Source organism: Corella eumyota, chromosome 2 (assembly GCF_963082875.1).
Source record: "Corella eumyota chromosome 2, kaCorEumy4.1, whole genome shotgun sequence".
Taxonomy (NCBI): Eukaryota; Metazoa; Chordata; class Ascidiacea; order Phlebobranchia; family Corellidae; genus Corella; species Corella eumyota.
This window is the reverse complement of record NC_137491.1, coordinates 20,294,135-20,523,104: the sequence shown is the minus strand read 5'-3', so window position 1 is coordinate 20,523,104 and position 228,970 is coordinate 20,294,135. Positions and strand designations below refer to the sequence as shown.

Genomic DNA, 228,970 nt, shown 5'->3' with positions numbered 1-228,970 from the left:
TTTTTATTTTTTTTAAAGTTTATATGCAATAGCATTGGCCAAAAATATCACGTGACCTAATTAAACCCAGAATGAAAATTTGCTGTAACTTTTGTTTTACTGAAAATTTTTGCGAAATGTTTTATCTTGAATGTTAGTTAGGTCAATGCGCGTCTAATAAAATATAAAATTTTAGGTTTTGAGATTTCATCAATTTTTAATAAAAGTGTCATAACTTTTATGAATATTAATATTTAAAAAAAATATTTTGTAAACACGTTAATTGGACCTGTGCGGTTCTAACAAAACATTTATTTTTCGATTTAAAATTTTTTATTTTTTTTAAAGTTTATATGCAATAGCATTGGCCAAAAATATCACGTGACCTAATTAAACCCAGAATGAAAATTTGCTGTAACTTTTGTTTTACTGAAAATTTTTGCGAAATGTTTTATCTTGAATGTTAGTTAGGTCAATGCGCGTCTAATAAAATATAAAATTTTAGGTTTTGAGATTTAATCAATTTTTAATAAAAGTGTCATAACTTTTATGAATATTAATATTTTCAAAAAATATTTTGTAAACACGTTAATTGGACCTGTGCGGTTCTAACAAAACATTTATTTTTCGATTTAAAATTCTTTATTTTTTTTTAAAGTTTATATGCAATAGCATTGGCCAAAAATATCACGTGACCTAATTAAACCCAGAATGAAAATTTGCTGTAACTTTTGTTTTTCTGAAAATTTTGCGAAATGTTTTATCTTGAATGTTAGTTAGGTCAATGCGCGTCTAATAAAATATAAAATTTTAGGTTTTGAGATTTCATCAATTTTTAATAAAAGTGTCATAACTTTTATGAATATTAATATTTTCAAAAAATATTTTGTAAACACGTTAATTGGACCTGTGCGGTTCTAACAAAACATTTATTTTTCGATTTAAAATTTTTTATTTTTTTTTTAAGTTTATATGCAATAGCATTGGCCAAAAATATCACGTGACCTAATTAAACCCAGAATGAAAATTTGCTGTAACTTTTGTTTTTCTGAAAATTTTGCGAAATGTTTTATCTTGAATGTTAGTTAGGTCAATGCGCGTCTAATAAAATATAAAATTTTAGGTTTTGAGATTTCATCAATTTTTAATAAAAGTGTCATAACTTTTATGAATATTAATATTTTCAAAAAATATTTTGTAAACACGTTAATTGGACCTGTGCGGTTCTAACAAAACATTTATTTTTCGATTTAAAATTTTTTATTTTTTTTTTAAGTTTATATGCAATAGCATTGGCCAAAAATATCACGTGACCTAATTAAACCCAGAATGAAAATTTGCTGTAACTTTTGTTTTACTGAAAATTTTTGCGAAATGTTTTATCTTGAATGTTAGTTAGGTCAATGCGCGTCTAATAAAATATAAAATTTTAGGTTTTGAGATTTCATCAATTTTTAATAAAAGTGTCATAACTTTTATGAATATTAATATTTTCAAAAAATATTTTGTAAACACGTTAATTAGACTTGTGCGGTTCTAACAAAACATTTATTTTTCGATTTAAAATTTTTTATTTTTTTTTTAAGTTTATATGCAATAGCATTGGCCAAAAATATCACGTGACCTAATTAAACCCAGAATAAAAATTTGCTGTTACTTTTGTTTTACTGAAAATATTTGCGAAATGTTTTATCTTGAATGTTAGTTAGGTCAATGCGCGTCTAATAAAATATAAAATTTTAGGTTTTGAGATTTCATCAATTTTTAATAAAAGTGTCATAACTTTTATGAATATTAATATTTTCAAAAAATATTTTGTAAACACGTTAATTAGACCTGTGCGGTTCTAACAAAACATTTATTTTTCGATTTAAAATTTTTTATTTTTTTTTTAAGTTTATATGCAATAGCATTGGCCAAAAATATCACGTGACCTAATTAAACCCAGAATGAAAATTTGCTGTAACTTTTGTTTTACTGAAAATTTTTGCGAAATGTTTTATCTTGAATGTTAGTTAGGTCAATGCGCGTCTAATAAAATATAAAATTTTAGGTTTTGAGATTTCATCAATTTTTAATAAAAGTGTCATAACTTTTATGAATATTAATATTTAAAAAAAATATTTTGTAAACACGTTAATTGGACCTGTGCGGTTCTAACAAAACATTTATTTTTCGATTTAAAATTTTTTATTTTTTTTAAAGTTTATATGCAATAGCATTGGCCAAAAATATCACGTGACCTAATTAAACCCAGAATGAAAATTTGCTGTAACTTTTGTTTTACTGAAAATTTTTGCGAAATGTTTTATCTTGAATGTTAGTTAGGTTAATGCGCGTCTAATAAAATATAAAATTTTAGGTTTTGAGATTTCATCAATTTTTAATAAAAGTGTCATAACTTTTATGAATATTAATATTTTCAAAAAATATTTTGTAAACACGTTAATTGGACCTGTGCGGTTCTAACAAAACATTTATTTTTCGATTTAAAATTTTTTATTTTTTTTTAAAGTTTATATGCAATAGCATTGGCCAAAAATATCACGTGACCTAATTAAACCCAGAATGAAAATTTGCTGTAACTTTTGTTTTACTGAAAATTTTTGTGAAATGTTTTATCTTGAATGTTAGTTAGGTCAATGCGCGTCTAATAAAATATAAAATTTTAGGTTTTGAGATTTCATCAATTTTTAATAAAAGTGTCATAACTTTTATGAATATTATTATTTTCAAAAAATATTTTGTAAACACGTTAATTGGACCTGTGCGGTTCTAACAAAACATTTATTTTTCGATTTAAAATTTTTTATTTTTTTTAAAGTTTATATGCAATAGCATTGGCCAAAAATATCACGTGACCTAATTAAACCCAGAATGAAAATTTGCTGTAACTTTTGTTTTACTGAAAATTTTTGCGAAATGTTTTATCTTGAATGTTAGTTAGGTCAATGCGCGTCTAATAAAATATAAAATTTTAGGTTTTGAGATTTCATCAATTTTTAATAAAAGTGTCATAACTTTTATGAATATTAATATTTAAAAAAAATATTTTGTAAACACGTTAATTGGACCTGTGCGGTTCTAACAAAACATTTATTTTTCGATTTAAAATTTTTTATTTTTTTTTAAAGTTTATATGCAATAGCATTGGCCAAAAATATCACGTGACCTAATTAAACCCAGAATGAAAATTTGCTGTAACTTTTGTTTAACTGAAAATTTTTGCGAAATGTTTTATCTTGAATGTTAGTTAGGTCAATGCGCGTCTAATAAAATATAAAATTTTAGGTTTTGAGATTTCATCAATTTTTAATAAAAGTGTCATAACTTTTATGAATATTAATATTTAAAAAAAATATTTTGTAAACACGTTAATTGGACCTGTGCGGTTCTAACAAAACATTTATTTTTCGATTTCAAATTTTTTATTTTTTTTTAAAGTTTATATGCAATAACATTGGCCAAAAATATCACGTGACCTAATTAAACCCAGAATGAAAATTTGCTGTAACTTTTGTTTAACTGAAAATTTTTGCGAAATGTTTTATCTTGAATGTTAGTTAGGTCAATGCGCGTCTAATAAAATATAAAATTTTAGGTTTTGAGATTTCATCAATTTTTAATAAAAGTGTCATAACTTTTATGAATATTAATATTTTCAAAAAATATTTTGTAAACACGTTAATTGGACCTGTGCGGTTCTAACAAAACATTTATTTTTCGATTTAAAATTTTTTATTTTTTTTTAAAGTTTATATGCAATAGCATTGGCCAAAAATATCACGTGACCTAATTAAACCCAGAATGAAAATTTGCTGTAACTTTTGTTTTACTGAAAATTTTTGTGAAATGTTTTATCTTGAATGTTAGTTAGGTCAATGCGCGTCTAATAAAATATAAAATTTTAGGTTTTGAGATTTCATCAATTTTTAATAAAAGTGTCATAACTTTTATGAATATTATTATTTTCAAAAAATATTTTGTAAACACGTTAATTGGACCTGTGCGGTTCTAACAAAACATTTATTTTTCGATTTAAAATTTTTTATTTTTTTTAAAGTTTATATGCAATAGCATTGGCCAAAAATATCACGTGACCTAATTAAACCCAGAATGAAAATTTGCTGTAACTTTTGTTTTACTGAAAATTTTTGCGAAATGTTTTATCTTGAATGTTAGTTAGGTCAATGCGCGTCTAATAAAATATAAAATTTTAGGTTTTGAGATTTCATCAATTTTTAATAAAAGTGTCATTACTTTTATGAATATTAATATTTAAAAAAAATATTTTGTAAACACGTTAATTGGACCTGTGCGGTTCTAACAAAACATTTATTTTTCGATTTAAAATTTTTTATTTTTTTTAAAGTTTATATGCAATAGCATTGGCCAAAAATATCACGTGACCTAATTAAACCCAGAATGAAAATTTGCTGTAACTTTTGTTTAACTGAAAATTTTTGCGAAATGTTTTATCTTGAATGTTAGTTAGGTCAATGCGCGTCTAATAAAATATAAAATTTTAGGTTTTGAGATTTCATCAATTTTTAATAAAAGTGTCATAACTTTTATTAATATTAATATTTAAAAAAAATATTTTGTAAACACGTTAATTGGACCTGTGCGGTTCTAACAAAACATTTATTTTTCGATTTAAAATTTTTTATTTTTTTTTAAAGTTTATATGCAATAGCATTGGCCAAAAATATCACGTGACCTAATTAAACCCAGAATGAAAATTTGCTGTAACTTTTGTTATACTGAAAATTTTTGCGAAATGTTTTATCTTGAATGTTAGTTAGGTCAATGCGCGTCTAATAAAATATAAAATTTTAGGTTTTGAGATTTCATCAATTTTTAATAAAAGTGTCATAACTTTTATGAATATTAATATTTTCAAAAAATATTTTGTAAACACGTTAATTGGACCTGTGCGGTTCTAACAAAACATTTATTTTTCGATTTAAAATTTTTTATTTTTTTTTAAAGTTTATATGCAATAGCATTGGCCAAAAATATCACGTGACCTAATTAAACCCAGAATGAAAATTTGCTGTAACTTTTGTTTTACTGAAAATTTTTGTGAAATGTTTTATCTTGAATGTTAGTTAGGTCAATGCGCGTCTAATAAAATATAAAATTTTAGGTTTTGAGATTTCATCAATTTTTAATAAAAGTGTCATAACTTTTATGAATATTATTATTTTCAAAAAATATTTTGTAAACACGTTAATTGGACCTGTGCGGTTCTAACAAAACATTTATTTTTCGATTTAAAATTTTTTATTTTTTTTAAAGTTTATATGCAATAGCATTGGCCAAAAATATCACGTGACCTAATTAAACCCAGAATGAAAATTTGCTGTAACTTTTGTTTTACTGAAAATTTTTGCGAAATGTTTTATCTTGAATGTTAGTTAGGTCAATGCGCGTCTAATAAAATATAAAATTTTAGGTTTTGAGATTTCATCAATTTTTAATAAAAGTGTCATAACTTTTATGAATATTAATATTTAAAAAAAATATTTTGTAAACACGTTAATTGGACCTGTGCGGTTCTAACAAAACATTTATTTTTCGATTTAAAATTTTTTATTTTTTTTTAAAGTTTATATGCAATAGCATTGGCCAAAAATATCACGTGACCTAATTAAACCCAGAATGAAAATTTGCTGTAACTTTTGTTTAACTGAAAATTTTTGCGAAATGTTTTATCTTGAATGTTAGTTAGGTCAATGCGCGTCTAATAAAATATAAAATTTTAGGTTTTGAGATTTCATCAATTTTTAATAAAAGTGTCATAACTTTTATGAATATTAATATTTAAAAAAAATATTTTGTAAACACGTTAATTGGACCTGTGCGGTTCTAACAAAACATTTATTTTTCGATTTCAAATTTTTTATTTTTTTTTAAAGTTTATATGCAATAACATTGGCCAAAAATATCACGTGACCTAATTAAACCCAGAATGAAAATTTGCTGTAACTTTTGTTTAACTGAAAATTTTTGCGAAATGTTTTATCTTGAATGTTAGTTAGGTCAATGCGCGTCTAATAAAATATAAAATTTTAGGTTTTGAGATTTCATCAATTTTTAATAAAAGTGTCATAACTTTTATGAATATTAATATTTTCAAAAAATATTTTGTAAACACGTTAATTGGACCTGTGCGGTTCTAACAAAACATTTATTTTTCGATTTAAAATTTTTTATTTTTTTTTAAAGTTTATATGCAATAGCATTGGCCAAAAATATCACGTGACCTAATTAAACCCAGAATGAAAATTTGCTGTAACTTTTGTTTTACTGAAAATTTTTGTGAAATGTTTTATCTTGAATGTTAGTTAGGTCAATGCGCGTCTAATAAAATATAAAATTTTAGGTTTTGAGATTTCATCAATTTTTAATAAAAGTGTCATAACTTTTATGAATATTATTATTTTCAAAAAATATTTTGTAAACACGTTAATTGGACCTGTGCGGTTCTAACAAAACATTTATTTTTCGATTTAAAATTTTTTATTTTTTTTAAAGTTTATATGCAATAGCATTGGCCAAAAATATCACGTGACCTAATTAAACCCAGAATGAAAATTTGCTGTAACTTTTGTTTTACTGAAAATTTTTGCGAAATGTTTTATCTTGAATGTTAGTTAGGTCAATGCGCGTCTAATAAAATATAAAATTTTAGGTTTTGAGATTTCATCAATTTTTAATAAAAGTGTCATTACTTTTATGAATATTAATATTTAAAAAAAATATTTTGTAAACACGTTAATTGGACCTGTGCGGTTCTAACAAAACATTTATTTTTCGATTTAAAATTTTTTATTTTTTTTAAAGTTTATATGCAATAGCATTGGCCAAAAATATCACGTGACCTAATTAAACCCAGAATGAAAATTTGCTGTAACTTTTGTTTAACTGAAAATTTTTGCGAAATGTTTTATCTTGAATGTTAGTTAGGTCAATGCGCGTCTAATAAAATATAAAATTTTAGGTTTTGAGATTTCATCAATTTTTAATAAAAGTGTCATAACTTTTATTAATATTAATATTTAAAAAAAATATTTTGTAAACACGTTAATTGGACCTGTGCGGTTCTAACAAAACATTTATTTTTCGATTTAAAATTTTTTATTTTTTTTTAAAGTTTATATGCAATAGCATTGGCCAAAAATATCACGTGACCTAATTAAACCCAGAATGAAAATTTGCTGTAACTTTTGTTATACTGAAAATTTTTGCGAAATGTTTTATCTTGAATGTTAGTTAGGTCAATGCGCGTCTAATAAAATATAAAATTTTAGGTTTTGAGATTTCATCAATTTTTAATAAAAGTGTCATAACTTTTATGAATATTAATATTTTCAAAAAATATTTTGTAAACACGTTAATTGGACCTGTGCGGTTCTAACAAAACATTTATTTTTCGATTTAAAATTTTTTATTTTTTTTTAAAGTTTATATGCAATAGCATTGGCCAAAAATATCACGTGACCTAATTAAACCCAGAATGAAAATTTGCTGTAACTTTTGTTTTACTGAAAATTTTTGCGAAATGTTTTATCTTGAATGTTAGTTAGGTCAATGCGCGTCTAATAAAATATAAAATCTTAGGTTTTGAGATTTCATCAATTTTTAATAAAAGTGTCATAACGTTTATGAATATTAATATTTTAAAAAAATATTTTGTAAACACGTTAATTGAACCTGTGCGGTTCTAACAAAACATTTATTTTTCGATTTAAAATTTTTTATTTTTTTTTAAAGTTTATATGCAATAGCATTGGCCAAAAATATCACGTGACCTAATTAAACCCAGAATGAAAATTTGCTGTAACTTTTGTTTTACTGAAAATTTTTGCGAAATGTTTTATCTTGAATGTTAGTTAGGTCAATGCACGTCTAATAAAATATAAAATTTTAGGTTTTGAGATTTCATCAATTTTTAATAAAAATGTCATAACTTTTATGAATATTAATATTAAAAAAAAATATTTTGCAAACACGTTAATTGGACCTGTGCGGTTCTAACAAAACATTTATTTTTCGATTTAAAATTTTTTATTTTTTTTTTAAGTTTATATGCAATAGCATTGGCCAAAAATATCACGTGACCTAATTAAACCCAGAATGAAAATTTGCTGTAATTTTTGTTTTACTGAAAATTTTTGCGAAATGTTTTATCTTGAATGTTAGTTAGGTCAATGCGCGTCTAATAAAATATAAAATTTTAGGTTTTGAGATTTCATCAATTTTTAATAAAAGTGTCATAACTTTTATGAATATTAATATTTTCAAAAAATATTTTGTAAACACGTTAATTAGACCTGTGCGGTTCTAACAAAACATTTATTTTTCGATTTAAAATTTTTTATTTTTTTTTAAAGTTTATATGCAATAGCATTGGCCAAAAATATCACGTGACCTAATTAAACCCAGAATGAAAATTTGCTGTAACTTTTGTTTAACTGAAAACTTTTGCGAAATGTTTTATCTTGAATGTTAGTTAGGTCAATGCGCGTCTAATAAAATATAAAATTTTAGGTTTTGAGATTTCATCAATTTTTAATAAAATTGTCATAACTTTTATGAATATTAATATTTTCAAAAAATATTTTGTAAACACGTTAATTAGACCTGTGCGGTTCTAACAAAACATTTATTTTTCGATTTAAAATTTTTTATTTTTTTTTTAAGTTTATATGCAATAGCATTGGCCAAAAATATCACGTGACCTAATTAAACCCAGAATGAAAATTTGCTGTAACTTTTGTTTTACTGAAAATTTTTGCGAAATGTTTTATCTTGAATGTTAGTTAGGTCAATGCGCGTCTAATAAAATATAAAATTTTAGGTTTTGAGATTTCATCAATTTTTAATAAAAGTGTCATAACTTTTATGAAAATTAATATTTTCAAAAAATATTTTGTAAACACGTTAATTAGACCTGTGCGGTTCTAACAAAACATTTATTTTTCGATTTAAAATTTTTTATTTTTTTTTTAAGTTTATATGCAATAGCATTGGCCAAAAATATCACGTGACCTAATTAAACCCAGAATGAAAATTTGCTGTAACTTTTGTTTTACTGAAAATTTTTGCGAAATGTTTTATCTTGAATGTTAGTTAGGTCAATGCGCGTCTAATAAAATATAAAATTTTAGGTTTTGAGTTTTCATTAATTTTTAATCAAAGTGTCATAACTTTTATGAATATTAATATTTTCAAAAAATATTTTGTAAACACGTTAATTGGACCTGTGCGGTTCTAACAAAACATTTATTTTTCGATTTAAAATTTTTTTTTTAAGTTTATATGCAATAGCATTGGCCAAAAATATCACGTGACCTAATTAAACCCAGAATGAAAATTTGCTGTAACTTTTGTTTTACTGAAAATTTTTGTGAAATGTTTTATCTTGAATGTTAGTTAGGTCAATGCGCGTCTAATAAAATATAAAATTTTAGGTTTTGAGATTTCATTAATTTTTAATAAAAGAGTCATAACTTTTATGAATATTAATATTTTCAAAAAATATTTTGTAAACACGTTAATTGGACCTGTGCGGTTCTAACAAAACATTTATTTTTCGATTTAAAATTTTTTATTTTTTTTTTAAGTTTATATGCAATAGCATTGGCCAAAAATATCACGTGACCTAATTAAACCCAGAATGAAAATTTGCTGTAACTTTTGTTTTACTGAAAATTTTTGCGAAATGTTTTATCTTGAATGTTAGTTAGGTCAATGCGCGTCTAATAAAATATAAAATTTTAGGTTTTGAGATTTCATCAATTTTTAATAAAAGTGTCATAACTTTTATGAATATTAATATTTTCAAAAAATATTTTGTAAACACGTTAATTAGACCTGTGCGGTTCTAACAAAACATTTATTTTTCGATTTAAAATTTTTTATTTTTTTTTTAAGTTTATATGCAATAGCATTGGCCAAAAATATCACGTGACCTAATTAAACCCAGAATGAAAATTTGCTGTAACTTTTGTTTTACTGAAAATTTTTGCGAAATGTTTTATCTTGAATGTTAGTTAGGTCAATGCGCGTCTAATAAAATATAAAATTTTAGGTTTTGAGATTTCATCAATTTTTGATAAAAGTGTCATAACTTTTATGAATATTAATATTTAAAAAAAATATTTTGTAAACACGTTAATTGGACCTGTGCGGTTCTAACAAAACATTTATTTTTCGATTTAAAATTTTTTATTTTTTTTAAAGTTTATATGCAATAGCATTGGCCAAAAATATCACGTGACCTAATTAAACCCAGAATGAAAATTTGCTGTAACTTTTGTTTTACTGAAAATTTTTGCGAAATGTTTTATCTTGAATGTTAGTTAGGTCAATGCGCGTCTAATAAAATATAAAATTTTAGGTTTTGAGATTTCATCAATTTTTAATAAAAGTGTCATATCTTTTATGAATATTAATATTTTCAAAAAATATTTTGTAAACACGTTAATTGGACCTGTGCGGTTCTAACAAAACATTTATTTTTCGATTTAAAATTTTTTATTTTTTTTTTAAGTTTATATGCAATAGCATTGGCCAAAAATATCACGTGACCTAATTAAACCCAGAATGAAAATTTGCTGTAACTTTTGTTTTACTGAAAATTTTTGCGAAATGTTTTATCTTGAATGTTAGTTAGGTCAATGCGCGTCTAATAAATTATAAAATTTTAGGTTTTGAGATTTCATCAATTTTTAATAAAAGTGTCATAACTTTTATGAATATTAATATTTAAAAAAAATATTTTGTAAACACGTTAATTAGACCTGTGCGGTTCTAACAAAACATTTATTTTTCGATTTAAAATTTTTTATTTTTTTTTTAAGTTTATATGCAATAGCATTGGCCAAAAATATCACGTGACCTAATTAAACCCAGAATGAAAATTTGCTGTAACTTTTGTTTTACTAAAAATTTTTGCGAAATGTTTTATCTTGAATGTTAGTTAGGTCAATGCGCGTCTAATAAAATATAAAATTTTAGGTTTTGAGATTTCATCAATTTTTAATAAAAGTGTCATAACTTTTATGAATATTAATATTTTCAAAAAATATTTTGTAAACACGTTAATTGGACCTGTGCGGTTCTAACAAAACATTTATTTTTCGATTTAAAATTTTTTATTTTTTTTTTAAGTTTATATGCAATAGCATTGGCCAAAAATATCACGTGACCTAATTAAACCCAGAATGAAAATTTGCTGTAACTTTTGTTTTACTGAAAATTTTTGCGAAATGTTTTATCTTGAATGTTAGTTAGGTCAATGCGCGTCTAATAAAATATAAAATTTTAGGTTTTGAGATTTCATCAATTTTTAATAAAAGTGTCATAACTTTTATGAATATTAATATTTTCAAAAAATATTTTGTAAACACGTTAATTAGACCTGTGCGGTTCTAACAAAACATTTATTTTTCGATTTAAAATTTTTTATTTTTTTTTTAAGTTTATATGCAATAGCATTGGCCAAAAATATCACGTGACCTAATTAAACCCAGAATGAAAATTTGCTGTAACTTTTGTTTTACTAAAAATTTTTGCGAAATGTTTTATCTTGAATGTTAGTTAGGTCAATGCGCGTCTAATAAAATATAAAATTTTAGGTTTTGAGATTTCATCAATTTTTAATAAAAGTGTCATAACTTTTATGAATATTAATATTTTCAAAAAATATTTTGTAAACACGTTAATTGGACCTGTGCGGTTCTAACATAACATTTATTTTTCGATTTAAAATTTTTTATTTTTTTTTTAAGTTTATATGCAATAGCATTGGCCAAAAATATCACGTGACCTAATTAAACCCAGAATGAAAATTTGCTGTAACTTTTGTTTTACTGAAAATTTTTGCGAAATGTTTTATCTTGAATGTTAGTTAGGTCAATGCGCGTCTAATAAAATATAAAATTTTAGGTTTTGAGATTTCATCAATTTTTAATAAAAGTGTCATAACTTTTATGAATATTAATATTTTCAAAAAATATTTTGTAAACACGTTAATTAGACCTGTGCGGTTCTAACAAAACATTTATTTTTCGATTTAAAATTTTTTATTTTTTTTTTAAGTTTATATGCAATAGCATTGGCCAAAAATATCACGTGACCTAATTAAACCCAGAATGAAAATTTGCTGTAACTTTTGTTTTACTGAAAATTTTTGCGAAATGTTTTATCTTGAATGTTAGTTAGGTCAATGCGCGTCTAATAAAATATAAAATTTTAGGTTTTGAGATTTCATCAATTTTTAATAAAAGTGTCATAACTTTTATTAATATTAATATTTAAAAAAAATATTTTGTAAACACGTTAATTGGACCTGTGCGGTTCTAACAAAACATTTATTTTTCGATTTAAAATTTTTTATTTTTTTTTAAAGTTTATATGCAATAGCATTGGCCAAAAATATCACGTGACCTAATTAAACCCAGAATGAAAATTTGCTGTAACTTTTGTTATACTGAAAATTTTTGCGAAATGTTTTATCTTGAATGTTAGTTAGGTCAATGCGCGTCTAATAAAATATAAAATTTTAGGTTTTGAGATTTCATCAATTTTTAATAAAAGTGTCATAACTTTTATGAATATTAATATTTTCAAAAAATATTTTGTAAACACGTTAATTGGACCTGTGCGGTTCTAACAAAACATTTATTTTTCGATTTAAAATTTTTTATTTTTTTTTAAAGTTTATATGCAATAGCATTGGCCAAAAATATCACGTGACCTAATTAAACCCAGAATGAAAATTTGCTGTAACTTTTGTTTTACTGAAAATTTTTGCGAAATGTTTTATCTTGAATGTTAGTTAGGTCAATGCGCGTCTAATAAAATATAAAATCTTAGGTTTTGAGATTTCATCAATTTTTAATAAAAGTGTCATAACGTTTATGAATATTAATATTTTAAAAAAATATTTTGTAAACACGTTAATTGAACCTGTGCGGTTCTAACAAAACATTTATTTTTCGATTTAAAATTTTTTATTTTTTTTTAAAGTTTATATGCAATAGCATTGGCCAAAAATATCACGTGACCTAATTAAACCCAGAATGAAAATTTGCTGTAACTTTTGTTTTACTGAAAATTTTTGCGAAATGTTTTATCTTGAATGTTAGTTAGGTCAATGCACGTCTAATAAAATATAAAATTTTAGGTTTTGAGATTTCATCAATTTTTAATAAAAATGTCATAACTTTTATGAATATTAATATTTTCAAAAAATATTTTGCAAACACGTTAATTGGACCTGTGCGGTTCTAACAAAACATTTATTTTTCGATTTAAAATTTTTTATTTTTTTTTTAAGTTTATATGCAATAGCATTGGCCAAAAATATCACGTGACCTAATTAAACCCAGAATGAAAATTTGCTGTAATTTTTGTTTTACTGAAAATTTTTGCGAAATGTTTTATCTTGAATGTTAGTTAGGTCAATGCGCGTCTAATAAAATATAAAATTTTAGGTTTTGAGATTTCATCAATTTTTAATAAAAGTGTCATAACTTTTATGAATATTAATATTTTCAAAAAATATTTTGTAAACACGTTAATTAGACCTGTGCGGTTCTAACAAAACATTTATTTTTCGATTTAAAATTTTTTATTTTTTTTTAAAGTTTATATGCAATAGCATTGGCCAAAAATATCACGTGACCTAATTAAACCTAGAATGAAAATTTGCTGTAACTTTTGTTTAACTGAAAACTTTTGCGAAATGTTTTATCTTGAATGTTAGTTAGGTCAATGCGCGTCTAATAAAATATAAAATTTTAGGTTTTGAGATTTCATCAATTTTTAATAAAAGTGTCATAACTTTTATGAATATTAATATTTTCAAAAAATATTTTGTAAACACGTTAATTAGACCTGTGCGGTTCTAACAAAACATTTATTTTTCGATTTAAAATTTTTTATTTTTTTTTTAAGTTTATATGCAATAGCATTGGCCAAAAATATCACGTGACCTAATTAAACCCAGAATGAAAATTTGCTGTAACTTTTGTTTTACTGAAAATTTTTGCGAAATGTTTTATCTTGAATGTTAGTTAGGTCAATGCGCGTCTAATAAAATATAAAATTTTAGGTTTTGAGATTTCATCAATTTTTAATAAAAGTGTCATAACTTTTATGAAAATTAATATTTTCAAAAAATATTTTGTAAACACGTTAATTAGACCTGTGCGGTTCTAACAAAACATTTATTTTTCGATTTAAAATTTTTTATTTTTTTTTTAAGTTTATATGCAATAGCATTGGCCAAAAATATCACGTGACCTAATTAAACCCAGAATGAAAATTTGCTGTAACTTTTGTTTTACTGAAAATTTTTGCGAAATGTTTTATCTTGAATGTTAGTTAGGTCAATGCGCGTCTAATAAAATATAAAATTTTAGGTTTTGAGTTTTCATTAATTTTTAATAAAAGTGTCATAACTTTTATGAATATTAATATTTTCAAAAAATATTTTGTAAACACGTTAATTGGACCTGTGCGGTTCTAACAAAACATTTATTTTTCGATTTAAAATTTTTTATTTTTTTTTTAAGTTTATATGCAAAAGCATTGGCCAAAAATATCACGTGACCTAATTAAACCCAGAATGAAAATTTGCTGTAACTTTTGTTTTACTGAAAATTTTTGTGAAATGTTTTATCTTGAATGTTAGTTAGGTCAATGCGCGTCTAATAAAATATAAAATTTTAGGTTTTGAGATTTCATTAATTTTTAATAAAAGAGTCATAACTTTTATGAATATTAATATTTTCAAAAAATATTTTGTAAACACGTTAATTGGACCTGTGCGGTTCTAACAAAACATTTATTTTTCGATTTAAAATTTTTTATTTTTTTTTTAAGTTTATATGCAATAGCATTGGCCAAAAATATCACGTGACCTAATTAAACCCAGAATGAAAATTTGCTGTAACTTTTGTTTTACTGAAAATTTTTGCGAAATGTTTTATCTTGAATGTTAGTTAGGTCAATGCGCGTCTAATAAAATATAAAATTTTAGGTTTTGAGATTTCATCAATTTTTAATAAAAGTGTCATAACTTTTATGAATATTAATATTTTCAAAAAATATTTTGTAAACACGTTAATTAGACCTGTGCGGTTCTAACAAAACATTTATTTTTCGATTTAAAATTTTTTATTTTTTTTTTAAGTTTATATGCAATAGCATTGGCCAAAAATATCACGTGACCTAATTAAACCCAGAATGAAAATTTGCTGTAACTTTTGTTTTACTGAAAATTTTTGCGAAATGTTTTATCTTGAATGTTAGTTAGGTCAATGCGCGTCTAATAAAATATAAATTTTTAGGTTTTGAGATTTCATCAATTTTTGATAAAAGTGTCATAACTTTTATGAATATTAATATTTAAAAAAAATATTTTGTAAACACGTTAATTGGACCTGTGCGGTTCTAACAAAACATTTATTTTTCGATTTAAAATTTTTTATTTTTTTTAAAGTTTATATGCAATAGCATTGGCCAAAAATATCACGTGACCTAATTAAACCCAGAATGAAAATTTGCTGTAACTTTTGTTTTACTGAAAATTTTTGCGAAATGTTTTATCTTGAATGTTAGTTAGGTCAATGCGCGTCTAATAAAATATAAAATTTTAGGTTTTGAGATTTCATCAATTTTTAATAAAAGTGTCATATCTTTTATGAATATTAATATTTTCAAAAAATATTTTGTAAACACGTTAATTGGACCTGTGCGGTTCTAACAAAACATTTATTTTTCGATTTAAAATTTTTTATTTTTTTTTAAAGTTTATATGCAATAGCATTGGCCAAAAATATCACGTGACCTAATTAAACCCAGAATGAAAATTTGCTGTAACTTTTGTTTTACTGAAAATTTTTGCGAAATGTTTTATCTTGAATGTTAGTTAGGTCAATGCGCGTCTAATAAAATATAAAATTTTAGGTTTTGAGATTTCATCAATTTTTAATAAAAGTGTCATAACTTTTATGAATATTAATATTTAAAAAAAATATTTTGTAAACACGTTAATTAGACCTGTGCGGTTCTAACAAAACATTTATTTTTCGATTTAAAATTTTTTATTTTTTTTTAAGTTTATATGCAATAGCATTGGCCAAAAATATCACGTGACCTAATTAAACCCAGAATGAAAATTTGCTGTAACTTTTGTTTTACTAAAAATTTTTGCGAAATGTTTTATCTTGAATGTTAGTTAGGTCAATGCGCGTCTAATAAAATATAAAATTTTAGGTTTTGAGATTTCATCAATTTTTAATAAAAGTGTCAAAACTTTTATGAATATTAATATTTTCAAAAAATATTTTGTAAACACGTTAATTGGACCTGTGCGGTTCTAACAAAACATTTATTTTTCGATTTAAAATTTTTTATTTTTTTTTTAAGTTTATATGCAATAGCATTGGCCAAAAATATCACGTGACCTAATTAAACCCAGAATGAAAATTTGCTGTAACTTTTGTTTTACTGAAAATTTTTGCGAAATGTTTTATCTTGAATGTTAGTTAGGTCAATGCGCGTCTAATAAAATATAAAATTTTAGGTTTTGAGATTTCATCAATTTTTAATAAAAGTGTCATAACTTTTATGAATATTAATATTTTCAAAAAATATTTTGTAAACACGTTAATTAGACCTGTGCGGTTCTAACAAAACATTTATTTTTCGATTTAAAATTTTTTATTTTTTTTTTAAGTTTATATGCAATAGCATTGGCCAAAAATATCACGTGACCTAATTAAACCCAGAATGAAAATTTGCTGTAACTTTTGTTTTACTGAAAATTTTTGCGAAATGTTTTATCTTGAATGTTAGTTAGGTCAATGCGCGTCTAATAAAATATAAAATTTTAGGTTTTGAGATTTCATCAATTTTTAATAAAAGTGTCATAACGTTTATGAATATTAATATTTTTAAAAAATATTTTGTAAACACGTTAATTGGACCTGTGCGGTTCTAACAAAATATTTATTTTTCGATTTAAAATTTTTTATTTTTTTTTAAAGTTTATATGCAATAGCATTGGCCAAAAATATCACGTGACCTAATTAAACCCAGAATGAAAATTTGCTGTAACTTTTGTTTTACTGAAAATTTTTGCGAAATGTTTTATCTTGAATGTTAGTTAGGTCAATGCGCGTCTAATAAAAGATAAAATTTTAGGTTTTGAGATTTCATCAATTTTTAATAAAAGTGTCATATCTTTTATGAATATTAATATTTTCAAAAAATATTTTGTAAACACGTTAATTGGACCTGTGCGGTTCTAACAAAACATTTATTTTTCGATTTAAAATTTTTTATTTTTTTTTAAAGTTTATATGCAATAGCATTGGCCAAAAATATCACGTGACCTAATTAAACCCAGAATGAAAATTTGCTGTAACTTTTGTTTTACTGTAAATTTTTGCGAAATGTTTTATCTTGAATGTTAGTTAGGTCAATGCGCGTCTAATAAAATATAAAATTTTAGGTTTTGAGATTTCATCAATTTTTAATAAAAGTGTCATAACGTTTATGAATATTACTATTTTTAAAAAATATTTTGTAAACACGTTAATTGGACCTGTGCGGTTCTAACAAAACATTTATTTTTCGATTTAAAACTTTTTATTTTTTTTAAGTTTATATGCAATAGCATTGGCCAAAATATCACGTGACCTAATTAAAGCCAGAATGAAAATTTGCTGTAACTTTTGTTTTACTAAAAATTTTTGCGAAATGTTTTATCTTGAATGTTAGTTAGGTCAATGCGCGTCTAATAAAATATAAAATTTTAGGTTTTGAGATTTCATCAATTTCTAATAAAAGTGTCATAACTTTTATGAATATTAATATTTTTAAAAAATATTTTGTAAACACGTTAATTGGACCTGTGCGGTTCTAACAAAACATTTATTTTTCAATTTAAAATTTGGTATTTTTTTTAAAGTTTATATGCAATAGCATTGGCCAAAAATATCACGTGACCTAATTAAACCCAGAATGAAAATTTGCTGTAACTTTTGTTTTACTGAAAATTTTTGCGAAATGTTTTATCTCGAATGTTAGTTAGGTCAATGCGCGTCTAATAAAATATAAAATTTAAGGTTTTGAGATTTCATCAATTTTTAATAAAAGTGCCATAACTTTTATGAATATTAATATTTAAAAAAAAATATTTTGTAAACACTTTAATTGGACCTGTGCGGTTCTAACAAAACATTTATTTTTCGATTTAAAATTTTTTATTTTTTTTTAAAGTTTATATGCAATAGCATTGACCAAAAATATCACGTGACCTAATTAAACCCAAAATAAAAATTAGGTCTAATTTTTGTTTTACTGAAAATTTTTGCGAAATGTTTTATCTTGAATGTTAGTTAGGCCAATGTGCGTCTTATTAAATATAAAATTTTAGGTTTTAAGATTTCATAAAATTTCCATAAAAGTGTCATAACTTTTATGAATATTAATATTTTCAAAAAATATTTTGTAAACACGTTTATTGGACTCGTGCGGTTCAAACAAAATAATTATTTTTTGATTTAAAATTTTATTTTTTTTTTAAATTTGTATGCAATACCATTGGCCAAATTTATCACGTGACCCAATTAAACTCAGAATGCATTTTAACAACTGCAACATTTCATGTTTTTTTAATCAAAATAAAAAATTTTAGCTCCTAGCTGGATTCGAACTCGGTGAGTTTGATCAAAAATTAAAGGTTCTAACTCCCAAGCTATTAAGGAGGACGATTGAGCTTTACATTATTCCAACTATATCATCTTTTCAAAAGAAAAATTCAAACAAAAAAAAGATTTTTATAATTAACAACTATATAAAGCTTAAAGAGTATAATTTCTAACTTTGTTTTAAGGAAATTAAATGATTAAAATTGTCAATAATGCGATTACCATATTTTAATATCACATATTCTATTCTTTTTGTCAATCAAATGGATAAACCATATGACATAGCTTAACTTAATAATATACTTATAGAAAATGTCAAAAATCGCAATTTTTCAAAAAAAAATAATTTATAAAATTTGGTACAAACGAATTTTTTTTTAAGAAAAAAAAATGTCATTGTAAAATTAAAATAAAAAACTAGTGTTTAATATTGTTTTTTTTTAAAAGCAGTAAAAAAATGAAATAATGTATTAACCGAATTAAAAAAAAAATAGTTTAATAACAAAAAATTGTTTTTTTTAAAAGTTTTTTTTTCGATTAAATGAAATAGTTTATTTAATCACTAAAAGAATAAATATCTGTAAATAATATCAACAAGTCTAAAAGGTTACACGCAAAAACGTTAATGAATTGAATGTTGCATAAAAATACAAATCAAGCATTAAGAATTGTTTTTATAAAGTATTTGATTTAACTAAGTCAAAGTTTAATTTTTTTAACATTTAAAACATCACTTCCTTTTCATTAGTTTGCACGATATGTCAAATACTTAAAGATTATAAAAATATAATTTCTCCTTATCTTTTTTATCGCAAGTTAATAAATATTGATCTCACAAAATAATTGATTTGTTGTTTGTCTTTTTCAACCAAAGTGATTTGCAAGTTGTTAAATATTACCTATTTAATGTTATTAAAAATATTCTTTTGTCAAAAGTTTTTCGTTTGCATTAATAAGACAAAACTTTATTTAAATTAATACAAAACAAAATGTTATATTCAAACTAAAATAAAAAAATTGTATTTAATATTTTTGTTTTTTTAAAGAGCATTTTTTTCAATAAATCAGTTAATTTTTATTTAAATTTTTTTTAAATTACAAATATTTATTTTTTTACTGATTATAAAAATTAATTGATTGAATCGAAAAAGAATCCTTTGAAGAAAAAAACAATATTTTGAACTATTTTTTTTTTAATTTGGTTAATACTTTTTAATTTTATTTAAAATCACGGATATTTATTTTTTTAGTGATTAAATAAAAATTGTTTGATTTAATCGAAAAAAAACCTTTAAAAATATAATATTTAAACCTATTTTTTTTTTAATTCGGTTAATACATTTATTCATTTTTTACTGTTTAAACATCATTTACCATACTAAGAGTAAGGAACGTTTAAGTTGAAACGAATATATAATAAATTAACTGAAATCTTGCCAAAAATATTTGTTAAAATCTCAAAAGGTCACAAAATCATCTGCGTAAATCGCGTGCCGTAAAATCAACCTTTAATATTTTTTTAAATGTTCTTGTCAATCAGAGATTGCAGATAACTCTGCAGCTTAGTTTAAAAAATTATCAAAATTTTTAATAGTAAAGATTAATAGGAAGTTAGTGATGAAGTTTAACCAGATTCAGATAGAAGGGAAATGTCAGATCAAAGGCTAAATTTTTTTGTTAACATCCAGTTGTTGGTAATGATATAAGTACTTGACATTATTTGGTTGTTGGCAGTAGTGTAAACTTTTTATGGACGTAAAAGTAATTTCTTAGTTACAAATTCCATATAAGCCTAGCTATCGTTTTTAAATAGAGGAACAGGAAATTAAAAGTTGATTTTAAAAATATGACGTCAACCAATAATACTACGAAGCTCCCGTTACGTCATAACAACACCGATGACCTCACGAATAGTCCATACATGGAGTGGCGATGGATTACAACGCAGGGTTTGTTTTCGATTTGTGCTTTGTTCCACGTGTACGCGTTTGTTCGAATCTGCATGTGGGAGAACGTAAAACGTAAGTTTGTTACGTCAAAAGTGGTGTTTAATGACGAAGTTGTTATTTAATGTATTTTATATACTCCCCTTTTCGTAATTAAGTTTATAAATATTAGACCATATGTATTTGGGAGTTTATATTTTTAAAGTTACCATTTGATTGTAAAAAGAAAGTTCATAGCCTTTAAAAATTATAAAGTCCCATTGCGAGGTTGTATAAATTATATATTTTGATAACATCATATTTTTAATACTATGTTTATAGTGTTCCTGTTTACATATATTTTGGTAAACACCTTGTCAGTTAATGTCAAATATTGTCAATAGTAAAATATTAAATCCAAGGTACAACCCTTCAATTTGTTATAGTTTTTTTAATAATTTTAACTCAAAGTCATAAAAAAACACAAGTTTAGTAAGTTATTAAAACGCACCAGTGATAAAATTGCTCATTTGATGACGAAATCGTCCACAGTGACGTCATATTTGATGATGCAACCTTTAATGTGGCTTGTTTAATATCTCGTTTCAAAATATCTCGCTTAAGCTGAAGGAAATGTCTAAACCCGTCAATCAAACATCTAAGTACAAAGTTTGATTTTGAATAACGTAATGTCTCAAGAAGGCGTTACCAATATTGGTTAAACAACCAATTGAAAAAAAAATACTGTTTAAGAAATTTTAATAAGTGTAGCACTGCCTTTTTTGGGATAAGAGCAAAGGTTACGGAATAAGTCCAAAGTCTAATTATATGGATTTTAACCATTGACTTATTAAAGACGTTAACGATGCTTCCTTCCGTTAAGTTTGACACTGAACAAAATATTTTCACATGACCCTGGGTTCATTTATACCAAATGCCAATATGTCAAGTTGCTTCATATGAAATGTTAAGCGGTAATGAATCAGCATAACTATTACCGAACTGAAAACTGTCAAAGATTTTCTTTTCCCTGTTCGATAAAAAAATGGCGCCAAATTAAAACTAAGCGTAATATTATTGATAATTTACATAATTTATTAAAACTTGAAAACATTCGGCCTGTAATGCCATGCCTTGACTAGCATATCATACTACCGTAATTTTCTAATAGGCTTTTTTTTAATTTTTTTTTATATTTTTTCCGTATCCCCTTAAGGAAATAGAATTTGAAATTTTTATCGGGTAAGGGTGTGGGGTTTGGGACGTGTCTAAGCTACCTTTAAACGCCGGGCTCATAGGCAAATAGCGTGGCATTGGTGCGGCTCAAACCTGAAACCTTTTAGCTCGTAGTCTGACGTCATTTGTTTTTTTGTTTTAGGTAAAATGCGAAAAACAGAGGCCCCAAGTGTCAAGGCAATGTGGGTCATTTGTGTCATCAATTCAATCGTTAACATCGCTTACTCTGGGTTAAGCCAAGTGTATTTGATTGAGTTCTGGAGGTCGAAGCTAGTTTGCCACTACCTGGTGTTGGTGGATTCGAACCTGTATGCTATATCTACTATTGGAACATTTATCTTTTTATGGATTCGGCAAAGGTAATGTTGAATCCATTTAAAAAATAATAACAGAGATTTTAATTTACCTAAAAGCATTAATTATTGCTTAAAGTTTGTTTATTTGGCCTTGCCTATGATATGACCTTTGTTTTATTTTCTATACAGGGGCTTTTACGCTGATCCAAAGTTGAGCCATCTTACAAACAAATGGATCAACTTCGTTAGTTGGTTCAGCTTAGTTGGGATCATTATTATTTTCACCACTCCGGTTGTTGGGCAATATTTTTGGAGATTTTACTCGATCGAGAACGGGGTAAGAGTTTTATAAAATTGAATTACTAAAAATTTTAAATACAATTGGCTTAGATGAATATAAAAAAAAATTACCTGCTATTTTTATTTTATAAATCTCTATAATTTATACGGTTTAATAATAGAAATATCAACTTAGAATATCATCTTCTTTAGTTGAAAAATCAAATATACACTTAGCAAACTGATTGCCATTTTGTTTTTAAAATAGCAATACATTCCCGTTACAAATAAAAACTGTTTTTACAGTCCTTATCTTTTTCAGTCATGTCGTTAGTTTTAGGCAATGCGTTTATAGGCATATTTTCTTGTATTCGTATCTCTTATCAGGTTTGGTCGCTTAGCTTTGCCCATACATTGTGATATTATTTGGTATTTGGTTTTCAGTGTTTTGTTTAAGTGTTTAGTAATATTACAACTGTTTGCTTAATGTGACATATTCTCAATCATTTTATTTAAGTAAACTTTAAATCATAAATACGATTAATAAAATAATGATAAGTATACGATAAACACTTCTTATAACATTTAGCGCTGTGTGTTGGTGAAATCAAACATTCCAACCTTTGACAAATGGTATTTAACTTTCGTTGGTGGATTTTTCTTTTATCAACTTATGCTGCTCGGTTTATTCGTTTACCCATTGATCATGCATAAGGTAGTTCACGTGACAAAAAATATCACTTTTATGTTTTTTGGTCGATGATTAATTTATATTAAAACCGTTTACACATATTTAACATTTGTGAAAACGATTTATAAAAAATAATCTACTGTTAACAATTTTTTTTTAATTTCAAAAATATTTTAGAAAAATACGGATGAAATGATGATAACAAAACGACCAAACGACCCCAAGGCAAAGAACAAAAATGACAAAAATAAACCAAAAAACCTAATGAGAAATGCAAGTGTGTTATCCAGAAGGTAAAAAGTAAAATAAATGTATGTAGGTCATATTGATAAATTAGTTAAAGTGTAAAAAAAAACCTTTAAATTTAAAACATAGATTAAAATGCTTTAATACATTTATTAGTGCTATGTATATTTATTTAGAAATTCCAGTCTTTCGTGCGACCTGCAGGCCTGCATTATTAACCGTGCATTTACATTGGCTGCAGTTTGTGTTTTATGTAACATTACAATTACAGTCGGGGTGATATTTATTTCACGGTCAAATCAAAACCGATTTGAAATCATTGCTGCAACAAGCATCAATTTGGGGCTCAATATGGTGTGCATGCTGTGCAACTACGCCAACTGGCGGGCAATTTTATTTCCCGATATTTGGCAGAGCCAGCAAGAAAAAGTTTTTATAGCACAAATACATGAAAAAGAAAAGGCTCGTAAATTATCACAATCTTTGGTGTAAAAAGGTTAAAACATTAAAAAGTTTTTCTCTTGTTACATGTTATTAAATAAAATAAGGGCAGATTTTATGCCTGTTTGTAAATATTTATTTGATTCCATAAACTTCTTTTCTTTTACATATTTTATTTTTATTTAATTGTAACTTGATATGTTACTTTTGTATTCAGTAAATAAAATATATTCTACTACAAAAAGCATCATGTTATCGTTAAAATAGGACGAAATATAAAACGTAACAATATTGCAAAATATTAAATTTAAAATTGAGGCAAATTTGTTTACAAAATATTTAGCACAAAAATTAAAAAGTCAAATCTAACGTTTAAATTTACATCAAATTGTCAAATATTTTTTGCCATTCAACATTAACGTAATACAATAAAAAACACACAACTTTTTTTATAAAAAAACTAAATTTAGTTTTGACATTTTTTTATTTTTGATTTGTTAACATTAGTTGTTTACCAACTTAAAAATACAAATATTTAAAATGTGAATTTTAATGTCTAGACCACGCCAGATGTTAAGAAAAAAGTTACAACAATGCCAGGTTTAATTTGACCTCTAAACAATAAAAATCTGACCTCCAACTTATGTTTAACCCATAATAATCTCACACTAGAAGTATCCACGTGCCATCTGTAAGCATAAACACTAGTTTAACCCTTTAACAATACTTGGCATTATTTTAAGCCCTACCAAAAATTTAGAAACCCTTGAAATAAAGTGAATGGTTTTAAAGGGTTGTACGGCTATTGGGCTTTCGTTAACTGATAGCTTGGTCTAAAATCCTTTTAAACTGATGCTAAACAAACACTTGAGTAAGTCAGGTCAAACAGTTTTAATGTTTTCCTTTTAAACTTTTTGTTTCCACGTTTTCGAGTGAACATTGTATCTGATGTATGTAAACATTGAGCCCTTTTATTCGTTCTGTGACGTCACAATGGCACGCTTTTGTGACGTCACAATGTTCGAGTTCCCGGTCAGGACAGTGACAACTAATCTGATTATCTCAGCTGGGTAGAAGCCGGGCATTGTTGTTAATTATTACGACACAGACAAGACCAAAGGACCGCCAGTTTTAAAATTATTGATATACCTAGATGCAAAGTTGTAAAAAAAAATATTTTATAGAAATTATTTCTTAAATTAATTTCTAAAAATATTTAAAATTTGCGTAGTAGAATTATTATAGTTCAGTTTACAAGAAGTTGTTTTTTGTTTTCGTATGTTAAAAAGGGGACCACATAACAATCCTTATATTAACATGTTATAGGATACTTTAAATAGCTGAAATAATTGAATTAAATATGATTTAGAGATTTTAAATTCAATTGTATTCAGATCAACGTAGCTTAGTTAAATCATAGGGTTTAAAATTACTAAAATAAATCACAAAAAACTTTTAAAAAAATTAAAGAAATCTAATTTAAAAGTTTGTGTTGCTTGATTGCCAGGTAGTATACGGTTGCTAGATCTCTAGTATAGGTTATAGAGTGTATTAATTTTTTTTAAACAGTAAAGTGTTGTTTATTCAAATAAAGTAATAGTTTTATTGTAATAGTATCAGTGGATATTACTTACAAGCAATGTGTTTACAGTTATTTATGAAAAGGTGTGTTGGTTGTGCAACTTGTGTGACCAACTTGTAACGACATTGTTTTGTTGTTTAGAATAGATTTAGATATATTAGGAACTTTACCAATAGATAATAAACAAAGTTATTTTGTTTTTCATTTCACTAAAGTTTTATTAAAAGTTTTGCAAATTAATAAATAATAGCGACGCCTAATAAAATTAAATTTTAATCACCTACTAGTTCCTATCATATAAACTTAACGAGCATTTTCGCAGAATTAAATGCTGATAATAAAGAAAAGAACCGCGTTAAATTTATGGTCCTAATATTGACACAAAGTAAAAATAAAATTGTAAATTTACAATAGCTTTAATGTTTGCTTAACAGGCGGTTATAGTTGGCGATACATGAAGTTTTAAACCTTACACGGGAAAGTTTGATTTCAAAGTTAACAAGGACATATTTAGCTACATTAAAAAAAGTTGAAAGTGTACATTTTATTTTAATTTAGACAAAGTTGAAGATTAAATGTATTTAAAAGAGTGTGCAAGTCTAAATAAGGTGTTAGCAACATTAGGAAAATATCAATTTGTCATAATGTTTGAGCAAACAAGAAGAAATGTTTTGATTTAAAATTTACTAAAATATTTTCTGTAATTTTTAAGAAATGTTAAAGAAACCTCAAAATAAATTATTTTATGAATTTGAATAAATATATATATTTAAAATGATTTTAGAACGGTAATAATAGCACATGTATTTTTGTATATTTTACAGAAACTATAAAAGATAAGTTTGTGGTCAGAGTGTTACAATAAGTATGAGAGATTACTCTTGACTAAAACACTTCAAAACTTAAGATATTCCGACGTGTGGCGATGCACTTAAGTAAGTTAGTAAGTGTACTTTATATTTGTTTGATTTTTACTTTAACAAAATTGCCGTTTACTGGTAAAAGATAACTTTGAAAGTTTTTGTATCTGTTTTAAATAATCTTATTATTATGCATAAATTATTACAAAAAGGCTTAAAATTATTATATTTTTTACATTTTTTGTTTAAATTACTTTACTTTAAATGGAATGTAAGTTTTACAATGTAAAAAATTCGTAAGATATGAATATGAAAACCACGATGTGTCAATCAAAGTTGTATTGTTATTAAAGCCCCGCCCACTTTATTATGATGCGTTTCGTAACTTTAAACCCATGTCATTAGAGTAAGCCACCTAGATTACAATACAATTGGAAACTACATTTAATTTAATTATTTCAGCTATTTAAAGTATCTATGACGTAAAAAATACGCACACACTTTATTTAGAATGCTTTGTATTAAGATTTATTTTTGCTTAGGTAACCATTTGTCATGATATTTAATACAACCATATGTTAAAATATATTAATTTTGGCATGTTTTAAACCATAAAATTGTTTTATTTTAGTTTCCAATGCCTTGTTATATAACTTATTGCGTTTAGATATTGCCAAAAAAGTTTAATTTTATACAAATTATAGTAATAAAAATAGGCTGAGGTTGTATTCTTAAATTTAATTAATTTTTTTTTTAATTTAAAAAAACATTAAAGTATTTAAATACCTATTAAATATGTTTCGGTAAATATTAAAAACCAATTTAACTTAAATCCCGATAAATCGAATCAGTTTTAAAATTAGATTAAAGCGGCATCTTAACAAATATTTATTATTTGTATAAGATTAAATTACTTGATAAAACTAATATTGACTTTACAATTATTTAAATCTGAAAAAATTAATTATAGAAAGTTTATAAAATATTGATTTAGCCATAAGCAGACTTTTACGATTAAGGAAAAAACTCTATTTTTAAACAAAACTGTTTTTTATTTATAATCTGATTAACATATTTTTCACAGAATAAAATGAAAACAGAATTTGCTTTTAATGAACTCATATAAAAGAAACACCATTGAAAATCAACCAACAAAAAATCTTTATTTCGTGATCTTTATAGAAGAAACATAGCAAAGAAAATTGTAAAGAACAAGAATTTTAGGAAAGATAGCGAAGTTGAAAGATTAATTTATAAGAACCTTACGTCAAACCTTTAAAAAGTATAACAAACAAACATACCCAGAACCATCGAATTCAAGTCACAATAAAATGCCTGAAACCAGCAAGTTAGATAAATTGATTGCCCATCGCCAACAACAAGCGAAAAAAAACGACAAATTAAGAGTCCACAAAAACAAATTAGAGAATGAAAGACTCGTGGTTCAAACTTCTTATTTAGATTGGAATAAAAGTAAGTAAAACTAACATTTAACATCGTAAAAATTAACTAGTAAAAATTGGCATTTTTGACACTAATCGTTAGATTTTGGCCTTAAAAAAGAATTAAACTTCAAAAATTTAATAATGATTTAAAAAAGTTCTTTTAAATTCTTAAACGGATAAAAATTAGACATTTAAAATTATTTAATTAACTTCCATGTTCCCTAAAAACAAACTTACAATTTTAAAACTAATTTTACCCACTTATATTTGTTTAGAATTACGCAGTAAAGAATATGCAATACTTGAAACTGAGTACATGAAAAAATTAGAACGAATTTATGATCGACAACTACAGGTTGAAGAAACTCGGATCAAAAAAGAAGAGGAAAATGAAAAAAGCGAAGACGAGATGAGTTTCGGGTATGACGTTATAGTATATTTTATGCAGTAATAATGGATTGTAAATTTGTACAATTTTGTCTCTAAGTGTGCATTAATATATGGATTGTGACGTATAACACTTTATTATAACGTCACAGCGGAGAATTCACAGAGGTGATAAAAGAAACGATACCAACCACAACTCCGGAGCGGGAGACGCGGAAACACAACCGGAAGATGACAGCAGAGCGCTCAAGAGCGTTCATGAACAGAGTGAGGGCGTTGTCAGGTTGTTATAGAGACAACGACCCACCACAGATTTACTACAAGAGAAATGGATTGGTTCCACCAGACAGAAATGTAAGTTTTAAAATATTTTAATAAAAAAATTTGTAGTATACTTAGGTCATAAATATTATAAATAATATAACATAGACATTTACATAAAGAAATATTATAAGCTGATGTTAAATTTAACCACATTCACTTTAGTACCACTTTACTACAAGATAGTGTTAAAATTAATCAGTGAGCAATTATTTAACCCCAATTATTCCCAGGTGACCCCACAAGTTAGTGCCAACGCTCAGATGAGTTTCGGGGGTGGATGGAGGCCTCCTCCCTCCTCGGATCATCTTGGAAGACTTCCTGCTGAGACTCCGTATGGAGTGGTTGGTAAGTAGTAAGGTTGTGGTTTGTTAAGAAAGCTTTAATATCAAAACGTAAGGTCATAGACCAGATACTAACTGCCAGCATGTTATACGCTTATTCAATACAGAATAAAATTTATATTTACCATCAAATTACCTTTTAAAAAATAAGGAAATGTAGCTTTTTATGGGAAAGAGCTATTTAACTGTAACCTTTTTTTAAATTTTCTCCAGATAAACCGAAGAGATCTTCAGTAAGTGCTTCCCGCAGTCGACTCAACAGCGCACAAAGTCGTCAAAGTGGTCACGACCGGCTGACGTCATCTGACTATGACGTAGAAGACTCGCTTATCGATGAGGTCATTAAAGTTCAAGTAAACCTAAGACCAAGTACAGCGCCTATAAAACGGGAAATTCCCGAGAGTGGAATTGTAACTGAACATTATGAGCGCGACGCAGAACTCGAGTCGATCAAAGGCGATTACGCAAACGATGACGTCATGATGACGAAACAAAAGATTCGACCTTCGACCGCGGTTGCCGCTGTTCACTTCAGCGGACCTCAGGAAGAAAATGTGGAGCGAATCGAGGGTAATTTCCCTTCTCCGAAACGAAGAGCGAGCTTGAAAACCCCGAATCTTTTGATGTTTCGTCGCAGGTCCGTAGCAGGGGCTTCCCCTAATACCCCAAACAAAAACTTTTCAAAATCGGCGAAAAACAAATCCGGGAGTCAATTCGGGATGATGACGAACGCGGAACAAGATCGAATCCGGAAAAAAATGGAGGAAAAATCGAGGTGTTTAGAACGCGAAAGACACAAGCGTCGGTTGATAGGTTCTGTGACGTCACGCAGCGACATAAAATCGAAGCAACGAAGCATGTCGTCACGTGACAAATTCAGTTTCGAAAATTTCACCAGATTGAGAGAAAAAGAAGTGGTTTCTTCCCCCCGCGTGGTGGCGCAAAAGAGCGGTGGTGAAGTGAAGGCAATGTTAGATTACATTAACAAAGTTGAACGTGGACTCATCATCGCTGATAACTTTGAAGCGAGAAAACTTTTACTTAAAATGACACAAAGAGAATTACGTGGTCTTCAGAAGAACGTGGATCAGTTCGCGACAGCTAAAAGTTAATTTGGGATCACTGAAACAAACTGATGTAAAATCAACATCCAAAACGAACTTTGGGTCACGTGACATCTGAATAAACACGTGTTAAAATTGGCGGAAAAAGGGCAAAATTTCGTGTTAGATTTTAACCCACAAATTTTACCGTTACTTTTAAATTTAGACTGCCCTTATTAATAAGTGTTAATTTAACAAGTAAAATAGTTGATTAATATGCAATTGTTTTGATTTTTATTCCACTAAATAAGAACACCTCATCTATTTTTAAAAAACAAAATTCTTTCAAAACTTTTAACGGTTTTTGCATCACCAAGTCACGTGGACAATCACGTGACCCGTTGCAGATAAGAGATGACGAATATAATCTAAACATTCCAAAAAAAGTTGAATTTTAAATATTCAAAAACTTATTTATTAATTGTTTAGAATAATTATTTAATTTATTATTTTCTTAAATAAACGAACAAAAACATATTTGTGTTTATATTAAAAAAAAACGTATTATGACGTCATACTCACTAATTAGTTGATGACGTCACGAGGTCGTTTCGTTAATTTCAAGTTGGCGATCACAGTCGTCTTTGCTTATCTAAATAATTACGTCATTTATTCACAAGTGTAACCAATAGAAACGGATCAACATTGTTTTTGTCACGTGGTCAATAAAACGATCTAATTGGCTAATAAAGTCACGTGATACTTTTTAAATTTTTTAAAAACACTTAAAAGCCCATTTCTGTTAATTATTGAAATTAAGTTAAAATATATTTGAAATAAAAATATTAAATTACTTTTTTGTTTTTTAATTTTTTCACAAGTTGAGCATCTTTGCGTAATTCTTCTATTTCTTCTTCGTTAAATTCCTGCAACAAAAAAATTAATAAGTTCTTTAGGCCATAATTAGCACATTTAAAACGATTTGATTCATATTCTTAATTTAATATAAATTTAAAGACAATTCACCATTTTTAATTTCTTTAATTTTTTCTTTTCCTTTTTAATTTTTCTTGTTTCCTTTTTCTCTTTATTTTGAGACCAGGATTTTTGTTTCTTGCTGACGTATTTCGTTTTTTCAACATTCTCTCGTTTTAATGAAATTTTCCTTTGCTTTTCCCTATTCTTATCCCTTAACATAAAAGCAGAATGTTATTGCAAAACTAAGTTAAACCGAAACAATTTAAATTTAAAACTTAGAGTTTATATAACATATTTTTATAAACCAATATAAGCAACAGCCAAGTTTTAAAGACTTTATATTATGTTTATACAAATTTCACTTTTAAGCTAAGTAATTTAAAATTTGTTTTACTAAAAAACATTAAAGGTTATTTCAGAAATCCTCAAAAAAAATTTAATTTACAAAAAAAAACTTACAAGTATGGTATTAAGTTGAAATCAATTTTTGATTCTTGAAAATCGGTGATGGATTTTTTCTTAAGTTCGGGCATTCGTGGCAATCTTAACAAAGCAAATCCAGTAGCCAGTTCTCCCAAGTTCAGATCTAAAAATATAAATTTGAAAACTTAAATTAACAAAGTTAAAAATTTTAATAGATTTGAACCATTTTTTTGTTATTTAAATACTTTATAGGGTTTTTTGCAAGATGGTAAAGTCCAAAATGGCAAAATATTGCTTTTTTTTACTCAAGCAAAACGCTGGGTAGTGGGTAATATTCGATTATCTTTTTAATGCAGTCAAAAATTGCCCTTAAACCAAAAAAATACCAAACTTCGTTTAACTTACCTTTAAGTCGAAATATGAGACTGCATTCATGCTTAGCATAAGCTTGAACGAACGACACAAAAGCACGTGTTCCCCGCTCCATTGTTGCTCGATCTTTCTCCGCAAGATGACGCAGTTGAGCTAACCAGTTGGTTTCGTTGGCTTGCGAGGAGGTATATTCCTATGACAAGAAAAAGTATTTAATAAACCGGTAATGATACGTTTTACTTTAATTATCAAAAAAAACACAATACTGCCCCTTTGCCGTGGGTTTGATCCCCACTGCTCTTATGCTAAAGCACCCTTGAGTAAGGCGCTATAAACGGTATGAACTCCTGCTGAGCCAATACTTGATCAGCAGTATAATTATCGGGCAATTATAATCTATAATATACTAAACTGTCACAGGTAACTCGATACCGGGTTGGAGTAAACAAATAACACAACAACAATAACAAATAAAACATAACCTAAGTTAACTTTATACATAATTTATAAAGCACAGAATACTAAGTTTTGGACCAACTTACCAACATTGGAGCTTTTTGGTTGATTTCAATAAAATCTACGTACGAGATTTCGGTTTCTAGAAGAAAAACTAAAGCGTTTCCTCTTCTCCCAACCCTTGCTGTTCTTCCGCATCGATGTACGAAGGCACTACGTCACAATGATATATTGTTAGTTATGCCATAAAACTAATTAACTGTGACGTTATAAAATATGAATTATTATCCAATAATTATTTGTTTAAAAAATCGAAATTTCAACAAATAAACTTTAAAATCATAAATTTGTTGATTTCTTCGTAACACTATATTATTTGTTACGTCATAATTTTCAGGTTTGTTCGTCTGTTTTTGTATAATGTTATACAACAACATTTTTAAACCATAAACACTCATAAAACAAAAATCGTTTTATTTTTAAATTAACGAAAATATATTTAGATTTGAAACTTCAAATCTATAAAAAAATTAACGTTTTGAAGTAGGCGTTTACTAACTTAACTATATTTAAATTAAATACATCCCTAACGGAAAAATGCAAGTCATGTGCGATTCGTTATAAGTGCACCTATAAGTGTAATAGAACATATCATTTTTACACAATAAAAGGCAAATGGAGCCTTAGTAGAAAAGGTCTATTTAAAAGTTATTAAATTTTTTTTTTAGAAAAGATTTTTTAAAAGAAGTTTTTTAAAATTGTATTTTAGAAAATAAAAAAATAGTTAGTTAAAATAAATTTAAAAAACCACAGCAACAAAATTAAGAAACCATTTATTACAGGTTTAACATACTGAGGTTAACAGCAGAAACAGTATCTTAATTTCACTGATTTTTATCGATCAATATTTAGTCAATTAAATTGACGACAGTATTACAAAACGACGCTCAACCAGACCTACATTCCTGTCTAAAACATTTTACACACACACTCAACATGAGAAAGTTGATCAACTAGTATAGGAGTGAGTGTGCGCTAACAATGCGCGATTGTTTTTAACAAAGCGTGTTGACACAAACCTTGTTGAACGGTTGAATAGCGAGTAGACAGGAAAATTACTTTAAAAACAGAAATTAGAAATACTAGAAATACAGTTTTAGAAATGCTATGTTAAAGGTTTGGAAAATCATTTATTAGCATATGCAACCTTGGCGTGATAACATCTCTGTATATGTAACTGTGTTTTTTAAAACATATTAGTTTTATATGCTAATTTATACTTAGTAGTTTTAGTTTAATAGTCTATTAAATTATTTATAAATTTAGGAATTTTTCCCAAAAAGCATCAAAAATGGATGTACAAGACCTAAGCAACAGACTAGAAATATTTTGGAGTAAAGCTAAAGTGAATAAATTGATTAAATTGTATGAAGCTAACCCATGTTTATACAACAACACAATTCAGATTTACAAGAAAAAGGAAATTAGAGCTCAAGCTTTGGAATCTATGGCTGAGCAACTAAACACTACTGGTAAGTATACAATTTTAAATAAAGTTTAAAATAATTAAATTAAAAGTTAAATGGTAAATATTTTCCTTTAAATAACAAAGTGAAATTGCATTATTTTAGGTTTTAAAACCAAAGAAGTGTAAGGTTATTATTATGCCCTTTATAAACAGCTTAGCCTTTAACATACAGTTTCTAAAAAAAAATTTTATCCAATAACACTACAACTTTTATCATTTATTTACCTTAGTTTATATCATTATCATATTTAATTTTGTTACACGTTCTAGCTGACGAGGTTGCGAGAAAACTTCGCGGAGTTCGAAGTCAATTTTCTCGAGAGAAAGCCAAAGTTTTGAAGTGGGAGGAAAATGGTAGAGAAGGTGAACTAGGTCACTCGGAGGCGAGCTTGTGGCCGTTTTATCAAAAGTTAATGTTTCTTGACGAGTTTACAACTTTAAGAAAAAATCGACCGAATGTGGAGTTCAGCTATAATGAGGTCTGGCTTTTATTTTAAATATTTTTATGAAAAATAAATGATCGGTTTTTATATTATTTAGAATGTTAATAAAACTTTTATATTTAAATAGGCATAAACTTTTCTTTTATTTGAAATTTACTGGATTAGTTTCAAACAAATTCTTAATTTTTTGCATGTTAGCCGAACTCTGAGAAAGCATTAACAATTGAAGACAATTACGAAGATTCTTTTGAGAACACTTACCAATATGACATCACAAATTCACCCCAAAATAATGTTAATCAACCCCCGGAAAGTCCCATATACGTTAACTCCCCACAAAATGAGGATAACTATCCTGTTGTTCTTGGTTGGACTTCCACAGCCAATCAAAATGTAGGAGTTTCGCATGAGCAAGCATTATCAACGAAAAGAAAAATTGTTGAAGAAGATTCATCGCCACCGAAATTTATTTGTCGAAAAGATGATGATTTTAAGGAAAGATTTGAGAGAGTTGAAGAAAAAAGAGAATGTGAAGACAGAAGAGAAATAAGGAAAAAAGAATCTTTTGACAATGAAGATATTTTTGGGAAATATGTTGCAAGCGAATTGTCGCAAATTAATGATATCCAAAAACGAAGATTAGTTAAACACAAAATACAAAATCTTATCTTTGAAGCTCATTTCTCTAATCATATTTAAACAAAATTTATTTTAATGGACAATAAAATTAGCCAATCTTATGTTTGGACAAATAGAGTATTTATTTGGCCATTTTATAATAAGCAAACATGATTAATTTTATAGTAATTAAATGATATAAAAATTAAAATCAAAATTATTTTATAGGTAAATTGATGTTCAACTTTTAAAACCTTTACTTTATTTTTTGTTTACTTTTTCAAAAACAAAGTATTTTGCATTAAACATCAAAAGAACCAACCTGTTTAAATTTAAAATCAGCGCTTGTCTAAAATAATCAATAAAATAAAACAAAGAACACTTTTCTATGCTGGTATTTTGCAATAGTCTTTCTATATAGACCTTAAAACATTCTAGTATGGACATTTCTTATCTCTTATAACATTAAGTCTCTAGCATGTAACTATCCCCTTAACATACACTATAAAACTTGATTAAAATAAACATTTAAAGTAAACTAACCTGGCATTACTTGGAGGATCATATTGCAAAACCCAATCTACTTCAGGTATATCAACCCCTCTTGCCATCACGTCTGTACATATCAAAATTCCACTAAAACAATAAAATTACATTTTTAACTTCTAAAATGTTTTTTTTTATTTGAATTTTACTTAGGCTGTTTAAAAAAGAATTAGGTAACTGTCAAAAATAATATTGGAAAAAAAAAATTTAAGTTTTGAGATTTTATTTGCAATTTATTTAATAATTTTTAAAATAATATAAAGTTAAGCTAAGCAAATCGACAATTTTTTTAAATAATTTACCTTGTTAATTTTCTAAAATTCGAAAATATTTCCAAGCGTTTTTTCTTTATTTTTCCATGTAATAACAAAATATTGAGGTTGGAACCAATTAAATCTAAATAAAATAAATAAATAATATTTAAAGGCAATTAAAACACTTACAAACACCAAAACTAATCTAAAATAGTCTAAAACCAGTAATAGCAATATGCTAAAACTTGGCTTACAGCATGCAATAACAAATGCTATATTAATATACTTGATTTTAGTTTGTATCGATAAAATGGTTACAAAAACTAATCATATGCATGCCTACCTTTTATTGCTCTTCCAAAGTATTCAACCGAAGCACAAGTGGAAAAAAAAATCAACATCTTTTCATCTTTGTTATTTGATATAAAATCCACCAGAAAGTTGAACTTAGTTAGAGTTGAGCACACAATGTAGTGGTTACTTAAGGAAGATGGAGTTTTGGCGGCAATGTTGTTGTTTGATTCAAACTGTTCAGCTTTCTGTAGATTAAAAAATTAAAGTAACAAAAAAAAAATTATTGAACCTATATATGTAGAATAAAAGTTAGTAAAAGCTGAGTTTTGTCCAATTTATAGGTCTTTAAAATAAATAAATTATTAAGACAAATATAAGTTTCATGACAATTAAAACACTAGATGTCAGACACCAACTAGTAAATCAAATAAACAAAACTCTACCTCTTTGACCGAAATCTTGACCGGGTTTCTCATTCCAGCTTTCACAAGTTGTTCAACTTCGTTCGTTTGAGTTGCACTAAACAAACCAGTTCGTCTTTGTTTTGGAAGGTAACTGTAATTGTTACAAAAATAATAAGTACTTAAATAGTCATTATGTAGCAAGTAGCTACTCTTTAATTATACCTATACAATAATTTTAAATTTCGCTATATAAATATTCATTTTTCTCTGTGAACATAAAATTTAAAAAGTTCTGCCCAATAATTACCTTATTTGATTATAAGTTATATTCCTAATTTGTATATTCTGATGATATTTAATTAATTTATCTCATAAAGAAAATGCTTTTTTAATTATTGGTAAAATTTCTAATTTAAAATCTTGACATATTAACTCAAAAAATTAAAAACCACTCACCCTAAAATAGTTGATAAAGTTTTATGAAACCCGAGGTCCAATAATCTATCTGCTTCATCTAAAATTAGAATCTCCAGGAATCGAGCCCCAGACCTTAGACTTACAGATTTCTCAAGTGCAGAACTAATTCGGCCAGGAGTGGCAACTATAATGTTAGAACCTAAAAAAAAATTTATAAATGGTTTAACTTTAAAATATATATATATACCTATATATGGAATAACTAACAGTAAAATACAAAAATAAGAGGCCTAAACTTTTTCTTACAAAAAAATAAGAGGCCCAAACTTTTTCTTACAAAAATGAAAAAATTTAATTACTTTTATTGGTTTTGTGAATTGGAATATTTTCCCTTTTTTTTAAAGACAAGAGTTTCTCTCTTTTAAAATTAAAAAAACTCCGTTTACAAAATGTGAGAGAGCTTTACCTTTTTCTTCAAACTCTTGTAGATCTCTCTCAATTTCTCCCCTTCCTCCAATCATTAAACAACTTGTAAATGGACATTTCTCCGAGTCATAAAATGAGGATAAAACTTCAAATATCTGACTTGCTAGCTCCCTCGTGGGACTGATTATTATTCCACCAACCTTCAAAGAAAAAATTATATTCATAATCAATTCAAAAAGTTTTAAAAATAATATGGAACAAGATCCTTAACTAAAACCAATTAAAAAAAGTCAAAACACTTAGGCAAAAAGTTTTAATATTCCAAACCTGATGTTTCTTAAACTTTTCCTTCTTCCTAAGGAGGATCTCAAGAAGTGGAACAATGAAGGAAAGAGTCTTCCCACTTCCAGTTACTGCTTCCACGCACACATCTTTGTTTCGCATGAAAACAGGAATTGTGGCAATCTAAGAATTAAGTTTAGTTTAACACAGTTAAAAATTACAAACTTTTTAAGAATTTAAAAATTTGAAGATTTTAACTAGGACTAGTGCCCTGGTGTAAACGTTAAGACAATTGGATTTACAACATAAAATCATTAGTTTGACTCTTACTGCCTCCATGCCATAGCGCTCTTGAGTCAAGCCATTTAAAAGACACACATTTTTGCTAAGTTTAAAAGCAGTTAGCAGTTTAATTATCAGATTAAAAAGCAATCATGATCAACAATATCCAAAACTGGCAAAGTCAACTCAAAACTGGGCCACAATAACAAATGTTACTCTATGTTGAGTTCTTTAAGAGACGACCATTACACATTATCAATAAATGTTAACGAAAAGTGCTGATAATGTATATAGAAACCTTTAAATTTACAATTTATATACTGTTTATAAAGTTTTAATATAAAGGATAAATCTCTACTAAATTATATAGTGTTGCGTTTATAAACTTACAATTACCATTATAACAACCAAACTTACTTGTACAGAAGTCATCGTTCGAAAACCAAACGAATTTAAAACTTTCAAAACATGTTCGTTTAAATCACAAACATTTTCCCATTGAGAGCTTTCCATTGCTTTTAAAGACTAATAACCTTACAATAGCTTAAATTATTCTGCTATTTATTAGGTAAACCAAGTTTATATTTTCTTAACTGCTAAATTCGCCCAATAAACAAAATTTCTGCTACAACTACTACAGAAAAGTGAATATAAACATGCTTTTAGTGTTTCCCTGAATTTCCTTTCAATGTATTTTAATAGATATTGTTTGTCCTCAAATTTTACAAAATAACTTTATTTACAATTTTGTTTATTTGTAATAATAAATATTTATCACAGTTTACTAATAAATATTTTTTGCAACTAAACTTAATATTTTAATAGATATAAGGCACTTTCCAAGTAAATATTAAACAAAATTCAACCTCAAACTTACATATAAATTAGCGTAAACAATATAATTTATATAAAGGAGCTTTACTACATGTATAATAAAGTTTAAAGTATGTTTAAGGCAATGTAATAAATGTATATATAATTTTTAGCTATACTTTACACAAATTAATAATTATAATAAACGAGTTTTAAAACTAAACATTATATACATTAAAATTATGATTGCAAGACTAGTTGATCACGTGACCATAACAGTGACGTCATATTAAGACATTTTAGAGCAAAATTTGATTCTTGAAACCCCGGCTGATATCTTTGTTTGGCATCACGATCGAGTTTCTGATGACGATTTCGCTCGGTACTGTTACGTCACGCCCTGTTACAAATAGATGTTAATTTAGAGAAATACTGTTCCAAGTTTATCTTTAAGATTTTATAACTGCTTTCATATTGTAAAAATCTTAGGTTATATCGGGTATATATACAAGTATATAACTAGGCAATTAATAAGGTAAACTAGCAAGTGCAAAGTAGAAATGTTAAGAGTAACTTATAGTTAAAAAGCAGTACAAGTAGCCCCTCTGCATACAAACTTTTTAAATAGGTATAACAGACAAAATACATAATTAGGATCCAAAACTAACCCAATACTTAAAAAATACCCAGACATTAAGAGTGCATTAGGCTTTCTGCAAGAGATAAAAGCGGCCTTTATTTAAGCCCTAAACATACCTAGTATAGTTATCGAAGGTCTCAGTCTTCCCTGATCGTCGAATAAATAAAAGTTGTCAGTTGTAGCATGTGGGGCATCTGGGTTTAACTCAGTTGGGGTCCCCTCCACTCGTGTCCACTCACCCACGACCGAGTGCCAACCTATGATACTGTTTAGTATACAGCAATGGTCCTAGATGTAATATATTTTAAAATTAACAATTAAGTATTAATTTTGCAAATAATTTCCTAAACATTTAAATAAGCCAATCCAAGATTTATGAAATAACTTCACTGAATAAATTAGTATTTTACCTGTAAAACAGCGCCATCTAGAATCATTGAGTTCTTGACTCTTGCACCTTTTCCTATCACAACTCCTGCTCCAATAGTCACGTGAGGCCCAAGCTAAAATAACATAAGTTCAAAATGTTATTTTTTTTGTTCAAACCTAATTATTAATTAACTTTAAATAGTTTTATGTTTAAGATTAAGACGAAACTAAACAACAAACTACCAAAAAATTATTTTAAGAAATCAACTAAAATTAAAACAGTATTTTAGCAACCACTTTAAAACATTTAAACGAACTAAGCATGTTGGATCAACTTCCGCGGTCGGATGAATATAAACGTTGCCCTGGCAACAATTCATGTCACTTAATCTGTCAGGATGACTCGAATTATAAATTTCTAGAATGGCTCGGTTTGCATATAATGCCGATCCGGCCGATTTTATGCTCATCCAAAACGAATCTAAAGAGTAGGAAAATAATTTCCCTTTTCCAGCAAGGTAGGGTAAGAGATCTCGTTCGAGAATAATCATTCCAAGACCCTTTCTTGCGTCATAATCGTTCTTCGAGCACGTCTGACTATAAAACAATTAAACTGTTGTTTAAAACCGATGCCACACCCAATAAATCATACTATTGAAAGAAAAATTGAGATGCTTACGTGGCAAATACATCACTGTACGAGCTGGAGACACTTAGTGTATGTCTCTTCTTGAAGAGATCCCCAATTTCGTTGAAAATATCACAATCTAGCAAGTACATCCCAGCATTGATGTATTCACTAACGAACGATTCAGGTTTCTCGATGTAATGCACAACTTCTTTAGTATTTGGGTTTACACCAGCACAACCATAGTTAACTGTTTGAGTGTTAGGCACCTTGAAAATTACAAATTAAAAATAAAATTGAGTTTGTTAACGAACATTATTTGGCATGTCTTTTACTAAATGTTGAAATTTTTAATATTTTTAAGGAATTTGTAAACTAAAATTATAATTTAATTAATAATTATTTATTTTCCATTGACACTTATAAAAATGTTAATTACAGCAATGCTTTTTATTTTAAAAGTTTAATTCTCAGGCTAAAATAAAACCTATTCATTTTAACACCATGTGTTAAATTTTTTGCATAATCATCAAAAATTTAAAATGACGTTACAATCTTACCATTGTTGTCAGCATTACATAGGGCATAAACTTCTCTTTGAACTTGATCATTTCTTGGAACGGAAACTCACAAAAAACGTCACTAAACATTAAAAAGAAGGCATCTGGATGTCCGTTCGTTATGACGTCACGAAAATGATAAATGCAACCGGCTGTACCCAACATCGTATACTCTTGTAGGTAACTTAAAATATAAAAGGTTTTGATTCAATTAATGAGGTCTTTAAACGAAAGAATTTGAATGAAAGATTTAATTTAAATTTTGTGGCACAAAGTGTGCCTATTAAGACAAACATCTACTTGAGTTTATAACTTTCGTTTGAAGTATCTTTTGCCAACCTAAGGAATTATAAGTTTGATCTTTACGACCTGCCATCTTTGTATTATATTTAAGTATGCCCGTAATATATTGAGGTTTTGCCCGCTTTTTAAACATCCCTAAGTAAACTGCTTATTGCGAAAACAATTTAATAAACAACTAACAACAAACCATTCAGCCAGTAACAATAAATATTAGGATCTGCCTTTATCACACCAAGCTTACTTCAAACGTTAGATCTTGTTTAACGTTGTGTAAATAAAGGTATATAACGCAAGTTTGGGGTTTTAATATGCTTTGTAAGATCTAGAATGAATAAGCATCGCAGTTTTTACCTGATTGGTTTTCCAAAAGTTTGTCTTTCTCGTCGAATAAACCGCTTGATGGCGTCATCGGGTTGAAAAAATCCAATCAGGAGAATCTCTGAAACTTCTTTGACCTTTAACAATTTTGAAAAAATTTTTGATTTAGAAAAAAAATAAGGAATTAGTCAACATATTAATAAATTATATATATATAACTCTGGATAAAATGATATATCCTCATCAATTTATTCCCTTTTTCCCCTTTCCATCTTTTATTACCAAACCCTACGCTTTAACATTTTATTGACCCAATTTAAGCATAAACCTGCTTAATGATTTTTATTAAATACAAACAAAGCTAACATTATTTTTATTTGGACAGTACTACAACTTGGATATCTTATTTTTTCTACAAACCTTGCAGCATGCTTCGATGTGATGATGAACCAGGGGAAACCCTGCAATTGGAAACAAAGGTTTTGGGACATCCAAGCTTAAAGGTCGAAATCGAGTTCCTTAAAACAAAATTTTAAACATTATTAAAAAAATTAATCCGCAGAAAAGTAAACATAAAAAAAGCTTTAAACGTATGTTTTACTTAATAAAAATACCAACCAATTTGATATTTTAAACATGTATATTATATTAAAACTTATTCAAATGTAGTGTACTTAAACTAATTGTAGATTTTGATTTTACAAGATAATCTAATAAACATTTTTGTATATACAAACGTTTTTCTTTAAAACGTACAATACGTTCTAAAACTTAAACGTATTATAGCCTGGGGTTATAGATACCAAGTTTTTAGTTTTACAGCTTAAATAACTTGCCAGGTTGTAATTTAAAATACTAACAAAAAATATTAAAAACGTATTGGGTTATATACCAGTTAGATTTAAATTGAACAAAGCTATCTCCAAATAAAATTTTGTAATGTTATTTCGACAAGTTAAAAAACAAAATGAACAAGTTAAAGTTTCCTTTCTAACGCAAACTTAAAAATTATGAAACATTGATTTTTTCATATTTTTGTTGTGATTTGTAGAATTTCTGTATTACAATTTATTTAAACCTTTGTTTATTATTCTGTGTTTAATAAATATATATTTTCTTATGTTAAAATAGATTGTGTAAGTTTAAATAGATTTTTAAAACAAACTAAATTGACAATTAGTAAATAACTAAAATATTTAACATAGTTATATAATTTTATAGGCTACTTTTAACCAATCACAACATTTTATAAAATTAATTTTAAGAAATTACCTTTTTCAGGGCCTCCAACTAAAATAACAGCTTTTAAATGCATTTTAATATTTCAATTTACTCAGCAATATATTCACCAACTTGTCTGAACAGTCTATCTAACTTAACCGGTTACACTGCTACTACGCAATCAGCAAGGTACAAAAAAGCCTTTCTCCTTTTTCTCTTGGGGAAAAACTTTATTTTTATTATTTTTTTTTTACAAATATTTTATATTAAAAAAAAGTTTATTTTATATATTAAAATGTTTTAAAAATTTCAGGGGCTGAGATCTATTCTTATTTTTGCGTAATTTTGCTATAAACAAGTTTAAATCCTGCTATGATTTGTTTAAACGCTTAATAATGTACATATTAAACTAAAGTTAAATAATATTATGTGTATTGAATATATAATTAAGTTTTTATATTTTTATATTAAAAATTACAAGTTTAAGCTGTTAAATAAACCATTTTGCTTTGGCTAAAAGTAAATACGATATTAACAGAAATAAAAATTAACAAAAAGATTTGTTACTACTGGCATCAAATGCAAACAAACGTTTTAACAAACATTTGCAACTTGATTTTCTGGTTTTTAACAATAAATATTTGTTTTAAATACTCGTTTTATACAAGGCAATTATAATTTTGTGTCTACTTAACTAAAACAATATTTTAAACAAAGTGCAATTTTTTTTTGAAACACGTAATCAGATGAAATAAAAGCAAAATCTTTACAAAGATAGTTTCACTAAAAATAGCATAGCAAACAGTTCTCTATTAAATCGAATTTCACAGATGATTTTTTTTATTTAATACCGACATGGTGTATATTAAGTCATGTATTCTATTCTAAAAAAACAACCAAATTCAAGTTGTCATTGAATAAAGCGTTTTGCTTAGGAGAAAAGTATACACAATATAAATAGTATTAAATAACGGTGAACAAAGAATTTTTTATAACTTACGTCATACAAAGCAAACAAGGTAATGTTTGTTTTACCAAGCGATACTGTTCTCTCACATTTAAGTTATTCAGCCATAACACCACAGTCAACAAGTAAAGCGTATTTTACCATTATATTACTTATATAGGATTTTAAATACAAGTTAAAGTTTAGTTTGAGTAGTTACAGTTAAAACTATGGACAACATTATTTCAATCGAAGGAACGACCGATATTGGTGAAATCAAGTATGTAAGAAAAACCAAACCTGATCTAAATGCTTATGCAGCCAGGTAAGTTAACCGTTTACTTAAATAGCCTAATGTTATAATTGGTCTTTACTTTATAATTATCAGAAAACGAGAAAACTTTAATGACGTCACTATTACGTGTGGGGGTGTATCAATCCCAGCAAACAAAATGGTTTTGGCTTGCAACAGTCTCTACTTTGAAGCAGCTTTTGACGTTCCAGTAAGTTTATTGAAGTAATTAAACTAATATGCCTTAATTTAATTCCACTCTAATCATTACATTTAAAATAATATATGTAAATGTTTTGGACTAAATAATTACATGTAACTTGTAATTACATGTTACTTGAAGCTCTTTATTTAAAATTAAAAAAAGAGTATCCATGTTTTGCAATTCAGTTACGTTACATAAAGAACAACAACAAGACAATGCCGAGTCTTTAAACAATACTAGAGTTAAATAGCAAAAACAATTGTTTTTAGATGAAAGAAAGATATTCAGGTTCGGTGGAAGTTGAAAGAATTGACGCAACATCCATGAGATCAGTTATTGATTATATTTACAACGGAGAAGTTAAAATAAACGTTACCAATGTTTGCCAATTGCTCGATGCTGCTGAATATTTGCAAATAGAAGGTGAACGTTGTCAATATTTTTAGTCACAAGCAAGTGTTAAACTGTTGTAAACAAATATGATTTATTTACATGTAAATTATTTACAGATCTAAAGAAAGAATGCATTACTTATTTGCAAAATACAATTACTTGCCAAAACTGCTTCAGTCTTCGCTTATTGGCTGATCGTTACCATAGCAATAATCTTCGTGATGACGTCAAAGCATTCATGCGTGACAACTTTGATACAATTTTGTCACGTGATGAATATAAAAAGTTAACAGAAGAAGAATTTTGTTCCTTGTACTCAGTTTGTACAAACGTTAGTTACCTATGTACTATATCATTTTTTTTAACTTAAACTAAAAACTTTTTAATTATAACAGAGCAAAATGACTTTGTACAAAGCTGTTGTTGAATGGATCAAGTTTAAATTCGACGAACGTAAAGATCGCTTCCTTGAAGTTTTGGAAAAAGTGGATTTAAAACTAAGTGAACTTTCTTTGCAGTTTCTTAACAATGTTGTTTTACAAGAGGTTTGTTTAAAGGAATAACAAATAATCAGTTTAATTATATAAAACGTAATTTGATTTAAATTTAGGAATTTGTTTGGGAAAACAAAATTTACATTAAAGCTGTAACTGAAGCGATAAAAGCTTTGTCGACAAAAGGAAAAGGTTGTTTCTCCTGAAAATGCAGATAAGTTACAATTTTTTAAAAAACTAATTTTATTTAATCAACAGAAAACTTACTTATCATCGGTGGAAATGGACATCGTAACAAAGTTACTCAATACAACATTCCTTCCAACAAGTTTACCCAACTACAGGTAAATAAAAATATATTAGTAAAAGTAAATAAATAATTTGTAATAAAATAAATTATCTAGTAAAACAAATTTTATTTTATTTTCGTTTAAAGTCGATATTTTATTTGTTAGGAAATTCCACAAGGCAAAGCCCTTCACCGATGCGTGACGTTAAACGATTTTGTTTACGTCATTGGTGGTCAAGCTGACGATGGTAAAACCTCACTTGCTACAGTTTATAAAATGAACATGAAGGGAAATCCCTCTACTTGGGAGCAAGTTAAATCAATGAACTCAGTCAGAAATGTCGCAGGAGCAGCTGTTTTAGAAGGTAATATTAAAATTTAAACACATTTCAAATTTTAATAGATCATAAAATAAATTTTGTTTAAACAGGATTAATTTTTGTAACTGGGGGATATTTGGACCCAAATCATTTGTCATCTGGAGAATATTATTTGGAAACACTGAATATTTGGAACAAAATAACTGACATGAAAAGTCAAAGATTTGGTCACGAACTAGTTGAACTAAAAGGTACAAATTATTGTTTTTTGAAGCTTTTATATTATATGGCACAAAGTACAATTTTATTAATTAAAAGAATACAAAATTATGTAGAAGTATGACTAGAAAACGTAAAGTTGCTGATTTAATATTTATTCTATTCAGGTTATTTATATGCGATCGGTGGGTATGATAGCAATGGAGTAACCAACACAGTCGAGAAATACAATCCAAAGAAAAACGAATGGGGATTCACCGCCTCCCTACAAACTTCACGCAAGTGGTTTGTTGCTACGGCAACCGATGACGCGATTTACGTCATGGGTACGTAAAATTATTTTTTTAGAGAAAACAGCTTATTAATTATAATATCATATTTTTAATCAAAGGAGGCCACGATGGCAAAAACAAATTAAAATTACCTGAAAAATATGACGTCATCGGTGACGTATGGACCAACCTTACAGACATGATTACAGAGAGAAGTGGTTTTTCGGGTTGTTTGATTCAAAACAAGATCTACATCGTTGGAGGGTAAATTACTATAGATTTTAACAAAAAGTTATTGTAATATTGACTAATTTTTAATAAAGTGATTTTTTTAAATGTGTATTTATAGTATAAGGCGATTATTCTCAATAATCTTCATAAAATTAATCATAAAATTTCCAAAAAGTTATTTTCATCATAGGCTAGGCAATCTGGCAATTAAATCGATTCACAAATACGACATAGAAGAAGACAATTGGGTCATTGTTACAAACACAGAAGAAGAATACTACAACCACACAGTCGTTTCTTTTTAAAATGTATTTATAGCCTGATTCTCATACATTTCTGTCCGAGTAAAATTGTGGTTTTTATTATTTTTTAATTTTTAAGTTTAATTGTATTTGTAACCATTTAATCTATTAGTGTTTTTCGAGTGTGGGATTTTTTTTAACACTGTAATATTTTAATACCCTTATTTTACTTGTACCAAGTCGGTGACGTATTGACCAACCTTACAGACATGATTACAGAAACCCATGCATGTTCAGGTTGTTTGATTTAAAACAAAATCTACTGCGTTAAAGGGTAAGATGTAAAAAATTTTGAAGTTGTGTTATATATTTATTAATTAATTTTCAATAAAGTCACTTATTTGAAAAAATGTGTTTCTATAGTAAGAGGCTAAAATTATTAATAATTTTTACAAAGCACAGGCTGTCAAATCGATACACAAATACGACATAGAAAAAGACAATTGGGTTCTTGTGATACTTGACATTTCTTTAATTTCCGCAATAATCTTGAACAGAAAGTTCTGTTGAATTTTTGTGCTTTGTTTAAAAACTATTTTGCTGCCAATTCAACGAATTTGTTAACTTCTAATACCTAAAACAAAACGTTATTTATTATTAAAATACAATATAAGACCATCAAAAACTATTTTTACAATAAATTAACAATTGAAATATAAACACTTGCCATGTCTTGTAGGCTAAAATCCCTTATAATCTAGGTTTTAAACAATGAAATAGCTGATATTTAAAATAATTTAATCTAAAGATTTAAATTTTTTAGAGTTATCTAACTATAACATTTAAATCGACTTTTAATTTTAAAATTAATTCTGTAGGAAGTAACCAAAAATATAGTGTTTCCAAGAAACTCTAGTAACTTTATTAACCTTTCAACTTCCCGCATAAAGCTATTCAAACGTTACTTCCCATACCACTTTTCACTTGAGCATTTCTTACTATCATATTACTACTATAAGGCTTTGAATACAAATTTTAGTAAGTTTGGTATTTATTGGCAGAAATATTATGGACAACGTTATTTCTATCGAAGGAACGACCAATATTGGTGAAAACAAGTATGTAAGAAAAATCAAACCTGATCTTAATGCTTATGCAGCCAGGTAAGATAAGCACACAAACACCATTAATTACAAAAAGGGTCTAAACTTAGTACATTAATAAAAGAAAACGAGAAGACTATAATGACGTCACTATCACGTGTGGGGGTGTATTAATCCCAGCCAACAAAATGGTTTTGGCTTGCAACAGTTTCTACTTTGAGAAAGCATTTGACTTTTTGGTAAGTTTAATTTACAAATTTGCCTGTAACAGCAGTACAGGCAAATTTTAGTATTTTTAGATGAGAGAAAGATATTCAGGTTCGGTGGAAGTTGAAAGAATTGACGCAACATCCATGAGATCAGTTATTGATTATATTTACAACGGAGAAGTTAAAATAAACGTCACCAATGTTTGCCAATTGCTCGATGCTGCTGAATATTTGCAAATAGAAGGTGAACGTTGTCAATGATTGCATAAAAAAATCACAAGCAAGTGTTGAACTGTTTTATATATATGTTTTTTACACAAATTGTAAATTATTTACAGATTTAAAAGATGAATGTATCTCGTATTTGCAAAAAGCAATTACTTGCCAGAACTGCTTTAATCTTTGCCTATTAGCTGATCGTTACCATAGCGATAAACTAAGTGATTCCGTCAAGTCGTTTATGCGTGAAAACTTTAGTATAATTTTGTCACGTGATGAGTACCAGGAGCTTACAGAAGAAAACTTTTGTTTTCTGTACTCTGCTTGCAAAAACGTGAATAATTTTACATATTACAATTTTTCCAATAACTAAATATATGTTAATTTTCTTGTACAGACTATGAAAGCAACTTTGTACAAAGCTGTTGTTAAATGGATCAAGTTTAAATTCGAAGAACGTAAAGATCGCCTTCTTGAAATTCTGGAGAAAGTGGATTTAAAACTAAGTGAACTTTCTTTACAGTTTCTAATTAATGTTGTTGCACAAGAGGTTTGTATTTTAGGGATTCGGTAATTTAGTTTTTAAACGATTAATTAACATAAATTAAATTTAGGATTTCGTCCTGAAAAATCACAAATACATAAAAGATGTTTGTCAAGCAATCAAAGTGTTGTCCCTTAAAGGTATAATAAAAGTTGTGTATACTTTATAAATAACATTTAAAATACTATATCATATGTTTAACAAACACGTTTTGCTGCTGTATTAACGAACAGAAAACTTGCTTATCATCGGTGGAAATGATCGTTACAATCAAGTTACTGAATACAGCATATTTATCAACAAGTTTACTCCACTACAGGTAGATATTCTGTTTTGTTTGGTAATTTAATTTACAAATATTTATCTTGGTCACTTGGGAAAAATAAGTAAAAGAATAATGCAATAAAATAAACAGTTAGTGAGAAACATTTTATTTTCACAAAATATTTCACAAATTTTTAGGAACTTCCAGAAGGTAGGATAGCTCACAGATGTGTTACTTTAAACGATTTTGTTTACGTCATCGGTGGTCAAGCTGACAAGGATAAAAAGCCACTTGCTACAGTTTATAGAATAAACATAACGGAAAATCCCCCAACTTGGGAGCAGGTTAATTCAATGAATACAGCTGGACATAGTAAGGGAGCAGCTGTTTTAGAAGGTTAGTTGCGTTTTAATAAAAAGGTAAAATTTGTAATAAGACAAATTTCTTGGTTTAAGCTAAGTTTGTAAATCACTAAATATATATTTTATGTATACCTATGTATACTTGGTATGTAGATGTTATTTATTTGGTGGGAGGATTTTCAACAAAAACGGAATCAAGTGGAGAATATTACTCGCCAGCCATGAACGTTTGGAACAACATTAAAGAAATGAGTCAGGAAAGATATGGACATGAACTGGTTAATTTAAAAGGCAAATTTCTTAAAGCCTTTATTACTTAAACAATTTGGGATATTGCTTCCTAACCCAATCTAATAATTCTATGTTTTATGTAAACAACATCAATTTATTTTGTTTGATCAGGGTTTTTATATGCAATCGGTGGGTGTGATGCCAATGAAGTAACCAATACAGTCGAGAAATACAATCCAAAGGAAAGCGAATGGGGATTTACTGCTGCTCTACAAACTGCACGCAGTTGGTTTGTTGCTATAGCAACCAATGACGCAATTTACGTCATGGGTACGTAACAATAAAAAGGCAATGAATTAATATTATGCCTGGCACTAATAAAATCCATTTGGTAACGTAAGCCTTAAACTATTAACAAGTATTTTAAAGTGCCCCAGTCTGTTTACCAGTTTATTTAGCTAAACGGTAAACTAAAGTAAGACATTATGTATTCAAAGGTGGTTACGATAGCGGAAAGTCCTTAAAATCTACTGAAAAATATGACGTCATCGGTGACGTATGGACCAACCTTACAGACATGATTACAGAGAGACATGTCTTTTCGGGTTGTTTGATTCAAAACAAGATCTACATCGTTGGAGGGTAAGATGTTTTAAATTTTACATAATTTGAACAAAAACTAATTACTTCATAATTTATTATAGGTTAGACAACGACAAACAAGCAGTCAAGTCGATCCACAAATACATTATAGAACAAGACAAATGGTTCATTGTAACAAACACAGAGGAAGAATACTACAATCACACAGTCGTTTCTTTTTAAAGAAAACCCAACAGTCAGCTTAAAAAACTTAATTTGTGGACGTTTTAACAAATTTGCAAATCGATATTTAGGCTTAACACAGTGATTAAAATTGTGTGTTGCATTGAAATGCAGTGAATATGTAGTTAAAAATCCAGAAAAAACAATTTTGTTAATAACGTTACCAATTTTCTTAACCTCGTTTTATGCAATCATTTTATAAACTACATCTGAAACTTTTATGAAATTTACGAACATGATGTAGTAACGAAACAACGAAAAAATCATGCTTTAATTATTTTTAAGATTTTCTGGTAACCCTATAACAATAACAAGCAGCGTCGTAGAAAACGTAATGCTTTATTTTCACAATTTTGTAAAACATTTTCCTAACATCCTAAAGAGGTTCGTCTTGCGAACTTTTAACCATCTGAGTATTGGCTGTAATTTTAAATATACCCGGTAAAAACATATTTACAGGTTAAATTGTATTCAAGTACATAAGACTTGCTAAATATTGTTATTGTGCGCTTATACTAAATTTTACATAAACTGGGTATGCTAGATTGGTCGTGTTTAGACAGTTTTAGCAAAACGGTGCTAAAATTTTAAAAATCCATTTAAAAAATATCAAAATATAAATGATTGTAAAAACTAAACAACAACTTACCTTACATATTGTCGTATGTTTTATGTTGTAATAAACAACTTTAAATACCTTGTAACTGTTTATAAACTAAATATTACTTTTAACAATCTTAACTTAACTAGCTTTCAAAAGTTCAACTAAATTCTTGTAAAGAAAATGAACAACTCGGTAAAGCACGAAGTTGGAAAACAAATTTTCTGCTTTAAGCTTTACGTCATATTCTCTTTTATTACGTAACACTCTACTTTATTTGCTCATTCACAATAAGCCTGTTTAAAATGTTGGTTTTAAATGTGTATGGTTTATATTTTTTAAATATTATTTTTGTACTATGTAAAAAATTTAAAAACTTGGAGATTGTTTTAATGTTTTATTGTGTAACTTTATAGTGCAACTAGAAACATTAAAGAAAGGAAAAATTTAAAGTGACTATAAATCGTTTTTTACCGCCAAAGCAGATTTCAAAAAATAGATTTTGGCCAATATTAAAACGACTAAAACGTCCACTGCTCTTTAAATAGTTGTCAACATCATCTAAAGACATGATGTCATGGATTTTGAGTAACAATTTTACAAAATATGACGTCATCACGTACGGAAATAGTCACCATATATTCAGATTCACTTATTTTACTCGGTATAACTCTGACACTGTGACGTCATCGGATTTGTGATAAAGTTAGACCCGATTATGACGTCATCAATCACGAGTTGGTTTCGCTCGTATCGGCGACCCCACTGTCTCTTTGGCTCGGTTTTTTAGTTAACGACATCTGCGTTGTACGATCTCTGTACACTATAGGCTCGTGATCGAGTTGAGTAATTCGCTCGTTTAACAAGCCGGTAGATGGCGCACCGTAGTGTTCAGAATCGGGCTTCGATCCGCTCAAAGAAGAACTTCTAGGTCTGGGTAAGGATTTAGACACTTTAAGCTTAACAAAGTTAGAATTATTAAACTTCAACCCCCGGTTCGAATCCCGCCGATCGCCGGGTGTAAACGATGTCAAATCTGACCCAGAAACGGTTCGGCTTCGAACCCTCGAGCCGTCTACGTCACCGGTCCTTGTAGTTGATCCCAATCTTCCAAAACCTCCAGGTTGATGACAATAACTTGGGGTTGGAGTCTGGTTTGACCCCGTTCTTCGAACTATCGTTCGTCGATCTAGAGAGCCTGTAAGGTAGGCAGTGACGTAGGGCGAAGAAGGGTGTATTTCCTTCAACAAATTAATTTAAATATCAATTCTGAAATAATTTATAATTTTTTGTGCTATTAAAAAACGCAATTTACCCTCTCAAATACGTCATTATCGAGTTTTTGAGCATCGGGATCATGTGAATGCTCTCTTGCAAGATTTAACTTTGGTGACCTAACTCCTGTAAGTGTAGATTTTCTGCACGAATTGGGGCTGGTAACAGAAGCTTGACTGCTGTGATGTTTGCGTGATAGTCTCTTGCTGAGTCTTTTATCTAAACAAAATATTTAAAGAGTTAAATATTAAACCTTGTCACAGTGGTGTTGTTCTGATCATTACAGGCCTAAAAAATTTAGTTGTAGCTGTACTAATGCCACTTTACCACATTATTGGCTTTTCGCTGGTCATGGAATGATATAACAAGCCTAAAAGTTTAAGATTTCCAACAAATATTACATCTTTGGCCCTTGGTCTCTGCTCGTCCTTTTTTTTACATTTGCCATATTGTCGGTCTTTTGGCGCATTTAGACCCATAACCACATTATTAGTCTATTGGTCCATATAGCTTTTTTACAAATTTACTATTTTGACACCATTTAACAAAACTAAAACCCTTGATTTTTTAGAAACATCAACGACGTTTTTTCACCCCTACATCCCTATAATAATAACCCACAAAACATATACTCTACCACCAAATCTTTACATTTACTGAACAATTTTAAGCAAGTTGTTTGTTGCATTTAAACTGATGACTCGCCTACAAATCTGCTTTAAAATATTCTATTATAAAATACAATATCACGTGACTTACTACCGCTCGACAACCGTCGTCTGAATTCGGAAAACGGACCACGAGATGTCCCACTATCTGATGACGTTTCAAGTTCGTTCGCTTTCATCTGACGTAACAATATCTAAATCATAACAACGTATTATGTAATGCTTAAAGTTGAAATTTGATATACAAGTTAAATACTTTAAATACTTTAAATTTTCGAAGTTTAAAAATGTTGTAAACTGGTGATTAAACAAAAGACTCTCACTGATATTACAATGTATATGCATACATAAATAAAATTTAATATAAAAAAATAGTAATAATAAAATTAGTTATAGAATTAAGTCATTCACATTAACCAAGAAATACAAAATAATATTCCTTACCTTGAATTCTTGCCTGTATCGCACATTAGTTGCCACATATACGATGGGGTTAAGTAAAGGTTGTAGAAAAGCCAAACAGAAAGTTATCCAAGTCAACCAAGTTGGTGATTTCACACCGGTTGATGCTTCGTATAAAACTCGAATCTGTGAACATATTTACGTTTATCCTCAATTTTAAAAAAATGTTAGAATATTGAGTTGTTTTTTTGTATATATCTTTATTCTCGATGTGGAAAAGTCGAATGCGCGACTTAAACATAGAGAAACATCAGTTACTTCGACCCGGCGGTTTGGGATATTATATAGATTATAATTGCCCGGTAATTATGCTGCTGATTAATTGCTGACTCAGCAGGAGTTCATACCGTTTATAGCGCCTTACCCAAGGGCGCTACAGCATAAGATCGGTGGGGATTGAACCCACGACCCCATGTGGTTGATGAAATATAATTTTTTTAAGTTAGGAAGAAAATCTAGCTAGCACCATACCATTTTTAATATCTCAAAATTAAAAAGATTTTAATTATCAGAAAAATATTTAACATTATTTAAAATCGGGCTTAACAATCTTTAAAATATTTTTGACAACAAAAAATATCAAGTTTTGTTATTTTTTTGCAAATGCAGTTTTGCAAATAAGGGGTTAACAGAAGTACATGTACTTTAAATAAAGGTCGTTTATCGTACAATAATAATTAATCAAATACAACAAAAATAGAAAATGTAACACAAATAAATAAACAAATTTCTGCAAAGTCATATTAAAATTAAATAAAAGTGCGATCTTATTAAAAAATAAAACTTGGATAAAAAATGGATATACTTTTTTATACAAAAAAAGACTTAATTTTAATTGCCATTTTTTTGTTAAGTAGCCAAGTTGAATTTAAATTTATTAAGAAAAAACTACTAATACTTTAAACAGTTAGTAAAAATCAAAAAAGATTAAAAATATTCACATTTTTAGATTATTAATGTAAACCATGTATTAAACTTGGATTTATCCTTTTAATTATTAATTTTATTAAATCTACTTACAACATAAGGCATGTAGCAAACAATGAAGATGAGACAAACGGCCATTGTTGTTAAAGTCGCGTTTCTTGTTCTTTTATTCGAAGATTTCTTTTTGTTTAATGGTTTATGCTAAAAACACGAAAAAGGTTGTTTAATAAATAATTTTAAAAAATAAAAAAAAAAAGTTTAATTTTGTTGAATTATCTTACAAAATTAACAAAGTTCAACTTAAATATTTAACAAATAAGGAAAAAAATTAATTTCTTAAAATGTTTTTAAAACAAAAATTTATTTTTCCCAAAATCGATAAAAACAATTTTTAATTAACCGCAGAAGCACCAATTGTTTTGCATTGTTACAACACAATACATTACTGTCGCGTGCACAATGACGTCACAAAGGAGCACGCGACCGATAAGAAAATCGAAGAAGCGACGAAAGTCGGAAGCAAAAAAGTGACAATTGATTTGTTTTTGGCATTCTCGAATTTCCTTATTTAGAAATAGCACGAGAGTTAAACCAAATGAATTGAGTTTATTGATCTCTTATCTAGAATTTTGAGACAAACAAATGGAAGAAAACAACAATTAAAACAACGATGGCGCCAAAAAATCTATTTCTAAATCCAAGATAATTTTTACTCAAAAAACAAGAATATTTAACTTAAAAATGAATATTTTAAAAACAAATTTAACTTAAAATGAATATTTTAAAAACAATTTTTACTAATCAATTTATCACAAAAAATAAAACAACAAGACTAGTTTTCATAAAATTATTTTTTTAACTAAAAATAAATATAAAAAAAAAATGTTTTTTTTAACATTTTTTTTCATTTTTTATTAAATATTTAATTGGCAATCTTAATTTATTACAAGTCGATTAGATGTCATTAAGAATCGTTTATTGTCAAACCATTGTCTCCAAACAATCGGACGTTGTTAGTTATGACATTGACAATAACATCGGAAATATGACGTGACAATGGCAATGAGTAAGTATAGAAAAGTGATTAATTTTTGAGTAAAATTTTAACCACAAAAAAATGATAAAAAAGTCAACCCAAAAAAACAAGTTAATTTGACAGGTTGAATTGATGACGTAGACAATATGGTCTTTATTATAAAAACAAACAAGTTAATATCTAGGTCAAAATCAAGAAATGATTTATAAATTTGACTCGAAATTTACAGCAGCATCCGCGAACGTAAATAGATCCTAGACCAACGCAAAATAAATACAACGCGGGCGACAATATAATGACGTCACAATAGCTATTGATTCAAAAACAATAAACAAAATAATTATTTTCATTAAGCTATAAATTTAAAATATATTTACAAAAATTGTAGAAATAATAATTAATTAAATATTTTAATTACTCAGCACTAATTGAAACATACAGGAAAATATTTTTTTGAATGTTCTAATTCAAATTGAAATTAGATATTTTATATTTCGGGTTAAATGAGTTAATTGAGTTTTCTTATTAAATATGATCTTATGACCTCGTTAATTAAATATATTGTGATGTTTTTAAATAATTAATTAAAATAAAAAAGTACCCGCGTTAATTTTTAAATGTGTTAACCTATATATTGTTTTTTTTTTCTAAATTGAACAAAAATTAAATATAAGCTTGTGACTTAATCCTAAAAGATTGCTACAATTTCAAAAAATAATTTAAAAAATTAAAAACCATTTTCCCCACCTTTTTATCGAACGACATTGTACAAAGTTTTGCTTGGAACGTAACAGTGCAGGCCGCCATAAACAACAATGCAAGTAAGAAGATCACGTGGACGGAAATGACGTAGGCGCGATCAACGAAGTCATCTGATTATAAAAAAAAATTAACGAAAGTATAAAAACTTGCGCTAGTGTGATAAACCGGCGAGCCGAAAGGTTTAGGGTTTGAACCGCACCAATGCCACACTATTCGTCCTTAAGCCCGGTGTTTACAGATAGCTTAAACACGTCCCAAACCGCACACCCTTACCCGATAAAATATCAAAAACTTATCCTTTTAAACAGGGTATGAAAACAAAAAAAAGTAAAAAAATTTAAAACAAAGATCGCGCGATAATGTGGTAATTCATTATGGCGTCAGACTGCGCGTCGAAAGGTTTCAGGTTTGAGCCGCACCAACGCCACACTATTTGCACTTAAGCTTAGTGTTCACGGATGGATCGGACTCGTCCCAAACCGCACACCCTTACCCGATAAAAATATCAAAAACCCTTAAGAAGATATGGGAAAAATTAAAAAAATTGGGAAAAATTTAAAAAAATTGCAAGCAAAGATCTTCCATAATGCTATATCGCGCCATAATGTGGTTTTCCAGTCATGGCGTCGGACTACAATCCAAAAGGTTTCGGGTTTTAGCCGCACCAATGTCACACTATTTGCCCTTGAGCCAAACGAATTACCAAAAAAAAAACGTCCTAGCAACATACCTTTACCGAATAAAAATATAAAAATATATAACCTTATTGTAATACGGAAAATACCTAAAGTTAACTAACCTGTAATTGTATCAATCAAACACATTCGCCTTCCTCTTACAACATGGTATTCCCCTACACCGAAAATAGGGAGGATTGTGATGCAAAACACCAAACAACAAGCAAGTGGTAGCAACACTTTTAACATCTAGAAAAAAAATTAAAAAAGAAAATTAAAAGTTTACTCAAACGTCTAAAACCCTTTTTTTATCCACTTGCAAAACACAAAATAATATTAAAAAAATTGCAAAGTAATCTAAAATTAATAACTAAAAGGCTTTTAAAATAAAAAAAGAAACTTCAAAAGTCAGATATTTTATCTTAAAACAAATTCACACGAGGTCAAAAGCTTCCTGATGAAAGTTGTTGGCGAATAAAGGTGAATTGTGAGGTAATAAAGCTTATTGTTAAGCAACAAGCAACTCACACGGTCATTCAAATTAAATTCGCAGTTTTAAGAGACAGAAATCTCGTGTTAAAATAATTAAAGTTTTTTGCCAAACTTAAGAATTTTTCGCACATTTAGATTTATGCAAAATTCGAAATTAAAACTGATTTGAATTTTTTTTATTTTTTTTTTATTTTTAAGGGTTAAACCTAACATTATGTTAAAAATTAAATTATTTTTTAGTTTTTACTAAATACTATATGATAGCTCGTCCAACGGCTGAGCTTTTTTTTGTTATAATATAGTCACAACTCTTAGTTAATATATGCTTGTGATAATTTACCTGCGCACCACAAATGGCAGTTTTATATATTTTGAGGGGCTATAAATTGGTTATACATATTTGTTTACAAATCTTTATTTATTATAGTGTGTAAAAATTTACCACTGCGATACCGTAACTATCCGGTAGTGTGGTTAAGCGGTCATGGCAGCGGATTACCAGCCGAAATGTTTCGGGTTTGAGCCGCACCATTGCCACATTATTCGGCCTGGAGCCTAGTGTTTACGGATAGCTCAAACACGTCACAATATCACACCCCTACCCCATAAAAAATTTAAAACCTATAACCTTAAGGTGATATGGTAAAAAAAAGATAAAAAAAAATCGTAACTATCTTCAATATAATTATTTGGGTTGTTTATACAAAAACAAATTTTAAGTATTACAATAAAAATTAAGACAACAATGTCGCAATAAAGGGGTAATTTCTAGGAATTGTTTTTACTTTATAAAGTATTCAAAATGGTAGTTTTTGTAAATTAGTTTCTATAATTAAAAAATGTCAATTTTTATAAAATAAAATGGCATCGCAATATGAAGTTGTTCGTTGTTAAATATTTTTAAATAATTTCCTTTTTATGACATCTGATGAGAAACTAGAATGTTTTGGACACATTACGACAAGAAGTTAACTTCTGTTATATGACGTAATAGATTTGATATTGTGACGTTTTTGAAACTTAATTGTCAAAAGTTGACGTTTAATTTTCTTCGAGCGATCTCCGTTCATCAAACGAACGTAATTATGACGTCATTATTTGCGCTTTTTTAATTAATTTTAATTTTTAAATTTTATAAAAAAAAATTAAAAACTTTTAAATTTTGTTCTTTTAATATTTTAATTAAACATAATTGTAGTTTGCTTTTATAAATTATTTAGAAAATCGATAAAAGTTATAATTTAATTATTTCAATATTCTAAATATAAAAAACTAAATTTAAAATAAAATGCCCAAATTTTAAACATAATTAAATACAAATTTATCTTTTAAAATTCAAATTTCAAATTTCTTAAAATTTTATTTTAGTCCATCAATTATATTTAACAAAAAAAATCAAAAGTCACCCTTTAAGCACGACTTACTTTTAATCCCAAATTGCTTCTGTACTTAAAGGGTTGATATAGTGCGATCACACGGTCAAATGCCATAAGAATAGTGATCAATGGTGAAACGAGTAGAAGGCAGAGTGCCAAGAAACCCAAAATACTGCAAGAGATATGCCCGCCCGTCCAAATACAATTCGGGTCAGCAAAAATTGGCATCAGAAGAAGTAAAGTTGCCTGGAAAAAACAAAGTATAAATACATGTCACAATAACACAACGGCTTTTATACTAAAGTACTCTTAAAGTTGAGTGAAAAAATCCTTTTAAAATTAGTGTACAGGTTTAATTTAACAATGGCATGGTGTAGTGGTTAGAACACTTGGCTTTACTACACGGGGTCTTGGGTTAGATTCCCACTGCTTTAATGCTGTAGCACCCTCGAGTCAGGTGCTATTAACGGATGTAAACTTTTACTGACCCGAAAACAGATCAGCAGATTAATTGTCGGGTTAATTATAATCAATAATATTCCAAACTGTCAAAGTCAACTTAAGACTGGATCGGGGTAACTGATATTACTCTATGTTTAGATCGTGAAGTCAATCTTCCCACATTGAGGATAAGTAAATTTGAAACAATACCCAATGACGTAATAATATACATTATATTTTGCAGTGTGTAAATTATTTAAATAAATCCGTGCTTGAATAATTTATATTGTTGTAATATATACCAAACAATATAATATACAAAACTTTTTCTGGAATTTTATGAATAATTTAAACCTAAACAAATGCGACATAAACATTAAAACAATTATAAACGCTCATAATTAATTTATTTTTAATTAATTGTTTACTTTTAACTATTGAAGGTTAAGAGAAACGGTTTTATTAATTAATAATACAAATTTGACTCCACATTAATCAAAGTTAAATGCTTTGTTTACGATAAAAATTTAAAATAATTTTTAATTCAAATCCAATTATAAAATAAATACGTCATAATACCTGTATGACATCACTGACGTTAAGAAACCTGATGCAGAGGTACACAGGGTTGCTGCGGCCCCGAAGAGTGACCAACGGGACCCGGAACAGAATAATAGATGCCAGGAGGTTAAGGATCAAAGTTAGAAGAAGAACAAACACAAGAGCAGAGTTCAGTGAGTTCCATTTACATTGACCGATGTACGGGTTCGTCGTAGTCTCGATACATTGTTGTGTAATGTTTGTGTGGTTAGTGACGTAACAAGGATTGATTGTAAACCCAAAATCACCTGACATTTCAGCGATAATTATTTAACCCTAATAAAAATTGGTCCCTAAACAAAATAACAAACTATTAATTTTAAACATTTACGCTAATTAAAAAACACATAAGGAAAAATATTTATTAATATCAGTAAAACTAAAAATTAAAAAACAAAGTTGTTTAAATAACACACAACCTATATATAGTTGTATGAGGCTGTGGTTCATAAGTAAAGTCATGATAATAATGATCACTTAACGTTCTATGAACTGATTAAACAACCATAAATATTTATTATAAAAATCTGAACACAGAGTTAAGTTTAAATAAAAACACCGATGTTCTAAAATTGCTGTTAAATCAATAGCTCGCCTAAATACGTTTTTTATTACATCACCTACAAAATATATATTAAAACTTCACTAATGCTTTAGTATCAAATATCTCCCTTTTACGCTTAATTTTTTAAAGTTTAACCCTCACAAAAACGATCCAGATCACGTAAAAATGTTAAAATTCAACGTATTTTTAATTAGTTTTTTCGTGGTTTAAAAGGCACTAAAACACTTAATTTAACACTTTTTTACTTCACATCATTTTTGTATTAGTTCTTCGAGTTATTTTTTTTAATTTCTATCTTATTAATTTTAAAATATTTATAGTTAATAAAAACACAACTTATCGTGTTCTAATAATAAGCAAACAGGTGGCCAGAACAGGAACAATTGTAACACCTCTACCTTTAATTACCTTATTATTCTTTCCTACATGTCTGGTTGTATGTGTGGGCAACTCTTGGTAAACGATTTTTTGGTATTTAACTCATAATTTTGACTTCAAATAATTTTGAAATTTAATATTTATTGTTCAGACCATAAGAGACCTGTTAAAGCCCTTTAACCGCGATTAGTTACGTTTAGCGTTGATTTTAATACAAGTTTGATGTTTTTCGCGGTTTAAGAGTTAATCTGCGAGTGTCAAAATTCTCTCCTTGATGTTTGGTTTATTTTCCGACTTTTATTCGACCGCTAGGGAGTCTTCAAATTAATTTCAAAGTTTAAATAAAATAAAAATATAATTTTGAGTGACAGTAAGTTATAATAATCAGTCATTGTTAGCGCATTATCTTAAAACAAGGAGGTTGATTTTACGACAATGGTTCTTTATTGCTTACAAACAAAACCATTGTTTAACTTTCGTAACATACTTCAAAGCAAATAAATTGCAAAAAAATGTGATTTATATTAATAATAATAAAGACTAAAACCCAGTTAAGGCTCACTAGAATATACACTTAACTCATAGTTAACAGGAAAGTAATTTAACACCACAATGCAGCCTCGAATCCTGGAAAATTTAACGTTTAATAAACAAAACAAATTGTTTCTACAGTAATTTATTTTTAATCCCATTTTTTTATGTTTTTTTTAACATTTTAAACACTTTTTAAAAAGTAATATAACAACATAAAAATACCACTCATATTGTTTACAATCTAAAACCTTTCATTTCCCAACACTTTATACTAACCTTTATTTAGCTACGGACTTTTTAACGTAAATCTAAACGTTCTTTCTTTTGCTTTCTAACTAATATTCTGAAATCCAGGTTTAACGACTTTATTAAACTATTACACCTATACGGCAATTGATCACGTTGTTATAATATGCCAATGATATCCTGTTTAAAATAACGATTAAGCATTTTTAAAACGCCCCGATATTACGAAACAAATTAACAAATGTAAACTCAGTAAAAAAATCTACAAGTTAAAAATCTGAACTCTTTTGTCTCGAGAGCCTGAGTTGTGCTTTATGCCGTAGACATATGGAATTTCTTCTTTTAAATTGAGCGCCGGAAATTAGGCAAGAAAAGCATGTGGTCTGCAAACTAGTAGCTTTAAAAATGACGTATTTGAAGCATTCTTGCACATATGTTATCCTGATAAAAAAGGTGCAAAACGTCAGAGCAGCTTGTTCTAATAAAGAACAATTGGTTTACTATCAATCTTACTACAATCAATATTAAACAACACTTTTTTAAATTTTTCTTTTAAATCTTTTTGCACGGTCAATTTTGATTTCCTATGTGCGTATTTCCGAAGATTGTAAACGCCTGTTTACCAACGTTACAAAGCACAATATTGCTTGTTTATGGTTGGATTTTTGTCGTACTACAACAAAAAATGACGTCATATCTTGGATGAAATGTTTAAAATGTATATCTAACTTTTGTGTGTGGTTTAGTATAGTTTAAACAATTAAAATTCTTTTTTACAAAACGCAAAAAACTTCTATTTTTAAACTAAAAATAACTTTAAAATAATTAATATTTAATGACCTAAAATATTTGCAAAACTCAATCTAATAATATTTTGTAATAATAAATTAACATAAAAAACTAATTACAATAAAGAAAAACAATTATATGATGTCTATGTTGTCATGACAAAAAGTCAAGCACAACTAGTTCAAATTCACTAAAGGGCGCTAACGCGCTTTATTTATTTTTTAACAATGCTCAAATTAAAAAAGTTTTAAACTTTGTGGTTTATTAATTGTCTAAGGTAACAAAATATCGTAATAATAAGAATCTAAGTCAAGCTTTTGAATAGATTGTGTTTTTAGGTAAATTATCAGATTGTATTTAATTGACTTTCCAATCTGACAGTCAGATAGTCAGTTATCTGTCAGTTGGAACAACTATCTAAAAAGCCAGTCTGGCTGTCTGATAAATTAACGCTAAATTAACCAAGTCTAACATAATCAAATTCACACAGTTTTTTAATAGCTGCACACCACGAATAAAAATGATACAAAGTAATGTTTTACTTGTCAAACACTTGCCTAAAGAATTAACACCCAACGAAAAATCTGAATTGTTAAAATGTTTTGGTGCAAAGGAGGTTCGAGTTATGCCAAATCATGGACAATTTAAACATTGTGCATTTGCTACTTTTTCTGACCACAACGAAGCTAAAAACGCTTTAAATCGATTACATCAACTTGAAGTTTTAAATTGTGTTTTGTCAGTGGAATTTGCCAAGGAAAAATCTAATAAAGAATCAAATATCTTAATTTTAGACAATGTGGATAAAGAAAAGGGGGATAAAAATGAAAAACTGGGAGAAAATAAGACAATTGAGAATAAAAATCAAGGCCTCGAATCTTGTAAATTTTGTAAACGATTTCCACCTATTGCCCCTCATTTTGGGATCGAATATTTCTCAAATCCAGGCTTGAAATATAAATATCCTGCCCCAAATGCTGATGTACTTCTTAACATTTGCAATGCTTTGTTAACTGTTCCAAAACTTTATACACAAGTCTTACATTTAATGAATAAAATGAATTTGTTCCCCCCATTTTCCCAAGTTGCAATTATACCTCCAACTCTACTTGAATATTTTTCACAATTAATTCCTGAAGTTGAATCAATTGGAAGCTCAGAATCTGAAATTGAAAGTGAAGAAAAAGATAAATCTTCCATGTTTTACGACAAACTTCCCCCTACTAAAGTTACTGAATCATTGAAGAGAAAATTCACCAAATTTTCAAGTTCTCCAAAGCGAAAGTTGAAAGTGTTTAAACCAACTATGAAGTCGATCAAAAAAACCAAAAAGAAAAAACGAAGAGTTTTCAAGAAAACTAAATTCCAACCAGGGGAAAAATCAATTCTTTTAAATATGCCAAAAAGTGTTTATCGGGAGGTAATGCCACAGGTTAAGCCAACTTTGGTTGAACCACAAAAATCTATTTTAAATAAAGAACTGAAAGAAATTGAGACACAAGAATATATGAGTGAACATACTAAAACACTAGCAACAGATATCGAGCCAGCAAACATGCATGACATAAATAACAAACAATCTGAAATCCAAAAAAATAAAGGTAATGATATTGAAGGTGGATTTGGTAAAATAGAACCTATATTGTCAACAAAACCCGATCAAACTTCACAAGATGATAGCAATGACGATTATTTGCTAACTTTTGATTTTATAACTGAGAAACAACTCGAAAAAGGTCGACTTTCAACTCGGGATATAAAATCTAATTCGTTGTTTGATAAATATTTACCAGGAGATCCCTCGTGTAGACTCTATGTCAAAAATCTTGCTAAAAAAGTCACAGAAAAAGATCTTCAGTTTATTTTTGGTACATTCGTGAATTTCAAAGATGAAATTGAAAAAAATATGTTCAACATTCGGTTAATGACAAAAGGTAGAATGAAAGGTCAAGCTTTTATAAGTTTGCCCAACATTGAGGTTGCAAAAAAGGCTTTAAAATTAACAAACGGTTACAATTTAATTGGAAAACCAATGGTTGTTGTATTTGGAAGATCTGCTAAGCCAAAAGATTAAATATTTTTGTCACTAGTTTCATTTAGACCCATTCAAAAAGAACAATTTACTTCATTTTTTACTTTAAGTTCTTTAGCCATATTTGTTGTTTATTTACCCCTAGTTATTGTAAATATTCTTTTTCCGGACTTATAATCATGTTTAAAACACCATCTGCAATCATTGTTCAAATCATACCAATTTTGCATTACTGTCAAATAACTTCTAAACACATAAAATATAAAATGCAATTTACTTTAGGTATTTTTATTAGGACAATATTTAATATAACAGATAAACGAAAGAAATAGGAAAAGTTTATCAAAATGCCGCTTACAACGTCGAACAACCAGGCTTACCGCTTGAACTTACAACCTCAGAAGAGAAATGTTTTCGTGACCCAATTAAATGAACCCAATGATGATGGTAAGTTAAAGCTTTTACCTCTAAAAGAAGGTATTCAGATTAATACATGCAAATGATAATTAGCCAATGGTTAAAACGTTGCCTATAATTTTATTTTGATTTTTAAAACAATAACTTAAATTTAAATCTAGGTAATCTTTGTAGTTACAATTTTTATAGTTTTATTTTGTTTTTACCATCCGGAATGTTATATTGAGTTGATAACTTTTAAATGTGTTAAATATAAATGTGATATGTAGTGAAAATAAATGCTCAGATAAATTAAAATAATCATTTTCTAGATGATGATATTAGAAGGTTTGCAGTTGTCAAGGAGTCAGCCGATCAACTTCTCAAAACTGGGATCAACACTCTGCAGAAGACTTCGCTTTTAAGAAAAGCAGTTGAGATGGAAGAGATTGATCGCGAGTTAAAGAAAAAAAGGGAAGAATTTCATGAGAGAATGATGAAGAACAAAGCAAGAGAGGAAGCATTAAGAAAAAGGCAGGAGAACACAAAAGATAGAGTTGTTAAATTTGATCGTTTTTTGAAAGAAAATGAATCGAAACGATCCCGTGCACTGCGTAAATATCAACTAGAAGTCAAGGATAACAAACTTCAAACTAAAAACTTAAACCTGATTAAGGATGAGGTTGAAAAATTGGGCGAAACCAAAATGATGGTGCTAAAAAAGCTGAAAGAACACAAGAAATTTGAGGAATATCTCATGAGAGTTGTGGATGTAATACCAGATGATTATTTAGAAATGACCGGAGAGAATTTAGTTGAAAGTTTGATTCAACGACACGAGGGCTTATCCTGTACTCAAGATGACCTTGAGGGTAGGAATCATGACATTGCAACCGCCATCGAAAAAGGGCAGCGAAAACTCGATAAAATCAAACATGAACGAGTGAAACAAAAACTTTTAATCAACAGCCAAATGACTGACCTTCAAACCTACAAAGACAAGGTCACTCAAAGGATCAACAAATACGAGCAAGAAGTGGTTGACACGACTGTCATCCAACGAGGGAATCTTCTAGAATTAGGTCGGTTGTCGATGGCGATTGACAATCTCTCGGATACCTGCCGAGCACGGCATTGGCCACCAGCATCGGAGATGGATTACCTCCAAAAATTAACAATGATCAAACAATGTTTTGAGGAACAGGAAATGGTTTACGACTTGATCTTGAGACATAAAGGAACAAGGTCAAGTGTTGGAAGCATCAGGAAACAAGATATGCCCAAATCCAGTTCATTCGATCGTAGCGAGAAATCAGGGGCAAGTGATTCCTTTGTGACATCACTGCCACCGATAAATGCTCCAAAACAAAAAGCGCGACCAAAATTAGCGGGTGTTGTAGACTAGCTAACCACGATTAAAGAAACAGATCTTCACTAAAAACAAGTATTTATATCAAAATTTAAAGTGACAATTTGGTTTATTATTGTAACACAAATAACCTTTTTTTTTCACTGCTGTTTTTTTTTCATAGTTTTGTATAGTGCTTTTAAGAAAAACGTTTTTTTGTAAGTTTTATACTGATACCTAAATGCTATTTACAACTGAAACTACCTTATATTGATTGGGCTACTTTACTACAATAACACAAATTTAATTTACCTAAAATTGGTTTTAATGTAGTTTAATTAAACAGATATTTTTTTAATTTATTGTTCAAAAATGCAATTATTTTATTGGTGTTAAAAATAATTCGGTATTAAAGTGGCCCTTTATTCCATTTATTTAAACATTATAACACTGTGTATGTTACTGTTGTATGTTGAAATTTAAAATTTATTCATCTTTGTTTTTTTTAATTAGTTTTAATTTTTTAATAAAAGTACTTTATTAAAAACGTTGGATCAAAAAATCGGTAAGTATAACTGTTTATTAAGGTTAAAGAAGGAGAATTTAAATTTAATATACCTAAAGTAAAGTAAACCTTTTGTATAGCTTAAATACAACTTATTGTAAACCACAATCACATGAAATATAATACCCAAATCAAAGTAATTGGCCTTACAAACTTAACTTATTTATCCTTTAATAAGTAACAACAAAAATCGAAATTTTGCCATTAATTTATTAGTAGGAAAAGATTCAATAGACTAAGCTGAAAGTTAAAACTGTTTTAAATGGAAATTTAATTAATAAAGTAACTTTTAAAATTGTATCTTCTCCATGTTCAGGATAATGGCCACATAAAATTTTGGAAACACTGTTTTGGAGCTACGACATAAAATATTGGAAACACTGTTTTATTGTTGACCAATCACCGAAAGGCACGTAAGGTTGCATGCAAAGCAAATAACACTCGTCCAACACTTTAACATAGCAATTTAAATTGCACTTTTTTAATAGAAAGCTTTAACAAATTATGGTCCACAAAGGTAATAATAAATAGAATGTAAAACAAAATTAAATAGCAAAATGTACAATTGCAAAAATAGAATTATTTAGCAAGAAAAAAAGGTATTAACGCGAATAACGCCAAAATTTTGCATTCAAATGTTGTTAGCCTATTTAAATAATCAAGCACACTTATTTTGAGGTGTTATGCCGTCAGAAATTTAAATGCAAGAGGTACTTGGGCAAAAATTGCGGGCAAAAGTTGCGGGAAAAAAATTGATAATTTACGTAATTATTTAAAAAAATATTGCGCGTATTTTGTTAAAAATTTGTAAAATTTTGATTAAAAAAAAAAATTGCGAAAATTAATTTTTATTAACGAAATTTTTTAAAATTAATTTTACAAAATTTTTGATTACTTTTTTAAAGAAACCTGCCCATTAATGAGGTATTAGATTTTGAGGATAAATACTTTGAAGCAAATTATAAAAAAGTGATATATTAATGCATGAGTGGTTAATACTAAAATAAGTAAAGAATTTAGTTAATAAACGCTTGTACCTCAGGCCATAAACATTGCAAAAGCAGCGAATTAAATTTTAGAAATGAATAGCGAGCAGTTAAGGCACAAGCATAGCAGAAGGTAAATTTTAAAAAAATAATAAACGTATTTTATACCTACATTAACAGAGATAATTTTTGTACCAAATAAATGAAAATGAAACTAAATTTTTAAGTGCAAATTTAAACAAGATTTTAAGACCTTAATTTTTTAAATTAATTTTTTTTTAAAAACAACAATTAACATGCAGTCTTAACTGAAACTTTCAAAAATATTTATCAAACTTTAGAGCTTTAATATTTAGCCTAGCGTAAGAGAATAATTCTGTCCAAGTAGAAAGGGTTTATGTGCAAGGGTAAGTGCAATTTTAAGGAATTAATAAGAAACTTTGTTTTAAATTTAACATTGCAAAAAAAAGCAGAAAGCAACAACATTTAAGTATATATGTACACGATAAGTAGCTTAAATTGACTATTAGAACACTATTTGTGTTGACAAAGTGCATTATAAGTACAAAAAATAAATTAGTAAGAGAAATTATTAATAAGAAATTCATTGGACAACTGCTTTCGGTAAATACGAAGGCCTCGAAATAAAATTCTCGGCCTCGTTTTCCGATCGCGCTGTTAAATCTTCACTAGGTGTCGCTATTTCCACTTTATCCTCAACATCTTCATGATCCCCGCGCACTATAAGATGCTCTCCTCTTACGATGTGAGATTGGAACGCGTAACGATCGATTGCCTGGTAACCACACACGTTACACTCGAGTGGGTTTCGGAAACCATGGCAACCGGCGTGGATGGCGAACATCACGTGATCAAGAAACAAGCAACGACAATGAGAGCAAAGGTAAGCTTTCAGTTCCTCGATCTCGTTTTCTTCCTCCCCGGCTGAAGTGGAGAAAACGCGCAATCCTGAGCGCGAGGCGTCACCTAGCGAGAGCCAAAAATTAGAAAATATTTAACAACATATTTTTGACCGATAATTTGAAGTTCTAGTTTATTAATTAAATGTTCTCATATTTTTGTACGATTGGTTTGTCGTGTTATATTGTTGTTTTTATAATCACCTGATTTTCCAAGTGGTGACGTACTTCGTCCTTCTGATGACGTATCCTCGCTTTGTTCCGCAGCATTGTTTCTATATTTGATCAGAGTCGGAGAAACTTTTTCACGCGATTGGTTCTCAACCTAAATATTAATTTCAATATAAAATTTAAGTTCTTTTCAAACAAAATGTAGCCTTTTTTTGTCAGGCCATTACATTTGGTCACAACACAAAGAAGAAAAAAGTATTCTCGAAGCATAGGGGCTTTAGTAAACATTATTAAATTTGATCTTTGTAACGTTATTGAAAAGAGAAATTCTGAAAAGGAAAATCCAATTGAAAAGGAAAACCAAAATATACATTGGTTATGCTTATAAAAGGCAATTGAAATAGTATCCCTAATTACAAAAGATATAACTTTAACATACTACGAAGTCAATTTTTTAACTTAAAGTTTTCACTAATTTTTCTTACGTTAACGGGTGAACTAGATGCGCTGATCACCCTTTCATTCAAATATTTTGGTCTTTTTCTTCTGGAACTTCCACCGTTAGAGGGCGGTGTGTAGCTCGATCGTTTTCCATTATTATTCTGGTAATCTTCAACCAAACGACTTATTGCTAAAAAATTAATTAACAATTAAAAAAATGCTATAAGAATACTTCAGATTGAAATACTTGTTAAAAAGAATAAAATAAAATTTTAATCTATTCTGTAACAAAGATACTTTAACACATCCATATTAACAAACGAAAACTTATTTATAAAATAATATTTGTCGGTTTGACTAAATTAATGCCAAATATTTAAATAAAATTTCAGCAAAAGCACAAAACCAAACAAAAAATTAGACAAATATAATTTTAAACTAAAATTATACCTTTTTCTTTAAGGTCGCATGCTTTTAAAGCAATATTATTAGGATTACTAATAGGCCTGAAAGGTTGGTCCCCGTTTGTCACTGAGGTTAGAACGAATTCACCTTCAACCGACGTCCGCTGGTTGGCGTAAGGGAGCTGATCTTTCAGTTCGTCTTTGTCAGCTAAGCAAGGCCAAAACAAAAATGCAGAAAGGTTTTAAATAAAAGCTTTAAAACAAAATTAAAATAGCAACATCAACTTTAATAAAAAGTTAATGTTAACATTAAACAAACCATGCTTTTATTATGACATCACACTCACCAATATTTCGCGCCAATTCGAACTTGTTTGGAAGAATTCGTTTTGATGAAAAATCGATGGCTTCATCTTGTAAAGCGTTTTCCTAAAAAAATATATAATCATTTTTTTTTTATTTTTAGGATTAACTTTATAAAGCAGTCTAGTTAGAGTATTTTTTAGGTTTTTTTTTACTAACAACTACATTTTAAACTAAAATATCAATCTTGAAATAGATCGGTTTTGGTGCGAATTAAACCTAAGACCACTTGATCATCAACTTTTATATAAAATTAACAACAAACACCCAATATTTTACCTCTTGGTTTTTCTTAAGCTGTTGCTGCATCATTGAAGTGATAAGAGAAGGCATGTACTGTAATGCATTTGCAACAGTAGAAGGTAAGATGCTAGGTGGTAAGATTGGTTTGGGAGCAATCACTTTCGATAAGTTAGAATTTTCCTCTGTCTAAAAAACATTATTTAATCAATTTAAAAAAGTTTTCTGTTTCCAGGTTTTAACAACACAATAAAAAGAACTTTTTGCCTTTAATTTGCCTTTTTCCAACAATGTAGGTTTCATTAACACATATATTTTTCTTATTTTTGGGTCAAATTTGCTCTAGTGTATTAAAATGCCCCTGCTTAAAACAATTGACCAAATCTTTTGTATATATGTAAATTCTTTACACTTTTCACAAAAACTTTGTTACAAATTGTCGTTAAGACGTCTGAAACCGTTCAAAACATAAATAATCTTCTTAGTATCAGCAAAAACAAAATTTAAAAACAGAAAAATATTGAGATAATTTAATATTAAAATATGTTAATACTACCTTGGGAAATCTTGTAAATTTCTGCGGGGTTGTTGTTTTCCTTTTCCCGCTACTGCTCGCATTCTGTCCCAAGGTCAACGAATGGTTGGCGCTTAGGTTAAGAAATTGTTGAGACTGAAGTAATGACGTCATGGGAGGTATGGGCAAAGGTAAAAGTTGGGATTGGGAGTAATTTGGCCTCTTTGGCGACATCTTGCTGTTGAGTTTTGCGGGCGAGGCTGACGAAGAACGACCCGAAACTAAATTTTAAAAGTAGAATTTTTAAATTTAACTAAAAATTTAAAAATTCAATAAAATAATTATAATAAAATAAAACAAAAAGGGGCTTTTCGTTAAAATCCGAAACATCTTCAATTTATAACAAAAGTGAACCTTAGTATAAAAAAAACAGTTAATTTTTATTATAATAATTATACTGCATAAAAAACTAAACTATGTAAACAAAATGTAGAAAAACAGAACTTACCTTTTGATATCGGGTCGTTCTTATAAGTGCATTGGTATTCATGTTCTTTCAAAGATTGTCGTGACTTGTAACTTCTAGCACAATATACACATCTGTATGGGCGAACATCTGTATCAAAGTTAAAGTATTAAAAACTAATAGTGTCTTAAATTAAAAAATTAATAATAATTTTCATGTTTTAAACATTTTCCTTTATGTTCTTTAAAATTAAGTTATATAGAGACAAAAATAATTTTAAATTGTTTTCAATAGCCTTTTTTGATCTGTAAAACTGTACAGTTATTAAACTAAGAAAGGTAGCAGGACTTTTAAAGGTTTTAAATCGATAAAACACATATATAACCTTACTAACAGCGAACATATTACATTCTCAGTATTTTATGTGTTAATTAAGTTACTATCTATACAAGTGTTAAACTAGACAGGAATCAAAGTTGGTTAAAAATAATATAAACAATAAGAATAATTACATCAGAACTAAACAACCAAAATTAGATGAATAAATATAAGTACAAAGTGCACGCCAATATAAATGTACTGAAATGAGTAAAACTTTAAAACACCCAATGAATTTAACATTTACATATAATATAAAACATTGAGTAACAACTAAAATTGTCCAAATGATTAATAAACATTGTTGTTATGTCGGTCTAATACAGGAAATTCGTATTGTCCATAATAAATAAGCTCATCATTCCTCATATTTTATTGATTGTTTTTATTTATTCGTTTTATTAAAAAATGTTACACATTAACCTATCAACAAAGTTCATTAATTTAACTTATCGGGTAAAGTTTTTTGGTAATCTTTTATGGAAACCACGTCAGGAGAAAATTAAAACTAATTTCCAATATTATCGGATCACATTAACGATGGCATTTTTAATAGTTTTAACAAACAAGAACAAACATCACCTGTAAGGTATTAGATCAAAAACAAAAAACCCAAACATTCCAATACCATGTGTATTATATTACACAACACATTGGAGAATTAAAAAATAATATAGATTCTACAAACAAGAAAAAAAGGAAAAATACCATAGATTTTTAAACAAAAATATATGACATTTTAAGACCATTTTTTTACACAACTTTATTATATTAAAATAAATTTATGGAACTTTAAAACTTTACCATCAGCCTTTTTTTAAACATGACAAAACATTTTACTAAATTTTGAAGCCTTTTTTAAAGAAAATTAAAAAATGATATATATCTTTAAAAAAACACTAACATTACAAAACCATTACTACCCACTTTTTTTAATCTTACTTGGTGAAATTTAAAAAATTAAAAATTCTTGTAGATTTTATAACATACCAGAATGGATTCTCATGTGTCCGTTCAAGGCATCCCTTCTTCTGCATCGGTAAGAACAAACCGGACACTGAAACGGTTTTTCCTCGGAATGAATCTTGTAATGTCGTCGTAAGTTTCCCTTCTGAGTGAATGCAACCCCACAAACTGAACATTTAAACGGACGCTCACCTGAACAAAAAAAAATAAGAAATTTAAAGTTTGTCTATCAGTAAAAATATTTGAAATTCCTAAATCAAATTAAGACATCAATTTTTATTACATTTTTTTTCTCGCGTAGAATATTTTTAATTTTAAGATAGATTTTATATTTTTTCCATGTCAAAAAAATTGTTCTGAAAAAATTTAAATATTTTATAGTTTAAAAAATTTGTTCACTAATTTTAATATTTTTTGACTCAAAGTATTTCAATGTTTTTACTACGAACATTTAAGTGTAACTTTAATTATTAAAAATGAATTAAAATAAATATTTAAAGTATTAAAAAAAAGTAAAAATTCCTTATTAAATATATAGCCAGGAAATTTTATTACAAAATGTTTAACTTTAAATCCAACGTTATTGGCAGTATAAAAGAAAACGCCATATACCCTCGGGCGCCGGTCGGGCAGTCTAGAACTTTTTAAATATAAAAGCTATGATTAATAAACCAAATTTATGAATAAATTTAAGTTTTGCGTGGGCATAAAACGCTAATTCAATAAAGTAATAACAAAGTTTGTGATATCAAAATTTCCATATTTAATATCAATTCCTAATTCCGTAAATTTGTCATTTTCTCTCAAATGTAAAGTAAGTATATCGAAAATAAGTTTACTGAACTAAAAATAACACCCTCACCGCTATATAAGTGTGCAAAATTGACCAAAATAGCGAATAATAATTCAAAATAGCCATAACAGGAGATTTTAAGTTTATAAATATTACAACAAGATTCTTTTTCTCAATATTATCGATTTGCGAAGCCTAATAATTAAATCGAAAATTTAATTTTCTCAAAACAAGTTGAAATTTTCCTTAAAGTTTGGAACGAAGTCTACATTATGACGTCATCGAAACAAACAATGGTGACTATGAAATCATTAAGAAAAAGTGATAAACAACTTAATAAAGTTATTAATTTTTAAATACATTTATTTTAATTGTTAAAAAATTAAAATGTTTAGTCAATTTTTTTTCCAAATTTTTATTTCTTTAAATTTTAACTTTATTTAAATAAAAAAAAACTTTTACAAAAAAATACAAAATTAAATTTAAAATTATTAAAAAAATACCAAAAATTATAAAAAAATGTAGGCTAAAAAAAAATAAATTGAAAAATAAAATAGCAAAAAAAATTCAAAAAAAGAATTATACAATTTTTGAACTATACAAAATTAACAAGATCAAAAAAAAAATTAAAAATTATATTACTAAAAAAATAAATAAGCAATATTTAAAAAAGTGAAAAAACATCTGATAAAGCTTATACCTGTATGAGATCGAATATGAACCTGGTAATGACTCTGACCCGCGCATATCAAACCACATTCCTCACATGCGATCAAGTTTAAGTTCCGCGCTTGCTGCGACTTCGCGTCATTGTTCAAATCTGTTACAGAACAAGCATGAGATTATGACGTAATTTACATAAGATTGTGACGGAATAAATAAAAATGAAAAATAAATAAATTTTATGTTTTTGTTCTTTTTTGTTATAATAACAAATTATGACGTCACAAACCTTCATTTTTGTTGTTTAAGACAAGTGATGTAGGTGTCGGGCTGACCGATTGTTGTAATGACGTCACGGATGGTTGATCTAGACAAACTTATTGTTAAAAAATGACGTCACAATATAAAAAATATGGCATCATTTCTATTAATAATCAGTTTTGTATTCCAGAACAGCTAAAAATCGATTAAAAATTTCCTTCAGAAGAAAAACTTGTTTATTTTGCGTCGGTGTAAAATTTGCAACATCGCCCGAGGACAAATTGTCACACAAACAGTTTATCGCGTCACGTGGGACGACTATTGCGTCACAATGCAACTTCCCACGTTATTATTTTGAACCAAAGAAACAATAACAATTGATAAACAATATTTTCCTAACTATTATAAAATATTCGTTTTTTCTTAATACCATTTTCTTTGCTTGATTGTGACGTAGGAGATAGTGACGTCATAATCGAAGGTAGAGTGGGAAGTTGAATAGACAGCGTAGGTGCCTCGTCGTTTGTTGATGTCATTATGACGTCATTATTAAAAGTAGGGGACCCATTTGTGCTAGAATTTTCTAAAAAAAATATTTTAAAAAACATTTTAAAAATGTTTTTAACCAAAATTAATATCTTAGAATAGAAATTGTAAAATAGATATTGATAAAAAATGGTAAATAAATAAATGTAAAAAGTATTTGGTCACAGAAGAGATAAAAAAAGTTATTTTTACTTGGTGGAGGTGATTCCTTATTTTCCTCCCAGTTTTTTTGTTCTGGAGAATTGACATCGGTTCGTGTAATATCCTCCATACTATTCGCAGGCATTACACCTGTATCTGTGTGAAAATAATTCTTGATTATTTTGTCATAAGAAATTTAAGGTTTGTAAAATTAAAAAAATTTTAAGTTGCAAAATTAATTAAATTTTAGATTTAAAACAAATTAAATATTCTACATAACATAAAATATAAAAATCAAAATTTTAAGTTTACAAAGTTTGTAAATTTTAATTAATTGTTTAATAATTACCTTGTTTTTTTGTTGTATAAAAATTTATACCAAAATAATAATATCAAAATAAATTAAATTATAACAACTTATTTAACATAAACCTGTAAAAAATAGGTTATTAATATATATATAAAAAATAGAAAGTAAATTTAGAACTTTTTTTAATTAAAATCCTTCAAAATTTGGTAAAACAACTACACCATTGTTAACCTTTGTTATATTAAAAACTAATTGTTATAAAAACTAATCCATTGTTGTTAAACAATACTCATTATTTAATTGCCAATAATCAACAATACAACGAATAATATCCATAACTCTATATCTAAAACTGGCCCAAAAATACACCAAATTCGTATATTTAAACCTAAAAAATTCTGTTTACAATTGAATATAGAGTTAAAGCGTAATTTGATGATAAAATGACGAAAATTGATGTTGCGAATTATTGTGTTTTGTAATATATCCAAAATCGAATACCGGAAAACACAGAGATATCATTTTATTTACAATTATATTTTTTCAATTTCTATGACAAATTAAAAAAAATTAGCTTAATTCTTTTCGACATCACAAATAATAATTATTTAACGTAATATCAATTATTCTTTATTTAAACAACAATAAATATTAATTACTAATTAACATTTTTATTTATTTTAAAAATCACCCTAAATTTAAATTTTTTTTTTCTAAAACTGGTTTTCCAGCAATAACAAAAATTCTAAAAATACCTCCATTTTTATAGATATTATGGCGCAATAAATTAACCTTTATACTTCATAATAATCAACTTTATTATTCTCAAGCAATTTTTCTCCTAAAATACCAAAAAAAAATTCTGATTTCAATTTGGATTCGAAAAATTATTTTGTCTAAAGTCGCTTCAACTTTAAAATTTTTTAAACAGTAATCGTATATAGTTGCCATCTTTTGGTCAAAATTAACATAAAGTTAATTTGATCGTCGGCGAAGGGTTGTAACTAACGTAAAAGTCAAAACAAGGACATCCTGCCACCGTATTGTCGTGGCAAAATATCAATCACAAAATAGTTAAAACTCTATTTCAAATTTAGTTTTGATAAATCGCTTAAAAAGGATCTAAACTTTCATTAATAAAAAAATAAAGTTAAAATATCTAGTTTCGCCATTTTTTCATTGCAGCTTTTATCTGTGTATTACAACTTTCTTAGTTAAACTTATACTAGTACATAACTTTATCCTAAAATTCTTAAATAAAAGTTTTAAAAAAAATAAATTCCTATCCATCTATAAGCTTTAACTAAGCACATTAATTTGAACGACCTTACGTTATTCCATTCTATGGGAAGTTAGTTTGATTGATTGGACCAATGATATAATATGCTCTCTATAAACAAAATCACTATACAAGTTTGTTTATATAATAAAACAAAAAATAATTTTTAAATATTAACTAAAGATTTGTTTAAATTTTGTTTTAAAATATAATACAATGTTTACAATATTAGAACATATTACTGTTTAAATTCAATTATGACATTTATACATCGTTTAAACCAAGTTATAGGAAATTGTTTTTTATTGTTGTTATAAATTAAATATATAACAAACTTTTAATTAATATTTGGATGCGTTTTTTAGGTAAAATTGTTGGGAAAAAACTTTAAAAATAACTTAACTTAATTTTTTTTTCATTTTTAGACTTTAAAACTTAAAATCAGCACAATTTTTTGCTTCAATTACAAAAACCAAAATTTCAAACGAGAAAAAATTTCTAATTCTTATTTAATTCGTTATTTTTACAACTAAATACTAAAATAAACTAAACTATAAAATACTTGCAAATAAAGCTTGATGTAGTAATGCGTAAACTTCTACTTAAAACATAAAAACGCAATAAATTGTTTCTTAAAATTCACTTTTACTTGCACTGTTGAGCTACGTTGTCTAAATGTAAACATTTAAAAAATACCGACTTCCTGTTGAATATGGAATACGAAATATCCTTCCATCGTATATAGATGACACTCTGTGACGTCATACGCGTGCCTAGTGACGTAAGCAAGCTTTTTAAACAAAAAAATTCCAAAATTTAAGAAAAAATTTAAATCAAAAAAAAAAATTTAGGAATTGAAATTTCATATAAAAATTTATAATATTTGTAAAAATTAAAACATTAAATTTTATTTATTTGCAGTCTACATATTTTAAAGTAAATTTAACTTTTACCACTAATTCCCAACGCCTTTAAAAGCCTTTCCTGCGTTTGTGTTAACTTGCAAGCTAGATTGCTTAATTTTCCTGGAAGTGGAAACTTAAATTTTGCACGGAAACCCTTTCACGATTTTTGGCATCTTTGAATGCCACACGTGTTTTATTACAACAAAAATTTTTAATCGTTTTTTTGCATTAAAAACTATATGCGTTATGGTAAATTTGTTTAATTGGTAACTTAAAAATATAATTTTATAAATAAACTAAATTATAACTTACTTTTAAAATACCTAAACTTTTCTTTTAATAACCTATATCTTAAACCCTTTAAATGAGCGACGGGTTTCAAATAAAACATATAATATATCAGCTTTTTTTAATAAATTAAGCTATATCTAACTTTTAAAAAATGTACATTTACCCTTATTAACAAAATACTTATATCTGTTTTAAAGGTCTTTACTGAGATATCGCTTGCGAATAAAGTAAATAACATAAAATACATAAATGAATAAACTAAGTTATATCTTATTTTTTACAACATGTGAATCTTCCTTTTTATATTAACAAACTACTAACCAACATCTTCAACATTTTTGAAAAGTTTTCAAAGCAAATAACACAAACTATAGTTTTAAATAACGTTAAAAATACATTATAATTAACGTTTAATTTACCTTGACCTATTTTCCCTTATTAACAATCTACTAACCTATTGGTAACAAACTATTTTAAAACATCTAAAAAAGCGAAATCAGCGAATCAAGCAAATAACACACAAATATACAATTTTTTAAATATTTCAAGCCATAACTAAGTTTTAAAATATGTTAATCTACTTCTATGTTATTAACAAACTAATATCCTATATCTTCTAATCTTTATAGTTACTGCTCGCGGATTAGATATATAACATACAACACTTACACACATTCAAAATGTTTCATTCTGTCCTTGATGAACTCCAAACACAAAAAGATTTCTTGCAATGCACGGCAACTTAAATGGAAGTAAAGGTGCCATGCCCCGAGGCCGACGTGGAAAAAAGGAAAACTTAAAACCGGTCCAACGACAACGACCCAATCAATATCTCGAGAATTCGCTTTCAATTTGAACGAAAATATTTTTGTAATAGTCGAAACTTTGCGCTACCAACAAGTTCTTATAATTTTAAACCTTTATATAATACAACACATCAAGGCTAAACAATAATTTTAAAAGTGATATTGAAATTAATTAAAATTATTTGTATTTAAAAATTTTTTTCAAAAAGTGCGTTTACGTCACCATAAATGACGTCATAAGTTAATGTAGATAAACCTATATTTCGGTAAGATTTTTTCGCAATATAAAATTGTCTTTTAGATTTACTTAAAAGGAAATTTTAATACTATGTTTTTTTATTTAGAGTCAAAATGCTTTAATTACAAAATTAACTTACTAAAACTAAATTCCTGTTCACAAAATTTTACTTAACCACAACTTTTAAACATCTGCAATTGCATTTAGTTTGTAATCTGCAGAAACATTGCTTATACAAAATATTTAACATTTTTTACCATAGTTAAGATACCATTTGCCTGATCTTTTACATATATTAGCTAACCTAATCGCATGCATATGAACAATATAGAAACGAACTAATATTTATAATTCAATATACGATTTTTACTGCAAAATTGAGTTTAAATTTTCTCTGTATTTTTAGTTAACAAAATTCCTTTTTGTGAGATAAAAAATGTTCCTTTTTTTTAACTAAGTCTACATTTTTGTTTCACTTCATTTCAGTTCAACGTTGGAATGTTTGCCTTAAACCGGGTTTGCAAAATTACGACAGAATTTCTCTTATTTTCTCCCCGTTTTCTTCCTAAAATCTCTCCCGCTTTCTCTTTAACTAACAAAATACGGCATGCATGAAAACAGGCAAAAAATATTTCTTTTCCAACCTCAGCTTATTTATGTTTAAATCTCAACCTCCGCAATTTAATCAAAAATATCTTAAAACTTGTTTTTCTGGAGTAGAAAAATATTTTTAGATTTCAGAGTAATATTTCCAGACATGAATAATATTTTTACGAATGCTGACGTAATATTAATACCTTAAAAACAATTCTCTGAAAATAGCGATTAGTATATTTAAAAACAAGTTCAAGTTCAGGAAAATTACGCGCGATAAACGGAACGCTGGTAATAAACATGGTAAGTGACGTCACAAACGCCTCGCTATTACATCGATGTTAAGGTTCGTAAAACGACAACAATAAAATTTATGATGTTAACCCCGGCGCATAAACTTTAATTTCGCCGGGAAAAAAGTTAAACTTGCCCGCAGGTAGAAATGCCGGGTGTTCACAATAAAGAGAAAACGAGAAAATTGACCTCTCTCTCGAATAAAGAAACAAGAGAAAAAGGTGAGTTCTCTCGAACTCTGGGACCGTGGTCACGTGACAAATATGATTTTCCAAGCCTTGCATGACCCCGGGCGATACCAGAAGATTTCAACATTTTTCAATTTTACACGACCTTAAAAATTTCAACTTTTCAAGGTCAACTGCACCAAGTTCACATTTTAAAAATACACAAAATAAACTTGAACTTACACAAAAATTTATATTTTATTCATAAAATTAGAATTTAATCGTTTAAATATTATTTCCGTAAACATTATTAAAATTTTAATAAAAAATTAATTACTTTTTATATTAAATTCACCAATTAATTAATTAATTAATTAAAATAATTTGTTCTATTAATTTTAACTAAAATAACTTTTTTCTGTCACTTTCACAACTAATTATTATGACGTCACTAAACGTCCTAGCAACGTATGTAAGATGCCATAAATTTTTCGTAGCAACGGTTGCCATAACGACTTTAATTTTAAATTTACTTGGAAAACATTTTTGACCCTAACTTAACACTAATTAGAAGTCTGTTTAAGAATTCGATTATTTCAGCACAATGGAAATTTGTGTGACGTAATAGACAGATTTTTAACTGAAATCGATTCGATTATTTTTTTCCAGGAACACCAGTTAAATAAAAAATAAAAGAAAACTAAAAACCTGAAAATCCCGATTCGTGATTCGAATTCGGGAACGTTCTAGATTGTCGCACGATTCCATGCCATGCACAATAAGATGCGCACTGACCTACTGCGCATGTAACTATATATCCTTTAATCTTGCAAAATTTGAAGAATCGATTTAAATATTTTAAATTTTTAAATAGTGACGTCACAAAGAGACAAAATGGAATTTTTATAAAACCTGAAAATTCCTTGAACTAAAAAAACTCCAACTTTTGTTAATTAATCTGATTAATTATTATTTTAAAATAACTACTTTAATTGCGATCTTCCAAAACCAAAAAATTTTAGATTTATTTTTAAATTTTTTGTATCGTTGTTGTCATGGTAACGATATCATTTAAAATTATGACGTAGAAATCCCCGCCAAATAAATATTCTAAAATCTTGACTAACATACATTTTAGCATTTTAAAGCTATATTACGTCATACCGAAGGATATTTCAACCTTTTACGTCATAATGCAAAAAAATTAAACTTATTACGTCATAACGCAAAGAATTACCTATCATAATACAAAGCGCAAAACAATTTGAAAATTCTGAATTTTAAAAGACTTTTAAACAACTAATAATAATTAAGCAGCAGGTTTTAATATTTGCAAGTTCGGGCTCCTGGTTTTCCTATTGTTAGCTTACAGATTAACTCCAATATTAAATATTAAAAGGGCTGGTGAGATGCAGGTTAAAAGAGGGGTTAAATATTAAATTGGGTTTGAAAATCGAAGATTAGTTTAAAAATTTAATTTTAGCAAAATTTAATTTTTTTTAAAAATTTAATTTTAGCAAGTTGCTAAACTGCTTTTAAACAAGATTTGTTAATTGGATTTACTAATATGCAAATTAATTTTTCTAGGAATTATTTTTTGTCATAGTAACTTATTTAAGAATATGTTTAAGCCATATTTCTGATTAAATAAAAACTTAATCGTTATTACTTTAATTTAACAAAACTATTAATAAAAAAATTAAACATAAAATTTTTGTTTAATTTTTCAAAATTAAATTAAAAAAAATTGATTAATTAATTATTTCATACGTTGAAGAATTTACCTAAGAATAAAATCACCAAAATGAATATTTTGCCCATCGACCCCTCCCAATTAGTGAGATACCGGCCCTGGGTTGCTAAGCAACGTTATCATTGTTTTATCCAACTTATGCAGAGACAAACAATGTAATTAACTGTTCAAACAACCAAGGTGCAACGTTTAAAACAAAATTACCGACAATTTGTAAAATCTAAAAACATTTTGACGTAACTACGGCAACCCTATTACGTCATTTTGCAATTCTTAATAAAAAATGTGACGTAAAATGGTGAAATTTAACTTGTACTATGACGTCACTTACTCGATTGTTTGTAGACTCGTAGCAGCCGTTTTTCGACGTGATCACGTGCCTCGCCATTCCAGACTGTTTTTTCCATTTTTTGAAAAAATCCATTTATTAACTGTGACGTCATACTATTAACTTTGTGACGTCATACCCTGTAAAACAACAAAACGGTTTAGTAATTTGAATTAATACGCTACATTATTGTGACGTCATTATTACCTAAAACTTGACAGAAAAAGTTAAATAATTCTAATTAACTTTAAACAAAAAGTTTAACCTTACCTTTAGCATCTGCATGTCGAAATAAAAACTCAATTTTTTCCACTCAGCTGCAGGTCGAATGAATAGTTTGAGAATTAAGTCAATTCGGGCTTTTATCGGAAGTAATAGCGCCTGGAAAACCGAGCTAGTGTGTCGCAACAATAGACAATTATATGACGTAATAGAACATATTGTTATCACACATTTAAACCGACTGAAAAAAGTTCGGTGAATATAAAATGGAACCCAGGTTTTTGTTGATTTTTCCAGAATTTTGTTGACACTTTGATAAGGCTACAGAATACGCAACAACCAGGTTAATGGTGTTGTTATTTCTTGATTAATTCACAAAATTTTAACGTGTAATTTAAATTGCAACTAAATACAAAAAATGCATTAAAAATTGGACAAAAATGCATTAAAAATTAGACAAAATAAATCACTAATTAACAAATGGTTTATTTCACGGAAAAAAGTGAATTTTACAAATTGTCATGTTTAAAAATTCTTTTTTAGCGTCAGTTAACCAATTATTATCAATAAAAATGCACAAATGTACAAATGTAATCATAAACTTGTTAGGAATTCCTCAACTTTAAACTTTAAACGTTTCCAGATTTTTCCACTTCATTTATTTCGCAAGCTGGCCAAGAATGTTTTGCATGACTGCAGACGCTTTTTGCCAACATGGAAAAATGCGAAATCAACCCCACAGCAAAAAGTTCAATTTTCAAGCACTTTGCGGTTTTTCCAAGCTATGAATGTCGTGTAACACGCACGCTAGCAACAACTTTTCGCGACCTATGCAAGTTGTATTTTTATCCCTACCCAGCCAGTTGTGATATAGTAACCTATTACATTAACTATATTGGAATATTTACCATTTAAAATATTATCACAACTAAATAAATTAAATTAATGTTAATTTTTTTTAGTTGTATTAGTGTAGTATTTATTGTATAACGTCTTATTCCTTTATAAACGCCCAAAAAAAACTTAAAAAAAGATTCCAATCCGTAAAGTTTTTTGCGAGGTTTTAACCCAGCAATATTTTAGCATTTCAGTTAATTTTACAAAGTTGATATTATATAAAATAAACATAAAACACATTAGCGTAAAAATATACAAAACGTTAATGTTTTAGAGGTTTTAAGTTAATGATATACCAAAAACATACCTTCAAGTTAACCCCAAATTAAAATAAATCTCCTAATATAACTTTGGCTAAAAAATTTGATCCAAAATCAGAAAACCTTGTGTTAAGCCAGGCGAAAAACAAGCTGGGTGGTATGTTAACAGATTTAACTTTAAAAGTTTATCAGAATATTATAAACTTTATCACATTAGTGTATTAAACGATTAAAAAAATGTGGTAGATTAATGTGTATGTAGTACGATCAAGCGTTTATGATTGAAACTACTATGTAGAATACTGGTTACCGCCTTCTAGATATATCTTTTAAAACAAGGGTCTGCAACCTATACTGCAAACCAATTCAAAACTGACATTTTTTTCACGGATAAAAAAACACAAATATTCACCAATAAAAATTTATAAAGTTTAAAGCAAATTATTCTTTTTTTCAAATCAATAATTAACATTTTTGAATGTTTTAAAGATAAAATAAGCTTACAAATACCGGCAGCGTAGTGTAGTGGTAAGAACACTTGCTACACAACCATGAGGTCGTGGGCTTAATCCCCACTGCTCTCATGATGTAGCGCCCTTGAATAAGGCGCTATAAACGGTATGAACTCTTGCTGAGCCAGCACTTAAATCATCAGCATAATTACCGGGCAATTATAATCTATAATATTCCAAACTGCTAAAGGCAACTCGAGACTGGGTTGGAGTAACTGATGTTACTCTATGTTTAAGTCGCGCATTCGTTTTTCCCACATCAAGGATAAAGATATATACAAATAAAAAAACAAAAAAAATTAAAAAATAAGCACCTTTCTGCTGCGAAGCATTTAACCTGAATAAAAACAAACCGACACCCGACTACTGTTTTAAAACTGGAAGTTGTTAAAATACAAGCTATATTTAAAACCAGATTCCAAGGCGACAGTATGGCGTTTTTTTTATTTTAGCTTAAACCCTTTAAACAATAATAGCATGTTACAACATCAAGCAATTAGACAAATTTAAAACTGCTCGTTACTACCACCAGGCGGATTAACAAAAAATTTTTTTGTACAAAATTAAAGTCTGTTGTTTTTTTACATGATTTGTATTTACAAGCAACATTTACCAAATTATTTGTAATATCAGAAATACATCATACAAACTGTTCCAAAAATGTTACGATAGAGATAAAATTATCAGCATTAAATAAAATTTAGGGGTTTATTAATAAAAATAAGTTTTTTTTTTCGTGTTTAGATCAAAATATTGTATATATATTCGTGACGTAACAATTAAAAATAAAAACATGTTTAAAAAAAACTTTAATATTTCGAAATGAAAAATATTTACAATTATTGAAACCAGTTTAATGAAGTGGTATCACAATATTTATAGCAAGAAGTTGTATTACAATATTTATAGCAAGAAGTTGTATTACAATATTTATAGCAAGTGGATTTAACCAAATTTTTGTTATATGGTTTATAACAAAACATAGTTAAAACTTAAAATGTTATCATCTTCATAACAACTGTTAGCGATTTTGTAAATTTAAAACAAGTTAAGCAATTTTAACAAAATTATTTAGTCTCATTCCATTAATGATTAAATTAAGGGTTAAAATCCTAATGTAAGGTAATGTTTGTGACATCACTAACCCAGGGCATAACACTTGCAACATCGGTGTATATTCCAGGATAGATTGTGTTCTCTTCACTCATATCTGCGCACCCATATCCAAAACTAACAATTCCAATCAGGACCCAACAGACTTCGCCGGTTTCAGCATCTTTGTACTAATAATATTTACACATTTAAATTTACCTTAAAGTTTATGTTTTATGTGCAAAAACAAAGCGTGATGATCTATTTTTATCTTAAGGCCTTTTATGTATTTTTATTGCAAATTATTTATACGAAGTTTTCATATTACCAGCAGGGTGGTGTAGTGGTAAGAATACTTGCTACACCACACATGGGGTCGTGGGTTTAATCCCCACTGATCTCATGCTGTAGCGCACTTGAGTAAAGCGCTATAAACGGTATAAACTTCTGCTGAGCCAGCACTTAATCAGCAGTATAATTATCGGGCAATTATAATCTATAATATCCCAAACTGCCACAGGCAACTCGAGACTGGGTCGGACTAACTGATGTTACTCTATGTTTAAGTCGCGCATTCGACTTTCCCACATCGAGGATAAAGATATATACAAAAAAAAATATTGTTAAAAAAAATTACTTCATGTGTAGGCCGAATTGCTAAGCCTATTGTCATTCAAGATAAAAGTAAAATAAAGCTTTTGCCAAACTGAAAATCAATCTGGGAGTTATAAATCACAAATTACAAACAGTAAACTGACAAAGACTGAATAAAATTATTTAAAAAAATTAATGTAAGCAAGTGTAACAAATAAATGAAAATATATTAACAATGGCTTACCCTTCTGACTAATGGGCCTCCACTATCACCTTGACATGCATCAACATACGAGTTTGTTGTTTTATTTATTGGCAGACCTATGATTTAAAATCCATTTTAAATCATCAAAAAGTTTTTAAAAAATTTCAATTTTGGTAAAGAAAAAACCTCAAATGCAAACATAAAATGCAATTTTTATTAGTTAAAAAAGATAAAGAAACTAAAATACTCGTAAAATAACACCAAAAGCACGGAGTTGAAAGTAATTTTGAGTTCAAAAATCTTACTTCAAGAATTTACTTTAAGATAAAATGATTTTCGTTACATAGAAAAAGGTAATTAAAGGTATAATAACCTATGTGTGTTTTGTATAATTATTGACTGTGGTTTCTTGTAACAATTAATGGATTTTGTAAACAAGTCTTACAGTAAATTTTTAATCTGTAATAAACTACAAACCATATTTTTTTATGTGTTTAAAGCAGTAGAAAAATTGTTAACAGAAACAAATTAACTTATATGATTTATCCATTTTTTTGAACAAAAAAATTAAAAACATAGAAACCTGATTCCGCACAAATCTGAGCTGTGGTGTAGCTATATGGTCGACCAACAGTATGTTTATTAATTTTTTCAATTTGCTTTTCACATCTAAATAAAATAAATTTATTTTATTATGTGATAAAAACAAAGTAAACCTAAAACTTAAATTTTAAAGTGCAAAAGCAAAACTGACAATCGTTTTCAGAGTGTTTTTTATATTTAAACTTACGCAGGCCCGTTTAACAATTTTAGCAAACCCTCTTGAAGATATTTGGGAAATTTAATTTTTTCCTGACCATCATTTCTTTGTTGTATATTACCAAACCCAGTTACTGCGACAACAGCTTTACTACTTCCTCTATCACGATCGGAAAACCATTCCCCTAAAAAGATTTTAACAAAATTAAATTTAAAAGTTTTTTTTTGTAAATTTTCGTATTTAAATTTACTTTTAATATATAAACATAATAGCATGGAATTTTTATATTTTAATTTCCTTCAATTTAAACATTAAGTAAATAATATTTTAAAACATTTTGTCAAAAGACAATTAATATTAATTTGACCTTCAATTTCACATTTTCTAGCTGATGATTCAAGTCCAGTTAACAGTGGTTGGTTGTTGTTGTATTTAAATGCTTTTGCTGGAATACAAGAGTTAGTACAAGGTAGACAAACTGGTCGAATGTAAGGACTAAAGAATTGTTGTCTGCTATCTCCTTCTCTTCTTACTAATTCGCCGCGATTATTAACTTCTAATTCTTCTCCAATTCGTATCTAGGCAACAACAAATTAAAAATAAAAGTTAAATCAGACAGACAGGTAATCAAACTTAGAAACTTCAGTTTTTTAAGAAAACAAAACTTACCAATGCAGCATCATAGTGATAGTTACCCTCATTATAATCAGGATGTTTATATGCATTTGCAATTCTATAAAATCTTGCAGACCGATAAAGATCATTTCGCTTTGTTGGCCTTTTTATTAAACCTGTAAAATTTATAAATAAAAATTTAAAGATAAGTTTTTTGTTAATGGCAAAGATAATATCCAGGGAACGAAATAACGAGTCGCTATTCGCTAAAAGCGAATCGTTTTTTAAAATTAGCGAATCGTTTTTTACAAATATATGAGAAATAGCGAATCAACCAAAAAAGGTTAAGGCAATAATAAAACTTTGTGTGTATTTGTGTATTTTTACGATCTATTTTAAACCGGTTTAGATTAATTTAATTACATCAACATAATCCTGCGTAAATGTAGGTTACTATAGGGCATTTAATAACAATAACTTTCCATATTTTGGCAATGCGTAAATTTCGTTCCTGAGTTCGTTTAGTTGTTGCGCAATTTTTTAAATATATAACACAGCTTTAAAGTAATCAAAAATGTTTCGTTTTTTGTGCGAAATATTTTTAACGATTGTTTAACAATACATTACATTTTAAAAATGCCACGCAACTCGTCAAGTGTTACAAAAAAACAAAGATTATAACTAAAACCTAATAATTACTTTAAAAATGCGACCTCGTTTTTAGCAAATCGTTTTTTAAACGTTAATTCGTACCTTGATATTAGTTAATAAGCTCATTAATATCAGGTAAATAATCAAGCAACATAACTAATTTTAAAAATAGCTAAACTTACATAAAAAGACTGGATCAAAATAAAATGTAAATTATTGAAAAGGCAATGAAGTTAACCTCTAACATAAACCAATTAAAAAAAAGGATTTCGCTAAATAGATAAGTTTTCAAATACACAAAAAAAAACCATAAAGTATTTACCAAAAGCAATTACTGATCTATTCGTATAGTCATCAGGTTTAGCAGTTTTATCAAGATCATCTATAACATGTGCAGCTGTTAAAATCCAATTCTCATTTATTAACGACCCACCACCTTTTAAACCTTTTTCTAGATTCTATATTAAAATTGTGGTTTAATGGATATGTTATTTATAGAAAAAATTAAATGTTTTATATTTATTTATAACCAAACCCAGTCTTGAGTTGCCCTACACAGTTTGGGATATTATGAAATAAAACTGTTAATACTCAAGAGCGCTACACCAAGAAAGCATAGGGAATTGAGCTTGAGGGCTTAAGTAGTGTAACAAGTGTTCCGATTACTACACCACGCTGTCGATTAAAGTCACATCTACATATAATGAAGCTTAAAAGGAAAATTATTTATATATAAATTTATATATGTTAGTCAAATTTACAAGACTACAAAATAAACAAAAATGCTGTTTGTGGTGTGTGGGTGTGTTCTTAAGGCAAATATTAATTAAAGGGTGCAACAATATTGCAACATTTAAACTTTAAACTTTATAATGTCTATTACATAATAGTAACAATAACAACAACAACATTTATTACATACTTGCCAAATTTTTGCTCTGACTTCGCAAAACAAAACGGCCTGCCAAGGCCAGGTTGTATTTGAAGCTTTTTCTCCACTTATGACTCTTGCTGAGGCTTTTTTAATAATTGAGCCTGTGTTTTGAACCTGACCACATTTACTGTAATCTACAATTTAAATGTGCTTTTAATCAACAGAAAAGATTTAATTTAAAATTTTAATGTTAAAAGTTACTTTAACAAACTTGGTATAATGTAGCTTCAAAGGTCTCAGTTGCAAAACTTTATGTAAAAAATTATATGTAATTAATAAACTTATTTTGTCTTTTAAATAATATTCATGTTATTGTTATTGATAAACTAAAACACCTGATGCTTAAAAAAATTTAAAAAAAACAACAAAACCTTTAAAAAATTTACCAATAGTTAAATTTGTAACAGCGTTTAAAGCTTCATTAATTGTCATAAAATCCTCAACGAAAATAAAGTTTTCTTTTTTGGATGCCAATCCTTCTAATTCCTTTAAAGCATCTGCATCACTTTTGCACTCACGACAGGAAGTTATACTGTAAAACTGAATGTAAAATTAATTTCTGTATATTGCCAAAGATTAAGTTATATATTGGGACAAGATTATAAAATAAAATGCTTAAAGCTTTGAAACAAAATTTGTGTTAAAATATTCAAAATATTTTACCTCAATTTTGTTACCAAGTTCCAGTTCTAGTTCGTCCTTAATGTGTATTGGTGAACCACCATCATTGTGTTTGCCTACAAATTAAATATATCTTTTTGTTTTGAAAATTTTTTTCAATATTACCCTTACTTATACTAAACTATTCATATAATATTTTTCATTCATTTTTAGGTTTTAAACATTTGATATGTTTAAAGATTATCTTAAACCATCACTTTTACATTTACCATCTGTTAGTATAAAGCAATGCCTCATTCTATCAGGATGATCTACTCTAATATTTGCAATCATTTCCTGTAGTTTTTCCATTGCTTTCTTTGTAGCAGTTCCGCTTTCCAAATTTAATTTATCTAAGAAATTGAAAAAAAAAAGAAAATTGAAAACAGATCAAACATCTATTTAATTAAATTTATTTTAATTGTTGTTCTTTTTAAATTGTTAAACAATTTTAATTATTGTTAAAAAAACTGTTGCCAAAATTTTGTGTTTTAAAATTGTTTATAAAACATGTTTAATGCCTTTAAAAGAAAATTACTATTCTTATATTTCTTCTTTAAATCTTCCAATATTTTATTCAATTCCTTCACAGATAGTTCCTCTCCTGGTTCTGTTAAACCTTCAACTTTGGTGGCAAAAGTTATAATACCATAATACACTCCATTCTTGTAAGATTTCATCTAGAAATAATAAATTTATATAGCAGATTGTACAACAGATTAATAACACAATATATACATTACTATTTCAATTAGTTTATGCATAACTAATAGTGATGATGCCGATCGCCGTTTTTTTATGATCGAAATCAACTGGTAATTGTAATATTTATTTTCGATCAGATCACGATCACGATCTGATAACGTAACCTGACCGAATAATCAGTCACTTTATTGTCACTAAATTACAAAAAAATGACTCTGTATGTTAAAAAACAAGAAATTTGTTCACAGAAATGCAGAACAGTGTTGTTAGTTTTAAATGGTGCATAAAATTGCATTTTCTTTATGTTTTGTTTTTTGTATATACCTAAAATAAACTTCGAGTAATAAAAACCGACAGCGTGTTGTGGTGATAAGAACACTTGCTACACCACACATGAGGTCGTGGGTTCAATCCCCACTGATCTCATGCTGTAGCGCCCTCGAGTAAGGCGCTATAAACGGTACGAACTCCTGCTGAGCCAGCACTCAATCAGCAGCTTAATTATCGGGCAATTATAATCTATAATATCCCAAACTGCCACAGGCAACTCGAGACTGGGTCGGAGTAACTGATGTTACTCTATGTTTAAGTCGCGCATTCGACTTTCCCACATCGAGGATAATGATATATACAAAAAAAAAAATTAAAAAATAAACTTACTCTATTAATTATATTCTTAACTACTCCAATTTGAGTTTTAAAGTGCACATCACCAATACTTGGTGAACAATCAATCACAAAATAAATTTCATGACCGTAAAGATATTTTTCATCAATTGACCGTGCACGACTATTTCCTGGTTTTGGAAGATTTTCAATCGAATTTGAAATTTTTCGAAAGACATCCGATGTTTGGTCCGGATACAAAATATCTATAAATTTTAATAATTTAACCAAAAAAACATAAATTAAGATAGAGTCAACTTTTATAGATGTTAAAAAGATTTCTTATCGATCTTTTAAAAGCCTTTACAAATTCGAAAACAAACAAAAAATTTTTTTTAAATTTAATTAAATAAATTACTTTGACACTCGGGGGCATTGTCACCACTCCATTCTTCCATCCACAAACAGGTTTGATTTTTATCTCCACTTAGAACAAAACCTTCTCTACATCCAAATACATAGTATTGTCCTTCATCAAAATCGCCTAAATTTCTGCGACCCTTTCGACTTCTGAAACCATTTATCGGAACTCCAGGATCTGCACATCTATTTTCATTCTCTTCATCTTTTATTTTGCACATTATCATAAAAATATTGAAAGCAAAAAAAAATTTTTTTGGTTATTTTTAAAAACACAACCATGATTATCAGGCATTATTATCACAATCTTGGTTTCACATATATCATTATCCGAATACCTTAATCTTTGATGTGGGAAGGTTATAAATAGAGTAACATGTATTACCACAAATCAGTTTAAAGTTGCCTTTGACGGTTTTGGATATCATTAAGTTTAATATCACATTATTTTTCAGTGAATAATTTTTTGTCTTGGCAGGATTTCAAATCAATTTTAGCAACTTACGCAAAAGCACTACATTATGCATTCAGAGAGAATTTAACAATTGACCATAAGCTTTAAAGCCATGTGTGCTAACCACGACATCAAGTTGTCTGTTATTTTATATAATTTTAAATGCAAGACAGACTTTACAGCTGTATGACTGCTGGATTTGATGCCATAACATACTTAAAATCCTTATGTAAAAATTAATACTTGTAGTATGTTTTAAATCATTAAATTGATTATGTAAATTTTTTTCCGATACACGTAATTAATGCACGAAAAACCCAAATATAAAAATGGTTATTTTACTTAAACAACCTTAAGACAACAGTTTAATAAATTTGTTGAAATATATCTAAGGTGACTGCCGAAGTAGATTTTATGGCCCAAATATAAAGTTACAACTTTAACTTACGCCTGATGTCACATCTAGTTAAGATGCCACTCCATCTGCCGTTTTCCTGGCACGTTCTAACAGGTGGCCCATACATGTCATAATTGCTGCCACAATAAAACTCAATTGTGTGATTTACCCGATATCTGAAAGATTGCCCATTTAAAATGAACCCGCCTGTGGCTTCAATGCTCTCCGCAGGATCATCGCAAAAGATTTCTAAAAGAGATTAAGAATATTTTTTTAGTTTTTAAAAGTTAATTTCAGTAGTAAAATATTATTGTTTTCACCTTCTTACTTTAAACATTTTTGCAATCAAAACTGTTTAAAAGTGTATATTTTTTGGTAATTATTTTCTGTAATCGTTCTTAACATTGTCTCTGTAAGTACCCACCAAAATTAAGTCTTTATATGGGCATTTTATAAATAGTTTATTAGTTTTAAATTAAACAAAATCCCATTTTGGGTTAATGTAATAACATTTTAATAAACATTTCTTTTAAACAAATATTACCTCTACATTGAATAGGAACTCCATACCAACCCCCTGCACAAGATTGAATTGAATCACCTGCAGAAACATAGTAACCGCTGTTGCATCTGAAATGTGCCACTCTGTCATGGCCTTGACCTGTGTACCGAACATTAGCATTTGCAGGCACAACTGCTGCTCCACAATCAAAAGCTAAAATTAAATATTAAGAAATGAGTTAGTTTGTAAAAGGTCATATATTGTATGTTTTGTTGTAAGACTTAAAAACTTATTTTTGTCAGATAAAAAAACTACCTTAAATTGTTTAAGAAATTTTTAACTATATTTTGAAGTTATATTTTGCAATTTGTGTCAATACACAACTCATTTAATATTTAAAAACTGAAAAACATTTGAATTCAAGTTATTACTGTTATTATTTCAAAACAATTATATATTTCTCACCAAAACAATTCGAAAAAGCAGCATAATTAACAGACAATCTTACAATGTCAAAATACTAAACCGGGTAGAGAATTTTTACATCATTTTTAAAAAAAATATATATCTTTATCCCCCATGTGGGAAGATTGCCTTTACAACCTCAACATAGAGTAACAACTGTTACCCACAACCCAGTCTCGAGTTGCCTTTGGCAATTTAGGATATTATAGTTTATAATTGCCTGATAATTAAGCTGCTGGATAAGCGTTGACTCAGCAGGAGTTTATACCGTTTACAACAAGTGAGCAAGTGTTCTGACCACTACACCAGGCTGCCGATCCCGAGTTTTTGTAATAGTAAAGAAAGCTCACCAGGATTAAAACAGGTTCTTCCACATGGACCCTGGCACCCACAAGTTAACCCACTTTCACAATCTCCATTATCAATACATTCTGGACCACAGGTAAGGTAGTAGGCATCTACTAAATCCAAATCCGCCGAGCAGAAAACTGTAAACAATAATAATTATAAAAACTGTCACCATTTTAAGACATTTGGAACAGTTAAAAAATACTTACGTGCACATTTGACAGGAGAATTTGACCACAGTTTTGATGAATTACAAACCCTATCTTCCCCGACAAGAACCATGTCAATTGGGCAATTATAATGAGCAATATCACCATACTTTGAAATAGATACTCTTGCATATCCACCTTCATCTTGACGTCTATAAATAAATGTTTCTAAACTGTCTCTGACAGGAGGTGGATTTCCACAGGTAGCCTCTGAAAAATATTGTTTATTTAAACCAACACAACACCGAACTCCCAAATTCGAAACACGTGGTCAAATAAAATAAAATTTTAGGAGCGAAATTATTTTTTATATTATTTCTATGATTTAAAGAACCAATCTAAACATTGCAAAAGCTTAGAGCATTTTCTAAATGTTATTAAATAAATTAGTAATCATTGTTTTAGCCAGTGGTTTAAAGATTTGTTATATACCTTTACTAAAACATTGTTAAGTATGTAGCTTATTTTAAATAAATCCGTATAAGCTAACTTCAAATTTTATAAACAAATAGTTTTTTTATGTTGATTTAAAATGGAATCGGTATTTTTATTGCTGACAAGCTTTGACTTTTTTTCTCCCTGTTTTAATGAGTTCAAATGCTTTTAACTTTAACTTGTTTGACGAATTTGCGGTTTATATTTAACAACGCTTTTTACATGGAAACTCTAACCTCGTTTTTCTAGTATTAAATTATTTTTTCAACGATTCATTTCTGCTTTTCATGGTACAAATGTTCGTTTTAAAAAATAGTTAGGCAATTTCGTTCTGCTAAACGAACGCCACCCAATAAACATGGATTTCGACTTAACTTTAATTCAGCGTTTATTTTCGTAAGAATTAGCCGGAATTTTATATTCTTGTACACAACCAATAACTAAGGACAGTTCTTAAAAATTAAAATTAATAAAATTTGCTACAAGTAGAACATATTTACCTAAATTAAAGCAAGATAAGCCACATATTCCATCACATTGGCAGGTCTTTCTTCTTCCACCACATCGTCTTCTTCTTGCACATGATCTTCTACACAGTCTGTTCTCTTCTTGCATTGCCTGTAGTTGATCTCTCCTTGGACAAGAATTGCCTTAAAATCAGAAAATTTTTTATTTAAATACCAGGCTTAATTTACAAATACGGGTTTTACATAAGTAGGTATATAGGTTAAATATATTTGTTAAAAAACGCTTAAATTTTTGAAGCAAATGTTTAATACAATCTTACCACAAGAAGCGATCTGAAAAATAAATATAAATGTAGCATAAAAGGCAGGTGCTTAGTTAGTTTTAACAAAGTTACGTCCAGGTTTTAACTAGATTAAACTAATATGACAATAAGCATACTGAAACTTTTTTTTTCTGTTGCGCCTAATGAACTTACGTAAAAAAATTTATAACTTTGTAAACAAAATTGCAAAAAATTAGGTAAAAAATATTACGCGATATTACACGTGGGCAGCCCGCCAAGTCAGGTGATTCATCTATTCCATCAAAACAGTCATCGTTCCCGTCACACAGCAGATCCATGCTCTTACAACCAAGTCCTGGGCAGTTAAACCCTCCATCGTCACAAAACCGGGCTTGATAAGACACTTAAAAATATTTGACAGGTTACTTAACAAATAAAACCACCAGACCAACATAATAAAACAGCCTAGTCTGCCCCTTATAGTTTTTTTTTATTAACATTAAATTTTAAACAGATAACATAAATATTAAAAAATATTACAAACTGTATAAGACAGTAAGTCTTTAGCGGGTTTTGTGTTAATGGCTTTATTCCCGCTTATAATAAAGTGATTTTAAAAAAAGTATTTACAAATTTGTTTTTAATTTAAAGCACTGGACCCTTCCAGATCAATTAAGTTTTGCGCACAATTTAAAAAAATAATGCGCTTTTTTATGTACATATTTCCATATTACGCTTTCACATTTTGAACTAAACAAATTCCATTTTCTTACCTTCGAACAATAAGAAACTGACCAAAAACTGGGCATAATGCATTTTTCTCAACTTGAACTAAAATTTACCCAAGCTAAATATTATTCTTAATTATATTACTTAACTAAAATTTTAATTCTAAAACATTAAACGTTAAGTTTCTTGCTTAATTAAACATCATTTTTATATCTAATTTAAAAAAGTTTAAAAAAATTCACAAAACCGAACAACTAGGTTTTAAAATTAAAGCCAGGTTTAAAGCCTACTTAAACTAGGCTATGTTAAAAAAAGGAAGTCAATTTCCCAAAATAAACCTTGAACTTTTTCTTTGAATAATATCTTACAAACAGGAACGCCAGGAAGTAATATTCATGATGACGTCAATGATTGAAACTGAATTTTTAAGAAATCGAAAATGAATTGTTCTGTTTTGATCAACATATTCTTGAGAAATGTTTAAAACACAGCAAGTTGGTAACTTTGCAAAATAATTTTACGTACAGTAATTATAGGCGCCTTGATATACATTTCAAGGTTGTCTAGACGTAATATCACATCGGCCTAAGCATTTAATTAACTTATACTATATACACAATCGTTTACTTTATCAAACTTTGCAAAATCCAGTAGCCAGGGTAAAACTTAGCAGTTAAAGCGAAAACAAAGTAGTTTGTTATTTGCTAGCCAAAGCAAAAACATAGTTGTTTAAACACTTGGCTTTACTACATGAAGTCATTGGTTTGATTTTGACTTCTTTCATGCTGTTACACTTATAAATAAGACGCTTTAGACGTATTGTATTTCTGCTGAACCAAATTTCAGATTAATTATCTAGAGATTATAAACAATAATATCCCAAACACTTTAGTCACAAAGTCGTTTCGACGCTGGGTTGGAGTAACATTATGATGTTCTATGTTAGGGTGATGCTTATGCTCTAAATTTATAATGCTCTATAACCTTCTTTTATTAGTAAAAATAAACAAATACAAAAAAATATATATAAGTATTTTTATTTACTTTTAACAACAAAAAACCCAATTTTATCACAATACTGTTTACAATTTTAAAAACAAAGTTTTTTATATATATTTTTATCCTTGATGTGGGAATGTAAAATGCGCGACCTAAACAAAGAGTAACAATAGTTTCCCCGACTCAGTCTTGAGTTGCCTGCGGCAGTTTAGAATATTATAGATTATAATTGCCCGATAGTTAAGCTGCTTATTAAGTGTTTGCTTAGAAGAAGTTAATGCTGTTTTGTTGTGACTTACTTAAAATCAAAACTAGAACCTCATGCGGTGTATAAAGTGTTCTCCCCACTACATCACGCTGTCGGATAGTAAACATTAAATTTATGTTTTAAGTTTAAATTTAGATGAAATGATAAGCACCAGCTTTTTAATATTCACTTTAGTTTATTTTAAATTTAAAAGTCAAATATATTTTTGATATTTAATAAAATCAAATATCAAGAATAGAAAATAGATACTTAAATATAAAATTAAAAAATCAATAATTTGGGTTTGGTGACCATGCCATAACATACTTAAAATCTTTATGTTAATATTAATATTTGTGGCATGTTTTAAATCATTAAATTGATTTTGTCATTTTTTCCCATCGCATTGATGTAATATTTATTATATATATTATATTATTCACTGTCATTAATTCGCGAAAAACTAAAATAAAAAAAATAAGAATATTGTCACAATCCAGAAAAATTGCACATTGAGAAATAAAAGAATTCATAATTTTACAAAGTTTAATCACAGAGATATTAGAATCAAATAACAAAACAATTACTTAGTTAATTAATAGAAAATTAAAGGTTAGAATCCTAACGTAAGGTAATGTTTGTGACATCACTAACCCAGGGCATAACACTTGCAACATCGGTGTAAATTCCAGGATAGATTGTGTTCTTTTTACTCGTATCTGCGCACCCATATCCAAAACTAACAATTCCAATCAGAACCCAACAGACTTCGCCGGTTTCAGCATCTTTGTACTAATAATAATCACAAAGTAAATCAAAAATTTCATGTTTTAACTAATAGATAGTATAATGACAAAGTGCACCAAACAATTTTTTATATTTAAGCACAATAGGTATTTTGCGCTGTTTCAAATATTAGCTTATTGATTAATAAATACAAATACGGAACTAACAACAACGCCTTGAACCTAAGCAGAATAAATTTACTACGGTTAGGCTGTTACGAAATGTTTTTGCATTAAAAAAATTCACAAAAATAGTAACAGCTTACCCTTCTGACTAATGGGCCTCCACTATCACCTTGGCAGGCATCAACATACGAGTTTGTTGTTTTATTTATTGGCAGACCTATGATTTAAAATTAATTTTAAAATATCATTGTACTACACTTTCACCTAAGTAAACTAAACTTAAAAATTTTCTACTTACAATAAAAACTTAAAACATACTTACCCGATGCGGCACAAATTTGAGCTGTGTTGTAACTGACTGAAAAGTCAGCAATTATTCTATTCATTCTATTAATCCAAAGTCTACACCTGACAAAAAATGATTTACTTTTTAACAAAGTAAAGCTTTTTACCTACAAACTTATTACAAATAAAAATAATTTTAAATAAAACTTTAGAAATACAAACAATCTTTTTACTTTTAAAATAAACTTACTTCCGACCACTTAATAATCTCAGCAATCCCTCTTGAAGATATTCCGGAATTTGAAATCGAAACTGCTGACTAATGTTTCTTTGTTGTACACTACCAAACCCTGTAACTGCGACAATAGCTTCACGTTGATTACCAAAGTAATTTGATAACCATTTCCCTTAAAAAAAACGAATTTAAAATTATTAATGTATAAAAATGCCTTAATATCATTGCATTTATTTTTTATGTAACCTTAGAGCTATATTTTTATTTGACTTTTAAACATTTTATCAAAATGTACTTTAACTTTTACCTTCAATTTCACATTTTCTAGCTGGTGATTCAAGTCCAGTAAACAGTGGTGGTTGGTTTTTGTATTGAAATGCTTTTGCTGGAATACAGGAGTTGGTACAAGGTAGACAAACTGGTCGTATGTAAGGACTAAAGATTTGTTGTCTGCCACGTCCTTCTCTTCTTACTAATTCGCCGCGGTTATTAACTTCTAATTCTACTCCAATTCGTATCTAATCAACAATAAAATATCAAAAACTTTTTAAAAATATGTTGATAGCACAAAAATTTAATGTAAGAGTTATTTTACTAAAATTATTTCCTTTTCAAAATTTTTTTTAAGTGCTTAGTTTATAATATATACTAATAAAAAAAACTATCGACTTTAAATTATTTACATCAATTTTAAAGTAAGTCTTAAATGCCTTTGTAAATTTTAATATATTTGACTTGTGGTAATACCCGGTTCACGTTAACTGTCCGTACCCAGACAAAACTGATAAACACTACGTACCTCCCAAATTTACTCGTAGCTTATACGTAACTCTCCTACGCAGCGCTTTTTTCGTTTTGTGTGGTTCTCTCGTTTTGTGAACGAAGCGTTGTTTTATCTAAGGTACTTTACCGGTTTTGTTTTATGTAAGATAACAAAACTTAAGGGTATATATATTTAAAGACTAAGATGATGTCTGCAAAACAACCGTCGGTGTATAGATAAGTCGAAAACTTAAAACAATAGGTCTTGCCTGACGACTATTGTTTATCAACAAGCGTACTGCCCAATTAAACTATATTACAGTTTAATTAAATTATATTACACTAAAATGTAGTAATTTATAGCTAATGTTTATCATTTATTGTTTATTATTTATTTGGATAGGCTACATTGCGAGAGAGCTATTTCGTAAATATTACGTAACTCCTAAATTCACTGGTTTTGAGAACGTAACTTTTTTGTTGAGTTACGGACAGTTAACGTGAACCTAATATCCTTTAAGTAACTTCTAAACATGTTTCTGAGCTAAGCAGGGATTTTCGTACTCAGAAATTAAGTTTCACAGAGATAACAACAAAACTTACCAACGCGGCGTCATAGTAAAAGTTATCCTGATTATAATCAGGATGTTTATATGCATTTGCAATCCTATAAAATCTTGCAGATCGATAAAGATCATGTTCATTCTTAGGCCGTTTTATCAAACCTGTAAAATTTATATAGCCTGTAAGTTTATAGACTTTCTAGACAGCTTATAAAATAATTAACAATTCAAACTACAGCCAAATTAAAGTAAACTAGGTTAATAGTTATGCATTTTAATTAATATAATCCAAAACTTGAAGACTATGTAATCAGGCTATATTATCGAGCTCCTACTTACAAAAAATAAACTAATTTGAATAAAACATAAGTTTATAGAAAAAACAACATAAACCTAACTATATTTTATTATAATAAAATTAAACAAAATATCTTTGAAGTGTTTAAGCTACCTAGAGCAATTGCAGATTCATTCAAAGAGTTACCAGGTGCAAAGCTTGTCAGAGAATCTATAGTGGAAGCCGCTGTTAAAATCCAATTCTCATTTATTAACGACCCACCACCTTTTAAAGATACTCTATCTAGATTCTATATTAAAAGTTTAGTTTTACAAAAAGGTTATTTCTAAAAAAAAACTTTTTAAATAGAAAATTAAATTTATTTATGTAGGAAAGTCGACTAAATTTTTTAAATATAAAATAACTTTAATTAAAAACACATAATAAGCTCTAGAAAAAATATTTTAGTTTTAAATTATTATCTAAAAAATTTAAATTAAGTAACATAGCATCAAGAATATGTTTTTAATACATACTTGCCAAATTTTTGCGCGTTTTATGTTAAACAAAACGGCCTGCCAAGGCCAGGCTTTATGTGAAGCTTGTTCCCCACTTATTACCCTCGCTGTAGCTTTTTTAATAATTGAGCCTGTGTTTTGAACCTGACCACATTTACTGTAATCTACAATTTTAAAGAGTTTTGGTAAAAACAGTTTGGCATTTATTTTAAAACATAAAATTTTTAGATTTATATTGGACGAAAAAAGTACTACATTATCATATACATATTACATTATTATATACATGAACAGAAATTTACCTACACATTTGACCGGAAAATTTGACCACCTTTTTGATGCATTACAAACCCTTTTTTTACCAACAAGAATCATCCCACTAGGACAAACATAATGGGCAATATCACCATATTGTGAAGTAGGTACTTTAACAAACCCACCTCCTTTTTGACGTCTTTTAATAAATGTATCCAAACTGCTGCTGACGGGAGGTGGCTGGCCACAAGTTGCATCTGCAACATTTTTATTGAAACACAATTTAAAATATTTACTTGAACCAACCGAATTTCCTAATTATACTGAATTAACGTTACTACCCTAGTTTAAAACATGGGTTTTATAAAAAACGTCTTTTAAAATTTCAAAAGTCGCGTGGTAACTTAAAAAGTGTAAACAATTGTTAATTTTCTTTAATATATTTCTTTAAAAAAAATACCACTTTATTATTATTACTAATACTACTATAACAAAGTTATAGAATTTGTTTAAAACAACAAAAATTAATTCAAACTTTTACTTAAATTAAAGCAAGATAAGCCGCATATTCCATCGCATTGACAAGTTTTTCTTCTTCCACAACGCCTTCCTCCTGCACAATATCTTCTACACTCTCTGTTTTCTTCTTTAAATGCCTGGCGTTGGTTTCGTGTTGGACAAAGATTATCTTAAAGCAATAGGCATATTCACAGCTAAGTGTTTATACTGTATTAAAGTTTACAACACAAGAAATATTTATCAAGTTACAAGGTTGTTGGCAACCGGCATCGATTGATTCATCCCATCCACCAGGACAGTCAATTATACCATCACATATCTTCTCCATGTTAAGACAACCAAATCCTGGGCAATTGAACATGCCATCATCACACAACTGGGCATGATAAGACACTTAAAAATAACGGACAGGTTACCAAACAAGTAAAACCACCAGACCAGCAACATATAATAACTGATTATAAAACTAGATTATGCTAAAAAAAGTTATTTGTCTTCCCTTTGCACAAAGCGAATATGATTAAAATTTGAACAGAATGCATTTTTACTTAACTTTAAATAAGCAAATTATTTCGTTTATAAATTTATATAAATAAAAATAAATCAGAAGAAATTCTAACTTTTAACCTAACTTAATTTAAAATGAACCTAACTTTAAACCGGAAAATATTTCAACAAAATCAACCCAAACTAGTAAATCTGATAATAAAAATCTGCATTGTCGCAAATTAAGAAAAACAAATTCTATATTTTAAACCCCTAAACATTCTTTAAACAAACAGGAAATAAATTTTCCCAATGTAGTCTCTAATTGAAACTAACTGTAGGTCATTCCGGATAAATCAAATCGATGACTTTGTTATGAACAGGCCACTTAAACCTTGAAATTAAAAAAAACCACAACACTTTATACATTGAATAAAATTTAATTGCAAAACATGAGTTACCGAAACCACGTTTAAATGACGTCACTACAAACTTTTCGACTCATTAAACAAATGGTGTAGTGTTTATTAGCGACGACACCACTAGTTATTCATGACGTCATCAACCGAGTATTAAATATCCAATCCTTCTAATTCTTCGTCTAAATCGTCGAGATCTTCAGTAAAAAGGTTTTCGTCGACGGGTACGTCATCGATGGGATTTTCCCCATTCGTTGTGACGTCATTTTTGGACGTGCTTGGTATGGATTGATCAATTTCTTGTTTATCTTGAAAATAAAAAAAATTATGAAATTACAAATATTTTGACTTTATTATGCCGAATGATTTACAAAATTATTGCTTAGTAAAGAAACCAGCAGCTCAGTGTAGTGGTCAAAACACTTGGCTTTAATACATGAGAACAAGGATTCGATATCTACTGCTCTCATGCTGTAGCGCCTTGAGTAAAGTCCTATAAAAGATATGGGCTTCTACTGAGCCAACACTTAATCAGCAACTTAACTACCAGAAAATTATAATTTAGAATATCCCAAAGTCAACTCAAGACTAGGTCAGGGTAACTGTTGTTACTCTATGTTAAAGTCGTGAAGTCGACCTTCTCACATCGAGAATAAATAAATATTAAAATAAAAAACAAAATAGTTTACCATTTCCTGTATCTTCGCCATTACTTGGTTGTAATCTCTTCTCAGGTGCTTGAGTCCCAGATGCGTCCACTTCTTCCGGGATAAACATTTGATCATTAATCCCTCTCCCTTCTTCTTCCTCTTCTTCTTCTCGTTTGTAACTGATTTTCAAACATTTGTTAAAATTTATTTTTTAAAGTACTAACAATATGAGGTACTTTTAATTAGTTTAAATACAGATTGATTTAAATGGTTTATCTTTAATGTAACCATGGATACCTGACATCATCAGCATCTGCATCATCTTCCCCCGCCATGTCAGGTCGAAACTCAAAAACTTCTCGACCACTAACCTGTAACAATGTTACCATTGTTATTACCATTGTTGTTAGTGAGGTTTCAAAATAAAATCATTGAAAATGTTAGTGCAGTAACTAACAGCATTGTAACAATAACTTTGGTACATAGTTACAACAATGTTAGTGTTGTTGTTTTATCATCGTAACAATGCTGTTGTTACATAGTTGTTACTATGTAGCTTTATAGAACAATGTTGCAACAATAAACCAAACCTTTAAATGGCTACTTTTTTGCCACGGTTTTAAATATCAGCAAAGTAATGGTTTGAGATTAATTTTACCCCTAACAGTTTCCCAGATTTGAAGTCTTTAGATCTTTTATCCTTCTTTGCTTTTAAAGCTTTGACTTTCTCAGCCTTTTTTCTTTTTTTCCATGCCAAAAAGCTCTCCAAAGTTACCTTAAATAAAGTATATATAACAAATTTTTGCTTATTATAAAAAAATAACAAAGTATAAAACAAACATTACAGAAAATATTTATAACTCTTGCAAGTTTTTTTCTACCTTCGTCACTTTTGAACCCAGAGCTGCCCTTTCTCTTTCAACTAGATCTTCGATTGAAATCTTAACTTTTTGTTCGTCCATTTTCTTTTTATCTGATTTGAGGACAAAGCCTGGAGGTAGAGCATGTCTGGCAAAAAATTTTAAATAGTTTGAGTAGTTGTTCTTGTTTTTCAAAATAAATTCCTAAATAATATGACAAAGTTCAAAATAATTGTTTAAAACGAATTTTTGTAAATATTTTTTGATATGTAAAATATACATTTTATTACCAGAAAAATAATTACATGTCTTTTCAGAAAAGGTAAAATTAGCTATTTTTTGTCCTTTGAAACCTTAAGGTGATAAGATTTATATTTTATTGCAAAATAACCCGTTTTTGTGAAAACTGTGTTAAAGAGCAATAAGTGTGGCATTGATGCAGCTCGAACCTTCAACGTTTTATTTTCAATATACCATACTACCAGACAAAAAATAGTAAAAAAAGTAATACCTGTACATACAACTAGCACCACCATTTGGGCAAACCCAAAACCAACCATATTTTTTCTCCTCAATTGCTTGAATAAAAAATTTGCAAACCTAAATGAAAATAAACACAAATATAAATGTTTTTTTGTAAACAAGCTTTATATTGCAAGCACTTTTTAAAATTAAGCACTGATCAAAATGCCAACAGTGAGAATTGAAACCAGGACCTTAGATCTTAATTTAAGTTAGCTATGATACTTTGACAACAGAAAACCTAATTACCAGCAGAAATCGAACTCGTAAACTTAGACCTTGTTAAGAAAACTTCATACTCACAATATTAGTGGTAGTTTTTTGTTTATTCCCTTCTCCGTGCTTCTTCTCAACAACTTCTTTCAATTTATCTTCGTCCCATTTGTCCATTGTGTCTTAACAATAAATGTGTTATGATCTCATACATAATTGAATTTTTTTTATAAAAAAATTAAATTCTAGTGAAAAAATTACCATTTTCTAGTTCGTTGTCTCTCACATCAGCATACATGCTCCTTTTTTCTCCCTTTCTCTCAATTGCGAGGTCATGAGAGAATTTACATTTGTCTGCCTTTTTTGCGCATAATCCTTGTTTAAAGAAAGCACATAACACTGATTTTGGATCAACACCTAAATAAACGTATACACATTAAAATAATATATATCATTTAAAATACTATATCTTTAAGAGTTTTATAAATTTTGGTTTATTTAATGTTAATAATCAACTTGTTAATGTTAGAGTTTATATATTTGAAAAAAAAAGAAAAAAAGTTTAACCTTTTCCAACTTTAGTTTGGTTAATAACAGGTTTAAAAAGGTTGTCAATTTCTGCTTGTTTCTTTTTTTCAGCTTCTTTTCTCTTTTTTTCATCAGCCTTTAGTTGCTCAGCCTTAATAATAAATATGAAAACAATGAAAAAATAATATCATTAATGTATAATTTTATTGCTATTTAAATTGTTTTTAAAACAGTCATGTAGTATATAAAGCAATATTTTAAAAGTTAAAACAAAACAAGACTTTATTATTTAACACTTTAAAGGTGATGACAAAATAACGATTAAAACAAATTATTTAAACAGAAGTCAATCCACAATAAACAATAATTAAAACAGGCTTTCCACTAACATTTCTTAAAACCCTATCTGCCCAATCCCTGAATAGCCAAACATATTTAGATTATTTGCTTTAAATAAAAGATCTCCAATATTAAAGTGGTTAAAAGCCTTAAAAATTTAATTTACCCTTCTTGCTGCTGGGTCGCCAGCTTGTTTAACTTGTTGGTTGACTTGTTTTACAAACTTTTGTTGTTTGTTACCTTTTTTGTTTTTTAATCCAAACGTTTTATCCTAGAAGAAAAGTAAAAACTTTGCATTTTATATAATTATATTTTTCTCATTATTATTTTTTTGTTAACAAGCTAACATTATATGGATCTCTATTAGTTTCGCACGCCCTACATAAACAGGGTGTGTAACCATAATGCGGCACATGTAATTAAACAAAAAGGTTGCATAAATTAAACCCTTACCCTAACCCTCACATATTCAGTTTACCCATTAACACATCTGACTCGTAAAGCGGACTAAGTTACACTCATTAAAACTTATTTCAACTAATTTTTAATGTCTGGTTGAACAATTGCCATACTTAGGTTGTAACGCTTTGTTAAATTTGGGCGTGCGAAACTAATAAAGATCCCATTATATTCCTAGGTTAACTAGTAATTTTAAAAAAAAAACAGACAAGTTTACCAAATTTTATACAAAATAAACAAAAATATTTCTATAAGTTTACTTCAATAATTCGGTCCTTCTTTTTTTGTTCGGTCTTATTACTTGCTTTCTGTTGCTTTTTCGGAGGCATTTTGATATTTTAAAGTATACTAACACGAATTTTATACAAAAAATTTAGGAACAAGAACAACGTGTGCTGTTTCTGTTGAAAGAAAAAAGTCAACATGGAAACAGTAGTTTTAACTCATTTTTGCACGAGCAAGATTAATTACTTTTGAATATAATTATTTGTTTGTTAGCAATGTGTTGTTATACTTAGCCTTAACTAATAAAAAAAATAAAATGTATAACTTTAAAACAGATTGAACATTATATTATGTTTTTTAATCACATGCAAAGACTTTGAACATTTTAGATATAATTTTTTTCTGTTAAACATTTTAAACATCGTTTAATGGTTTGAAAACGTAACCAATACTTAATTTTATCAATATTGTTATAAAATATTATTAGCGCTATAAAACCTAGTTCGGTGCTAAAAATTACTAGAATTTTTAATTAACACATTTAATTGACGTCACAAACAAGGCTGGGTTGGGACTAAATTTGTTTACTACTAAAACAATTTTTTAAAGGTCAACCAAAAGATGTCATTGGGAAGTTTTCTCGGGAGTTTTGAACAAATTCGTACTTGAAAGGTTAGTTTTAAGCCTAATATGCTTTATAATTATAGAATAATAAATATTTAACAATGTTTCTTAAAAATTTTTAAATTTTTTAGGCTGTGGTTTAAGAAAAGGCAGCAATTTGCTAGGCTAACTTTTTCGTTTTTTTCTAATGGCGCTTTGACAGTAATTTTCACTAGCCTTCTTGAATTAACATTGGTAAAGCTACGTAGTCTATTGTAACCAGCTACAAAGGCTATTTTGATTTTAGACTTGTGGCAAAGGTAAGATAAATATATTGTTAAAAATAAATAAAGATTGCAATTAACTCCAATAAAATAAACAATTAATTTTGCGTCAAGAGCTGAGTTAGCTTTACTTATACTTAAGCAGTGGTAATCAAACAAAAGCATCTAAATAATAGTTTTACTTAAAAAAGATATTCCCACGCATTGGAAATCAAATGTAACCTTAGATAAGCTTTACCCAAAAACATATGCAACATGCTAGCAGTGGTGATTGAACCTAGGTCCTTGTGTCTTGGTTTTATTTAGAAACAGTTTTATTTACTAGATGTTTAAATTATATCGAATTTTTTAAAGTAAACTCAAAAAACTATGTGAAAAAAACTAAATATTTTCAGCAATGAAAATCAGTTCTAATATCTTGAGGTTAGCCTTACTTCAAAAGCCTATGTGACACACTAGCACTGGTAATTGAACCAACGATTTCGGGTCCTAACTTTACTTAAGGAGAATATTATAAACAGTGACTGGGTCAAATTTTTACTCACAAAAAAACATTGCCTAAAGTGGTAATGAAACTCAATAGCTTAAAGTTAGCTTTACTCTTATTAACCTAACAACATGTTAGTAGTGGTTACCGAACTGTAGATTTTTCTTTGCTTTAAGATACCTATGAGAAATATTTCCAGCTGTAAAAATCAGACCTTAGAGTTAGCCTTAGCCTACTCTTAAATGTTGTATGACATGTTAGCATTGGTTATCAAAACTGACTTTAGGTCTTTGCCTTAGGCTACTTATAATACTGCAGCAGTAAAAATTAAACGCAAGACTTTAAAGTAAGTTACCTCTTACAAGTTATATAACATGTTTGCAGTGGTAATTGAACCAATGACTTAAGGTCTTAGTTTTACCTAAGAGTATTGCCAGCAGTGGAGATCAAACCTAATACCTTAGTCTTACATTAAAAACCCATACAACATGTTAGCATGGGAAATCAAAAAAGAGACCATAGAGTTAACCTTATTCTTATAAAGTATGTCAAATGTTAAAGGCGGCAACCGAACTTAAGCCTTCGGGTTTTAAAGGTATTGTCGGCAGTGGTAATCAAACGTTAGACTATTGAGTTAGCCCTACTTTTGTAAGTTATGTAACATGTTACAGTGGTTATTAAACCTAAGACCATAGAGCTAGCCCCATTCTTAAATATGTTATATATCAATTTAGCAGTACATATTAAATTGTAGATTTAGGGTATTAACTTTACTCATAAAAAATAATGCAAGCTGTGAAAATCAAACCTTAGGCAATTGAGTTAGCCCTACTCTTACAAGTTATATACCATGTTATCAGTGGTATTCAAACCAACGACTTCAGGTCTTAGTTTCACTTATAAGAAATATTGCAGGCAGTGAAAATCAAACTTAATACTTCAGAGTTAGCCCTACTCTAAAAAGGAAATACAATATGTTAGCGGTGGTTATCAAACTGTAGACTTCAGGTCTAATTTTCCTTATACAACATCTTGCCAGCAGTATAATCAAACTGAAAGCCTGGTTGTTATCCATTCGTTAAACTGGTATATGACATGTTAGGAATGGTAATCAAATCAACAACTTCATGTCTTAGCTTTACTATTAGGAAATTTTGCCTTCAGTAACGATCTGACCTAATACCTGGGAGTTAGCCCTACTCTTTAATGTTGTATGAGATGTTAGCATTAAGTATTAAACTCTAAACCTCAGGTCTCAGAAATATTGCCAGTAATGAAAATCAAACTTAAGACTATGGAGTAAGCCCCACGCTTTTTATATAACATGTTATATAACATGTTAGCAGTTATATAACATGTTAGCTGTAGTAATTGAACCAACGACAAACTGAGTTTTACAAACTGAGTACCTTACAGTTAGCTTAACTTCTAAAAGGCTACACAACATTTGTTGTGGTAACCAAACTGTAGACTTCAAATCTGAGCTTTACTCTAAAATGCTTTATGACGTTAACAGTGTTACTTGAATTAAAAACTTTAGTAGTTATTCCAATTTAAAAAAAAATTATCTAAAAGCAGTGAAACTAAACGTAAGACCTAAGGGTAAGCCAAACTCTAAAGCACTATAGAACATGTTAACTGTGGAATCAAACCAAGAACTTTTGATTTAGCTTCACTTAAGAAAAATTTTAGCTAAGTGGAGTGAAAATCAGAATTTAGAGTTAGCCTTATAGAAAATATCACAAGTAGTGGAGTGGAAATTAAACCTTAGAGCTTTAGGTTTAGCCTTATATTGAAGTGCAATATGTCACGTTTGCAGTGGTAATCAAACCAAATATTTTAAGTATTAGCTTTACCCATAAAAGATATTACTTACATGCAGTGCTAATCAGACCTAAGACCTTACAATAAGTCTGACTTAATAATGTTTTTTTTTTGTATATATCTTTATCCTCGATGTGGGAAAGTCGAATGCGCGACTTAAACATAGAGTAACATAAGTTACTCCGACCCAGTCTTGAGTTGCCTGTGGCAGTTTGGGATATTATAGAGACTATAATTGCCCGGTAATTATGCTGCTGATTAAGTGCTGGCTCAGCAGGAGTTTATAGCGCCTTACTCAAGGGCGCTACAGCATGAGATCAGTGGGGATTGAACCCACGACCTCATGTGTGGTGTAGCAAGTGTTCTTACCACTACACCACGCTGCCGGCTATGCAAACATGGTAGCAGTGGTAATCGAATCTAGGACTTTGGGTCTAAGCTTCACTAACATAAAATACTACTCTTTGGCATTGGAAATCAGGTCTACAATCTGAGATTAATTCTACCATAAAATGACATGTTGGCAGTAGTAAAAAGTAAGGCGCTATAAGCTCCTGAGCCAGCAGCTCAATTATCGGGCTATTATATCTCAAACTGCGATAGGCAATCCGAGACTGAGTCGGAGTAACTAATGTTACTCTGTGTTTAGGTCACGCATTTGACCTTTCCACATCAAGGACAAAGATATATATACAAAAAAGGAACTGAAGACTTTGAATATTAACTTATTTATGAAAAGTTAAACTAATAAGTATAGCATGTATCTAGAGGGGTAATTTTAAACTTGATATAAAATTTAATTAAAACTATTTTCTACCTCTTAGTTATTCAAGATTAGTAATTTAAATTACGAGATTTAATAAAATAGGCTTTTTTTATTAAATGGATTTGCGGGTAGAATGAATTTAAATTATAACACATTTAGTTACAAGCTCTGTTTGGTAAAAAAAGTTTTAAATTTACACATTACGTCATCAGTTTAAAAACTTAAAATTTATAAATCATCAATTTCAGTATTCAAAGAAATAAATGCTTATTAACTAGAAACTAAATTTCAGTTTAACTTGTTTAAAGTTTTTTATTAAAACTGCTCCTTTTTAGGATATTATAGATTCTGCAAACTGCACAGACAGAGCTAGGCGTCATGGATTAAATGCAGAAATTGTCATATAATTATTTTTTAATATTTACCTAATTTATTTTTGATAGTCAAATTGTGCCTGCCAGTTGCATATGTATATATATTTTTAAATAAAACACCAACTGACTAATAATTATAAAATAAATTAAAGGATAACTGCATAAGTCTTAAATTGACCTTCAGACCTGTCAGATGTTATGCATTTAACAAGCTGACAAGTAAAAGCTAACATAACAAACGGTTGTACAGGTTTTGGTTGTAAGAAAATATAGTCTTGTTGAATTTTTTTAATGCAGTTGGAATTTTGTATAGCCGGCAAGGGATTTATTTTTAGCATAGTCAGACAATACAATTTAGATTGCAAGCAAACTTAAAAAAATATATTTTGTCTGTGTGGGTAATTACAGTAACCTCCAAAGTAAATAACATTTTAATACCAAAAATGTGAATTGTGTTTATTGAAATATTTAAAATAATATTTTATAAATGTGGTTATCTATTTTAAGTAGCATAATAACCCTACATTTTTATGTGTATTTGTTTTGTTTATTTTCTGTTTACAACTTAGTCATAGTCTTATGGTATCAATTTATAATATTAGATTGTTTTTTCAAGTAAGGAATAACTTGTTATGTAATAATATATATGTTTAAAAAGGTTGTTGAATTTTTAGGTGAAAAGGTTCTTTATATAGGCTATATATAAATAGTATTATATACTTTCAAAATAAAGAATTTTACAGTACACATTTTTAACACTGTTAATAAATTACTGGCTATGTGCTAATGTGTATTCTGTTAATGAGGTCGATTGTGACATGACAGCTGTCTGATGTCATCCATGGGTATTGTGATTAAATAACTTTAACCATTATCCTAACTTATATTGGTTTTAATAGTGGCTCAGGTTTGAGAAAAATAGGTTTTATTGTTTCTGCTTTAAAAATTTTATTGTTTTGTAAATATTTAATTGTCTGTTTTGTTTATAGCTTTTGGGCTTTTAGTTATACATATAAGCATATGTTAGATATGAATTCTTTTTTTAGTAAGTTAGGTAACTTATTTATTTATTTTATACTAATAGTTAGTATATATACTAATAACAATATAACTTTTATTTAAAAAATACTTTGCACTTATTTAGAGGTTATTTTATTGCTATATTTCTAAATTGTTTATACATTTTTTTGGTAAATTTATAAACATAGTCGTAAAAAAGCTGGTTTTAAGCTGAGAATATGAGTTAGTGTCATAGGGTAGCAATTAAATGATTATTGATCGTGTTTTACTGCTAAGCAAGTTCCAAACAGGAAGCAAGCATGTTTAAAACTATGTTTACTGAATCAAAACATTTTATATACTGCCTTTTTATATTGATATAACTAGGTTTTTAAGGTAACTTGTATAACATTAATAATATATTTAATAATGGTATAGTTAGTTGATTTGTAAACATTTTCTGCGTATTTGTTAATATGAATAGACTAGGTTTAAATTATATTTTTTTGTTATAGTTATTCTGTATTAAATATAGGTTATTAACTTTTTGTACATACTTAATATTTATCCTAAATTTTTTGAAAGTAAACTGATGAAAATGGTTGAAAATAAAGATCCCAAGTCAATTAGAAAACACTTTATTGAAGACACTTTATGTTCACTAACTCAATTATCTGACACCATTAATTTTCAAATACCGCAACTTAAACATAGATTTCAGACTTATTCTCGTTCCGACAACTTTCCAATTCAAGAATGGAATAAGTTAAATGATACACACAGAGAGGTGAGTGAAGATATTAAAAACTGTAACACTCAACTTGATCTGTTGACTAAGAATAATCAAATGGTTGCACAACTTAATAAATGTGCTAAGGAATTTCTTCAAGTTGCAACGAAGCAATGCGATGACTTCAATAATTCTCTCACTGGTCAAGGATTTGTTTCCTTGATTAAAAAACCCAAAAAAGAAGAAGTTGTCACTGAAATAAAGCAAGTTCAAATATTGAAAGAAATAACAAACCAACTAGTAAGCTCAGATATTCAAATTAAAGAAACAGTCAATGTTTCAAAAACAAACATCCTTGATGATGCCATAAAAAGTGATTGTGATGTTGTAGAGAGTCCTGTCCCTCCTACAATTGAAAAAAAGAATGAAAAGTTAGAAGTAGCAACTCCACCCTCTCCTAAGTTCGAATCAAAACAATCAATAAAAAACTTAAACGATAATGTTGGAAAGTTATTTAACAGTTTAACTACTCCATGTACCAAACAAACCACATCCAAATCTTCTGCTGTTCCCTTTTTTGCACCTTTAAGCACTCCTGAAACACCGGCTTTAGCTCCAATCAGTAAAAAATCAATTCCAAGCGAAATTAACATTTCAGATCGACTTAAAAGTTTAGAAGCAAAAATTGTAACACCAGACCATGAAATTTTACAACTACATTCTCGTAGAAGTTGGCTCATGGGTCAAAATCACACCAACATTCAATCTCCTGATTTAACCATCTGTAATCTAACTTCGGAGACACAAAAACAAAATAAAAAATTCTTTAATCAAAAATTAGGCACTCCCGAATCACCATGCCTTAAACTAACAGAGCCACAAAAAACTGATAATGTTAAAAGAACATATTTTGATGCAGATAACAAAAATATCAGCAGATCTTTAAAATCAAATGATAGAAGAAAAAGTTATTGGATTGAGGAGGAAGATTTTAACGAGTTAGAAGATTCAATTAAGAACTTAATGACTTTGGAGCAAGCCAACTCTGCACTGGATAGCATTCGAATAAGTGCCAAGGAATTATCAACACACCATCTTACCTTTAATGATATTAAGCAAGCAACTTCTCTTGGTGAAAAAACAAACTGTTGTATTTTAATGCTTACTGTACTTAAGCTCATTAGTAAAGTGCCTGGAAAAAATTTATACAATATTGCCTAAAATTTTATTTTTGTAAAAATGTATATATACTTTCTTTTTGGTAGTTTGGATATTATTTTGTATTTGGTTTCAAATTGTTTTGTTTTACATTTTGAAAGTTATATTCACTGCCTAACCTTTTGCAAGAGATAAAAAATTCACCACATTATGTTAAAAGTCATTGTTTTTTATAAGTTTTGTAAATATTCATTACTATAATAATTTTATGATTATACTGCCAACTTATCAGTTATTACTTGTCAATTTGTTAAAGTTAAAATTGTTTATCACTGGCTTTTAAAATCTTTCTTTTTATTAGGTGTTCTAGGTTGATTAAATTAACTAATTACTATAATTACTAAGAATAATTGGATACAAAATCATCAAACAGTACCATAAAAAACAACATACAAGAACGAAAATAAACGAAAACTGCAAAAAGAACTTAAAGACAATCACTAAACAATCAAAGACAATTAAAAAGAATGTCAAGCGCATCATCAACTGGAAGAAGACGAGCTGGAAGAACTCACAATGTCGAGGATGAAACTTTAAGTCAGATCGCTAAAGAGGTTTTATTTTTAATATTTTTCTATCTTAATAACTAGACTATTTAGTATGTTAAAATAACAAACTACATGCATTAACCTTAATACAATATATCAGTTATTACAAATTGGTACCTCTTGCTTACAATCGGTTTGAGGTACAAAAGCAATGTTACTTTTATTTAAAATAAATTGAACAAGTTAAAAACATTAAAATTGTGCAATGGAACCATGGAATAAAAATATAAAATTGTTTCCATTTGCTAATGAATAAAACTTAACGTGTTAAATATCAATTATATAATATTCAATTCTAAGTAAAAAAATGGTTTTATGTTAAGGCTGAAGCTCGACTTGCACAAAAACGAGCTGCAAGAATTGAAGCAAGAGAAATCAGAATGAGGGAGCTAGAGAGACAACAAAAAGAGGTACAAAATTAACTAAATTACATATCCTTGTAGTTTTACACCAAAATGGGGAGTATTTAAAAAAAAAATATGTTTGTTATGAATTACTGAAGTTTAATATAAACTTAGTTTTGCATTTATTAATATATAGTTTTTGCAAAGCAGTAGGCAAAATAACAAATGTTGATCTTGTAACTTATAAAGAAAGTGTTTTATTTTAATTTTCATTTATTGTTATTATAGTGTATTATAGCAATTAGTCTTTTTAGATTTGCTGTTTTAGCTATTGTGTCACTTATTAGTTTTTGTTCATATTCTTGTTGTTTTTACACTATAAACATCTTGCAAATATTTTATAAATATAAAGAATTCTCATCATTCTACTGGTTCCTATTTGGGTCGAAAGTCTCGTTCTTTTTCCCGAAACAATTCTTTAAAAGTAAGATTATGATGTCACAGTTTTCACTAACAAACAAATATTTGTTGGTCTTAATATTTTAATTTATTTTATACTTTTCATTTTTTTTTAGTTAATGCAATTTTTTTAGTTTTTTCAATTATTGTCTTTTTCAACCGTCAATTAACTTTCTTTTTTTTTACTAAATTTTTAAATATTTATTTGAAGTTTTATTGTAGTCTGTTTTATTTTCTTTTACCATATTTTTTTAGTAATTAATTGAAATTTATATTTTCTTTCTAAAATCTGAAATTTTCTTCTTTAACTGTTTCCTAATGCAGTCAACAAACTCCACCACAGTTGTAACCAACAAACCTCCAATCCATAACAATCCAAATCAATGTTATCTTACTTTCTCTCGGAGATCTTCAATTGTTGATAAAGAAGAGAAAAAAAGAAAAAGTTACTCTTCTCTTTTATCGAGGTCTTCCTCATGCTCTGTTGTTCCACCTAGTGATGAAAAAACATTAAAAAGAAACAGGTTGAATATTGTGTATTGTGGATCAAAATGTGATTTTTAAAGTTTGTTTTGTGTCTTGTTAGTTGTTTATTTAAATTTTAAGAAGTTTGGTATTTGTTGGGGTTAAAATTTTTAAAAATTAGTAATTAAAGAAATAGTGTTTTTGGGATTTGCCTTTTGTTGTGATGCTTTGAATTTGTTTTCAAACTGTTGTTCTATTTCTAAAAATTTACTTTCATTTAACATGTGACCTCTATAATCTTTGACATTTTTAATAAAGTTCAAGGTCATTGTCACGTCGGTCTTCTTCCACATCAACTTTCAATTATGAGCGGGTAAAAACCTTTTAACTTTAATGTGTTTGGTTTTTAAGTGATTGTTAATGTTGTAATGATAATTGAATAGAGTAGTTAAACAGACAACAGTTAAAAATTGGTCTGTAAGAATTTTTATTTAAATTTATCTATAGTATAGCTGAATGTGGATTTAAAAGTTTAACTTTATTTAGTTTAAGTAGTAACAGTGTTTGGAAGAATATATTCGGTTATTTTAAAAAATTTTGTTCTTACTTTGATATATTCTCCTCTTAGAGAAATTCTTCTTCATTTTCGACTTTATCTTTTGCTTCAAGGCCACCTAGTGGTGATTCTGATGACTCGGACTTAGGTTGCAGTGACACTGAAAGTTGTTTCTCTTCTTATTCTTTTAGGGTAAAATTTAAAAAGCGTTTTTAAAATTTTCTCTGCACAAGAATTTTTTTTTTCTGTGTAAGGTTGGAATTTTTTTGACAACTTTAGCTTGAGAAGATATTTGACAGCAACAGCTTGGTTGTTGTAAAAGCATGGTCTGATTTTTTGTGTTAATACCTAAAAATTTACTTACTTTATATATATACTGTTTGTTGAGTTGAGTGATCTTTTGTATGCGGAAAGTATTGTTACTATTAGTTAATTTTTTAATTCTTTTTCTAATAAGATTTTTGTTTATATTATTTAATTACTCGGGCTAGATTTAAAGGGTACTAAAGAATTAATTTTTAATTTTTTTTGAATACATAAATTTTTGTTTTGGTTTATAATATATCATATTCCTGTAAAATAACAAAAATCTGTAATCAGTTTTAAATGTTTTTGAAAGGGATTTCCATTTTTTAAATGTTATTGATTTTTGGATCAAATTAATTCTTAATTTTAAATCAGCTTCCAGTATATAGTTGTTGTTTATAAATTCTGTTTTAAGGTAGAAGTTTTGACTTTTCAGCTTTTGTAGTTGGTGATATTGTTTATATAGCAAGCTGTGTTTCAAATATGAATTAATTGTCAGGAAATTGAGTTATTCATTTTCAACAGGTTGATCATGATATTAGTCTAAGCTAACAAGTATACCAACCAATAAAGTTAAAAATTTAAATATACTTTGAAAAAGAGAGATTATGACAACTTTAAGAAAATATTTTTTTTATCATTTTGCGAAATATAAAATCCCTTTTAAAAAATTAACAAAATCTTAGCCCGAAAATAATTATTTGCTAAAAATCCCCGGCCAAAATTAAATGCTACACTTTAAAATATATAAATTAGCAAATATGATGCAAAAAAAAGCTTTATCATTAATAAGTATAGGCATATTATCAACAATTTGGCTGAATTGCGACAATTTTATTTTGTCAAACTATTACTCAGAATTTATTAGGCATTGCATAGAATGTTGAAATGTAGGCTGCATGTTGATATTTGCTACAAAGTATAAAGTGAAGTTTGTATTAAAAGTTTTATATATACAAGTTTTGTGAAATTTAATTTTCTTTAGGTGTGTAGAAAGTTAACTTATAAGTACTCTAATAATAGTTCATTAGGATTATATTGATTTTGTTTTAATGTAAAACCAGCATGTATATATAAGAATGTGTTTGCATCAATGGTTATTATATTTCTTCTCTAAAAGTTCTGAAACGCAACCATTGGTAGAAAATGAGGTAATTAATTTCATTTTTTACAAGATGTGTGTTTTTTTTCAAGATGATCAAAACTAATATTACCTAGTTTATTGTCCTTTTTTTTTCAATTTTTTTTTCTAAATTTAACTTTTGGTTTTAATATGTGAAGTCGATATTGTTGTAGTCGATATTTTATGTATGTATTTAAGTGCAAACCTTTTTCTCTTGTTTCTTTATTTGCAATTAAATCTTGTTAATAGTAATTAATAACAGATGTTAAGTGCTTTTTATTTTTTATCAATTCCTTGAAAATATATATATATATATATATGCTTTTTTAAACATTTCTTAAAATTTAAATACTGTTTTATTTGGTATATATGACAGTTATTTCTACATTACTATTTTTTCCAACAATTTAATTTAAGTAATAAAACATTATTTTAGTTTTACTAATATATTAATATTACATCGCCAACATATTAATCTTTTTTCAAGCCTTTAAGTTTTTAATTAATATTTAAACACCTAAATATTATTAACCCTTGTCAAAAAAAATTCTTTTGGCTAAAACTCAAAACTTAGTATAAGTTAAACATATTAAAAATACAAAATTTTCAACAAAAATGCCTGGTATTGTTCTTTAATATGATAATGTTTCTATTTGTAGTTATGGCCTAAAATTTAACATCAACATTTATTTAATTTTTAGTCTCAAGAGAAGGGAGAATGGGATGAAAGAACTTCCAAACCTCCATCTATTGCCTCCTCCAGGGTAAGTTTAATCTTTTTTTAATTTGATTTTAAACAATATTATGCACAATGTTGAAATTTTATAGTTTGTGTAAAGTTTTAATGTTATTGTGCTGACTACTTGTTTCTGTAATTTCAAAATTCAATTTTTTTGGCATTTTTCTATGTTTTATTTTAATTTTGTTCGAATTTCAAGGTTTTATTTTTAGCTTTATTAGTTTTATGTTAAGTATAAGAACATATTTTAAAAATCATAAATAGGGCAATATTTATCATTAGTGAATAATTTACATTTCACTCCACCTGTTTCCCAATGGAATAGGTTTAAGACTGGGCTTTATAACTTTAAAAACAAAAGTTTAAAAAGTTTAATATTGTGGATATTTATTTTGTTTTTATTGTAATAATATATTAGGTTGTATATAGCAGATGAGTTGAGTCAGTGAAATATATTTATTTAAAAAGATAGATGTAAAAAAATTAATAATTTTACTTAAGTTTTTATAATTAATAAATTAATTGTTATATTTTACCAGTGATTAGCCCATTTACTTATAAACTTTTAGTTAGAATAAAAAAGTTTATTTTAAAAAAGTATTTTTTAGTAAAAGTTTAAAAAAATTGGAAAATATTTAAAATTTCTGGTTTGTTATTTAAGGAAATCTGTAAATATATTATGACGTAACACTGACATTTCCGCTTCCCTAACTATGACGTCATCGTAGTCGATTGGACTTTTGCGTCCAATCGTATCAAAAGCGGGTAATTCCCTTTTTGATAAACCACAAAAAGGGTGTTTATTAAGTTTTATAATTTTAAAAATAATAATGTTAGTGTTTAAACTGTTTAAACTCGAGCAATTTCTTATCTATATGTTTATGACGTCATAGTAAGTAATTGTCGACGTGTGAATCACAAGTGTCTGGAATCGAATATTTCCTTTCACACCTTTTCTATTTTGTTCTTATCATTTTTTTCTTTCACTTTTAGCCTTTTTTTATTTAGTTTCAAACAATTTACCATAATAGGAGACTTATGACGTCACAGTTATTTTATTGTAACGTCACAGTGGGACGTCGATGCCAATTGAGGTTGTTTTTCGAAAAAAAGTTTTGCAAGTTTTGTGAAAAAAAGTTTTTAAATTAATTTATTTTTATAAAGTTAAACATAGATTTAGATTATAACAAAAATAGTTTTGTGTGTATTAGTATAGGTTATTATTGCAGTGCAAGATTTATTTTTCGCTCTAAGCAACAGATAAAAAAAGAGAATTGGAATTTAAACCCCAGTGAACTTTAACTGTTATTTCAGTTTTGTGGTTTAAAGGAATTTAAATTGAAGTGAAAAAATATTGTGTGTCGAGTATACGAGTTTAGTTTATTGTTTATTCAGTATTTGTTTAATATTGTATAGCGTATATGTCGTTTATTTTTATAGTAGGTATTGTAATTTAAATTTTGGCATGTTAGTTTGATGAACTCTGTTTTCTTTTGAACAATTTAATTAGAAGCAATTAAACAAGGGTCACGTGACTAAAACGTAGGAGTTATAACTGTTAGAACTCTAGCGCTACATCCTTTCGGTTCGTTTCATCTTTTTAACCCATTAGGCACGATTTAAAACACTTGTGTTGGGTTAAACATAAGACTTTGTGCGCGAGTGTAGGTAAAGGGTTTTGCGTGGTATTGTTTTGAAATTTATAGCAGGGTGGTTAGATATAATGTAGTGTATGTTAAATGTAGTGTATTGTAATTTTGTTAGCTTTGTAAGCTAGTGTTATGTTAGTTGGTATATTTGTTTTTTATTTCTGGTAATAGTGTCTGTTTTTTCAAGGAACATAACTTGAATGTTACAGTATATTTAGTAAAGTAATAGCATTTTTAAGCATATTTTTGTATCAAATTGTATTTTAAAATGTAATTAAAACTTTCTAATTAATGTTTATTTAACGTAATTATAACAAAAATAAGTATTAAGATATTTTAACTGGCATCGTCAAAGTTAGAAAATTAAATTAAAATTGTTGTATTCTTGGATTTAATTGAATATAATTGGGGAGCGAAAATAACAAAATTGAACACCAGTCTAGCGAAAAAGGCTTTTTTATTCAACAAATCATTAATATTTCAGTGTTACTGGAGCTTGTACCTACGCATTGTGTATATTAGATATAAAAGCATTCATTCTAATGTTTAGAATATTAGAAATTGCGTGTTTTGTAAATACAGTAGGCTGGTAAATAAATGTGGTTTTTTATAATAAAAATTCTAATTAAATTTGTATTGAGAATAGAATTATGGATCAATAGAATAAAAAAATGCGGTAAAGTGGTTTAATATAACAGTATAGTTTAAAATACCTGTTCTATTTTAAAATTCGAAATTTAAGGTTTGGTATTTAATTTCTACTTTTTAAAAGAGATCTTTTAAACCTAATTGGCCTTTCGTTAAATTTGATCCCTGGTCTCGTATTACAACGCTCTATAATTTGTCTGTTTTTATTAAAAATGCTTTTATTAATCATTTATATTATGGCCTATACAGCAAAACATTCAATATACTTATAAATATTAATGTACAGTTACTTAGTCCCAAGTAAAGGCCGTGTTTTTTAAGTTTTAGACATTGCCTATTCAAACAGAAACGATTGGTTTAAACAGAAAAGTACTTGACTATATACACATGGTTTAAATTAAGTTAGATAGAAAAGAAGTTTGTGCTTTTTAAATACATAAAAGTTGCTTTAAATTGAGTTTATACTGTCTAATTTATCTCTTAATTAGTTTTAGAATATAGTGTTATATATAGATAGACAGACAGACTTCATAATTTACGAATTTGAAATTGAAAGTATCAAGTTTTAGTTAAATACATCAGAAAATAAACAAGTTTAATATATATTTAAATACTAAACCAACAAAAACTTGCTAGAAAGTAAATAAATTCTTCATTATTTCACCACTTCACCTTACAAATCATTAACAAATTCACAGTTTGACATTATTAGCGAAACTGTTTTAATTATTTAATTATCTCACTGAAAGGTAAGGGATGTCGTCAAATAGTTACATGCCAGTCTGTTAGTGCTAATATTTAGAGTTTGTCATTCCCAGAAATATAACCAAATCGCCGTTAAAGCTGAATTGAAATTTCACATCAAGGTTTAGGCATAGATAGCAGTTGTAATATAGATAAATTTATGAAAAAGTTTATAGAATTTTTTTTTTTTAGTTTTGCAAACTAATATAGCTTATATATTTATTCTAATATAACAAATAAACTTATAACAGATATGCCGACATAGAAATATTACTAGTATGATATTTTTATCTAAACGAAACTTGTGTATATTACAATGCCTAATTTAGTAAGTTATTGCGCAAAACATGAAACTTGGTTTGGATTATTTTTTGCTGAATCTTTTGTTAATTATTAAATTTAGCCAGCAAAGCAATTAGTTGAATGTTAAAGCTTAAGTAAGCAAAATAAATGTAAAAAAAATTGTTTTTGTAAGACGATAAATTACTAACTGGGCGCCTGAATATAAAACAGTCAAAAGTTAATTAATTTAAAGGTTTTATATGTAGGATCACAACAGTAAAGCACTAAACATTTAAAATCTTAATAAGTTTATACAGATTTTGAAAATAAAAATACTTTACTTGCCTGTTTAAGCTTATCATATAGAAAGGTTTTTTGTGTATATTATATTAAGTGTATTGATATTATCTCTAGATACAAGTAAGCTTAGAGGATGTGAGAGTGCGTATGGATAAAACGTAAAAGGGTTATCGCTTATTAAATTTTGAAAAAAGGGTTTTATATATCTAGCCTGAAGTTACTTCGAAAATAAAAAAAACGACACCAGACCGCGCGATTAAATAACAATTCACCCCGAGTTGTTATCGAGTGTCTATACACTGATAAGCACCCACGTTTGAAAAGGTTCAATGTTTTGTAGTTGAAGTATGTATTGTTACATCACAATCTACTGTTTGTTACGTAATCCACAGTACAAAAAAGCGCTTTTAAGCTGCGTGGATACATTTTAAGGACCATATTATTTTTCGAAGACGTGTGTTTTTACATTTGCGTGGTTTTTTACCTCACTGCGTTTGAATAAGTAAATTTGTATTCAGTATTACCCAAGCAATTTTTTAACACAATACAACGTATTTTAAAGCTGTGTTTAGCACATTAAACTCAACTGTTTTGTACTTTAGTTGCTAGGAAATAAGTGTAGAGTGTTGAAGTCATAAAAATAAGGTTGGATTTTAATATCTAAGTTTAGATTTTATAACACATAAGGTACAGTGCAAACTAAAATTTTAGTTGAATGCAAGATTTGAATTGGTGTACTTTATAGATTTAGTTTTTGTGCATGGACAATAATTTATTCCTTATATGATTACCACATTGTTGTAGTATTTAGACAATAGTTACTGCAAAATATATTTGAATAAAATAATATTTTAATTAAAAGTTATATAAAAATTAACAGTTTAAAATTATTTTTAAAAGATGGATTAAAGTTTTTTTTTAAAGGGTTTTAGAATTATTTAACTTACTAGACTAAAGTATTAGTGTTTTGTAGTGTTTTAGCACTTTAAAACTTCTATATTTGGATACATTTAGTAAGAGTGTTGTAATATTATTCTTATGTCATTATAGTAGGTTTCTCCTAGATAGCAATTTAGTTAAATTATGAAATGTCATTGACTTAAAATAACAGAAGGCTAAAATTTGTTTACCTTTTCTTGTTGGTTTTGTATTAGATTATATATTACACAGTTGGCTATGTCTGTTTTATAAAATTTATATAAAGAAAAATCTATTGGATAATATGACGTTGTTACAATACTTACCCATTGTGTTTTGAAAGTGGTTAGTCATTGAAATTATTGTATGAAGTAATTATTCATTTCATTTATTCTTGTAGTTTTGTAGATTGGTGCTGCATGTTTGCATTTATTAAAAATAGAAATAAAACTAAAAAATGGGCAACGAAATGAATAAAGATTCGCCTGAAGGTTCTTTTGTTGGTGGAAAAACTAAAACAATCGACAAAAATAAGATAACAGATTCGTCTCATCTTATAAAAAACACTATTAAAAAAGTTCAAAAAGATGCTTCTTTTGCTAAAACAAAAGGATTATCAAAACAAAGAAAAAGAAGCGGAACTGGTTCTCCTTATTTGCCTGGCAAAAGAGCAAGCCGAAATTTAACTGATTATGCTCAAAACTTGGTCGACGAAACTTTTGACGGTTGTGATCTTTTAAGTGAAGAACATGAACTAGAAATTGAAAAACTTGACAGTTTAGGTGAAAATCCCAACCCTCGTCCTAAACTTACTAAACAAACATCTTCAACAACTAGCACAAGTGAGCAATCATTAAGTCTTAAAAACTCTGACTCTGTTTCGATGTGTTCTTCAACATCAAATGCCACTGCCGCATCAGAAAATATTTTCTATGATGCTGAGTGCTCAAAAAAAGAAGAAATGTTGTTACCAAGACAACAACAACAACAATTTATTTGGCAGGAAGCCAACGTGCTTCCTGTTAGTAGCAAGACTGCTTCTACGCTGTATACAAATGACGTTGCGCATGTTAGTGTAGAAGGAAATGTAGTAGGGAGTGCTTGCTTGGCATTTTGTAGTGACACTAGTTTAAGGAATTCTAATAAATCCACTTTTAACCGGTTTAAACCGCATTCTTGTTTAGAAGGAGGTATGGGAAATGAAGGTTCAACAGAAAACATTTTAGGCTCAGATGATAACAAACAAAATTCACCGAAAAAAAGAGAGAACAATCAATTTAACACTGCTGTTAAAAGTAATAATAAATCTGACAATATAACTGAGGAATTAAATCCACAAAAAACAGCAAGTAATCAGGAAAATGTTTTAGATTTAAAGAAGGACAAATTAGAAATGAATGCAAGTGATTCACAACATGCTGGTCCTGTTGAGTCATCTGGTGATAGTTTGTGTATTGAACCCGCTTTAAACAACAACAAGAACGAAATTGGAAATTACCCTGCGTTAAATATGTCTGCTCAAGATAGCGAAGCTAAATTGGTGCTGAATGATATTTTAAAGACAGTTGCTGATAAATTCCAAGGTTTATTAGAGCCTAAGCATTCCACTGTGCGTGATATAGAAAGCTGTGATCATAAAGCTAAAGCCAATATGAATATTGACTCTGTCAATAGTAAAACAATGGAATTAGAAAAAAAGTTAATAAGTAACAGGGACATAAATCTTGTCGAGGGTGGTACCAATGCTGTTGTGGATCCTTGTAAACTTGTCACAAAGAAAACGGATTTAGTCTCACATATTTTAGGTGAAAGTGCTTGTGAATATACTCAACAACTAAGCTGTAACAACAGCTTAAGTGGGGATACAAACAATCAATTATTAGAGGATATGGGACAGAAAATGGATACCAATAAAAAACGAGTTTCTATTTCCAATAAAAATGATAAGGATGATGAAATGAAACTAAATTCATCTGAAAATGTGGATTTAAATGTTGGAGATACAGTTCCAGATAATTTAAATGAGGAAAGTGTTCAAGTTACAGACCCAGTGTTGGCAGATAATTTGGTAGATTCTGAAGTTGAGAACGTTCTGCAAACCCTTGTTCAAAATGTTGAAATAAATGAAAATTTAAACTCTGGTAAGCAAGAAATTATTTTACAACCGCAGCAAGAAGTTGAACAAGAAAGTGTGTCAGAAAATTTACAATTCAACGAATTGGAAGCCCAAGAAGTTGACGATTTGAAAACACAAAGACCTGAATCTCCCGAAGCTGTTATGGAAAACAACAAAGATATTCAAGAAAATCAAAATTTATTAGAAGTTACGCCGGAAAATTTAGTTGAAAACTTAGTAATTGTTGACCCAAGCCCAGCAGTAGACTCTGAGGCTACAGAAACTAAGGATAATGAAAACCAATCTGAAATTATTGAAGCTGAAATTCAAAAAGATAACCAAGAATTTGATTCAGCCATTCTTGAGCAAAAAGAAAATATTGTAGAACCCGACTTAGTTCAAGAAAATATTAATCAAGAGCAAGAAATTAAGAATTTGGAACCTAACTCTGATGTAGTTGAAACAAATGTGAATGTTGAACAGGAAAATTTGGAGGTTAATTCTATCACTGACCAAATCATTGATATTACAACTGAAACAGAAGAATTTCAAAGTTCCAATGAAATCGAAAAAGTAGTAGAACAAACCCAGGATTTATCTACTCATAATGAAGAATCTTTAGTTGATATTCAGACTCAAAATTTAACACCAGAAAGTTTTGAAGCCACAGAAAATCACGAAAATGGGCCAGAACCATCAATCCCTGTGGATGAAACTCAAATTGAGGATTTTTCAAGTAATGAATCTCAGATAAGTGATGAAATTTCAAAAAATCAAGAAATTGAAGATGAAATGTCAACTTCAACTGAAAAAAATAATGTTGAGGGTTCCATTGATGAAATTGAGCCCCAAATTTTAGCCCAAGACAAGGGTGAAATTGTCGAACCCCAAACCCCGACAATAATGACAACTGAAGAAAATTATGTAAAGGTTGATCAGACTGAAGTTGAGCTTTTGACACCAGCATCAGGTAAAGATGGTGTAGAAGTCAAAGAACCTTCTGATACTTCGGTTCCTCATGAGGAGGAGAATAAGGTTTCCTCAGATGAAGAGGAAGATCAGGGTGAAGTCTCCTCAGATGAAGAGGGAGAGGAGCTTGATTTTGACGACATCTCGGAAGCAATGAGTGACTCTGATGTAGAGGAAAATGACGGTAATCTTGAGGAAAATAAAACTCAAGATCTTGACACTAAAATTCGAGACGAAAATGTCATCCAAAAAATTGAAAATGATGAGAATTTAAGTGAAATTGTTGGGATAAACAATGATCACGAAAATGATAAAAATGAACCAGAAATTATCACCCAAGAACCTGATAAATTGTCTCAAGATCTTCTAGAGAATGCAGAAGGAAAATCAGAGAATGAAATGGATCAAAATATAAAGGTTAATACCCAAGATAGTGAACCTGATCTTGCAATTGTTAGTGATGCTCAGAAAGAAGTAAAAGATGAAGAAATATTATCGGAGGAAAATTTAGAAACCCAAGCTGCAAATGACACTCAACTGGAAGATGACGTTGAAAGAAGTTCCACCAGCTCTATTGAACAAGAGAATATTGAATCCACTGTTATTACTGATCAACAAAAGGATGTTGAAACTCAGTCCGAAGAGCTAAAAATATCCAATTATGAAGTTGCCGAATGTCATTCGTTAGCTGATCTTGAACCAGCTGAAAAGTTAATTGAGGAACAAATTGTTGTGCCAGAAAATGATGTTTTTTCGCAAGAAGATCAAAATTTGCCAGAAGATGACCAAAATATACCAGAGAATGACCAAAATGTGGCAGAAAAAGACCAGACTATGGCAGAAGAAGACCAAACTTTACCAGAAAAGGACCAAACTATTTTAGAAATTGACCAAGTTGAAACAGAAAAACTACAAAATTCAGCAGAAGATGACCAAACTTTGTTACAAAATGATCAAAATTTGACTTTAGAAGACCAAATTTTATCACAAAGTGACCAAATCTTACCACAAAGTGACCAAATCTTACCACAAAGTGACCAAATTTTACCACAGAGTGACCAAAGTGTACAGGAAAATGAGCAAAACTTTGTTCAACCACCAGACCAAACTGAATCGGATGCTGCACAGGGCAGTGATTCCACTTCAACCGACTACAGCCAAGTTGAAGTTGATTCTGTAAGTTCTAACACAAGTTCAAATGGTCCAGAAATACCAGTATGTGAGCAACCACCATGCACCATAACCTTAACAACTGATAAAGGGAATAAAGGAGAGATTGATTATGATGCCATGAGTATTACATCAAGCTTAATGGTTCAGTATGATGAAGAGAGTACATATGGAGAAGAAGGCAATTTAGAGGAAGAAGAAGGGGATTCTCTCACATCGCCTCTCTTGCTGAAGTGGGCTTTATCTCTCACCGACAGTTTAATTGACAATGCCTTGGAATCAATACAAACAAAAGACATTGTTGAGAGAACAATAGAAACAAGTGATGAACAATGCTTGTTAGTAGACACACAATCTACTGATACAACAGTGAAAGTTGTGGATGCTAAGAAAGAAATACAAACTGATAAAAATAGCAATGAAGACACAGAATCTGATGAAGTTAATGTAAATACTGCAAACCAAGATCTGATATTGTCAAATGAGGCTAACTTGCAATGTCCAAATTGTGAAAAATACAGAAAAGAAACAAAAATGGCTTTAAGAGGTCTGAATATCATGAATCGAAAGATTGAAGATGAAAAAAATGGACTAAAATGGAGATTAAAGCAAGATAATACAGACACCCAGGTCTTTATTATTTACATAAATATTTGCTATTATATCACAAGACTGTTTAGTATTCTAAATATATCTCTAAAAATATTTAAAAAGTTTGATGTTTCGATTAAAAATATGGATTTGTATTACTTTTTTATTAAGCAAAAGTTGCTACAAAATTTTTAATATGTTTGGCTTAAAATTTGTTTGTTTTCAGTTAAGCTTTAGAAATCTATTTTTTTAGAATTTTGATAAAGGTTTTAAATGTTGGGTTTTGTGTGTTTTTTAAAATGGTTTAAAAGTAAATGTGGTTTATTTTTAAAGTTTTTGTTAAAGTTAAATTCATACTGTTTTTTAATATTATTATTTTTTATTTTAGACTGCAAGTGCTGCCAGTCAACTTTCTTACTCAAACAATTTAGCTCCGAGACTTGATAATTATGATGTCACAAGTTCATTTAATAATGATGCATCCAATCAAGATCTTAAGGTAATTTTATATAAAAATATTTAGTGTAAAAAAAACAAGGGCTGCTTTGACATGTTAAAAATTTAATTCATTTGCAAAAATCTTAATTTTAAAATCTTTGAAAATGGCAAATGTTTATTTATTGATCTTTTCTAACATATTGTGAATTCGTAAAGAAACTTCCTTTAACCTTGTAACACCTGTCCAAATTAATAATTAAGTTTCCTTTTTATGTCTGTTTCCAATATCTTCAACTGTATCATCTACATTTCTTTATTTTTTTTTTAGTTATTGGTATTTTTTCATATATTTTTTAGTGTTGTTTTTAGCTTTTTCTTAACCTTTTTCTCTTTTCTTAAATTTCTCTTTTTTCTTTCTTCTCTCAGATTCTTCATAATATTAAAGATACAATATCAGCTGTAGAAAGCCGATATTTTAACGAACTTAAGGAAGTTAGAGTAAGTTAAACATTTGACATCTTTAAGGTTTAAAGAACTAAATCAATTAAGTTACCTCTTCATGTATGTTCAATTTAATTAAATTTGTAAGGTTTAATTGTTCTTATGACCTATTGATTATATTACATGAAAGTAAAAAATCCAGTCTTTAAGTCAGAAATAAACCTGCCTCAAACTGAAAGTCGTTTAACTAACTTTAAGTTTTGTTGTTTTCGTTTTAATTTGTTTCAACTAATTAAGTCATTTTCATACATTATAATGATGTTGTTACAATCATAGTGTTTGTTGTTTTTTAACATTGGAAATAGAAATTATTTTTATTTGTCAACTTGAATAATTTTTACACAAAATAAAGATTCACTGAATTTCATCCACCAAGTTTAATTGCCAATTTTTAGCCCTTCGTTTGCATCTTTTACAATAAAAAAAATAAATAACAAAAATAATTGTTAACTGCTACCAAATTCCAACCACTTTAACACAAATTAACAAGTTACTTTTTTAATTCTTCCAGGATGCTCTTGCAGAGATGGAGGAAAAATACAAAAGAGCGATGGTTCAGATTGCAACTCTTGACAACGAGAAGTCCCAGCTTCAGTATAACTCCCAACAGTTAAGAGATCTGCTGGAGGAGCAGGAAGATGATCTTTATCGCTTAAAGAGAGAGCATAAAAACAAGTGTCAGGTGGGAAGATTACAAATTTGTGTTTTTGTTAAAATTATTTTTTAAATTTTTTTGGAAATTTGTTATTTATAATCAACTTTTCTATATTTTTTTAAATGTATTTTTAGTGTTTTTTTTAGTTTTTTAAACAATCAAGTTTATTGCAGTTTAAATTTATGTTTTTTTTAACATGATACATAGTTTACATTAGTATTTTGGCAAGTTTAACAAAACTCCTTTTATATATATAAATTGAAAATGGTTGTTATACTGTAATATCAATAATAACACTGTTGTATATTATAATGAAAGATAAAACTTCTTGTAAACTACTAATAAGGATATGGGTTTTAAGAAAGTAGTGAATTTTAAACAGAATTTTATTAAATTAAAGATTTATACTGGGATTTAATTTTGATACTATTAGTAAAATTAACATGTTTTTGTTATTTTATTATCAAAGGGGGCTGAGTTTATATTTGTTAAAGTTACAATTATACTATAACCTTATATTGCCCTTGGGCACAATAAGTAATTTGTTACTTTCTACTATACAGTAACTATGTTATAATTATGTTAATTTTTTAATATTTTTTGAGTGGTTTGTAAATTTGATGACACATTTAATTAAAATCTCGATAATGAATCAGTAAAATTTCAATATCTATTTTAAGATCATTATGTTTTAAATGTTTTGTACTAAGAAATTTTATATTTGTCAATCCTAAATACCATTTTAAGTAATTTAATTGTTATAAAATTATCATGAAACAATTTATAATATTAAAAATATTGCTTCTAGTATTTATATTGTAATTTAAAAAAATAGCAAAATTGAGCAAACAAAATTTAATTTATTAGAGAACAAATTGTTTTGTTAAAAAATGACGATTAGTTATTTTTTTTGTTGATAAATAATGCAAATTTTTTCCATATAAAAAAAATCAACTTTAAAACTTTTTATAACTTAACAGGAAATGGAAAAACACAAACGTTTATTTGGAGCTCTACAGAAGAAATGTTCGGATTTACAAGAATCACTTTATCAGAGAGATGAACTTATACAAGTAAGAATCATAATTAAATGTTGATCCAAAATAAACAATAAAAATTAATTATGATAAAAAAACATTTAAAAATATATTTGTTTGTGTTTATAAATACTGCATATTCGTAGATGGTAATTGATAAATATTTTAAAATTTTTATTGTTTTATGAATTTCTTGCTGTACAAAGGATTATAAAAAGCGAGATAGTAGTGAAGCTATGTTAAAAAGTGAAATAAAAGATTTAAAAGAAACAATTTCATGGAAGGATAGAAAGGCAGAGGTAGATCTTCTTTCTACTTTCACTTTTATTCTAAATTTTACTTTCTTCTTTCAAATAAGATTACATCTTACAGATACTTACCTTTAATTTTTTACTTTACCAAATGTTTTTTCTACTATATTTTAATACTTGCTATATATTTTTTTTTATGATTTAAACTTGCTTTAATAATTATTTTATATTATTTTCTCTTCTTTTTTACTAACCTTTTCAATTAACTTTCTTTACTTTCCTTCATAAAATCAGGCTTTAGCAAAACAGATCAAGTTATACAGAGAACAAGAAATTATGAGAAATCAAAGTCTTGTAAGTTAACAATTTTACGCTGCAAATAAAAAGTTCAATCAAATCTTTTAAGAAAATATCTGTTTATAGCTAAAGCTAAGTGTGTGATATAAATATGTCCCATTTAAGGCCTATATAATAAATGCTTTTTGTCATGCAAATAATCATGAACAAATATTAGTTAAGAGTGGCAAGCATATTGCCACAATTAATATGTTAACCTTAAGGCTGGCTATTGACTTGTTTTTTATAAAGTATAAAGCATTTTATGATAACGCCCCTTTTTCAAATAGTTTTCAATTTATTTTATTTAATTTCATCAGGAGCAGGGGTTAGTCCTGGTTGGTGAAAATGGGAGCAGTGATGTTGACCACCCAGGTTACCATGACGATGAATATTCGGCCACTAGTAGGACCGGATTGGCGCTTGTGAGTCCAGAAGCTGCTCAAGTTCTCCAATCTGCTGGGGAAGGTCCACTAGGTGGGGTTGGATTATTTTAAAATATTTTTAATTGATATGTATTTTTTTTCGGTTATTTTTAAAGGTTTTAGAATCAATTTTTTTTTTTTTCAATTGTAAATTGTTGTTTTATTTTATGTTTAAACTATTTTTTTAACTTGTTTAATTTTTTCAGATGCCAGATTGAAACATTTAGCAGAAGAAAAACAAGACCTAATTGATCAGGTAAATTTAAAAATATTGTTTTTTAAAGTTTAATAAATATTTGTTTTATATGTTTATGTTAGGAAAATCATTCTGGCTATTTCAAAATTTAATAAAAATATTATTTTTGCAACTTCCTGGCTCTAGGAATTAGTTTGGGTTAAACCAACTAAAGCCACTTTAATATTAAGTCATTTGGTTAAAATCAGTCAAGAATTTTATGATTTGTTTGGTTAATGGGTTGCACTTAGAGCTTTGTATTTGCTTTGTCATTCAGTTAAGAGTTATGGCCTTATTTGACACTTGCGTTAATAATTAAAACTTTAAATAAGAAAAAAATATTGTCAACTTTGCTTTACATAAATATGTATAAGAAATTCAATACAGCCTTATACAAAATAACTTTTTTAAAGGAGATATTCATAACAGCCTAATATGTAATATGTGGCATTAACCTAATCTTATATATAAACTAGAAATAATAAATGTTACAATATAATTAGTCTGTTATATTTACTTTTTAACATTACTTTAATATGCTTTTAAAATTATCAAAAATAATTTTTTATTTTGAATTTGTCTTCTCACTTAGGTCCGGAGGTTAAAACTTGAGTTGGAGGAGCAAAGAAGTGAGAGGAAGCATCACGACCATGAACATCACTCCGGACTCGAGAACGGGATCTCTGAGATGCAAGTCCTGGAGATGCAAAGTAAGAATATGGTTGTCGTAGTAACTACTCTCCCTAATCACTGTATTATTAAATAAACTACAAATTTAATACTTTTTTTGCAAATCTTGTACTTGTTACTCTTTAGCTCCCACTAGCAGATAGTAAATTATGATATTTCTGCCACTAATATATATTAATATAATTTTCTTTACAGGGGAAGCAAATAAACAAATAAACGAATATAAAATTAAACTGACCAAATCTGAACAAGACATTATCGCTTATCAAGGAAATGTAAGTTTTTTTATTTTGTATTTAATAAAATGTAGCTAATAAACAATTTAAATGTAGATCAAGAATAGATAGCAAAACAATGTTTTCATTCAATTAGGCAAAAAAAATTTGAAGTAATGTATGTAAAAGCATACGTAGATACCTGTTTTACTTTCATAGTTTTATTAGGATAAAAAACATAACAAAAATACAATATAAGCCGCATATAGGTCAAGTAGTATAAGTGTAATGGTATACTGTAGCAAATGTAACAATTATATTTAACTTTTAGTTAGCTCGAATGGAAAATCAACTTCAACGTCACAAACAAATCTCGGAGGAATTTGAGAGAAATGAGGACGATATGAGAGCAGAAAAAAGAAAACTCATGCGAGATGTAAGTAAATTTTAAGTCTAAAAAAAACTTAAACTGCTGAATTCTAAAGACAAAATAAATAAAAATTATTTCTTTATAATTATTTTTAAGTATTAGTGTAATAAACCTTATTATTATTATTATTTAAATTTGATTTTATAATGGACTATGTTTGACAATATAACATCATTTAATTGAGTATTTTTCATCCATTTTTTAACATTTGTTTTATATTTCTTTTAAATTATGTTCTTTGTTAATTTAACTTATTCTTTTTTTATAATTCGCTTCCAGAAAACATAAAAATTTTTTAATGAAGAAAAACTTTTTTTTTTGAACAGTTTTTATAATTCCTTTCTTATTTACTTTAATTTAAATAATTTTTTTATGATGATTTTCTTGTGTGTTAAGTAAAAAGTTTAATTTTTAAATTATTTTTTTAGTTACGAACAGCCTTGGATCGAATAGAAGAAATGGAGATGACCAACTCACATCTTGAGAAAAGATTGGAACGAATTCGAGCTTCAAGAACCGCCATTAGTGGGCAGTCTTGATCTATAACATCACAACCATGTGACCTGACACAAAGGTTGTAACAACTATGTGCCACGCCAGTGGATCGTTGTCATCATTGTGTTACATTTCTTGCTCTACAATGATATCGCAAACAAGTGATAGATTTGTTGTGGGGAATAATAATTAAATTGAATATTTTGATTCGATTTTCAAATATTTTGTTTTTTGTATTAGTTAAAAGAATGTTTGCTATATACTCTCATATATATTTCGCAGCAATGTAGGGCTAGTCATAGCAATTAAGCTTTAATTTCACTATTTTTCATTAAATACCGGTTTGAAATAGATCAACCACTTTCGGCCTGTTTTAAATTTAATATAAATACATTGTGTAAAAGCTTTTTTAAATAAATAGTTTAATATTCTTAATAATTTGGCATTTTTAAAAATATCATTGATTGTTAACTTCAAGGTGAAATGGTGCCTATTATCAATATTAGTTTACTAACACATCAACATATTGTAGTCAATTTAGAAGAGTTTGGTTTAGAAATGTTTGAATTCTTGTGGTTGCTGGACAATCAGTTTGCTTCTTTTGCTTTAATTTCTTGCACATTGTAGCTGAAAAGGGGTTTAAAGTGTTATGTGCTTCAGTGTCAGTTTTCCAATGGAAACACTGAAAAAGATGATTTTTTTTGTTGTGTTTTGCTTTTGTGCGGTATTTTCTTTTTTCTTTAATTATTATTCTTTTGCTGATTTTTTTCTGCTGCGGTTATTCAATATAGAATTTATTGTGGAAATCGTGTCTTTTTTGTATCTTAAAAAGGGTACGTTTGTTACTTACATTTTTAACAAGTTTTAGACAATTTAAAATTGGAGCGTTGTAGGGCATACAGCATAGGATAAACGCACCTATAAAATCTATGGGATCGAATGTATACCTAACTGATCAAATGGATTGCTCGTGTTTTGTTAAGTTGATCTCGGCTAAATGAGGGTTTTTACAACAGAAAATTCTTCGTTTTTATTCGATTTAACATGTATTACAGGAACCCTAAAACAAATGCTTATACTGATTGTGATTTACTAGCAAAGCTGTGGCATTACAAAAAAATCATGTATAGCACTAATCGTTTGTTACCATGTCTTAAGTAGACAGCTTAGTTAAAGGTCTGGTGTTATTGTTTGTTTAAAAGTCTTTTGATAAAAGGGCCCAGCAAATTTCGGGTTAGCATTTTATTTAAAGCACTCTGTCGTAATGGAAGCAATGAGAATCGAACTGGAACTTTGTGAACGCTATTAGGAACTTTTATAGTTTAATAAACTAGTCTAATCTAGTTATTTAATGTGGAAAATTTTAGAAAAACCTAATATTGAAAAAAATAATTTATGTAATATATGTTTATCTTAAAAATATTATCAAAAGCTTTTGTTCTACTATTTGTGTTAAGTATACTACAATGTTTACATACAGGGAGATCCCCTTTTCGTTTTAAAAGCATGTCAATATTGTAAAGCGTCTCTCGTAGTTTTGTATTTGCTTTGCAAAATCGATCATTTAATGCTTAAATTAGAACAACAGCTAACAAAAATTCAGCATTGTATTAAATAGTTTATATGTATTTTTTAGTATATAAATTTATATGTATATTTTAGAACTATATTTTAGGCATTTAAATGTAGGAATTAACCTTTGAAGTTATGTCGCTTCGCACCAGAATAAATGGGTTTACTGCTTGGGCAAACTTGAGATTGGTGCCTTACGATACATTATTAAATAATGTTTTGTTGGATCTTATTAAGGAATCACATATTCAAGAGCTTTTACACAGTAAGTATAAACTTATCTTAAAAGCCATTTTAACTGTTATACTGTAAAAATTATCCTAATATTATTGTTTTAAAAGTCTTACGTTTAAGCTGAAATAATGCCAAGTTATTAAAAATTTTAAATTTGGTTATTTATTGAATTTTATTAAAAAAAACAACTTTATGTGCATTTTTATGACCTTCAAATAAATACTTTTATAATTTAATCTAATGCATCTTAAAAAATTTTTAAGAACTGTTTTATGTTATTTTAATCTTAATAATTTTGCCATTTGATTAATCTTAATAATTTTGCCATTTTAGGTTTAACTGGAAAAAGTTTAAAGAAGTTGCAATCATTTGAGGGACTGACTCAACCTCAGAAAGTTGTGAGGATCGAATGGATGGTGGAGGAGTTAAAGAAGAGCGAGATCATTCAGGAGGATGTAAAGATTGATGCCAGGATGGTTGTCATGAAGTCAGCTGATCATGTAATTTAAAATATTATTTTGGTTATAGCAATAAAACTGTCATTCAGGGATCATATCTATGCCCATTTAATTGCTCACAAAAGAATTAAAACTGCTATTTGTGGTGTTTGGGTAATCTATCACAGGCAAATATTAGTTGTGAAGTGCAACCATATTCTGATAATAAAAATGTTAATTTTGAGCCAGGGATATTGACTGGTATGAATTTTAAGAAAACAAGCACCCTTTTGTGTCTAACATAACATTTAAATAATAAGTAATAAATAAAACAAAAACTTTGCTTTGAAGGTTTTTGATTTGTTGTGGAGGTTAGTGGCTCATGATATTTGGTTTACTTGGGAAAGAATGGAATTTCTGCAACAAAATGACGACAAACTTTTATCTGAGATTCCATTTAAGGTTGCAATAAAAATTGAAGTTGTTTTAAAACTCATTTTATTATTGGTGTTGAAGTTGAATTCAAGTGTGTATGGTGTGATAAAAAGTTAATTTATGTAGGATTTTAAAATAAACTTGGTAAATAAAACAAAATGTAAATATTTTGACAAATAAATTCATTTTAATTGGGTTAAAAAATTAACTTTAAGTTTTTTTTTAAATAATCACAATTACTTAACTTATGACATCATAGTGGACACCAGAGCCACCACCTCGTAGAAAAAAGAAAAGAAGAGTGGTGAGGAATGCTGATTCCATGATGAGTGGATTTGGATCTGCATCCCAAGTTGTGGAGGATGTTACTCCAGAACCTCAGGACCAAAACGAAGGTTTTAATAAATTAATAAATGTGGGTTTTGAGCTGTTACCCCTTTTTTAGGCCCCCAAGAGCTTACATCACTTTAAAACAAATAGCCCTCAAGATCAATTACAATCTTCTAGAATAAATGTCTTTTGCATATGATAAATATTTTATGGTATTTTAGTTATGATACAAAAAGTAGTGCACTAGAATATTGAAACAAAAAAAGGGCGAATTATAAAACTGATAGTTTAAATATGTTTATAATCAACTTTCATTTTTTTAAGGGTATGAGAAGTTTCCTGGGGCAGATAAAATGAAAGCCACAAAAATAAATCGACCCCGAGGAGGGTTGTACAGTTACCCACCACCTGATGAATGTATTCTGGAGATGATTAACTCACAACTGCAAGTAAGTAGTAAAAAATTAAAGGAGGGTTATAGAAGGATATTTACATTATATTTATTAATTTAAAGGGGATCTATATATTTATCGTTCTTAGATTACTGTCATGCTACTCAATTTACCAGATTGATATTTATTAAAAAGCATTATTTTAGTTTCAATAAGACATTTTTTCTTCTTGCCTTAAATTTTGGTTTTTGCGAAAAAATTTACCATTAACAAGCAATAAACAATGAAAAATACAACAATAAATATATTTGACAAAATAAAATTTTTTTGTTTTAAATATTTATATATTCTGAGTTAAACTTATTTAAAATTTGTGATTCAAATGTTATGATACCAAATCTATTGTTGTGACTTGTAAAACTTTACAAAGAGTCAGCTTTGTTATTTCAAGCTATTATATTACAAATCACTTTTATTTCAATGTTTAAATGTCCTTCAGCCATTCTTTAACACAATAACAAAGCCATTTAAACCAACAATACACAATACAACACTTTAACTACCAAAAGAATGCTGTTTTAATAAATTATACAATACCAGTGGCTAAAATATGATTAAGTTTTTATACTTATATATATTTTAACTGTTAAAAAAATGTTTTTTTTTTATGAATATTGATTTTTATTTATGGTATATATAATTATTTTTATATAATGTTGTTTGTTTTCTAATTACTTAAATTAAATAAAGTATGTTTTTATGCACATTTTCTAAAGTATTTAAAAAAAAGTGTTATTTTATCAGATATATTTGTTCTACTGCGGTAAATTATATGGCAAATATACTAATTTTAAATATATTTCTTGTAATCAAATTATTTTGTTTTTGCAGAAAGTATCAGAAGGTCACAAGTTCCATGTTTATAGCTTGGACGATCTGGTTGACAGTCGAGCGTTGTGTGGAATAATTAATTCATTTCTTCCTGGCACCTTCACTACAGAAGTTATGCTGAATGACAGGTAATGTATAAACTTCTGCTGAGCCAGTACTTAAACAGCAGCCCAATTATCGGGCAATTATAATCTATAATAGTTAACTTAAGACTGGGTCAGAGTAACTGATGTTACTCTATGTTAAGGTCATGAAGTCGACCTTTCCACATCGAGAAAATGTATTGAAAATAAAAATAAAACATGAAAGTTGAAGATTATTTTAACATTCCAAAACTTGAATGTAATTTAAAAAGAAACAGTAAATAGAACTATTATTTATGTATTATATCAATTTTAAACAATATTTTTTTGAAAACTTAATTTTTAGAGATTTCTGTTTTTTATATTAATTCTCTTTCCTAGATGGACAATCAATTTAGCGCTAAGCACTGTGGGTAAAATGCTGCATGCTTCTAATCCAATGGGAGCTGAGGATTTATCTGAGGCGGATCCCAAATCTGTGTGTGCTTATCTTTGCTTCTTTTTTATGTCTTGTTTCAAACTAAAACAATCAAAAGCTGTTACTAGCAGACTGGTAAGTATTTTAAACTTTATTATTTTAAATAAAACATTTTAAATTATTTTTTTGTTAAAAATTTAAGATGGTATGTCTGTAATTGAATTTTAAAATCGTTTAAATTTGAATTCTTGGATGTTTAAATAATCTTTTTAAATTTATTAACGTTTTTTATTTTGATTTGTATAAATTGTTTGTAATATGGATTAACTAACTTAATTAATTAAAATACATTTTTTAAATATGCCATCTTACTGTTAATTAAAATTTTTTTTAAATTAAATATTAACACATTTTACTTCTTTTTTTATACAGAAAGAGTTGTCGTTACTAATTCAAGAAACTGATTCAGAAATTTCAAAGTTTCCTGAAAAACTTGATTCAATGCAGGAATTAAAAGCTAAAAAAGCTGTGGAGGCCCAATTAGATGAATATCAAAAAGGTTTGTCATTTAAATATAAATAAATATGTAAAAAATTTTAATAGAGTACTTAATGCGAGATTTAAAAAAACATCAATTCTGTTTTATTTAAAATAAAACTTTTACAAAAATATAATTTAAAATAAAAGACTTGAAAGCCTATTTAACCTTTACAAACCTTTTTTCCCCTAGTTTCTCTTAAAAAAAATACTTGCTAATACATTTAATTTTAAAGACTTACCAATTAAAAATGTTTTTAATACCTCAAATTATTCAATATGTTTTTCTTATTTAACTTAAATGCAGAACAACAGAATCTACAGGAGGCTTATGATATTGAATATATCAACGAATGGGTTCAACATATTAAAAGTGTTCAAGTTGAAACCAGGAAAATAATTTCAGTAAAAATGAAGGAAAGATTTGATCTTGTCACTGTACCAAGGTTTGTTTAACTGTTTCTCCAAATTTTACTTACTTTTAAAACTACATTTTTTTTAAACAACTAATATTAACTAAATATTTGATTTCCACTGCTCTCAAGCTGTAGTTCATGTTAAAGGTACTATGAAAGCTATATACTTCTGCTGAGCCAACACTCAATCAGCAGTTTAAATATCAGGCTAGTGTAATCTATAATATAACAAACTACTAAAGACAACTCAAGACTGGGTTGTGGTAACAAATGTTACTCTATGTTTAGGTTCTGAAAGTGAGATTTCACATAAATAAATGCAAGGAATTTTAAATAAAGTTTTTATTTATGACATCACAGAAACATGACAATCAATGAGTTGTGTATGGCGATTGCAATCAATCTTCAGTTGACACAAGGTTCAGGTTTTTATCGAGCTTATGAAAAAGAAACTTGTACGCCTGATCGCAGAATTGTGTTAAGAGTGAAAAAGAGCAAAAATTTTCTGGATGATTTTACTGGTATGTAGCTTGTTTATATTTATGTATAAGAAAGTTGATTGCACTACTTGGTATAAGAATATCTTTAGTACCTTGATGTTTTGATGCTTTAGCCAACTTTGTATATTATTGACCCAAATTATAACTAGATTGTTAACCTAGAAATTGTATTTTTGTCATGGAAAAAGTAGGTTCTGTTAGACATTACCAAAAGATAAAAATATAGGTTGTCAAAAGTAAAAATTTGCTTGAAATTTTGTGCTCCAAACACTATGCTATACTGACTTGCAGTTATCTAATATTTAAATATCTTATCAATATAAAAAATAAACTTTATATAACAGGAGCTAAATGTGGGAAAAATATCAGAGAATTATTAGGAATGGAAAGTGATCAAGTATCAGTAATTGAACCTCAGAATTATCCTCAATATGAGGTTGTATTTATTATATTTCTATGGATTATTAAGCTTTAATAAATTTAGCTCACAAATTTTTAAACTAATAAATTATTAATTTTACTAAGCTAAATGCTATAACTAATTTTTAGTATTATTGAATTATTGCTAACTAAATATGTATTATTATTTTATTTAAAAAAATTAAGTTTTATGTCATATATTTATTTATTCAGTAATGTACAGTAAGTGTTATAACATTTATTATTTGTTATTTAGTGTTATGTGGAAAGCATGTCAAGAAACAAAACACTGAAAACTGGATCAACGTAAGTTAATTAAATTTAATTGATCCTATCTTTGAAAAATGATCATTTTAAGTGTTTTTATTTAAACATTCTAAATGTTTTACCATCAAAAATATATAATGTTTAAGTTTGTTAATAATCTTTTTTGTTTATTTGTAAAAGATTTTTTTTAAATTAAAAATTTTAAGCGTTTTTTATTTATTATTATGTTTTTTATTTGCTAAATATTATTTAAAGTCACAAAAGTAATATCAGTTTTGTACTTGAGTTTTGAAGTAGTTTCTTAAGAAGCCTTTGAGATTTCAATTGACTTAAAAAAAGAGAAAAAAATGTTTTTAATTAAACAAGTTTGTTATTAGTTTTAGGAAGGACTGGTATTCATAAAGTTTTGTATACATAAGCTTCTTTTGTATTTAAATCTACAGGATTTAAACCATGGTAAAATTTTGATTTTATTAGTTTTACCAGTAAGCCAGTAAAGTATAGTTACCAGGAATAGATCTATTCAATTTTATTTGTAATAGTAATGTTTTAATAATAGTTAGGTTAGCAGTTATTTTGGTCATAAAAGTTTGGGTCCTTATAATATTTTAGTTTTATATTATACTATTTTTCTGTTAATGTTATTATTTTCTAAAGTTTAAAAGTAAAAAGAAAATTGTGAATTGTATAAAAATGCTTATTGTTAATGTAGCTTTTTTATCAGATATTGAGAAAGAATGTAAAATTAATTTTAAAGAATCAGTTATTAATAAAAATGAACAAAAAAAGAAATTTTAAAACAAGATCAGTTTTAAGACCTTACATTAAAGCTCGAACCTTGCCAAATTTTGCCCCCTGGTGGTTGGATGAAAATAATGGGAAACCCTGGTATTTATTCGTTTGGAAATGTGGAAAAAGTTTTAAAATTTTATAAAAAAAATAAAAATAAAATGTATTTTTTTAGTTTTTTGTACCAAGTTTTTCCTGGCAACACTGTGCGTTGGCAACGACTTTTCTTCAAAGCTGTTCGTGACGGAGATTTTGATGTTGTTAAAAAGATGGTCACATTCTTCAGTGTTTCCCATCCAGATTTTATATCCTCGAAAGAATTGAATTCTGGAAACTCTGTTCTTCATATTGCAGCAAGATTTGGTCATTTTGTAAGTTTTGATAATAAAATAAAACTTGAACTAAATGTTTTATTTACTTTTAATTGATTAACTATTAAAATAAAGCTTTTTAATTTTTTTAAATTTTAGCATTTTTAATATATTTATTATATTAGTTTAAGCAAATAGATAAATACATAAAATTCTAATAACTACTTAAAAAAAGCATTGGCATATATTCAAATAAAAAGTTTGTAAGGGTTTTATAATCTACCATATGCAAATTTATATGCAATAATTTAATGTTTTTGACACAGGAAATTTGTAAGTTCTTGTTGGAAAGCGGTTGTAAAGTAAATTGTAGAAATAATGTTGGTTGGACTTCATTGTTCTTTGCTGGGGAAAGTCTGCACAAAAATGTTGGACAGGTTGGTTTAACTTCATTGTAAAATTTGATATAATTAAACGTAAAAAACATACAGATTTTGACCCAATTAAACTTAATTAATTTTAACTTAATTTTGGTATTAGCACAGCTGATATATACCTTGTATTATTATTTGGTTATATTTTACTATTTCTTTGTTTGTTGTTTATTTTTAATTTGTTACTTTACATTAGGTGTTAAAAATTAAATAAAAACTTTTATTTTCTATTTAGTAAAAACTATTAAATTTTTTCCAAACCTTGTTCATCTTACCTTAATTAATTAATTTGTTACTTTTTAGCTTCTTATAGAATGGGGTTGTAATGTAAAGATTCAGAATTTTAAATGTCAAAACGCATTTGATCTTATCAGGCATGAGGAAATGAAAGAAAGTTTACAAGGTTTTGTTTTTAATATTTAAAATAATTATTAAATTAAATAAATGGGTAATTGTGTTACCACATTTATTTTTTTAAAACTGTATAGACATCGGCCAATTATGGGCCTCCACAGTACCTCAGGTGGTCAAAGGAAATTTATCCTCGATAAGAAGAATAGTTAAGGACCACATGCTGGGTATAAGAGAAATGGTTGATCCAAGTGCCAGATGTATTAAAGGTTCCACCCTTCTCCATACTGCCGTATATTTCAATGATCTAGATTTGATTAAGGTAAGTGATCTAAACTTAATTTTGCCTAAAGAGAAGTATACAGTTTTTATGTAAACAGGTTATCGATTAAATATTTTGTTTCATACTATCTTAAAAAAGGTTTCCATTATGTTTAATACTGCAGAACTAAAGATTTTAAGGCCAGAAAATAAAGTCAAGGAAAATAATTTCCGTAGTTGACACGAATTTCAACATTTTAATTGATTTTAACCTTTTAAATTTAGTATAATTTCTGTCATTTTATTTCAATTTTTAAATAATCTATTACTGCAGTTAGTTTTCTTTTTACCCTTTTTAATAGAATATGAAAATGTTCAGAAGATTCAAGTTTTTTAAGCCAAATTTTTTTTTGGGGGCACATATTTCATAGCTTTTTTATATTAACATCAGCATTTTACTAAAATTTTATATTCAGAAATTGTTAAAGATTCGTGTCGACATAAACCTAAAAGACTATCAGGGTGCTTCCCCGATTCATAGAGCACGAGATCTGGAAACACTGGAAGTAAGAATAAATTAGAAATATATTTGACAACCCTGAACATAATTTAAAAAAAAATAAAAATAAAATTGTTTTTGTTTATTATGCTTATTGAAATTGTTAATTTTTTTATGTTTCCAGTTATTACTGGACAGCAATGCTGAGGTTAATTCAGTAGATAAAGAGGGAAACACTGCTCTTCATATAAGATGTTACGGGGAAAATGAAAAACCAAGCTTTCTGGATGGAATTCAAACTTTGGTAAGTTTATTCATTTCTTGTTTTATTTAAAATTTTTAACTTTTATTCAACTTATTCCTACTTTTATTTTTGTAAATATCTTTATCCTCGATGTGGGAAAGTGGAATGCGCGACATAAACATAGAGTAACATAAGTTACTCCGACCTAGTTTTGGGTTGCCTGTGGCAGTTTGGGATATTATAGATTATAATTGCCTGATAATTATACTGCTGATTAAGTGCTGGCTCAGTGGAGTTCATACCGTTTATAGCGCCTTACTCAAGGGGGCTACAGCATGGGATCAGTGGGGATTAATCTTACCACTACATCACGCTGCCGGTCTACATCTTACCATAAAGTCTTTTTTTTATATCTGGTTTTGTATTAACTTGACTGAATGTTATTTTTAATCTTTATTTTATTTAAAACCATGTTTACGCAAATTAAAATTTCCTATTTCAAGATGTCAAGAGGAATTGATGTAATTCATCGTAACTCTAACCAACTTATGGCAATACACTGTGCAGCTATGCAGGTTTCTACATTTTATTTATTGACTTGACATCTATATACATTTACTTTTGTTTGACTAACTGTATTTAAAATGGTTTAAAACATTACTTTGTTTCAAATTTTACAAGTTTAGGGTATTGTTGACTTCATGATGTAACTTCAATCCAACTTTAAACTGTTTAAGTTTGAAATTTATAAATGGTAGTAAAACATTTACTACAATCTATTCACTATTACCTATAGAATGCTATTTAAAAGAATAGTGAGCAAACTTGTTTAAATATAAAGTAGATATTTTGAAACCTGTACATCTTAAACTTTTGTAGTGGAATTTTTTAAAACATTGTTTTTACTTTATTAGGGCAGAGTGGACATCATTGAACTTATATTAACAAACACCGAAGATGATCTTATCAAAGCTCAAATTAGTGGAGAAAGTAACGAACAACCACCAAGTTTAACTTGCTTGGCAGTTTCACAAAATCATCTGGAGTGTGCAGCGTGGTAAGTTTGTTTTTTTTGTATATATCTTTATCCTCGATGTGAGAAAGTCTAATGCACGACTTAAACATAGAGTAACATCAGTTACTCCGACCAATTCGTGAGTTGCCTGTAGGAGTTTGGAATAATATAGATTAGAAGTGCCCAATAATTATGCTGCTGATTAAGTGCTGGCTCAGCAGGAGTTTATACCGTTTATAGCGCCTTACTCAAGGGCGCTACAGCATGAGAGCAGTGGGGATTAATCCAATGACCTCATGTGTGGTGTAGCAAGTGTTCTAACCACTACACCATGCTGCCGGTCAAATAATTTTGTTTTAAAAACAACAGAAAGGGTTTAAGTTAGACTTTTATTGCTTGCATTTTGTAATGTATTTTATAAGGCATATAATGCTGATAAATTAGTTGAATATATTTGAAAAAATAACCTACATCTAAGCCAGAGTATTTGATGTTCTCCTATAATATTTTATAGCATCTACAATTTTGATGTAGCCTTTAATTTTACAACAGGTTGGTAGATCAAGGTTTCCTGTTCAAGAAAGGGGAAACAAATGAAGTTTTGTTCAAGATTTTATCTCAAGAACTAAACCCTGAAGATCGAGGACAAACTACAAAGTTTTTACTTAAAAATGGGGCTTCAGTTAACTTTAAATATTCAGATGGAGATTCGTAAGTTTATGTATTGGTTGTAACATTTGCTCTAATATTAATTGTTTATAAGTCATACTGCAAGTTTTAAGCTTAATATTGCTTACAATTCATTCTCAACCATTCATAAACTAGCACCACAAATACTACTTTGCTTTTCACATCTTCTGGTTAAACCAATAAAGTCACATATCAAGGTAAAAGTGTACAAAAATAAGAGTTCAGATAGCTACATACAAAGGCATAATAAGATTACAACATTTAAGTTGACAATTAAATGCCGGGTTTATGACAATATGACTTTAGATTATATATTGATTGACAGTTCACTCCACCTAGCAACAGGTTTACTTGGTGATACTGTTGTGATAGAGAATTTGATAGAGTTTGGAGCAAAGATTGATGCCATTAACGAGAATGGGTCATCAGCTCTGTTTCGAGCTATGCAACTTAACAACTTTAAAGGAGCGAGCATTTTGATTCAGTCAGGTGAAAAGTCCTTATTTGTTACACTAGTTTGTTAGGGGCAATATGGTTAAAATTTTACTGAAATTTTTATAATTTTTTAAATCTTTTTATAAACAACAGGGGCTGATGTGAGGCTAAAGAACGACCAAGGTCTTACAGCTCTTGATCTAATTCATGATTTTGATGAATGGATTTCTTGTCCATATTTCACACATGATATTATTGCCAGGTTTAAAGGTAAATTGCTTGTTTTTAATATATAGTTGTTTCATTTTATAAAAAAGACAATTTTTTTTAGGGTAGTGATGTTAGCTATTTTTTCTGTATTTTGTTTTAAAAAAGTGCAGTATTATAGCAAAATCTGTCAACTAACTAAAACACAGGTAAAAATATATCACCCTGGCTCAGTCTTAAGTTAATTTTTGCAGTTAGGAATATTATTAAGCTTATTGCCAGAAAATTTACTTGCCAATAAGTTAGTTTTGAGCTGAGCAGAAGGTTATAGCACCTTTCTTAAAAAAGCTACAACAAGAAAAAAGTAAGGGTTGAACCAGCGATATCCATTTGTAAATTAAGGTTTTCTAACAACTACATTATGCCGCTGATGTTATAGGCTACCAAAATTGGTGGTTCAGTGATAGAATCCTCGCCTGCCATGCGGGGAGGGAGGGCGGGTTCGATTCCCGGCCAATGCAAATTCTTCTGGGTTTGGTGACCATGCCATAATATACTATAAAATCTTTATGTAAACATTATTACTTTTGGCATGTTTTAAATCACTAAATTGATTTTGTCATTTTTTCCCGTCACATTGTTGAATATTAACTGTATATCGTATTTATTATTTACTTTTATCAATACGCGAAAAATCAAAATAAATAAATAAATGAAAATAATAGATTTTTAAACAAATATATTGGGTAGGTTTTAAGTTATATTTAGTTGTTAAACTTTAACTAATATATTCAGCTTACAAGTTGAAACACTCCAGAGATTTGGTTCGAGCAATCACTAAAAAACTTCATGATGAAACTAAAAGAAGTCAACTCTTCAACAAACTGAACAATGTAAATCCTAACCCTTCACCTTCTAAATTATTTGCTTTAACAATAAACAACAAAACAAAAACATTTTTTAAATAACACAAATTTGCTTTAAATTTATTTTTGTAGGGTTTTGGATTTAACTCAAGTTCCTTAATTCTTAACCCATCAATTGGTAAACCCCCTAATATGAAAGCTCTAACACAAAGCTTAAGCACTATGGATAGACAGAATCGTAAGTTTTATAAAAAATTTAACATTTTATTAACTGCTTTCTTATACTTGATGTAAACTAAATAATTTTATTGTTTTAATCATATTATAAGTAAATATTTTAATAGCTTTTTAGCTTACACTTAGTTGAATTGTTTTGTTAATCTTCTATTGTAGGGTGGTTTAAAGTTGCTAAAAATATTTGAATTAAAAAAGATGTCTTACAATTTTAATAGTTTTAAACAATGATTAATGCCATTTATTAAATTTTAAGATACATAAGGTGATGTAACCTACAAACAAAACTCAATAAATTAGAAAGTTACAAATATTAAATTAAATGACATTTTTATTAAAATTAATTTGATGTTTTTTGTTTTTAGAACTTGGTTCAAATACACTTTTTCGCCAAATTACAAGCATAACTTTACCAACTATTCCCAGTAATAAAAGTTTAACAAATCAGAAATCTATTAAGTTTTGAAACTAAATATAAAACAACACAGTTTTTTTTATTTTGTAAGTTTTTTTTATCCTTTTTTTTATTTTAAAATTATGTTTAATATAACACTAGACTTGTCATTATATTTTTTTAACTTCTTTTTTCTGTAGTTTTTAAATTTTTATGTTTAAATTTCTATTGCACTTATTATTTTTGAAATATAAAACTTTTATTTTTTATTTTTGCTTGTATTAGAGCTTTTAAACAGAATGGTAAAACTAAATATATAAATAGTATCTTTCAGTAATTTATTTATAAAATTTTTTTTGCGTAAGAAAAATTTAAAATTTATATAAATTTTCTTTTAGTTTCACGAATTTAAAAAATTAGGTTTTTTAAGCACAATAGGAAAATCGTGTTTGGTTGTAAAACACGTTTATTTTAATTAGGTATTTTAAATTTAAAACCTAAATTTTAAGTTGAAAATGTTCGTTATTACATTTAATAGTTAATTGGTCAAATTATTGGGTAACAGTATTTTAAAAAGGAACAACTGTGTGGTTGTAGTATTCTTCTTCTGTGTTTGTAACAATGACCCAATTGTTTTCTTCCACATTTTTTGTGTTGTTGTACAACAAAAATTATTTTGAAACTTTAGAACTTAAATTAATTAGTCAAAGTTATATTATCTTACCCTCTAAGTTGTTATATATGTATGGCATTATTTATGTTCTCTTTCGTCTCTTTTTTTACAAATTATAACTTGTTGAGATAATTTAGTAACAGCATCATTGCCACTAGTTTTGGGAACTAGTTTAGGAAAACTTCAGTTTAGAAAAAAAAGTTTTTAGCAAAAAATTTTTTTTTAAATTGAACCACATTTAATTGCCAATCTTTCATCTAGTTTAAAAAATGTAAAAAGGTAAAAGTTGGTCTTTTAAGGTTGCTATTTTTGTATAATTCGTTTTATTTTAATATCTAGTTGCACAATCACGTAATATAGAAAAATATATTTATTTACAATAGCAAAAATTATAACTTGAATTGAATCATAAAAATTAATAACAACCATTTCATACAGGCTTATTGTAAAAAAAACAAATAAAGAAGAGTGTTACGTAATAAAAAAAATATGACGTAACAGCTTAAAGCAGAAAAACTTGTTTTTTAATCTTGTGCTTTACGGTTAGTAAATTAAAACGTGGTAAAAATAATTAAGCTCTAAAATTAAATCATTTTGTAAACAAAAATAAATAAAAATTTTATGCAATTTACGTTGAAAATTTTTACAGTTTGTTTTGAAGTAATTTAGTGTTTTAAGCCTGAATATCAAGTTGCAAATGTTTGTTAAAACATTTATTAGTTAATTGGTTAAACTATTGAGTAACAGTATTTTAAAAAGAAACGACTGTGTGGTTGTAGTATACTTCCTCTGTGTTTGTAACAATGACCCAATTGTCTTCTTCTATGTCGTATTTGTGGATCGACTTGACTCTTTGATTGTCGTTGTCTAACCTATAATCATATGGTTTAGCTAGCGTTTGTTTTAACATTTTATTGTGTTTTTAACATACAACTCAGTTATTTTCAAATCATTAGAACGTAAACTTATTAGTCGACAGCATAGCAACTTACCCTCCAACGATGTAGATCTTGTTTTGAATCAAACAACCTGATAAACTATTTCTCTCGGTAATCATATCTGTAAGGTTGGTCCATACGTCACCGATGACGTCATATTTTTCAATGGATTTTAATTTGTTTTCACCATCGTTGCCTCCTTTAATTTAAAATTGTTTTCATTTTAATTTAAATATTTTTAAAATTATTTTTATTGTTTACAGATACATAACATTTAATGTATTGACGGTTAGGCCTTTTGATTAAATTCCTTTTGTAAGTCAAAATTATATAAATCAATTTCTTTTTTGTTCCATTGCCTCAAACAAACATTTAATTAGAAAGAATATTTTTCAAATGACGATAAAATCTTTTTCGCGTAGTTCAGTACAACTTTACTACCTAATAAACTGCTATATTTAAGAGTATTACAAATAATTCTCACCCATAACGTAAATTGCGTCATCGGTTGCCGTAGCAACAAACCACCTGCGTGCAGTTTGTAGGGAGGCGGTGAATCCCCATTCGTTTTCCTTTGGATTGTATTTCTCGACTGTGTTGGTTACTCCATTGCCATCAGTTCCACCGATCGCATATAAATAACCTGGGTATAGATTACATGATAACGAACAATATATTAAAGACTAAATTGATAGAGATAATTCAAATATTGTATCTTTAAACAATTTTTGTTTAAAAGGAGTTTTAGGCTACTTTGGTACTTATGGTTTAATAACAAATAAGTAAGTGTAATAACAATTTATTAAAACTTATTAAAGTTTTGTTTTACTTCTTAAATTAACAAGCTCATGTCCATATCTTTCCTGACTCATTTCTTTAATGTTGTTCCAAACGTTCATGGCTGGCAAGTAATATTCTCCACTTGATTCATTTTTCGGTGAGGAACCGCCGATTACGTAAATAACATCTACATGTGATATGCTTAGTTATAAATAAATATATTGATACAAATATATAGTTTAAAAACAATTAAACTAATTTTTTTATTTATTACTTATATTAAACGCAACTAACCTTCTAAAACTGCTGCTCCTGCGACTTTTCTAGCTGTGTTCATTGATTCAACTTGCTCCCAGGTTAGAGGATTTCCCTCAATGGTCGTTCTATAAACTGTAGCAAGCCGAGTACCACCGTCAGCCTGCCCACCGATGACGTAAACAAAATTGTTCAACGTCACGCATCGGTGACATCTTCTGCCTTCCGGAAGTTCCTGTTAAATTAATTTTTATATAAACAGAATATTTACGATCTTGCCGAAATTCAGGTTTAATTACTTAATTTATCATAATCTGGTAACTACCTGTCGTTGAGTAAACTTGTTGGAAGGAATGTTGTATTGGGTAACTTTGTTGTGACGATAATTTCCACCGATGATAAGTAAGTTTTCTGTTGTATGTTTAAAATGCTACGTGATAACTTTTATTTAAGTTACGTTTTGTTACTTGTTAAAAAGGCAATGAAAAATGTGACAAACCTTACAATATGTTTTTATTAATAACGTTTTACAGTATAACGTATACAGTAAGGTTTTTTTTGTATATATCTTTATTCTAGATGTGGGAAGGTCGAATGCACGACCTAAACATAGAGTAACATCAGTTACTCCACCCAGTCTCCAGTTGCCTGTGGTAGTTTCGGATATTATAGGTGGCAGTTTGGGATATTATAGAGATTATAATTGCCCGATAATTATGCTGCTGATTGAGTGCTAGCTCAACAGGAGTTCATACCGTTTATAGCGCCTTACTCAAGGGCGCTACAGCATGAAAGGGGTGGGAATTGAACCCACGACCTCATGATGATGTAGCAAGTGTTTTTACCACTACACCACGCTGCCGGTATTATTTAATTTACATCATATTATTACCTTTTGGTGATAAAATCTTCATTGCATTGCAAACCATCTCGATATAAACATCGTTTTTCTGAATAAATTTCTAAAACGACAAATTATGAAAGTAAAGTTATATAAAATTAAAATATTTAGGTTAAAATACCAACCTCTTGTGCAACAACATTAATAAGAAACTGCAAAGAAAGTTCACTTAGTTTTAAATCCACTTTCTCCAAAACTTCAAGGAAGCGATCTTTACGTTCGTCGAATTTAAGCTTGATCCATTCAACAACAATTTTGTACAAAGTCGTTTTGCTAATCTATAAAAATTAAAAACTTTAAAGGTAGACGTTAAAGGTATTTTTCGTAATCACAAAAGTTGTTTACTTTTTGGCAAACTAAACACAAAAAACAAAATTCTTCTTCTGTTAATTCTTTGTACTCATCACGTGACAGAATTGTATCAAAGTTGTCACGAATGAATGCTTTTACATCATTGCGAAGGCTGTCGCTATGGTAACGATCAGCCAATAAGCGAAGAGTAAAGCAATTCTGACAAGTAATTGCATTTTGCAAATACAAAATGCATTCTTTTTTTAAATCTGTAAATAATTCGAGAATTGTTACAAAGAAAAATTTATAATAAATTAGTAAATTAGTCAAAAGCAAATATCGACAAAGTTTACCTTCTATTTGCAAATATTCAGCAGCATCGAGCAATTGGCAAACATTGGTGGCGTTTATTTTAACTTTTCCGTTGTAAATATAATCAATAACTGATCTCATGGATGTTGCGTCAATTTTTTCAACTTCTATAGAATTTAAATATCTTTCTTTTATCTAAATGATATTTGGAAAATATTTTTTTCATTATACGCATAGAAATTAAATTAGATTTTAATAACTTGCATATTTTATGTTGTGTATTAATAGAATGATAGATTGCTAGGTAAACATAATTTTACATACCGGAACGTCGAAAGCTGCTTCAAAGTAGAGACTGTTGCAAGCCAAAACCATTTTGTTTGCTGGGATTAATACACCCCCACACGAAATAGTGACGTCGTAAAAGTTTTCTCGTTTTCTAAAAAATATACAAGTTAGTATTATAAACTGTAATTGAGTTTTCCTAAAAAATATTTTTATAAACATTTAACTTACCTGGCTGCATAAGCATTTAGATCAGGTTTTGTTTTTCTTAAATACTTGATTTCACCAATATCGGTCGTTCCTTCGATAAAAAAAGCGTTGTTCATAGTTTTAATTGAAACCACCCAAACTAAACTTTAAGTTAAAAACTTAAGTAATAAAATGCTACGCTGAGCTGTACATGTTGACTCTAATATGTGTTATAACTTGTGAACTGAAATGTAAGAGAACAGTATCGCTTGGTACGACAAACATAACCTTGTTTGCTTTGTATTTGACGTCAATTCAAATAAATCCAATGTTCAAGGTATTTTAAAGCTTTTGTTGCAAAACATTTCATATTTAAAAAAGTTTTATTCTCAATATTGTTTAATTTTTTGCACCCTAGACTTAACCTGAGGTTGATGGTAGATAAGTTGTTACGATTAATAAAGTTGTATATTCTAAATTTGTCAATTCTTGGGTCTCCATAAAATTAATATAATACAGCGATGGTTGTCAATTTTCTACTATTTATAAAGGCTTGGCTATGACACTGCGTTTATTGAATAAATGTTATTATAATAACTGGTTCTGTTTTTCTAGTCGTTAAGGTTGACCCCATTTGCATACAAGTCAATTGTTAACATGGAAACAAACTTTAATTTATTGGTAATAAATTAACTTAAATTTAAATCTAATTATAGAAATAAATGAGCCAGGTTTTAACATGGACATTAAAAATAAGTTAAAAGAACAATAACTCTTACAACATTACTGCCAATATTATGGTCGTTTACCGGCGTAAACTTAGACATTAATTTCTGCTTCAGTATTCAGCACCAGGTTCAAAATCCAGTTCATTATTCGGCATCCGTTTTATAATCCAGTTCTGGGTAAAGGGGTCCTATTACTTGTTTAACAAAATCTTTGTTTTTCCGGTGCCGAATAGTGAATCGGAACCGAAATCTAACCTCACGCGGTTAAACGAATCTTATTTGCATTTAATGACGTCACAATGTAATCTAACTGTTATACAATTATGTCGATGACGCCGCATTGTCATTACAACCAAATTGATGACGTCAGTCAATAAAACTAGAAGTATTTTTTTGTTGCGCAACTGTATTGTACTAAATATAAAATTATACTTTTAAAAATTTATTTATTTTTGCCAAAGATTTTTAAAAAGTGACATTTTTTGTGTTAAACATAATTAACAGGTAACACTATTGCTCGCCTTTAAATAAAATAGTATTCCAAGCAGTTTAAAAAGTTTTGCAATTTTTTAAATATTTCATATTATTTACAATTACAAAAATATTGAACAATGATTTTTAAAATTAAATCATATAAATTTAAAACCAACATTTTTAACAGGCATATTGTAAATGAGCGAATAAAGTAGAGTGTTACGTAATAAAAGAGAATATGACGTAACAGCCTAAAGCAGAAAACTTGTTTTCCAACTTTGTGCTTTCCTGAGTTGTTCATTTTCTTTATAAGAATTTAGTTAAGCTTTTGAAAGCTAGTTAAGTTAAGATTGTTAAAAGTTAAAAGTAATATTCAGTTTATAAACGGTTACAAGGTATTTAAGGTTGTTTATTACAAGATAAAACATACGACAATAAGTAAGGTAAGTTGTTGTTTGTTTATATTTAAATTTTTGGATTTTGATAATTTGCTTCATTTGTTTTTTCATTTTATATTTAGTTTTGACAATGGTGCATTTATGTTTAAATTATATACAGAAGTTAAATCTAAGTAAAAATAATATAATCTAAAGTTAAGTAAAATTGTAAACACAAAATTATATATAAAGTTTGTGCAATTTACGTTGAAAACTTTTATAGTTTGTTTTGAAGCAATTTAGTGTTTTAAGCCTAAATATCAAGTTGCAAATGTTTGTCAAAATGTTATTTAGTTCAATTGATCAAATTATTAAGTAACAGTATTTTAAACAGGAACAACTGTGTGGTTAAAGTATTTTTCATCTGTGTTTGTAACAATGATCCAATTGTCTTCTTCTGTGTCGTATTTGTGGATGGATTTTACCGTTTGTTTGTCGTTGTTTACCCTATGATGATAACGTGTCAGTTAGCATTTGTTTCAACATTTTATATAACTAAGTTATTTAAGAATCGCAGGAATTTAGATTTTAAAAGTAAGATTACATCATCTTTTATTAACTTTTGTTAAAATCTATTATAATTTACCCTCCAACGATGTAGATCTTGTTTTGAATCAAACAACCCGAAAAACCATCTCTCTCAGACATCATGTCTGTAAGGTTGGTCCATACGTCACCGATGACGTCATATTTTTCAGTTGATTTTAGGGATTTTTCGCCATCGTGGCCGCCTTTGATTTAGAGTTGTTTTCATTTTAATTTAAATGATTTTAAAATTTATTATATAGTTTACAGATTTAGTATATTGAGGGTTTGGGTTTTTTGACTAAAATCTTTTTTTAAGTCAAAATTTTATAAATAAATTTCTTTTTCGTGCCATTGCCGAAAACAAACATTTAATTAGAAAGAATAGCTTTAAATAACAGTAAAATTATATTTGCGTGGTTGATACCATTTTGCAACCTAATAAATTGCTATATTTATGAGTATTACAAATAGTTCTCACCCATAACGTAAATCGCGTCATCGGTTGCCGTAGCAACAAACCACTTGCGTGCGGTTTGAAGAAAAGCAGTAAATTCCCATTCGTTTTCCTTAGGTTTGTATTTCTCTACTGTGTTTAATACAGTTGTGTGAATACTACCACCGATCGCATATAAATAATCTGGGCAAAGATAACATGATAGAATTCAATATAGAAAAATGATTAATTAATAAAAGCAATAATTTAAAGTTACAAAGTATTTACAAACAATTTTTGTCTGAAAAAATCCGTGAGTTACCCTTGCATCTATTGGTGAACATTTGTTAGGTAACTGTAACAAAAATTTATTAGAACTTAATCCATGTTTTTGATCTACCTTGTAAATTGACAAGTTCAAGCCCATATCTTTTCTGATTCATTTCTTTAATGTTGTTCCAAACGTCCAAGGCTGGCGAGTAATATTCTCCACTTGTATTTTTTAAAAAACCACCCACCACGTAAATAACATCTAAATATAATAAAGGGTACTTATAGTTGAACACTTACTTGTATGAAGACCAAATGTATAGTTAGTCTAAAGTTTTTGCTGTTTTAAAATTGTAACTTACCTTCTAAAACTGCTGCGCCCGCGACATGTCTAGCTGTGTTCATTGATTTAATTTGCTCCTAAGTTGGGGGGTTTCCATTTATGTTTATTCTAAAAACGGTAGCAAGTGAAGTTTTATTATCGTCAACCAGGCCACCGATGACGTAAACAAAATTGTTTAACGTTACACATCGATGATTTCTCCTGCCTTCTGGAATTTCCTTTTAAAAATAAAAAAAAGTTTTAAGAGTTCTTTTTATTGCAGAAACTGTTTTAACGCAAAATATAAATACAGATATTGTATAACTACTATTTTTAATCATTATTTTTACCTGTAGTTGAGTAAACATGTTCGAAGGAATGTTGTATTGAGTAACTCCATTATAATGATTATTTCCACCGATGATAAGTAAGTTTTCTGTTGTATATTTAATAGGCTACGTCAGAACTTTTATTTAAGTTACATTTTGTTACTTGTTAAAAAGCAATGAAAAATGTGACAAGCCTTACAATATGTTATTATTAATAATGTTTTACAGTATAACGTATACAGTAAGGATATTTATATCAAACTACAATATTACCTTTTGGTGATAAAATCTTCATTGCATTGCAAACCATCTCGATATAAACCTCATTTTTCTGAATAAATTTCTAAAACGACAATATATGAAAAAGAAGTTATATAAAATTAAAATATTCAAGTTAAAATACAAATCTCTTGTACAGCATTATCGATCAGAAACTGCAAAGAAAGTTCACGAAATTTTAAATCCACTTTCTCCAAAACTTTAAGGAAGCGATCTTTACGTTCGTCGAATTTAAACTTGATCCATTCAACAACAGCTTTGTACAAAGTCGTTTTGTCAATCTGTATTTGTTAAAAACTTAAAAGTTAGATGTATAAAGGTATTTTTAGTAATCACAAAAGTTGTTTACTTTTTGACAAACTGAATACAAGAAACAAAATTCTTCATCTGTTAATTGTTTGTACTCATCACGTGACAGAATTGTATCAAAGTTGTCACGAATGAACGCTTTAACATCATTGCGAAGGCTGTCGCTATGGTAACGATCAGCCAATAAGCGAAGAGTAAAGCAATTCTGACAAGTAATTGCCTTTTGCAAATACAAAATGCATTTGTTTTTCAAATCTGTGAATAATTTAAGATTTGGTACAAACAAAGTTTATAAAATTATTTAAACGTATGCTCGCGATTTTTTTCGCAAATATTGACAGAGTTTACCTTCTATTTGCAAATATTCAGCAGCATCGAGCAATTGGCAAACATTGGTGGCGTTTATTTTAACTTCTCCGTTGTAAATATAATTAATAACTGATCTCATGGATGTTGCGTCAATTTTTTCAACTTCTATAGAATTTAAATATCTTTCTTTTATCTAAATGATATTTGGAAAACAATTTTTGATTATACGCATAGAAATTAAATTAGATTTTAATAACTTGCATATTTTATGTTGTGTATTAATGAAATGATAGATTGCTAGGTAAACATAATTTTACATACTGGAACGTCGAAAGCTGTTTCAAAGTAGAGACTGTTGCAAGCCAAAACCATTTTGTTTGCTGGGATTGATACACCCCCACACGTAATAGTGACGTCATTAAAGTTTTCTCGTTTTCTAAAAATATACAAGTTATTAGCGTTAAATGTAAATGCCGTTTTCCTAAAAAAATACTTTTTAATATTTAACTTACCTGGCTGCATAAGCATTTAGATCAGGTTTTGTTTTTCTTACATACTTGATTTCACCAATATCGGTCGTTCCTTCGATAAAAAAAGCGTTGTTCATAGTTTTAATTGAAACCACCCAAACTAAACTTTAAGTTAAAAACTTGAGTAATAAAATGCTACGCTGAGCTGTACATGTTGACTCTAATATGTGTTATAACTTGTGAACTGAAATGTAAGAGAACAGTATCGCTTGGTACGACAAACGTAACCTTGTTTGTTTTGTATTTGACGTCAATTCAAATAAATCCAATGGTCAAGGTATTTTGAAGCTTTTGTTACAAAACATTTCATATTTAAAAAAGTTGTATTATCAATATTGTTTAATTTTTTGCACCCTAGACTTGGCCTTAGGTTAAATAAGTTGTTACGACTGATAAAGTTGTATATTCTAAATTTGTCAATTCTTGGGTCTTTATAAAGTAAATATATTACAGCGATGGTTGTAAATTTTCTACTATTTATAAAGGCTGGGCAATGACACTGCGTTTATTGAATAAATGTTATTATAATAACTGGTTCTGTTTTTCTTGTCGTAAAAGTTGACCCCATTTGCATACAAGTCAATTGTTAACACGTAAACAAACTTTAATTTATTGGTAATAAATTAAATTAAATTTAAATCTAATTATAGAAATAAATGAGCCAGGTTTTAACATGGACATTAAAAATAAGTTAAAAGAACAATAACTCTTACAGCATTACTGCCAATATTATGGTTGTTTACCGGCGTGAACTTAGACATTAATTTCTGCTTCAGTATTCAGCACCAGATTCAAAGTCAAGTTTATTAATTGGCATTAGAATTAAAATTGAGTTAATTATTTAGCTCCAGATTCAAAATCCAGTTTATTGTTCAGTACCAAATCCAAAATCTAGGTTAATATTTAACCCAAATTGGGTTTAATTTTTAGTACCAGATTTAAAATCTAGTTCTGGGTAAAAGAGCCTCTATTGCCTCTTTACCCAAATCTTCGTTTTGAATCGGTACCGAATAATAAACCAGGAACCGGAGTTTAACTTTACGGCGGTAATTGTCTAAAGTTCTGTGACACGTCGTTTCAAAGTTGTTTATTATTGTAAATGAGGGCCTTATTTTATTTTGCGTATTCTGTTGACTTGTTTAAATGCGATCTGACCTATTAGGAGATAAGATGTGATAAGTACTAAGACTGGTAGTCCGCAAAACAGGCAAGCTGTTGCAGTTAAGTATGGCGAGAGTTGGCGCCAATTTGAACAACGTTTAATTGCCGATCTTTCATCTGGTTTGATGAATGTGGTCTCAGGTGGATTACGTATAATGTTGGTCTTTTAAGGTTGCTATTTTTGTATAATTTGTTTTATTCTAATATCTAGTTGCAGAATCACGTAATATAGAAAAATATATTTATTTACAATAACAAAAATTACAACTTGAATTAAATTATAAAAATTAATAACAACCATTTTAAACAGGATTATTGTAAAAAAGCAAATAAAGAAGAGTGTTACGTAATAAAAAAGAATGTGACGTAACAGCTTAAAGCAGAATTCTTGTTTTCTGACTTTGTGCTTAACTGAGTTTTTCATTTTCCTAACAAGAATTTAGTTAAATGTTTGAAAGCTAGTTAAGCTAAGATTGTTGAAAGTTAGAATAAAATTTAGTTTATAAACAATTACAATATATTTGAAGTTGTTTATCACAGGAGAAAACACAAGTTAGCAAGTAAGGTAAGTTGTTGTTTGTTTATATTTCAATTTTGATAATTGTGCTTTATTTGTTTTTTCATTTTATATTTAGTTTTGACAATGGTGAATTTATGTTTAAATTATATACAGAAGTTGAATCAAAGTAAAAATAATTAAGCTCTAAAATTAAATAATTTTGTAAACACCAAAATATATAAAAATTTATGCAGTTTACGTTGAAAAGTTTTACAATTTGTTTCAAGTAATTTAGTGTTTTAAGCATGAATATCAAGTTGCAAATGTTTGTTAAAACATTTATTAGTGAATTGGTCAAATTATTGGGTAACAGTATTTTAAAAAGAAACGACTGTGTGGTTAAAGTATTCTTCTTCTGTGTTTGTAACAAAAGCCCAATTGTCTTCTTCTATGTCGTATTTGTGAATCGGTTTGACTGCTTCTTTGTCGTTGTCCAACCTATAATGATAACGTGTCAGCTAGCATTTGTTTTAACATTTTATTGTGTTATTAACATAAAACTCAGTTATTTTCAAATCACTAGAACGTAAACTTATTAGTCGACAGTATAGCATCTTACCCTTCAACGATGTAGATCTTGTTTTGAATCAAACAACCCGAAAAACCAGCTCTTTCAATAATCATGTCTGTAAAGTTGATCCATACGTCACCGATGACGTCATATTTTTCAGCTGATTTTAGGGATTTTTCGCCATCATTGCCGCCTTTAATTTAGAATTGTTTTCATTTTAATTCAAATAATTTCGAAATTGTTTTTATAGTATACAGATACATAACATTTAAGGAATTGGCGGTTTAGGCTTTTTAATCAAATTCTTTTTTGTAAGTCAAAATTATACAATTTTTTTATCGTGCCATTGTCTCAAACAAACATTTAATTAGAAAAAATTATTTTAAATGACAGTAAAATTATATTTGCGTAGTTTGATACCTAATAAATTGCTTTATTTAAAAGTATTACAAATAGTTCTCACCCATAACGTAAATTGCGTCATCGGTTGCCGTAGCAACAAACCACTTGCGTACAGTTTGTAGGGAGGCGGTGAATTCCCATTCGTTTTCCTTTGGATTGTATTTCTCGACTGTGTTGGTTACTCCATCGCCATCAACTCCACCGATCGCATATAAATAATCTGGGTATAGATTACATGATAACGATCCATAAATAATAGACTGAATTAAGAGAGATAAAATTGTATCTTTAAACAATTTTGTTTAAAATAATTTTTAGGCTACCCCTGCGCCTTATGGTATTTTTGTTTTAATAACAAATAAATAAATGTAATAACAATTTTTAAACCAATTAAAGTTTTATTTACCTTTCAAATTAACAAGTTCATGGCATTTTCTTTCCTGACTCATTTCATTAATGTTGTTCCAAACGTTCATGGCTGGCAAGTAATATTCTCCACTCGATTCATTTTATGTTGAAAATCCACCCACAATGTAAATAACATCTAAATATAGTATATGACCAGAATAAAAAAGTTAACGCGTGTAATAGGAAAAAAGTATGTAGGGTTTCTTAAGTTTTTGCCACTTGTCAAACGCAACTAACCTTCTAAAACTGCTGCCCCTGCGACAAATCTAGCTGTGTTCATTGACTTAACTTGCTCCCAAGTTGGGGGATTTTCCTTCATGTTCATTCTATAAACTGTAGCAAGTGAGGTTTTACCATCGTCAGCCAGACCACCGATGACGTAAACGAAATCGTTCAACGTCACACATCGGTGATTTCTCCTGCCTTCTGGAAGTTCCTTTTAAAAATGGAAAGTTAAGTTTTAAGACTTTTTTTATTGCAGAAACTCTTTTAATGGAAAATTTAAATACATATATTCCATAACTACTATTTTTAATCGTTATTTTTACCTGTAGTTGAGTAAACTTGTTGGACGAAATGTTGTATTGAGTAACTCCATTATAATGATTATTTCCACCGATGATAAGCAAGTTTTCTGTTGTATATTTAAAATGCTGCGTCAGAACTTTTATTTAAGTTACATTTTGTAACTTTTGTTACTAAAAGCAATGAAAAAAGTGACGAGCCTTACAATATGATCTTATTAATAACGTTTTACAGTATAACGTATACAGTAAGGTTTTTTTATATATAACTTTATTCTAGATGTGGGAAGGTCGAATGCACGATCTAAACATAGAGTAACATCAGTTACTCCACCCAGTCTCCAGTTGCCTGTGGTAGTTTCGGATATTATAGGTGGCAGTTTGGGATATTATAGAGATTATAATTGCCCGATAATTGTGCTGCTGATTAAGTGCTAGCTCAACAGTAGTTCATAATGTTTATAACGCCTTACTCAAGGGCGCTACAGCATGAAAGGGATGGGAATTGAACCCACGACCTCATGATGATGTAGCAAGTGTTCTTACCACTACACCACGCTGCCGGTTTTATTTAATTTACATCATATTATTACCATTTGGTGATAAAATCTTCATTGCATTGCAAACCATCTCGATATAAACCTCATTTTTCTGAATAAATTTCTAAAACGACAAATTATGAAAGTAAAGTTATATAAAATTAAAAAATCTAGGTTAAAATACAAACCTCTTGTGCAACATCATTAATAAGAAACTGCAAAGAAAGATCACTTAGTTTCAAATCCACTTTCTCCAAAACTTCAAGGAAGCGATCTTTACGTTCGTCGAATTTAAACTTGATCCATTCAACAACAGCTTTGTACAAAGTCGTCTTGTTAATCTGTCATATTAAAAACAAACATATTAAAATCTTTTTAGTATGACGTTGGAGAAAATGTGTAGTGAAAAAATTGTTTACGTTTTGGCAAACTGAATACAAAAAACAAAAATATTTTTCTTCCAACTCTTTATATTCATCACGTGACAAAATTGTATCAAAATTGTCACGCATGAACGCTTTGACGTCATTGCGAAGTTTGTCGCTATGGTAACGATCAGCCAATAAGCGAAGGGTAAGGCAGTTTTGGCAAGTAATTGCAGTTTGCAAAAAAGTAATGCATTCATCTTTCAGATCTGTAAATTATTTACAATTTGTAAAAAAGAGAAATAAAGAAGTAGTTTAAACACATATCCTTAATTTTTTCTACAAATATTGACAGAGTTTCCCTTCTATTTGCAAATATTCAGCAGCATCAAGCAATTGGCAAACATTGGTGACGTTTATTTTGACTTCTCCGTTGTAAATATAATTAATAACTGATCTCATGGATGTTGCAGCAATTCTTTCAACTTCTACTGAACCTGAATATCTTTCTTTCATCTAAATTACATTTGGAATTTTTTTCTCTTTATACACATGAAAACTAATTAGATTGTCATAATTTGCATATTTCCATGTTATGCATTAAGGTGTAAGATTGGTAGGATAACTTTATTATACATACCGGAACGTCGAAAGCTGCTTCAAAGTAGAGACTGTTGCAAGCCAAAACCATTTTGTTTGCTGGGATTGATACACCCCCACACGTGATAGTGACGTCATTAAAGTTTAATCTTTTTCTAAAATTATTAAACTAATCTTTCTAACTTTAAAAATCTATTCATTAAGGTATTAATTCATTAACATTTAACTTACCTGGCTGCATATGCATTTAGATCAGGTTTGGTTGTTCTCACATACTTAATTTCACCAATATCGGTCGTTCCTTCGATAGAAATAACGTTGTCCATAATTTTGCTAACTGTAACAACTCACGCTAAACTTTAACTTGTATTTTAAAACTTAAGTTATTTGATGGTAAGCTAGGCTATACTTGTTGACTGTGGTGTTATGGATGAATAACTTAAATGTGAGAGAACAGTATTGCTTGGTACGACAAACATAGTCTTGTTTGCTTTAGTATGGGGATTTTTTTAAATCTTTTGTTCACCTGTGATAAAATACACTTCTGTATAAAGACCAATGTTTAAAGTTATGTTACAAAGCAATAAACATCATGTGTGTTGTGTTTCTATTAGTTACCGTAATATAATTCCGTACATTTAATAATAGATTTATCAATACATAATTTTGTTCCCTTTTTATTATATCAAAAATTATGTTTAGTAAAGTTGTATGCAAGTATTATAAAAAGTAATATGTGTGTATTACAAATAAAGTAACGCAATGTTGTTAAACAATTTCAAAGCAACTTAGCCTTGTACAAAATGAGGCAAAATCATTTCATCAGTATTAATATTATTGTGACCTGACATTTTTTTCTCATTTGAGTTACAACCTTCACTCAACATGTTTGTCTTCGTGGAATCGAATTCAAAGTTTGTTTGTTTTGTTTCACAAATTATAACTTGTTGAGATAATTGAACAACAGCATTATTGGCATTACTTCTTGCAACAAAACTTCTAGTTCGGGAAAACTTTAATTTAGAAAAAAAAATTTTTAGCGAAATTTTAATTTTTACCAATATTTGGATCAATGAAATTCTAAAATCTTTTGTAAAAATTGCATACACAATTATAGACCATGTACGTCCAACCAATGCTGTCCACGTCATCAGGTATGACGTAATCGGCGAAAACGGGGGTTCCCAAGACTGTGTGTTGTTAACGTTGTTGACATATATGTTGTAACTATTTTCTTCGATGATAAAATACACAAAATATGGAACCCAAGATAAAATAAAAAGAAACAAAATGATAAAAACTGTCCTGGAGTATTTTCTTCTTTTTGTAGCTCCATTTCTGCACTTTAAAATTGGAATTTGTAGCTTGTAAAGGGGTTGTGTGTATTGGTGTAAGGCTACATTTATCGCTGTTTCAACTGTTTCAAGTTTGTGTGAAACAGCAACTGCCGATGCTGTAAAAGTTGCAAACTTTAACCAGTTGTCTGAAGTTGTGGAACTTGTATTTTCAAATTTATTGTTTACTGAGGGCCGAATTTTAACTTTGCATATTCTGTTAACTTGTTTAAATGCGATCTGACCTATAAGGAGATAAGATGTGATAAGTACTAAGACTGGTAGTCCGCAAAACAGGCAAGCCGTTGCAGTTAAGTACGGCGAAAGTTGGCGCCAATTTGGACCTCATTTAATTGCCGACCTTTCATCTGGTTTGATGAATGTGATCTCAGGTGGATTACGGATAATGTTGGTCTTTTAAGGTTGCTATTTTTGTATAATTTGTTTTATTCTAATATCTAGTTGCACAATCACGTAATATAGAAAAATTTATTTACAATAAATTTTGCTAACTGTAACAACTCACGCTAAACTTTAACTTGTATTTTAAAACTTAAGTTATTTGATGGTAAGCTAGGCTATACTTGTTGACTGTGGTGTTATGGATGAATAACTTAAATGTGAGAGAACAGTATTGCTTGGTACGACAAACATAGTCTTGTTTGCTTTAGTATGGGGATTTTTTTAAATCTTTTGTTCACCTGTGATAAAATACACTTCTGTATAAAGACCAATGTTTAAAGTTATGTTACAAAGCAATAAACATCATGTGTGTTGTGTTTCTATTAGTTACCGTAATATAATTCCGTACATTTAATAATAGATTTATCAATACATAATTTTGTTCCCTTTTTATTATATCAAAAATTATGTTTAGTAAAGTTGTATGCAAGTATTATAAAAAGTAATATGTGTGTATTACAAATAAAGTAACGCAATGTTGTTAAACAATTTCAAAGCAACTTAGCCTTGTACAAAATGAGCCGAAATCATTTCATCAGTATTAATATTATTGTGACCTGACATTTTTTTCTCATTTGAGTTACAACCTTCACTCAACATGTTTGTCTTCGTGGAATCGAATTCAAAGTTTGTTTGTTTTGTTTCACAAATTATAACTTGTTGAGATAATTGAACAACAGCATTATTGGCATTACTTCTTGCAACAAAACTTCTAGTTCGGGAAAACTTTAATTTAGAAAAAAAAATTTTTAGCGAAATTTTAATTTTTACCAATATTTGGATCAATGAAATTCTAAAATCTTTTGTAAAAATTGCATACACAATTATAGACCATGTACGTCCAACCAATGCTGTCCACGTCATCAGGTATGACGTAATCGGCGAAAACGGGGGTTCCCAAGGCTGTGTGTTGTTAACGTTGTTGACATATATGTTGTAACTATTTTCTTCGATGATAAAATACACAAAATATGGAACCCAAGATAAAATAAAAAGAAACAAAATGATAAAAACTGTCCTGGAGTATTTTCTTCTTTTTGTAGCTCCATTTCTGCACTTTAAAATTGGAATTTGTAGCTTGTAAAGGGGTTGTGTGTATTGGTGTAAGGCTACATTTATCGCTGTTTCAACTGTTTCAAGTTTGTGTGAAACAGCAACTGCCGATGCTGTAAAAGTTGCAAACTTTAACCAGTTGTCTGAAGTTGTGGAACTTGTATTTTCAAATTTATTGTTTACTGAGGGCCGAATTTTAACTTTGCATATTCTGTTAACTTGTTTAAATGCGATCTGACCTATAAGGAGATAAGATGTGATAAGTACTAAGACTGGTAGTCCGCAAAACAGGCAAGCCGTTGCAGTTAAGTACGGCGAAAGTTGGCGCCAATTTGGACCTCATTTAATTGCCGACCTTTCATCTGGTTTGATGAATGTGATCTCAGGTGGATTACGGATAATGTTGGTCTTTTAAGGTTGCTATTTTTGTATAATTTGTTTTATTTTAATATCTAGTTGCACAATCACGTAATATAGAAAAATTTATTTACAATAACAAAAATGATAACTTGAATTAAATCATAAAAATTAATAACAACCATTTTAATAAAATGGTGGGCACAGTTAACCGAGAAAGTAACTTCGTTAAGTGGTAATTCGTTACATAGTATATTAACTTCGTTAACGTTAGTAAGTTAATTTAAACAAAATGTAACGGTAGTTATCGATAAACGTTAACGTTAAAATTTAAATAAAACAAACAAAGAAACGACCCTATTTAAAAAAAAACAGCAGTTTTTATCTTAGTTGATATTTTAACTACACGAACGTAAGTTTAATAACGTTTTTAAAACTGCATCGTTTAAAATTTCAATACATCGTCATCGTCGTCAATACATCGTTTATACGTCAGTCAATACATCGTCAATACATCCTTTAAAATTGAAACGATTAAACCCAATAAACGGCAAAATAAAACATATATACTTTTATATTATCATGGTAAACTTGTAAAAATATTAAATTAACGGAAGCACAATTTAACGAAAGTTAACAGGTCCGTTAACGATTTTTAAAGTTAACTTAAAAGTTAAATTTAAAAGTTACATTTTAACTTCGTTAATTAACGATTAACGCATTAACGGTTTAGTGCCCACCTTTGCATTTTATACATGCTTATTGTAAAAAAGCAAATAAAGATGAGTGTTACGTAATAAAAGAGAATATGACGTAACAGCTTAAAGCAGAAAAACTTGTTTTTCAGTCTTTTGCTTTACAGTTAGTAAATTAAAACGTTGTAAAAATAATAAGCTCTAAAATTAAATAATTTTGTAAACAAAAATATATAAAAATTTTATGCAATTTACGTTGAAAAGTTTCACAATTTGTTTTAACATAATTTAGTGTTTTAAGCCTAAATATCAAGTTGCAAATGTTTGTTAAAACATTTATTAGTTCATTGGTCAAATTATTGGATAACAGTATTTTAAACAGGAACGACTGTGTGGTTAATGTATTCTTCTTCTGTGTTTGTAACAAAAGCCCAATTGTCTTCTTCTATGTCGTATTTGTGGATAGATTTGACTCCTCGTTGGTTGTTGTCTAACCTATAGTAAATTATGGAGTAATTAGTTTTCGTTGAAATTATGTAAACTTAAATCAACTTACCCTCCAACGATGTAGATCTTGTTTTGAATCAAACAACCCGAAAAAGCATCTCTAACAGTAACCATGTCTGTAAGATTGGTCCATACGTCACCGATGATGTCATATTTTTCAGTTGATTTTAATTCATATTCACCATCGTTGCCACCTTTAAATTGAATTTAATACTTCTTATTATAATTTAAAAAATTACTTTTTTTCTTATACCGCTAAAAACATTTTGTTTTGTATTAGCGATTTAGAGTTTTCGATCAAAATTGTTGATTTCAAGTAAGCTAGAATTTAATAAATAAGTTATTTTTTGAGTCTTTGCCTCAAAGAAACGTTTTAAAATGAGGAAAAAATGTTAATGACTTTAAAAAAGTTTCTTATGTAGTTAATTTCGTCCTGATATTTGAAAAGTGTAATCATTTTAAAAACATCAGAGTTAACTATTACCCATGACATAAATTGCGTCATCGGTTGCCGTAGCAACAAACCACTTGCGTGCAGTTTGTAAGGAGGCGGTGAATCCCCATTCGTTTTCCCTTGGATTGTATTTCTCGACTGTGTTGGTTACTTTATTGGCATCATATCCACCGATCGCATATAAATAACCTAAGAATAAGATTACATTATTGAAAGCAAAATATAAATAGCTAAATTGTCGAAAGCGATAATTTAATTTAATAACGTATCCTAAATAAATTTTTGTCCAAAAAAATCCGCGTGTTACCCTTGCACTTAAAGGAACATTTAATTTATTGAGTAACTCTAATAACAAATAACGAAAAATAATCAATAGTTTTTTTTTACTTTTTAAATTAACAAGTTCATGGCATTTTCTTTCCTGACTCATTTCTTTAATGTTGTTCCAAACGTTCATGGCTGGCAAGTAATATTCTCCACTTGACTCCGTTTTTGGTGAACTTCCCCCAACCACGTAAATAACTCCTACATAAAATATGTGCTTATAGTTATAAATATTTTTTTCACGAAAATAGTTAGAAAAAAATGGTAAACTTTTTTCTATTTAACATTAATAAACCCGATAGACCTTCTAAAACAGCTGCTCCTGCAACATTTCTAACTGTGCTCATTGATTTAACTTGCTCCCAAGTTGAAAGATTTTTTTTTATGTTCATTCTATATACTGTAGCAAGTCGAGTTTTACCATCGTCAGCCTGTCCACCAATGACGTAAACAAAATCGTTCAACGTCACGCAACGGTGAGATGATCTGCCTTCTGGAAGTTCCTGTTAGATTAATTTTTATATAAACAGAATATTTACGATCTTGCCGAAATTTAAGTTCAATTACTTAATTTATCATAATCTAGTAACTACCTGTAGTTGGGTAAACTTGTTGGAAGGAATGTTGTATTGAGTAACTTTATTTTCACGATTATTTCCACCGATGATAAGTAAGTTTTCTGTTGTATATTTAAAATGCTACGTGATAACTTTTATTTAAGTTACATTTTGTTACTTGTTAAAAAGCAATGAAAAATGTGACAAGCCTTACAATATGTTATTATTAATAATGTTTTACAGTATAACGTATACAGTAAGGATATTTATATCAAACTACAATATTACCTTTTGGTGATAAAATCTTCATTGCATTGCAAACCATTTCGATATAAACCTCATTTTTCTGAATAAATTTCTAAAACGACAATATATGAAAAAGAAGTTATATAAAATTAAAATATTCAAGTTAAAATACAAACCTCTTGTACAACAACATCAATAAGAAACTGCAAAGAAAGTTCACAAAATTTTAAATCCACTTTCTCCAAAACTTCAAGGAAGCGATCTTTACGTTCGTCGAATTTAAACTTGATCCATTCAACAACAGCTTTGTACAAAGTCGTTTTGTCAATCTGTATTTGTTAAAAACTTAAAAGCTAGATGTATAAAGGTATTTTTAGTAATCACAAAAGTTGTTTACTTTTTGGCAAACTGAATACAAGAAACAAAATTCTTCTTCTGTTAATTCTTTGTACTCATCACGTGACAGAATTGTATCAAAGTTGTCACGAATGAACGCTTTAACATCATTGCGAAGGCTGTCGCTATGGTAACGATCAGCCAATAAGCGAAGAGTAAAGCAATTCTGACAAGTAATTGCCTTTTGCAAATACAAAATGCATTTGTTTTTCAAATCTGTAAATAATTTAAGATTTGGTACAAACAAAGTTTATAAAGAATTATTTAAACGTATGCTCGCGATTTTTTTCACAAATATTGACAGAGTTTACCTTCTATTTGCAAATATTCAGCAGCATCGAGCAATTGGCAAACATTGGTGGCGTTTATTTTAACTTCTCCGTTGTAAATATAATTAATAACTGATCTCATGGATGTTGCGTCAATTTTTTCAACTTCTATAGAATTTAAATATCTTTCTTTTATCTAAATGATATTTGGAAAACAATTTTTGATTATACGCATAGAAATTAAATTAGATTTTAATAACTTGCATAATTTATGTTGTGTATTACCAGAATAATAGATTGCTAGGTAAACATAATTTTACATACTGGAACGTCGAAAGCTGCTTCAAAGTACAGACTGTTGCAAGCCAAAACCATTTTGTTTGCTGGCATTGTTACACCCCCACACGTAATAGTGACGTCATTAAAGTTTTCTCGTTTCCTAAAAAATATACAAGTTATTATTATAAACTGTAATTAACGTTTTCCTAAAAAATATTTCTATAAACATTTAACTTACCTGGCTGCATAAGCATTTAGATCAGGTTTTGTTTTTCTTACATACTTGATTTCACCAACGGTCGTTCCCTCGATAAAAAAAGCGTTGTTCATAGTTTTAATTAAAACCACCCAAATTAAACTTTAAGTTAAAAACTTGAGTAATAAAATGCTACGCTGAGCTGTACATGTTGACTCTAATATGTTTTATGGCTGAATAACTTAAATGTGAGGGAACAGTATCGCTTGGTACGACAAACGTAACCTTGTTTGTTTTGTATTTGACGTCAATTCAAATAAATCCAATGTTCAAGGTATTTTGAAGCTTTTGTTGCTAAACATTTCATATTTAAAAAAGTTGTATTCTCAATATTGTTCAATTTTTTGCACCCTAGACTTGGCCTTAGGTTAAATAAGTTGTTACGACTGATAAAGTTGTATATTCTAAATTTGTTAATTCTTGGGTCTTCATAAAATTAATATAATACAGCAATGGTTGTAAATTTTCTACTATTTATAAAGGCTTGGCAATGACACTGTTTTTATTGAATAAATGTTATTATAATAACTGGTTCTGTTTTTCTTGTCGTAAAGGTTGCCCTATTTGCATACAATACAATTGTTAACATGAAAACAAACTTTATTTTTTTGGTAATAAATTAATTTAAATTTAAATTTAAGTATAGAAATAAATGAGCCAGGTTTTAACATGGACATTAAAAATAAGTTAAAAGAACAATAACTCTTACAACATTACTGCCAATATTATTAAGGTTGTTTACCAGCGTGAACTTAGACATTAGTTTCTGCTTCAGTACTCAGCACCAGATTCAAAGTCAAGTTTATTAAATTCAGTTAATTATTTAGCTCCAGGTTCAAAATCCAGTTTATTGTTCAGTACCAAATCCAAAATCTAGGTTAATATTTCGCCCAAATTTTAAAAATTGGGTTTAATATTTAGTACCTGATTCAAAATCCAGTTCTGGGTAAAAGAGTCACTATTACCTCTTTACCCAAATCTTCGTTTTGAATCGGTACCGAATAATAAACCAGGAACCGGAGTTTAACTTTACGGCGGTAATTGTCTAAAGTTCTGTGACACGTCGTTTCAAAATTGTTTATTATTGTAAATGAGGGCCTTATTTTATTTTGCGTATTCTGTTAACTTGTTTAAATGCGATCTGACCTATTAGAAGATAAGATGTGATAAGTACTAAGACTGGTAGTCCGCAAAACAGGCAAGCTGTTGCAGTTAAGTATGGCGAGAGTTGGCGCCAATTGGGACCACATTTAATTGCCGATCTTTCATCCGGTTTGATGAATGTGGTCTCAGGTGGATTACGGATAATGTTGGTCTTTTAAGGTTGCTATTTTTGTATAATTTGTTTTATTCTAATATGTAGTTGCACAATCACGTAATATAGAAAAATTCATTTACAATAACAAAAATGATAACTTGAATTAAATCATAAAAATTAATAACAACCATTTCATACATGCTTATTGTAAATGAGCGAATAAAGTAGAGTGTTACGTAATAAAAAAAATGTGACGTAACAGCCTCAAGCAGAATTCTTGTTTTCCAACTTTGTGCTTTCCTGAGTTGTTCCTTTTCTTAACAAGAATTTAGTTAAACGTTCGAAAGCTAGTTAAGCTACGATTGTTGAAAGTTAAAAGTAACATTTAGTTTATAAACAATTACAAGGTATTTAAAGTAGTTTATTACAGGAGAAAACCCAAGTTAGCAAGTAAGGTAAGTTGTTGTTTGTTTATATTTAAATTTTGATAATTGTGCTTCATTTATTTTTTCATTTTATATTTATTTTGACAATGGTGCATTTATGTTTAAATTATATACAGAAGTTAAATCAAAGTAAAAATAACATTATCTAAAGTTAAGTAAAATTGTAAACACAAAAATATATAAAAACTTTATGCATTTACCGTTAAAAAGTTTTACAATTTGTTTCAAAGTAATTTAGTGTTTTAAGCCTAAATATCAAGTTACAAACGTTTGTTAAAACATTTATTAGTTAACTGGTTAAACTATTGGGTAACAGTATTTTAAAAAGATACGACTGTGTGGTTGTAGTATGCTTCTTCTGTATTAGTAACAATGACCCAATTGTCTTCTTCTATGTCGTATTTGTGAATTGATTTAACAACTTGTTTGTTGTTGTCCAGCCTATAATCATATGGTTTAGCTGGTATTTGTTAAAACATTTGTAACAAAACTAAGTTATTTGAAAATAATCAGAATTTAGATTTTAAAAGTAAGGATACATTATCTTTTATTAACTTTTTGTTAAAATTTATAATAATGTTACCCTCCAACGATGTAGATCTTGTTTTGAATTAAACAACCCGAAAAACTGCTTCTCTCAAATATCATGTCTTTAAGGTTGGTCCATACGTCACCGATGAGGTCATATTTTTCAGTTGATTTTAAGAATTTTTGGCCATCGTGGCCTCCTTTGATTTAAAATTATGTTTTTATTTTAATTTAAATAATTTCGAAAATGTTTTTTTTGTATTGACAGCCATTGCCTCAAACAAACATTTAATTGAAAAAAATATTTTTTAAATGACAATAAAATTATATTTGCGTAGTGCGATACAACTTTGCAACCTAATAAATTGTTATATTTAAGAGTATTACAAATAGTTCTCACCCATAACGTAAATTGCGTCATCGGTTGCCGTAGCAACAAACCACTTGCGTGCAGTTTGTAGGGAGGCGGTGAATTCCCATTCGTTTTCCCTTGGATTGTATTTCTCGACTGTGTTAAATATAGTTGTGTTATCAGTTCCACCGATCGCATATAAATAACCTAAGGATAAGATTACATTATTAAAAGCAAAATATAAGTAGCTAAATTGTCGAAAGCAATAATTTAATTTAATAACGTATCCTGAATAAATTTTTGTCTAAAAAAATTCACTTAAAGGAACATTTAATTTATTAAGTAACTCTAATAACAAATAACGAAAAATAATCAATAGTTTTTTTTACTTTTTAAATTAACAAGTTCATGGCATTTTCTTTCCTGACTCATTTCTTTAATGTTGTTCCAAAGGTTCATGGCTGGCAAGTAATATTCTCCACTTGACACCGTTTTTGGTGAACTTCCCCCAACCACGTAAATAACTCCTACATAAAATATGTGCTTATAGTTATAAATATTTTTTTCCACGAATATAGTTGAATATAAAAAATGGTAAACTTTTTTTCTATTTAACATTATTAAACGCAATAAACCTTCTAAAACAGCTGCTCCTGCAACATTTCTAACTTTGTTCATTGATTTAACTTGATCCCAAGTTGGAAGATTTTCCTTTATGTTCATTTTATAAACTGTAGCAAGTCGAGTTTTACCATCGTCAGCCTGTCCACCAATGACGTAAACAAAATCGTTTAAGGTTACGCATTGGTGAGATTTTCTGCCTTCAGGTAGTTCCTGTAAAATATTGTTTATATTATAGAAGTGTTTTTAATTAAAAATAATTTCCCGGGTTAATAACATATAATTCGATGTTTTGTTTTATTGTATTAAATTTTGTACCTGTAGTTGTGTAAACTTGTTTGAAGGAATGTTGTATTGAGTAACTTTAGTGTAACGATCATTTCCACCGATGATAACTAAATTTTCTAAACGAATAAGTAAGTGTAAATTAAAGGTTTTTTATCTGTAACCAGAATATAAGTTTGTTAACTTGCTAATATAAATTTTACCGTCATTTAATAGAATCTTTATTGCATCACAAACTTGTTTCACGTAAATTTTATTTTCCTGGATAAATTCCTTAAAAAAACGTTCATGTGCTTTTTATCATAAAAGTACGCACAGATTTTAAAATTACAAACCTCTTGTACAACAACATTAATTAGAAAAGGTAAAGAAAGTTCACTTAGTTTTAAATCCACTTTCTTCAAAACTTCAAGGAAGCGATCCTTACGTTCGTCGAATTTAAACTCGATCCATTCAACAACAGCTTTGTACAAAGTCGTTTTGCTAATCTGTACAAATATATTAAAATATTTTAAGTATAGCCTACCGTAAAAAGGAACATGTAATATAAAAAAGTATATACGTTTTGGCAAACTGAGTACAAGGAACAAAATTCTTTTTCTGTTAATTCTTTGTATTCATCACGTGATAAAATGGTATCAAAGTTGTCACGCATGAACCCTTTGACATCATCACTGAGTTTGTCGCTATGGTAACGATCAGCCAATAAGCGAAAAGTAAAGCAATTTTGACAAGTTATTGCCTTTTGAAAATACAAAATGCAGTTGTTTTTTAGATCTGTAAATAATTCGAGATTTCTTACAAAAAAAGTTTATAAAGAATTATTTAAACATAAATCATGCTCGTGATTTTTTATGCAAATATTGACAGAGTTTACCTTCTATTTGCAAATATTCAGCAGCATCAAGCAATTGGCAAACATTGGTGACGTTTATTTTGACTTCTCCGTTGTAAAAATAATCAATAACTGATCTCATAGATGTTGCGTCAATTCTTTCAACTTCTACCGAACCTGAATATCTTTCTCTCATCTAAACGATATTTGGAATTTTTTCTCTTTATACGCATAAAAACCAATTGGATTGTCATAACTTGCATATTTCCATGTTATGCATTAAGGTGTAAAATTGGTAGGTAAACTTTATTATACATACAGGAACGTCAAAAGCTGCTTCAAAGTAGAGACTGTTGCAAGCTAAAACCATTTTGTTTGCTGGGATTGATACACCCTCACAGGTGATAGTGACGTCATTAAAGTTTTCTCGTTTTCTGCAAACCATATATCATAATAAACTTAAATAACCGTTCTACTTATCAAATAATTATAATATTTTTAACTTACCTGGCTGCATAAGCATTTAGATCAGGTTTGGTTGTTCTCACATACTTGATTTCACCAATATCGGTCGTTCCTTCTATAGAAATATTGATGTCCATGATATTAACTGTAACTACTCAAACTAAACTTTAACTTATATTTGAAATCCTATATAAGTAATATAATGGTAAAATACGCTTTACGTGTTGACTGTGGTGTTATGGATGAATAACTTAAAGGTGAGAGAACAGTATCGCTTGGTACGATAAACATAACCTTGTTTTTTTCTTTAGAGGTATTTTTATTAAATCTTTTGTTCACCTGTAATAAAATACACTTCTGTATAAAGACCAATGTTTAAAGTTATGTTACAAAGCAATAAACATCATGTGTGTTGTGTTTCTATTAGTTACCGTAATATGATTCCGTACATTTAATAATAGATTTATCAATACATAATTTTATTCCCTTTTTAATATATCAAAAATTATGTTTAGGAAAGTAATATGTGTGTATTACAAATAATGTAATGCAATGTTGTTTAACAATTTCAAAGCAACTTAGCATTGTATAAAATGAGCCGAAATCACTTCATCATTATTAATATTATTGTGACCTGACATTTTTTTCTTGGTCGAATTACAACCTTCACTCAACATGTTTGTTTTGCAGAATCTAATTCAAAGTATGTTTGTTTGTTTTCACAAATTATAACTTGTTGAGATAATTGAACAACAGCATTATTGGCATTACTTCTTGTAACAAAACTTGTAGTTCGGGAAAACTTTAATTTAGAAAAAAAGTTTTTTAGCGAAATTTTAATTTTTACCAATATTTGGATCATTGAAATTCTAAAATCTTATGTAAAAATTGCATACACAATTATAGACCATGTACGTCCAACCAATGCTGTCCACGTCATCAGGTATGACGTAATCGGCGAAAACGGGGGTTCCCAAGGCTGTGTGTTGTTAACGTTGTTGACATATATGTTGTAACTATTTTCTTCGATGATAAAATACACAAAATATGGAACCCAAGATAATATAAAAAGAAACAAAATGATAAAAACTGTCCTGGAGTATTTTCTTCTTTTTGTAGCTCCATTTCTGGACTTTAAAATTGGAATTTGTAGCTTGTAAAGAGGTTGTGTGTACTGGTTTAAGGCCACATTTATCGCTGTTTCAACTGTTTCAAGTTTGTGTGAAACAGCAACTGCCGATGCTGTAAAAGTTGCAAACTTTAACCAGTTGTCTGAAGTTGTGGAACTTGTATTTTCAAATTTATTGTTTACTGAGGGCCGAATTTTAACTTTGCATATTCTGTTAACTTGTTTAAATGCGATCTGACCTATTAGGAGATAAGATGTGATAAGTACTAAGACTGGTGGTCCGCAAAATAGGCAAGCTGTTGCAGTTAAGTACGACGGGATTTGGCGCCAATTTGGACCACATTTAATTGCCGATCTTTCATCTGGTTTGATGAATGTGATCTCAGGTGGATTACGGATAATGTTGGTCTTTTAAGGTTGCTATTTTTGTATAATTTGTTTTATTCTAATATCTAGTTGCACAATCACGTAATATAGAAAATATATTTTTTTGAAATCACAAAAATAATAACTTGAATTAAATCATAAAACCGAATCATAAAAATTAATAACAACTATGTCATACATGCTTATTGTAAAAAAAACAAATAAAGTAGAGTGTTACGTAATAAAAGGAAATATGACGTAACAGCTTAAAGCAGAAAAACTTGTTTTTCAATCTTGTGCTTTACAGTTGGTAAATCAAAACGTGGTAAAAATAATTAAGCTCTAAAATTAAATAATTTTGTAAACAAAAATATATAAAAATTTTATGCAATTTACGTTGAAAACTTTACAGTTTGTTTCAAAGTAATTTAGTGTTTTAGGCCTAAATATCAAGTTGCAAATGTTTGTCAAAACATTTATTAGTTAATTGGTCAAACGTTTGGGTAACAGTATTTTAAAAAGAAACGACTGTGTGGTTGCAGTATGCTTCTTCTGTGTTAGTAACAATGACCCAATTGTCTTCTTCTATGTCGTATTTGTGGATCGATTTAACAACTTGTTTTTTGTTGTCTAACCTATAATGATAACGTGTCAGCTAGCATTTGTTTTAACATATTATTGTGTTATTATAACATACAACTTAGTTAATTTTAAATTACTAGAACTTTTAGATTTATTAGTCGACAGTATAGCAACTTACCCCCCAACGATGTAGATTTTGTTTTGAATCAAACAACCTGATAAACTACTTCTCTCAGTAATCATGTCTGTAAGGTTGGTCCATACGTCACCGATGACGTCATATTTTTCAGCGGATTTTAAAGGTTTTTCGCCATCGTGGCCTTCTTTGATTTAAATTTATGTTTTTATTTTAATTCAAATAATTTCAAAATTATATTTATAGTTCACAGAAACAAAACATTTAATGTATTGACGGTTTAGGCTTTTTAATTAAATTCTTTTTTGTAAGTCAAAATTATACAATTTTTTTATCGTGCCATTGCCTCAAACAAACATTTAATTAGAAAAATATTTTTAAATGACAGTAAAATTATATTTGCGTAGTTTGATACTACTTTGCAACCTAATAAATTGCTATATTTAAGAGTATTACAAATAATTCTCACCCATGACGTAAATTGCGTCATCAGTTGCCGTAGCAACAAACCACTTGCGTGCAGTTTGTAGGGAGGCGGTGAATTCCCATTCGTTTTCCTTTGGATTGTATTTCTCGACTGTGTTGGTTGTTACTTCATTGCCATCAGCTCCACCGATCGCATATAAATAACCTGGGTATAGATTACATGATAACGAACAATATATTAAAGACTAAATTGATAGAGATAATTCAAATATTGTATCTTTAAACAATTTTTGTTTAAAAGGAGTTTTAGGCTACTTTTGTACTTATGGTTTAGTAACAAATTAGTAAAAGTAATAACAATTTATTAAAACTAATTAAAGTTTGTTTTACTTTTTAAATTAACCAGTTCATGACATTTTCTTTCCTGACTCATTTCTTTAATATTGTTCCAAACGTTCATGGCTGGCAAGTAATATTCTCCACTTGATTCATTTTTTGTTGAAAATCCGCCCACAACGTAAATAACATCTAAATATAGTATATGACCAGAATAAAAAAGTTAACGCGTATAATGGGAAAAAAGTACGTAGGGTGTCTTAAGTTTTTGCCACTTGTCAAGCGTAACTAACCTTCTAAAACAGCTGCCCCTGCGACAAGTCTAGCTGTGTTCATTGATTTAACTTGCTCCCAGGTTGGGGGATTTCCCTTCATGTTCATTCTATAAACTGTATCAAGTGACGTTTCATCATCGTCAGCCCGACCACCGATGACGTAAACATAATCGTTCAACGTCACGCATCGGTGACTTCTTCTACCCTCTGGAAGTTCCTTTTAAAATGAAAAATAAAAAAGCCTTTAAGACTTCTTTTTATTGCAAACACTCTTTTAACGCAAAATTTAAATACAGATATTGTAAAACTACTTATTTTTAATCATTATTTTTACCTGTAGTTGAGTAAACTTGTTTGAAGGAATGTTGTATTGAGTAACTTTATTGTAACAATCATTTCCACCGATGATAAGTAAATTTTCTGTTGTATATTTAAAATGCTACGTCAGAACTTTTATTTAAGTTACATTTTGTAACTTTTGTTACTAAAAGCAATGAAAAATGTGACGAGCCTTACAATATGATCTTATTAATAACGTTTTACAGTATAACGAATACAGTAAGGTTTTTTTTTGTATCTTTATTCTAGATGTGGGAAGGTCGAATGCACGATCTAAACATAGAGTAACATCAGTTACTCCGACCCAGTCTCGAGTTGCCTGTGGTAGTTTCGGATATTATAGGTGACAGTTTGGGATATTATAGAGATTATAATTGCCCGATAATTGTGCTGCTGATTGAGTGCTAGCTCAACAGTAGTTCATACTGTTTATAACGCCTTACTCAACGGCGCTACAGCATGAGATCAATGGGGATTGAACCCACGACCTCATGATGATGTAGCAAGTGTTCTTACCACTACACCACGCTGCCGGTATTATTTAATTTACATCATATTTTTACCTTTTGGTGATAAAATCTTCATTGCATTGCAAACCATCTCGATATAAACCACATTTTTCTGAATAAATTTCTAAAACGACAAATTATGAAAGTAAAGTTATATAAAATTAAAATATTTAGGTTAAAATACCAACCTCTTGTGCAACAACATCAATAAGAAACTGCAAAGAAAGTTCACTTAGTTTTAAATCCATTTTCTCCAAAACTTCAAGGAAGCGATCTTTACGTTCGTCGAATTTAAACTTGATCCATTCAACAACAATTTTGTACAAAGTCGTTTTGCTAATCTATAAAAATTAAAAATTTTAAAAGTAGACGTTAAAGGTATTTTTTGTAATCACAAAAGTTGTTTACTTTTTGGCAAACTAAACACAAAAAACAAAATTCTTCTTCTGTTAATTCTTTGTACTCATCACGTGACAGAATTGTATCAAAGTTGTCACGAATGAATGCTTTTACATCATTGCGAAGGCTGTCGCTATGGTAACGATCAGCCAATAAGCGAAGAGTAAAGCAATTCTGACAAGTAATTGCATTTTGCAAATACAAAATGCATTCTTTTTTCAAATCTGTAAATAATTCAAGAATTGTTACAAAAAAAAATTATGAAAAATTAGTCAAACATATGCTCGTGATTTCTTCTACAAATATTGACAGAGTTTACCTTCTATTTGCAAATATTCAGCAGCATCGAGCAATTGGCAAACATTGGTGACGTTTATTTTGACTTCTCCGTTGTAAATATAATCAATAACTGATCTCATAGATGTTGCGTCAATTCTTTCAACTTCTATAGAATTTAAATATCTTTCTTTTATCTAAATGATATTTGAAAAATATTTTTTTCATTATACGCATAGAAATTAAATTACATTTTAATAACTTGCATATTTTATGTTGTGTATTAATAAAATGATAGATTGCTAGGTAAACATGAGTTTACATACCGGAACGTCAAAAGCTGCTTCAAAGTAGAGACTGTTGCAAGCCAAAACCATTTTGTTTGCTGGGATTGATACACCCCCACACGTAATAGTGACGTCATTAAAGTTTTCTCGTTTTCTAAAAAATATACAAGTTATTATTATAAACTGTAATTGACGTTTTCTTAAAAAATATTTCTATTAACGTTTAACTTACCTGGCTGCATAAGCATTTAGATCAGGTTTGGTTTTTCTTACATACTTGATTTCACCAATATCGGTCGTTCCTTCAATAAAAAAAGCGTTGTTCATAGTTTTAATTGAAACCACCCAAACTAAACTTTAAGTTAAAAACTTGAGTAATAAAATGCTACGCTGAGCTGTACATGTTGACTCTAATATGTGTTATAACTTGTGAACTGAAATGTAAGAGAACAGTATCGCTTGGTACGACAAACATAACCTTGTTTGCTTTGTATTTGACGTCAAATAAAATAAATCCAATGTTCAAGGTATTTTGAAGCTTTTGTTACAAAACATTTCATATTTAAAAAAGTTGTATTCTCAATATTGTTTAATTTTTTGCACCCAAGACTTGACCTTAGGTTAAATAAGTTGTTACAACTGATAAAGTTGTATTTTCTAAATTTGTCAATTCTTGGGGGTCTTCATAAAATTAATATAATACAGCGATGGTTGTAAATTTTCTACTATTTATAAAGGCTTGGCTATGACACTGTGTTTATTGAATAAATGTTATTATAATAACTGGTTCTGTTTTTCGTGTCGTAAAGGTTGACCCCATTTGCATACAAGTCAATTGTTAACATGTAAACAAACTTTAATTTATTGGTAATAAATTAAATTAAATTTAAATCTAATTATAGAAATAAATGAGCCAGGTTTTAACATGGACATTAAAAATAAGTTAAAAGAACGATAACTCTTACAACATTACTGCCAATATTATGTTAGTTTACCGCGAAAAGTTAGACATTAGTTTCTGCTTCAGTATTCAGCACCAGATTCAAAGTCAAGTTTATTAAATTCAGTTAATTATTTAGCTCCAGGTTCAAAATCCAGTTTATTGTTCAGTACCAAATCCAAAATCTAGGTTAATATTTCGCCCAAATTTTAAAAATTGGGTTTAATATTTAGTACCAGATTCAAAATCCAGTTCTGGGTAAAAGAGTCACTATTGCCTCTTTACCCAGATCTTCGTTTTGAATCGGTACCGAATAATAAACCAGGAACCGGAGTTTAACTTTACGGCGGTAATTGTCTAAAGTTCTGTGACACGTCGTTTCAAAATTGTTTATTATTGTAAATGAGGGCCTTATTTTATTTTGCGTATTCTGTTAACTTGTTTAAATGCGATCTGACCTATTAGAAGATAAGATGTGATAAGTACTAAGACTGGTAGTCCGCAAAACAGGCAAGCTGTTGCAGTTAAGTATGGCGAGAGTTGGCGCCAATTGGGACCACATTTAATTGCCGATCTTTCATCCGGTTTGATGAATGTGGTCTCAGGTGGATTACGGATAATGTTGGTCTTTTAAGGTTGCTATTTTTGTATAATTTGTTTTATTCTAATATGTAGTTGCACAAGCACGTAATATAGAAAAATTCATTTACAATAACAAAAATGATAACTTGAATTAAATCATAAAAATTAATAACAACCATTTCATACATGCTTATTGTAAATGAGCGAATAAAGTAGAGTGTTACGTAATAAAAAAAATGTGACGTAACAGCCTCAAGCAGAATTCTTGTTTTCCAACTTTGTGCTTTCCTGAGTTGTTCCTTTTCTTAACAAGAATTTAGTTAAACGTTCGAAAGCTAGTTAAGCTACGATTGTTGAAAGTTAAAAGTAACATTTAGTTTATAAACAATTACAAGGTATTTAAAGTAGTTTATTACAGGAGAAAACCCAAGTTAGCAAGTAAGGTAAGTTGTTGTTTGTTTATATTTAAATTTTGATAATTGTGCTTCATTTATTTTTTCATTTTATATTTATTTTGACAATGGTGCATTTATGTTTAAATTATATACAGAAGTTAAATCAAAGTAAAAATAATAGAATCTAAAGTTAAGTAAAATTGTAAACCTAAAAATATATAAAAACTTTATGCAATTTACGTTAAAAAGTTTTACAGTTTGTTTTGAAGTAATTTGGTGTTTTAAGCCTAAATATCAAGTTGCAAATGTTTGTTAAAACATTTATTAGTTAACTGGTTAAACTATTGGGTAACAGTATTTTAAAAAGATACGACTGTGTGGTTGTAGTATGCTTCTTCTGTATTAGTAACAATGACCCAATTGTCTTCTTCTATGTCGTATTTGTGAATTGATTTAACAACTTGTTTGTTGTTGTCCAGCCTATAATCATATGGTTTAGCTAGTATTTGTTAAAACATTTGTAACAAAACTAAGTTATTTGAAAATAATCAGAATTTAGATTTTAAAAGTAAGGATACATTATCTTTTATTAACTTTTTGTTAAAATTTATAATAATGTTACCCTCCAACGATGTAGATCTTGTTTTGAATTAAACAACCCGAAAAACTGCTTCTCTCAAATATCATGTCTTTAAGGTTGGTCCATACGTCACCGATGAGGTCATATTTTTCAGTTGATTTTAAGAATTTTTGGCCATCGTGGCCTCCTTTGATTTAAAATTATGTTTTTATTTTAATTTAAATAATTTCGAAAATGTTTTTTTTGTATTGACAGCCATTGCCTCAAACAAACATTTAATTGAAAAAAATATTTTTTAAATGACAATAAAATTATATTTGCGTAGTGCGATACAACTTTGCAACCTAATAAATTGTTATATTTAAGAGTATTACAAATAGTTCTCACCCATAACGTAAATTGCGTCATCGGTTGCCGTAGCAACAAACCACTTGCGTGCAGTTTGTAGGGAGGCGGTGAATTCCCATTCGTTTTCCCTTGGATTGTATTTCTCGACTGTGTTAAATATAGTTGTGTTATCAGTTCCACCGATCGCATATAAATAACCTAAGGATAAGATTACATTATTAAAAGCAAAATATAAGTAGCTAAATTGTCGAAAGCAATAATTTAATTTAATAACGTATCCTGAATAAATTTTTGTCTAAAAAAATTCACTTAAAGGAACATTTAATTTATTAAGTAACTCTAATAACAAATAACGAAAAATAATCAATAGTTTTTTTTACTTTTTAAATTAACAAGTTCATGGCATTTTCTTTCCTGACTCATTTCTTTAATGTTGTTCCAAAGGTTCATGGCTGGCAAGTAATATTCTCCACTTGACACCGTTTTTGGTGAACTTCCCCCAACCACGTAAATAACTCCTACATAAAATATGTGCTTATAGTTATAAATATTTTTTTCCACGAATATAGTTGAATATAAAAAATGGTAAACTTTTTTTCTATTTAACATTATTAAACGCAATAAACCTTCTAAAACAGCTGCTCCTGCAACATTTCTAACTTTGTTCATTGATTTAACTTGATCCCAAGTTGGAAGATTTTCCTTTATGTTCATTTTATAAACTGTAGCAAGTCGAGTTTTACCATCGTCAGCCTGTCCACCAATGACGTAAACAAAATCGTTTAAGGTTACGCATTGGTGAGATTTTCTGCCTTCAGGTAGTTCCTGTAAAATATTGTTTATATTATAGAAGTGTTTTTAATTAAAAATAATTTCCCGGGTTAATAACATATAATTCGATGTTTTGTTTTATTGTATTAAATTTTGTACCTGTAGTTGTGTAAACTTGTTTGAAGGAATGTTGTATTGAGTAACTTTAGTGTAACGATCATTTCCACCGATGATAACTAAATTTTCTAAACGAATAAGTAAGTGTAAATTAAAGGTTTTTTATCTGTAACCAGAATATAAGTTTGTTAACTTGCTAATATAAATTTTACCGTCATTTAATAGAATCTTTATTGCATCACAAACTTGTTTCACGTAAATTTTATTTTCCTGGATAAATTCCTTAAAAAAACGTTCATGTGCTTTTTATCATAAAAGTACGCACAGATTTTAAAATTACAAACCTCTTGTACAACAACATTAATTAGAAAAGGTAAAGAAAGTTCACTTAGTTTTAAATCCACTTTCTTCAAAACTTCAAGGAAGCGATCCTTACGTTCGTCGAATTTAAACTTGATCCATTCAACAACAGCTTTGTACAAAGTCGTTTTGCTAATCTGTACAAATATATTAAAATATTTTAAGTATAGCCTACCGTAAAAAGGAACATGTAATATAAAAAAGTATATACGTTTTGGCAAACTGAGTACAAGGAACAAAATTCTTTTTCTGTTAATTCTTTGTATTCATCACGTGATAAAATGGTATCAAAGTTGTCACGCATGAACCCTTTGACATCATCACTGAGTTTGTCGCTATGGTAACGATCAGCCAATAAGCGAAAAATAAAGCAATTTTGACAAGTTATTGCCTTTTGAAAATACAAAATGCAGTTGTTTTTTAGATCTGTAAATAATTCGAGATTTCTTCCAAAAAAAGTTTATAAAGAATTATTTAAACATAAATCATGCTCGTGATTTTTTATGCAAATATTGACAGAGTTTACCTTCTATTTGCAAATATTCAGCAGCATCAAGCAATTGGCAAACATTGGTGACGTTTATTTTGACTTCTCCGTTGTAAAAATAATCAATAACTGATCTCATAGATGTTGCGTCAATTCTTTCAACTTCTACCGAACCTGAATATCTTTCTCTCATCTAAACGATATTTGGAATTTTTTCTCTTTATACGCATAAAAACCAATTGGATTGTCATAACTTGCATATTTCCATGTTATGCATTAAGGTGTAAAATTGGTAGGTAAACTTTATTATACATACCGGAACGTCAAAAGCTGCTTCAAAGTAGAGACTGTTGCAAGCTAAAACCATTTTGTTTGCTGGGATTGATACACCCTCACAGGTGATAGTGACGTCATTAAAGTTTTCCCGTTTTCTGCAAACCATATATCATAATAAACTTAAATAACCGTTCTACTTATCAAATAATTATAATATTTTTAACTTACCTGGCTGCATAAGCATTTAGATCAGGTTTGGTTGTTCTCACATACTTGATTTCACCAATATCGGTCGTTCCTTCTATAGAAATATTGATGTCCATGATATTAACTGTAACTACTCAAACTAAACTTTAACTTATATTTGAAATCCTATATAAGTAATATAATGGTAAAATACGCTTTACGTGTTGACTGTGGTGTTATGGATGAATAACTTAAAGGTGAGAGAACAGTATCGCTTGGTACGATAAACATAACCTTGTTTTTTTCTTTGAAAGGTATTTTTATTAAATCTTTTGTTCACCTGTAATAAAATACACTTCTGTATAAAGACCAATGTTTAAAGTTATGTTACAAACCAATAAACATCATGTGTGTTGTGTTTCTATTAGTTACCCTTTTATAATATAATTTCGTACATTTAATAATAGATTTATCAATACATAATTTTATTCCCTTTTTAATATATCAAAAATTATGTTTAGGAAAGTAATATGTGTGTATTACAAATAATGTAATGCAATGTTGTTTAACAATTTCAAAGCAACTTAGCATTGTACAAAATGAGCCGAAATCACTTCATCATTATTAATATTATTGTGACCTGACATTTTTTTCTTGGTCGAATTACAACCTTCACTCAACATGTTTGTTTTGTAGAATCTAATTCAAAGTATGTTTGTTTGTTTTCACAAATTATAACTTGTTGAGATAATTGAACAACAGCATTATTGGCATTACTTCTTGTAACAAAACTTGTAGTTCGGGAAAACTTTAATTTAGAAAAAAAGTTTTTTAGCGAAATTTTAATTTTTACCAATATTTGGATCATTGAAATTCTAAAATCTTATGTAAAAATTGCATACACAATTATAGACCATGTACGTCCAACCAATGCTGTCCACGTCATCAGGTATGACGTAATCGGCGAAAACGGGGGTTCCCAAGGCTGTGTGTTGTTAACGTTGTTGACATATATGTTGTAACTATTTTCTTCGATGATAAAATACACAAAATATGGAACCCAAGATAATATAAAAAGAAACAAAATGATAAAAACTGTCCTGGAGTATTTTCTTCTTTTTGTAGCTCCATTTCTGGACTTTAAAATTGGAATTTGTAGCTTGTAAAGAGGTTGTGTGTTCTGGTTTAAGGCCACATTTATTATCGCTGTTTCAACTGTTTCAAGTTTGTGTGAAACAGCAACTGCCGATGCTGTAAAAGTTGCAAACTTTAACCAGTTGTCTGAAGTTGTGGAACTTGTATTTTCAAATTTATTGTTTACTGAGGGCCGAATTTTAACTTTGCATATTCTGTTAACTTGTTTAAATGCGATCTGACCTATTAGGAGATAAGATGTGATAAGTACTAAGACTGGTGGTCCGCAAAATAGGCAAGCTGTTGCAGTTAAGTACGACGGGATTTGGCGCCAATTTGGACCACATTTAATTGCCGATCTTTCATCTGGTTTGATGAATGTGATCTCAGGTGGATTACGGATAATGTTGGTCTTTTAAGGTTGCTATTTTTGTATAATTTGTTTTATTCTAATATCTAGTTGCACAATCACGTAATATAGAAAATATATTTTTTTGAAATCACAAAAATAATAACTTGAATTAAATCATAAAACCGAATCATAAAAATTAATAACAACTATGTCATACATGCTTATTGTAAAAAAAACAAATAAAGTAGAGTGTTACGTAATAAAAGGAAATATGACGTAACAGCTTAAAGCAGAAAAACTTGTTTTTCAATCTTGTGCTTTACAGTTGGTAAATCAAAACGTTGTAAAAATAATTAAGCTCTAAAATTAAATAATTTTGTAAACAAAAATATATAAAAATTTTATGCAATTTACGTTGAAAACTTTACAGTTTGTTTCAAAGTAATTTAGTGTTTTAGGCCTAAATATCAAGTTGCAAATGTTTGTCAAAACATTTATTAGTTAATTGGTCAAACGTTTGGGTAACAGTATTTTAAAAAGAAACGACTGTGTGGTTGCAGTATGCTTCTTCTGTGTTAGTAACAATGACCCAATTGTCTTCTTCTATGTCGTATTTGTGGATCGATTTAACAACTTGTTTTTTGTTGTCTAACCTATAATGATAACGTGTCAGCTAGCATTTGTTTTAACATATTATTGTTGTTATTATAACATACAACTTAGTTAATTTTAAATTACTAGAACTTTTAGATTTATTAGTCGACAGTATAGCAACTTACCCCCCAACGATGTAGATCTTGTTTTGAATCAAACAACCTGATAAACTACTTCTCTCAGTAATCATGTCTGTAAGGTTGGTCCATACGTCACCGATGACGTCATATTTTTCAGTTGATTTTAATTTCTTTTTGCCATCATTGCCTCCTTTAATTTAAGATTATGTTTTTATTTTAATTCAAATAATTTCAAAATAATTTTTATAGTTCACAGAAACAAAACATTTAATGTATTGACGGTTTAGGCTTTTTAATTAAATTCTTTTTTGTAAGTCAAAATTATACAATTTTTTTATCGTGCCATTGCCTCAAACAAACATTTAATTAGAAAAATATTTTTAAATGACAGTAAAATTATATTTGCGTAGTTTGATACTACTTTGCAACCTAATAAATTGCTATATTTAAAAGTATTACAAATAATTCTCACCCATAACGTAAATTGCGTCATCAGTTGCCGTAGCAACAAACCACAAGCGTGCAGTTTGTAGGGAGGCGGTGAATTCCCATTTGTTTTCCCTTGGATTGTATTTCTCGACTGTGTTGGTTGTTTTATTGCCATCATACCCACCGATCGCATATAAATAATCTGAGTATAGATAACATGATACAGTGTGATAATTAAAAACGCTATATTAATAACAGGGGGAATTAAATAACGTATTCTCAAACAATTGAAGAATCCGTGAGTTACCCTTGGCCTTCATAATGCGTATAATTTAATAACAAAAAAGTAAATGTAACACAAAGTTATTAAAACTAATTATTGATTTTTGTTTACTTTTTAATTTAACAAGTTTGTGACCATATCTTTCCTGACTCATTTCTTTAATGTTGTTCCAAACGTTCATGGCTGGCAAGTAATATTCTCCACTTGATTCATTTTTTGGTGAGCAACCGCCGATTACGTAAATAACATCTACATGTTAGTTATAAATAAATATATTCAAATATATAGTTCAAAAACAATTACACTGTTTTTTTTATTTATTACTTATATTAAACGCAACTAACCTTCTAAAACTGCTGCCCCTGCGACATATCTAGCAGTGTTCATTGATTTAACTTGCTCCCAAGTTAGGGGATTTCCTTCAATGGTCGTTCTATAAACTGTAGCAAGTGATGTTTTTCCATCGTTAGCCAGACCACCGATGACGTAAACAAAATCGTTCAACGTCACGCATCGGTGAGATGATCTGCCTTCTGGAAGTTCCTGTTAGGTTATTTTTTTATATAAACAGAATATTTACGATCTTGCTGAAATTTAAGTTTAATTACTTAATTTATCATAATCTAGTAACTACCTGTAGTTGAGTAAACTTGTCGGAAGGAATGTTGTATTGAGTAACTTTGTTGTAACGATCATTTTCACCGATGATAAGTAAGTTTTCTGTTGTATATTAAAAATGCTACGTGATAACTTTTATTTGAGTTACATTTTGTTACTTGTTAAAAAAGGCAATGAAAATGTGCTAAGTAAGGGTATTTAAATCAAATTACAATATTACCTTTTAATGATAAAATCTTCATTGCATTGCAGACCATCTCTATATAAACCTCGTTTTTCTGGATAAATTTCTAAAACGACAATATATGAAAGTAAAGTTATATAAAATTAAAATATAAGATGAAAATACAAACCTCTTGTACAACATCATCAACAAGAAACTGCAAAGGAAGTTTTTTTAGTTTTAAATCCACTTTCTCTAAAACTTCAAGGAAGCGATCCTTCCGTTCGTCGAATTTAAACTTGATCCATTCAACAACAGCTTCGTACAAAGTCGTTTTGTCAATCTTTACAAACATATTAAATTCTTTTTAGTATGACGTTGGAGAAAATGTGAAGTGAAAAAATTATTTACATTTTGGCAAACTGAATACAGAAAACAAAAATCTTTCTCTTCCAACTCTTTATATTCATCACGTGACAAAATTGTATCAAAATTGTCACGCATGAACGCTTTGACGTCATTGCGAAGTTTGTCGCTATGGTAACGATCAGCCAATAAGCGCAGAGTAAAGCAGTTCTGGCAAGTAATTGCATTTTGCAAATAAGTAATGCATTTATCTTTCAGATCTGTAAAGTATTTACAGATTACGTCAAAAGAAAGTTTATATAAGATTGTTTTAAACTTGCTCGTTATTTTTTCAAAAAAATATTGACAGAGTTTACCTTCTATTTGTAAATATTCTGCTGCATCGAGCAATTGGCAAACATTGGTGACGTTTATTTTAACTTCTCCGTTGTAAATATAATCAATAACTGATTTCATAGATGTTGCAGCAATTCTTTCAACTTCTACTGAACCTGAATATCTTTTTTTCATCTAAATGACATTTGGAATTTTTTTCTCTTTATACACATAAAAACTAATTAGATTGTCATAACTTGCATATTTCCATGTTATGCATTAAGGTGTAAGATTGGTAGGATAACTTTATTATACATACCGGAACGTCGAAAGCTGCTTCAAAGTAGAGACTGTTGCAAGCCAAAACCATTTTGTTTGCTGGGATTGATACACCCCCACACGTAATAGTGACATCATTAAAGTTTTCCCGTTTTCTAAAAACCATATATCAAAATAAACGTAAATAACCGTTTTACCTATCAAATAATTATAATATTTTTAACTTACCTGGCTGCATAAGCATTTAGATCAGGTTTGATTTTTCTCACATACTTGATTTCACCAATATCGGTCGTTCCTTCGATAGAAATACTGTTGTCCATGATATTAACTGTAACTACTTAAACTAAACTTTAACTTGTATTTAAAAACTTATTATGGTAATATATTGGTAAGATACGCTCAACTTGTTGTCTGTTCTGGTATGTGTTATGACTGAATAACTTAAATGTGAGATAACACTATCGCTTGGTATGACAAACATAACCTTGTTTGATTTGTTGAAGGTCTTTTTATGAAATCTTTAGTTCACCTGTAATAAAATACACTTCTGTATAAAGACCAATGTTTAAAGTTATGTTACAAAGCAATAAACATCATGTGTGTTGTGTTTCTATTAGTTACCCTTTCAAAATATGATTTCGTACATTTAATAATAGATTTATACATACACAGTTTTGTTCGTATTTTAATATATCAAAAACTATGTTTATTAAAGTTGTATGAGTGTATTATAAAAAGTAATGCAATGTTGTTTAACAATTTTAAAGCAACTTAGCATTGTACAAAATGAGGCGAAATTATTTCATCAGTATTAACATTATTGTGACCTGACATTTTTTTCTCATTTGAGTTACAACCTTCACTTCACATGTTTGTCTTCGTAGAATCGAATTCAAAGTCTGTTTGTTTGTTTTCACAAATTATAACTTGTTAAGATAATTGAACAACAGCATTATTGGCATTACTTCTTGCAACAAAACGTCTAGTTCGGGAAAACTTTAATTTAGAAAAAAATTTTTTAGCAAAATTTTAATTTTTACCAATATTTGAATCAATGAAATCCTAAAATCTTTTGTGAAAATCGCATACACAATTATAGACCATGTACGCCCAACCAATGCTGTCCACGTCATAAGGTATGACGTAATCGGTGAAAACGGGGGTTCCCAAGGCTGTGTGTTGTTAATGTTGTTTACATATTTGTTGTAACTATTTTCTTCGATGATAAAATACACAAAATATGGAACCCAAGATAAAATAAAAAGAAACAAAATGATAAAAACTGTTCTGGAGTATTTTCTTCTTTTTGTAGCTCCATTTCGAGATTTTAATATTGGGATTTTTAACTTGTAAAGAGGTTGTGTATACTGGTTTAAGGCTACATTTATCGCTGTTTCAACTGTTTCAAGTTTGTGTGAAACAGCAACTGCCGATGCTGTAAAAGTTGCAAACTTTAACCAGTTGTCTGAAGTTGTGAAACTTGTCTTTTCAAATTTATTGTTTACTGAGGGCCGAATTTTAACTTTGCATATTCGGTTGACTTGTTTAAATGCGATCTGACCTATTAGGAGATAAGATGTTATTAGTACTAAGACTGGTAGTCCGCAAAACAGGCAAGCTGTTGCAGTTAAGTACGGCGAAAGTTGGCGCCAATTTGGACCACATTTAATAGCCGACCTTTCATCTGGTTTAAGAAATGTAATCTTGGTCGTATTCAAAGAATAAGTTGGCCTCTCTAGGTTGCTATTTTTTATTAAATTATTATATTCTGTTGTATACAAGCTCGAAGTTTTGTTTTGCCCAAAATTATCTTCAATGCCAACTTTGTGATGCACCAATACGTAGATAGTGACGTAATAAATAGTAATAACAAGCCAAACTGTACCCTGGATAGCTATTACGTAACGGTGGTTTTTGTTTTGACGTAGCAAAGGATATTTAATGATGACGTATCTGTGAACGGAAAGAAGTGCGGCAAACCATGACGATGATGACATCACAATGATAGAAGCCATGCCAATTGCCTGACACCACGGAAAGAGTTCCTAGTATTAAATTGAACAAAATTCATCAGTAACAAAAAACGTTAAGTTAAACTCGTACTAGTCGTCTACTCAGTACTTTTTAAGAAAATCCCCCAATTGAGACTGTAGTTTAAGCTGTACTTGGCTTTACTACATGAGGTTCTCGGTTCAATCCCCACAATTTTAGGCTCCAACGCCCTTCAGTAAGGCGTTATAAACGGTATAAACTCCTGCTTAGCCAATACTTAATCAGCAGTTTAATATAGCGCATTTATATTGTATAATATCACAAACTGCTAATGCGTTACTGGAGTTGGAAAAACTGATGCAACTCTATGTTTAGGTCGTGAAGCCTTCCTTTCACATTGAGGATAACTATATATATTAACTAAAAAATGGATAACGACCAAAATCTCATGAATGTTTTAATTTTTGGCTTTGTGGCCAGCATTAGTTCGTTATACTTATTTATTTATACCTTGGACGATAAACTTTCTTGATAATTTGGACTTCCAATAAACGTTGACATGGACCCGAAAAAGGAAGACAAAATTCCAGTCAAGGCTAACGATAATAGAAGGGATTTTTCTGATTTTGGAATCCTGAAAATTTCTTTTGAAAACATTAACGCATAAATCGCCAAAGAGTTGATTGTGACGCTAGTAATTAATGTAAATGACGTTGCAGTATTGGTCATGACGTAATTTGGCATATTGTTTTCTACTGTAAGTTTTTTTATCAAAAGTAAACCATTTTTATATCGATTTTTCTTTATCTGTGAAACTGTATAAACAAATCTGTTGAAAAGTTGTTCTTATTTAAAAAATACTTACTGAAACAATTAAATTACTTAATTAATCTGCCAATAAACTTTAAACTGTGTCTAACCAGACTTTTAACATTGGTTTCGGACTTAATCATATGCTACTGCCCTATGTCCAGTGCTATTAGTATAAGGCAAACTTAATAATGTCGTTAATATCATAGCAAGGACGCACGAGATAGTTAACCTGAGTAAATTTACAATCTCGTTAAATCGCTATTACCTACTTTTTATAAGCAAATCAAAGTTATTTTTTCGGTAATTTACGAGGACTAGTTCGTATAAAAATAAACATTCTTTGATGTTTATGTTGTAAATAACTAAAAAGTTGGTATTGTATAAATACTCCAAAATGCCAGCTTTTATAGTTTTTTTTTTATTTCAGAATTTTTTTAATAAAATTATTATAACTTGGGAACACTGGATGGGTAAACACTCTTTTTCGTTTTAGAAAAAGTTATTGCTTTGTTTGTAATCACGTTTATTTGAAAGCATTAAGGTGCTTTATAAAATTAACCCAAACAATTAAATTTATGACAAATTCCAATAAAGAAATAGAAAGCGAAATCACTGCCAGTGAATTAAAGTTTATTAACAATCGATACAAGGTAAGTTTAAACTGTTAAAAAACATTTTTTGTAATTGTAAATCTGACATTTTTTTAGTCTTTTTCTTTTCCCTTTTTTTTTCGTGCATTGTTGACCAGTCTGGAAAGTAGGGCAGCGTGCACGCACGAGATTTTTTTTATAAAAAAAAGTGCACGCCTGGAATTAGCGTTTTGCAGGCCTGGTGTCTTAAAAAAATGTGCACGCACAGTACTGACACCTAAAACACGCTAACGTAAATCACGCGTGTACGCCTAGCACGAGATATCGTCGAAAACTGCCCTACTTTCCAGACTGGATTGTTGACAGTTACAATATTGCAACAAAAAAATGACAAAATCAATTTTATCGATTTAAAACATACCATACCTATTAATGTTTACACAAAGATCTTAACTATATTACATATTATGAAATGGTCACCAATCTGCCAATCAGTCATAAAACTTTTTTTTTGTATATATCTTTATCCGCAATGTGGAAAGGTCGAATCCGCGACCTAATGATAACATCGGTTTCTTCGACCCAGTCTCGAGTTGCCTGTGGCAGTTTGGGATATTATAGATTATAATTGAACCCCTGTCCCCATGGCGATGTAGCAAGTGTTCTTACCACTACACCACGCTGCCAGTTTATATATAATGTTTTTGTTCTGTCATTTTACACTAACATACAACATAGTCTGGTAGTTAGCAAATTGATTTAATGACTACATGCTTATGTTTTTTTGTGATATGCTTCTATATTTTTTAGGATACCTCATATTTAATTTGGCAACAAAATCAACTTAAATCACAAAGTCAAATTGAACCTAAAAACTATCTACAATTAACAAGATCAACAAAGTAAATAAAGAATTTTTAATAAAAATATTCTTGCTATTAACAGACTAACTGACTTTAAAAGGGCAATCTTAATACTTTGCTATTTTAACTTACTACAGACTTATAAATAACAATGTTTTCTTTATTGTTTATTATACAGTTTGCAAATAATTTTTAGACATTTTAATTTTTTCAGATTTTATGTTAGTTAAACCCCTTACTCAAACTTTATATTTATATAATATAGTTTTAATTTTTTTAATGTAAAACAACTATTTTGTTTTAACACTTTTTAGATATTCATCGTACGGAAATACAGAAATTCTAGTTCCTGACAAAACTAAAGTGCCTGACTACCAGGAAAAAAACAAATCAACAATTTGTATTTTATTATAAACCTCATATTTTTATCACACAAAAACTCTGTACAAATATTTAAATATGATCTTAAAAACAATTTTGACAAATAATTGTTACAAACTATTACCCTTAAGAAATCGTAGCCCACTTTATCAGTCAACTTCTAATATATGTTTATCTCCAATTCGCAGTGATGCAAACACCACTGAGGTATGTAACATTAGTTAGAACAATTTATTAAAAAAACAAACTTAAAATGTGCCTAATAAGAATAATACTACAGATTTTTTTTTGTATATTCACAGAATTTTTTTGTTGTATTTGTTAGGGTTTATAATATCAAGTATATAATATATAAAACACAAAACTTGCCAAACAGAAATCAATTAATCCCTTCAAAAAAATTTTTTGCATCAAATATAAAATTTTTAATGGTAATTAATGGCAAAATTTTAATGGCACTTTTCAAGGTAACAAAAACAGAATCTTTTGCAACAATGTTTCGAAACTCAGCTTATGTACAACTAGGTATTGGAGGGGTGGAAAGTACTTTGCTTAAAGGCAAAATTGTCCAGGTAAGAACCTGACTTTACAGCTTAGTAGTATAACATTCTAAACGATTATATCAAACTGATACTAGGAGATCTTAGCCAAATTAATACGATGTCTTTTAGAAAGGCCTGCTGGTACTATTTCTTTAGTGGGCTGTTTAGTAATTAAATAATATACCATCCTGCCAAAGATATACATCTTGTGACAGAGGCTAATTGTAAAATTTTGCCTAATTATGTGGTTCCACTGTTAGGTTTTTTAAATCAGTGATATTAAACTTGTTTTATTACAGATGATAGACAATAGTTTGTTTATTGATTATGGTGGAAAGTTTCATTGTGTTTGTAAAGTTAATGATGATGTCATAAAGGAGGCTTACATCAACAAAGATGTCTGTGTTAAACTTCTTGATCCAGAACTTTCAGCAAGGTATTTTATTTATGTTTATTTTCAATGTTAATTTGTTTTAAAAAGTAATAAAATTATCACTTGTTTTATGTGAGATATTTTAATATTTTAAAATGTGTTTATTTAAATTTTTTTTTTTGTGTATATCTTTATCCTCGATGTGGTAAAGTCCAATGCGCGACTTAAACATAGAGTAACATCAGTTACTCCTACCCAGTCTTAAGTTGCCTGTGGTAGTTTGGGATATTATAGATTATCTTACCACTACACCACGCTGCTGGTTAAATATATACTTATATACAATTATATGATCCATAAGGTTTTATTGCATATGAATGCAAAAAAATTTCATCGTGTGGAATTTTATTTCTGTAATCAAAAATCTTAAAAAATGTTTCAATTTTTCAGGTTTCTGGGTTCATATACTGATACAACATTGCTTGAATCAAAAGCTACATATTATTCACCTAGAGAAAATAAACCTGATCGAAGAGAAAGATAATGTACAAATAGATTGTGTTGTATTTTTTTATTGTGTTTTGTATTTTTGTTAATAAAAAATAATAATTTCATTAGGCTGGTGTTTTTTTTGTATTTAGTTATCCTTAATTTGGGAAGATCGACATAGACGAACATTTGTTACCCTAAACCTAGTCTGGAGTTGGCAGTTTGGGATATTATTAATTATAAATGTCACATGTGTATATGCCTTTTAGCTCAGCAGGAGTTTACATAGTCTAGTGGGCATTACTTAGGACATTATCGCGTGTAAGCAGCAGGGATTAAACCCAGTACCTTACATATGAAACCAAAAGTTATGTCTAATTTACCACCTGGCTGGTATGTTATCAATAATTAAGTTTTATTTTTTATTGTATAATTTTTGTATGTAAATAATAAAAGTAAATAAAAAACGTTAAATTATATATTTTTAAATAAATTAAATACTTTCTATTGAGTACGACTTTTGCTCACAAAACAGCGAGGTCATACTTCAGTCACAACCATAACAGTTTTTGTCATCTTCTTAATTTTTTATTTTCGTTTGCTCTGTTTTAATTTTATTTATTTGCTGCTCGTGCTCAGGCAGTTTACTTCCGAAAAGACAGTTTAAACAATATATTAAACTATATTTAAGTTGCTAGTAAGTTTTATATGTTAGATAACCCGATAAAATTCAAATAAAAGTAAATATTCACAGATAAAACGTCTAAATTTGCCAAAAATTACGTGTTTTTTCTGTTTGATATTATTTTAATAAAAATTGTTTAGCGTTCTTTAAATTAATGGCATGTAACAATATAATAATTCTCTGATTTTTGAATGTCTGTGTATAGGTTAGCTGCATCCATAAAAAAATACAATGTCTGTAAATCAATATATATATATTTAATAGTTTTTACAGTGTTTAATTTATTTTTTAGTTTTCAGAGTTGGTAATTTTTATTAAAATTTGCAACTTTACAAAAAAAGGTCAAGAAGTCAACAAAAATGTCACTTCCAACAAGTAGATTGTCATCAACTTCCCCAACAACAATGCCATCCATGTTTACCCAATCGAATCCCATGCAGGGCATGCCTGCGGGTCATTTACCCCTCATAGGGTTGCGGGGAATGCACCCTTCTCACCCTTATATGATGGGGCCACAACAAGGGTTAGTAAGGTTACCTCAACAAATGGTGAGTGCTGCAGATATAGCTGCAGCTTCGTTAATGTCAACTTCTGCCTCTAATCAGTTACCAACTACAATGAATTTAAATGAAAGAGCTGCATTATCAGTAAATTTTTTGTTGTATTTAATCTTTTTTAAACATAAGTGTATTTTAAATATAAAATTTGTATAAAATGCTTAAAAACAACAATATTTATATATACTCCTTTTTTTTGCAAATTATAAATTGTTCAAGTGGCTGTAAGTTAAAAAAGGCTGTCCTGCCAAACTTTTACATGAATAACCAATTGTGTAAGATTAAGTACATATATTTATTGAAGTAATGTTAAATATTATCTTTTACTTAGCAACAGAATAGTGGAAATGGTCACCTTTCCCCGATCTCAAACAACCAACAAATTCCTGACAGTAGTTCAGGTGCCCATCAAAGTTAGTTGTTTTTTGATAAAATTCATTAAGAGTTTTTACTATGGGTAAAAATATATTATATGTGGATGTAGCTCATAGAATTTTTAAAACAAGTTGTTATTGTCTTGTGCCTATTTCTTGCTTATGTAATGAAACGAAATATTTCAAATATACATCCAAATTCTTAGGATGTGTTTTTTTTTAATTGTTGATCGTATTTAAACTTAATAAAAACAAAATTGTTCAGAAGGTTTGTTTAAATTTATTGATACCAAGTGCTTTAAACAGTACCAAAACATTTTTGTTTAGTTGGGTAAATTCTGATATCTATGAACAATTTTTAAACAAACGACAATTTTTGCCAATTTTTTTTTTCCAAACGACAATTTTTGAACAAACGACAATTTTTTTCCCCAGATATTCCACTTCGCTACGGCAACATCACTGTCAAGCAGGAAATGGGGGTTCCCCTTACTAGCAACAACAACGCAGGGCTTCCCCTACAGTACCCACAGTTGTCCTCGACCGAAAATCATGCAAACAACCCATTCTCGATCAGTGGGGTTACTAACACGATGTCGAAACATATTTGTGCTGTGTGCGGAGATAGAGCTTCAGGAAAGCATTATGGAGTGTACAGTTGTGAGGGATGTAAAGGTAATTATTCCATCACTGTTCTGTCATAATTTTACCAATCACTAGATCACTGTTTTGTCATAATATTACCACAAGACATAAGTCTAAAAACTTAATTACGAAATTTGATACATTTTGGGGTAAGCAAGTGTTATAAAAATCTTTTTAAGGTTTAATTTGAAAAATGTTTTATGTTAAGTGCTATATTAAGATTTTTATTTTTGTGTGTTAGTGCACAAGTAATTGCTTTACTAAAGCGGAAATTTCTATTGCAACAAAGTAGAACTGCAGCCTTCTAGTTAAAATTTTGAGCAATAATAATAAGTAATTAGCACCATACAAATTATAAATGAATTTTTTTTTTAACGAAACAACAATTAAAAATGAAAGGAAGCTTTTAATATAAAGTTTTTGTTTATGCTTGTACATAATGGAAAAATAAACAATAAAAGCTCATTTAGGAATTTTAATGAAAAGGGTCATTGAAAGAAGCTTTCCTAAAGTTAAAATAGACTATTTAATAAAAACCTTATTATAAAAAAAAATGTTAATTATAATTAAATATTTATTTTATTAAATAATAACACTGGTAGCCTAGCCTATATATAATTATCAATTACAGGTAAATATATTGCATTAAATTTTCAGGTTTTTTCAAGAGAACGGTTCGCAAATATCTCACATACACTTGCAGAGATGAAAAGGATTGTGTGATTGACAAGAGGCAACGAAATAGATGTCAATATTGTAGATATCAGAAGTGTATCGCTATGGGGATGAAGAAAGAGGGTAAGTTAAATATGTTACTTAGGCATTAACTTTTTTACCAAGTTCTTAGTTGATAATGGCCCATAAACGACAAATTTTGTATATATCTATTTTTTTTGTAGTTAAATGTATGTTAAATCTACTTGACACTGGCTAAAGGGTTTATAGTTTGGTTATGCCTAGTCTCAAACCTAAGACTTTATGTACAAAAAATTAATCAAAAATTAACTTTTTTTAATTTATTTTATCGTAAAACCAATTTTTTTTTGGCTGGCAACATCAGTATGCCAATGTCTATACCTAAGACCCTATGTACCAAAATTTATTAAAAAAATACAAAAAAAAAATTAATTTTAATTTTTTTTTGTGAAAACATTTTTTATTTTTCATCCAGCTGTCCAGGAAGAGCGGCAGAAGAACAAGGATCAAGATGAAGGAGTCGGGGACTTAACAGGAGCAAATGATGACATGCCAGTGGATAAAATACTGGAAGCTGAACTTGTGTCAGATATCAAACCTGACCTGCAACCACCAGTAAGAATTTAACATTTTTAAAAAAAATTTTAAATTTAAAACTTTTTTTTTTATTTAAGTGCCTAAAAAAATATTTCCTTACATCACTATATCATGATAAACAATATACTAAGATTTTAGAAATTTTAATTTAGAAAAACAAGAGTTATTGAAACTTGAAATTTACAGCTTTTAAGACACTGTAATATTAGATTTATAATTATGACAATATTAATATGTTTTGAACCATAATTTATTTTAAGGCATTTAAACTTAATATTTTATTAATTTTTTTTAAAGAATTTAAATAATAAGTTTATGCTAAGCGACAGTAATTTTAGGTACATCGTTTTAATTATTACGTCATAATTTTAAACAATACCACCCAAGATTTATTAATTAAAATGAGTAATATCTTGTATCTGAGGTTGAAATAAGTTTAGTTTTTACCACAGTTAAACCCAAAAACTTTATATTTTATGTATAAATTTATATATTAACTTATAAAATATAGTTTAACTTATCATTTCACAATTTTGGTTTTAATTGTCTTTAATAAAAATGTAAATTAGTTTAATTTTAAATTTGGAATTTTTTTTAAAATTTTAAAATTTTAATTTTTTGCAATTATTATAATTTTTTTCTTGTAGCCTCTGGACACAGAAGCAGGAATTTGCCGATCAGCAGATCACCAGTTGTTTACATTAGTTGGATGGGCTAAAAAAGTTCCTCATTTTTCATCCCTGCCTCTGGATGACCAAGTCACTTTACTAAGAGCAGGTGAGAATATATTCTGTTATTTTACAAGTTTTAATTTAACTTGTATATGCTATATAGAATGGCTGACTTTAGAATCTTGGATCACTTGTACTTTACAGTTCCCATAAACACTCTTGTACTTTGCTGATTTTGTACTGTACAGTGCTATCTATTTTTTCCCTGTATAGTTAACGGTTCTCATAAAAACTGCCATACTTTGCAGTTTTTGCTAATTCTCTCACAAACTTTACGGTCTTATCTATTTTTTTTCTACTTCAAGGTTCATGCAAAGTTTTTCTTGTACTCTTCAATCCTTGTTAATTATTTTTGTACTTTATCGTCTTACTTAATTCTCTCCTATATATCTTACGGCCTTACCTAATTCTCAGTAGTACTTTCTGTCTCTGCTAATCTTTTTTTGTACCTTAAGATGTTAGGTTTTTTTCTGAGAACCATAAAAGACAAGTGATCCAGAATCTTATTATAAACAAGTAATTAATTTTTTGTATGTGGTTTTGGAAGTTCAAATTTTTACTTATATTTAAATTAGCGATGTTGTGGATTTTATTTTTATATTATAAAAACATTTGTGGGTTTGAGAATGGCTTAAAGGTAACTAATTTCGTTGCGTGGTTTTCGTTCAAATTCTTTATTCGGTTTTTTAAGTCTTATATGCTAATAATGTAATTTAATATGACTTTAATTTTGTTTTGGGATTTTATAGTCACAAAAATCAAAGTCAAAAAGCTTTTAAAATAAATCAAGTTTATATATAATTGAACTTATCAGACGGTAAATATATGTGGCGGTATATATATGTATAACCTTGCAAAAAAAGTAAAACTGTCATTTGTGAAAGGGTAACTTTTCACTGGCAATTATTGGTTTAGAGTTGCAACCATATTACAACAATTAAAATGCTGTTTGTAGTGCAGACCATTGGCTTGTATTTTTCAACAAATTTAATTGAAAAATTTTATTTTTCAAGGTTGGAATGAACTGTTAATTGCATCATTCAGTCATCGCAGCATAGAAATACCTGACGGAATCATATTAGCTTCCGGTCTTCGAGTTTTCCGTCAGAGTGCTCATTCTGCCGGAGTGGGAGCGATATTTGACCGTGTTCTGACAGAATTGATTGCAAAGATGAGAGACATGAATATGGATAGAACAGAGTTGGGATGTTTGAGAGCGATTGTTTTGTTTAATCCAGGTTAGTTTTGGGTTTAAATTAAGTAAAAATTTGACTTACGTATGGAAATGTATTTTTATAAACACCACTTTTAGACATTTGTTTTTTAAATCCTTCTTTTTATAAAAGATTCACATAAAAATTATACTAACATTAATCTAAAATTGAAGTGATTTGTAAACATTGTAAAACTTTTATTAAAAAAAATACTGAACTAGCTTTAAAATTGTTTTTTTACAAAGTACAACTTTTAAACATTTATTTTTGACCCCTGCCCTGTTTATGTGACTTACATAGAAACTTGCCCCTTATTTAAACCCCCCATTAATCTTAATTTAAAGTAATTGAAAGGTATTGAAATATTTTTTATTCGTAAAATATTAGGTTAGTATTTCTAATAGAAATAGCATATTTTACCATTTGTTTTTTTACCCTTTTTTCACCCTCTTTTACTTCTACAAAAACTTCACCATATAAAAAAAAATTTAATGTTTAAATATCATATGCATATTTTTACATAATGTATACTTAGTGTTCAACTTGTCTAATTATACCACATTAAAAAGATCTTATTTATTTATTAACCCAGCTGTGAGTGTCCACCAAGGGAATAATAAAGATAGGGTTGAAAAGTTTATGTAATTTTAATATGTTGTAAATCATATTTAAAATTGACCTATTTATTTTAATCCGTTTTCAATTTTCTTTTCTAACGTTTTACCTTTTCAAAATTTAAATTTATTATTTGAAAGATATCACTTAATTTGCAAAGCAATTTTTGAATTAAAATACTTATTGTATTTTTTAATTTTTAAAGTTTATATAGTTGTTTTTCTAACTTTTATCAATTTTTTTTATGCATTTTATTTTTCAGAGTCTTCACATTTTAAATTTTTACATTTTACTTTAGATTTTCAACATTTTAAATTCATCATTTTTATTTTTCAGATGCGAAGGATTTATCGGACTCTCTCCACATCGAGAGCTTACGGGAAAAAGTCTACGCCTCCCTGGAGGTTTATTGTAAGTCCAAGTACCCGGAGCAACCCGGAAGATTTGCCAAACTCCTTCTTCGTCTTCCTGCACTGCGCTCTATCGGCCTCAAGTGCCTCGAACATTTGTTTTTCTTCAAGTTGATCGGCAACACCCCGATTGATCAATTCTTGATGGAAAAACTTTCTGGTGGGGACCAAGACCCTAAATCAAACTCCGGGAATCCCCTTTCTCATGCTGGATCGTCTGCATCATCGTCAGCTTAATAAATGATTGTGACGTCACTGCTCCAACATGTTATTGTGACGTTACTGCTCCAACACGTTATTGTGACGTCATTTCTCCAACACGTTATTTGACGTCACTGATTCAACATGTTATTGAGACGTCACTGTTTAAACACGTTATTGTGACGTCATTTCTCCAACACGTTATTTGACGTCACTGCTTTAGCACGTTATTGTGACGTTATATGACTTACACGTCCAAACGTTGTAACAGGTCGCGGCGACACTGTACTGATTATTTGTGACGTCACTTGGCTAATGCAGCATGACGTCACTACATTTATGACGTCATGTTTTTTGTTGGCAAAATCATGACTTTTTATTTTCGTCCAATTGAGTTTATTTGGATTTTTTGACGTCATAACTTAGTTCATTGTTTTAGGTTAATTACGTCACTGTTCTCCTTGGATGAACTTGTTGTTTGATCTTGGTTTATGTCATTATTACGTCATAAAAGAAATGTTAACCATAAGAATAAAACTAGTTTTAATATTTCACAATGCTGACGTATTTGGAGATTATATTATGACGTCATATTTTAAGTTAATGACGTCATACTCTCAACATGGTACAAGTTTGTAAATAAATCATAATTATTTTTTGTAAGCTGCTTTTGCTTTTTTCATCATAAAAATACAAAAAATAATATTCAGGGTTAATTGGATAAAATTTTAATCTCGTTCCACGATTACTTTCTATTAAAACTAGTTGATTGCCTGTGCTAGGGTCTTGATTTTAATTGTAATATGGTTGCCACTCTTTATCTAATATTTGCTCGTGATTATCTATTTGCGCACCACAAATGGCAGTTTTATTTATTTCTTGGGGCTATAAATTCGACTAAGCTTTAATATTTGTAGATTTACATACTAAACATTAATTTCTTGGTTGTATATTACGGCTGTGCAATAACTAAAAATTTTATTAGTACTACCAAACTGTTTGCAAATTTTTGCTCTAAACATTTTTGATAAAAAATCATTTTAATAATTGATAATGTTTTGCGATGGCAATGCTTGTTTTTTTCTGTTTTATATTTGCAGAGAATATTTTTTGCTGAATTTTAATTATTATTTTTAAATTTTAAAAAATTCCCACGATTCCGGAAATAGCGTGTGAACTTCCGGGTTCGAATATATATCTGTAAACTGAACTTTTTAAAAGTATATTAAGAAATATAAAACATGTATTTTACAAAATTATTTTTAATATTTTAGCATTTTTAAATACTCTGTCTATATTTTAAACCGTTATTTTTTTTCTTTATATTCAAATTCTTTTTATAATTCAATTTAATTTTTTGTTTCTATTTTATTCGTTTAAAATTTGGTGAAATGTTTTTTCATTTAATCAAGGCTTTAAAAAATTAAGAAAATAAAAACATGAATTTTTCGTTTTTCACTAGACACAAAAATTATTTTTAAAACTTTATTTTTTAAAGAAAAACATTTAATTAAACTTTTTTTTAAATATTTTATTGATTCTTGAAGTTCTAGATTTTGGTCAAAAAACTGTTAATTTGGTTATTGTGACGTCATAAATTTTACATAGGACAACCAAAAAAAAACATCTGTTTTAACGATCTCGAATAATGGCGATTTGTCATTAGAACGATTGTTCGCTAGAGAATTAACGACACGAAACAATGGAATCGGATTGGTTGATGACGTCATAGACCCAGTTATTGTTGTAAAAAATAATTTATGAATAAAATTAGGGGCGTTTTGAAAGTTTATTGTAAGCCTAGCTATAAATACTAATATTGGTACGATTCTACTAGTTTGGTGTGTATTAGCAATATTTCGTTACCATTAGTTAACTAATAGAATAAGGATTCAGTTGTTAATGAACTGTATAAAAATTAAGACATTAGGGCAAGGACACATTGGAAAATTTGGGACAAAAAATTGTGTTGTTTAAATAAATTATTTTTTTTGATGCAGTTTTTCGAATGTTTAAAATATTATAAATAAATTATCGCCTGCAAAGAAACAGTAGTAGTATGACTGAACAGGTTAGTGCCATAGTATTTAAAAAAAAACAACAATTAAGACAACGACAAATAAAAAATTTAAGATAGGAATATGTGTTGTAATCTGTTAATGCTTTTTTTTTTTGATAGTTTTAATAAATGTCGGCAATATTATTAATAAAACTCCCCCTGCAAATTTATATAAGTAATACACCTATACATACCAGTATCGTGTTAATTTAAACAGATTAGATAAAACACCAGCCAAGAGTGTCATATCAAAATACAAGTTATAATTAAGTAATAAGGAATGGGTTATTATAAGCTTACCGTGAGTTAATATCTTAATTGTGATATAGAAGACAAGTTGTCTGCAATTCTGCTTTGGGCCATGACAAAGGTCTATAAAATTAAGATTTTGGTTGGCGATTTTATTCAGTTAGTTTGTTTGTAAGTTACATACATAGCAAAATTAGTTATCTTTGTTAAAAAATGTGTCGTTAAATGCTTATTATTGTGTTAGATATCGAACTAAACGTAATAACTGTTAATAATAATATTATATTTGTGACAAAATGATTAATTATAATCTCCCTAGACAAGAGTATTAATAGCTTAACAAGATATCCGGTTTTAAGTATATTAACATCGAAATTAATAACACATTATACGCATAGTTGAAGTATAGAATAATATCACAAACTACATTTTATAGTTATTATTATAAAGAGTTTATTTTATAAAAGTTGACTTTTGTTCAACTGTTTATTTGTATTGCAATGGGTTCTTGGTGAAATAATAAATTATTAATGTCGTTAGTGCGTTTAAAAATTCATTTTACGCTGGAATGGTGTATTTAACATATGCCACACTATAACAAAGGGGATATATGTATAGTTTATTGTTAAATAAAATGACAAAATAGCAATAGAATTACCACATAAATAGAATTAAATGTCTTAATCATTTTATATAGATACTTGTAAATTTATTTAAACATTTATTTACAATTCACACTAGCGGAAATCCATCAATTTATCAAACTGAGTTTTTTATATTATGCTTAATATCCCTTTTCTTACACAAATAAACACCAAGATAGATCAAATAAAGTTTAACATATTTGTTTACAGTTTTTGTTGTCACTTTTGTAAAAAGAGGTCGAGGTATTGTGTTAAAAATGACACAAAATCTGTTCATTGTGTATTTAAGAAAGTGGTTTATCTGTCATTGTACCAGTTAGTAAGTAAGTAAGTAAGAACAGTTAGTTAGTTAGCAAATAAGATGCTATAATATACTTTAAAATCTTTGAGTAAACATTAGTTTTAAATGCCTAAAAACATTCGGTTTGGTGAGCTTGCTAATATGCATTATAAAAAATTTTTGAAAAAAATATCGTTATGGCATGTTTTAAATCATTAAATTAATTCAATCCAAATTTTCCAGTCGCATTAATGTAATAGTTGTGCTATATCTTTCTATTACTTTTATTAATGTAGACAATTTTTAAAAAATACGGTAAGGAAAGGAAGATTTATTTATTTTGAGCAACTTTGAGTCAGCAAAAATACGTTAAATAATAACAAACATTGTTTTGTAAGCATTCATATTGCAAGCAATCGTTTTTCACGATACTTAGAACCGCATAAAACGGAAGCCAATTAAATAGATAACAGGAATTAGATAACGTACACGATTTTTTTCGTGTTAAGAAAATATTCGATTAAATGGACACGAATTATTAGTCATAAGCCGGACATTTGTGTCACGTGGGGCAGATGTTATGCAGAAAGAGAGAATGACGTATACCCGGCTTAGAAAAAGGCAATCGCGTCAATTGGCTCTCTTTTATCGATATCCAATAACAAGTCTAAGTATGAGCTATGGTTGATATCAGGTAGAAAGTTGTTCACATTCAATTTGAATAAAGTATGTATTTCAGTGTTTTTTTGCGATACCTTTGTATATTAAATTGTTAGGTGGTTAGTCGACTGTGTAGTATTTGTAGGAAGTTCATTTCTTTTGTGTTAATATAAAGTAAAAGCAGTAAAATAAATTTCTTAAATTAGCTTACATAATTTTGCTTTGCCACAAATAATTATTAAAACGTTATTATCACAGATTTTAAACTACATAGCAATTTTAAATTAATGGCAATAAAGATATAGAATTTGTCTGTAAGTGTTATATAGCAACAAGATGTGATAGTCTAGCTAGTATTTATTTACAAAAGTTATAATTGATTTTGCTAGAAATTTTATTTAAAGTAATTTATAGCATATTTACCCTATAATAATATTACTTATATTATTAACAAGTACTTGACTACTGCATGCTTCAAACCATGCTACTCTTATGTTAAATGTAAATAAACATTGTTTACCAAACGTTTCCGCGCTGTGGCATATAAAGCGTGCTATGTATGTTTGTGGTCGTATTTCAAGTATTCTAAAAAGGTTTGAACGATTTTTGCAAGATAAGAAAAAAGTCGTTTTTATTCTAAGAAATTAAAATATACCTATGCTTAATTATAAGCCCTTTTTCCTTGATCTTTATAGTTAAACAAAGATAAATTCACTGACTATTTTATTCTTTGTTATTTGTTATATGGTACCTATATATGCGGCTGTTAAATAGTTAACGTTTAAACTCGTGTAAATATACATGAAACTTGAAGTACATTATATATAAACGTTACTTTAAATTATATTATATAAACTGTATTTTCTACTAAATGTTTAGCTATATTTGCATTGTAAACTGTGTGGATTTTTTACTAAATTTTAAACTTAAACATTTCTTGTTTAGATAATAATAAAAAATTTAAGATGATTTTAAGTTTAGTAAATTGTTGCCGCGAGTCGTTGGCCAAGGCCATGTCCTACAGACTGGTCAACGAAAATGACGTCACCGAGACCCAAAATCTATTATACAGTTTTATAGCTGAAAATTCATTGCCCCAGAACATTGTAATGTCCATTTTGAAGGCTTTTATTTTGACCCTCGACCGAAGGGGGATTCCGTTTTCAGGAAGGGTAGTTGATTGTAAAACAACTTGCCGGAATCGAGGCTGGGCGGAGACTACACACTCACGTGACTGCTCCTTACACGAATCAAACCAGAACGACGGTGATAAACGTTTCCGCATGATGTCGCTGGTAAGGTACTCCATCAACGTTGTCATGACGATATGGAGCAAAAATCGGTTTTCACCGGCGTGTCTAGTGGAAGAGAATCTTCCGATTGGTTTGTCACTGCGCATGCGCCAATGGATTCTGATGCACGCTGTAGACGGATTTTTAAAATGTCACAATATTTGTCAACCTCCCTTCCCGAGGAGCGAGTGTCGATCCCACGTGGAGTCAGGCACCAGTAACGAGCACGGGTTGGTTTACTATCAACGGTGTCCATCCTGTAGCGTACAACACCACCAGGAGGAATTCAAATTGAACGAAGTGATGACGTCAATCTACCGCCGACGTGGTGTAAAAAACTACCCGACTATTCTCGATCTGAGAACCTGGAAAGGAAATATTCACTGCACCCGGGCGGCGTTGACAGCGTTAAAATTGGCGCTAGAGAAGGTGAGCGAAACCGAGGATGTGACGTCACAATCAAAACAAACTACACAAGAAGACGGTATGTGAAAATATTTGTTTTAAAACCCAAAATCATGAATTTTAAGTTAATTTAAAGAAACTTTTGAACTAATTTAAGGTTTATAAAGCCTAAATACCCGCCCCGAAAACAGTTCATTATATACTTATAGATTTTATGATTAAATTATTGAGTTAATTTATAAATCCTAGGCAATAATGTTTTGGTATGTTGTACTTATTCAATTACACGCTCTAACGAATCGAATAATTTTTATATCAGGTGACTTAAAAGTTGTAACCATAAAACTTGAAGTAGCTGTGGTGGGGTCCATGCATGACTGGTTTTCTGACGTACTTCTCACAGTTCTACGTAAGGCAAGGATGAATGGTTTGAGAATCGATCTTTCAGCTATCAGGTATATTTATAGATTGGAAACTTTTTGGGTTAAAATTTGAAGTTTTTGTTTTTTTGTTGGTTCTTAGTATCAAGTGCTGGTTATAAAGTTGAACAAAACTTACATTTCCTAACGTTACCGCAAATTGTTATATGCAAATTAATTTCTCAAAAGCAAATTTTTTACAAAATTGCGTTCTTTTTGACGTTATTATTGCATGTAAATCATAGTTTACTCACAATAATTTTAAGTATTTTTTCAACTTATTGTATGTATAATCAGGACTAGTCTGCTTATTTCTATATTAGAGGCCATTAATACAAATTTTGGTTGGCCCTTAGTTTTTGAAAGCATGTCTTTAAAATCTCATAGTCATATTTTTTACTTTTTGTCCTCATAAGTTTTAGTTAGTGTAGTAAACCCGATTTTTTTCACAGATTTGAAGATGTTACTCCATCTACCATGGCCAGCATTATTCGAAACCTCTCAAGCCCAACAGAAGTCCGGCAACTTCATTTTAAACACGTTGACCCGTTGTCAATGTTAGATGCCAAAGAAAGTTTAAGGGTGCTAACTGGCGTTGAAGAGTTTTCGTTGGCAACTTGCGATTTTCAACCAGTACATTTTAGCGCAGAAGAGGTTTGTAAATTTACCAACTAACTCGTACTTAAATGGCTTTAGTAAAAATTTAATATTTTGGCTAAGTTTGTGCATTTATTAGCTTTGTGTTACTTTTGGTTTGTGAAGCTAGGTTAAATGTAGAATATAGATGGAATAAAGATAGGAATTGTTATGTTTTAAGTTTGCTTTTTTTATAGCTTTTCTAATTTATATTTTATACCTTGTTTTTAAGGGTTCTTTGCCAGTTTTCAGTATTTATCTAAAATAACCCTGAATTTAATTTTAATAGACCTCTATTTTATGGGGAGAAATAATCAGCAGTTGGCCTAAAATTCGATCCCTAGAATTCAGCGGAATTCGAATGTGTTTTAACAACAACATTGACAAAAATAATAACAAATCAATTAATTTACCAACAACATTAAGATCTCTGGAATTAGCTGACGAAAGCATAACTGCTGACATCCTGGGTTGGATTTCGGAACAAAAGATCGAAAATGAATCGGAGTACAGCGGGGATTTAAAGTCCTTTTCCCTGCAAGCTTTGCGTGTCGTTCGCGAGGCATCCCTTGCAAGACAACCTGTATTGTGGGACCTCTTTTTAAATGTGGTCAACAAACTAAAGCATACGTTAAAAACATTAAGCGTTGACCATTGTAATCTAACTAGCTCACACACCTTGGACATTTTGGAATCCTTAACACCAGAGCAAAATTCGGAATATGCGTCCTCGTTACGACGTCTTACATTACGGGAGCCCCATGTAACGTGGAAAACTACTTTAGAACTTTTTAGTTGTATTCTAACCATCTCACCAACACGACTTTTCAACCCTAATTCCGAGGAGAAAACGTACCTTAATTTTCCAACTCTAACCTACTTTTCCGCCATGGTCCCCAAAGCCTCAGATACCACGATTTCAGGGGTAACAGAGGTCGAAATTGATCCTTACTACTTTACTAAAAACTGGACTGAAAACCCTCGCTCGCACTTTGAGGATAAACTCATTAAAATGGCAACGGATGCCGGAAGATCCCGGATCAATGCGGAGCTAATCTGGGAACCGGAATGTGACTGGACCTAAGGTTTAAATTAAATTACTATGCAAAGTATAATACCAGTTAATTATCATTTATTAAAAGACTTTGTTATTTAAAATACTGTTGAAGCCATTTTTAGAAGCTTTCAAATAACCTTTTTTAATAATTTTGTAGTACAGCTTATTTTTTTTTTCTTAATATAGGTTTATGTTATTTCTGTTACCTTTTTTTTATTCTTTTTTATTGTACTCATTAAGTTAACTTATGTTTTAGAATAATTCAAACGCCTAAAAGCTTGTTTTTTTTATTTATAATGACAGTTCCATTATTATATTTTTATTAAAAGTCCCATTTATTTGCATTTATTTTAAACAGTATGTTTTTGTAGTGCATGTTTTAAACTTTGATTTTTTTCTGTTAGTTTTTTATGTTTTATGGAGTTTATGCACTTACTATTTAAAATAACTTATCGTTATCAAATTGCACAGTTGATCATTTTGCAAACATGTTTAACATGATATTAAAGTAGCTGTTTTATTAAGATTTCGTTTATATTATGCTATATACATTTTTGAAGACGTATTTTTTTATCGTATTTTCCTAATACTTGTATTCTTTTTTTATTTTATTTATTTAGCACATTATTGTAATTTAAATGACAATTAATTAAAATTGTAGCCTTAATTGGGTTAACAAAATAAGATGTTATTGTTTATTTATATTATATATTAATAAATCCTTAAGGGCAGTATCTAAAGCTATTAAATAACGGGTCAGCATTTAATTAGCTGTTGCAGCAATTTCAAGTAATGGCCGTTAAAATATTAGAAATCAAAGCGAAATGCAATTCTGCCTGGTTGCATTTAAATTTACGATTAACTATTTAATGACATTTATTTATAATAACTAAATTTAATTTGTTATTATATTTAGGGAAAAAAACTTTTAAAATAATTGGATTTAAAAGTTTTTACTATGTCGTCTAAAAGAGGCGTATGTTTTGGTGCGCTGTGATTGGTCAATAAAAAAGTAGTGGTAATGTTATCGTCTGACGACATTCTAGTTTGTAAAGCGAGAACAACAACAAACAGACGACGCTGTTTGTTACGATGGAATTATTAGAATTTGTTAATGATTACTAGAAAAATTAAACTAACTCCAACTTATAACGGTGTTATCAGTATTATTTAGGTTTATTGAAAGCACCAGGCTTACTAGCATTTGCAAAAATTAGGCACCATTTACTAAAATATATCAAAATATACGTGAAATTCGTTTTATTTAAACGTATTGACAGATTTGCCTGTTTTGATAGTTAATTAGTACTCTCTTAACATATTTTGCAGCTAATACGTAGTTAATTTACGTTCGTTAAAAAGTTTTATACTGAAATAAACAAGACCTCTAAAATTGTAAACATTGAAATTTGCTGTTTACGACATGCTCGACATTAGGTGTTAGGTGAGATGTTTTCACGCGTTAAAGTTATACGTAAATGTTAAACAAGTTTTTTTAAATATTGCCTAATTAAATGATAAACACAGTTTTTTATGAATGATAATTTTTAAGTATATTGTGAGTTACTTAGGTTTATGCATATAATAGTAACTTTGTCAGTTTATTAGTTTACGTATTTATTATTACTACAAAATGCCATGAAGTCTACTTAGTTAATAATTTACTGTTTAAGTGATAGGACTTTGGACTGTCAAAAGTAATCTTTCTCAATTAAAAAATGCGTAAATTTTAATGTTCGGTTAATAAGACTTAAGGACTTATGTTGACTTTTGTATTTGTTAACTAATATACAATTTCAAACAATATGCTAAAAGATTACATTGTCATTATATTCAAGGTTAAAAAATGTTGTTTTAGTAAACTGGGTTTGGTGACCATGCCATAACATACTTAAAATCTTTGTATAAACATTAATACTTTTGGCATGTTTTAATCATTAAATTGATTTTGTTATTTTTTCCCGTCGCATTGTTATAATATTAATTGTATATCGTATTTATTATTTACTTTTATCAATGCGCGAAAAACCAAAATAATAAATAATAATAATAATAAACTAAAAACAGTTACAATTTGAAGTATTTTTTTAAATTCTATATATCAACATGAATTATTTTAAACTTGGATATGCCACTTTAAACCTGTAAATGTAAACCAATTTAAACTACTTTATGTGAGAATGTAAGGTCAACTATACATCATGAACAAATACAATTACTTTTTTAGATATAAAATCAAATATATATAAAGTGTTGTTGATTAAAATGGCTCGAATTTTGAGACGCGGTCAAAGACCAGTGATCCACAACGAAGAAATAACCACCTCTCGATCGTTGACCGAGGTTCCCACCCAAACTATAAGATGGGTCAAGGGTGAAAGGGGTGAAATACCAAGTGGGGCAGTCCCAGGGGGAAGCACCCTGGATGGGGAGACGGTGTATATTGGAAGAACGAGATTACCCGAGAATCATAACGAGCTTACACCAGGGCTGATAATTCCAAGCGCAAGGTTTTTAAAACTGTTCTTGTTATAAACACATAAATGTCAAATCTAATGAAAGTAAAACTTAAATATCTTTAATTCTAAAAATGTTTATAAATCTATATATATATGCAATAGAGTTCTGGACGATATGTACATTTACATGTGGAACTCTAGTATATAGGCCTACAAAATAAATAAAACATTTGTGATGTGTGGGTAAATTATCATAGGCAAATATTAGTTGAGAGTTGCAACCCTATTATTACAATTAAAATGCCAACTGTAAGGCAGGCAATCGACTAAGGTTTAAAAAATTTGGAAGCTTTAAAGCTGGCAGGACTATTTTCAGAAGTGGCTCAAAATTAATAGACTATAATTGTTTATTTAATATAAAATGTTAAAATGTCAAGTGCAGTTAAGTGTCACTTTAACCTTTTTATTTACTACAAGTAGGGCAAACTGTATAAAGAGTAGCTATGCTTAAAAAAAAGCAAGTTAAAAATGAATACTGGTTATGACTTTAAATTAACGATAAATTCTGTTTGTTTTATTGTTAGATTTATAGTTTTTATTGCAGTAAAACTAACTTAAATAGTTTACAGCCATATTTATTGCCGTAAAAGGTCTAAATTTAGACTTGAATAAATATTTGTTAGATTTGTCTAAAATGTATTATATACTTTTAAAAGTTAAAAGGGGGATTTGCAGTTTTTAATAATCTAATTAAATAAATATATCTATAAAGTGTTTTTTTTCTTTAAAGAGGTTTTAGTAATATAAATTTCATAAAACCAACCTCTGTAAAATTTATTTAAAGTGAAAATCTGCATAAATCACAGACAACAAATTTTAGCAACAAAATTAATAATTTTATATGTTAACATTTTGTTGCAGATGTGTGATGGTTTCCTATGGGACCGGTGTTCGACGTTCAACGGACTATGAAGTTTTAACCACAACCGACCAATCCACAATTCATTGGCTTCCCTGTAACTATGGTAACGTGCCTGCAAACTCAGTGATTGGAGGAATCGACTGCTCGTACCTGGAGCCCTTGTTTGTTGGAAGAACCTCGGTGGATGTTAGAAATGGGAGGACCTGGAGGGGAAGGAGGTTGGCATTGGTAACGGGGGTAAGTTAAAACTATTTTTGAAGTTAAAAATTTAATTTTTTAATGTTTTCAATACATTGGTTAAAAAATCACCTAAGAAACAGTTAGCTGCTAATTAAGGTATAATTAAATCATCAGTTCTAGTAAATACAAATGCAGTATCAAAAGTTTTAAGTATTAAATGTAGGTAAAAGTGTTTAAAAAAAGCAGTAATAAGTGCAGCGTTAATTTAAAAATAGAAATAATTATGTAACAGTTTATTAATTTTAAAACAAACCATTTAAATATTGTAAGAAATGTTTTGTAGACATCAGCATAACCCCACAATTACTTGCGATATTATAGATTTATATTTTTTTTTAAAGTTTTTTTTAAATATTTACTAAAATCAATACAGTTTTATAAGTGAAGTTAGTTTTTCTGATTTCAAAGAAGTTCTTTTTTAAAGGCACGTAGTGCCTTGACTTTTATTTTATGATAAGTTGTAAAGAATTTGCCCTTGATGCTTGGAATGTTTATTGTTCTTATAGTGCTAAGGTTAACAAAAGGTTGTTGGCAAACTTAGTTAATAATTTATCGAGTTCAGAATTTCTGTTAAGTTCAACTTAAAATTCAGAAGTTCGAAGAAATATTAACTGGGTTTATATTATATTGTTGCATTGTTGCAATAGATGTATAAGGAAAAAACACTGGGTTTTAATGTAATTTCCAAAGAAGAAGAAATGTACAGTCCATTATGAAAAAACAGTTTTTATTCATTTAAAGACAACTACAAAAGAAAAATTGTATCATGAAGTCAGCAGTCTGCATTGTCTCAGGGTACGTCAATTCAGTTTAAGTTTCAATTAATTCTGACAGATCAACAAAAATAATGTTATAATAAATGCATATTATTAGTAAGCAACTACAGTCTACAGAGTAGATCATTCTGCCCAAAGAAGTTCTTTAGAAACACTAAGATTCAAAACAGGAAAAGCAAACAGAAGTTACCAGTGAAAAAAGTATCCTTTTTAAATCTTAACCATATTTTTGTCCTCAAAAAATAACTTAAACATTTTAATACTTTTAGAGAGGGGACCCTGATTCTGTTTTAGAAATCCAATTGCCCGGGAAAGTTCACAGATCTCACAAGTGTTTATACGTACCTTACGACGATAAAGAATATTTATTCAGAGATTACGAAGTCTTGGCTCTTAAAGAAAGCCCTGCCCCTCTACTTGCTATATGTCGTAAAGTTATTCGCAGACATATTTTTGAAGATATTGATAATGACGCTAACGAAGAATACGAAAACAGGGCTAAAATTTTGGATAGTTTACCGTTGCCTACTAAGCTTAAAGAGTATTGCAAGCTCCCAATTATGTAAAAAATTTTGCCTATTTTTTGATACTTTTTTAACTACATAAGTCTGACGGCCATTTTATTCACAATTTTGTACAATACCTTATCAGAAAAAAGAATTTAAAAACTAGTTTTCTGAAAAATCAATGGAAATTTCAACTTGAAAATTTATTCTGTAAAAATGTTGCTATTCGGAAATTTCATTTAAAAGGACATTATATTAGCCAGCTCATCTTAACCCTATGTAAGAGTGGCTTGAACCTGCATTAAGCTTCGTATTATTAGTTTCGTAACACATAAACCTTAATCCCTCAATACTATAAACTTATACTAAAAACATAAAAAATCTAACTAAAAATTACAAAAAAATTTTAAAAATTTTGGAAAAAATGTATAAATGTGATATAAGTAAGGCATGTTATAAATCATAGAAAATGATTTAATTTAGGATTGTAAAAACATAAAACACTTAAACTGTAGTGATTTATTGTCATAATTTATAAAGATGAGTTAACATAAGTATGTTAAGTGCTATAAATATATAAATAACTGATTTATTTCTTTAGCTGCTTAATATTGATTATCTGTAATACTTTATACTGTATACTTATTCTAACATAAGTTTCATTTGTAAATTTATGTTTTATATTTGTTGAACTTAAATTTTTTTTTATAAATACATCACTATTGTACTTGTGTAAATATAATAAACACATTTAATTCTGTAAATTAAATATAGGCTTGGTATGTGCTAATGTTATAATATTTGTTAAAATTTTATATTATGGTATGAAAAAATAAGAAATTTGATAAAAAATATAAATGCTGATTAAGTGGTTTTATTAAACTATGGTAACTTATTAGTTTTAAAGGTTAGACCAATATAAATATATTACATAATTGTAATTTAATTGCCAAGATTGTATTTATTTAACTTTATATATGTGCTTATTTGTGAACATATCTATTTAATACATTTTCTAAATTAACACAATATACACCCACATTAAGCAAGTTTAGCGTTAAATTTGTAACAAAAGTCGCACTTTTTATCTGAAAATATTGCTCGCGTGTTGGCGCAGCAGAGCAACAATAAACAGTTTTTCAGCGTTACGTAACGTTTCGATTTGCTTATAAAAGCTTTGATAATGATAATTCTACCCGTATCATATTAAATGTAAGCAGTTCAAAATCTTCTTAATAAATTAATAATTAAAATTAGTTTAGTTGTTAAAATTTTTTTTATGTTTTTACGTAATACTTTTCATTTTGTGTAATTTAAGTTATTAAAAACCGTTTTACATAGGCATATAAATTTTAACCGGCAGCGTAGTGTAGTGGTGACACCACACATGTTATACCACACATGAGGTCGTGGGTTCAATCCCCACTGATCTCATGCTGTAGTGCCCTTGAGTGAGGCGCTATAAACGGTATGAACTCCTGCTGAGCCAGCACTTAATCAGCAGCATAATTATCGGGCAATTATAATCTCTATAATATCCCAAACTGCCACAGGCAACTCGAGACTGGGTCGGAGTAACTAATGTTACTCTATGTTTAAGTCGCACATTCGACTTTCCCACATCAAGGATAAAGATATATACAAAAAATTCAGTAAATAAAAACAGAAATTATAAATATTTAGATTTTAAATAAAAATGTTTGTTAAACCTATGTGACGACTTTTCACGATTTTTGACCAAATCAAGCACTTGTACTTCCGATATAAACTATAATAAGGAAACCAAGATCTTGGAGAAATTATTAAAAAAGTTTTATTTTAAAATCGTGATATAAAACTTTTATTATCCGTATAAAATGATATTTAATTCCACGTCCTACGATATAATATTGGTTTACCTGTTTAAAGAGAAATTATCTTTAACTAAGAATAATATAAAAACGTTATTTTTATCAAGATTTTATGTTATGTATTTATTTTAAAAGTTTTTTTTGGGGTTTTTCGCACATTGATAAAAGTAAATAATAAATACGATATACAATTAATATTACAACAATGCGACGGGAAAAAATGACAAAATTAATTTAATGATTTAAAACATGCCAAAAGTATTAATGTTTACATAGAGATTTTAAGTATATTATGGCATGGTCACCAAACTCAGAGTTAATTCAATAATAAGTTTATTAATTGTTATTTTACATAGGTTCCATATACAGTAACAATCAACATTAAACAAAAATGTTATGTTATTTTTGTTTTTGCCCGAAAAATTGGTTTTATAAAACTAACTCAACGTTAGAACGGCATGCACCCATTTTACCGAATTGACCTTTTCTCGAAAACGGACGGTTCACCGAAATTTGGATTAACATTTTTTGTAAAAGATTAAAGGCAATAGAAATCTCCAGTTTTCGGTCAAATTGCATTTTTAAAAACACAATTTTCGGTCAAATGTTTATTCGGTTATCGGTATTTTGACAGTAAATTATTTAAAACATTATTTAACCTTGTTATGACCGCATAACCAATATATTAGTCATTTTACCTTGAAAAATTGACGGAATTTCAAACAAACCTACGCTTAAGTATCTTATAAACCACAAGATAACAAAGACTATGTCAACATTTTGTTCGACGAATTCTAGAGTTTATTAGGATTTCGAGATACACGCTCACTTGACTATAGGAATTTGAGCGAAACTTTATTTAAATTGATGGATAGGGATCAATAAACATACAAAAACACAACAACAGCAATTATAAAGGTTTTTGTGTTTAAAATTCCAACCAAACCTAGTTTAATATTTGGTTTTTTGATTTATATTATATAAGACACAAATTCTATACAAAAACACAAATATTTAACTAAAGCAAATGAATGCTACAATTTTCTAAAAAAATTCAATTTAAAAATAGTAACTATGCCAACAACAAACACGACACGTCATCGGTGTGATGACGTCACGCGTTTTTCGACGTCGCCAGTAGATAACATCGTTAAGAGATTAATTTTTAGAATTATTAAATTGTTGTTTGAAGTTGCTATAAATAAGGCTCGTTTGGTGTAGTCACGTGTAAATTATGCAGGTGCTTATAAAGAGATTAAAGAAAAAGGGTTGAAAAAGAGAGAGTGGGTGGTTTATATTTAAGTATTTGCCTGAAGAAATGTAATTTAAATCCACGAAGAAACAGGAATATCAAGTTGAATTTTATCATTTTAAAAAAACTTTTATAAAGGGATTGTATTAGAATTACATAAGAAGACTGTTGAATTATATATGAAGAAAGCCTGTTGGATTTAAGAAAAAATACTTAAAATTTGTTTAAAAAGATTTCAAGAAAAATGAAGTTGTATATTTTTTTGATCTTGCTCGCCTTATTATCTTTAACATATGCTCGCAGAAGAAGTGGGTCTTCTTTGATCATCCGCAAAGGGGCGCTCGTGGGGAGGTAAATTTAAGTTCATCAGACATTTAATTTTTTAATTACTATAACTGTATTACAAATTTCTAATTTTAAGTTATTTAACTACCATTTAAGCCAAGTATTTTGTATTAACAGAGTAACCCAGGCCCGCAAGCATAATGGAAGATGTGGTTTATTGCTTGGTATGGCTTGTAGTTCGTTGAAAAAAACTTGCCAACCCTCGATCATGAAACGAAGTATCAGCGATTCTCAACAAGGTACAATTACATCAATTTATGCCTCATTTTTACCACTAATTTAGACAGTAATATGCCTCGCTTATCTTGAGTAATAGCTGTAATTATGAATTACATTTTAGGAAGCTTTATATTTTTGATATAGCAATATATTAATAACTTTTTTTTTTTTTCTTAAACAATTTTTTCTTAATTTTGCAGAAACAGACAAAGCTAAAAAACGCAAAGAGAGACGAAAAAAACGTCGCTTGAGGCGCAAGCAAAAAAAGACCAAAAAACGACGACGCTACGCCAAGGTCACGTGTCAATTTTGCAAACGAAAATGTTGGTGACGTCATAATATTATCACGTGACTCTATGTTTTCCAGTTTGATTATGATGTCAGATATTGAAAGATGCGCCAAGTTGAACTTTATACCTCAGTTGTTTTCGCGCCTAAACCCGAATAATTTGGCGGGAAAAAGAATAACAAAATAATTCTTCAATTTTTCATTTTTGTTTTTTATTTATTATGTTTTTTACTTATTTTGTGCAAAAAATAAATTATTAAAGTGTCAAATTGTTGTTGTTTTTAACAAATATTCATGTCATTAAGTTTATTATTAACTTAAATAAGAGAATCTAATAAACAAAAGAATAATCTAAATTAAACAAAACTTAAATAAATATTTAGTCAGCATTTAAGTTAAGTTGTTTTTATAGTAATGTGATTTGCAAACTGCAATCTATAGTTTAGCAGAATTTGTACAACTTGATGTCGGTTTTATTAAAACTACCTTAGGCTGTTTCAAATTTTATATAAATTCCTCATATTCATGTTAAATTCAATGTTAAAATTGACATTTAAAAATATGCTTAAGTGATGTATTACAATTGGTATATATACAGTATATACTAAAGCTTATAGTTTAAGATCCTTTACAACCAATGCTAGCATTACAATTAACTTAATTCCGGTATCAGATTCAAATCTTTTAATAAGATTTCGAGTTACAATTTAAACCTTTTTAACCACGATTCGGTAAACGAAAATATGCCAAGTTGTTGTGGTCATAATATCACGAACTTAAAGGATTATTATTATAACATGAGACGCTTCTAAATTTACATTCCTTCATGCAGTTATCCATTTTTTTAAATTTTTTTACAAGATAATTCAATTTAGGTTTTAAATTGTGCTATTTTTTGGTAACACACTTTTATTAAATATCAATAAAAAAATCCATAGATATTTAAGATTTGGATACAAAAACATATAAAAGAGAAAATAAATTCTAATTTTAACGACAAAAAATGTGAACTCGCTTAAAAAAACAAATTATTTTTAGGTTGTTAGCCCTATAATTAAACAAATTTATAAATAATTATAATTAAACAGGTAAATTATAAATATATATTTGATGATTAAATATTTTAAGGACAGTAGGAACCGCTATATCGGAATGTGGTATTTAAATCCAAAACGAAAATAAATACAAAGGCCACACAAGTTGTAGGTTTCTGGTTCATATATTTTACTATTTTTTAAAACAAAATATTGACTTTCACAGGGATTAAATGGGTTTTATATTTCTAATTTATAGTTTATGGGTGAATTTATGAATATAATTAGGGATTTTGTTTTGTATTTATATTTGTAAAGTGGTTTTTACGGTTCACATAATTTATATTTTAGTTTTCCGGTTAAAAATGAAAAAAAATTTCATAATAGTTTTTATGGATTTGTTTTATTGAGTTAATAATGACAAATAGGAAAATAAATTTGAATAAGTTTCGCAATTTTAACAAAACAGAATTTCCCGAATTTTTCCTGCGATTCACTTTCGCATTACTTATGACGTCATAAACCAAAACAAATGCGGTGGTTTAAAAAAAAAATTCAATTTTTTTGTGACTCATTTAATTTAAATATAACTTGTGAATATGACGTCATAATCCTTAGAACAATAAAAATCGTGGTTAAAAGTTTTCCAAAATTCGCTGTTACTGCGTCGTTTTCGATTATGACGTAATAGTTTCTACTACGAACGCAACAATGGCAAATAAAAAAAATCTTTTTTATTCATAGGCATCTAAAAAGAATATAAAAATTTGTTTTTGTGATTTAAAATAGCATAAAGTGTTTATTTAAGCTATATATTAAATTTACATATATATATATATACTAGTCAGAAGCCTTATCTACGGCCTGGATTTTAATTGTCTTAATATGGTTGCAACTCTTAACTAATATTTGTCCATGATAATTTACCTGCACACCACAAGTGGCAGTTTTTTGAATTTTGCAGGCCTTTAATATATATATATATATAAATAGGTCCACTAACCTCTATTATATATTGATAATATACGTTTACATAATTGGGTACGTAGTAACATAGTAATATCATATTTTAGTTATTCAAGATAAAGTTTTATCTATTTTTATTACACGAATATTTAACCTTAGAAAACGGATTATAAATCATTTTAGATAAACATCTTGACGTCAAGTTTAAGTACCTTATAGTACCAAGTTATTAAAAATATTCCTGATATAAAAATATTTTGTTTTTCTATAAAAAAGGAATTTTTTCTCTCTATAAAGTTTACATTTTTTTAATGTTTTTTTTTCGTAACTGCATAGGCTACAAAGAAATACTCAACTTGTATTATAAGAATTTGGTGATGTTTTCAATACTCTATCACTTATTTTGTTTAATTTCGAAGTTCATAAAATCAAAGGCTTCAATAATTTTGTTTTCAAATATTCCAAAGTGGCTCGAACTGTTTATTCGTTCGCATTCCTTCCTCTATTATTACCTTTGTCGTACTATGATAAAACTGTTTGACCACGTCACAATACATCATTATTACGTGATAATATTTTTTATGAAGCCCTTAAAGTTGATTTACGTTTAGTTTAAGAAAATGTTTAAATAAGATATAAGATCTTTGTCTATAAAAAAGATCAACCATAGATAATAAAAATATTCGAATTTTCAAATTTTGGAATTTTTTAGCCACATTTACTTACGAAAAATTTTTATATTTGTTTAAAAAATTGTAAAAAACACCTTAAAAAGGTAAGAAATTTGAACTTATTAAACCTAGGTTAATTACAATCGGAGATGTTACAACCTTGCTCAAAGAATTTCTATAAAACCACAATCCTATTAAGCACCGGTATATTGTGTCTTCGTACAAGTAACCTTCACAAGATATACCACATAGTCTTGGTCTGGCAATGACGTTGCTATTAATTTGACACACCCGCGTATTCGGAATCACCTAAGGCATTTCATATAGGCTGTGCAGATGTATGCAATAAACAATACGTTAGGGCAAAATGAGTGCAAGATGGAATCGATTTTGTGGTTTGAAACATGCTTAACATTTATCCTTTTCGCTGTAGTTGTTTAAACAATATTGCATTGTATTTAAATCAGCTAAACCATAGCCAAATGAACATTCTTAATAAACAAAAAATTATAAAATTTTACTGAAATTTTGGCTAAATTTTTTTTTTAAATTGAAGGTCATTTTTTGTAAAAAGGTCAGGGTAAAAGAGGGTCAATAAAAAATGTTGTTAGATTGCTAAAAATTGCGTTTTTAAACATCTTGTTTTTTCTACTAAAACAGCAATTCTTTAATTTGCCAATTTGTAAAAATATATTATAATAGAATTTAACATATGTATATGATAATTTAAATTTCAAAGAGTATATCAATATTTACAGCTTTAATAACTGGCGTAAACCCTCAACATTTGACTTTTTTTTATTTTAAAAATGTAAAAGTTATCGCATTTGTGCAAGAATTCTGTAAAAGAATTTACACAATGTGGTCAAAAATATTTAAAATTTAAAAGTAAATTATTTTTTTAGTTTATTAATTAGCGTGAAACCTAAACTATTTGACTTTAATAATTGTTTAACTTAAAATATGTGAAATGTGTGGTTTTAAAAGCGGGTATGGTCATTTTACTGGGTTTGGTGACCATGCCATGATATACTATTAAATCTTTCTTTAAACATTAATACTTTTGGCATGTTTTAAATCATTAAATTGATTTTGTCATTTTTTCCCGTCGCATTGTTGTAATATTAATTGTATATCGTATTTGTTATTTACTTTTAACAATGTGCGAAAAATCAAAATAAAAAATAAATTATTGTATTTGGTACATGGTAAAAGTCTAGCATAGAACTTAAAACCTTTAACAATACTTTATTATATTCAACAAAGCCTGGAGCTTATTGTAAGCACGAGTTTTCTCAGTAAAACCTAAATATCTTAGATTTTAATATACGTTGTTATTTTAAAGTTCACGTTCAATTCTTGTCTGACATTTCTTAAACATGGTCAAAGAATTTTGACAATTTTTCAGTAAGTTTTTGATTTTATTAGTACAAAATTAATAAAAACAAATAAATAAAATGTCAAATAAAGATTTAATAAATAAAAACAACAATTGAGGTAAATTTTTAATGGCTTTTTTTCCCGCCAACCATAATACTTTTCGCGCGTAAAAACCACGTGACACGAAGCGTCAAAACACTTTTTTTAGACGCCGTGATTTCTTATGACGTCATAAGCAATTAAATGTGACGTTATCAAAGAATGTATATCACAAATACAAAGTCATGATGACTATACAAAACAGAGTGCGCAAACTATTTATGACGTCACTAACATCTGTGTTATGACATCACCAACATCTGTGTTTGCAAACTTGACACGTCACCACGGTGTGGCGTCGTCGCAACTTCATAAAATTTTGTTTTCTTCTAGATCTTCGATTCCGTCGACGTTTCAGTTTTAAACTCATTTTGTTGTTTGATTCTAATAATAAAAAAACAAAAGTTAGAAATTTTTAAATTTTTAAATAATAAATAAAATAAGGATTTTAAGATTGGATTTTGAGTTTATTTGTATATCGAAAGGTGAAACTATTATAGCATATAAAATAAAACTACTGCTTAAAAGCGTTTACATATAATTGAGCTTTTTACAGCTGTTTTTTTGTTTAAGTAATGGCATTTTACAGTCTATATTAGTGGTAAAAATGAGGCATAAATTGATCTAATTGTACCTTGTTGAGAATCGCTGATACTTCGTTTCATGATCGAGGGTTGGCAAGTTTTTTTCAACGAACTACAAGCCATACCAAGCAATAAACCACATCTTCCATTATGCTTCCGTGCTTGGGTTACTCTGTTAATACAAAATACTTGGCTTATATGGTGGTTAAATAACTTAAAATTAGAATTTTTTAATTGATAACTTAATAAGTATTTTAATTTCAATTTAACAAAAAAATTATAAAATTTACCTTCCCACGTGCGCCCCTCTGCGGATGACTAAAGTAGAACCTTTTCTTTTTCGGGCAAAAGTTGAAGTTAATAAAACAAGCAAGATTAATATTACACACAACTTCATATTTTTTCTTTTGTATCGTCGATATCGTAAATTGTAAATGAATGATTTCGGTTCGATTAAACCCGCTAAATAAGGCCCAAACCTTCTTCTTTTTTCGGCGGTTTTGTAAAGAATTTTCTCGTTGTTGACGCATTAAGTTATAAGGCTGTGGGATAAGACTAAAAATCACCTAAAAATCTTTAAATAGGTGGCATACAAAAAACATTTTAACATTCCTTCAAAAATAACTTCAAGATAATGACAAGTTTATTTTTATAATTACACGACCTACTGACCTGTAAAAAATATTTTCTCACTTTGGATGAAATTACTTTATTTTTTACGGCTAGGTTGTATACATAATGGGTTAAACGGGGCTTTTGCTTACTCATGGGTGAATTAATTGTTGTTTATAGAGGGGTTTTATACCGCACGTTGGGGTTAAAATAGTTCACCCACGTGTTTCATGGGTTTTCGAATGTTCTATATCACGTTTTGTTTACTCTGGGCAATGTTTACAACGTTTTAAATGGGGGATATTGCGCAAAAAAGATTGTAAAATCTTGTAATAACGATAACTACTTGATTTTAAATACTAAATTGTTGTGTTTGCACATTTTGTTACGTAATGTTAATTATATTATGATGAAAACAAAGATGTTACGTAACTTTGAAAATATGTAATTTTTGTTTCAACAAACAACATTTAAACAAAAACTAAAAAAAAGAAAATTTAAACTAAATTTAAGCCTACGTATTATATTGGTTATGTAATTTATCTTGAACATTAAAAATACCCTTCGTGGAATTTTATGGTTTCATCTTAAATTCAAAAACTACTTCAGGCGGAAAGTGGTCGAAACTTTTGTTTAAAAACAGTTTCGTACCGGATCGGGAATGCTAAGGTTTTAATGCGATTTCGGTATTTTTAAATGTTCTTTAAATAAAATAAAATTTTTGGTGACTTAGAACGGTCTAGACAAATGCTAGACAACTTACTTTTTAACCACGATGTGTATAACGCATAAAAATAAGAAAAACCAAGAAAATTAAAAAAAATATTTTAATTATTAAATTTTCTTTCATTTTCCATTATTCCCAAAATTTGCGTTTTTTTTTAATTTTTATTTTCCAAAAAAGATTTTTTTTGATGTTTTTTTTTAGGCTAAAAAGCTTGTCAATCTTTATTATAAATATTTTACTGATAATAATAGTCTATTTGTTAAATTTTTGTGAAACTTATTCTGGGTGTTTTTTTTACACTTGGTTACATAACCGTATCTAATGTAGTTATGGGTTGAAATTTGAAAGATAAACTTAAACAAAATTCCTAGATAATTAAAACTAATGTTTTCCAAATTAACATTTTTGGTTTTACGCTAATACACATTTAGCAATTGATGCAGAAATAACTTATGCTTATTCATTTTATACATGTTTTAAATAAAAAACTTCTTTAAATAAAATAATAAAATACTGGGTTTGGTGACCATGCCATAATATACTATAAAATCTTTGTGTAAACATTAATACTTTTCGCATGTTTTAAATCATTAAATTGATTTTGTCATTTTTTCCCGTCGCATTGTTGTAATATTAATTGTATATCGTATTTATTATTTACTTTTATCAATGTGCGAAAAACTAAAAAAAAATAAAAAATACACAAGGGTAGAGCCTTAAAAATGCACAAATAACTTTTGGTGAGCATTCAAATTCAACATATGTAGTTAAAACTGCCCTTTTCCACATTAAAAATTTCCAATTATTAGGTAATGCTAAAATGTCAAAAATTTATCAAATCTTTCCAAGAAATGCTTATACCATGCCTAAGGTTAAAAACTTTTGTTCTATTTATGTGATTAAGCATCAGATTACCTTTCTAAGACAGTAGAACTTTAGACTCTTCGGCATTTGTGTCCTAAGGCTATAACTAAAATACGTAGCATGTCGTGGCTTAATTAATGCTGAGCAAAAATATGAAATCATCAAATAATATGACGCATTTAACATACGTATTAAGGCTATAGTAAAATTAACTTGTCCACGTAGAATATTGTGCATGATGCAAAACCCCTTTCTCTTTTGGTTAATTTTAACTAAGTTATCTAATGCCAGGCTATTAAATTAAATGGTTTAATTTATTATAGCTAATTTATTTAAAAATAATTTTTATATAGAGGTGAGTTGTAGTTGTTTTTGTATTCTGGGTTTGGTGACCATGCCATAATATACTATAAAATCTTTGTAAAAACATTATTTTTTATGGCATGTTTTAAATCATTAAATTGATTTTTTTCTGTCGCATTTATGTAATATATATTGTACACATTTCCTTTACTTTTATTGATGCACGAAATTCCAAATAAAAAAAAACGTATAAAAATACATATACGGTTTATATATATTTTTAACAAAACAAGTTATAGTTATTTTTGTTTATTTAAATTTTTGTTAAACTTTTTTGAATAATGACAAATCATGATAAGATTTAAAATGCTATTCTTCTACAATGATGAATAAACAGAATGTGGTATTATGTTTCGCAACTTGATATTTTTTAACATAGCGGGAAATTTTATTCATAAAAAACAACTTAAAAATAGATCTAAAATTTTTCGGATATTAGCATGTTAAACAATTTGGTTATTCTCTTTAATACGCATATTATCAGTTAAAACAATACAATGCTTAATTACTATTATTTAAACTTACTCATGAGCATCATCTAGCGTTTGTAAATTAACGGCATTTTTACGAAAAGCGATGCTTTTAAAGTAGTCCGGTAGTGTGCTATAACGGTATTTGCAGCGGACTACGAGTCGAAAGGTTTAGGGTTCGAGCCGCACCAATGCTACACTATTCTTTCTTATGCTTAATATTAACGAATAGCTTAAACACACAAAAAATTATTATTTGTATTTATAAATTGTTGAAATAACAAAATCTGATTTTTTTTAAATGAGCCAGTATAATTGTTACGCTTTATTATAAGTATTTAAAACAGGTAATGTTGTTTTTAAATCGGGTTAAGTAAGGCATGCAACTTCAATCAATTTTATTTTAACCACAATCTTTTTTATACAAAATCTTTAATATATTAGTAATAACTAAACAAACTAATAAATACTACAGTAAAATGTTTTAATTGACATTAAAGTTAACTCGCTCAAAAATAAAGTAGACCGAAAACGTAGGGCAGGACCTAATCACGTGACTTGCAATCACAAAATAACAATGGCCTTTTATTACAACACGTGAAGCTAAATTACTAAAAAATATATAACAAGTATAAGCTATATATGCAATATTTTGTGTGCAACGTAAGATAAAGATCAAGACGTTTTTAATAAGAATAGAATAGTTTAAACCTTTTGACTAAGTAAAAAAATGGCGAATTTTAAACAATGACTAATTATTTCAACAGTACCATCTGCTACAAAGCGTTTAAAACTTGAAATTTTTATTTTTCTTTAAGCGAGGCGCAAGGAATGCCGCGTCTTAATTAGTGCGCTTCCACGAGACATTCCTTTAACAACCCGATTGTTGCATCATAAAGCGCTCTGTTAAAACACGTGCTCGTTTTTAGCCTAAATTATAAAAATTAAACCAAGAAATAAATTTTGATTGACAGCTAGAACGGCGCTTTTTTAGTTTAAGACGCCGTGCATACACACACACGTAAGCTACTGCACATGCGCAGTGGCTGTTGACGTGGAATTTTGCTTTCGAAATCGGAATTCTAGTACTTTCTAGATGGATTTCGAGGTAAGTACACGTGTTTTTGTTAGTGCTTTGTAAACCGTTTTTTTAAGTTATTATTAATTGTAATAGTCTTTACATTACATTACGGTAATATTTAATACATTAATATTTTTTATTAAAATTTTTATTTTTATTTACGAAAGTTTTTTTTAATTTTAATTTAAAAACATTTAATTATGGCGCAAAATATTCTGTAGGTGATGGATAATAATTTTTAATACAATATGTTTGTGTAGTAGACTTTTAGTTAACAATATTTTATTTTTTAGTTGGTTTAAAATGTGAGCAAAGTAGAAAATGAACTTGAGCAACATCTTGTGGTCAGAATTCTACAAACTTTCCAGGTAATCTTTTGTTACATTTTTTTAAATATTTTTTATTTTAAAAATAAAGAAAAAATCAATTAGATATGGCCTTACTTCATTTTTTAAAATTAAAAGTCATAGTTTAACATCCCATATATAAAAAAATGATCAATTTAAGTTTTTACTATGAAAATTATTAATTTCAATATATAATATAAATATTATTTAAATAATTAAATATTTCGAACATTATTAAACCTGTGTTGATGCACAGGTACTTCCATGAAATAGTAAGATGAGGTATTTAATCTATAAACTTAGTTAATAATCTTTGGCATGTCTAAAAAAATACACAAAAATCTTTGGCATTTAAAAATTAAAACAGTTGGCATATCTTAGTTTATTTGGCATATAAAATATATAAAAATGACATATCTTAAAACAATATGGCCCAATACTGGCATATCTTTGTTAAGCTAGGGTTTAGTGTTCATTATTTATTCTAAACAATGTTTTCTATGCAGCAAAAATTGGATTATATAATTGGAGGAAAAAGATAAGGGCAGGAAATGGAGGAATGGAAAATGGATGGAATCATTATAAGTCTCCCTTGCAACTAGCAAGGGGGGAGTTAAGTTTAAAAAAAAACTCAGGACCCGAAGACAACTTTGGAATGTATTGGATCATCTTAAAAATTTAATAGTCTCAGGACCTTATTTTAACTCGATCAACTCAAAAAAAGTCTCAGGACCTTTATTATATTTAATATTAAGATAAGGTCTGTAGGGTCTGTAGGTTTTTTCGTGCCTGATTTTTTATATGTGTAATACTTCATAATAAAGCGCTTTAAAATTCTTACGGGTTAAAAGTTTCACGTGTCTGCATTTTCTTTTTATGTGGTTAAAAAACTCATAATTTTGCGCTTTAAAAGTAGTATAGTTGACACAGTCCCAAGTGTGTTTAGGTTTATGTGTGTAATCATAACTTTATTAAACGGGACTGTTTAATGGTTTTTTAAAAGTGTGGTCTATAAAAGTTTTTGGCGCTGTAGAAATTTACATTAGAATAGGCTTTTTTTAAAACTAGGCCTATGTGTGGTATATATATAATTATTGTGTGTGTTTTTATGCAATTTACTGTATATTTATTCGCCCTATGTTAAACATATGCTGTATACAAAGTTAGTAAAGATGGGAGTTAGTAAACTTATAATTAAGCGATTTGTTGGTATTTTAAGTGTGAAACTAGGCTTAAGTGTGTGTTATATGTATATATATAGTATAGCAGAACGTGCCTATTCACTTTTTATTTTGTGACTAATTAAAAACTCATAAACAAGCGCTATAGTAGTTTTTAAAGTGTATAAAACTCGGTTCAAGTGTAAAGTGCAGTAGAATGTAGAATAGAAGATTATTTAAAAACTATTATATTTTAACTAAAAGATTATTAAATTTTGTGGGCGTAGCCTAACGTAAATACTACTTAATGTTTGTGGGTTGGAACCCAAAATAAATATTATTAAAATGTTTTCGTGGGCGGTACCCAAACTAACATTAGAAACAGACATTTAGATTAAAACATACAAAAATTAACACTATAAAAACATACAAACAATTTTCTAACAATGATTTTAATACAGACATAACTTGATTTTTCTCTGCATTCTAAAATCTTTTTTTTATTACAGGCGTTTCTTATTTTCCAATTTCTGATTTCCTTTATTTTTATTTCAAAATATGCAAATTCTTTTTTTACAAACATGCAAAACCTAATTTTATTCTAAACAAGGGCCTTATTAACCACTTTATTTTTTAAACAGGGGCCTAATTAACCCAATTTTTCTCTAAACAGGGGCCTTATTAACCCAATTTTTCTCTAAACAGGGGCCTTATTAACCCAATTTTTTCTCTAAACAGGGGCCTTATTAACCCAATTTTTTCTCTAAACAGGGGCCTTATTAACCCAATTTTTTCTCTAAACAGGGGCCTTATTAACCCAATTTTTTCTCTTTTCAGGGGCCTTATTAACCCAATTTTTTCTCTTTACAGGGGCCTTATTAACCCAATTTTTTCTCTAAACAGGGGCCTTATTAACCCAATTTTTTCTCTAAACAGGGGTCTTATTAACCCAGTTTTTTCTCTATACAGGGGCCTTATTAACCATTTTTTTCTAAACAGGGGCCTTATTAACCCAATTTTTTCTCTATACAGGGGCCTTATTAATCCAATTTTTTCTCTTTACAAGGGTCTTATTAACCCAATTTTTTCTCTTTACAGGGGCCTTATTAACTTAATTTTTTTCTGTACAGGGGCCTTATTAACCCCATTTTTTCTCTATACAGGGGCCTTATTAATCCAATTTTTTTCTATACAGGGGCCTTATTAACCAAACTAACCCTTTTTTACAGGCTTTTTTTTCAGGTTAGATTACCAAAAACAAATTTAAACATTCTGTTTTTTTTTTAGATTCTGGTTGAAAATTCGAAGATCTCGTCGATTTGTTTTTTGGCCAATTTTAATTTGTTCTTTATTTTTAGAGTTCCTGTTACAAAGAAAACTTCAATCTAACATTTTATTTTTTTTCCTGCAGGGTAGATTACCATAAACAAATACTAACTTAGTTTTTTTTATTTTTAGTATCTGGCCGAGCAGCTTTTCATATGATCGGGTTGATGACCAAACTAAAAGCAATTTATTGAACTTTTAAACATAGTTATTTATTTTTTCAGTAACTGTTATGCCAATTTATAGTACTTTAATGTTTTATATGTGTACTTTTTTATAATTATTACAATTTATTCTACAGTGTGACTTTAAATTTTTTCTTACATGTAAATTTGTTTCTTTTATCACAAATATTTATCCTTCTTTTTTACATAAATTAATTCAACTTTTATAAACCATAAAATACATCCAGTTAATTTTTATACCTTTTTTTATACCGTATTGTAATTATATGTGCTTGCAATAATGAATAAACATAAAAAAAAAACGTTTTATCATTTAATAGCTTTTAACTTTGACCTGCCAAAAGTCGTAACTTAATTTAATCGTTGTCCGAAACTTCGAAAATTTATTTAATCTTTGTCCATAACCCGAAAAAAAATTTAAACTTTGTCGAAAACCCGAAAATGAATTTAAACGTTGTCCAAAACCCGAAACTTAATTTAAACTTTGTCCAAAACCCGAAAATGAATTTAATCTTTGTCCAAAACCCGAAAATTAATTTAATCTTTGTGCAAAACCAGAAAATAAATTTAATCTTTGTCCAAAACTCCGAAAATTAATTTAATCTTTGTGCAAAACCCGAAAATAAATTTAATCTTTGTCCAAAACTCCGAAAATTAATTTAA

At 28.4% G+C, this 228,970-nt stretch overlaps 33 protein-coding genes and 1 long non-coding RNA gene across 39 annotated transcripts; 15 read left to right on the top strand and 19 right to left on the bottom strand.

Moving 5' to 3' along the window:
• The first annotated feature begins 20,562 nt into the window (after positions 1 to 20,562).
• On the top strand, positions 20,563 to 23,881 carry LOC145742651 (uncharacterized). The gene is made up of 6 exons (XM_082560428.1): positions 20,563 to 20,737; positions 22,020 to 22,236; positions 22,363 to 22,510; positions 23,042 to 23,167; positions 23,321 to 23,436; positions 23,566 to 23,881. Exons 1-6 carry the CDS (start codon positions 20,563 to 20,565, stop codon positions 23,879 to 23,881), a joined length of 1,098 nt encoding a protein of 365 aa, XP_082416554.1.
• A 2,353-nt stretch (positions 23,882 to 26,234) lies between these two features.
• LOC145743636 (uncharacterized) lies at positions 26,235 to 30,421 on the top strand. 2 transcript variants are annotated; one of them, XM_082561646.1, is made up of 6 exons: positions 26,235 to 26,347; positions 27,357 to 27,745; positions 27,993 to 28,137; positions 28,257 to 28,458; positions 28,659 to 28,773; positions 28,983 to 30,421. In XM_082561646.1, the coding sequence occupies exons 2-6, from the start codon at positions 27,604 to 27,606 to the stop codon at positions 29,879 to 29,881; spliced, it is 1,503 nt and encodes a 500-aa protein (XP_082417772.1). In that variant the 5' UTR covers positions 26,235 to 26,347; positions 27,357 to 27,603; the 3' UTR covers positions 29,882 to 30,421. The 2 variants fall into 2 exon arrangements, with proteins under 2 accessions (XP_082417772.1, XP_082417770.1); XM_082561644.1 differs by having other exon boundaries at positions 26,235 to 26,355.
• On the bottom strand, positions 30,096 to 38,136 carry LOC145743631 (ATP-dependent RNA helicase DDX55-like). The gene is made up of 15 exons (XM_082561635.1): positions 37,953 to 38,136; positions 37,299 to 37,436; positions 37,012 to 37,171; positions 36,585 to 36,744; positions 36,168 to 36,279; positions 35,774 to 35,969; positions 35,479 to 35,572; positions 35,174 to 35,266; positions 32,128 to 32,254; positions 31,619 to 31,778; positions 31,250 to 31,376; positions 30,839 to 31,001; positions 30,667 to 30,738; positions 30,395 to 30,464; positions 30,096 to 30,240 (listed from the first exon to the last, which is right to left on the bottom strand). The coding sequence occupies exons 1-14, from the start codon at positions 38,046 to 38,048 to the stop codon at positions 30,411 to 30,413; spliced, it is 1,752 nt and encodes a 583-aa protein (XP_082417761.1). The 5' UTR covers positions 38,049 to 38,136; the 3' UTR covers positions 30,096 to 30,240; positions 30,395 to 30,410.
• LOC145743640 (uncharacterized) lies at positions 33,265 to 34,968 on the top strand. Its single transcript, XM_082561651.1, has 3 exons — positions 33,265 to 33,573; positions 33,840 to 34,048; positions 34,211 to 34,968. Exons 1-3 carry the CDS (start codon positions 33,393 to 33,395, stop codon positions 34,709 to 34,711), a joined length of 891 nt encoding a protein of 296 aa, XP_082417777.1. The 5' UTR covers positions 33,265 to 33,392; the 3' UTR covers positions 34,712 to 34,968.
• A 216-nt stretch (positions 38,137 to 38,352) lies between the features above and the next one.
• On the bottom strand, positions 38,353 to 42,576 carry LOC145743638 (mannose-1-phosphate guanyltransferase alpha-A-like). Its single transcript, XM_082561649.1, has 9 exons — positions 42,439 to 42,576; positions 41,587 to 41,684; positions 41,200 to 41,303; positions 40,546 to 40,729; positions 40,037 to 40,254; positions 39,675 to 39,954; positions 39,399 to 39,491; positions 39,105 to 39,276; positions 38,353 to 38,748 (listed from the first exon to the last, which is right to left on the bottom strand). Exons 1-9 carry the CDS (start codon positions 42,479 to 42,481, stop codon positions 38,648 to 38,650), a joined length of 1,293 nt encoding a protein of 430 aa, XP_082417775.1. The 5' UTR covers positions 42,482 to 42,576; the 3' UTR covers positions 38,353 to 38,647.
• A 906-nt stretch (positions 42,577 to 43,482) lies between these two features.
• Positions 43,483 to 50,561, top strand: LOC145743633 (kelch-like protein 12). 4 transcript variants are annotated; one of them, XR_014281032.1, is made up of 13 exons: positions 43,483 to 43,658; positions 43,722 to 43,836; positions 44,100 to 44,253; positions 44,340 to 44,554; positions 44,619 to 44,768; positions 44,834 to 44,909; positions 44,976 to 45,061; positions 45,173 to 45,371; positions 45,437 to 45,577; positions 45,713 to 45,871; positions 45,937 to 46,081; positions 46,239 to 46,624; positions 46,753 to 46,893. XR_014281032.1 is itself a non-coding variant. In XM_082561640.1 (12 exons), the coding sequence occupies exons 1-12, from the start codon at positions 43,564 to 43,566 to the stop codon at positions 50,046 to 50,048; spliced, it is 1,656 nt and encodes a 551-aa protein (XP_082417766.1). In that variant the 5' UTR covers positions 43,483 to 43,563; the 3' UTR covers positions 50,049 to 50,561. The 4 variants fall into 4 exon arrangements, 2 of the variants coding, with proteins under 2 accessions (XP_082417766.1, XP_082417765.1); XR_014281033.1 differs by having other exon boundaries at positions 46,748 to 46,822; XM_082561640.1 differs by lacking the exons at positions 46,239 to 46,624; positions 46,753 to 46,893 and adding an exon at positions 49,928 to 50,561.
• Positions 47,569 to 49,869, top strand: LOC145744018 (kelch-like protein 6). Its single transcript, XM_082562109.1, has 9 exons — positions 47,569 to 47,846; positions 47,941 to 48,155; positions 48,219 to 48,371; positions 48,436 to 48,505; positions 48,599 to 48,684; positions 48,828 to 49,026; positions 49,146 to 49,283; positions 49,395 to 49,553; positions 49,721 to 49,869. Exons 1-9 carry the CDS (start codon positions 47,693 to 47,695, stop codon positions 49,867 to 49,869), a joined length of 1,323 nt encoding a protein of 440 aa, XP_082418235.1. The 5' UTR covers positions 47,569 to 47,692.
• Positions 50,562 to 51,049: 488 nt separating the features above from the next.
• LOC145744051 (uncharacterized) lies at positions 51,050 to 59,654 on the bottom strand. Its single transcript, XM_082562146.1, has 9 exons — positions 59,345 to 59,654; positions 58,373 to 58,570; positions 56,579 to 56,705; positions 55,765 to 55,889; positions 54,075 to 54,182; positions 53,037 to 53,180; positions 52,684 to 52,786; positions 51,965 to 52,143; positions 51,050 to 51,890 (listed from the first exon to the last, which is right to left on the bottom strand). The coding sequence occupies exons 1-9, from the start codon at positions 59,618 to 59,620 to the stop codon at positions 51,381 to 51,383; spliced, it is 1,770 nt and encodes a 589-aa protein (XP_082418272.1). The 5' UTR covers positions 59,621 to 59,654; the 3' UTR covers positions 51,050 to 51,380.
• A 2,614-nt stretch (positions 59,655 to 62,268) lies between these two features.
• On the top strand, positions 62,269 to 63,955 carry LOC145744054 (RNA-binding region-containing protein 3-like). Its single transcript, XM_082562148.1, has one exon. The coding sequence runs from the start codon at positions 62,398 to 62,400 to the stop codon at positions 63,949 to 63,951; it is 1,554 nt and encodes a 517-aa protein (XP_082418274.1). The 5' UTR covers positions 62,269 to 62,397; the 3' UTR covers positions 63,952 to 63,955.
• Positions 63,956 to 64,215: 260 nt separating this feature from the next.
• On the top strand, positions 64,216 to 65,998 carry LOC145744053 (coiled-coil domain-containing protein 42 homolog). Its single transcript, XM_082562147.1, has 2 exons — positions 64,216 to 64,356; positions 64,638 to 65,998. The coding sequence occupies exons 1-2, from the start codon at positions 64,257 to 64,259 to the stop codon at positions 65,708 to 65,710; spliced, it is 1,173 nt and encodes a 390-aa protein (XP_082418273.1). The 5' UTR covers positions 64,216 to 64,256; the 3' UTR covers positions 65,711 to 65,998.
• Positions 65,999 to 66,666: 668 nt separating this feature from the next.
• Positions 66,667 to 81,443, bottom strand: LOC145742720 (ikaros family zinc finger protein-like). The gene is made up of 14 exons (XM_082560503.1): positions 81,440 to 81,443; positions 74,523 to 74,627; positions 74,215 to 74,367; positions 73,813 to 73,890; positions 73,561 to 73,680; positions 72,092 to 72,259; positions 70,766 to 70,873; positions 70,300 to 70,538; positions 69,783 to 69,932; positions 69,488 to 69,569; positions 69,187 to 69,348; positions 68,781 to 68,926; positions 68,329 to 68,449; positions 66,667 to 68,191 (listed from the first exon to the last, which is right to left on the bottom strand). Exons 2-14 carry the CDS (start codon positions 74,614 to 74,616, stop codon positions 67,809 to 67,811), a joined length of 2,004 nt encoding a protein of 667 aa, XP_082416629.1. The 5' UTR covers positions 74,617 to 74,627; positions 81,440 to 81,443; the 3' UTR covers positions 66,667 to 67,808.
• A 2,519-nt stretch (positions 81,444 to 83,962) lies between these two features.
• LOC145741513 (complement factor B-like) lies at positions 83,963 to 95,023 on the bottom strand. The gene is made up of 21 exons (XM_082559108.1): positions 94,904 to 95,023; positions 94,381 to 94,533; positions 93,880 to 94,029; positions 92,945 to 93,154; positions 92,738 to 92,875; positions 91,965 to 92,135; positions 91,472 to 91,669; positions 90,568 to 90,774; positions 90,204 to 90,415; positions 89,377 to 89,518; positions 89,069 to 89,191; positions 88,842 to 88,915; positions 88,565 to 88,718; positions 88,167 to 88,312; positions 87,567 to 87,702; positions 86,648 to 86,769; positions 86,346 to 86,556; positions 86,009 to 86,162; positions 85,802 to 85,887; positions 85,258 to 85,334; positions 83,963 to 84,610 (listed from the first exon to the last, which is right to left on the bottom strand). The coding sequence occupies exons 1-21, from the start codon at positions 94,944 to 94,946 to the stop codon at positions 84,440 to 84,442; spliced, it is 3,078 nt and encodes a 1,025-aa protein (XP_082415234.1). The 5' UTR covers positions 94,947 to 95,023; the 3' UTR covers positions 83,963 to 84,439.
• A 1,294-nt stretch (positions 95,024 to 96,317) lies between these two features.
• LOC145741514 (CLIP domain-containing serine protease B15-like) lies at positions 96,318 to 101,032 on the bottom strand. Its single transcript, XM_082559109.1, has 11 exons — positions 100,680 to 101,032; positions 100,453 to 100,599; positions 99,959 to 100,168; positions 99,675 to 99,820; positions 99,313 to 99,448; positions 98,902 to 99,023; positions 97,844 to 98,054; positions 97,552 to 97,708; positions 97,339 to 97,424; positions 97,157 to 97,233; positions 96,318 to 96,897 (listed from the first exon to the last, which is right to left on the bottom strand). The coding sequence occupies exons 1-11, from the start codon at positions 100,789 to 100,791 to the stop codon at positions 96,727 to 96,729; spliced, it is 1,575 nt and encodes a 524-aa protein (XP_082415235.1). The 5' UTR covers positions 100,792 to 101,032; the 3' UTR covers positions 96,318 to 96,726.
• A 310-nt stretch (positions 101,033 to 101,342) lies between these two features.
• Positions 101,343 to 105,304, bottom strand: LOC145742098 (zinc finger CCCH domain-containing protein 15-like). The gene is made up of 11 exons (XM_082559852.1): positions 105,167 to 105,304; positions 104,614 to 104,718; positions 104,148 to 104,259; positions 103,842 to 103,997; positions 103,671 to 103,762; positions 103,357 to 103,445; positions 102,867 to 102,993; positions 102,644 to 102,760; positions 102,283 to 102,356; positions 102,025 to 102,164; positions 101,343 to 101,643 (listed from the first exon to the last, which is right to left on the bottom strand). Exons 1-11 carry the CDS (start codon positions 105,233 to 105,235, stop codon positions 101,489 to 101,491), a joined length of 1,236 nt encoding a protein of 411 aa, XP_082415978.1. The 5' UTR covers positions 105,236 to 105,304; the 3' UTR covers positions 101,343 to 101,488.
• Positions 105,305 to 110,988: 5,684 nt separating this feature from the next.
• LOC145743381 (uncharacterized) lies at positions 110,989 to 112,717 on the top strand. Its single transcript, XM_082561327.1, has one exon. It carries the CDS (start codon positions 111,061 to 111,063, stop codon positions 112,417 to 112,419), a length of 1,359 nt encoding a protein of 452 aa, XP_082417453.1. The 5' UTR covers positions 110,989 to 111,060; the 3' UTR covers positions 112,420 to 112,717.
• Positions 112,718 to 121,665: 8,948 nt separating this feature from the next.
• Positions 121,666 to 132,851, top strand: LOC145743378 (uncharacterized). The gene is made up of 10 exons (XM_082561324.1): positions 121,666 to 126,382; positions 126,732 to 126,842; positions 127,794 to 127,964; positions 128,918 to 129,010; positions 129,882 to 130,038; positions 130,193 to 130,242; positions 130,814 to 130,931; positions 131,107 to 131,186; positions 131,458 to 131,562; positions 131,985 to 132,851. The coding sequence occupies exons 1-10, from the start codon at positions 121,955 to 121,957 to the stop codon at positions 132,093 to 132,095; spliced, it is 5,424 nt and encodes a 1,807-aa protein (XP_082417450.1). The 5' UTR covers positions 121,666 to 121,954; the 3' UTR covers positions 132,096 to 132,851.
• Positions 132,852 to 133,754: 903 nt separating this feature from the next.
• On the top strand, positions 133,755 to 145,874 carry LOC145741865 (uncharacterized). Its single transcript, XM_082559533.1, has 26 exons — positions 133,755 to 133,888; positions 134,191 to 134,357; positions 134,646 to 134,756; positions 134,989 to 135,124; positions 135,384 to 135,508; positions 136,343 to 136,470; positions 136,807 to 136,978; positions 137,276 to 137,402; positions 137,688 to 137,826; positions 138,157 to 138,317; positions 138,641 to 138,732; positions 138,973 to 139,022; positions 139,948 to 140,143; positions 140,410 to 140,520; positions 140,821 to 140,920; positions 141,006 to 141,190; positions 141,606 to 141,695; positions 141,813 to 141,932; positions 142,376 to 142,447; positions 142,787 to 142,929; positions 143,440 to 143,598; positions 143,903 to 144,066; positions 144,166 to 144,282; positions 145,015 to 145,112; positions 145,218 to 145,323; positions 145,685 to 145,874. The coding sequence occupies exons 1-26, from the start codon at positions 133,759 to 133,761 to the stop codon at positions 145,783 to 145,785; spliced, it is 3,300 nt and encodes a 1,099-aa protein (XP_082415659.1). The 5' UTR covers positions 133,755 to 133,758; the 3' UTR covers positions 145,786 to 145,874.
• A 1,258-nt stretch (positions 145,875 to 147,132) lies between these two features.
• LOC145741398 (uncharacterized) lies at positions 147,133 to 147,475 on the bottom strand. The gene is made up of 2 exons (XR_014280931.1): positions 147,379 to 147,475; positions 147,133 to 147,258 (listed from the first exon to the last, which is right to left on the bottom strand). It is a non-coding gene; the product is annotated as an uncharacterized LOC145741398 (long non-coding RNA).
• Positions 147,444 to 150,474, bottom strand: LOC145742650 (kelch-like protein 7; the record flags this gene model as incomplete). Its single annotated transcript, XM_082560427.1, has 11 exons — positions 150,380 to 150,474; positions 150,188 to 150,302; positions 149,905 to 150,058; positions 149,606 to 149,820; positions 149,386 to 149,538; positions 149,252 to 149,321; positions 148,685 to 148,770; positions 148,399 to 148,594; positions 148,154 to 148,291; positions 147,809 to 147,967; positions 147,444 to 147,523 (listed from the first exon to the last, which is right to left on the bottom strand). Coding segments are annotated over exons 1-11 (1,461 nt in total), but the record flags the coding sequence as incomplete, so codon positions are not given.
• Positions 150,475 to 152,272: 1,798 nt separating this feature from the next.
• Positions 152,273 to 153,971, bottom strand: LOC145741395 (uncharacterized). The gene is made up of 6 exons (XM_082558979.1): positions 153,880 to 153,971; positions 153,570 to 153,768; positions 153,338 to 153,469; positions 152,983 to 153,141; positions 152,563 to 152,707; positions 152,273 to 152,423 (listed from the first exon to the last, which is right to left on the bottom strand). The coding sequence occupies exons 2-6, from the start codon at positions 153,610 to 153,612 to the stop codon at positions 152,303 to 152,305; spliced, it is 600 nt and encodes a 199-aa protein (XP_082415105.1). The 5' UTR covers positions 153,613 to 153,768; positions 153,880 to 153,971; the 3' UTR covers positions 152,273 to 152,302.
• On the bottom strand, positions 153,628 to 155,362 carry LOC145742649 (kelch-like protein 3). The gene is made up of 8 exons (XM_082560426.1): positions 155,268 to 155,362; positions 155,077 to 155,191; positions 154,795 to 154,948; positions 154,487 to 154,701; positions 154,275 to 154,418; positions 154,132 to 154,201; positions 153,880 to 153,965; positions 153,628 to 153,768 (listed from the first exon to the last, which is right to left on the bottom strand). Exons 1-8 carry the CDS (start codon positions 155,360 to 155,362, stop codon positions 153,628 to 153,630), a joined length of 1,020 nt encoding a protein of 339 aa, XP_082416552.1.
• A 1,311-nt stretch (positions 155,363 to 156,673) lies between these two features.
• Positions 156,674 to 158,115, bottom strand: LOC145741399 (uncharacterized). Its single transcript, XM_082558981.1, has 3 exons — positions 157,980 to 158,115; positions 157,565 to 157,709; positions 156,674 to 157,443 (listed from the first exon to the last, which is right to left on the bottom strand). Exons 1-3 carry the CDS (start codon positions 157,981 to 157,983, stop codon positions 157,323 to 157,325), a joined length of 270 nt encoding a protein of 89 aa, XP_082415107.1. The 5' UTR covers positions 157,984 to 158,115; the 3' UTR covers positions 156,674 to 157,322.
• On the bottom strand, positions 158,001 to 162,485 carry LOC145741394 (kelch-like protein 12). The gene is made up of 10 exons (XM_082558978.1): positions 160,586 to 162,485; positions 160,395 to 160,509; positions 160,108 to 160,270; positions 159,809 to 160,014; positions 159,578 to 159,730; positions 159,444 to 159,513; positions 158,875 to 158,960; positions 158,564 to 158,762; positions 158,325 to 158,462; positions 158,001 to 158,138 (listed from the first exon to the last, which is right to left on the bottom strand). The coding sequence occupies exons 1-9, from the start codon at positions 160,678 to 160,680 to the stop codon at positions 158,428 to 158,430; spliced, it is 1,122 nt and encodes a 373-aa protein (XP_082415104.1). The 5' UTR covers positions 160,681 to 162,485; the 3' UTR covers positions 158,001 to 158,138; positions 158,325 to 158,427.
• A 1,935-nt stretch (positions 162,486 to 164,420) lies between these two features.
• LOC145741396 (uncharacterized) lies at positions 164,421 to 164,917 on the bottom strand. Its single transcript, XM_082558980.1, has 2 exons — positions 164,812 to 164,917; positions 164,421 to 164,750 (listed from the first exon to the last, which is right to left on the bottom strand). The coding sequence occupies exons 1-2, from the start codon at positions 164,874 to 164,876 to the stop codon at positions 164,630 to 164,632; spliced, it is 186 nt and encodes a 61-aa protein (XP_082415106.1). The 5' UTR covers positions 164,877 to 164,917; the 3' UTR covers positions 164,421 to 164,629.
• A 318-nt stretch (positions 164,918 to 165,235) lies between these two features.
• On the bottom strand, positions 165,236 to 167,617 carry LOC145742648 (kelch-like protein 25). Its single transcript, XM_082560425.1, has 10 exons — positions 167,526 to 167,617; positions 167,333 to 167,447; positions 167,051 to 167,204; positions 166,741 to 166,955; positions 166,520 to 166,672; positions 166,386 to 166,455; positions 166,134 to 166,219; positions 165,845 to 166,043; positions 165,604 to 165,741; positions 165,236 to 165,405 (listed from the first exon to the last, which is right to left on the bottom strand). The coding sequence occupies exons 1-10, from the start codon at positions 167,615 to 167,617 to the stop codon at positions 165,236 to 165,238; spliced, it is 1,392 nt and encodes a 463-aa protein (XP_082416551.1).
• A 1,297-nt stretch (positions 167,618 to 168,914) lies between these two features.
• LOC145741393 (kelch-like protein 3) lies at positions 168,915 to 172,504 on the bottom strand. Its single transcript, XM_082558977.1, has 12 exons — positions 172,376 to 172,504; positions 172,188 to 172,302; positions 171,911 to 172,064; positions 171,596 to 171,810; positions 171,369 to 171,521; positions 171,237 to 171,306; positions 171,067 to 171,152; positions 170,763 to 170,961; positions 170,517 to 170,654; positions 170,176 to 170,334; positions 169,831 to 169,975; positions 168,915 to 169,688 (listed from the first exon to the last, which is right to left on the bottom strand). Exons 1-12 carry the CDS (start codon positions 172,468 to 172,470, stop codon positions 169,568 to 169,570), a joined length of 1,650 nt encoding a protein of 549 aa, XP_082415103.1. The 5' UTR covers positions 172,471 to 172,504; the 3' UTR covers positions 168,915 to 169,567.
• Positions 172,505 to 174,342: 1,838 nt separating this feature from the next.
• LOC145742647 (kelch-like protein 25) lies at positions 174,343 to 177,720 on the bottom strand. Its single transcript, XM_082560424.1, has 12 exons — positions 177,626 to 177,720; positions 177,433 to 177,547; positions 177,150 to 177,303; positions 176,945 to 177,054; positions 176,620 to 176,772; positions 176,486 to 176,555; positions 175,918 to 176,003; positions 175,602 to 175,800; positions 175,363 to 175,500; positions 175,016 to 175,177; positions 174,589 to 174,733; positions 174,343 to 174,463 (listed from the first exon to the last, which is right to left on the bottom strand). The coding sequence occupies exons 1-12, from the start codon at positions 177,718 to 177,720 to the stop codon at positions 174,343 to 174,345; spliced, it is 1,548 nt and encodes a 515-aa protein (XP_082416550.1).
• Positions 177,721 to 179,003: 1,283 nt separating this feature from the next.
• LOC145742834 (kelch-like protein 3) lies at positions 179,004 to 182,618 on the bottom strand. The gene is made up of 12 exons (XM_082560657.1): positions 182,478 to 182,618; positions 182,290 to 182,404; positions 182,013 to 182,166; positions 181,698 to 181,912; positions 181,471 to 181,623; positions 181,339 to 181,408; positions 181,169 to 181,254; positions 180,865 to 181,063; positions 180,619 to 180,756; positions 180,278 to 180,436; positions 179,933 to 180,077; positions 179,004 to 179,790 (listed from the first exon to the last, which is right to left on the bottom strand). Exons 1-12 carry the CDS (start codon positions 182,570 to 182,572, stop codon positions 179,670 to 179,672), a joined length of 1,650 nt encoding a protein of 549 aa, XP_082416783.1. The 5' UTR covers positions 182,573 to 182,618; the 3' UTR covers positions 179,004 to 179,669.
• A 7,809-nt stretch (positions 182,619 to 190,427) lies between these two features.
• Positions 190,428 to 193,279, top strand: LOC145743382 (small ribosomal subunit protein bS1m-like). Its single transcript, XM_082561328.1, has 6 exons — positions 190,428 to 190,566; positions 191,317 to 191,408; positions 191,684 to 191,957; positions 192,218 to 192,322; positions 192,592 to 192,728; positions 193,116 to 193,279. The coding sequence occupies exons 3-6, from the start codon at positions 191,829 to 191,831 to the stop codon at positions 193,207 to 193,209; spliced, it is 465 nt and encodes a 154-aa protein (XP_082417454.1). The 5' UTR covers positions 190,428 to 190,566; positions 191,317 to 191,408; positions 191,684 to 191,828; the 3' UTR covers positions 193,210 to 193,279.
• Positions 193,280 to 194,136: 857 nt separating this feature from the next.
• Positions 194,137 to 201,342, top strand: LOC145743380 (retinoic acid receptor RXR-alpha-B-like). Its single transcript, XM_082561326.1, has 8 exons — positions 194,137 to 194,486; positions 194,728 to 194,809; positions 195,206 to 195,445; positions 196,073 to 196,213; positions 196,587 to 196,726; positions 197,356 to 197,485; positions 198,453 to 198,677; positions 199,605 to 201,342. The coding sequence occupies exons 1-8, from the start codon at positions 194,199 to 194,201 to the stop codon at positions 199,913 to 199,915; spliced, it is 1,557 nt and encodes a 518-aa protein (XP_082417452.1). The 5' UTR covers positions 194,137 to 194,198; the 3' UTR covers positions 199,916 to 201,342.
• Positions 201,343 to 204,730: 3,388 nt separating this feature from the next.
• On the top strand, positions 204,731 to 208,217 carry LOC145743379 (uncharacterized). Its single transcript, XM_082561325.1, has 4 exons — positions 204,731 to 205,547; positions 205,788 to 205,923; positions 206,340 to 206,541; positions 206,813 to 208,217. Exons 1-4 carry the CDS (start codon positions 204,737 to 204,739, stop codon positions 207,605 to 207,607), a joined length of 1,944 nt encoding a protein of 647 aa, XP_082417451.1. The 5' UTR covers positions 204,731 to 204,736; the 3' UTR covers positions 207,608 to 208,217.
• A 1,598-nt stretch (positions 208,218 to 209,815) lies between these two features.
• On the top strand, positions 209,816 to 213,252 carry LOC145742999 (pfs47 receptor-like). Of its 2 annotated transcripts, none has more exons than XM_082560852.1 (3): positions 209,816 to 210,090; positions 210,961 to 211,189; positions 212,247 to 213,252. In XM_082560852.1, exons 1-3 carry the CDS (start codon positions 209,846 to 209,848, stop codon positions 212,541 to 212,543), a joined length of 771 nt encoding a protein of 256 aa, XP_082416978.1. In that variant the 5' UTR covers positions 209,816 to 209,845; the 3' UTR covers positions 212,544 to 213,252. The 2 variants fall into 2 exon arrangements, with proteins under 2 accessions (XP_082416978.1, XP_082416977.1); XM_082560851.1 differs by having other exon boundaries at positions 210,961 to 211,198.
• Positions 213,253 to 215,681: 2,429 nt separating this feature from the next.
• Positions 215,682 to 216,558, top strand: LOC145743578 (uncharacterized). Its single transcript, XM_082561577.1, has 3 exons — positions 215,682 to 215,936; positions 216,048 to 216,169; positions 216,350 to 216,558. Exons 1-3 carry the CDS (start codon positions 215,830 to 215,832, stop codon positions 216,478 to 216,480), a joined length of 360 nt encoding a protein of 119 aa, XP_082417703.1. The 5' UTR covers positions 215,682 to 215,829; the 3' UTR covers positions 216,481 to 216,558.
• A 3,959-nt stretch (positions 216,559 to 220,517) lies between these two features.
• LOC145743530 (uncharacterized) lies at positions 220,518 to 221,595 on the bottom strand. Its single transcript, XM_082561514.1, has 3 exons — positions 221,463 to 221,595; positions 221,223 to 221,344; positions 220,518 to 220,972 (listed from the first exon to the last, which is right to left on the bottom strand). Exons 1-3 carry the CDS (start codon positions 221,567 to 221,569, stop codon positions 220,839 to 220,841), a joined length of 363 nt encoding a protein of 120 aa, XP_082417640.1. The 5' UTR covers positions 221,570 to 221,595; the 3' UTR covers positions 220,518 to 220,838.
• Positions 221,596 to 228,970: the final 7,375 nt, after the last annotated feature.

Bases quoted from the DNA above. Each gene is read 5' to 3' on its own strand.
- LOC145743378 (XM_082561324.1), top strand. From the start codon at position 121,955: ATGGGCAACGAAATGAATAAAGATTCGCCTGAAGGTTCTTTTGTTGGT. The intron at 129,011-129,881 runs GTAAGAATCATA...TAATTTCATCAG, and splicing joins AGAGAGATGAACTTATACAA to GAGCAGGGGTTAGTCCTGGT. The intron at 130,039-130,192 runs GTGGGGTTGGAT...TAATTTTTTCAG, and splicing joins TGCTGGGGAAGGTCCACTAG to ATGCCAGATTGAAACATTTA.
- LOC145744051 (XM_082562146.1), bottom strand. From the start codon at position 59,620: ATGTCAGGTGATTTTGGGTTTACAATCAATCCTTGTTACGTCACTAAC. The intron at 53,181-54,074 runs GTAAGTAGATTT...ATATGTTCACAG, and splicing joins TTTGCTACATGCCTTATGTT to ATTCGAGTTTTATACGAAGC. The intron at 52,787-53,036 runs GTAAGGAATATT...GTTATGATTTAG, and splicing joins GATACAGGCAAGAATTCAAG to ATATTGTTACGTCAGATGAA.
- LOC145742098 (XM_082559852.1), bottom strand. From the start codon at position 105,235: ATGCCTCCGAAAAAGCAACAGAAAGCAAGTAATAAGACCGAACAAAAA. The intron at 103,998-104,147 runs GTTAAACTTTTT...ACGTTTATTTAG, and splicing joins CCAAACTAAAGTTGGAAAAG to GTGTTGATCCAAAATCAGTG. The intron at 101,644-102,024 runs GTAAACTATTTT...TTTATTTTCAAG, and splicing joins TGGCGAAGATACAGGAAATG to ATAAACAAGAAATTGATCAA.
- LOC145742648 (XM_082560425.1), bottom strand. From the start codon at position 167,617: ATGAACAACGCTTTTTTTATCGAGGGAACGACCGTTGGTGAAATCAAG. The intron at 166,044-166,133 runs GTAGTTACTAGA...TTAATCTAACAG, and splicing joins ACAAGTTTACCCAACTACAG to GAACTTCCAGAAGGCAGATC. The intron at 165,406-165,603 runs GTAAAAAAAAAC...TCTTATTCTTAG, and splicing joins TGAACTTGTTAATTTAAAAA to GTTATTTATATGCGATCGGT.
- LOC145741393 (XM_082558977.1), bottom strand. From the start codon at position 172,470: ATGGACATCAATATTTCTATAGAAGGAACGACCGATATTGGTGAAATC. The intron at 172,303-172,375 runs GTAAGTTAAAAA...TATGGTTTGCAG, and splicing joins CTAAATGCTTATGCAGCCAG to AAAACGAGAAAACTTTAATG. The intron at 171,811-171,910 runs GTAAACTCTGTC...AATTATTTACAG, and splicing joins TGAATATTTGCAAATAGAAG to ATCTAAAAAACAACTGCATT.
- LOC145744054 (XM_082562148.1), top strand. From the start codon at position 62,398: ATGATACAAAGTAATGTTTTACTTGTCAAACACTTGCCTAAAGAATTA.
- LOC145742720 (XM_082560503.1), bottom strand. From the start codon at position 74,616: ATGCCTGCGAATAGTATGGAGGATATTACACGAACCGATGTCAATTCT. The intron at 70,539-70,765 runs GTAAGTTCTGTT...TTTAAAATTTAG, and splicing joins GAACGACCCGATATCAAAAG to TTTCGGGTCGTTCTTCGTCA. The intron at 69,349-69,487 runs GTGAGTGTGATG...GGCCTTGCTTAG, and splicing joins CGAATTGGCGCGAAATATTG to CTGACAAAGACGAACTGAAA.
- LOC145741399 (XM_082558981.1), bottom strand. The intron at 157,444-157,564 runs GTAAGATGCTAT...TTATCATTATAG, and splicing joins AAGATCTACATCGTTGAAGG to GTTGGACAACGACAAAGAAG.
- LOC145741394 (XM_082558978.1), bottom strand. From the start codon at position 160,680: ATGGACAACGTTATTTCTATCGAAGGAACGACCGATATTGGTGAAATT. The intron at 159,514-159,577 runs GTTTGTATTTTA...TTGTCGTTTTAG, and splicing joins TTAATGATGTTGCACAAGAG to AAATTTATTCAGAAAAATGA. The intron at 158,763-158,874 runs GTAAAAATAACG...CATTTTTAAAAG, and splicing joins ACAAGTTTACTCAACTACAG to GAACTTCCAGAAGGCAGGAG.
- LOC145741395 (XM_082558979.1), bottom strand. From the start codon at position 153,612: ATGAACACAGCTAGACATGTCGCGGGCGCAGCAGTTTTAGAAG. The intron at 153,142-153,337 runs GTAGATCAAAAA...ATCTTTGCCCAG, and splicing joins TGAACTTGTCAATTTACAAG to ATTATTTATATGCGATCGGT. The intron at 152,708-152,982 runs GTGAGAACTATT...TCTAAATCAAAG, and splicing joins TGACGCGATTTACGTTATGG to GCGGCCACGATGGCGAAAAA.
- LOC145743380 (XM_082561326.1), top strand. From the start codon at position 194,199: ATGTCACTTCCAACAAGTAGATTGTCATCAACTTCCCCAACAACAATG. The intron at 196,214-196,586 runs GTAAGTTAAATA...TTTTTCATCCAG, and splicing joins TATGGGGATGAAGAAAGAGG to CTGTCCAGGAAGAGCGGCAG. The intron at 197,486-198,452 runs GTGAGAATATAT...TTATTTTTCAAG, and splicing joins AGTCACTTTACTAAGAGCAG to GTTGGAATGAACTGTTAATT.
- LOC145743638 (XM_082561649.1), bottom strand. From the start codon at position 42,481: ATGCATTTAAAAGCTGTTATTTTAGTTGGAGGCCCTGAAAAAG. The intron at 40,730-41,199 runs GTAAAAACTGCG...TTATATTTTAAG, and splicing joins ACTTTTGGAAAACCAATCAG to TTACCTACAAGAGTATACGA. The intron at 40,255-40,545 runs GTAAGATTGTAA...GTAATTTTCAAG, and splicing joins ATGTAATGCTGACAACAATG to GTGCCTAACACTCAAACAGT.
- LOC145742649 (XM_082560426.1), bottom strand. From the start codon at position 155,362: ATGAACAACGCTTTTTTTATCGAAGGAACGACCGATATTGGTGAAATC. The intron at 154,702-154,794 runs GTAAACTCTGTC...AATTATTCACAG, and splicing joins TGAATATTTGCAAATAGAAG to ATTTGAAAAACAAATGCATT. The intron at 154,419-154,486 runs GTAAACAACTTT...TAACAAATACAG, and splicing joins TGTATTCAGTTTGTCAAAAA to ATTGACAAAACGACTTTGTA.
- LOC145744018 (XM_082562109.1), top strand. From the start codon at position 47,693: ATGAGAGAAAGATATTCAGGTTCGGTGGAAGTTGAAAGAATTGACGCA. The intron at 48,372-48,435 runs GTTTGTATTTTA...AATTAAATTTAG, and splicing joins TTAATGTTGTTGCACAAGAG to GATTTCGTCCTGAAAAATCA. The intron at 48,506-48,598 runs GTATAATAAAAG...ATTAACGAACAG, and splicing joins CAAAGTGTTGTCCCTTAAAG to AAAACTTGCTTATCATCGGT.
- LOC145741514 (XM_082559109.1), bottom strand. From the start codon at position 100,791: ATGTTCAATTGCCCAGGATTTGGTTGTCTTAACATGGAGAAGATATGT. The intron at 100,600-100,679 runs GTAACTTGATAA...TATTGCTTTAAG, and splicing joins TGCCGGTTGCCAACAACCTT to ATAATCTTTGTCCAACACGA. The intron at 98,055-98,901 runs GTAAGTTTTGTT...ATTGTTGATTAG, and splicing joins TTTACTATGACGCCGCGTTG to ATACGAATTGGAGTAGAATT.
- LOC145743379 (XM_082561325.1), top strand. From the start codon at position 204,737: ATGATTTTAAGTTTAGTAAATTGTTGCCGCGAGTCGTTGGCCAAGGCC. The intron at 205,548-205,787 runs GTATGTGAAAAT...TTTTTATATCAG, and splicing joins ACAAACTACACAAGAAGACG to GTGACTTAAAAGTTGTAACC. The intron at 205,924-206,339 runs GTATATTTATAG...TTTTTTTCACAG, and splicing joins ATCGATCTTTCAGCTATCAG to ATTTGAAGATGTTACTCCAT.
- LOC145743633 (XM_082561640.1), top strand. From the start codon at position 43,564: ATGGACAACATTATTTCAATCGAAGGAACGACCGATATTGGTGAAATC. The intron at 44,254-44,339 runs GTGAACGTTGTC...AATTATTTACAG, and splicing joins TGAATATTTGCAAATAGAAG to ATCTAAAGAAAGAATGCATT. The intron at 44,555-44,618 runs GTTAGTTACCTA...TAATTATAACAG, and splicing joins TGTACTCAGTTTGTACAAAC to AGCAAAATGACTTTGTACAA.
- LOC145741865 (XM_082559533.1), top strand. From the start codon at position 133,759: ATGTCGCTTCGCACCAGAATAAATGGGTTTACTGCTTGGGCAAACTTG. The intron at 134,358-134,645 runs GTAATTTAAAAT...TTTGCTTTGAAG, and splicing joins TCATGAAGTCAGCTGATCAT to GTTTTTGATTTGTTGTGGAG. The intron at 136,471-136,806 runs GTAATGTATAAA...TCTCTTTCCTAG, and splicing joins GAAGTTATGCTGAATGACAG to ATGGACAATCAATTTAGCGC.
- LOC145744053 (XM_082562147.1), top strand. From the start codon at position 64,257: ATGCCGCTTACAACGTCGAACAACCAGGCTTACCGCTTGAACTTACAA. The intron at 64,357-64,637 runs GTAAGTTAAAGC...ATCATTTTCTAG, and splicing joins AAATGAACCCAATGATGATG to ATGATGATATTAGAAGGTTT.
- LOC145741396 (XM_082558980.1), bottom strand. From the start codon at position 164,876: ATGGTTACTGTTAGAGATGCTTTTTCGGGTTGTTTGATTCAAAACAAG. The intron at 164,751-164,811 runs GTAAGTTGATTT...AATTTACTATAG, and splicing joins AAGATCTACATCGTTGGAGG to GTTAGACAACAACCAACGAG.
- LOC145743382 (XM_082561328.1), top strand. From the start codon at position 191,829: ATGATCTTAAAAACAATTTTGACAAATAATTGTTACAAACTATTACCC. The intron at 191,958-192,217 runs GTATGTAACATT...GCACTTTTCAAG, and splicing joins GTGATGCAAACACCACTGAG to GTAACAAAAACAGAATCTTT. The intron at 192,729-193,115 runs GTATTTTATTTA...TCAATTTTTCAG, and splicing joins GATCCAGAACTTTCAGCAAG to GTTTCTGGGTTCATATACTG.
- LOC145743578 (XM_082561577.1), top strand. From the start codon at position 215,830: ATGAAGTTGTATATTTTTTTGATCTTGCTCGCCTTATTATCTTTAACA. The intron at 215,937-216,047 runs GTAAATTTAAGT...TTGTATTAACAG, and splicing joins AAAGGGGCGCTCGTGGGGAG to AGTAACCCAGGCCCGCAAGC. The intron at 216,170-216,349 runs GTACAATTACAT...TTAATTTTGCAG, and splicing joins TATCAGCGATTCTCAACAAG to AAACAGACAAAGCTAAAAAA.
- LOC145743530 (XM_082561514.1), bottom strand. From the start codon at position 221,569: ATGAAGTTGTGTGTAATATTAATCTTGCTTGTTTTATTAACTTCAACT. The intron at 221,345-221,462 runs GTAAATTTTATA...TTGTATTAACAG, and splicing joins AGAGGGGCGCACGTGGGAAG to AGTAACCCAAGCACGGAAGC. The intron at 220,973-221,222 runs GTACAATTAGAT...TTTTATTATTAG, and splicing joins TATCAGCGATTCTCAACAAG to AATCAAACAACAAAATGAGT.
- LOC145742647 (XM_082560424.1), bottom strand. From the start codon at position 177,720: ATGAACAACGCTTTTTTTATTGAAGGAACGACCGATATTGGTGAAATC. The intron at 177,055-177,149 runs GTAAACTCTGTC...AATTATTTACAG, and splicing joins TGAATATTTGCAAATAGAAG to ATTTGAAAAAAGAATGCATT. The intron at 175,178-175,362 runs GTAAAACAAACT...ATCTATACCCAG, and splicing joins TGAACTGGTTAATTTAAAAA to GTTATTTATATGCGATCGGT.
- LOC145742834 (XM_082560657.1), bottom strand. From the start codon at position 182,572: ATGGACATCAATATTTCTATAGAAGGAACGACCGATATTGGTGAAATC. The intron at 181,913-182,012 runs GTAAACTCTGTC...AATTATTTACAG, and splicing joins TGAATATTTGCAAATAGAAG to ATCTAAAAAACAACTGCATT. The intron at 181,624-181,697 runs GTATATACTTTT...ATATTTGTACAG, and splicing joins TGTACTCAGTTTGCCAAAAC to ATTAGCAAAACGACTTTGTA.
- LOC145741513 (XM_082559108.1), bottom strand. From the start codon at position 94,946: ATGCATTATGCCCAGTTTTTGGTCAGTTTCTTATTGTTCGAAG. The intron at 92,136-92,737 runs GTGAGCTTTCTT...ATTTAATTTTAG, and splicing joins AAGAACCTGTTTTAATCCTG to CTTTTGATTGTGGAGCAGCA. The intron at 89,519-90,203 runs GTAAGTTTATTT...TATTATTTCTAG, and splicing joins TTAAGAATATAATTAATAGA to ATGAAATCTTACAAGAATGG.
- LOC145743636 (XM_082561646.1), top strand. From the start codon at position 27,604: ATGCCTGAAACCAGCAAGTTAGATAAATTGATTGCCCATCGCCAACAA. The intron at 28,459-28,658 runs GTAAGTTTTAAA...AATTATTCCCAG, and splicing joins TGGTTCCACCAGACAGAAAT to GTGACCCCACAAGTTAGTGC. The intron at 28,774-28,982 runs GTAAGTAGTAAG...AATTTTCTCCAG, and splicing joins GACTCCGTATGGAGTGGTTG to ATAAACCGAAGAGATCTTCA.
- LOC145743381 (XM_082561327.1), top strand. From the start codon at position 111,061: ATGAAAATGGTTGAAAATAAAGATCCCAAGTCAATTAGAAAACACTTT.
- LOC145743631 (XM_082561635.1), bottom strand. From the start codon at position 38,048: ATGGAAAGCTCTCAATGGGAAAATGTTTGTGATTTAAACGAACATGTT. The intron at 31,002-31,249 runs GTAAGTTTTTTT...TTTTATGTTAAG, and splicing joins TTCAACTTAATACCATACTT to GGATAAGAATAGGGAAAAGC. The intron at 30,739-30,838 runs GTGAATTGTCTT...TTTTTGTTGCAG, and splicing joins AATTAAAGAAATTAAAAATG to GAATTTAACGAAGAAGAAAT.
- LOC145742999 (XM_082560851.1), top strand. From the start codon at position 209,846: ATGGCTCGAATTTTGAGACGCGGTCAAAGACCAGTGATCCACAACGAA. The intron at 210,091-210,960 runs GTTTTTAAAACT...ATTTTGTTGCAG, and splicing joins CTGATAATTCCAAGCGCAAG to ATGTGTGATGGTTTCCTATG. The intron at 211,199-212,246 runs GTAAGTTAAAAC...TAATACTTTTAG, and splicing joins GGTTGGCATTGGTAACGGGG to AGAGGGGACCCTGATTCTGT.
- LOC145743640 (XM_082561651.1), top strand. From the start codon at position 33,393: ATGGATGTACAAGACCTAAGCAACAGACTAGAAATATTTTGGAGTAAA. The intron at 33,574-33,839 runs GTAAGTATACAA...TACACGTTCTAG, and splicing joins TGAGCAACTAAACACTACTG to CTGACGAGGTTGCGAGAAAA. The intron at 34,049-34,210 runs GTCTGGCTTTTA...TTTGCATGTTAG, and splicing joins TGGAGTTCAGCTATAATGAG to CCGAACTCTGAGAAAGCATT.
- LOC145742651 (XM_082560428.1), top strand. From the start codon at position 20,563: ATGACGTCAACCAATAATACTACGAAGCTCCCGTTACGTCATAACAAC. The intron at 22,237-22,362 runs GTAATGTTGAAT...TTTTCTATACAG, and splicing joins TTTTTATGGATTCGGCAAAG to GGGCTTTTACGCTGATCCAA. The intron at 23,168-23,320 runs GTAGTTCACGTG...AAAATATTTTAG, and splicing joins ACCCATTGATCATGCATAAG to AAAAATACGGATGAAATGAT.